The 288,358-nt window shown below is 41.0% G+C and overlaps 10 protein-coding genes across 19 annotated transcripts; 7 read left to right on the top strand and 3 right to left on the bottom strand.

Moving 5' to 3' along the window:
• Positions 1-26,169: 26,169 nt before the first annotated feature.
• On the bottom strand, positions 26,170-29,163 carry LOC131188498 (uncharacterized). The gene is made up of 2 exons (XM_058163804.1): positions 27,997-29,163; positions 26,170-27,519 (listed from the first exon to the last, which is right to left on the bottom strand). Exons 1-2 carry the CDS (start codon positions 28,333-28,335, stop codon positions 27,253-27,255), a joined length of 606 nt encoding a protein of 201 aa, XP_058019787.1. The 5' UTR covers positions 28,336-29,163; the 3' UTR covers positions 26,170-27,252.
• A 2,968-nt stretch (positions 29,164-32,131) lies between these two features.
• Positions 32,132-42,896, top strand: METTL27 (methyltransferase like 27). Its single transcript, XM_058164544.1, has 6 exons — positions 32,132-32,425; positions 34,392-34,520; positions 36,598-36,733; positions 36,885-36,977; positions 41,395-41,650; positions 42,486-42,896. The coding sequence occupies exons 1-5, from the start codon at positions 32,159-32,161 to the stop codon at positions 41,607-41,609; spliced, it is 840 nt and encodes a 279-aa protein (XP_058020527.1). The 5' UTR covers positions 32,132-32,158; the 3' UTR covers positions 41,610-41,650; positions 42,486-42,896.
• A 3,291-nt stretch (positions 42,897-46,187) lies between these two features.
• LOC131188043 (claudin-like protein ZF-A89) lies at positions 46,188-50,983 on the bottom strand. Its single transcript, XM_058162989.1, has 2 exons — positions 50,620-50,983; positions 46,188-46,555 (listed from the first exon to the last, which is right to left on the bottom strand). The coding sequence occupies exons 1-2, from the start codon at positions 50,981-50,983 to the stop codon at positions 46,461-46,463; spliced, it is 459 nt and encodes a 152-aa protein (XP_058018972.1). The 3' UTR covers positions 46,188-46,460.
• An 8,908-nt stretch (positions 50,984-59,891) lies between these two features.
• Positions 59,892-62,986, bottom strand: CLDN4 (claudin 4). The gene has a single exon (XM_058164543.1). It carries the CDS (start codon positions 62,181-62,183, stop codon positions 61,554-61,556), a length of 630 nt encoding a protein of 209 aa, XP_058020526.1. The 5' UTR covers positions 62,184-62,986; the 3' UTR covers positions 59,892-61,553.
• A 34,971-nt stretch (positions 62,987-97,957) lies between these two features.
• CLDN3 (claudin 3) lies at positions 97,958-100,023 on the top strand. The gene has a single exon (XM_058164542.1). It carries the CDS (start codon positions 98,063-98,065, stop codon positions 98,705-98,707), a length of 645 nt encoding a protein of 214 aa, XP_058020525.1. The 5' UTR covers positions 97,958-98,062; the 3' UTR covers positions 98,708-100,023.
• Positions 100,024-120,893: 20,870 nt separating this feature from the next.
• ABHD11 (abhydrolase domain containing 11) lies at positions 120,894-126,616 on the top strand. 3 transcript variants are annotated; one of them, XM_058164541.1, is made up of 6 exons: positions 120,894-120,982; positions 121,821-121,956; positions 123,335-123,508; positions 124,723-124,893; positions 125,188-125,369; positions 125,879-126,616. In XM_058164541.1, the coding sequence occupies exons 1-6, from the start codon at positions 120,909-120,911 to the stop codon at positions 126,021-126,023; spliced, it is 882 nt and encodes a 293-aa protein (XP_058020524.1). In that variant the 5' UTR covers positions 120,894-120,908; the 3' UTR covers positions 126,024-126,616. The 3 variants fall into 3 exon arrangements, with proteins under 3 accessions (XP_058020524.1, XP_058020522.1, XP_058020523.1); XM_058164539.1 differs by lacking the exon at positions 120,894-120,982 and adding an exon at positions 121,030-121,275; XM_058164540.1 differs by lacking the exon at positions 120,894-120,982 and adding an exon at positions 121,074-121,340.
• An 8,542-nt stretch (positions 126,617-135,158) lies between these two features.
• Positions 135,159-155,177, top strand: LOC131188892 (caspase-1-like). Of its 3 annotated transcripts, none has more exons than XM_058164536.1 (9): positions 135,159-135,510; positions 139,428-139,700; positions 141,266-141,387; positions 142,345-142,518; positions 143,369-143,603; positions 144,122-144,280; positions 145,478-145,587; positions 149,124-149,222; positions 152,804-155,177. In XM_058164536.1, the coding sequence occupies exons 1-8, from the start codon at positions 135,504-135,506 to the stop codon at positions 149,214-149,216; spliced, it is 1,173 nt and encodes a 390-aa protein (XP_058020519.1). In that variant the 5' UTR covers positions 135,159-135,503; the 3' UTR covers positions 149,217-149,222; positions 152,804-155,177. The 3 variants fall into 3 exon arrangements, with proteins under 3 accessions (XP_058020519.1, XP_058020520.1, XP_058020518.1); XM_058164535.1 differs by lacking the exon at positions 135,159-135,510 and adding an exon at positions 137,101-137,455 and having other exon boundaries at positions 152,804-155,174; XM_058164537.1 differs by lacking the exons at positions 135,159-135,510; positions 145,478-145,587; positions 149,124-149,222; positions 152,804-155,177 and adding exons at positions 137,099-137,455; positions 144,584-144,718.
• Positions 155,178-156,388: 1,211 nt separating this feature from the next.
• Positions 156,389-220,618, top strand: MTMR4 (myotubularin related protein 4). 6 transcript variants are annotated; one of them, XM_058164532.1, is made up of 21 exons: positions 156,390-156,478; positions 164,004-164,217; positions 167,793-167,958; positions 169,467-169,532; positions 194,542-194,631; positions 200,127-200,243; positions 201,643-201,725; positions 202,316-202,482; positions 202,685-202,781; positions 202,936-203,049; positions 204,975-205,171; positions 207,156-207,284; positions 207,730-207,841; positions 208,497-208,692; positions 210,960-211,145; positions 211,841-212,011; positions 212,400-212,554; positions 214,668-215,880; positions 216,390-216,500; positions 216,975-217,063; positions 218,528-220,618. In XM_058164532.1, the coding sequence occupies exons 4-21, from the start codon at positions 169,530-169,532 to the stop codon at positions 218,703-218,705; spliced, it is 3,408 nt and encodes a 1,135-aa protein (XP_058020515.1). In that variant the 5' UTR covers positions 156,390-156,478; positions 164,004-164,217; positions 167,793-167,958; positions 169,467-169,529; the 3' UTR covers positions 218,706-220,618. The 6 variants fall into 6 exon arrangements, with proteins under 6 accessions (XP_058020512.1, XP_058020515.1, XP_058020514.1 ...); XM_058164531.1 differs by having other exon boundaries at positions 167,775-167,958; XM_058164533.1 differs by lacking the exon at positions 167,793-167,958 and having other exon boundaries at positions 169,470-169,532.
• Positions 220,619-223,068: 2,450 nt separating this feature from the next.
• HSF5 (heat shock transcription factor 5) lies at positions 223,069-242,136 on the top strand. Its single transcript, XM_058164527.1, has 6 exons — positions 223,069-227,891; positions 233,001-233,372; positions 236,010-236,107; positions 236,866-237,396; positions 238,582-238,759; positions 241,770-242,136. The coding sequence occupies exons 1-6, from the start codon at positions 227,183-227,185 to the stop codon at positions 241,838-241,840; spliced, it is 1,959 nt and encodes a 652-aa protein (XP_058020510.1). The 5' UTR covers positions 223,069-227,182; the 3' UTR covers positions 241,841-242,136.
• A 1,722-nt stretch (positions 242,137-243,858) lies between these two features.
• RNF43 (ring finger protein 43) lies at positions 243,859-282,003 on the top strand. Its single transcript, XM_058164526.1, has 6 exons — positions 243,859-246,336; positions 263,747-263,869; positions 273,230-273,304; positions 276,763-276,894; positions 279,923-280,024; positions 281,303-282,003. Exons 1-6 carry the CDS (start codon positions 246,100-246,102, stop codon positions 281,543-281,545), a joined length of 912 nt encoding a protein of 303 aa, XP_058020509.1. The 5' UTR covers positions 243,859-246,099; the 3' UTR covers positions 281,546-282,003.
• The last annotated feature ends 6,355 nt before the right edge of the window (positions 282,004-288,358 follow it).

The following is a 288,358-nucleotide window of genomic DNA, read 5'->3' as shown; positions in this document are numbered from 1 at the left end:
ATTATCGAGGTCCATCTTGAGGACGGGTTTTGGAACCCGAGAGATGGCATGCCAAAATAGGAGACTCAGGGATTTTAATTAATTATTTTAATAGGGTTTTAAAGGGAATTTTAATGGGAATTTTAAGGGGGTAGGAACTGACGGGTCTGGGTTGGAGGGAGGTAGTGTTGGGTGGGGTGGGAGGTTAGGGTGGGTGAGGGGTAGCCCGTCGGGAGGAAACCAGTTCCAGCGCATGCTCGTGGCGACTATCAAATGGGTTCGGAGGTTATGAAGTGTGTTCCTTTGTGTGAGGTGAGTCTATTTGCACGGTAAGTGGGAGGGGCAGATATGGCGGAAGGGGATCGTATCAACATAGGGGTCACGCGTTCGATGTTTACAGGCGATCGCGTGCCCGATCTGACTTTTCCGTTCCCGGATGGTCAAGACCCTCAGAGCCTGGGCCTCGTCTGATGTTATGCAACGCACGGTCCGCGGTTAACAAGGCCCCCTAATACATGATCTGATTCAGGGGTGCCGCGGATATTATAGGCGCACGGAGACCTGGTTGGGCACTGAAGGGTGTGCCCTGGTCGAGATGTGCCCACCGGGTTTCCGTGCATTCCATCAGCCGAGGCCCAGGGTAGGGGTGGAGGGTGGCGGTTGCTATTAAAGAGAGTCTAGAGCCGAGGAGACCACTGTACCTCAGATCGCGGTGTGAATCCCTCTTTGTGAGGTGGGGTCATAGATGTCAGATGGGCTTGCTGGTCGCGTACCTGGCTCCTTGCTGCGTGACAGCTGCCCTGCCCGAGCTCCTGGAGGTGCTTGCCGGGGTGGCAGTGGAGACCCCCAGACTGTTAGTCATGGGGGACTTTAACTTGCCATCTGCCGGCTCGTCATCGACAGTAGCTCGGGAGTTCTTGGCCTCCATGACGGCCTTGGACCTGACTCAAGTAGTGGATGGCCCCACTCACATCGGGGGAGGCACACTGGACCTGATTTTTGTCTCTGGTCAGTGGTCGAGAGATCTGGACTTAAAGGAAATAGTCATTGAACCTTTGTCATGGTCAGATCACTCTCTCCTTCGCCTGGACTTTCTGACCGCTACCCAACACCGCGGGAGGCGGAACCATTACGATGGTACCGTCCCAGGCGCCTGATGGACCCAGAGAGGTTTCGGACGGAGCTTGGGCCACTTCCTGAGGTCTGGCTCACGGCACGGCAGAGGAACTAGCTGCAGCCTGGGAGCGGGCTGCGGCTGGGGGCTGGGACGTGTCGTGCCTTTGCGACCTCTGACCGGCGCAGATCCCAACCGGCTCCTTGGTTCTCCGAGGAGCTGAGGGGATGAAACGCGGAGAAGGCGCCTAGAGAGTTCCTGGAGGTCCAGCCGTTCAGAGGCTGATCGGACACTAGTTAGATCCTATACTAGGACCTACCTAGTGGCACTGAGGGAAGCGAGGCGTTCTCGCCTCCTCCCTCATTGCGTCGACAGATAACCGCCCAGCTGCCCTGTTCGGGTGACCGCTCCCTCCTTCACCAGGGGCGGGATGACCCGATGCGGGGCGTGCTGAGGAGTTTAACGGTTATCTATACGATAAAATCGTTCAGCTTAGGGACGGTCTGGACCAAAATTGTGGCGATTCAGGCGGGGTATCTGAGGCGGTCTTGGTGATGTTGTTTGGGATGAGTTTGACCCTGTGACTCCGAGGACATGGACAGGTTGCTGGGTAGATTGAATGCCACCACGTGTTTACTGGAGCCGTGCCGCTCCTGGCTGGTGCTGGCCACTCAGGAGGTGACACGAGGCTGGCTCAGGGGCTTCTGAGTGCTTCCTTGTTGGAGGAGTCTTTCCGGCCGCCTTGAAAGAGGCGGTGGTGAAACCCCTCCTCAAGAAGCCTTCCTGGACCCGGCTGTTTTGGGTAACTATCGTCCGGTCTCCAACCTTGGCAGCGGCGAAGGTTGTAGAAATATGGTGGCATATCAGTTTCCCCTGCACCTGGAGGAAACTGTCTATCTGGACCCGTTCAGTCCGGCTTCCGACCGGTTACAGCACTGAGGCGGCTTTGGTCGCGTTGGTGGATGATCTCTGGAGGGCCAGGGATAGGGTTATTCCTCTGCCCTGGTCCTATTAGACCTCTCAGCGGCTTTTGATACCATCGACCATGGTATCCTGCTGCGCGGTTGGAGGATTGGGAGTGGGAGGCACCGTTTATCGGTGGTTCTCCTCCTATCTCTCCGACGGTCGCAGACGGTGTTGACGGGGGCAGAGGTCGACCCGGCGCCTCACTTGTGGGGTGCCGCGGGGTCGATTCTCTCGCCTTCTGTTCAACATCTATGAAACCGCTGGGTGAGATCATCAGTGGCTTCGGTGTGAGGTACCAGCTGTCGCTGATGACACCCAGCTGTACTTTTCACACGGGCCACCCCAATGAAGCTATCGAAGTGCTGTCGGTGTTTAGAAGCCGTCGGGTCTGGATGGGAGAAACAGGCTCAAGCTCAATCCCTCCAAGGCGGAGTGGCTGTGGATGCCGGCATCCCGGTACAGTCAGCTGAGTCCGCGGCTGACTGTCGGGAGGCGAGTCATTGGCCCGATGGAGAGGGTGCGCAATTTGGGCGTTCTCCTGGATGCACGGCTGTCTTTTGAAGATCATTTGACGGCCGTCTCAGGAGAGCTTTCCACCAGGTTCGCCTGGTGCGCCAGTTGCGCCCTTTCTGAACCGGGATGCCTTGTGCACAGTCACTCACGCCCTTGTGACGTCTCGTCTGGACTACTGCAATGCTCTCTACATGGGGCTCCCCTTGAAGGGCATCCGGAGGCTGCAGTTGGTCAGAATGCAGCTCTTGTGGGTGATAGAGGAGCCCTCGTGGCTCCCAGTGACACCTATCCTCGCAGGCTGCACTGGCTACCTGTGGCCTTCGGGTGCGCTTCAAGGTATTGGTGAGCGTCTTTAAAGCGCTCCATGGCATAGGGCCGGGTTACTTACGGGACCGCCTGCTGCTACCGAATACCTCTCACCGACCCGTGCGCTCTCACAGAGGGACTCCTCAGGGTGCCGTCGGTAGCGACAGTGTCGTCTGGCGACACCCAGGAAGGGCCTTCTCTGTGGGGCTCCGCCCTCTGGAACGAACTCCCCAGGACTTCGTCAACTTCCGGACCTCCGAACCTTTTCGCATGAGCTCAAAACTCACTTATTTATTTGCGCTGGACTGGGTTAGCTTTTTATGGGTTTTTAATTGGGTTTTATCGATGGGTTTTTAATGGGTTTTTAATGGGTTTTATTATTTGCTAAATTTTAATTGCGGCCAAATTGAATAAGTTTTTTAGTGGTATTTTAATAGTATTTATTTTGTAAATAGGAATGTTTATTTTATCTGGCTGTAAACCGCCCTGAGTCCTTCGGGAGAAGGGCGGTATAAAAATTTAAATAATAAATAAATAAATAAATAAATAAATGCAATAATGGGGTGAATTAGAGAATCTTGGAAACTGATCAGCAGGAGATCTGCAAGGTGTCACCAAAGCTCTGCCCATTTTTCTATGTGCATTGCACATGAAAGCTTTGAATTTTTAAAGAAGTGTCACTCGTAAAAGCAAGCTTTGGCCTCACTGTCGTGACTAATCTTGACTTTTCTGCTCACACTCTGCAAACATCTTTGGTCCTAGGACAGGTGCCTAGGACAAATCCTGGGGGCATAGTGTCTGCATCATTAAATGCAAAGAGCGATGGCACTGAATTGCCTTACAGCATCTCCAAAGCAAACAGCATTTCCCACCACCCACCCTACCCTTAGGATTTTCTCTTTTGACCACACAAACACAACTCATAGCATGATCTAGCAGCAGCAACACTTGTTCCAGTATTAACTGTGGGATTTGTTATGTATTCATGTTTGTACCTTTAAATATTTGAGCGGGAAATCAGCACGTTGCTGATTGGTCGAAGCCTCCAGCAGAACTGTATAAAAGGAGAGGTTTTTCCCCCAGCCTGTTGCTGGGTTCACCCTATATTAAAGAGCTGTTGTCACTACCTTGGTCTCCAGCCTCGTTACTGCCCGAACATAACATTGGCGGCGAAGGTGGGATCTCGAGGCTAAGGAGAACCAGAACCGAGCTGAAGCACGCGATCGAACCCAGCAAACCCAGGGCAGAAGCGGAGATGGCCAGTTACACTCCGCCCGCACCGTTTGACCCGGCTAAGAGAAATGGGGAGCGTATATGACCCGTTTGACTTTCTAAAGCCAACGAACTGCAGGAGTTCAGATAACGAAAAGGGGCTTCTTAAGCCACTGCGGTCGGAGGTCATCGACATCGCGGAAGCCCTGGCAGAGCCAACGCCGTTGCAGTCGGTGTCGTGGCCAACTTTACAGACTTTACTAAGAAACCACGCACCAACGCCGTCCAAATCGTGCGGCGGTTTGAATTCGGAGGCGAAGGCAGATGGAGGCGAATCCGCCGGTGACTACATGGCGCCCTAAGAAGCGTCAAGGACTGCGGATACCGTGACCTGGGCGAGGTGCTCCTCGAGCAACTCATCCGAGGGGTCAAAGACATCCGTTTGCGGCGGCGGCTGCTGGCAAGCAACCTGACACTGGCCACGCTCTGGGCGAAGCCAGAGCACATGAAATGTCATCCCAGCGGCAGAGGCGCTGCAGAAGCCTGTCCCACAAAGGCGGCGCGAAGGCAACTCCAGTGCACCAGGAGGAGGTTCAGACCGAATCCGGCGGTGAAGGCGAGGAAGGGTCTGCCGCGAGAAAGCGACAAAGGGGACCGAGGCGAATCACGGAAGCTGCGGGGTCAACACCAGCGCCAACGCTGCAAGTTTAAAGACGACATGTCGGCGGTGTGGGAAGAAAGGGCACCTAGCTCAAGTTTGTCGAGCGCCCAACCTTCCGCCGAAAATTCAAATCGGCCAATCAGAGCGGAATCGGCAAGGCGGCCGCGATTGGCTCAAACAAAAAGGCGCGTTCAACCAAACAACTGTGATCATAGGCGCGCCTCGACCAAAGTGGAGAAGAAGATCTTCACCAAGCCAAAATAGAGGGAGTACGGTGCCGGCTTGAAGTAGACACGGATCAGCGATCACCATCATGTCCTGGGACACTTTGGCGAAGTCGCTGCCGTCCGTCATAGCGCCACCTGCAAGCACAACGGCTACGAGTCCACGACTACCAGGGAATCGCATCCCTGTTCGAGGACCACCTCCGTCCGAGTCGAGTCGGTCCACATAAAAGACCCTGCCCATCACGATCGTCGAAGGAACTCTGCCCAGTCTGTTGGGACTAGACTGGTTTCGTGCCCTGGGCATGGGAGTGACTGGCATCTACAAGTGACTGTAACCTGAAAGACATTCTCTTTAACGAGTTCGAAGATGTCTTCAAGGACTGCCTGGGCAAGTACAAGGGACCCCTATTTCCTTCAACTTAGACCCCAGGTAGCCCCATTAGGCTTAAGGCGAGAAGGTCCCTTTGCCCTAAAACCAAAAATCGATAAGGAGCTGGATAAGCTCATAAATCAGGGATTTTGGTGCCAGTCGATCACGCAAAGTGGGAGCGTAATCGTCACCCATAAAATCGGACGGGTCAATTAGAATTTGCGCTGACTACAAGGCGGCTTAACAAAGCCTTACAGAAAAGCGCTTACCGGTTCCGTGGTGCAACACTTATTGCACTCTTTGGGGCAAGGGCAAGTCTTTGCAAAGTTAGACTTGGCCCAAGCCTACCAACAACTGCCAGTGACGCCCGCACAGCCGAAGCCCAAGCGATTGTAACGCACAGGGGGCATTCAAGTGCACCGATTGCAATTTGGGGTCAGTGTGGCACCAGGGCTGTTCCAAAACCTGATGGAACGACTACTGCAGGGGCTCCCAGGGTAGTTCCCTACTTGATGATGTCCTAATTTCAGGGAAAACATGGAGGAATTGGGGGCGGTTAAGAAAGGTCTTGAGCATTTTCCGGACAGCGGATTAAAAGTCAAGACAAACAAATGCCAGATAGTTAATCGTCGATTTCTTGGGCTACGGATAGACAAGAAAGGAATTCACCCTACTGAGAGCAAGGTTAAGGCAATTAGGAAGGCTCCAGCGCCCAAAAACAAAGCAGAGCTGCAGGCATTCCTGGGATTGGTTAATTTTACGCGGTCTTTTTAAAAGAACAAAGCAACCGTTGGAACCGCTGCATAGGCTCTTAGGAAAAATACTGTTTGGTCTTGGGAAAGTCAGAAAATAGGGCTTTTGAAGCAGTAAAGAACCTGCTCTCAAGTGATAGCCTGCTCATCCAATATCACGACTCATTACCCCTAGTGCTGGTTTGCGATGCCTCCCTTATGGGGTGGGGCTGTACTCAGCCATAGACTTCCAAAAGCAGCACAGAAGCCCCCATAGCGTTCTACTCTAGAACGATGTCCTCCCCAGAGAGGAACTACAGCCAATTAGACAAAGAAGCACTAGCCATTGTATCAGGGGTCAAAAAATTCCACGAGTATGTCTTTGGGCGGAATTTTGAAATCGTGACTGACCACAGGCCGCTACTAGGGATACTGGCTGGCGACCCCAACGCCTGTGGCACTTCGCCACGCTTGACCCGATGGACTATATTCTTGGCAGCTTATTGCTACAAGCTGCAGCATCGACCAGGAAAAGAAGTGGGGCATGCAGACGCGTTAAGCCGATGCCCACTACCAGGGGCGACCGAAGACCCCACGCCGGGGACGCCCATCCTACTTATTGACTCTTTGGACTCTGGCCCAGTCACATCTAAGGAAGTGGCTCGGGCATCATACCGCGACATTGTGTTAAGGACTGTACTCGGTTGGGTACAGAGGGTGGCCCCTGCGCGGGCGAACAGTTCAGAGAATTTGTTAAAAAGAGATGAGCTCTCGGCTCAAGGGGTGCCTGTTATGGGGTGATCGTGTAATAATTCCTGATAAGCTAAGGGAAAGGTATTGGACCTCCTCCACGAGGTCACCCAGGGATCGTAAGGATGAAGGGTTAGCTAGAAGCTATGTATGGTGGCCACTCATGGACGCAGAGATTGCTGAGAGGGTAGGAAATGCCAAGCTTGCCAGAGTCAGACCTCTACCCCAACGGCCCCAGTCAGAGAATGGGAAAAGCCCCAAGGGCCTGGTCAAGAATCCACATTGATTTTGCTGGCCCTTTCACGGCCAAACATTCCTAGTGGTTGTGGATGCATTTTCTAAATGGTTGGAGATCATACTCATGAAATCCACTACGGCCGAGCAGTAATGTCGCAACCCTCGCCACCTATTCGCAACTCACGGGTTGCGGACACTCTGGTGTCCGACAATGAGCCCAATTCACGGCAGCCCAGTTTGAAGAATACCTGGCAGAGGAGGCATCCGACATGCCCTCTCTGCGCCTTTCCACCCTGCGTCGAATGGCCTTGCAGGCGTTCCGTCCGGGCGCTAAGGAGGCGTGTCAGGCTCAAGCCAGGTGACTGGCAAACAAAAATAGACTTTTTCCTAGCCGTCAGCACAGAACCCCAAGCACGGCCACGGGAAAAGCCCAGCCGAATTGCTAATGGGACGGAAACTCCGGTGCCCACTTGACCGTTTGAACCCCATTACACACCGAGGGTTACAAGGGGAACTAGAAAAACAAGGGAGCATAGGCGACGGGTGTGGGCCGAAACTATGGGGGCGGCCCTAGTTGGTTCAGGACAAATAATAAAGATAACCGGCCCAAAATCGTGCGTGGTAGAGCTACCCGACAACCGAGTGTGGGCGCCACATAGATCAGTTAAGAAGCGAATAACTGACCAAACCGAACCAAATGAAACAGATCATGACCAATACCAATTTGAATCCACAGCTGACAATGACCGGGAGGCGCAAGACTTAGCTGAGGTCCCAGAGTTCCAGCGGCGCCATCAGGTCCCGAGGAAGCAGCAGGAAAGTTCAAAAAATTAATCCAAGGCGGATGGCCAAGAAAAAGAGTCGGCCAATAATCCGGAGCCCGTTGGCCCAGAGAAAGAGCTGGGAGGAGAAAACAGCCCCTCCGACCAGCTCAAAACACCACCCAGAACTGAACCGCGCAGGTCAGAAAGGACTAGGAGACGCCCAGGTTATTTGCGTGACTACGTCGAAAAATAACATGTAAATAAATATGTAAATAGAGGCAAAGTGTTTTCTGGGAGGGGAGGAGTGTTATGTATTCATGTTTGTACCTTTAAATATTTGAGCGGGAAATCAGCACGTTGCTGATTGGTCGAAGCCTCCAGCAGAACTGTATAAAAGGAGAGGTTTTTCCCCCAGCCTGTTGCTGGGTTCACCCTATATTAAAGAGCTGTTGTCACTACCCTGGTCTCCAGCCTCTTGCTTCCCGAACCTAACAGGATTGGGAGGTGGATCTTGGTTCAGTTGGAAGAGCCTCTCCTTGCCAAAGTTTGGGCAAATGGGAATCACCTTTCTCCTCCGACGGTTAGCAGTAGAGATTATCAGCCTCCATTTATTCATAAGTTCATTCAGGTATTTATGTGAATGTTTTAAATGTCTTCTTTCTGGACTTTTTGCAGTTTGGACTGAGATGCCACATACGAAATAAGTGATTGATGAACTTGTGTCCATCTCATGTCTGTTTACCTTTCACATTTTTCATGTTACTTTCCCAGCCTTCCCATGGGCAAGGTGGAGGGAAATCAGTGGTGGGTTTCAAAAAATTTCACTACCGGTTCGGTGGGCGTGGCTAGGTGGGGGACATGTGATGAGTGGGCGTGGCCAACTTGACGCCACTCATGCCCACACAGTCACATGACACCCCCACCTAGCTACGCCCACAGGAAAAGCAGCCACCAAGTGGCTCTCAAAGAGGTGGTGGCTGGCCGCAGGCCACAGAAAAGTACCAGATGTTGCGGAAAAAGCTGCTGCCGTCGCCACCATGTTCTTTGCGCATGCACATCCCATTGGACTTGCAAGGCAATTGGATGCGCATGTGCAAAGAACATGACGGTGACAAACATGGCAGGCGGGGTGAGCGAGTGGCAACCGGGGGACTGATTCAGGAGCATGGCCAGCTGGCCATTGCTACCAGCTTGGCAACCTTGGCCAAATTTCTGCCAACTGATACGTGCAAACTGGTGTCAGCCAGCTGAATACCACCTCTGAGGGAAATGTTTGATAGTAAGCCCCCTTCCCTGGAGTTCAACTTCTTCGCTCTTGTCCAGCTCCAGATCATTTCCTGGTAAATCAGGACCCTAAGCAAAGTTCTTCTCCCCAAACCATGTTTCTTCTCTAAGGCGTCTGACAAGTCTAGGAGTTGATTCTGGGAGTTGAAGTCCACAAGTCTTAAAGTAGCCAAGGTTGGAGACCCCTGGTCTAGATCGTCATACTATAGAATACTGCTGAGAATTATTTCTGGCAAAGGAAGAACATGAGATCATTCCAACCGTATGGAATTTTAATGATATTTCTGCCCTATACAAGTCTCCTTGGAGCTATGAAGATTTGAGCCAATACATGCCTTTTGGATAAAACAAAAAGTCTTTAGAGACTCTGTTAGTAACCCAGAGCTCCTGTCTGGAGACTTTTCACCAAATCATTATTGATGTTTGCAAGCCAGAGGCTCCCTCGGGTGAAGACAGGCTAAGGGCAAAAAAGGATGGGAAGCAGTTTTAGAGGTGTGTTGTTTCTTATGGTTTGCTCAGGCAAACGTAGGTCTTTTGTCTCATGTTGCCTATCAATCCAATGGGTTTCAGACATCATACAACCACATGTTATCAGAATGGAAACAGGAGAAATAGTTGCAACCAAGGCTTCCAATCTCTCCTTCAGATCATTCAGCATCAGATTTGCAGACCTTCTCTCTGCTTAAATAGGCTTCAGCAGCTCCCCAAGAATGTCCCTATTTTTTTTTTTTATTTATTTATTTTGTCACAACATCATACAAAAAGATTATATAGTATATACACATATAAACATATATAGGAAGAAGAAAAGAAAAACAATAGGACAGGAATGGTAGGCACGTTTGTGCGCTTATGCACGCCCCTTATGGTCCTCTTAGGAATGGGGTGAGGTCAATAGTAGAAAGTTTTTGGTTAAAGCTTTTAGGATTATGGGAAGAGACCACAGAGTCAGGTAAAGTATTCCAAGCACTGATGATTCTGTTGCAGAAGTCATATTTTCTGCAATCTAGATTAAAGCGGTTTACATTAAGTTTAAATCTATTGGTTGCCCTTGTATTATTGCAATTAAAGCTGAAGTAGTCTTTGACAGGAAGGACATTACAATAGATGATTCTGTGAGTTAAACTTAGGTCTTGTCGAAGGCGACGGAGTTCCAAGTTTTCTAAGCCTAGGATTTCAAGTCTGGTGGGATAAGGTATTTTGTTGTTTTCAGAGGAATGGAGAACTCTTCTTGTAAAATATTTCTGGACACGTTCAATTGTATTGATGTCAGAGATGTGGTGAGGGTTCCAAACAGGTGAGCTGTATTCTAGAATTGGTCTAGCAAATGTTTTATATGCTCTGGTTAGTAGTGTGGTGTTTTTGGAAAAGAAGCTACACAAAATTAGGTTTACAACTCTTAGAGCTTTTTTTGCTATGTAGTTGCAGTGGGCTTTGGCACTTAGATCATTTGACATGAAAACTCCAAGGTCTTTAACGGGATGGGGGTCGTCTGTAAGGTAATGTCCATCTAGTATGTACTTAGTTTTAGGGTTCTTTTTTCCTATATGTAAGACTGAGCATTTGCTGGTTGAAATTTGGAGCTGCCAATTTTTAGACCAAGCGGTTAATTTTCTGGAGTGTTTGCTCTTCTTTTATAAGCAACATGAGTTGGGGCAAGAAACACCATCCCTCTTTGATGGTTTCCATAATGAGATTTCTCTACTTGAGCCTTAAATGGTACCTGCACACAGCAAACGTATCATTTTAATCCAAGGTTAGGTTTTAACATGTTATATGAACTCAGCCACCGAGCCACAAATTAAATAACTATATTGGGCTATTCAGAATGACATTTTGTTATTCAAGGATTTTTGAAAACAGAAAACTGAGTCAATTGGCTTAATAATGGTTAAGTCTAGATCTCACAATTGGTCTTTTAATTTGGAATTGTCAGTGTATTGCACCAGGACAGGAAGACCTAGGCTGCAATCTCTCATTTAGCCATGGAGTTCAATGGGGGACTAGGATTTCTTACTATGATCACACAACATGCTCAACTTACATCAATTCTAGGTCTAACAGCTGCATTTACGAAGTGCATTGTGTTTGATTAGTACTCACCATGGTTTAGGTTTTTAGCCTCTTTAGTGTATTTTCCACCCACTTCATCACATCAAGTACCAGTATATTTTCTGAACCCTGAAAATGGGTTAATTCAATAAACAAGAGTGTTCTATGAACATTGTCACTATTTTTATAGGTTTATTCACCTGACAGGCTTGTTCTGGGGATAAAATGGGAAGGATATAAATGTAAATTTGAATTTTTAGAGCTAAGATGGGCTGTGATTACTTTAATGTAAAGTTCCACTTGATTGATCAGTTGCATTTTTATATCCTTCTTTTTTTCATGGCAGCTTAAACAGGCCCTCTCTATTTTTTCCTCAGACAGCATCTATGAGGTAGATTGGGGTGAGAAAGAGTGACTGACCCTTGAGTTCCATAGCAGACCTGGGACATACATTTGGTTCGCCATCCGCAGCCAACACCTTAACCGTATAAAATTCTGCTTGGAATCTCTACAGACTTTGCCAAATTAACAGAATTGTTAATGCTTGGAATACACTACATGACTCTGTGGTCTCTTCCCAAAATCCCAAAAGCTTCAACCAAAAACTGTCTACTATTGACCTCACCCCATTCCTAAGAGGTCTGTAAGGGGCATGCATAAGTGCACAAAAGTGCCTACCGTTCCTGTCCTATTGTTTCCTTTCAATATATGTTCCTGTATATAATGTTATGACAAAAAAAAAAAAGATTGATTCAGGAAAGCCTATGACTTCCTTCTTCATAGCCTGCTTTTTGGGAAAGAAATGAAGGAAATGTCTTCATTTTCATTTCATCTTGATTGCAGAAAATATGACTTCAGTAATAGAATTGTTAATGCTTGGAATACACTACATGACTCTGTGGTCTCTTCCCAAAATCCCAAAAGCTTCAACCAAAAACTGTCTACTATTGACCTCACCCCATTCCTAAGAGGTCTGTAAGGGGCGTGCATAAGAGCACAAATGTGCCTACCATTCCTGTCCTATTGTTTCCTTTTGTTATATCAAATTAATATAGTTATTACATACTTATACTCATATATATGCTTATATATTGTATAGTTATTTTATACTTATGCTTATATATACTGTGTGACAAAATAAATAAAATAAATAAAAAATAAAATAAAATGTCAAAAATGATGGGATAGAATAAAAACAAGAAATTATAGTTTGAGAAAGAAAAAAGACAGATTTCCATTCACTTTTGGCTGTGGCATTGACTGCTACAGTATTTGCTTCAGCCCTAACCAGATTGGTTATAACAGGGGTCTCCAACCTTAGTAAGTTTAAGGCTTGTGGACTTCAACTCCCAGAGTTCCTCAGCAAGCAAAGCTCAGCAAAGCTGGCTGAGGAACTCTGGGAGTTGAAGTCCACAAGCCTTAAACTTACTAAGGTTGGAGATCCCTGGGTTATAAGATCCCTTACATGAAAAGGTCTTTGGTAGAAAAAAGGTTGCCCATCCTCACCTTGAAAGCAAAGTGGGATAGAAATATAATAAAATAAAAGAATACATTAAAATTCAATTTAAAAATTCTAAGACTTGCATTTACACAACATGTAATCTTGGTTTGTTTGAGGTTGTACATAGTTTAGTATGTTGATGAACTCAGACCATTTAGTTAATCTATGGTTATAAATTTCAAAGCCAGGTAAGATGCGTTGTCCAAATAAAGACAATATGTCTGAAAAAAGATGCTCATTATATTTAGGATAACTTTTAATCCCAACACTCTCGGGAAGACCATGTTTCACTGGGCCATCCCAGTTGCTCCCAACCAGTTCGCAATGCACCCATCCCAGAGAAATTTGCTTGGCAGCTATCCCTTCCTATGTCCTGTACCTGACAGGCGATGAGCCAGGGTTCACAGGTGCTGCGAATGGAACAAGTGAACCCACCGGCACCTCACCGGGGCATCTGAGACTTCAGCCTAGCTTTGCTTCCAGCTCCCCTCCCAGCGCTGACCGAATCCCCAGCCAAATGGCACAACGGAGCCAAGTGGAGATGTTTGCACAGCTGTGGCCGCCTGAGCTGAGCGCCAGCCCCTGGGAACATGGTGTCTAGGAAAGCACCAGCTAATTTGAGAATTTCTCTGCAAAGACCCAGCCTGTCAGAGGGGCCAGTCCAGGAATGTCTGCTTGGGAGCTGAGCCAAGAGGCCAGGCCGGTCCAGTAAAGTGACAGATGCAGAAGGGTTGGGCTAGATGGCCTGCTCCCTGCTGTGTTTGTACCACAAGAGGACTTGCGGCCTTGGTTAGCAATGGAAACAAAGTGAAACGTGTGAAACAGGCTATTAAAGAAATGGTTTTAGAACGCAGCTGAGATTTTGGCCTGGAGGATGATTGCACATTTCAGCATGATCCAAGACAGTGCTGGAAACCCGGCAGAGCCTAGCAGCGGGGTGGGGAAGGAGGACTCGTTTTTATCTCTCTGCCAGCTGCTAAAGTGACGTGGGAGCTGCAGCCTGCAAAAAAACCTCCATCACTAACATGCTTCTGGAATAGCGAGAGCAGTAGTGTCTCTTTTCTGTGGAGAAGAGCATACCTCAAAATGGGCAAAGATATGCAGTAGTGGTCAAAATTGTGGAAACATTTTGGAAAAAGTGTATTTTTCAGGTTTGATGGCTAATAACACCATTTGGGGGGGGGAGTAGTACCATAAAATTATATATCGATGGAAAGATAATCTAATCAAGAATGTAATGCAACATCGTTTGTTCGATTATCTGTATTCTATGAAAAGTTACAGCCAAATAACCAGAAAAAAGGAAGCACAACTTGCTTAGGTTATTATCAGGTAGCTTTCCTTCATCTGATTGTAGTCAATGAGCATGAGTGTTTAGAGAGCCAATCGGGTGTCATCTTGTTTTGGCAATGAGCCAATCAGATCACAGTAGGATTCAGTTATTGATGTCATGTCTTGAAGCTGAGAGGAGGACATTTGTCAGTGTCTTATGTGATCGCTATCAAGTTGGTTGGGTTTTTTTGGTGTTGTTTCATTTAGTGAGCTTGTAAAACATAATAAAATTAAAGTAATGGTGCAAAGAGTTGACTGGTCGCCTAGAAAGCAATTTAAAATAGCATTATTAAGTGAAAAAGACTTCAGTTATAAAGAAATTAGGAGAAAAATTGGTGGAAACTTAACCAAAGGTGGCATTTCTAAGTTTTTGAAAAGGTATAAGGAGACTCAGTCACTACAAAACCACACCGGTAAAGGCAGGAAAAGCTGCACAACAGCAAGTGATGATAGAAGAATTAAGAGACTGTGCCTACGTGACAGAAGAAAATAATCTGGGTATATACAAGATGAAATGGTGCAATGCAATGTGAAGTTGAGCGCAAGGACTGTTTGGCACAGACTGCAGGAATTTGGCCTAAAATCTAGAATTCCACAAAAAAAGCCACATTTATCTCTCAAATAAATGTTGAAAAGCATTACATTCTTGATTAAATTATCTTTCCATTGATATATAATTTTATGGTACTATGCCATTAAAAAAAAGTGGTGTTATTAGCCATCAAATCTCAAAAATACACTTTTTTCAAAAGGTTTCCACAATTTTGGCCACGACTGTGCATATGCCACTAGGGGGAGCTGTGCTTCTTTAAAGATTTCAATGTAGAATAGAAGAAGAGGAGAAGAGAAGAGAGGAGATGATGGAATGGAATGGAATGGAATGGAATGGAAGAATGGAATGGAATGGAATGGAATGGAATGGAATGGAATGGAATGGAATAGAATGGAATAGAATAGAATAGAATAGAATAGAATAGAATAGAATACCTGTGCTCCGCTACAAAACTGTGATCAGGCTTGATAAATCGATACTTACAGCTTGAAAATTAATGAGTAGTTACGATTGGCCTTTCCTCTCCCTTTCTCTCCCTCAGACTTGCCCCACAAAATACTTTCCTCTTCTATCCCCTTCTCTCCAGAGTTATTTTCATGTTGAGAAGAGGAGTAGAAAGTCTAACTAGTTAGCATCAGAGCGTGTTAATAATAATATAGGAAATACTAATGCTCTGATGGTCATTTCGAAAAATCCTTTCTTAGTGACCTAGAACCTAGGTCTAGGATCTAGCACCTAGAAACCAAGAGGAACATACGTGGCAAATTTCAAGATTGTAGGCTTTATGGTTCTGGAGATTTCGTGATTACGGCATGAGTGGTTTTCACTTTTATATAGAATAGAATAGAATAGAATAGAATAGAATAGAATAGAATAGAATAGAATAGAATAGAATTCTTTATTGGCCAAGTGTGACCAGACACACAAGGACACACAAAACTGTGTGTGTGTGTGTGTGTGTGTGTGTGTGTGTGTGTGTGTGTGTGAGAGAGAGAGAGAGAGAGAGAGAGAGAGAGAGGGAGATGTTTTAGAATAGAATAGAAGGTAATCCTCAACTTATGACCACATAATAATGTCTTTTTAATAGCATTGGTTAAATATTCTTCAAATATTTTGTGATTTTGGCATTTTGCCACAGCAGCAGACTCTCCATCTGCTTTCTTGGGAGCAAAATATACATTTTATAAATTGGATATGTTCAGTCACTAAAAGGGCCTGATTGCAGAGTTTTATCTAAAAAGTGTGTTTCTACAGCAATGTTTTGAACCTTATTTGTTCCAGCTGGGAACCCTGGTTGCATCCTCTCACAGTTTGTCTATCCCAGCATTCTATTTTCCACCATCCTGGCTAATCTCACAAACCCTCCAGAAAACCCACAAGTACAGTTCATTTCTAAGGTTTGACCCCAGAAACTTAAGGTAATCTTGCTCAGAACAAGGAGGTTCTACTCATCGTGATTTGGACCAGTGTCTCTTAACCTCAGCAACGTTAAAGTGGCATGGAGCGCAGCTTGCAGGCTGGGGATTCTGGGAGTTGCAGTCCACACTTCTTATAACTGCAGAGGCTGAGAAAAACAGAGATCTAGACTAATGAAAACATATGGGACTTATTTGACCAGATACATGACCTATCAAACAGAACAGAAATGAGGTCCCCAAAGACTTAGTCCGTGTATCCCACAAGTAGGCCTGTGCAAAATGTTCTGTAATGAAATATTCCAATCCCAAAATGGGCTGCTCTTATCATTTTGGCATACTTATCATGCTTTGATTTGAGGTCGGTCACATTTGGAACATTTGGAATGTTCAAAACAGCCTTCCAAATTTTGGGAATTAAAACATTATTAAATTGTTATTATCAGCAACCAATTGTCTCTTAGAATAGATCCAGAATCCTTGCAACTTGCATAGCTGCCAGTTGTTTCATATCATATTGTTGAGTCTGGCTTGGTCCTGACTCCCTTGGAACCGCCCAATATGGATTTGATCTCCACATCCCCATTGCATGCTTGCTTGATCTTCAGAACAACAACTCTCAAGAGGGCTGAACTCCTCCCTGCTCCCTTGGGGACACTGTTCTTGGTCTATTTGAAGTTTGTTACTGAACATAACAGGAATTCGGGGTACATATTATACATATGTATATAGTACTGTAGAAGGAAGGCCAATGGGGGAATGATGATCCTTTCTAAGGACTTACTGAAAGGAGGAACGTCTGGAATTGGTGGAGAAGAGTGCCCCTTTGTGGCCACCAAGCAAACTGTTGCTCTCTGAGGCAATCCTTTGGGGAATGGAATTCCTAGAATATATCAACCCAATTTTTTTTGTAAAACTCAGCAGCAGTTTGGGTACAGTGGTGGGTTTCATAAATTTTTACTACTGGTTCTGTGGGTGTGGCTTGGTGGGCATGGCAGGGGAAGAATACTGTAAAATCTCCATTCCCTCCCCACTCCAGGGGAAGGTTACTGCAAAATCCCTATTTCTTCCTGATCAGGTGGGACTTGAGAGGCAGAGAATAGATGGGGGCGGGGCCAGTCAGAATTTTTACTACCGGTTCTCTGAACTACTCAAAATTTCCACTACCGATTCTCCAGAACTGGTCAAAACCTGCTGAAACCCACCTCTTGTCGGGTGGCTTGTCACACTTACACCATCAAATGATACTCCTCCATGTGAAAGTACTAGTTTCAGTAGTAGATTACAACTAGCTTTCTCCATCAGCACAGGGGCAAGGCAGAGGTAGTCTTGCTGAATTACAGCCCTCTCTCTTAAAATCCTTCAACATTGGCCATGCTTTCTGGAATTGTAATCAAGTGGCATCTCCATAACCTAGAACAACCTGAAAGGGCTTTAAAGATTTTGAAGGGCAATGTGGCAGACAACAATGTAAATTAGTTCTAAAGGGGAGCAGGTAACCACCATACCTCCATAAAGATCGGCTGGAAAAGAAAAATAAACAAACTTTCAGAAAGAGTGAAGTGGAATTGTCTGTCCTTAGAAGAAATTGGAATTTTTTGGTGAAGGGCTACTGGAGGTGACACAGTGGCAGAACATGTGTTATCAATTATAGTGAATAATAATTATATTTCTAATCTTGTCTAACAGCCTTGGCAGATTGCAAAATTAGTACAGTAGTAACAAAGGTGAAAAATAAAAATCAAAAGCAGTAAAAATGTTAATAAATAGCACAGGAAAGATATGCTCAAACATGTGATAACCACAATACAGAATAGTGTTGGCACTTAAAACATTTTTTTCAAAATGCTTGGAAGAACCTAGAATAATAGAATTGGAAGGGACCTTGGATGTCTTCTAGTCAAACCCCCTGCTCTAGCAGGAGACCCTATGCCATTTCACATAAATGGTTATCCAGTCTCTTTTTGAAAGCCCCCAATGTTGGAGCACCCACAACTTCTGAAGACAAGTTATCCCATTGGTTGATTGCTGTCACTGTTAGGAAATTTCTTCTTAGTTTTACATTACTTCTCTCCTTAGTTAATTTCCATCCATTGTTTCTCATCTTGTTTTTGGTGCTGTGGAAAATAGGTTAATCCTCTCATCTCAAATATTGGAACATCCATTTCATGTCTCTCCTAGTCCTTCTTTTCATTAGTCTAGACCAGGGGTCTCCAACCTTGGCAACTTTAAACCTGGGGGACTTCAACTCCCAGAATTGAAGGGTTCTGGGAGTTGAAGTCTGCCAGGCTTAAAGTTGCCAAGGTTGGAGACCCCTGGTCCAGACATACCCAATTCCTGTAACTGTTCTTTGTATGTTATAGTCTTCGGCCCCCCAATCATATTTGTTGCTGTTGGAAGAAATATCCATCTGGGTTCAGTTCCAAGTGGGGACAAAGAGACTGGAAACATGGAAGCTGCTTGGAAAGATGGTTTAATGGTGGCCAGGATCACATGGCTTGAGATCCTGAACAGAAAAGGGCTGAGATCCTGTGTGCTCCCTGGCTTTATGCTTTCTCTGAGCTTTGAACTTTCTGGGGCACAGGAAGAGTATCCTGACTGGTTGTCAGACTCCCAGGTGGTCTAGGGATCTTAGCTAACATTGTAGGTTGTCCCTCAAGCTTGCCTGAGCCTTGCCATGTGGTGAGTTTCTGTTCTATTGTGTTGCAAATGATGGTCCATTGAGGAAGGTGGGGGGATTGAGTGAGCTTGGCTGAAGCTTTAATGGCCCATTGACAAAGGTGGGGGGGAGTCAGGAAGCTGCTTTGTCTTTAAAACATGTTTCTCCATTTCTCATCCAGGGAAATATATTCTGCCTTTTAAATATTTTCTAAAATATTTCATTCTTCTAGGAGGGGGGTGGGTGCTAAATTCCTACAATCCCTACTTTTTTTTTTTCAAAACATGTGAGTTTTGAAACATGCTCTTGGCAAAAAATTAAAATTGATAAAATCAGGGAGGCTTGATGGGTGCTTTTAATTTTTCTGATGCAAAGGAAGCCATTGATAGAGACAACAGAAAAAAAATTCCTTCAGTGGCTCCCAAAAGCTTTCAACCATGAAGGTCTAGCAGCCAGGGGAAAAGTTCTGGTAAGAATTTTACAGTATCCAATTTTCTATGCCAATTAATTTCAGCTGTTAGATATCACTTTCTGTGAGCTTCCAGTCAGGTTTCAAGCAAGCACACATCCCAAAATTTTCACAGCCATGGTTTTCCTTTAAATTACAGGCTGCCCATTTCCAAGGATTGGTTACTGAACCTGCCCTAGCTCTTACTTTAGTGCATCCAGATTTTTTTTTAGTCCAAATTGAGGTTAATCAGTGTGCAATCCAGGCTTTTTCCTTTCTTTCTTTTTTTTTTTTTTAATGAGCCCTGGGACTTCTACTCATGAGACCACCAGTGCAACATATCTTGCTTTACTGGGCAACTGGGCAGCATTATTTGTGAGTCAGTCAGGGCTTGGGTTTTGGATATCACTTTTTCTGCTATCTCTTCAAGAGAGGAATTGCCTGAGGGGAATGCCCCTCCCCTATGGAATTAGCAGGGACACTTGACTCCTTGGGCTTTTAGTGCCACAGAGCAAAATCAACCTAGGAGAAGTCTTGTGTGGAGATAAGTGAAGGGAATAGTTTCAGTCTAATTCTGAATGGTGTCTCTCTCTGTGTGTGCCTGTGTATGCAGCTACCTTTACAATTCAGACAATACAAACAATACAAACATGCTGGACAAATTTCCCTACCATTAGACAGAAATCTCAGGTGTTCAGAACTAACTGTGGCAGCCACTCAAATACAATCCTTACATGGGTACTTTAGACTGATTACAATGTAAATGAGACAAGAAAGAAAACCTTACAATGAATTTTCCACCTCCCCCATAGTCTTTCCAGTTGTCTTCTGGGAATTGAAAAGAGTCTTTTAGTCTTTACTTGTACATCTCAAGCTCCTTTTTTTCATGTCTGCTGGGTAGCATGCTTGGTAATAAGGCTGGTTAGTCAGGCTTGGAAGGTCTGCTCCAATTTGGTTGCTGTGATGACTTTCAGTGGGGGCTGGATTCAAACTCAATTCCTGGCTCCAACAAATGGAAGGTCTCCTCTGGGAGCAGCATCTGGAACCATGTGCTCTGCTTCCCCAGTTGCAGAGTCATCTTTTCAGGGCTGAAAGACATTAGAACAGGATCTCCTCCCCACTTTTGTGGGTAATCTTCTCAGGAAAGGCATTGTAACAGGATTAAAAAAGGGGGGGGTAGATATCTTGCAGGCAGAGTTTGAAAAGAAACAACACATCAATATTGCAGTTACTAAAAGGTAATGCAGTTTCAACAAAACGGAGACACAACTGATGAGAAAGAAAAAAAACTGGATTCACATGCTTCAGGAAGAGGATGAACAGGTAAAATCATTTAAACACACAGTAAATGCAAGACTGTTTTTTTTTCTCTTGTAAGTGAATTTAAAACATTTCCTCATAAACTTATCTTGTAAGTGAACTTAAAATGTTTCCTTATAAACTTGAGTTGTTACTTTAAGATAAAGAGAGAGAAAGAGAAAAAAACAGAAATGAAAAGTTCTCTGTACCCTATTCCCGGTGGCCACACAAAAACAGGGTAAAGGCTCTTTCTTTCTTTTCTCTCTCTCTCTTTTCCCATTTTCATTGCTTCAACCTTTTGTTTTTGTTTTTCCCTAACAATTTAAAATTCTTGTCTCTAGAGATCAGATACATTTTAGTTACAATTACCTCGAGGGCCCACAAAGACAGACATACACACATAAAAAACAAGGAGGACAAAGAAAGAAAAACAAAACTCTGAGATTTATACACACACTGATCATTCCCGCCATAAATCTCAGTTAAATTAGGGAAGGCACAAATCTTAACAGACAGACCACGTGGTTCCATAGAAGACAAAGAAAGAGACAGACAAACAAACAAAACAAACAAAAACCCAAACATTCCTATTTATATATTTCCCTTTTCTTTTAAGTACCTTTATTTAGCCAAATTTGTTTCCTATTCTCATCTCTTAGCAAAGCCCATTTTTCACATAGTTTCCTCAACTACTTTTTCCGCATACCAGGCAAAACTGGCAGCCGCCGGGCATCCCAGGCCCCAAGCAGGTCTCCTAGGGAATTTCCCGCCACCCTCGAGCTACTGCTTCCCATGTTTCCCTCTCCGATGTGAGGTTTTATTTTTCACTTTGGCTTAGCCGGGTGGACCCTCCTACAGTTTTCAGAAAAAAAAGTTCTGGGAAGGACTTCGACTCCCTTCTGTCGAAGTATGGGCCCCTTCCTGTTAAGGGAGCTTCGTTTTGGATCAAAAAGGTGATCCCAGAGGACTTACTGCCCCTCCAGCAGGTACGAGCACCTCCTCAACACTGCTTCCTGCTTTGCTTTCTCTAAAATACCCTAGTAAACTCTACTCTTTTTAATTGTCCCCTTCACACTCACTTTCCTTTTACTCGGCTCCCATTCCTGATAAACACAAAGTTCCACGTTTGGCTTCCCCCCCTTGCTTTCTCTATTCTACTGGTCACGGCTTGGTGGAGCTAGCAGTAGGCAGAGGTCTGGCTAGAGGTTGCTCAAAGAGGTGGAATCAGATTGTTTCCTCAGGTGGAATCCCACACACACACTTCCTCCTTCCCTAACAGAAGGTCCTGTGCTCTGGCAAAACCCCCATGCTCTCCAGACTTTTGGTCTTTCTGCGGTTAGGAAATGCACAGAGGAAGCAAGATCCAGCTGTGATTGGGAGAAGGGCTCTCTCATTCACACACATGCAGGCATACACATATTTCCCATGCTTTTCCATGCTTTAAAATTAAAATTTAGAGGTACTCACCTTCTTTCCAAGCAGCCTTTGAGCTCAACACTCAAAACCCCTTTAAAACCTAGTTCCAAATGGCCAAGGTCCAGGAAAACTTACCCACAGACTCAATGGGTCTGCTGCTAGCAAGGGAGGCTTATCTGGGCCAGGTCCATTGGTTAGGTTAGCTTGGAGTCTAATCTGGGTTGCCAATTGTTGGAAGAAATATCCACCTGGGTTCAGTTCCAAGTGGGGACAAAGACACTGGAAACATGGAGGCTGCTTGGAAAGATGGTTTAATGGTGGCCAGGATCACATGGCTTGAGATCCTGAACAGAAAAGGGCTGAGATCCTGTGTGCTCCCTGGCTTTATGCTTTCTCTGAGCTTTGAACTTTCTGGGGCACAGGAAGAGTATCCTGATTGGTTGTCAGACTCCCAGGTGGTCTAGGGATCTTAGCTAACATTGTAGGTTGTCCCTCAAGCTTGCCTGAGCCTTGCCATGTGGTGAGTTTCTGTTCTATTGTGTTGCAAATGATGGTCCATTGAGGAAGGTGGGGGGATTGAGTGAGCTTGGCTGAAGCTTTAATGGCCCATTGACAAAGGTGGGGGGGGAGTCAGGAAGCTGCTTTGTCTTTAAAACATGTTTCTCCATTTCTCATCCAGGGAAATATATTCTGCCTTTTAAATATTTTCTAAAATATTTCATTCTTCTAGGAGGGGGGTGGGTGCTAAATTCCTACATTGCTCTTCTCTGCACTCTTTGCAGACTCTCAACATCTTTTGTATATTGTGGTGACCAGAACTGTGTGGGAAGTACACCCCAAAAGGACAGCACCAGAAACCTCAGAAAACAGTGCCAAGAGACTCAAGCCTTCCCCCTTTAAGCAAACCAAAAAGCACCAGCTGAAAGGAAAACTCAGAGGAGCCCTGCTAATGGCTATTACAAAAGTAACAGAAACACTTAAGTAGAGCCATTAAGATAAGGGTAATCAGGTTAAAAATAAACTCTCCAACAAACCCTTTTTCCTGCCCCCTGACAAGATTAACCCTCAGGATAGGAAAGACAAAGGTCCTGAGACAGGATTAACCCATTAAGGCAGGAAGACAGGATCCAGGGCAGTCACTTTAACTAGAAGCACACAAATAAACCCATCAAGTTACAGGAGCTTCAAAGGGCAATTAAGCATAAAAACGCTTAGATTCATACCTATCAAGCTGCTTGCAAGCCAGGAATGCTCGAGCTGTGTCACTTTTTGCTTCTTGTCTTCCTACATTAAAAAAAAATCCACTTTCTGGCAGCTGGCTTCTGCGTCCATTTCTTCTTAGCATCTGCAGTGTGTCCCAGCTGGGAACGAACCGGGGAAATTTCTTCCAATAATTGGATGCAGTATTCTAAGTGTGGTCTTACTAAGGCTTTGAAAAGTGGTACTAAAACTTCATGCGATCTTGATTCTCTCTCTCTATTAATGCAGCCTAGGAGGTTGACAGGGATTGGATATGGCCCTCCCTGGACAAAGAAACCTTGGCAACTGCAGTTCATATTACTGTTGCCACACACTCCATGTGAAGCGACCCTTGAAGGCAGTTCATGAGCTAGTTGGCAGCTAGTTGGCAGAGGACATAGCAGCCAGGCAAATGCAAACCCTGATGCCACAGAATAACATCAATAATAATGTTATCACAATGGTTGACAAGAGGATTCTGAATACAATTCAAAATATCCTCACTACACACACAGCTCTGGGTTATTGTAGGGATATTCTTTCTCCATATTGTGAAATTCTGTAGACAAGCTATGCTCAGGATCCTGCTCTTATTGAGAAATGAAATGGGCAAGAGCCTGAAAGCAGCCCTTCTCTGTGGTGGCCCCTTCCCTCTGAAGCAATGTTTCTCAACTTTGGTAACTTTAAGAAGTGTGAACTTCATTCCCCAGAATTCCCTAGCCAGCATGGAAGTACACCAGCTGCTTCCTTGTTAGACTTTGGTAAAGATCTTTTTTTTTTTTTAAAGGGACTTCAATGGCTGAGTTTGTGATGGCAACAGCTATTAGATTTGCTATGATTTTATCCGATTTTATTGGGAATTAGTTTTATGGATGTGTAATGTAAATTTGATTTTAAAATTGTTATGTGAAGCTGTGAGTCACTTGGAGTCTTAGGACACAGTGATATATAAATAATTGTAATAAATAAAATACTAGTACTATATATACTGAATTGATTAGACCACACCTTGAGTATTAATTCTGAGCATCACATTTTAAGAAGCATGCAGGCAAACCAATGGTAATGGCCAGAAGATGGAAAACTAAGGCTTATGAAGAAACCAAGAGGACTGAGGGAGAAGCCTGAGATGTGGTCTCATAGAATTCGCCAAATATCTGAAGAGGTATAGGGGAAAAAAGTTAAAGCCAGTTCTCATCTACCCCAGAATCCAGGATGTTAGAAAATCATCTTAATATTCCAGAAGAGTCTGGATGACTGTTAGGAAAATTTCCTGAGATTTAGAAGTGATGGATAGTGGAACAAATTGTTGAGAAAGGACTCAACTTTCTTTCAATGAATGTCTTCAAGCAGAGGCAAACCATCCATCCTCTCGTGACATCTTATTTAGATGCCTGTATCAAGTTGGTGGCTGGATTCAGTGACCTCAACTGGTCTTTCCCGACTTGCACCTAATCCCAGTATAAACATTCCCTAGTCCTTGCAGACAGCTTTGTTCTACACAGTCCATGATTCTGGTAACTTTAAGGTGTGTGGACTATCAAGACTTGACATTCGGTGGGGGAGGGGGGAGGGGGAGATGAAGCCGCCAGAGCTACCTGTAGTGACCTCTGGTGGCGGGGGGGGTCGTCTGGGCGGCAGGCGGCATCTGCGATGGACGGGGAAGCAGCTGCAATGAAGGGACAGCGGCTGACTCTGATGACATCATGCATTGCTCGCCGGGGAAGACAGAGATGCTCCACGGAGGTGGGAATCTTAAAACTGACGAATAGCTGATGGGGGGAGTGGTCTTAGCTGCCGGATGGTGGCTTAAGACAAACAGCGTGTATAAATAGCGCTGAGAGGCGGCTGCTCTCAGCGCTAACTTTGACCCTGTAACTTGACTTGTCCTGCATTCTGGCTGTGGTGACTCATTAAAGAACTCTGCTTCTGTAATGTATTTGAATTTTACGAGCGAAATTTGGGCGGGAAAATGCACGTTGCTCATTGGCTGATGCCTCAGCCAGAATACTATATAAAGAGAGGTTTTTGCCTGTTGGTTTTTGCTGGGATTCACAATAAACTAAAGAGCTGTTGTCACTTGCATCATCTCCTGCCTCTTCATTGCCCAAACATAACATTGGCGACGAAGGTGGGATATTGAAGGCAGTGAGACTAGAAAAAGAGCTGAAAGAGCAACTTAGTTTCAAACCCAGCCAGTCATCCAGAAAGGATACATAGCGATGTCTAGCTATACGTCACCAGCGCCATTCGACCCAGCCAAGGAGAAATGGGGGTCGTACATGGCTTGGTTCGAGTGTTTCCTCGGAGCCAACGAATTGCAAGGAGTATCGGATAATCGGAAGCGTGCTTACTTCCTGAGCCACTGTGGACCAGAAGTCTTCGATACCGCCGAATCGCTGTCGGAACCAACGCCTGTCCAGTCGGTGCCACGGCCAGTGCTACAGACAATGCTACAAGCACACTACGCGCCGGTGCCATCGAAGTTCGTACAACATTTCGAGCTAAGGCAAAGAGTTCATAGAGCCAGGGCGGGTGGATAGGCACACCTGCGATTTCCACTACTGGTTCGGGCAAACCGGTCCGAACCGGCTGAATCCTTGATTAGCCTCTGATGTAAAGTCAGGGCAGGGGTTCGCAATGGGGACAGCAAAGTTTATACAGTGTAATTTTCTGCTGGTTCAAGGATGGGTGGAATGACCTGTGGGCCAAGAGCTGATGGGTCCTCCTTCCTGTATTGTGATTTGATAACTTCTATGCTTGTGAACAAATTATGAATCTAGGTCTCCCTGCTCACAGTCCAATACCGTAACCACCCTACCACATTGACTGTGCAACAGAATAAGAGTTGGAAGGGATCTTGGAGGCCTTCTAGTCCAATCTTGGAGGCCTTCTAGTCCAATCCGCCTGGTCACACCACTTAGCAATGGCAGTTCCAGTTGCTGTCATTAAGTTGTCATTAGCATTACCTTCTGCTTCTCCTGCCCTGCTGCGCTTGCCTCTGCTTCAAGCCCCCCCTCCCCCCCAGTGTGCCAATCTTTGAGAATTAATTTGGACTCCTCCGCTACTTCCCAAATTCATGAAAAGCTTGGATTGAGCGTTTCAACCTATTGTGAATTGTTTTTTATTTGTGTCTTTCAATATGTACCAAAGTGAGTACCTACAAACATGTTAGAATCCCTTTTTGTCTTTAAATGCATAAAAAAGCAAAAAAAACCAAGCACGTTTTTCAATATACTTCAAGCCTACAAAGCCATGTGATAAATGCAAGATTTAGAATGGAAAACAAATTTCATGAGAATTAATAACCTTTGGCAGAAGTCAAGAATAGATACATCAATTGACTGGAATTCCTGCATGTTGTTCTTACAGATACTGTAAGTGAGAATCAATTTACAAAGTACATTCAGAAAATATGTGAAAGCAAAGTGAATGGGTCAAGAGGTTCGAGAAGACCAAGAAGGATGTGGCTGGAATGGATACGCTCAGAGAGAAAACTTAAGAACAAAAGGCAATGTATGAAGCTATACAGAGATACGGTTTGCTTTGCTGGTGAACAATTTGGTATAAGCTAGAGTCAGCTATCATAGCACAGGTTTTAATTTCTTTGGCTTATTATTTCTTAGTCCCTTACTATGGGTTGCACAATGTTACTTACACTGAGAGGAAATAGCATAATGGAACAGGAAACAGAGGCTGAAAGCAAAATTGTCTGCCAGGTGTGAAGAGGCATTGCTACAAGCTGATAATGCCCTTCTCCAAAATCTGATTCAAGAATTGGAAAAGATGCTTTGTGGCACTAAAATCAATCCCCAAATGCATCACACTGTAAACATTGCCTCTGGTTGCCCCATTGCCATAGGGTCTCTGGTGGCTCAACAGACTAAGACAGTCTGTTATTAACACAGCTGCTTGCAATTACTGCAAGTTCAAGTCCCACCAGGCCCAAGGTTGACTCAGCCTTCCATCTTTTATAAGGTAGGTAAAATGAGGACCCAGATTGTTGGGGGCAATAAACTGACTTTGTATATAATATACAAATGGATGAAGACTATTGCTTAACAAGTGTAAGCCACCCTGAGTCTTCGGAGAAGGGTGGGATATAAATGCAAATTTTAAAAAAAAATTGCTGAAACCACCTACCCCATATCACTCTGAACCCAGGGAAAAAATGCACAACCCTCTTAAGTAAGTTCTCCTCCAGCAATGTTTAGTGAATGCCAGCTAGGTCAGCAATTCCTGCCTTGAGAGAAGAGCTGAATGAGAGGTCATCATGAGTGGCCTTGCTGTTTCCTTTTTGTCTTCTTCAGTCTGGTCTCTGGCCATTTGGGCAGCCTGCTTGTAGCTGGCTTCCAGGGCCTGAACAATGCAGGACACAATCCAGATGAAGCAATAAACTGAGGTCCAGGTTATCTGAATAAGGAGGTTCTCCAGATTCCAGCAGCAGCTTTTCAGTAGTGAAATCCTCTGGGTAAGCTGCTTTTCCAGGACCTGGCAAGCAAAAACAGGCAAGAACATGTCAGTAGGTTTGGGAGGAATGGCTGGAATGGTGGAATTTTGGAAAGAGGAAAGGCCCAAGGACTCTCTGCACCCCACACCCCTTCATCCTAGAGCACTCCATTAGCTGGGTTCAACCTTCTTCCCCTTGAATAGCTTTGAAAAGTGACTCAATACATTGATGGAGGAAAAGTAAATTGAAGCCATTATGAGCCATGGGGACGCAGTGGTTAGAGTGCAGGCTACTTTTGCTGACTGCTGGCTGACTGCAATTTGGGCAGTTCAAATCTCACCAGGCTCAAGGTTGACTCAGCCTTCCATCCTTCCGAGGCGAGTAAAATGAGGACTCAAATTATTGGGGGCAATACGCTGACTCTGTAAACCGCTTGGAGAGGGTTGAAAAGCGCTGTTAAGCAGTATATAAATCTAAGTACCCTATTAAAAGGACTTTTATCACTTTGTGTCTCTCACCAGCCTTTGTAGGAATGATCTCCAGCCATATTCCTTGGCTCCACTGTGAATTTGCCATGCCAACAGCAGGAGCATCATGGAAGCTAGGAGGACATTTTGTGCCCAGCAGAAGAAGAAGTCTATAGTTAGCTCCAAGGAAGCCTGGATCCAGCACAGGAGATCCCACTGAATCTGCTTCAGACATAAATACCAACTCAGAATCCCCTCTTGCAGTGAGACAAGGTGCAGGTACAGAGTTCTCAGCCCCCCTCGAACTGCACCCTGTAGGTTTTTCCCCATCGTTGGAAGCGAGGATCCTGACTCAGGAAATTTGCTAGAAGGATGTGTCTTGGGCTCCATGGGAAAGCACTGCTTGACAAGAGATGGCACAGCATACAATACTCTTCAGAGATCTGTGAATGAAGACAGCCACATACTATCAGGTTCTTCCTCTTAACCAAGAGAAATGCTGTGCTAAACTACATGCCCTTTTATTCTTTTTGCTATCCTGTTTAATTTATCAACTAAGCATTTATTCCTTCCTCCCCTTAACACAACAATCCTGTAAAATTGCTTAAACAAAAAAAAAGGGCTAAATAATTTGAGAACAGCTACTAAACTTGCTAAACTACAAGTCAAATTACACATTAACAGTGACCAAATTCACATTTGTAAACTAAGTATTATATACAGGTACATATAAATGAACTAAACAAGTTACAATATGCAACATGCTAAGCCACAAAATTAATCAGGCTTAACCTGCCCTTACTGCCATAAAATCTTTAATTAATTTGGTTGAATTATATGCATATGCTGTGTTTGCCGAACTGAACCCCTTGAATCAGTTGAATCATTTCAGCTTGCAAGCAGCCCTCGGCAGCTGGGAGGCTGTCATTTTCTCTTCTAGCTCCCATTTATAAATTTTCACTGGTGTATTTTCACTTGTAATCTCTGGAATACTGCCTCTCATCCATTCCTGTCAATAAATCCAAATCTATGAACTGGACACCTATTTTAATCCTGATCACCAGCATTCATCTCCATTTCTTTGCTGCCTTCCGTTAAGTCCCATGTTGAATTTTAAGAATTCATTACGAACAGATTCCTCAGTCATCTTGCTTCCCCCCCCTCCACACACCTTTCATCATTTTTCCTTTGGAAGGATTTCTTCTCAGGTGGGAAGTGGGAAGGCCCTTAGAACAGTCTCCCTTTTATTCTCTACACTTGGAGAAGAGCAGAATCAGATTTCCCTATCTACCGGTAGCAGATACCTACAGTTTCAAGGTCCTGAGAATTTTCAAAGAGGCAATGACTTGTCTACAACTTCACTCTGCTCCACTCTCAAGCAGCTGTTAAGTAGGTTCCAGTTAAATACCTTGGCTTTCCGCTTTGTGACATGACAGTGATGTCATGGCAGAGGCTACTCAGTGTGAAATCCTGAAGACTGACTGACCCCACTGTGACCATACATCAGGACTGGCTTTACACAATGCGCTATACCTTATACCAGGGGTCAGCAACCCGCGGCTCTGGAGCCGCATGTGGCTCTTTCAACCCCCTGCTGCAGCTCTCGTCACCAGTCGGTAAAAGGAAAAAGGATGCCATGCTAGGATGAGAGTCTATGGTGGGGCAACCGGACTGCCAGTCAGCAGAGGAAAAAGGGCACCATGCTAGGAGGAGACTCTATGGTGGGGGACCAGACTGCCAGTAAGCAGAGGAAAAAGGACACCATGCTAGGAGGAGACTCTATGGTGGGGGAACTGGTCTTTTGATTGGCTCCAGAATTGAACGGGGGACTTCTGGTTAGGACCTTTGTGGCTCTTTGAGTGTTTAAGGCTGCCAACCCCTGCCTTATACCCAGGTTAATACACCACAAGCATTACGTTCACTTTGCAAAATGAAGTTATATTACTGTTTTGCACAATATGCTATTACAATGGCTGAGATTGCTCAGTATTCTGGACCACAAACTTTCAATCCCCAGGGTTGCGTAAATCACCATGATGTTGGACTCAAGGAAACATATGCTTGGCAATTAAACTCAACCCTATGAAGACTAGGAAGACATGCTCAAGAACCAAAAAACATTGTGACAGATTTGAACAATGAGCCCTATCCAACAAAATGAAATTTAATGTAGAAAAAAGCAAGGTTTTACACTTAGGCAGGAAAAACCAACGGTAAAAGTCAGTGGTGGAATTCAATTTTTTTTACTACCAGTTCTGTGGGCATGGCTTGGTGGGCATGGCAGGGGAAGGATACTGCAAAATCCCCATTCCCTCCCCACTCCTGGGTGAAGGATATTGCAAAATCTTCATTCCCACCCTACTCTGGAGCCAGCCAGAGGTGGCATTTGCCAGTTCTCCAAACTACTCAAAATTTCCACTACCAGTTCTCCCCAACCTGTCAGATCCTGCTGAATAGCACCCCTGGTACAAGTACAGATTAGGCAAAACCTGGCTCAAAAGCAGTAACTATGAGAGGAACCTTGCAGTCCTAATGGACAATCACTTAAACTTAAACATGAGCCAGCAGTGTGTAGCAGCAGCAAAAAAAAGCTAATACAATCCTTGGTATAAAGAGGCATAGAATCAAAATTATGTGTAGTACCGCTTTATAAAGCCTTAGTAAGGCCACACCTGGAACACTTTTGGCCACCACATTACAAAAAAGATGTTGAGACTTTAGAAAAATGCAAGGAAGAGCAACTAAGTTGATTAAAGGCCTGTAAAACAATTGTATGATTTGGAGTTGGCTAATCTAGAGAAAAGAAGGACTAGGTGGGCCATGATAGCAGTATTCCAGTACTTGAGAGGCTGCCACAAAAAGAAGGGGGTCAACTTATTTTCCAAAGCACCAGAGGGTAGGACAAGAAACAATGGATGGAAACCAGTGGTGGGTTTCATTTCTCTTTGCTACCGGTTCGCTCATGCATGCGCACTTGCTTCGCTCACATGCCACTTCTGCACATGCACAGAGTGTATTTGATGGTGTCCAGGTGGGTTGGCGGAGCCTCCTCCCACTGCTGCTACCGCTTCGCCCTAACCGGGGCAAACCGGTAGCAACCCACCACTGATGGAAACTAATCAAGGAGAGAAGCAACCTGGAATTAAGGAGGAACTTCCTTACAGTGGGGACAATTAACCCGTTCAGCAGCTTGCCACCAGAAGTTGTGGGTGCTTCATCACTGGAGGTTTTTAAGAAGAGCCACTTGTCTGAAATGGTATAAGATTTCCTGCTTGAGCAAGGGGTTGGAATAGATGACCTCCAAGGTCCCCTTCCAGCTCTATTCTGATTGATTGAAGACTGAAAGAGCATGCTTGGGAAGAATAAGCAGGGGTTCTGGCAGCACTTTTTGCTTCCCTCAGGAAAATATTATTTTTTCAAAAGCTTTTGATAGTTCCAGTGAAGCAGTTCACACTGGAACTAAAACCCCTGTCTTCTTCTCCAAACACTGCAGCATGTCTCTGCCTCAAAAGATGTCACACGCAAGGGTTAAGGGAAGTATTTATTTTGAAGAACGTTTCTCAATCTCAGCAACTTTTCAGGTGTGTGGACTTCAGCTCAGAGAATTGCCCAGCCAGCACAGGTGGCTGGATAATCTTGGGAACTGAAGTCCACACATCTTCAAAAAGTTGCTGAGGTGGCGAAACATTGCTTTAAAACCCTCTCCCAATCCACAGATAATGGATACAGGGAGAGAGACGACAAAGTGAATTGGGGTGGAAAATATCTCCAATTTGGGTATCTCGGAACAAGGCCCTAATTGCTGCTCCCACAAAGATAACTTAAAGCTGAGGTCTTTTTTTTTAAAAAAAATCCAAGGATGAATTATTGAGTGTCCTTGAACGTCTAGATTCCCTTGGCTTGTACTTATTACTTCCCCAGCTTCCGGACTGATAAAAGGCAGCAATAGGGCATGTTCATACAACACAGCAATCACACCTGCCCTTTAGATCAGGGGTCTCCAACCTTGGCAACTTTTAAGACTTGTGGACTTCAACTCCCAGAATTCCTCAGCCAGCAAAGCTAGCTGAGGAATTCTGGGAGTTGAAGTCCACAAGTCTTAAAGTTGCTAAGGTTGGAAACCCCCTGCTTTAAATATTGTTTCCTTGTCTCCTTAATAACATCCTTGTTATCTACCAAAAAAAAAAAAGCTCTCTGGAGCCAATTCCATTTTATGGGAGATGATGGGAATCCCACCCGCAGCAGCTCCCGATCCCCGCGTCGCCCTTTGCCTCGTGTGGGAGGCAGCGTCATAAACGGCTGGGTAGGAGCCGGGCGGCCAACGGGGAGGGACGGCCCCGCCTGCTTCCAGCTGGCCATGGCCGCTCTCTCCAGCCGCCGCCTGGCCGAAGTGCAGCGCCGCGTGGCCGAGGTGCACCGCCAAAGCGATCTGCGGCAGCTGCTGCGCTTCTACAACGGCTGGGCCGAAGACTATGACCAGGTGCCACGCCCCAGCCTTGCTTTCTTGCTTCCTTTCCTTGCTTCCTTCCCCGCGTCGCTTAGGCAAGAATCTCTCTGGAAGGAGTGTTTGTAAAGGAGAATCGGGGTTGAAACAGGGTTTCCTGCCTGAGCAGGGGTTGAACTAGAACAGGAGTCTCTAACCTTGGCACCTTTAAGCCTGGCGGACTTCAACTCCCAGCTTTGCTGGCTGGGGAATTCTGGGAGTTGAAGTCCGCCAGGCTTAAAGATGCCAAGGTTGGAGACCCCTGGACTAGAAGACCTTCTTGTTCTGAAATGAGGGGTCTTTGGTGCTTTCGGGTGAGCTTGTTTTCTGGCAGACGTTTCATTACCTAAACTAGGTAACATCATCAGTGCTAGTGCCTTAAAGTGTTTGTCCTCCTGAGCAACTGCAGAGTGTGTTTACCCTGCTGTCCACTGTTGACAGGGTTCAACTGTTGTCTTCGTGCTACTGGCTTGGCCAATGCCGGTGAAGGGTTAAAAGGAAGGAATTTGAGAATTTCCGATCTTTCGTACCATAATACTTACATATTTATTTATATACTATATATTATATTATATTATATTATATTATATTATATTATATTATATTATATTATATTATATTATATTATATTATATTATATTATTATTATATACTTACATAATACTTACATACTGTAAGGGGCGTGCATAAGTGCACCCACGTGCCTACCGTCCCTGTCCTAATATTCCTTTTTTACTTACTCTTTTCATATATCCAAACTAGGTTTATACTTTTACCTGTTATCTTATATATGATTGACAAATAAATAAAATAATACCTATACCGAGCCTGAAGCACAGAACCACTTTTAATAGTTAGATATATTGAATTGGCAGAGTATTTCTATATTAATATAAATATTAGAGTTGTGTATCCCTTTTCAACAGTGCAATGGACCAAAAAAGTGTTTTTCAGGGATCTAGCCCCACCCCCCTCCATTCCTAAACCAACCAAAGGTTAATCTATAAACAAGTAGCTGATCTGCACTAATAAAAAGTATTAAGCAATAAAAATGTTAATCTTATCAAAATAATTTACTCTCCATAATTTGAAACATGCCAAAAGAACTTTTTTGAAACATCCTGTACTTATGTCCTTCCTTATCTCTGAGGCTTCCCAGCAGCTTCTGTGGGGATCTCCCTTTATTTTATTTCCACAACTCGGTGAGATAGGATAGGCTCCGAGGGTTAGTGACCCAAAGTCACATCATCGGTTTCCTTGATTAAGGGCAGATGTGAAGTACAATATTTTTTGCAGCAGTCTTTAAGCAAACACTGTGTTTGTAAAATGAACATCACTGTTGTAAAGCAGACCCATACATCACTAGAAGTTGTTTTTGATTAAAAAAAAACATTATAAAATGCTGTTACTGGACCAGGGGATGCTGCAAATGTATGTAACTACAGCCAGTTGCTGAGCAGCTGACATGACTGTGGGGGGGGGCAGCTGTCAGAACTTTGAAATCAGGTGCAAATAGCCCTGTGGAGGTCTGTTACAAGTTTGAATAGTTGCTTAGTGACTGGTCATAACTCGAGGACTATCTGTTCTCCAACTTCTTAAGCACCACAACTCAGAGACTTCATAGTAGTCTCTCATCCAAGTATTAACCAAGCCTGGCCGAGTTTCAGGTTATCTTGCCAGAGAAGGGTCTCAGGGTCTGGGAGAAACAAGACTCTGGTCCAGCACATCTGGAATGGAGCCACAAAACAAAACTGCAAAATGTTCTGCTTGGACAAGGGACAAAGTTGAACTCTTTGCACAGTTATAAAGTTCTACAGATGGCCTTCAGCAAATCTTGGTCTTACTTTCTGGAGCTGATACTGTCTTTTTATTAGATGCAATTATTTTAACCACCTAATAGATAAATATGCAAACCTTGGAGCTCCCCGCTTCTTGGAGTGATTAGAACTCTTTTCTCTTCTAGGATGTGGCAATGTTGCAATACCAAGCCCCAAGTCTGGCTGCTGCTTTCTTGGCCTCCATTTTCCAGGGTTCAGCTGAGGATGCACTCGTGCTGGATGTGGCCTGTGGCACAGGACTTGTGGCCCAGGAGGTAACCGAGATCAGAGTCGTGCTTCAGCCAGAGACATTAGGCTGGTCTCCACCAGGTTTTGAAAACTATCATCTTATAATTGTCCCTCTGACGTGATTTGGAAACTCATCACTGAGGGGAGTTCTGTTTTCTTAATGCTGCCCTACAAACGACATGCAGGCCTTCAACCCTGTTTTTTCTTTGTGCCATTGCCATTTGGGATACCTTATTCATTCGATTATTGGGACGCGGTGGCTCAGGGGCTAGGACATTGAGTTTGTTGATCGAAAGGTCGGCAGCTCAGCGGTTCGAATCCCTAGTGCTGCCGTGTAACGGGGTGAGCTCCCGTTACTTGTCCCAACTTCTGCCAACCTAGCAGTTTCGAAAACACATAAAAATGCAAGTAGAAAAAATAGGGACCACCTTTGGTGGGAAGGTAACAGCGTTCCGTGCGCCTTTGGCATTGAGTCATGCTGGCCACATAACCACGGAGACGTCTTCGGACAGCGCTGGCTCTTCGGCTTTGAAACGAAGATGAGCACTGCCCCCTAGAGTCGGCAACGACTAGCACATATGTGCGAGGGGAACCTTTACCTTTACCTTATTAATTCGATTTCTCCCCCCTCCCCTTGAAGTAAGGTTAATGAGAGGGTTGGTCTCATCAGCATTGTTTTCAAATGGTTTTTAAGGCTGGTACTGATAAGAATTTGTGTGAGAAGCTTTAAGCTGTTTTTACCAATTTTGGCCACAAACAGGAACATCATTGTTCATTTCTGTAACTGTGAAGGTACGGAGGGAGAGATAACAATGCATGTCATGATCATTGTGTAAATAATACTTTGATGTAATTTCTGTCATTGGCATGATGACATTATTTTGCTGTCATTGTGGTTTCTAACAGATACTTGGATATGCTGCTGAGGGTGAATGAAGCAGTTCAAAACCTCCAGAGAATATAATGGGAGAAGAATAAACTTTTTAAAAATCTTTTTTGTAGAAGGAATGTGTTCTCTTTCAAACACTTGGTGCTTTCGGTGTCCCAAGATTTATTTTATTAGAAGATAATTATGACATAGAGTAGAGTAGAGTAGAGTAGAGTGGAATGGAGTGGAATGGAATGGAATGGAATGGAATGGAATGGAATGGAATGGAATAGAATAGAATAGAATTCTTTATTGGCCAAGTGTGATTGGACACACAAGGAATTAGTGCATATGTTCTCAGTGTACATAAAATAAAAGATACGTTCATCAAGAATCATAAGGTACAACACTTAATGATAGTCATAGGGTACAAATAAGCAATCAGGAAACAATATCAATATAAATCGACATTACTGGTAATATCAATAGTTGCTTAATAAATAGATAAGAAAGAAGTAGATTTTGTCAGGTTGCATTCTTATTTCTTTGTAGGCACCATCCTAGAAGATGCCTTCCGTCTTGTGTGACACAAAGAAGAGAATGCCTCTTCCAAGACTGTTTCAGATCCCTCGGTAAATAGTTCTAAAATAACTGGATGAAACTGAGAGCACTGTTTTGATTTCATCAGAGCAGTCCTCTGTTACAAGGTACAAGGGCACCAAAATAATGACATGAACACTGTGACATCATCACGCAAATGACTGATTATGTATGCTCATGCACAAAAGCATTTTAAGCATTGCAGAGCAGCCTGTTTCCTGGCATAAGAACATGAAGTGCCAGTGCCAGGCATTGGCATCCCCAGCTAACTGCTGGGATCTCAAAATTGGGAGAAGCCCAGAGTTAGCTAGAAGATGGGCGGTTATATAAATGTTTCAAATAAAATTAAATTAATGATGAATTGTGTCATGATGTCATGATGCCATTTTGCCTTTCCTTATAGGTAATGCGGCATTGCATCCAATTACATAAGGATCATCATCATCCACATTTCATCACTTCATCACCCCATGAGTGACCATGGCAGCAGGTGTGATTCTGCCACTGAAGGTCCCCCTATTGATTCTTTCTTGGCCAGACCCCATTTGGCTTGCAGCAGTCATTTAACTGTTGGCAGATAGGGACTGACTGTTTTTCTGGCTGGCCTCCTGTGATTTAACGCTTTGTGTTCTAAGCTTCAGGCAAAAGGTTTTCGCCATCTCCATGGCCTGGATGGCAGCCGGGAGATGTTGGAACACGCACGGCACAAAGGACTGTACGAGGATTTGAAGTTGTGCTTGCTGGGCCAGGAAACCTTACCAGTTCCTGAAGGTAACAACGGGAACAGTTAGCCTCAGCAATAGACTGAATAGATTAAAGAAAGGGTAGAAGTTGGACTGTGCTGGCAGGCATGGAGATTTCTAGAGAACGATGTCCATCTCCTTCCTTGATGCTACCTGTTACTTCTTCATCTTCTCTGCAGGCTGCTATGATGCTACTGTAATTGTGGGTGCGCTCAGTGAGGGACAAGTGCCCTCTGGTGTCATTCCCCAGCTTCTTCTGGTCACCAAGCCAGGTAAGCGTTTGCAAAAGAGACTCAGATGTAGTCTCAGAGGACTTATAACACGGGTGGGTAACTTTTGCCGGTGTCTGATCACCACATAATATCATTCCGATGAATGTGAAACGATGAAAATGAAAAATTATTCACATTGTCTGAAATTGCCAAATTTCATAACATTTTATCTATTTCCCTGTGAGAATATCAAGCATTCCTGAGATCTGGCCTTTAAAAATAGTTAATTACCATCTTTTTTGGTGTATAAGATGCACTTTTCCCCTCCCTAAAAGAGGGTGAAAATTTGGGTGTGTCTTATACACCAAATGTAGCCCCACCCACCCACTGGCCCTCACCCTTTGGCCTCTGCCTCCCAGCAATTTACCTCCTTGCAGCAAGCACCAAGAAGAAACAGCCCGTTTCAGCTTCAGCACAGCCTGATTAGCACAAGCAGTTGATTGTCAGTTGGATCGGCCTCCTGACTCTCAGCTGTTTCAGGCTGCAGGGATTGCCATTGCCTATTGTGGTGTGGGCCTCCGCTGTTTGCTGCAAGGAGGCAAATTGCTGTGAGGCTGATTTTTTTTCTTGTGCTAATCAGACTGTGCTGAATATGAAACTAAAGCAGGCTGTTTGCTGTTTGCTGCAAGGAGGCAAATTACTGGGAGGCAGAGGCATTTTTTTTCCTCCCCAAAAAAGGGAGGTGCATCTTATAGTCCGAAAAATACAGTAGTTCATTAATTTTAAACTAATTTTAGCATTCTGTAATTATGGCTGGTTGGGGAATTCTGGGAGTTGAAGGCCACACATCTTAAAAGTTCCCAAGATTTGGGAAACCTTGATCTAGATCACTGTTTTTCAAACTGGGAGAATTCTGGGCATTGAAGTCCATGCATTGGTTAAAATTGTTAAATTTGAAAAACTGTAATCTAGGCTTATGGGAGGCAAGGTGCAATAAGCAGTTATAAGACAGGGAAGGTCAGTGGATCTGAACACTGACTAGCATTGTGCAACTGTTACATCTTACTGTCCTTAATAGATTTGTTCTGGTAAGGAAAAAAATGGCGGGAGGGGGGAGAAATATAGGAAGATTATATCATGTTTTCTGCATTCCCCATAAAATTTTGTGGATTAGGCAAGGTAATTGCACACTAAACACCCTGTCGGGAAATACCATCACACTTGCCCTGAGGGACATTAAGGAGCTGGAAATGTCAGATTCGTTAGATTGAACCCCAATTCCCTCTAGCCATTGATGAAGAGAAGGACCCTCCCCCTCAAGTGGGTCCTTTTATGCTATGCTGCAGCTCTCAGCTGATCAGAATTGATTCAAAATGCTGAAGTCTGCCAAATGCTTTAGAACAGATCAATCCTGGCTTTTATTAAAAATCCCATACAGTAGTTTTAAGAAGGAAGCCTTTGTGAAGAAATCGACACAAGCAGAAATGAGAGCAAGCTGATTTTAAGCCAGCATCATTGAAAATACTGTCTGAAGCATCATGAATGAAGCAAATACTTCCCCTCCAATCTTCCAAAGAAAATTTAGTCCCATGAATGGAGATAGGAGTAAGGTTTTATCTTACAGTACATATTATGGACAAAATTATCCTAACCAGATGCTCTAATGAGGGCAGAATCATTCTTATCAAAGGTAGCAGCAACCGTTGATTGAGACCAAAGTTTTATGGGTAACAAGGAAAGTGCTATGTTTACCAGTTTCTTTGTCAAGGACATATCAAAATATGCAATTAGGTCATGGGTCAAGCAGATATGATTGTCTATAATCAGTGGCACTTTAACTAAATTTTTCATTGCTGAAACAAGAAAGAATGGGATGTTCTTACATTGTAACAGTCCCCAGTGGGAAGTTCATTGTACATATAATGTTGCTTAATGCTTTATGGGACCTTAAGAGAACAAATGGATTTATGACACTTTAGGAACTAGAAGCATTGTTGGTGTATATTTGCTTCATCAGGTATTAGACTGAGAACATAGATGGGCACCTGGAGGTGAAAAGGACCATAGCTTGTGATTCAGGAATTACAGATTTGGAAGAGATCCAAATCTAGGAGGCTGCTGTCAGTTATGACAGTTAATAATTCTAAACTAGATGGATTGGTGATCTGATTTAGGATGAGACGGTTATGAGTGCTTACATACAAGAATTGAATCCCCTTTGGCATCTGGGGAACTAAAATGGGCAAGGCAGGGACTACTGGAGTGTTGGATCCTTTCTACTCCTTTTATACAGTACACAAGACGTGGGGCTTGGATTGCAAAGCTACGCCAGTCCTCTTGCTTTTTTGACCCATCAAATTGACGCTGATTCATTCCCCAGAGATTATGGTGCTTGGATCCGTGATGCTTTTCATTAGAACAGGCCCAGTGCAGGTTAAGAGGGATGCATGGTTTATTTCAGGGGTGTCAAACTTGCGGCCCATGGGCCAGATGCGTCACGCGCTGGCTACGCCCAGCCCCATTTTAGCAAAGGGGAGGAAAGTCACGATAATGTGACGACAATGTGACGACAAGAGTTTGACACCCCTGGTTTATTTGAATGTGCCTTAGCTTGAGTTTCCTCCAAGGCACCTGAATGTCATCTCCAGAAATTGTATGTGCAACTGGATCGCAGGCTGATCTTGTGAAACATGGTAATGATTAAAACAAGAAAGAGAAAGGACTGTCACACAACGTGCAATTAATTTCTGAAATGCTCTGTTGCAAGATGCAATGATAGTTGCGTATCTTTTTAAAAAGAGGTCAGACAAAATGCATGGAGTGGAGATGGGAAAGGGATCGAACGGGGATTTCTAAATGGATCCACACACACACATACCCATTCAGAGGCAGTTGACCTTTAAATAGTAACCACGCCTAAGAAACCTTTGGGGTTTTTAACTGCTTTGAGGGTTTCCCAAACGGACTAAATAAAGCCCCTTTTGGATACAGGATGTTAGATGAATAACTTATAACCACTAGATGGTGCTGCTCTCTTGCCAACACTTCATAAACAGACCATGGAGCAGAAATACACACTTTCGTGGGTGTTGCAGGACTGAAAGAGAGAAATGCCATTTAAAATGTGTTTTGATCGGAACCTTGCAAAACCATATAGGTTGAATTGTCTCCTTTCTTTAGATTGCCTATATTTCTGTGTGCGCACCTATGTGAATATCCGGAATCAGACACGTTCTTTCTCAGGAATTTAGTTTTAGTCATCGCTTGCCTCCTCTTCCTCCTTTTGATCTCCTTACCTGCATTTGGCAATGGTTTTATTTTGCTATTTAATTTCTCTTCCCTGTATGAAGATGCAGTGAACAAACTTTGCCAGTTTCTTCACCGCAAATTTGCTTTTTGGTTACCTCTGCCCTCTAAATTACTAGGTGATCAGGGTGAGGTTCACACATCATACTCGACCCTTAACCTGGATTAACAATGCTAAATCCTGTGTCCAGAGAATACAGGTAGTCCTCAACTTATAACAGTTTATTTAGCGACTGTTTGAGGTTTCAACGGCACTGAAAAAAAATAATGTATGACCAGTTTTCACAAATGTTGCAGCATCCCCATGGTCACATGATCAAAATTCAGATACTTGGAAGCAACTCGTATTTATGATGGTTGCAATGTCCTGGGGTCATGTGATCACCTTTTGCGACTTTCTGACAAGCATTGTCATTGAGGAAGCCAGATTCCACCTAGCAACCATGTTACTAACATTACAACTACAGTGACTCACTTAACAAATGTGGCAAGAAAGGTCATAAAATGGGGCAAAACTCATTTAACAAATGTCTCACTTAGCAACAGAAAATCTTAGGCTCAACTGTAGTCGTATGTCGAGGACTACCTGTATGCTGTTGCCTGCACAAGTAGAACCATGCTACAGTTTAATGTAATAGCTTGGCTCCCACAATCTGAGCTATAGCTGTGTTCCACCAAAAATTGCTCAACCACATTTTATCTTAATCTAGCATTTATGGAAACTCACCCATTCAGTTTCATCAGGAACAGGGAGATTTGCCATCTTGTCCTTCCCTTTCTCCTACTTTCATTTCATTGTCTGATTGTAAGAGGGAGAATGCTCCTATATGAGAGCATTAGTGCATCTAAAACAGTTTCATCTCTACATTGCTCTTAAAAAGGACTCTGTATTGCTGGATTTTCTTCCACAGAAGGGCATTCTGTGGCTGACCTTTTCTGGATTTTGAACTTAAGCAGGTGCAAGCTTTAACCTGTAAGGAACAGGTTAAAACAGTCAATATGATAGCCTAAATTATATGCTTATGTTTGCTGTATTTATTTTATTTTTATTTATTTATTTACAAATTTCTTCCATATTATGACCTGTGCAAGGATAATCCTTGTTTCTAGGATTATCAAGGCTTTCCTAATGATTTTAGATTGAAATGCTGTGTGTGATCTTGCACAACAGGTGGCTATGTGTGTCTGACCACACGAAACAACTCAAGCAACTTACCATACAAGATTGAACTGCAGCAGTTGCTGAATGACCTGGAGCAGCAAGGATTGTGGGAAAAGGTTGGGATGCAGGAAGTCGAAAAATGGGAGAGAGCAACATCACATCAGGAATCTGATCAGGACTCGGATTATATCTCTGGCGTGGTTTACATATACCGAAAAAAATAAAAGTCTGGTTTAAACATTCTTCATGTTGGAAGATCTTCAAGGTAGACTCTGGAGCCCCTCCCAAAAGGCTTAGCTTCAAAATCTGTATTATTTTTTTTTAAAGTGAAACAGTAATAAAGTAGGCTGGGCCATGGTTTGTTTGCAGAGTATTTTTTCTTTATCACTTAAGGAGCTGCCATAAATATTCAATGGGTTCCAGACTAATTTAGGTTCTGGCACTTCCATAATTTCATGTTTTTGCATAACAATGTTCCCAGCTTCCCCTCCAACAGTCTTCATTTGTGAAGTCTTTCTGGAGTTTTCACTTCTGAATCAAGACTGCTGAATATTTGCAATACTGTGCATATTATAAGTGTGTTTGTCGCTTTGTGGCTATCTCCCACCCACCCATCCCCGCCAATCATTCTCCTGACTCAGGGAATTAACCCTCTTGTAAATCCCAGCCAGCATAGCCATTTGTTCTACTAACTGGGAAGTATGGTGCTTATAGCTCATCATTTCTCAAAGGCCCCTGGTAGGGAAAGGCCAGCATAGGGAATATAGCTGCTTGTGGGTTGAACCTTTGCAGATATCAGAAAATTCATGAAAATTCCTGAGAGTGTGAAGAGAACTTCAAGGAAGAAAGCAGAATCTCCAAATGCCTGCCTTCTCTTTTTTCACGCCCTCCAAGTCAACGCCTCTCCAGAGATTGGGCTGTGTACGGTGGGTAAAAGCAATGAGAACTGGAGAGTACCAAGGTTCTGGGTAAAATGTTTGTTTATGGCAGAAGATAAGAAAAGGCAGGGAGAACAGGGAAGAGACATATTTAAAAACTGCACAAAAAGCAGAAATGAGAATTCTCGTAATTTTGAACACAGGCCTTCAATTTGTTCATAGGAATCAATCAGCAGCGTTTGCAAGACAGACGGCGCTAGAGATAATCAGGTTCCAAAAATAATTTATATTTCTTTGGGGCCAAAAATACTAGTGGCAGTGATGGCCAATGCTAGGATGGCTTTAAAGAAGAAGAGGAAATGCATGCGACGAGTAACACCTAGCAATTAAAACTATATGGAATCTCCCTGTTGAGAAATAGCCTGCTTTTTAATGTCATTTGCTGGAATTCCAAGGGAAGAAGATGGCCATCCTTGTGTCACTGCTGGAAGCAGGATGCTGGCTTAGACCTTTTCAGCCTGCTGGGTACTTATATTTACACCTTGACTGGAATGAGTGGTTTGGACACATTCCTTTGAGAGGTGTTCCAGGGGCCGTATTCATAGAAGTGGGCGAGGCCAGGACAAAAAAGCACGTAAGGGCCGAACAATTTAAATTTAAATGATGTTAAATCAATTAAATGCTGCTATGGTGAATACTCCCCACATAGTTAATAATTTCCATCCTCTGTCTCACTAAAAATTACAATTGCACTGTGGCTCTGGGAAGGTCTGGAGCCTTTAGGAGACCACACAGGGCTTAGGATGTTTACCTGTAGACTACGCCTTGCAGACTGCCTTGAATGTTATTATTCCCATCTTTGAAAGAGATCCAGTGCTCTGAACGGTTTAACGTCTCTGCTCGTTCCACAGAAGCTACGTGGATGGAGATGTGTGGACATGAAAACAAAATTTCAGGGGATGCGTGAACATGAGGGAAAGAAACAGTTTTATACACTTAGCTGGTTCCAATTTGGCAGCATCATTTGAAGGGGAGCTCTCATTCCTCGAGAGTAGTTGTATAGCAGAGGTCTCCAACTCCCAGGCTGCAGCCCAATGCTGCTGGGCCCCAGCCTGTTTGGAGCCAGGTCACAGAAGTAGTGGGTGAGTGTGCACACGTGTACACACACAAAGCTGCATTTGTGAAAGTGGCATGCACACACACACAAAACTGTCCCCCACCACCACCACCATTGCCACCGCCTCTGCCGGTCCACCAAGTGGGAAAGGTTGGAGACCAATGTTGTATAGTACTGTAGTAATAGTAGTGTAGGTAGTCCTTGACTTACAACCATTAGTTTAATGACCATTCAGAGTTACAATGGCACTGAAAAAAAAGTGACTGATGACGAGTTTTCACACTGAACACCATTGTAACATCCCTGTGGCCACGTGATCAAAATTCGGGCACTTGACAACTGACATGTATTTATGACAGTGGAATTGTCCTGGGTTCCTGTGATCACCATTTGTGACCTTCCCAGCCAGCTTTTGACAAGCAAAGTCAATGGCAGGAAACCAGAACTGCTTAATGACTACACGATTCACTTAATGCAGTTGATTTGCTTAACAGCTGTGCAAAATGGCCATAAAATGGAGCACAATTCACTTCATAAATGTCTTGCTTAGCAACAGGAAGTTTGGGCTCCATTGTGCTCGTAAGTTGAGGACTACCTGTATAATTTTTGCAACCAAGATCATCGTCATGAAATGGAAAAGCATTGAATCCAAAAGTAAAATTGATTAGGGCAGAATATTTGGAGTGTCCCCTCCCCACTGAACAAGTTGAAACAAGGTCCATGAAAATGAGAGTGCTTGTCAAAAATGGTTTTGCTTTCTTTGAAACCTGGAGAGTTCTGAGTTGCCAGGCTGGTTTCTCCCTCTAGGAGGCAAAAGAATTTATGGGGAGGCAGACTGAGAAGAGAGGAAGGAAAAGATGGCTTAAGCACTGAGCTGCCTTCAATAAAAAGTTTGGACTTGTGGATAATGGACCATCAAACTAATCATGGAGGTTTAAACTGATATACCTACAGGCTTCTTCATGCAGAAGTGGCAACCCGCCAGGTGCATTCATGCAATCAGACACTTGGGCAAAGTTAGATTTGGGAGTCTTTTAGAGCAGTGGTGCCCAATCTTTCCGGCTTGGTGGTCTAGCAGGAGGGGGAGGGAATGGTTCTGTGTGAATGGGAGGCACGCATGTGAGCACGTGCAACTCCATTTGGACAAGCGATAGGTGCGCATGCCTGCCACTTACGCAAATGGAGCTTCACAAGCAAATATGAGGCCCTGTCGCTCAAACAAATGGAGCTTCATGGTTCCAAATGGTCTGCAGCAGGGGTGAAATTCAAAATTTTTCCCTACCGGTTCTGTGGCCATGGCTTGGTGGGTATGGCAGGGGAAGGATACTGCAAAATCCCCATTCCCTCCCCACTCCTGGGGGAAGGATATTGCAAAATCTCCATTTCCACCCCACTCTGGGGCCAACCAGAGGTGGTATTTTGCTGGTTCTCCAAACTACTCAAAATTTCCGATACCGGTTCTCCAGAACCTGTCAGAATCTGCTGAATTTCACCCCTGGTCTGCAGTCTGGGGGTGACCCCTGTTTTAAAGGGTTGGCATTTTGTGTGAATCATTCTACCTATCTGGTAATTTGTGATCCACCATATAGTAGCATGAGACATGCTGTGACACGTTGGGTCATTCTTTCAAAGAAATTTCCTTATCAGATTCCTCAATGCCTTCAATAATGGCAGAGTTGCTAGAGTAGTGGAAAACTGATCTTTTAAAAAATCAGTGTAAAGATGTACAAGTAGTCCTCAATTTAAGACCACAACTGAGCCCCAAATTTCTGTTCCTAAGCAAGAAAATTGTTAAGTGAATTTTTCCCCATTTCATGACGTTTCTTCCCACATTTGTTAAGTGAATAACTGCAGTTGTTAAGTTAGTAACACAGTTGTTAAGTGAACCTGGCTTCCCCATTGCTTGTCAGAAGGTCGCCAAACGTGATCACATGACCCTGGTTACTCCAATTGTCATAAATATGAGTCGGTTGCCAAGCATCTGAATTTTGATCACGTGACCACAGAGATACAACGATGGTCATAAAAGAAAAACAGTATTAAGTCACTTTTTCAGCGCCTGTAACTTTGAACGGTCATTAAAAGTACTGTTGTAAGTTGAGCACAGTGGTGGGTTTCACTTATCTTTGCTACCGGTTCGTGCGTGTGCAACTTCTGCACATGTGCAGAGCTTATTTGATGACGTCGGGGTGGGTAGGCAGAGTCTACCGCCACCGCTGCTACCAATTCACCCAAACCGGAGCTAACGGTAGCAACCCACCATTGATTGAGCTGTACTTACCTTGAAAGGATTCCATGTTGACTCTGCTATAGTCAAGCACCAAAAGTGGACTACAGAAGAGTTTCATATTTTGTATTGTGTGCTAAAATGCTTTATGTCATAAAATGTTTTATAAAACTTGCCGAACTTTAATTCCATGGAAGTCATGGATCCGAGATTTTGAATGCATCCTGTAAATTACTCCATTTGAGGTACCTGCGTCATTTCACCCAAAGTTAAAGGTATGAGAGTTTTCGTAGTGTACAGATTTCAGAAAATGGGTTAATTCAGTAATCAAGATAAAAATGTTTGGGGAAAAGAGCCTAGTATACAAATCTAAGGCAATGCAAACCTTTAGGTTGTTCCCAAAATGATGGGAATACAGTATTTAATACAAGGAAAGAACAATTTATTTAATTAACGTTCAATATAATTTAATTTTTGTTCTGGCCTTCCCCATGTTTTGTCATGTGTTCCTTCCTTTCCTGCACATTCTGCTTACAGGTCAAGGGTTAGGGCTTCAGTCTCATAAAGAAAGGTGCAGCCACACTCCTTATGTACAGTACACATGTCCTATTTTCTGCCAACAGAACAATGGACGGACCCTTTTGACAAAGATCTTGATAAATATTGCTTTTCTCAGACAAATAATTAGAATTGCTTGTGCAACTGAATGAAAATTCCTTTCAGGAAGTTCTTAGCCAGTTGAACTCCTGTCTAGAAACCACTTCCTCCTCTTGAGACAATACCACTTCAACGCAGTTTCATTTAAAAAGTAACCGTCATTCTCGCTTCAGTTTGCGCCTGGTTTATGAGGCTTTTAAATTTCTGCTTGTTCTTTTCCATTCGGAACTGTTTGTTTTAAAATATCAAAGTGCGCAGGGTGGATCACATGTCCTTCGGTGCAAGGTGACCCTAATTGAGAAGAGGCAAAGAAACGGATGTTATGCAAATCTTGTTGGACTCTGACAGCTAAGGGGACGTCTGCAAAACACCAACGCCTGAGCAGAAGAAAATTTTGAAGCAAAATACACAAGAAACGGAAAATAGAAGGATTGTTAGGATGGGAGATTCTGAGTTGGGTGGATGGGTTGCCTTCAAAACAAATTGTTTGATAAATCGTATTTGTTTTAAAGGAAAACAGATTTTATCCTAGATCAGGGGTCTCCAACCTTGGTCCCTTTAAGACTTGTGGACTTCAACTCCCAGAGTTCCTCAGCCAGCTTTGCTTTGCTGGCTAAGGGACTCTGGGAGTTGAAGTCCACAAGTCTTAAAGGGATCAAGGTTGGAGACCCCTGCCTTAGGCAGCTTTAAATTTTCTTTTAACGGATTTAACAGATTAACAGAGTTGGAAGGGACCTTGTAGGTCATCTAGTCCAACCCCCCCGCCCCCAAAGCAGGAGATCGTACACCGCTGTCCCTATGCTTAAGTAGTGCTTTTCCTCTTAATCAGGCAGCAACTTGTGGCTGTTTTGATACAGTTGTGGAATTCAAATAATTTAACCACCGGTTCTCTGCCCTAATGATTTCTTCCAACAAGCAGTTCACCAAACTGCTCGGAAAGTTAACAACCGGTTCTCCCGAAGTGGTGCAAACTGGCTGAATCCCACCGCTGTTTTGATACAGGTAATAATACTCAACTTATGGTCCCAGTCAGGGCCAGAACTTCCAGTTCTGAGTAAGACAGCTATAAAATGAGTCACACCCCAATTTCATGATTTTATATGAGGCAGTCTTTAAGTGAATCTGGCTTCCCTGTTGACTTTGCTTGCCAGGAAATCCCTGGCAAAAGATTGCAAAAGGTGATCACGTGACCCTGGGATGCTGCAACTGCATAAATACAAGTGCTTGAATTTTGATTACGTGACTTCAGAGATGCTGCAACAATCAAAATTGGGAGAACTGGTTGTAAATATCTTTCTTTAGCACCGTTGCTAAACCAATTGTTGTAAACTGAGGACTACATGTAGCAGTGGTGGGTTTCAAAAAAAATTTGCTACCGGTTCTGTGGGTGTGGCTTGGTGGGCATGGCAGGGGAAGGATACTGTAAAATCTCCATTCCCTCCCCACTCCAGGGGAAGGATACTGTAAAATCTCCATTCCCTCCCCACTCCAGGGGAAGGATACTGTAAAATCTCCATTCCCTCCCCACTCCAGGGGAAGGATACTGTAAAATCTCCATTCCCTCCCCACTCCAGGAGGAGGTTACTTCAAAATCCCCATTTCCTCCCAATCAGCTGGGACTCAGGAGACAGAGAATAGATGGGGGCGGAGCCAGTCAGAATTTTTACTACCGGTTCTCCAAACTACTCAAAATTTCCACTACCGGTTCTCCAGAACCTGCTGAAACCCACCTCTGACTTGTAGGTGCAGTCTGCTTTGCTTCATTAACTATTTTGTTATTGGCACAATCAAGTGATTGCTAATGGGTGGGATCAGCCACTTTAGACTGCTGTGGGCATGCCCCTTCCCTTCATGTCTTTGGTGCTTTTTTCCCCAGTTTGGACAGTGAGTAATTCCAGTTATTTCAAATGAGGTTCTCAATTTTGCACACTTTGGAGGGCTGATTTTGAACATGGGATCCTATATCAGCTATTGGGAGATGGTTAGCAGTTCTAAAAATTGGCTAGCTCTGTTTCCATTGTCCCTCCGACATCACATCTGTTAAATGGGGTTAGGAGCTGGCTGTGTGTGTCTTCAAAGAAAGCCCAACTAACAACTGAACAAACAACTAACAACTGAACAAATAGATGAGGGGAGAACTCTGTGACCAAGCAGAACAGCCGTCTATCTGCCCCTCCCAACTTCAAAATGCACACAACCTCCTTTCAGCTATTAGGTTATTTTGACTTCACTTGTGCAAAACTAGGAACATTTATTGACTGAGAACTAAATCCCGCAATTTTGTCATCCATCAAAACTCCCGCCCCCTCCTCAAGTCTCTTCCTCATCTCACATTAAGGAGAATGGCTGGTGGACTTTATTCCATGGGCTGGAGATATTTAGTGGGAGGGGAAGGGAGGAAAGTCAAAGGAAAGCACCAATCCCATCCTTTAACATTCTGTGCTCATGCTCAATCAGAACCCTACTACAGGTACAACAGTTCGTTTAGTGAATATTCAAAGTTACAACAGCACTGGAAAAAAATGACTTATGACTGTTTTTCACACTTACACCCTTTCCAGCATTTCCATGATCATATGATCAAAATTCAGATGCTTGGCAACTGGTTCATATTTATGACCGTCGCTGTGTCCCAAGATCACGTGATCCCCTTTTGCGACCTTCTGACAAGCAAAACCAATGGGGAGGCCAGATTCACTTAACAACCGGCTTACTAACTTATCAACTGCAGTTATTTACTCAACAGCTGTGGCAAGAAAGGTCATAAAACGGGGCAAAACTCACTTAACAAACATCTCATTTAGCAACTGAAATGTTGGGCTCAATTGTGGTCATAAGTCCAGGACTACCTCTACATGGCACCAATTGGCTTTGGATGCAGGAGGTGGATCCACATTAAGCTAGCAAATGTTATGCTGGTGTAGGTTTCTGCTGACTCAAAGATTGGTAGCTTCCGCAGTGGGGAAAGCCCCTAATTTGTATGTAGAGCAACATACCTGAAGGGCTCAAGACAGTTCTTGAGAGGAACTGAAAGGTCCAGGCCAGAGGTAGGCAACCTGATGCCAAGGAATTGCTTGGCATCAAGCAGAATCCTCATCCCACCCAATATAGCCTAAACTGGAAACTGCAAAATCAGGCACTAACTTCTGGCTCTTTCTCTCCCCTTCTCCCGAATATCTCTCGGTCTTTGGAAAATGCTATAATATTCTTGGAAAACAAGAAGAGTAGATGTCTGTTCCCCAGCGCTTTCTGTGGAAATGAGTCCACCTACACAAGACAAAAATGCAAGAAGAAATATTCAGGTGTTAAGAAAAAGGCACCTTATGACTACTCACCTATCCACGGTGGCAGCCTTTATCTATCTCTCATCATCTCTCATCTATCTATTATCTATCTTTATCTATCCAATTTGTATGCCACTCAGCCCCAGACAATTTTGGAACTAGCCACACCTTAGATTACGCTCTTAAATTTATGTCCACTTGACCCTAAAAAAAACCATTGCCAAAGCCTGAGTTAATTCATGTTTCTGATACAATCCTTGGCATATCATCAAGCCACAGCACTCATTTGAGGAAACTCTCACGTACCACGAAATAATACTTCTTTGTCAAATAAAAGGATTACAAACGGCTGGAGTGAACTTTCTCTTGGTGTCGCATGTCATGTCAATGTGTGCTTCGTGTAGACAGGCCTGACAGGCTATTGGCATCGCAAGATTTATATTCTGTGACATCATTGCATCGGATGAGTCCTTTTTGCCAGCCGAACCTTCTTTCTCAAGGCTTGGAGTAAGAGGGGGGGAGGGCAGTGGTGGAATTCAATTTTATTTTACTACCGGTTCTGTGGGCATGGCTTGGTGGGCTTGGTGTGGCTTGGTGGGTATGGCTTGGTGGGTGTGGCAGGGGAAGGATATTGCAAAATCCCCATTCCCTCCCCACTCTGGGGCCAGGCAGAGGTGGTATTTGCCGATTCTCTGAACTATTCAAAATTTCCGCTACCGGTTCTCCAGAATCTTCCAGAACCTGCTGAATAGCACCTCTGGGGGAGAGGTAGCTTTTCCAAGAAGGGTCAGACATAGTCTTTGCGGGCATAGTTGCTCGCGGGAGGGTGTCTTCCTGTCCAATATCTCATTGGATAGGATTTATTGTCCTCCTTTGGAGGAAGGAAACAACAGAACGTGCCTCCACCAAGGATCAGGAAAGCACTAGCTGCCCAACCTATGTAAAGTGAAATACCCAGCTCTCTCTTCAGGGCCTCAGGAATGAGTGGGTTATAGAAGTTGCTGACAATGTTCCTTGCTGACCAAGAGACGGGAAAGAGGAGCGCCATTCCAGCTAGCATGAACACCATACCGGCTATCCTTAAAACTTTGGCCTTGGTATTTGGGTCTTCTACGAAGTGGGTGCACCTTACTCCAGAGATGGCAATCAGGAGAGCCAGGAAAGACATGGCGATGGAGACCACCACCAAGGCCCGGGTGGTTTGTAGGTCTGCTGGTAGGTCAAGTAGAGAGTCGTAGACCTTGCATTGCATCTGACCGGTGCTTTCATAAACACAGTTCATCCACAGCCCCTCCCAGAAGACCTGTGCCACAATGATGTTAGATCCGATGAAAGCCGTCACCTTCCACATGGGTAGGGCGCAGGCCAAAATAGAGCCCAGCCAGCCCAGGATAGACAGTGCCAGCCCAACCAGCTGCAGGGCCAAGGCTGCCATCGTGCTCCCACCTGCTGGAAACAGAACCCTGATTGATTAGGATGAAAGCAGCACCATAACTTTAACCTTAGACTATCTACTGTTGACTTCACCCCATTCCTAAGAGGTCTGTAAGGGGAGTGCATAAGTGTACCAATGTGCCTACCGTCCCTCTCCTACAGTCCCCATTTACTCGTATCCTTATCCTCTATTCATAATCATGTTTATACTTATATCTGTTATCTTATATGTATTTGACAAATAAAATAAAATTAAAATAAATAAAATAGCTAGGACATATGCAGGTAACCCACAAAAAGGATTTTAGTCTTATTCAAGGATGGGAAGGGAAGGTACCGGTATGTTGCATTCCTCAGCTCAAAGAACTAATATTTACAGATACATGAATCAAGACACATTTTCAGAGAATTCAATTTGAATTTATTTGAAAAATCAAATAAATAAATAAATAAATTCCTTTTGTGCAAATTAAAACTATACATTCAACAGCTATCGAAGTGCTGTCCCGGTGTCTGGAGGCCGTACGGGTCTGGATGGGGAGAAACAGGCTCAAGCTCAATCCCGCCAAGACAGAGTGGCTGTGGATGCCGGCATCCCGGTACAGTCAACTAAATCCGCGGCTGACCATCGGTGGCGAGTCATTGGCCCCGATGGAGAGGGTCCGCAACTTAGGCGTCCTCCTGGATGAACGGCTGTCTCTAGAAGATCATTTGACGGCCGTCTCCAGGAGAGCGTTCTACCAGGTTCGCCTGGTACGCCAGTTGCGCCCCTTTCTGGACCGGGATGCCCTATGCACGGTCACTCACGCACTCGTGACGTCTCGCCTGGATTACTGCAATGCTCTCTACATGGGGCTCCCCTTGAAGGGCATCCGGAGGCTACAGTTAGTCCAGAATGCGGCTGCGCGGGTGATAGATGGAGCCCTCGTGGCTCCCGTGATAACACCCATCCTGCGCAGACTGCACTGGCTACCTGTGGCCTTCCGGGTGCGCTTCAAGGTTTTGGTGACCACCTTTAAAGCGCTCCATGGCATTGGGCCGGGTTATTTACGGGACCGCCTACTGCTATCGAATACCTCTCACCGACCCGTGCGCTCTCATAGAGAGGGTCTCCTCAGGGTGCCGTCAGCGAGGCAATGTCGTCTGGCGACGCCCAGGGGAAGGGCCTTCTCTGTGGGGGCTCCCACCCTCTGGAACGAACTACCCCCCGGACTTCGTCAGCTTCCGGACCTTCGGACCTTCCGCCGCGGGCTTAAAACATACTTATTTAATTGTGCAGGACTGAGCTAGATTTTAAACTTATGGGTTTTAATTGGGTTTTATTTTTATATTTTAATTAACGGGCTATTAGAATAAGTTTTTTAATTACTTTTATATTGTATTTATATGTTTTTAAAGTGCCTGTGAACCGCCCTGAGTCCTTCGGGAGATAGGGCGGTATATAAATATGATTATATAAATAAATAAATAAATAAATAAACAGTTGTGAAGTTTCTGAGAAAGTCAAATTGACCTGAACGAAGGACCGCATCCTAAAACTTTCCTTTTTTGTAATTCATGTAGAACACTTATTGCTCCAGGCTTAATTAAGAGTGTCCATATTGATTGATGCTAAGTCAGCTCTACAACGTAATTGTTAGGGGATAACAAAACTTGGGGTTCTTTCCTATCTTTTTGGAGCTGCTGGGATTATAAACTTTAGGACAAAATACCTGCATTGTTTTGCTAAAAAAAAAACAACCCAAAAAAACTGGAAAAACAAAATACAAAGAACTTTTTCCTACAATTCAGTGATGGGTTGCTACTGGTTTGCCCCGGATCAGGTAAACTGGTAGTGGCAGTGGTGGGAGGCTACGCCCATCCGTCCAGATGTCTCTGTGCATGCACAGAAGTATCGCACATGAGCGCGGGTGCGCGTGCACCCATGAGCAAACCAGTAGTGGCTGAAATTGAAACCCACTACTGCTACAGTTTGGTTATGGTGCAGAGGGGTAGGAAAGCCTCAAAGCAAACTCACGTCCAGGGAACCAACCCCCACCCCACCTTTTCTTGCTCATTCAGAAATCTCCCCAGGCCTTTCTCGTGCCTTATGCTGCCAGCAGGCAAGATTAACTCACTCCAGTTACTCATTCCTCTCTTTCAAGAAAAACCTGAAAGAAAGAAAGAAAGAAATCCTCTCACACACTCTCCCAACACAGACAAACCACTCCAAACACCTTCTGATTCTTTGCCCACCCCCCTCTCATTTAGCTATGCTTTCCAGACTTCACTAATAGAGAAGGGATTTCAATAGGCTCTATTCCAGGGATCTCCAACCTTGGCAACTTGAAGACTTGTGGACTTCAACTCCCAGAGTTCCTCAGCCAGCAAAGCTGGAAGTTGAAGTCCACAAGTCTTCAAATTGCCAAAGTTGGAGACCCCTGCTTATTCCACTCTATTCAATAGAATCTAGATCGCCTCACTCCAATTTCCCCTTGCCTCCTTCTCTCCATTGTTGTTGTTGTTTTTCTCTCCCAAATTTGGCAACTTGACAACAAAGTTGTGTGGGGCGTCAACTCCGGAATTCCCCAGCCAGGATCCCAGGTCCCAGGATTGCCATTTGCAATCTTCCCAGTGAACTTCTAACAAGCAAAGTCAGTAGGGGAAGATGGATTTGCTCAACGACTATGTGATTGGCTTAATGCAACAATTCACTTACAACGGCAGCAAAAAAAGTTCATAAAACCAAGTGTGACTCAATCGCCTCTGTTGCTTAGCAACAGAAATTCTGGTCCCAGTTGTGTTTGTAAGTCAAGGATGAAGTGTACAGTCTTGTGTAGCTTCTAGGGGCATCCTCAGGATATGCAGGACCAATCCAAGATCCCCTCATTCCTACACCCGATGCACCATTATGGCCCGCAACCTGACATTTTTAAACATCCCCTGCAGACACCCTGGCAGTTCCTGCTTTTTTTCTCCCCTTCTATCAATCTATGAAATCTTACTCAAACTCTCCCTAAAGTCTCCCTCTTACTGAGAAAATGGAGGGGCGGACTCATCTTTGGGGGTGGATGGTGGGGAACAAGGGCAAATGGGACAGCCTTAGAATAAAATGCTGGCCTCACATCTACTTTCCTGCCCCCTTCAAAAGCAACCAGTAAAAATATAGTTGGCTAGGGAGCCATTCTTTACAGTACTGATGCCCATATGTTGTGGCCTGTCGGCCGCCAGCCCTTCCAGCAGCCAAATCAGATGAGGAGGCGGCGTGAGAGTCAGGGTCAGCATCAAGGCAACCTAAGAGCTCTGAGGGGGAAGAGGGAATGGAGCTGTCAGAAATAGAGACAGAGGAGGAGCCTGGATCGTCCGTCAGCCCTCAGATGGAGACACACACTCCTAACAGATGAAGAGTCAACAGCCCTCAAGTCTAGAGGTGGATGATGTGGAAGAGGAGGAACAGCTGGGTCCAGTACCTGATGTATGGATGAGCAGAAGGCAGAGGAGAGGTAAGCAGTGGAAATCTATGGGCCGATCCTTGGGATGGAAGAGCCACTGCTGCTAGCAAAGCCCCATCCTAGCTCTGGGGATAAAAGGCAGGGGGTGGAGATGAATAGGTTTGGCAGACAACTATTTATCTCCCTGCTGGACAGACTTGTTAGAGAGAGAGAGACGGAGGGAGAGAGAAGGGGAGGGAGAGAGATGGGGAGGAATGGAGGGAGGGAGGGGGAGAGAGAGAGAGAGAGACATTTTGCTGGCGCTCCTAATAAAGGAGTCATTGATTTAACTAAAGAAGGTTTGCTATGTTTTGGAGCTGGGTCAGAACACCAGATAACAAAAATATGGAATATAACAACATATAAAATAATAAAATAACAAATCACGGGCTGGAGGCCAAGTAGGCAATTTTCATAGCCCCCATTCAATAGTTTGCTAACACATTTGACAACCTCTGCCTTTTACCCCAAAACAAGACTCAGTACAGAAAGTGCAGAACCGAGTAGAACTTAACTACCACTAGATCCATGATGGCGAACCTATGGCACGCGTGCCCCAGGTGGCACGTGGAGCCATATCAATGAGCACGCGAGCTCAGCTCCATCAGCTGGATTTTCGGGCCTTCTGGGCCCACCGGAGGTTTCCTGCCTTGGAGAGTCTGAGGCCGGTTTTTTGCTCTCCTCGGGTTCCAGAGCCACTCTAGGAACATGGGGAGAGCAAAAACAGCCTTCCCTACCCCCACCAGAGGCCCTCTGGAGGCCAGAAACAGCCTGTTTGCCGACTTCCGGTGGGACCGGAAGGCCCGTTTTTTGCTCCCCCCAGGCTCCTAGAGAGGCTCTGGAGCCTGGGGAGAGGAAAAAACGGGCCTACCGGGCCCACCATGCCATTGTGTGCCAAAAGCAGGGGGAGCGCGGGGTGGTAGTGGCAAGAGCATGTGCAGGGGAAGGGGCGCAAAGAATTATGTGTGTGGGTACTCACGCGTGCAACCCCCCCCACTCCCCCCACTTTAGGCACACGATGGCAAAAAGGTTAGCCATCACTGCTCTAGATGATCTCCATTAAATTTAATTCACTGCAACATTTTGGGATACTGAGGGGGTGGTGGAATGAAGGAACAAAGCCAGTTAATTTGCTTCCTGTTTAGTGTTTAACTCTGGGATGCTGTGTAAACACTGACCAGGAAATCAGAAGCCTGTTTTTCCAGTGGCCCCACCTGCTCAGCTGCTATGTCTCCCTTTTCAGCACCTCCATACTATGATGGAGGTATTTTCTTACCCAACGCCTTCAATGTTGTGATACTCCTGCAGCCAGAAGGAAATAATAATAATCACCCACCCTGCCTTGTTTGTTCCCCATTCAGAATCTGAGCTGCAGATTTCTCTGCTGTGCATTTTGAAAACAAACTCGGGGCAGGTATCCTCTCCTCATCCCAGTCTTCCACCTCCATTACTGGGGTGAAAAGACTGGTCTCCCACTTCAGTTTGGAGCTCAGTTTTGTGGGTTTTCTCTCTGTGTCCAAGCAAACTTGGACTGTGGACCTGTGTTGTATATACCAATGTCTCTGGACTAGAACCATCCAGATGTGCTATGACTATAAGATTTTTAGAACTCTCAATCAGCGTTTCCCTCAGAATGTTGGGAACTGTCCAGTGGTGGGTTGTTACCAGTTTGCACCGGTTCGGACAAACCGGTATCAGCAGCAGCGAAAGGCTCCGCACACCCGCCTGGACGTCATCAAATATGCTCTGCGCATGCGCAGAAGTGGCACGCGTGAGAGCGAACCGGTACCAAAGGTAAGTGAAACCAACCACTGGAACTGTCCCAGAGTATACAGTATTGTTGTATCATCTTATATGCTTTGCTATTCTTTTTACTATTTTGTTTTGTTATGTAAATATATTTTAAAATTAGTATGCTGCCTAGAGGTACGTGCCACGGCATGCATAAGTATTTTAAAGAAATCGATTAATTATTCTCCTCAGTTTGCAAAGTCCAAACAGCTGCTCCCTCTGCTGTAGCCATAACTTCAGAATACAATGACTTACCTCTTCCTAAAGGCACAGTATACTGATTAGCATTTGGAGTTTTGTGCAAAACAATGACTGTGTTTTCACAATATGCTTAACTTAATTAATTCTGGCTATAAACTAGCCAAGGAGGCTGAGTTTGTATAACTTGCTAATCCATCAAGGATACTAAGCAAGCTTAAAACCCATCAAGGATAATAAGCAAGTTTTGCATACCATGCAAAGATAGTCTACAACAGGTATATCCAACCCACGGCCCATGGGCCACATGTGGCCCTGGTTTGCTGGTAATGTGGCCTCGCAAGATTGTAAACTTTTAATATTACTGGTACTATGTGATTTTATATTATAAAACTATATTATATATATTTATGTGCAACCCAAGACAATTCCTCTTCATTCAATATGGCCCAGGCAAGCCAAAATGTTGGACACCCATGGTTTCCATTTTTGATTGGTTGGGTTAAGCATGTAGTGCGAATCACCCCAAAACTGAAAGTCTAGAGTCTAGACATATTTATCTGGAAGTAAGTCCCTCTGAGTTAATTAGCCAGATAATGTACCTAACCCAAATTAATAAAACACAATTACTGTTGACAATATAGCATGATACATTTCAATCCATAAGGCATTTTATGTTTTAATTTGGTGGACTGGTTTATATAACACACTAAAGTAATGAAGAGTTGCCCAATACCATATTTAATAACAAATTACCTTTCCTATTTCTGATCATCTAGAATGTTGTGCAAACTGATCTAATGTGTACAATTCTTCTCTTAATTGTAGATGGACAGATAGCATGTTAGAGAAACCTATAAACTGTAAAAAAAATGACTGACAATTTCCAGCTGGACAGCTGAAGATATTTATTGTACATCATGCATAAACTGTGTGTAGATCTTAGTTCTACTAGAAATAGTGGCCATCCAATCTGATTTACAAAAATCTGGACAGACCGCTAGTTTGGAGCCTAAATCTTGGTTAATCTGATTTTCTAGTTTTATAAAGAAAAGTTATCAAAAGACCAATGGGAGGATGAGGTTATCAGTGGCAATTAACCAAGATATCAATAAAGAACATCTGGCTGTTAAAGAAGTCAGTTCCACCTTATGGAGGGTGGAAAGTTCTTGTTGGAAAATGCTGGTCTGCTTTGGAGTTTCTGTGCAAGATTCTGACTGGCCCAATAGGAACCAGTTTGGTGGAAACAATAGTCCTTTTCTCTGATCCAGCAAACAGCTTTAAGCAGCATGACCAGGTTTGTTTGTTTTTTACATATCATCCAGGCAATTTACTACCCAGCAGAAATCCATGTCAAAAAAATCAGTAATGGGCAGTAGTCAAAAAAAATAATCAGCTGACAGAACAGATAATTCCCCTCCTTTTCCAATGCATAATTAACAACCCAATGTTTCAGCCACATGAACCAAGCATCTGATAATTTCACTAACCAAATGCATAGGAAACTGTCCCTAAATGATAACAAAGAACAGGTATAAAATAAAAGTGTATATACATTTGTGTATATCTATACATTGAATTCAAGGAAAGACAAGAGAGGCACAAATGAAAAAACTCCAAGGGATTTTATTTTTGTGCGTATAATTAAAATATTTATAGACTGCTTTTATACAAGCTCAAAGCAATTGATAAACAATAACGTCTCACAAATAAAATATGAAAAACCAGTTCTAATAATGTAAGAATTGACTTTCCTTTCTTTCTTCAGTATCTCTGCAAGTTTGTAACACCTCTGGGCTCTGCAAATAATACATTTGTCAAAAGAGAGCTACACACCCATCTGGAAAACTTGACAAGATCTTATTTTGGAGAGTAATTCATTCTAAATGATGGTCTGACACTCCATTAAGTAATAAGAATGATAATAAAACCTGACTTCTGTCTATGCCCAGAGACATTTTTCTTTATTTCATAAGCGCCTGGATAGAACCCTGGTATTCAAAATTAGCTGAGGATAATCTTCCAAAGAGTCTGCTTCAAATCCAGCCCTGAATGGAAGAAAGGTGGAAATAGATCTTTTTAAATATACTTGGTCCTATTTAACACCAGTCCATCATTCCCAAATTGCAAATTGGAATTGGAGACACTCCGTGTAGTCTCAGCAGAATTTAGATAGTACTTTATAAATGAACAGAAATACCATCTTGGTAGCCAGTCTCAAAATGTCTTTTTTAAGATTATCCCTCCCTCAGATTAGATTTATTTATGTGCAACCCAAGACAATTCCTCTTCATTCAATATGGCCCAGGCAAGCTAAAATGTTGGATGCCCATGGTTTCCATTTTTGATTGGTTGGGTTAAGCATGTAGTGTGAATCACCCCAAAACTGAAAGTCTAGAGTCTAGACATATTTATCTGGAAGTAAGTCCCTCTGAGTTAATTAGCCAGATAATGTACCTAACCCAAATTAATAAAACACAATTACTGTTGACAATATAGCATGATACATTTCAATCCATAAGGCATTTTATGTTTTAATTTGGTGGACTGGTTTATATAACACACTAAAGTAATGAAGAGTTGCCCAATACCATATTTAATAACAAATTACCTTTCCTATTTTTGAGCATCTAGAATGTTGTGCAAACTGATCTAATGTGTACAATTCTTCTCTTAATTGTAGATGGACAGATAGCATGTTAGAGAAACCTATAAACTGTAAAAAAATGACTGACAATTTCCAGCTGGACAGCTGAAGATATTTATTGTACATCATACATAAACTGTGTGTAGATCTCAGTTCTACTAGAAATAGTGGCCATCCGATCTGATTTACAAAAATCTGGACAGACCACTAGTTTGGAGCCTAAATCTTGGTTAATCTGATTTTCTAGTTGTATAAAGAAAAGTTATCAAAAGACCAATGGGAGGATGAGGTTATCAGTGGCAATTAACCAAAATATCAATAAAGAACATCTGGCTGTTAAAGAAGTCAGTTCCATCTTATGGAGGGTGGAGAGCTCTTGTTGGAAAGTGCTGATCTACTTTGGAGTTTCTGTGCAAGATTCTGACTGGCCCAATAGGAACCAGTTTGGTGGAAACAATAGTCCTTTTCTCTGATCCAGCAAACAGCTTTAAGCAGCATGACCAGGTTTTTTTTGTTTTTTACATATCATCCAGGCAATTTACCACCCAGCAGAAATCCATATCAAAAAAATCAGTAATGGGCAGTAGTCAAAAAAAATAATCAGCTGACAGAACAGATAATTCCCCTCCTTCTCCAATGCATAATTAACAACCCAATGTTTCAGCCACATGAACCAAGCATCTGATAATTTCACTAACCAAATGCATAGGAAACTGTCCCTAAATGATAACAAAGAACAGGTGTAAAATAAAAGTGTACTGTAGAGATACATTGAATTCAAGGAAAGACAAGAGAGGCACAAATGAAAAAACTCCAAGGGATTTTATTTTTGTGCGTATAATTAAAATATTTATAGACTGCTTTTATACAAGCTCAAAGCAATTGATAAACAATAACGTCTCACAAATAAAATATGAAAAACCAGTTCTAATAATGTAAGAATTGACTTTCCTTTCTTTCTTCAGTATCTCTGCAAGTTTGTAACACCTCTGGGCTCTGCAAATAATACATTTGTCAAAAGAGAGCTACACACCCATCTGGAAAACTTGACAAGATCTTATTTTGGAGAGTAATTCATTCTAAATGATGGTCTGACACTCCATTAAGTAATAAGAACGATAATAAAACCTGACTTCTGTCTATGCCCAAAGACATTTTTCTTTATTTCATAAGCGCCTGGATAGAACCCTGGTATTCAAAATTAGCTGAGGATAATCTTCCAAAGAGTCTGCTTCAAATCCAGCCCTGAATGGAAGAAAGGTGGAAATAGATCTTTTTAAATATACTTGGTCCTATTTAACACCAGTCCATCATTCCCAAATTGCAAATTGGAATTGGAGACACTCCGTGTAGTCTCAGCAGAATTTAGATAGTACTTTATAAATGAACAGAAATACCATCTTGGTAGCCAGTCTCAAAATGTCTTTTTTAAGATTATCCCTCCCTCAGATTAGATTTACACCTGTATTCAAGCATTCAAAACTGGTTTAACTCTGGGTTTAAATTAATCCATGCAAGACATTAAAAAGGTACATTGGTGTTATTCAATCTCTTCCTTACGTTGCAGAATTCAAATCTCCTATCATATCTCTGAAGAGATATCAAATAAACCGGGTCTACTTCTCCTTTCTCAACTCATTGTCTGACAGCCCAGAAACTAATTATCCCACAGTTTGAGCTTCCGCCTCCTAAACCTCCACAACCTGCAAACCTAGATATAGTTCTGCTTAATCATTGCATCCTTTTTAAAGAGTTTGCTGCAATTTGACAAAGGTAAGTGAACAGGGGCATTCCCAGAGAACTTCCCATTTTTAGCAGGTATCAAAATACCCACAAGAGTGATTGCAAATAATGGAACATACAGTTATGGAAAAAGAGCCAGAAACCAAACCTGACTCTTTGCTACCCAGATTTCCAAATACAAAGAGACAGCCAGCAATTAAAGGGGGTTTACACCCATGCTGTCCACCTCCACCAATGACTGTTGTTACTACTATTACACACCAGGTCTCTATCCACCATCAAATTCTTCTAGCCAAATGTCAAAGGTGTCTGGAAGCCCAGCAAGCACCCACCCCACTTCAAGCTTCTTTGTTGCTGCTGCATTTCAGGTGGGCCCCCACTTCAGCAATTTTTCTCCATCTTTTCAGTTGAGCTGAGCTAACTAAGATCCTGGTGAGTTTGAAGGTGACTTCCATTAGTCTCACAGAAGCCAGTTTTCAGTACAGTTTGGATAGGAGCATCTGTCAGACTCCCGTCCTTGAGAGATATTTGTTCAAACAGGTGAATGTAAGAAATGAATCCCTGCTTTCCAAATCTGGATGAAATATGCCAGGCTTCCTGCTGCGACACCGAGTCCAAAGGATGGAAAAGGACAGTCCCTCCTCACACTGAAGTCCACTTAGTCCCTAACTGCCTCCTCCATGGTGCAAAGTCCCCAAGACAGATGAGGGAGGAAGAATGGCTTAGACATAGTTGCTAGTTGGCACCGATTGTGCTGCTGTGTATTTTGTCGAATAGGGTTTCTCATGTTTGGGGGGGCAGTTGCAACACAGTAGCGCTCCCCCGATGAGCAGCAGACCACAGGAGGCCCAGCCAATATAGAGGGAAGTCCCCAAGTCCCTCTTCTGGCTGTCTGTGACCATGGGATTGTAGAAGTCTCGTATGATGTTGTTTGCCGTCCAGCAGAGTGGAATCAGAAGCATGATGCTAGAGATGATGAAAATAACTCCAGCAAAGATCATCACCTTGGGTTTGGTAGCTTCGTCTTCCACGCAGTTAGTGCACTTTCCTCCAATGATGGAGAAGAAGATGCCAATGATGGCCAGCACAATGGCAATGACTACCAGAGCCCGAGCAGCTTGCATGTCCTGCGCCAGTGCCAACATAGACTCGTAGACCTTGCATTGCATCTGTCCCGTGCTCTGGACCACACAGTTCATCCATAGGCCCTCCCAAATAATTTGGGCCACCACAATGTTGTTGCCTATAAAGGCTGTCACCCTCCACATCGGCAACCCACAACAGAGGATGGTACCTAGCCATCCGATCACTGACAAGGCAATTCCCAAAACTTGCATCCCCATGGAAGCCATGGCGTTCTCTTCTTGCTTCTTGGAGCAGCTACAGCCAAGGAGGCAAAAAATTATTTAAAGGACCCCCAAACTGGAAAACTACAACAAGAGACGGAGCAACAATACTGAGATGCGAGCGGCAAATTTGGGGAAGTTATAGGCTGCGGTGATGGGTGGAGTTTGACAGAAGCCATCCAGTCTGAAGAGACAGGGAAGCTCAAACCTGTTCCCCAGGATTCCTTCTCCTCCTCCTCTCCACTTCTTCAAAGAGGGGTTGTTATCCTGGCAGAAGCGGGTTTCTCCAATCCTGACTCACCAATAAATCCCAGCCCAGAAAGGAAGATACAGTGTGAGATAAGAAGCAAAGGGTCAGAACAGAAGGTTTCCCCACCTCGTGCTTTGCTGAAATCTTTGTAGGCTGATGTAAAGGTTTCATTCTTATTAAGAGCATAGAAATTGCTCAGCAAGTCTGACCCAACGTTCCCTCTAGCTCAATGTCCTACTTCCCTCCGTGATAATTCAGATGCTTCAGGAGGTGCAGAAGGAAGTCTTGCATTGATGACATTGAAGGGTCCACTGGTTCTGCCTAAAGAGACTCCAGTCAACTGTCCTAACCTAGCATTCATCGATATCAGTTCTCTTTGCAAATTGTGCTTCTGCTACAGTTCACAAACTGCAGCAAGGCGGAGGATTTGCTCACCTTTCTCTAGGAGCACAAGGCTATTCATAGATAATTTTTCCCACAATAACTTTTTGAGGTAGATTGGAATGGGTGGAACTGACTCACTGACACTTGGTGATCTTTATGGTCCAGAAGTTACTTGGTTCTCCTTAATCCATGCCTGGCATCTGTTACCCTGGTGTTTGTCTTTAAGTGGAGAATTACAATCTAGTCTCCACCCAGTATAATGCTGTTCTGCATGGAAGCATTCTTCCCTTCTCACACCCTCCTTTGCAATTCAGATAGGACAGTCCTGCTCCAGGCACTGCTTCTAGTCCAATTGCTGTGAGGGCATCGTAGATGATCACCTCACCCTCAGAGGATGTGATGACCACAGGCAGCTGGGCTACACCCCTGAGAGCACCAAACTGGTTGAGCAGCAAAGGTTGCAACATCCCAAGTCTTATGGAAATAGAAGGGAAGAAACTACAGGCGAGTTTCAGTGCACCACAACATCTCTTCTCTAATAAATATGTTCCAGGTGATAGTCAGAGTCTTTGTAAGAATCTTTTGTGAGAATTAACTCCAACTTTAGAGCAGTGCACGAGTCACCGGAGGTTTTTAAGAAGAGATTGGACAACCATTTATCTGAAATGGTATAGGGTTTCCTACTTGAGCAGGGGGTTGGACTAGAACAGGGGTCTCCAACCTTGGCAACTTTAAGCCTGGCGGACTTTAACTCCCAGAAAGCCCCAGCCAGCAAAGCTGGCTGGGGCATTCTGGGAGTTGAAGTCCTCCAGGCTTAAAGTTACCAAGGTTGGAGACCCCTGGACTAGAAGACCTCCAAGGTCCCTTCCAACTCTGTTATTCTATGTTTCCAAGCAGGTTTCACAATAGGAACATAGGCATAGTATCATGATTTGTGAATAATGCTAACAAGGTGAAAGGAACAGATTTCTCAACAGCGCGCATGGAAAATTCCAGCAAGGACTGATCAAGCTGATATAACACTTCTGTTCTTTTGTCCACTTGTGCTTCAGGCATTTTGTCTTGGGGGGAAAAGTGTGGAGGCTAAACTGATAGGATCCCATGATACAGCCATCTGTAAAGGTCTCTGCTATTTTTTTTTTTTACATGCTGTAGGTGATGTGTATGACACACATAAAACAAGAAGGGCTTCGATAGGGTTGTCGCGATCATCCTCTTGAGTTTTTTTTTTATTCCAGACATTATTTATTTATTTATTTATTTAATCAAATTTGTATACCGCCCTATCTCCCGAGGGACTCAGGGCGGTTCACAGGCAAATAAAAACATATAAATACAAATTAAGATCACAATTAAAAAACTTATTCTAAAGCCAAATTAATTAAAAATGATATAAATACTAAAACCAATTAAAATCAACCTAAATTTAAAATCTAGTCCAGTCCTGCGCAAATGAATAAATGTGTTTTAAGCTCACGACGGAAGGTTCGGAGGTCCGGAAGTTGACGAAGTCCTGGGGGGAGTTCGTTCCAGAGGGTGGGAGCCCCCACAGAGAAGGCCCTTCCCCTGGGTGTCGCCAGACGACACTGCCTAGCTGACGGCACCCTGAGGAGTCCCTCTCTGTGAGAGCGCACAGGTCGGTGAGAGGTATTCGGTAGCAGCAGGCGGTCCCGTAAGTAACCCGGCCCTATGCCATGGAGCGCTTTAAAGATGGTTACCAAAACCTTGAAGCACACCCGGAAGGCCACAGGTAGCCAGTGCAGTCTGCGCAGGATAGTTGTCACACGGGAGCCACCTTGCAGACATCTCTGTGTTATCCAAATAAGAGCTATAAAGAAGCCAATTTGCTTCTACGTGGTGTTAAAAAAGAATCTGCCCCTTTTGCTGAAACACCCAGTCATTTTAAAATTGGATAATATTGTTTACATAATGATGGGGCTATCAGAACCTGCATTTCTTTCGGCCAGGAATAACTTCGGATTATTTTAGAGCCAAAGTACTTACTACAATAGTGGGAAATTTGTAGAGTGTAGAATTATGGTGTTGCATGGAAAAAATAATAGCTTAGGAATCAAATTACGTAAAGCAGATAAGTGGCACAGGGTTGGGGGATGCTGGAGGCAGGGGTGAAATGCTCCCGGTTTAGACTGGATCGTGCAATACGGTAGCAATGGGGGTGGGTAGTTCGGAGAACTGGTAGCAAAAATCCCTGCCCCACCGCACCGCCCACCCTCACTGTTCCTCTTCTCTGTCCCTGAAGCTCTCGGTGGTGATATAGCTGCAAACGGCCTTAAATGACTGCCACAGCACTGATCAGCGCTGTAGGCGGCTAGTAAACCGGTGCCTCTATTTTTAAAGAAGGTAGACAGGTGCGCTCCCCAGTTTTGTATACTTTATTTTTATTATTTATTATTATTGGCCACGCCCACCGGGCCACCTGATTACCAAGCCACGCCCACAGAACCGGTAGGGAAAAATTTTAGATTTCACCCCAGCCTGGAGGGCAGATATTGACTATCCCGTACACCAAGATTGGTATCCCAGACAGATTTTGAGGCTGTATTTAACATTGTTGATGAGTTATAACATAAGGAAATCAGCAGAAGTTTCTTCTCAGACATAACTTGTATTTTGATCCAGAGCTTCCAGTCTTCTCCTGCAATCAGGGATGAACTTCATGGTCTTTTCCAATCTTTCTTTCTACAAATCTTTGATTTTAGCCAAAAGAGCAAGAAGTGATATACCAACCACTTTTATGTTATCAAACTAATGGGGTGAAAATAACTTTTAAACCAAGAGTACCGGACAAGATGCCCATGAACAAAATCTACTGCCAGACTTGCTGCCGTCTAGTTTAAAAAAGCAAAATATAGCTTATTATTTAATTACAATTAAATGAGACATCAGTATTTAGGAAAATTTGCTGGTATCTAATAATGTGTTTATTCCTAAGAATACCTCTAGACCTCATATAATCCACTAAGCATTCCAGGAAAATAAAAAATGGTTGGGTAGTAGCTGTAACCCAGAGCATTGCTCGAAAATGTGCTCACCAATGCAGGAAAAAGTTGAAGGCCTTATTCACACAACATACTTAATGTCTAGTGGCTGAATTCCTGCAACATACTAAGCTTGGTTGGCATTAACTTTTTCTGTGTGCAAAGTTAGCATGTTTTGTAAGGTCAGCCCATTTGATAAGTTTAGAATTCAGTACCTGAACCCATTCTCGTGGGTTATGCCATAACTAGGTTAAACATGTTGCTGAGAGTTTGTAGCTTCCCTAGTGACTGTTTTCCCCTTAATGGATGTTATTCTTGTAACCAAGCAAGCCTCTCAGTCACCATCTCACTTTTACAAAGCAGTGTGCAACTGCTGTCAAAATTTGAAGTCTGTCTTCCTATACAAGAAAACTGCCTACTCCAACTTAAAACATTCTTTCAACTTTATAGCCTGGAGTCCCAAATAAACATGACCTTTTACAGGTAAGGATGAGCAGAAGATGGCTAAGGTCAAATGCATCTTGGCATCATTTATGTGATGAGCTTGACCATCGTAGCTTCTACCAAGCATCTAGGTCAGCGTGTCTCAACCTCAGCAGCTTAAACTATGTGGATTCCAGTTCCCAGAATTTCCCAACAACATGTCGGCTGAAAAATTCAGGGAGTTGAAGTCCAAAGTGCTAAAGTTGCTGAGGTTGACCATTAATGTTCTCAGATGTAAATAATAGAGAACCACAATGGTTTGAGTCTTCTTCATTGTTCTTTGCCAAATGCAACCATTCAGAATAGCCCAAGAGTTGAGGGACAGCTACAGGGGTGAAATTCAGCAGGTTCTGACAGGTTCTGGAGAACTGGTAGCAGAAATTTTGAGTAGTTCGGAGAACCGGCAAATACCACCTGGCTGGCCCCAGTGTGGGGTGGGAATGGAGATTTTGCAGTATCCTTCCCCTGCCATGCCCACCAGAACTGGTAGGGAAAAATTTTAGATTTCACCCCTGGACATCTAGGAAGGAAATTTAACTCCTTATTCATAATATGAGGTAGCAGTTAATAGCTCAGACTAGGGAATGGAGGAGTTGCCGGTATAAGTTCAGCTCACAAGTTTGCAGGGGCTGCTATAAGTGAATATCCTGGCTGGGGAATTCTAGGAGTTGAACTCCATACATCTTAAAACTGCCAAGCTTAAAAATTAGTGTTCTATATCAGTGCAATATTTATTCAATTGCTATAGCCACTCATCTTAATCAATGATTCTGGCCAGCTTACAGTTACAAAACATAAAAACAAAAGAAAAACAATTAAAAAAACAAAATAAATGCAGTATATGCAGCCAGATAATTAGCTAGTTAACAGTAAAGCCAAGTAACAGGGGCCCTTAACACCTTCAGCATCCCAAGCTCAAGTACACAGCCAAGATTTTAAAGCCTTGAGAAATGCCAACAAGGTTGGGGCCATTCTAATCTACAGCAGGATATTCCACACAGCAGGGGCAGGAGAGGCCTGTCTTCTAGCCCCTGCCAGCTGGCACTCTTTGGCTTGATGGGATCTGCAGCAAGCTAAATCTGCAACTATGAGAAGGCGATGGTTATCTGTGGTAGAAAAAGGCTAACTGTTCTCTCAGCTCCCTTATTATCCAACCTTTCCCCACATCTGCACATCAGAGAGGGCAAAAAACGCTGAAGCTTGGCCAAGGTTGCTGCAGGTGCAGCTCTGCTTAGCAACTAATTAGGAAGCCCAGTTTGATTTCCTGGAAAACATATGGCTGAACCATTCCAGCTCTGCAAAACTAATAAGCCAAGTGGTAGCCCTTCAGAAGTTTCTCTCCAACTGACATCCTTACCATAAGCCAGGTTGCCTGGAGTTATAATTCCGCAACATTTAGAAACTTGCATATGCTCCACTTGTGTGGCACATTGTCAAGCAAACTGTACGGCCATCGTGCAGAATTGAGCTGATCTTAGGAAATCTTTCATCTGCTTGTTCAGAATCAAAAACACAGCAATATGTGGTTGCTAGAAAAGAAAATCATCCCTTATCTTTGACCCCCAAGGATTACTAAACTGAACAGGAAGCTGGAAGACCACATTCTTCTTTTAAAACAGATCCAAAATCATAGGTTCAAGCTTAGGCTTGAAAGGGACTTTAGAGGTATTTTAGTCAAATTACCCGTACAGGGCAAGAGTCCCCAGATTTGCATATCAGGAAATTTGGAAATCAAAACACTTCTCAACCCTAGAAAAATCTGGAAGTTTTTTAAGACGAGGTCGGATAACTATTTGTCTGAAATGGTATGGGGCCGTGATGGCGAACCTATGGCACACGTGCCCAAAGTGGCACACGGAGCTATGTCTCCTGGCACGTGCGGAGTCAGCCATTCCTCTTCCGGGTTTCTGGTGCGCATGCGCACTCGATGATCAGCTGGCCTTTGTGCAGCCAGAAACTGGAAGAGCTGCTCTGTGAGCGTGCGCGCTGGCCAGCTGATCAGCACATGCGCATGTGTGGGAGTAACTGGAAGACTTGCCAGAAACTGGAAGTAAATTTTTCAGTGCACGCATGCCCCTTGGGCAACTCCTCTTTCTAGTCGTGACCCAGACGAGTATGAAGGGCTCCCTTTTCGAGTGCTGAAAAGGTTTGCCATCACTGATATAGGGTTTCCTGCCTATATCAGTGGGTTGGACTAGAAGACCTCCAAGGTCCTCTTCCAATTCTGTAATTCTGTTCTGTTCTGTTCTATTCTGTTCTTCCATTCCATTCTAATGGCAAGAGCAATTTGAGAGTGGAATCAATGACTGAAAGAGCTGGTGGACATACAGGTAGTCCTTCACTTAATGACCATAATTGGAATCAAATCTTCTGTTGCTAAGCAATGCACTCATTATGTGAGTTGGACCTGATTTTATGACTTTTGTTTGCCTCAGCACCCCCATTGACTACCCTTCTTAAAGTTGCCAAGGTTAAGAAAGTCTGATCTGAGATCATTAGACAAAGTGAAAAGACAAAGCATAGGAGTCCCAAGTTAAGCTATTGATCATGGACCTACCATAAGCCAAAATAAAATAAGCATTTTAGCTTAATAGAAACTGGATAAAGCCAGCTGGATATTGCTACCATATCCACGTAGATTTGTTTGGGATCCTTATCTGAAATAGCAAATATGCTGCATTCATTTCAGGAATGTAGAGTTGAAGTTGTTTCTGGCATGATAAGTATCAGACTTCAGGGCAGGAATGTGAAGTACAAGCGGGTGACTCGCTCATCCCTCCTACTTGCCAAGCAGGGAAAAGCAGAAAAAGGCCGGTTCCTCTTTGTCCTTTATCTTTGACCAAAATGCCAGGAAAGATTGGCACAGGCCATTGCCAATCAGGGCCCCCACTTCTAAAAAATGCTGGCTGAGGAATTTGGGAATTGAAGTCCACAAGTCTTAAGCGGCCAGGTTTGGAGACCCCCTGTTCTAAGCAGTGCGTGATGTTTAATGGGCTTCTCTGAAACTGAGTGGTTGTACCAGTGGTGAAATGTAAAATTTTTTACTACCAGTTCTGTGGGCATGGCTTGGGGGTAATGTGACTGAGTGGGCATGGCCAACCTTTTTTTTAATTTTAAAAGCATTTTTTCTAGAAAAATGCTTTTAAAAGGCTCTGATGATCCCAGCTGAGCCGTGCAATCATCAGAAGCTTTTTTTTTTATTTTTAAAATCATTTTTTCGGCCAAAGAAAAAATGCTTTTAAAAGAAAAAAAAACCCTCTGATGATCGCGTGGCTCAGCTGGGTATGGGGGGGAGGGATTTTTGCTACCAGTTCTCTGAACTACCTGCCACCATCACTACTGGATCAGGCGATCCAGTCCGAACTAAGAGCATTTCACCCCTGGGTTATACTTTCCCACCCTTGTTTTCACCAGTCGACTTGTCTTCCTTTTATGCTATATATCCACGTAGATTTGTTTTAAACTGGGGGGGGAAAAAACCCTACCCTTATCCTCTCACTGATGTGCTAACATAGGGTGGGTTTTATCATTCATTCTAGAAATTCCTAATTAGCAAGCTGCGTGCCTGCGTAAAACGTCGTAGGAAAAACAAAACAAAACTTATAACATTTAATATGGACTTTATTTATTTTGTATTTGTATAATTACTTTAATTGCACTAGTTTGAGTATTCTTTTGGCGCTAACTGCCTTGAGCATCTTTGTCAGACAGAAAAGCATGGTAGGCTTCTAAATAATGATTACAACAGCAATTTGATGCTTAGCAGTGAGAACATGGAATTGCAGAAGGAATGCCCTTCAAGGCACTCCTAAGTTTATTTGGCATTCACCCTAAGCAGCACTTCAGGGTGACTCGGGCTTCATATTTTAACTAGGTTTTTCCAACAATAAAAACAGGGAACACAACTCCTACCCTTCTACAGTTCAAGGACTGAAACAAGTTTTGTGCAGTGAGCATAGACAGGCCACAGCTATGTTGAGGAGTGTCCGGTGGTGTGAAAAAAGTCAAGATGGCATCTGCAATAATATTATTGATTCCCAGGGTGGGCTTAAAAAATTTTAGCATGGGGTTTTCTGCCCGGTTGCTGGGTGGGTGTGGCCATGGTGGGTGTGGCCTCGTCAGCCTCCTGCATCACAGTGGAGGGTGGGCGTTTTTGCCTGCCCTGGGCTCCGGAGGCTTTCCTCAAGTCTCTGGGAGGGCGGAAACAGCCTCCCAAGGCTCCAGAGGCCCTCTGGAAATGGGCCTGTTTCTGGCCTTTCCTAACTTCTGGGAGGCCTGTTTTTCGCCCTCCCCAAGCCTCTGCACTTACCTACATCCAAAACAGGCCATGTGGAGACTCCTGGGAGGGGCGGGGTGGGAGGGGCCAGCCAGGAGTTGGATTTGGGTGTTCTCTGAACTGCACAGAATCTTAGCTAGAGATTCTACCAAACCCCTGCGAACCCTCAGCAGCCCACCCCTGTTGATCCCTCAAAAAATGACCATTGGAACCCAGATAAACAAAAAAAAACCAACAACCCACAGTTCTAAATATTTTAGCCCTGTTTATTCCTGGGGAGCAACAAGGGCCTTAGATCGGTGTTTTTCAAGTTTGGCAACTTGACAAAGTGTGAACATCAATTCCCAGAATTCCCCAGCCAGTATTTTGGGAGTTGAAGTGTATACACATCTTAGAATTGCCAAACTTGAAAAATGTTACCTTAGAGTTCATGAAGCTTGTATATTGTTGGCAGGCTGCCAGTTGGTTAGGTTAGAGCATTGTATGCCATATTTGGTTTGCAGTATTCAAAACCTGGTTAAACAAAAATGGTTTAGCTGCTAAGCCTTATACGTAGATCAAGCCACTGAAAAGAAAGCAATGTATATTCATAGACATTGCCATATCTGCAAGGACTCTTCTGCAGCCTCTGCAGTCTACAAAAGTCACACAAGAACACACACCCATTCTTGCATGATTTTTGGAAGCTCCAGAGGCCACACAAGAACACGGCTCTCTCGTGCAACTACTGGAGGCTGTGTGAGGGCACACCACATTCTCACTACACGGTCTCTAAAAATTGCACAATATCATGGCACGCTTTTGAGAATAGTTGTCCTCAGGGGTTGGTGAATGCTGGTGTATCACCCAAAATTTTGTGATGCGTCACCTTTGACATGTGTGTCATAGGTTTGCCATCCCTGGGCTGGATAGTCATCAGTGAATCATGTGGTCTGCGCGCAATTGACTCTCTTAGGTCGCTTCTAACTTTATGATTCTAGGTTAGGGCAAGATAGATCTCATCCTTGACATTACATCATAGCCTAAGGAGTACAGACTATTGAATAATAGTTTCACAATCATCAAGGTAAGGAAGTAGAGGGTGTCATCTTTTGACGGAGAAGCTCTGGCTGGGAAAAGAGAAGTCACAACTCATTGGTCACACCTTATCAAAGGCACAGAGAGCAAGTAAATTAGCTTTCCATATTACTGGAACGGCATGACTCTTCTGGTTCTCTAAATAAGGGAAAACCCAAATGAGTTAATTACTTTTCGCCTTCTGTTGAGAACGTCTGATACTGTTTGTGTTTCAAAACTTCCTTTGGGCACAGGAAAGTTTTTACACCACACGGTAAAAAAAAAATACGGGTCTTACCAATATCATGAAGTTTTGTTATGTGCCTGGCAATTTGAAGCACCTTGTGCTTGCGCATAAGGTGAAGAACAAGCTGCATTGCAAAAGAAGGAGTTTTACTTAGGGTTGCCAAGTATTGCAGGTTTCTAAGTTCTACATGATTTTAAAAAACCGATTGGGTAAACCTTCTAATACGGTTTTAGTACACTAGTTTTCCCTCTGGTAAAGTTTTCAAAACACTAAATGTCCCTCTAACCCCAAAAAACCTTCCTACTCTTACCTTCAATGGTTTGTTTTTATTTAATTTTATCCCTTTTATTTTTACGTTTATTTCCACTTGACATTGTATTTTCCTCAGATCATACATTATTCTATGGTGTACCTTTTAGGTTAATGGTGCTCTATAAATAATAATAATTTTATATTTCCACCTACCGGTATATTTAAAGGATCCTGAACAGGTCACAGCAAAGCAATTCAGCTTCCATCAAGACTCAATGGACAACCATTTGTCTGAAATGGTACAGGGTTTCCTGCATGAGCAGGGGGTTGGACTAGAAGACCTCCAAGGTCCCATCCAACTCTTAATTCTGTTATTCACAAAAGAAATATAAACATTTTTTCCTAAAATGTCAAGTTGAGCTGCACGCACACATTAATTTAATTTCTGGGCAATAGTGTGGAAGTGTTTTACTTTTGGCCCAACAATATTCCTTACAAATTTCCCATCTAAGAGCTAACGCAGGTAATCCTAGACTTACAACCACAATTGGGATTTGAACTTCCATCATTAAGCAATTCCGTTGTTAAATGGGGGTGGGGACTGATTTTATGACCTTTTTTGCCATGGTCATTAAGTGAATCCTGCTTCCCCCATTGATTTTGTGTATCAGAATCCCACTGGGCAGGTTAAAAATGGTCATCACTGCAACCGTGGTAGAATACATGCCAGTTGCCAAGTGCTCAGGTTTGGATCACATGACTATAGGAACACTGCAACAATTTGTAAGTGTGTGTACTGGTCATAAATTGCTTTTTCCAGCACTGTTGTACCTTCAAGAAGTCGTTAAACGACTGATTGTAAGTTGTAGACTACTTGTAAGGTACAATTCTGCTCAGACAATGTTAATCTACCATTATTGTAGGGCCGGAATAGCTCAGGCTGTAAGGAGCCTGTTATTAGAACACAGTAGCCTGCAATTACTGCAGGTTCAAGCCCGGCCCAAGGTTGACTCAGCCTTCCATCCTTTATAAGGTAAGTAAAATGAGGATCCAGATTGTTGGGGGGACAATAAGTTGACTTTGTAAAAATATACAAATAGAATGAGACTATTGCCTTATACACTGTAAGCCGCCCTGAGTCTTCGGAGAAGGGCGGGGTATAAATGTAAACAAAAAAAAAATTGTTTAAAATCTGAGTTAAGCTTGCTCTCAGCCCTGGAGCCATCTTTACTTGGAGCTTCAGGGCTGCTATAGCAGTGGATGGGCAAGCTGTAGAAAAGGGAAAGGGGGGTGGAAACAGTGTGGAGTGTACAGCCATAAAAATATATTTTCCCATGGGAGTCAAGGACATTCAGCTTGCACCTGGAGAGGCGTGACTGGGAGTCAACTACAGTTGGGACAGCGCCCCGATTGGACAATGTGATGCCCATGTGGATGCAGGGGAGGGAACTTTTATTTTACTTTGGGGGGGGAACTTTGTGGGGGGGCTTCAGATTTGGGTTCTCCCAGATGTGGCAATATGACATCTCTATTGACATCTACAGAGGAATTATTGAGTCTGTCATTTGCACCTCTATAACTGTCTGGTTCAGTTCTGCAACCCAACAAGAAAGACACAGACTTCAGATGATAATTAGAACTGCAGAAAAAATAATTGCTACCAACCTGCCTTCCATTGAGGACCTGTATACTGCACGAGTCAAAAAGAGGGCCGTGAAAATATTTACAGACCCCTCACATCCTGGACATAAACTGTTTCAACTCCTACCCTCAAAACGACGCTATAGAGCACTGCACACCAGAACAACTAGACACAAGAACAGTTTTTTCCCGAAGGCCATCACTCTGCTAAACAAATAATTCCATCAACACTGTCAAACTATTTACTGAATCTGCACTACTAATTAATCTTCTCATAGTTCCCATCACCAATCTCTTTCCATTTATGACTGTATGACTATAACTTGTTGCTGGCAATCCTTATGATTTATATTGATATATTGACCATCAATTGTGTTGTAAATGTTGTACCTTGATGAACGTATCTTTTCTTTTATGTACACTGAGAGCATATGCACCAAGACAAATTCCTTGTGTGTCCAATCACACTTGGCCAATAAAAATTCTATTCTATTCTATTCTATTCTAATAAATTCAAGCTTTGAGGAAATTTTGATTTCGTTGGGGGTGTTACTTGAAACCCTGATATTTGGGTATTCCTGCACCCTGTATAAATCATATACAGTATTTGTACAGGATCTGTAAAGTTTCATGTTTACATTCAGAGTATCATGTGTACTCCCATACCAAATTTAGATAGGAATAGATTCAAAAAGTACAGCCAGGAGATAATCACCGTCTGACTCACTTGTTGACTCATTCATTTAAGAGTTTCACTGGGTGTTAAGATACTTTGCCAGCAGTGAAGTTCGAACTTCAAGCCCATATGCAACATGAGCTGGCAATGCGATATGCTCCGAGTTTCTGCTGAAATGTGTGCCGCACAATCTTTGTCACAGAATTAATCAGCATAACAGGAGAATCATACTCCTGCCGCAAGAAACATAAAGTTCTTTCTCACTTGCAAAAGGAGGAGGATTTCAAGGTAGCAGCCAGGGACATCTCACCCATTTTCATACAATTGGGTGGTTCACACACAACAGAATGGGTGGGTGGGTAAGGGAAATTCACTGATTTAATACTTCTGAGATTGAATTTGGATAATGGCAAATTCTAGTGGCGGCCTGGAATAACTCCATGTGTACATTGCAAGAGTGTATTACTATTTCACTACTAGAAGTGAAAACAGTCTCTTGCTTAAGAGTATACAGTATTCTGTTGAAGAAATGGGGTTTGCCACAAAACATCACACAAAATCATTTGTTAAATGGTCCATCTTTTCCATTGCTTGTTCTCTGAGCATACTCAGTTCTCATAAAATTGTTCTAATGTTGTTGGTGATGATGAGGATTGTCTCTTAAAAGATGATAGCACTGGATTATTCAGCCCACCCATTGACTGGCTTTTGAAAACTCTGAGTTTCCCTACAAATATGCTAATATTCCAGACTGGTTTTCCATAACCATCTTTTAGGAGTATGGATATAAATTCACTACTCAGTGTTCTAAGGTGTGCCTTTTTCTAAAATGCATTTCTCTCTCTGTCTCTCTCTCTCTCTCTCTCTCTCTCTCACACACACACACACACACACACACACACACACACACACACTATGGTACATTTATATCTCTTTCTTAAATAGCCAATAAATATTCTGCGGCCCATGAGTCTGCTCAGTCCTTGCCTGAATCCCCCCATCTAGAATATTTCTTAATCTGTAAACTTTGGCATTCTTCCAAGTCAGCCAATTTCTCCATTTTGTACACATACAGTGAATTAGAAGAATCTACTTTCACAGAATACATCAGTTGAATATATAAAGAACATATTCTGTATTCTGAAAGAGGCAAACCTTTAGACCTCAGTTAATCAGCTGCCACTCAGAAGAATCCATTGCACAGTACTCTTTGCAAGCAATCAAAGAATTCCACTAATAAATAACTCCTTATAAAGAAAGCTGCTTCCTTTTGGCAGCTTTGTGAAAAATCCAACGACAGTCAAGACAATGGATTTACGGTAGAGCTCAGGTCCAGCAAACTTAAAGGGCAAAACAAAAAAACCCAACCCAGCAGGGAAATATTGAACTGGGAGAACTGGGAATAAATCACTAAAGGCTACATATCACTAATATGTTCCTTACAAGTGGGATCCCAGCCTACTTCTCAGGAACTGCATTTGACCCACAAGGGTCTCTGAGGCACGCTTCAGCACAATTAAGCTGCTGAAATTTGGAGCACTTTAATTGGGCCCAAAGAGGGGACTTTATCACATCTGGAATGTTCAGCCGGCCTCTGCTTAGCTAGGGGGAGGGGGCAAAGAAAGGAGAGACTCACTCACCTGCAGAACTTGTGCGCCTGCCAGCGAGCAATTGAGCCATCCAAGGAGATGGCAGACCGAAGGCAGAAGGAATGGGGGAGCTTTCAGGGGTCCCTGTGCATCAAATAAAGTCACAGGATAAGTTCCTTGAGAGGGAAGGCTGGGCCAGGCAGGTGGCCAGGAGAGGCGGGGAAGACATTGTGGAAAGTTGCAGAGATCAAGGCCAGGTGTATAAGACAGACATGGAACAAAAAGGGATGTTAGAAGGGGTCTAGCTAGATATGGTAGGACCACCAAATCTGTAAGAGGTAATGCTCATGCATTCAGGTACATGGACAATTAAAAATAATCTCCTCCTTTGACTCTCGTCCTGTTCAGCACTGCAATGGTTAATCTTACGATGTCCCCATTCTGGCATACATAGACATTTCTGCCATCACAACACTGATCTCCAAGTACCTTGTACCTGGCAGCAATCCTGAGATACCTTTCCTATGCTAGCAAGCAAAACTGAATTCTGTACAAACTACACTGCTGTTCCTCTTGTTGGTTTTTTTACCAATCTGCATTAAAAACCAAGATGATAATAATAATAATAATAATAATAATAATAATAATAATAATAATAATAATAATAATAATAATAATAATATTTTAATTTTTTTTTTTTGTTTTAAAAAGTTTTATTTTGACATTCTTATCCAATAACATATCCAATAACATATTTAATGTACCCTCATATACAATTAATCGGATCTGCCTGGTCACCACCCCCTTCCTTTTCCTTTTACTCTCCTTCTTTACCTTCTTCTACTTTCCATAACCATCCTCCCCCTCTCTTATCTACATCCTCTCCTCTTTCCTCCCTATTCCTTTCTTCTCCCTCTTCCCCTCTTCCTTCCTTCCTTTCCTCCTCCTCCTCTTCTCTTTCCTCCTTCTCTCTTCTCCTTCTTTCCCTTCATTCTAAAGTAGTAACCAGGCAGGTCCGATCTTACATTAATTATACATCTTCAATCATCTTTGTACATTAACTATCAATCCATTTTCTACCCCTCCCTCCCTTCCTTCCTCCCCACCCCCCAGGACTTCCGAGCTCCGAGTACAGGGTATAAAACTAACAACAAAAATTAAAATCTAGCACAAATCATAATCCATAGTCGTTCCTTAAAACCTCCACTCCCCTTCCAAAGACAAAGAAGATACTTTTCTTCCACTCCATTATATATCAGACCATTCCACTCCTAGAATTCTCCAAAGTTTCCAATTGAGTTAGTGTTTATTCTTGAATAAAGTACGTAGTTTTAATATCCAACCTTCATCAATCAATATCAAAACAACGTTCCATCTTCCAATATTCACCAAGGTTTCTTCTAAAATGTCTTTCTTCCTTACCAATCTCTCAAAATTAGTTCATATTTCCGACTTAGTTTCTTTAATTTTTCTGTCCAACCTTCAGGGGTAAGCAATAGTCCATCTTTTCACATCTTTAACATTTATATATACAACAAATAATATTACAAATATCCAAAGTGTCAATTGTAATAATTAAAATCTTCACTTTACCTTACTTATGTCAAATAACATTGTTAAAATTACACCTATATCATCCACAATATATCTATTATAACAATTACATTCTAATTAACATTACATCCATCTCTTAAATATAATATTTAATCCAAGTTCCTAAATTTTACTATCTATCCTCCAAAATTAAACAATATTCCATCTTCCTATTCCTTTATACCTTTAATATATCATATAGTACCCCTAAAATTACACATTTATATCCACAATAAGTCATTTACAAAAATTAACCATAATCATATTTAATAAAGTTAAACATTCTCCTCCCTTCTTCTATCTTACACATTTTCAACCATCTATTCACCATTCAACTTAACATCTGTTAACAAAGAATTCCCAATCTTTAATACATTAGTATAAAAATCTCGTGCTTTACAAATTGTATTGAGAAAATACTTTTTCCTTTATAATTCAGTGTTAAACCTGCTGGAACCTCCCATCTAAAATATATCTGATGTTTCTTAAGCTCATCCACCAGAAAGGCAAATTCTTTTCTCTTTCTTAACATTTTAGGAGGAATTTCCTTCATCATTATTATATCTTGTCCTAATATTTGAAATTTATTTTTATAAAATGCTTGCAAAATTCCATACCTAATCCTCTTATTTGTAAAATAAATAACCACATCTCTCGGTAAACACTTCTGCCTTGCCCACCAGGAATTAACACGATAAATTTTTTCAATATTAACTTCAAAATCTTCTGGTTCCATTCCTCTATCTGGGCAAAGGCCTGAATAAAAATCTCTTTCAAATTTTCCTCTTTAAATTCTCTTAAACCCTTACCCTTATAGCATATTCCATTAATTTATATTGTAATATAAACCTTTCTTCCTCTGCCTTATCAGCCTTAACCTGAATATCATCTATTTTATTTTCTAAATTCAAATTAATTTGAACTTCATCTATTTTCCTTTGCAAATCTAAATTAATTTGGTTAAATTCATTCAGTCTTTCTTCTGTCTGTGTACTAGATAACAATAATGGAGTAATTGATTCCTTTAATTTTTTCATCTCCTTACTCTGCTCTTCCACCAAATCTTTAAAATCCAGTATTTCTCTCTCCATTTCATTAAATTTTTGATCTATTTCTGAAAGATGAGCCTCCATAAGCTCCTGTAAAAAATTCCTTAGACTGTCTTTAATATCTTCTTTCAATTTCCGTACCTGAAGTGAAGATATTTCCAATAATTTAGAAGTGGTTAAATCTCTTTGCTTAAAAGCCATTTTTAAACTAAGTAATATCAAGAAGAAGAAGAAGAAAAAAAAAAGGGGGAGGGAATAAAAAGAAAAAAAAAACCCAATAAATTTTTCTTCTTAAACACTGTAAAAAAAAAGATAATAAAAAAAGAAATAGATTTTTTTTTTTAAAAAAAGAATTCCATTTAGAAAAAAAAAAATCTTGTTATTTTCTTCTTAGAGGTTCCACACCAGCAATTGTAATCAGCATTTCCTTAGCTTTCACTTTCAAAAAACAAAACGCCATCTTTCTTCATCTCCACTCTTCAAATAACTTCTCTGTCAGGGAGTTAAAATCATCTTACAAGCAAATGCCAGCCTTCCTGCTTTCGATTCTTCCGTGTTAAAAATTTATCATTAATCCTCTTCAGTCACGGAGATGGACGCTGCGTTTTGCTCTGCTTTTGCAGAGGCGTTCTGGACTCTGGAGCTTTTTTTGAACTATCGAAGGAGCGTTTCCCATCAAACCACCAGAAATCATTCTGGGGCTTTTCTTGGGGGCTCAAACTTCAGTTCAAATGCTCATCTCCCCCTCTTTGCCCGAGGCAGAGATTTACGAGCTGTTGACAGAAGATTAGCACTGTCTAAACAGCTCTCACAGAATCACAAAGAACGGGCGGACTGAAATTGCCGCCATTAACACAGCGGAGCCAAACCGGAAGCCCCAATATTTTAATTTTTATACCGCCCTTCTCCCGAAGGACTCAGGGCGGTGAACAGCCAAGTAAAAACAATACAATATATTACAATAAAAACTATTTAAAAAACTTATTCAATGTGGCCTAAATTTAGATATAAAATACATAATATAAAATAACCCCATTTAAAATGAATTAAAAACCCCTATCAAGCCAGTCCTGCTCGGAAGAATAGGTACGTCTTCAGCTCGCGGCGAAAAGTCCGGAGGTCAGGAAGTTGTCAAAGTCCTGGGGGAAGCTCGTTCCAGAGGGTAGGTGCCCCCACAGAGAAGGCTCTCCCCCTGGGGGTCGCCAGCCCACACTGTTTGGCTGACGGCACCCTGAGGAGACCCTCTCTATGGGAGCGTACCGGTCGGTGGGAGGCATGTGGTAGCAGAAGGCGGTCCCAAAGATATCCCGGTCCTATGCCATGGAGCGCTTTAAAGGTGATAACCAACACCTTGAAGTGCACCTGGAAGATTCATTGAAAGTGGAATGCAGGTTTTATCATCAGGTTTGCAACCTCCGCAACTGGATCAGAAAGCAATTGCTCTCTATCATGTTCTCTCCAGCCTCTTACTATCATCAGAAATAGACTGCCCTTATACATAAAGGTTAATAACCTTTATGTATAAGGTTAATAAGGCTCCCCTGATTTGTGACCTTATTCAGGGGAGGTCCGCGGACCTCATGGGCATTACGGAGACCTGGTTGGGCCCTGAGGGGGGGGTCCCCCTTGTTGAGATGTGCCCTCCAGGCTTCCGAGCATTTCATCAGCCGAGAGTCCAAGGTAGGGGTGGGGGGGTGACGGTTGTTATTAAGGAAGATCTAGAGCCGAGGGAGACCACTGTTCCTCAGATTGCTGGCTGCGAATCCCTCTGTGTGCGCTGGGGCTATAGGAATCAGTTGGGCTTGGTGATCGCGTACCTGGCTCCTTGCTGCGTGACCACAGCCCTGCCCGAGCTGTTGGAGGTACTGGCTGCCGTGGCGGTTGAGACCCCCAAACTTATAGTTATGGGGGATTTCAACTTGCCATCGGTTGGCCTGTCATCAACGGCAGCTCGGGAGTTCCAGGCTTCCATGACGGCCTTGGACCTGATTCGAGTAAATGATGGCCCTACGCACACAGGGGAGGCATGCTAGATATGATTTTATCTCTGGACAGTGGTTAAATGATCTGGTATTAGATGATTTAGTAACAGAACCAATGTCATGGTCGGATCATTTTCTCCTTCGCCTAGACTTCGAACCGCTATTCACCACGCAGGGAGACGGAACCTATACGGTGGTTCCGTCCCAGGCGCCTGATGGACCCTGAGAGGTTCCAGGCGGAGCTTGGGCCATTTCCTGAGGATCTGGCCCACGGCACGACTGAGGAACTGGTCGTGGCCTGGGAGCAGGCGCGGCGGGGCCCTGGACCGTGTCGCGCCTTTGCGGCCTCTGACCCGGCGTAGGTCTCGTCCGGCCCCTTGGTTCTCCGAGGCTGAGGGAGATGAAACGCCGGAGAAGACGCCTAGAGAGCACCTGGAGGTCTAGTCGCTCCGAAGCTGATCGGACACTAGTTAGGACCTATACTAGGACCTACCTAGTGGCAATGAGGGAAGCGAGGCGCTCCTACGCCTCTACCCTCATTGCGTCGGCAGATAACCGCCCGGCCGCCCTGTTTGGGTGACCCGCCTCTCCTACATCAGGAGGTGCGGATGACCCTTTGCAGGGACGAGCTGAGGAGTTTAGTGGTTATCTATACGATAAAATCGTTCAGCTGAGGGACGGCCTAGACCGAATTTGGGATGATCCAAGCGAGGGAGAGGAGGCACGTCTTGTTGAGCACATTTGGGATGAGTTTGACCCTGTGGCTCCCGAGGACGTGGACAGGTTGTTGGGGAGGCTTCACGGCACGACATGTTTACTGGACCCGTGCCCTTCCTGGCTGGTACTGGCCACTCAGGCGGTGACACGAGGCTGGCTCCAGAGGATTATCAACGCTTCTTTGTTGGATGGGGTTTTCCCTGCCGCCTTGAAAGAGGCGGTGGTGAGACCCCTCCTTAAGAAGCCCTCTTTGGACCCAGCTATTTTGGCTAATTATCGTCCAGTCTCCAACCTTCGCTTTGTTGCGAAGGTTGTAGAGAGTGCCGTGGCGCGACAGCTGCCCCAACACCTGGATGAAGATGTCTATCTAGACCCGTTCCAGTCCGGCTTCCGACCCGGATACAGCACGGAGACAGCTTTGGTCGCATTGGTGGATGATCTCTGGAGGACAGGGACAAGGGATATTCCTCTGCCCTGGTCCTATTAGACCTCTCAGCGGCGTTCGATACCATCGATCATGGTATCCTGCTGCGCCGGTTGGAGGGATTGGGAGTGGGAGGCACCGTATATCGGTGGTTCTCCTCCTATCTCTCCGACCGGTCGCAGACGGTGTTGACAGGGGGGCAGAGGTCGACCGCGAGGGGCCTCACTTGTGGGGTCCCTCAGGGGTCGATTCTCTCGCCCCTGCTGTTCAACATCTACATGAAGCCGCTGGGTGAGATCATCAGTGGTTTCGGGGTGAGATACCAGCAGTACGCTGATGACACTCAGCTGTACCTTTCCACCCCGGACCACCCCAATGAAGCTGTTGAAGTGCTGTCCCGGTGTTTGGAGGCTGTACGGGTCTGGATGGGGAGAAACAGGCTCAAACTTAATCCCTCCAAGACGGAGTGGCTGTGGATGCCGGCACCCCGATTCAGTCAGCTGCAGCCGCGGCTGGCTGTTGGTGGCGAGTTACTGGCCCCAAAGGATAGGGTGCGCAACTTGGGGGTCCTTCTGGATGATCGGCTGTCGTTTGACGATCATTTGACGGCCGTCTCCAGGAGGGCCTTCCACCAGGTTCGCCTGGTCCGGCAGTTGCGCCCCTTCCTTGATCGGGATGCCTTATGCACGGTCACTCATGCGCTCGTTACCTCTCGCTTGGATTACTGTAATGCTCTCTACATGGGGCTCCCCCTGAAGTGCGCTCGGAGGCTTCAGTTAGTCCAGAATGCAGCTGCGCGGGTGATAGAGGGAGCTACACGTAGCTCCCATGTAACACCGCTCCTGCGCAGACTGCACTGGCTGCCTGTGGCCTTCCGGGTGCACTTTAAGGTGTTGGTTACGACCTTTAAAGCGCTCCATGGCTTAGGACCTGGGTACTTACGGGACCGCCTGCTGTTACCATACGCCTCCCACCGACCGTCGCTCCCACAGAGAGGACTTCTCAGGGTGCCGTCCGCCAAACAATGTCGGCTGGCGGCCCCAGGAAGGGCCTTCTCTGTGGGGCTCCACACTCTGGAACGAGCTTCCCCCGGGCTTACGCCAAATTCCTGACCTTCGGACATTTCGTCGCGAACTCAAGACTCACCTTTTTATCCGCGCGGGGCTGGCTTAAATTGGGATTTTAAATTTTAAATTTATTAATTTTAAATGGGGTTTTAGTAGAGTAAATTTTAATCATTGGGCTAATTTAAATAAGTTTTTTAAATGGGATTTTAAATTTGTATATTGTATTGCTGGTTTTTATTATGCCTGTACACCGCCCTGAGTCCTTCGGGAGAAGGGCGGTATAAAAATTAAATAAAATAAATAAAATAAATAAATAAACCAATGATATAATCTTTTCTTTGAGCCCTCTTATCAGATAAATTATCCTGGGTAATGGCAGCGCCTAGCCAATTTTGCCTGATTCCAAAGCTAAACAGGATTTATCATCATGACACAAGCCTAACCCAGCAACCTGTTTTTTACACCACCTCCCCACTCATGTTATTACCTTCATCTGCTACAGTTTTTCCCCTCTTTTGAGCACAAATCTGTTATAAAATCAGTTAGGCTCTGTCACTCATAACCTTGGAGAAGTGCAGTGATTCGGAACAGAGGTAATACAGGCAGGATTGGGATCAGCAATGAAGATAGCAAATTTCACTCTGGTTTAATTTTCTATTGAATTAATTCTCAATTTCAAATAATATAGTAAGTCATGATAACACCACCTTTATTGAGTCTCATAGGCAAGCCACAACTAAGCCAACTTTACTACGAATGAAAGCAAATATACCAGAGGTGGGTTTCAGCAGGTTCTGACCAGTTCTGGAGAACCGGTAGTGGAAATTTTGAATAGTTCGGAGAACCAGAAAATACCACCTCTGACTGGCCCCGCCCCTATCTATTCTCTGCCTCCTGAGTCCCAGCTGATCAGAAGGAAATGGGGATTTTGCAGTAACCTTCCCCTGGAGTGGGGAGGGAATGCAGATTTTACAGTATCCTTCCCCTGACATTCCATTACCTGATTGGGTAACACAACATCAGCACAACACTGTTATACTGATGATGTTACATAGTTGGGTAAAGAAATGTCTGCAAGCAAGAAACCAAGCTTCCAGGTTACAAGGTTTCAGTTTTGGTCGCCACGATGTAAAAAAGATGCTGAGACGCTAGAAAGAGTGCAGAGAAGAGGAACAAAGATGATTAGGGGACTGGAGGCAAGAACGGTTGCAGGAACTCGGTATGCCTAGTTTAATGAAAAGAAGGACTAGGGGAGACATAATAGCAGTGTTCCAATATCTCAGGGGTTGCCACAAAGAAGAGGGAGTCAAACTATTCTCCAAAGCACCTGAGGGTAGAACAAGAAGCAATGGGTGGAAACTAATCAAGGAGAGAAGCAACTTCTCTCCTTGATTAGAAGGGCCTCTGTGGCTCAGACTGGTAAGACAGTCTGTTATTAACAGCAGCTGCTTGCAATTACTGCAGGTTCAAGCCCCACTAGGCCCAAGGTTGACTCAGCCTTCCATCCTTTATAAGGTAGGTAAAATGAGGACCCAGATTGTTGGGGGCAATAAGTTGACTTTGTATATAATATACAAATGGATGAAGACTAATGCTTGACATAGTGTAAGCCGCCCTGAGTCTTCGGAGAAGGGCGGGATATAAATGCAAATAAAAATAATAATAATAAAAAAAAAACTTAGGAGGCTCCAGTGACGTCACCGCTTCTGCTGGGTGCTCTAACAGAAGTGTTAGAAGATTGTAAAAGTCAGTGAAACAGAAAAAATCACTGTTCACTGAGCTTAGCATACCCTATGGGAAAAAGAGGGTTATGCAGAGTTGTGGAAAAGTGGCAGATCTGACAGGGGGTTTGCTCTTAAGAGCGAATTTTCCTGGATTTATGGTCCCACCGAATTCCACTCCCTCCAACTTCAAACACGCTCCTGTTTTTTATCAGGAAAAAGGAATAGGAGAGTCGCTTCTGCTCAAAAGGACTTATTAAATTGATTGATTTTCTAAGCAGACGGAATTTCTGGCGTTCGATCTTTGATGTAGAATCAGCACGGCAAGTACCGACTCCCTTTCTGAAACCTGAAACCTTTCTTTGTCTTTGATTAATTGACTTTTAAAATGGCGTCTGAAAGTGAAAGTAAAATTTTTTAGTACGATAAAGTAGCGTTATTTGTGGATTGTTACAAACGGAGTTTTTTTATACTGAAAGGAGGGAAGGAAAGTTGTTAAGTTTAAATTCCTGATTCTTTTGAAGACAGAATGGCAGCTAAACCTTTAAAGCCTTCTGGAAGAAGGGGATCTGAACCAAGTCTTGAGGAAATATTGAAAGAACAATTAAAACTTTCTGAAGATAGGCAAAAAGAGATGATGGAGAATTTTAATGCAAAAATAAGAGAAGATATTCTCATGGCAGTTCAAGGACTGAGTAAAAAAATTGAGGGATTGGAAGGGGAAATGCAACAGATCTCTCAGTCAAATAAGCATTTAGAAGACAAAATGAAAGGTGTTCAGAAAAAAGTGGATCAAAATGAAGATCAGGTTGTGATATTACAATATAAACTTATGGAAGGAGCTCTTAGAATCCGTGGTATGCAAGAAGAGCGAGGAGAAGACTTAAGAAAAATTATATTTAATTGAATGGAAAAAATGGATTGATTATCTACAAAATAGATATCAGATTGCTTTTGAATAATTAGAAAGTTATTTTATGTAATGGGGAGGGGGTTGGGAGATGAAAAGCTGTGGATGTGGTTATTTGGATTGGAAGGGAAAATTTTATTCTATGTTTGGTTTATGTATAACAATACCTTGTGATTGACCCGGGAAGCCGGGGAGGAGGGGGAAGGGGTTTTTTGGGAGGGAGGGGGGAAAAAAGGGGGAAAATGTTTTTGTTTTTTAAAACTCTTTCAATTAAAAAAAAACAAAAAAACTTAGAACTAAGGAGAAATTTCCTGGCAGTTAGAAAAAATGAATCAGTGAAACAACTTGCCTGCAGAAGTTGTGAATGCTCCAACACTAGAAATTTTTAAGAAGATGTTGGATAACCATTTGTCTGAAGTGGTGTAGGGTTTCCTGCCTGGGCAGGGGGTTGGACTAGAAGACCTCCAAGGTCCCTTCCAACTCTGCTATTATTACTATTATTAAGCTCAGTGAGCACCGTGAATTCCCCCTGTGATATTTCCATACAGTCTTATGGAGTGAGCAGCTATATAAATCTAACACATGAAGTTAAATTGTTGTATTTCATCCACAGTGCGACTGATGACATGGTCTGGGGTTTGTTCAGCTCTTATGGGTCACTTCGGGCTGCTGCAAACCCATGGCTCCTTCTGGGTTACTGTTAACTAGGCTTTGTTTTGAGCCATAAGAAAAAGTGGACATCGAACTTCTGCAAGAGATTTTTGAGGTGACTCCCCTTGTCCTACATGGGTGACTCACCTGAAAAAGTTCAGCCCTCTTTGTGAAAGAACAGTCTTCCATTACACTCAAGATGCCACTTTCAATCAGCAGGCATTATAAAGAAGGAGCCTGTTGCAGGTAGTCCTCGAATTACAGTTAGTCATTTAATGACCATTTGAAGTGATGACAAACCTCCCCACAGACACTTACCAACCGATGTCCAAGTTCCAATGACCCACAACCACAGTCCCATGATCACATTTTGGATACTTGGCAAATGGACGGCATTTATGGCTATTTGAACTGCCCCGTGATCACACAACTGCGATTTGTTACTCCTTTTTTGTCTGAAACTGGTTATTTACTCTGGTTCACAGCAAAAAAAAAAATAGCCATTGGGTACAATGGGTTTGCTTAAAGACCACAGTGTTTGCTTAATGACTGCCTTAAAAAGTTGTAAAATCAGGTGTGGGCAACGTGGTGACCTTCTTACTGACTGGCTTGACTCACGGCCATAATTCCAGGCTCAATTACGGTCATAAAAGCAGGGAATTCTGGGGGTTGAAGTTCACATGTATTAAATTGCCAAGTTTGAAAAACACTGGTCTGCCGAAGCCAATAATCTGAAAGAATCTGGCAGCCCAAGAGATTTTTATTAAACAACATATGCTTACTTGTCAACACATGTAAAAAAAAAAAGGACAAAGCTTTGATCGCATGGTTTTGGCTGCCCTTTTGACATTTTTGACCCCCCCACTTCCCACAGACATCCCTGAAAGAGAGTCACCTCTGTGTGTTATTAATCTGATGTGATACAGATGAAAACATTATGTTTCTGTTGGAAAAGGAGTGGTGTCTTTGTTTTCTGTTTTTATTATTTGTGGAGATGCTGTTTTACCCATTCCAGGAGCCACTGGCCACAACCTCTCCCAACCAGCCCTGACATGCCCTTGGAGAAACAGTTGAAAACAGTGCTTGCTCATTATTGATTTTTCCTTCCCACTTCACTGCCCCACACATCCTTCCATTAGCCCAGCTGAGAGGTCCCCGAATCAGAGAAGGGCCAGGGGATGAAGTAGGAGGGAATTCTCCCAATATGCTGACAGGCAGGTTGTCTCCAGGGGTGGGCTGCTGGGGGGTTTGCAGGGGTTCAGGAGAACCTCTAGCTAAGATTCTGTGCAGTTCAGAGAACCCCCAAATCCCACTCCTGGCTGGCCCCACCCACCCCTCCCCTCCCCTTCCAGGTGTCCCCATGCGGCCCATTTTGGATGCAGGTACATGCAGGGCACATGCGGAGGCTTGGGGAGGGCAAAAAACGGGCCTACCGGAAGTTCAGGAAGGCCAGAAATGGGCCTGTTCCCGGCCTCCAGAGGGTCTCCAGAGCCTGGGGAGGTTATTTTCGCCCTCCTAGAGGCTCAAGGAAAGCCTCCGGAGCCTGGGGAGGGCAAAAATGCCCCCCCCGCCATGGTGCAGGAGACTGACTAGGCCATGCCCACCATGGCCTTGCCCACCCAGCAATCAGGCAGAGAACCCCTTGCTAAAATTTTTGAAGCTCGCCCCTGGTTCTCTTCCAGTTCATCCCATTCCTCTGCACTTCCTCTGCTTCTGCAATTCATTTTTGCCCATTTCTACCCCACTGCAATCAAAATTTACAATGCCGCGAAGAAGAGGGGGTCAAGTTATTTCCCAAAGCACCAGAAGGCAAGTGTCAAGGTTCCAGAAAAACCTCTTCTGCATAAAAAAAACTCAGAAGCCATTTTTTTCCAGAGTTCTTTACTAGCATGAGGAAACTGGCACAGGATGAGTGAAATTCCAAAACTGAACTTCCGGATTCTTTTCTCCAGTTATACAAACCCCAAGAGTCCCACCCCCCTGACCCCTTTGATGGTCACATGGTCCCACGTTCTCCCAGTTCATTCGAATATCTTCTTGCCATTCTTCCTGCAGATGTGAACACCATCCGACCTTGACCGCTTGAAGAATGTTACCATACCCCTCAGCCCCCCTTCCTCCCCTCAGGGGAAAAATGTGGCAGCGTCTAGAACCCTAAAATCTAATATGGTTTCCAGGCCTGACAGCAAGATGCAATGGATGGAAACTGATCAAGGAGAGAATCAACCTGGAATTAAGGAGAAACTTCCTAACAGTGAGGACAATTAACCAGTGGAACAGCTTGCCTTCAGAAGTTGTAGGTGCTTCATCATTGGAAGTGATGGACAGCCATTTGCCTGAAACAGTATAGAGTCTCCTACTTGAGCAGGAGGTTGGACTAGAAGACCTCGAAGGTCCCTTCCAGCTCTATTCGGATGGATGGATGGATGGATGGATGGATGGATGGATGGATGGATGGATTGAAAAGAGTCTTGGAGGCTCACACAGAATATAAAACCGATTGAACCTCCATGGTATAAAACCCCTAACAAATAAAAGAAACAATCAACCTCCAAACATAAAAATGCAAACAATAAAAACAGAAGTTAATAAAAATCAGGGAAAGGCCAAATATCAGTATCACGATATTCAATATCAACCCTGAATATCAGAATCTCAATCAGGAAAATGTTTCAGTGTTGAATCATATCAATCGAGCCAGCTTGGTTTTGTTTAGATTAGATGATGATGATGCAGTTTTGTCTGCCAGGCCAATTTCTCAATAGTATTTGGCACTCTTTCCCAAGTGTCACATCTGTGGCCTCTTAGTCAGTTGAATGGCTAAACCTGCCATTCAAACCCATCACTTATACTCCCATTGATTAGGGAGAGTGATTGTATTGCTTTCACTCAGTGGGAGGAGAAACAGAGGCAAGGGAATACCCAGCACTTTCCTTTCCTTGTCCCTGGTGAAAAGGGCAAGGTCAGTCCTGCTTGCTGGACTTTTTTTTTTTTAATTTACATTTATATCCCGCCCTTCTCCGAAGACTCAGGGCGGCTTACAGTGTATAAGGCAATAGTCTCATTCTATTTGTATATTTACAAAGTCAACTTATTGCCCCCCCAACAATCTGGGTCCTCATTTTACCTACCTTATAAAGGATGGAAGGCTGAGTCAACCTTGGGCCGGGCTTGAACCTGCAGTAATTGCAGGCTGCTGTGTTTTAATAACAGCCTTCTTACAGCCTGAGCTACCACGGCCCCTGACTTGTTATTCAGATAACACAGGTGTCCAGCATGTCAGCATAGTTGATGCTGGCTATAGCTTGGAGAGGAGCATCTCAATGTGGCTGTCTGTCTATGTCCTAAGACTTCAATTCAGCGGTGGGGAAAGGTGTAGAACTCAGGGCCCACAGGCCAGACGTGCCATGCGAAGGGGGGAAAAAGTTGTGATATGTCACGTGACAACTCCATGACTTTTGACAGCCTTGGTCTAGAATGATACTGAGTGTTGAGCACTCTCATATTTAATGGTTCTGCCACCCAACACAGAGCATGCAGTAACCCTGAGAAGGCAGTCAAAACTTATGTCTTGCCTGATATCTTTACACCTGGGAAGAATGCTTGCCGTCTTTCTCTTGCAATGGCTCTAAGTAACGTGTACTAAATCTATGTACTAAAGCAGTGTTTCTCAACTTTAGCCATCATGCTGGCTGGTGAATTCTAGGAACTGAAGTCCATACATATTCAGATGGTTGAAGTTGAGAGCCACTGTACGAAAGGGAGATAGTTTCCTTAGTTGAACCGTACCAGGTGCACAAGCATATGTAGCCGCTGCCTTCCAGGCATACTTTGATACAGCTCTTTTTTGACGCGTGGTTTCCCTACGGCCAAGACCACACACTTGTTTGCCTAGATCATATACAAAAGTCCCCAAAGGATAGGGTCAAAAAAGTCGAGATGGCAGTCATGATAGTGCAATCAAGTCTTTGCTTCATTTTGGGTTTTTTTTAAAGAGACTCTCTGAGGATAACCTTGATCTTACAGAACATATTCCTGGTGACAAGATGATTAATCAGAACACAAATCCATACCAGAAGCAGCTAGGTTTGCATTGTAAAGTAAGTGGGCAATTCTTTGGTGCTCTTACTGTGAGCAGGGCAGGAATCAAATGGATGGAAGCACATTGCAAGCAGGGATGGGATTTTCTGGTTTTTTAAAAAAATTAAGCCTATTTTAAAAAATAGTATTGAATAAAATAAAAATAAATAAAAATTGCCTGTCCTTATATAAGTTTATAACATATATCACTGTACCATTCTCTCTGTTTGTCTATCTTTCTTACACACACACACACATTTTCTGCCACAGCTTCATCATAGTTCCAAGCTTCAGTTCCAAGAAATTAGCATCTTAATGAAAACATAGCGAACACAGTATTTACATCTGTAGATCCCCACAAAGTTCTGAGGAAACCTGAAACCCAGAAAGCAAGAATCATACATTTCTGAAGTCAGGTCTCAAATATGAGGAAACAGGAGAGACATAAACAAAAAGAGAGATAGAGATTTCTCAATAACTCAGACTGAAAAACAACAAAGTGAAACCATATATCAACAGGGCAGAGTGAGATATCAGATGTGGCCAGACTCCAACAGCACAGCCATCTTAGTCCAAGCCCAGTTTAGAATACCATAAAAGAAAGAAAATGAAGTAATATACTGGCAGTGTTCAGACAGCACGCAAAGCCAGGTCAAGGAAGACAAGCTGATGCATTCGCAAACAGACTAACCCTGGACGATGTTTTTGTGTCTGTGGTTAAACCCAGCTCATTTGATGAGTTGATGATTCAATTTATTGTGCAAATCCAGACTATGGGTTAATTCAGGAACTACGTGATTCTAATCCCTCCAGGAGACAGCTGGATCCTGCCAGATCCAGAGGGGATGCGGTCAAAGCAGCAAAATGTTGGATGTGGCATCATGGCGCAACCCCCGCTCTTTGGTACATCCATACCGTGCACCTACAAAAAGGGAAAGTTTGCCTATTAACCCCGTGTCGCCTGTTTTGGCCATCCCGCTGTGAACACTACTGCCTTATCCAAATTGTGTCACTAAATACCAGCACAGCTGCTCACTGATTTTCAATGAGTAATAAGCATCAGATACAGTTTACATACAAAGAAAAGTATTCCAAACAAAAACAGAAATGTGGGAAATCATAAATCCCATCTCTACAGTGTCATCATTATGTCACCACCCAATCCAGTAGAGCTCTTGACTCCTGGGGTAAAAAAAAGAAAAGGGAAAGGGAAAAGTACAGCCCTAAACTGCCAAAGCATTTGTCCACTCCTGTTCTAAATGAAAGCCGAATCTTCAGAGAAAGAAGAATTCACACAAAGGGCTGGTACTGTCTTTGGGCATAATGCAGCAGATGTGGAGGGAAAGGACTGATGGAAAGCTATTGGGAAGATAATATATATATTTTATATTGTCTCAATCTGTTCTGGAGGGTGCTGTTCTTCACTAATGTTACAATTAGATTCTGCTGATAACATGTGTCCTGACCCAGCTCCCCAAACATGACAAACCCTCTGTAATCAATCAACACTTCCTTTATTAGGAGTGCCAGCAGCCCCGGCAAAAAGTCTCTCTCACACAGCAGGCTAACGAGTCTGTCTATCAGGGAGATGAAGAGTTGTCTGCCGCCTTTTATCCCCAGAGCTACGGTGGGGCTTCGCTACAGTAGTGAAATCTGAACCGATTTGCCACTGGTTCGCTACCAGTTTGCTACTGGTTCGCTGGCTGCGCATGCACAGTGCTCACCAAAAGGAGGCTTGGGAAGGTAAGTAGAGCAGCGAGGAGGGGGGGTCAGCTGTGCCGCGCGATTTAGATTCACTAGAAAGCAGGATTTCCTGCTTTTTAGCGATTTTAAATCGTGCGGCACAGCTGATCATTGGAAATACCGGTTCAGAGAAACCGGTAACTTTCTTTTACTACCGGTTTGCCTGAACCAGTAGTTTTTATCACTACCGGTTCACCTGAACCGGTGCAAACCGGTAGCATTTCACCACTGCTTTGCTAGCAGCGGTGGCTTTTCCATCCTGAGGATTGGCCCACAGATTTCCACTGTTCTCCTCTCCTCTGCTTTGCATCCGTTCATCAGGAACTGGACCCAGCTGTTCCTCCTCTTCCTCATCAGCCTCCTCCAGACCTGGGGGCTGTTGACTCTCCATCTGAGAGCTGTCGGAGGTCCCAGGTTCTGCCTCTCTCTCTCTCTCTCTCTCTCTCTCTGACAGCTCCATTCCCTCTTTCCCCTCAGAGCTCTCAGGTTACCTTGATGCTGATCTTGACTCCCATGCCGCCTCTTCATCTGATTCGGCTGCCGGAGGGGCCAGCAGCCAACAGGCCACAACAACTTGATTACCTTTTGGCCATGTAAGGAAAGGTATCTTGACTAGACTATCAGGCAGCAAATATGTTTAGGATCGATAATTATACTACCAAGTTTAAGCTGAAAAACTTCAGACAAAGATTTATTTTTTTGTATCATGTTACTGTCATCTAATGGTGGTCCAGATCTCTTGGTTCTATTGGTGCTGGGAAGCTGGAAATATTTTTTGGGGGGTAAAGTATATGTGGATGCTTTTCATCATGTCCCAGTTGGCATTCCATAAATTTAATATAAGAATATAAGCATAAGAAGATAAGTTATGCCCTCGCCCTCACCCTCATGGATGAGACTCCTGGCCCATCTACCCTGTTTCCTCAAAAATAAGACATCCCCTGATAAGAAAAATAATTTAGCACATGCGCTTTTGAGCACATGTGCGAAAATATTTAAATGCAGAGTTGGAAATCAGGTAAGACGGCAAGAGGAGCCCCATCTTGCTCCACGCGGCCAAAATAATAAGACCTCCCCGAAAATAAGGCCAAATGCTTATTTTGGGGTTCAAAACATGGTAGTTTAACTGCCTACCAGTCTAACAGTGGCCAACCTCAAAAGGACGTTCCCTAATTTCCCAGCAATTGGCTTTCAAAAGCAGCTCCACTACCACCAAGGCTAATAGCCAATGATCTCCATGACTTCCATGAATTGGACCAACCCTTTTTTTGAAGCCACTTCTCTGGGTAGCGAATTCCAAAGTTGAATTATATGTTGTGTACCAAACTATTTCCTTCTGTCTGTCCAGATTCTTCCGTGATTCAATTTCATTAAGCAACCTCTGGTTCTAATATTTTGGGAAAGGGTTTTTGTCCACATCATGCAACATTTTGTACCTCTTCCTCATGTCCTTTCTCATCTGCATGCTTTGTAGATGAAAAAAAGCCCCAAATGTCACAATCTTTTCTTCTAGAAAAGCAGCTCCAGCCCCTTGATTGTCTGAGCTGCCTTCTTCTGAACTTCTCTAGGTCACTTTTTTAGGTGCAGTGACCAGAATTGCACACAATATTCCAAGTGTGGTCACACCATTGATTTATATAAGAGATTATGAAATTGGCATCTCTGTTTTCAATTCTATTTCTTATTATCCCTAACAAGCTGTTGGTCTTTTTTACAATGGTTACACACAGTGTTGACACCTTAATTGAACTGTTTATGGTTCCTTCAGGATCTCTTTCCTCATCAGGAAAGCTCTGATCCCATTAGTTCTGTGCATACAGTAACAGATTTTTTGGCACCTGTGTGCATAATTCTTGGCCATAATTCCTTCTTCGGGAGATGGCAAGATTGTTTCTTGGCTTGCTATCTGTGCTGCGACTGAGAATAAGGTACATTTTCAACCTGGCCACTAATCTGCCCTTTTGGGCAGTTTGTCATATTTAGAGATAAACAAGTTGGGAAGCACTGTGTGCTAATTAGATTGTGGATCAGGAGTTATTTGGGAGTGTGTACTCAAGGGTGGGATAAATACAAGTTCAAACAAACTGCCTTTCCTTAAGATAGTTAATTCAACAAGCCTGGCTCAAAGGTCACCAAGTCTTAAATAAACTCCAGAACAGAAAGCAGAAAAAAGAGATTTGTCGAAAAGGATTCAGTTAAAAGTCATCTGGTTCAACTTGCTGCCTCCAATATTGTCCGACAACTTTAGCGCAAAACTACTTTGTAGATTGATAGCTTTACTAGACGGTATTATTGGCTTCTTGTTTGCTGTGTGTAACCAACTAGAAAGGATGGTGGCCTGAGAAATCCCTTTATGAGTGGAAAAAGAATTTTTTTTTTTTTACTATTTTTCCTTTCACTGGGGCTAAAAGGGAAAGTTGCAGAATTCCTGTCGATTTCACTCAAACTAAAGGCATATCAGCCTTGGAGTATTCCTTTCTACTTATTTAAAATCTGAAAAACATTGTTTCACTATTCTATCACTGAACTTTAAAAGGAAAAAAAAAGCCAGTTTTTCAGGATGTTACCGCTGGACCTGTAAAAGAGAGGTGGGGAGGGATGGAGAGAGAGAGGGAGGTGGGGGAGAGGGAGAGGGAGGGAGAGGGAGGAGGGAGCAAGGGAGAGGGAGAGGGAGGGAGAGGGAGAGGGAGAGGGAGGGAGGGAGAGGGAGAGAGAGAGAGAGGGAGGGAGAGGGAAAGGGAGGGAGGGAGAAAGAGAGAGAGAGAGAGAGAAAGAGATCTGATTGCTGGAGTAGATGTTATACCAACGAGAGGAGTGGGGGGGTTGTTTCCAAGGAATTAAGATGCAGCACCGAAGTCAGGGAGGATGGCTTGAGTCAGAGCTATTTGTGATGCACAGTCAGAAAATACAGGCAAGGTGTTGTTAGTTGCTGGCTGGAGCTGGTTTCTAAATGACATCATCCAATATTGTCCTCTCAGGAGATGCTGAAGTGAACTGGAAATGTGGCTCTACCCTAAGTCGGCTGTACCCATCTAACCAAGTATTTTGCTAGTAGCAGCTCCTAGGGATTTCAGGGGTATTGGGTTTGTCTTGGGCCTATTACCCCAACTATAAAGGGCTAAAGCGTACAGTGAATGCTTTCAGGAACTGGGTACGTTCAGTCTAATGAAGAGGAGGACTAGAGGTGACATGATAGCAGTCATCCAATATTTGAGGGGCTGTCACAAAGAAGAGGGGGACAACCTATTTTCCAAAGCACCTGAGGGCAAGACAAGAAATAATGAATGGAAACTTATTAAAGTGAAATCCAACCAAGAATTAAGGAGAAATTTCCTATCAGTGAGAACAATTAATCAGTGGAAGGGCTTATCTCTAGAAGTTGTGAATGCTCTATCACTGAAGTTTTTGAAGAAGAGATTGGACAGCTATTTGTCCAGAATGGTATAGGGTAGGGGTGTCTGACCTTGGCCACTTTAAAGCTTGTGAACTTCAACTCGCAGAGTTCCCCAGCTAACATGGCTGGCTGGAGAATTCTGGGAGATGAAGTCCACAAATCTTAGAAGCTGCCAAGATTGGACATTGCTGGTATATGGTCTCCTGTTCGAGCAAGGGGCTAGACTAGAAAACCTCCAAGGTCCCTTTCAACTCTGTTATTTAGTATTCTATGTACAGGGTAGAAACTGTTTCTATCCTTGCTGCTCTTCTCTTCAGAACTTGGTATATCCAATGTTACAATATTTGCTTGAACTGTTCCATTTTGTGTTTGATTAAAGCTGTGGTTTCTTTTCCATCACCCCTATACAATAGCACCTTAGATTATAATTGTGAAAATATGCAGTAGAGCAGGGGTCTCCAACCTTGGCAACTTTAAGCCTGGCGAACTTCAACTCCCAAAATTCCCCAGCCAGCTTTGCTGGCTGGGGAATTCTGGGAGTTGAAGTCCTCCAGGCTTAAAGTTGCCAAGTTTGGAGACCCCTGAAGTAGAGTTTACTCTTATTTTGAGATGGAAACACAGGAAAAGTGTAGTAAAAGATCTTCTGGCCATGACAATATGCACATATATGGGGGCCAATTTGGCCCAGTGTTTACAGTGCTGGCTAAGAAATCAGGAGACTGTGAGTTCTAGTCCCACTTTAGGCATGAACGCCAGCTGGATGACTTTGAGTCAATCACTCTGTCTCTTAGCCCAGCTCACCTTACAAGGTTGTTGTTGTGGGGAAAATTTCTCAACCATGGCAACTTGAAGATATATGGACTTCAGCTCCCTGAATTCCCCAATTAAGTTGTCAAAGTTGAGAAATGCTGATCCAGACAGTTCAACTACCAGTCTTTATAGCTGGTCATTTCTTCTGCCTAACTAGTTCTGGAGAATGGGACTCTATAAGAAGTCTTAAATATTTTCCTGGAATCCCTGAGGGCCTGAGAGTCTGCTCTATTAATTTATTAGCTAACTATTAAGGGGCTTTTACAAGTGAGCCATGAATTTGCTTCAACTAGACCTAATCCACCTTAATCAATTTATCCATCTTTTGCTTGATGCAAACATTAGAATCAGTTATAAATATATCGAAATAACTACTAACATCTACTTTGACACTTATCAGAAGAAGCTAAAGAGGCTAATCATAAACACTTTAGTTGTGTAAAATGTTAGTTTAGCTCAGGGGTCCCCAGCCTTGGCAACTTTAAGCCTGGTGGACTTCAACTCTCAGAATTCCTGGCTGGGGTATTCTAGGAGTTGAAGTCCTCCAGGCTTAAAGTTGCCAAGATTGGAGACCCCTGGTTTAGCTGACTGATAGTGGCTTTATAACTGTGCTGAAGAATTTTATTAGTGGGCCTAATATTGAAAAAAAGAAAGATACCACAATATAAAAGAAATAAAAATAATACCACCCACCCACCCCGGTGACAACACATACTCATAAAAGCCATTTAATGAACTCCATCCCGCCCTGGGTTCCCCAGGCCCACTGGCAGAACCACATCTTCAGTAGTGATGGTATTCAACTGGTTCTTTCTGGTTTGGACGAACTGGTAGCGGCAGCTGCAGGAGGCTCCACCCACCCACCCAGAGGTCATCACATCCCATTTTTGACACTCTGTACATGCTTGGAAGGACCTGCGCGCACTCACATTTGCAAACCGGTAGTGAAGGTAAGTGAATTCCACCCGTGATCTTCAGGGCTTCGGAAAGAGTGTCGGGGGGGGGCAGTCTAATTTCTGGAGGGATGATGTTCCAGAGGGAGGGAGCCACCATGGAGAAGTCCCTTCTTCTGGGTCCCTCACACCAGATGTATCTCTTTAGGGCACGAGACCCACAACATTCCTTGCCTCCCCGCTCTAGTGGGTCAGGTAGATGTGACTGGCAAGAGATGGTCCCTCAGATAGCTTCGCTTAAACTGTGGGAAAGAATGTCACAAAACGGTTTGCAGGTAAAAGGTTCATCATGAGCTTGTTAAAAAAACACACCCAGAAGTAGAGAGCTTAGCTAATTAAGTGCACCCTGTGCTTATTATATGTTAGCCGAAACTATGCATGTCTCCAATAAATCAGCAAAAAGTGATGAAATATCAAGAAATTCTGATGTATAGCTGAGGTTTATGATATAAAGGCAGTTTGTTGAATATCAGCAGACATGCTTGATTTGGACTTGGGAGACCCAACCCACAGTTGAAATGCAACAAAGGAAGCCCAGGGGAATCGAGAGCCTCCTTACAAGGCGTTTTGCTTTTTTGCTACCAATCTTTGCCTGCCAATCTGCTCTGAAACCAAGTGTCACGCCAAACAACCAGCTGGAATTCAGTTCAAGGGTAATTTCCCGTTTGTCCTCTACAGCAAACTTCCATTTCTCATAAATGCCATCTCAAACAAAGAAAAAAAAAAGAGAGAGGATGGTACAAGGGTAGGGCAGGTTGAGAGTCCGTTGGTGACGCCCCACCCAGGCTTGAGCTAAAGAGCCCGCCCAGGTGACAGGACAGTTTATAAATCAGCTCAAAGCTTTGGGTGCTTCACCTGCTTTGCTGAGAACCTCACGACTAGAAAGCAGCAGATCGCATTGCAATTGGGAAGGCAGTGGCTGATTTGTTGGTACCAACATGTCGATGGGTTTGGAGATTGGTGGTGTAGCCCTATCTGTCCTGGGCTTGATAGGCACCATCTTGTGTTGCGGGTTGCCTATGTGGAAAGTGACTGCTTTCATCGGCTACAACATCGTCACTGCACAGTTCACCGGGGAAGGGCTGTGGATGAACTGTGTGACCCAGAGTACTGGCCAGATGCAATGCAAGGTCTACGATTCCATGCTGGCATTGGCACCGGACTTACAGGCTGCTCGGGCCTTAATTGTCATTGCCATTGTCCTTGGAGTGATGGGGATACTCATTTTCCTGATGGGAGCACAGTGCACTCGCTGCGTTGAAGATGAATCTGCAAAAGCCAAGATCACCATCACTTCTGGGGTCATCTTCCTGCTGACAGGCATCCTGACTCTCATCCCCGTCTGCTGGTCTGCCAATCAAATTGTCCGCGATTTCTACAATGTAGCAGTCCCAGCCCCGCTGAAACGCGAAATAGGACCTTCACTCTACGTTGGTTGGGCAGCAGCGGCCCTTTTCCTTTTTGGAGGAAGCTTGCTCTGCTGTTCCTGCCCACCCAAGGAGGAGAAGTACAGACCCACCCCCATGGTCTACTCTGCACCCAGGTCTACTGCTATGAGCTATGACAAGAAGAACTATGTATGAAGTGACAGAATATCCCCATGGTTGTAAGTGTTGCATGCCTACAAGGATGGGTTAAATTCCCCTTTGCTTGCTCAAGAAGAAGAAAAAACCTCCATCAAGATTTATTCTCATGTTCAATGAGTATTTGTACAGCGATGGTCTGAATGACTCCCTTTTCATGGAGTTCTTAAGAAGGGGAAGGAACTTGCCTGGCCTCATTTGTCTTTGTTTGCCTCTGATATAAAACATTCTCAGACTTTCATTGAACACTTGCCTGGTGAGACCCCATCCCTATTGCTCGAGCTTGGCCTTCAGCCTTCCCTTCAGGGGTCAAAATGACTGCAGATGGTTAGTATAAATCGGGAAGGATCAAGTGGATTGCTTCTTTGAATGATGGTTACTGTGCTGTTGGATTTCCCCACCCCCACCCCCCATCGCTCGGCTCCCAACTTTGGACACCTGTGTTTTCTAACCACGTGTGGTTTCTGAAAGAGAGCCCTTCAAGCAATGGGGGAAGAATAGGATCATTGGCTGGACATGGGGATAAGGACATTGTCAGCACTTGGGGTGGCTGGACAATTGTTGAATATTCCTGGGACATGGGTGGCCAGTGGCAGAGAGTATTCTTTCCCTAAAGTTTTATCTGCATTTACACAATATACTAAGAGTGCTTAGCTTGAATCATGGTTAGTTTGGAGGCTATTGTGTTGCACAAACCCAACCCAATTGCTTAATGTATGATTCGATGCATGTTTGACTCTGGAGAAATGGTTCAATTCGGTACCCAAGTGAAATGCGTTGGGAGGACACGACCAATGAGCCTTTTCCACATTGAACAGCAAGTCCTGTATTTGAGATGGTGGGGGTAGCAACTGCCTGAGGAAATTTGTCAGCTGCGTTTGAGCATCCAAGCATGGGGGTTTGTGTGGATGAGGAATCAAGAAGGCTTCTACTCTTCCTCTTCTCATTCTGAGTCTTTTTAGAAGGAGGGCAAGGTCTGCTCTTCCCATCATAAAGAACCAGCCAGCCATGAAGGTACTGCTCCTTGAATTGCATGTTTGACAGCAACTGGTGGAAGGGAGGGAGGTATAGAACTGCCAGTGGCCCCTCTAGCCAAATAAAGTTTCATTTCCAGACACTTGTGTCCTTAGAAATCATGTCCCCATCTTCTTTTCCAAGATGATACAGAGAGGGCACTTGCTGGCAATGGGCTATATGGGTGGGCAGATGGGATTTTATTATACATAGCTGAGGGTAAGCATGATTCCCTCTTTTATTCTGTATATATAATAAGTTACAGTGTGTTTCCTTCTTTGTTCCCCCAATAAAACTGTTTGAGAAACCAACCATATCTTGCATACTTAATTATTTGGGAGTTGGCAAATTCAGTTCTCCTGGGAACAAGTGAGCTGTATTAGCGAGTCCCAAAGAGATCCATCTTTCTCCGCTGGTGAACATTTTGTTCCCTTTGCTCCACAAGTTAGTTTTGTCATTATTATCTTTTCTCCAAGGCTCTCTCCCCCCCCCCAACGCCCCACCGCCCCGGTAACATAAACAACGCTTTGCTTGTTTTATGCTCACAACCCTGCCAAGAGTCAAGGGACCATTGGGGGCTTGAGAGACGCCAAGTTTTTGTTTAAAAATATGAGCTCAACTCTGAACGTGGCCAACAGCAACGGTCCTGAACATTCTGGAGTGCGGAGAAAAAAATCTGTGTACGGTCTCTGCACAAACGGCTAGAAACGGATTTTCATAACATCAGTTTGTATCAGACTGAAAGTGCACCACAAGAGACTGGTGAATAAGGTAAAATTCTGATGTATTAGAATAGCCATAAGGGATTTGCTTCTCCTATTTCAAGTCACTCTAAAAGTTGGGTGGAAATAGAATGGAATATAAGATTATATTAATATGCCAGTTACTAAGTTCACTCAGTAAGTGACAAGGAAAGTCCATTTCACACACACACAAAATGTAAATTCATCTGCAGAACCCACTGCCACAAGATCCAGCGATGGTCAGCAAGAGGATTTTAACAAAGGCTTGATAAAGCATGGAGAATGAAAAGTGAGTATTGTCCATGCAGGTTAAATCCAGGTGCAGCGCAAACTGCTTCTGGCTGTCTAAAATAGTGGAAGCAGATACCAGTAAAAGAAGTCATCATGGCCCAGCTCACAAGTACATTTAGAATAGAATGAACTGGATGGGACCTTGGAGGTCTTCTAGTCCAGCCCCTGCTTAAGTAGGAGAACCTATATCAATTTAAATAAGTGTCTGTCTTGACCCTTCTTAAAAACCTCTGGTGATGGAGCGCCCATGATTTCTGCAGGCAAGCTGTTTCACCGAATAATTGTCCTCAATTATTAAATTTCTCCTTAATTCAGGTTGCTTCTCTCTTTGATTAGTTCCTAACCATTGTTTCTTGTCCTGCCCTCTGGTGCTTAAATACATTTAATTAGATGGGACCAGTTTTGTCTAATCAGCCCAAATATATTCTTCTAAAAGCAGTTATTTAAGGAGATTCAGAAATAATATATTAAATTAGACCAGCATTTCTTAATCTTGGTAACTTTAAGATAAGATGACCAACTCCCAGAATTCCCCAGCCAGCATAGCTGGGGTTCTGGGGGTTGATGTCCAGCTATCTTAAAGTTGTCTTGGTTGACGAAGCCTGAATGGTGGTGATCATGGGTGTCCAACCATGGATGTGTAAGAAATTCTGGGAGGGGAAGTCCACAAGTCTTAAAGTTGCTAAGGTTGGACACCCCTGATGTAGACTAATATGCCCGTACATGGAGAAGGCACTTGGATTTATCACAAGCTTCAGCTCATGTTATTTTCTTACAATGCGTATAAGCTCTTTGACCTTAACACACAAATATCTGAGTTCTAAGTCAAAGAAACACCTCCCTTCCCTTTGGCCTTTGGGGTGACCTGAGTGGCAAGAATCCCTAACCCTTGTTCAAAGCATATCACTTTGTAACTGAAGCATGATCAGAAGCAAGCAGGAAAACTGGCTACATTAGGGAGGGAAGCAAAATGGGAGACAAATATAATAGACAGGCAGACAGGCACATATACACATACATACAGAGAGACAGACAGACACTCACACACACAATCACTGGGCTGATGGTTTGGATTTCATATCTCTGGATGAGAACTTCTGTTCTACCTATGTGGGGTAGAAACACATAACCCTCCCTTTCTAAGGCAGTGGCTCTTCAACTGTTTGACCCAATTACCCCATTTTTTGTCTCAAACAACATTACCCTCAAAAAAAAAATCCAACAGATTGTTTCATACAAGTATCTCTGCAACAGCAGTCACAAAGTAATTACCAAGTGCTCCATTACCCTCAGGATATGCCCCCTCAGGATAATTATCCCCCAGTTTAAGAACCACTCTTTTACATCATATTCATTCCAGGACTTTCTTATACTATATTAAAAAAAAAAACCCAAATCCAAACTATAGTACCTTATGAAATTTAGTCTAGGACTTTATTCCTTATAAGAAAAGGTTCTGTCAGCCTCCGTGGGCTAAGCTGCTTGCATTGTTTGTTTATTAATTAATTAAATCTATATCATTGCCCATTTCACACTGGGTGATTTACAATATTTTAAAAATCCACCTCATAATAAACACTGTTTTTTTTTTTGTTTACATTTATATCCCGCCCTTCTCCGAAGACTCAGGGCGGCTTACAGTGTGTAAGGCAATAGTCTCATTCTATTTGTATATTTACAAAGTCAACTTATTGCCCCCCCAACAATCTGGGTCCTCATTTTACCTACCTTATAAAGGATGGAAGGCTGAGTCAACCTTGGACCTGGTGGGACTAGAACCTGCAGTAATTGCAGGCAGCTGTGTTTTAATAACAGGCTTCTTACAGCCTGAGCCACACAGCCCACCTCACCTGTCAGCAAGAACATAATCAAATCAGTCCTTCATCAGTTCTTTCTCCATTTGTCATCCCCAAACCTCCTAAAAAAATCTATGTTTTTAGGGGCCTTTTGGCAAAGCAAAAGGGTGGAGACTAATCATGTCTTGGGTGGGGGGAGGATGGTGTTCCACAAAGAAGGGGTCACCACCAAGAAGGCCGTTTTTCATATATGTCCCACTAGATCTGCAGTACATCCCTAATCAACGGGACCTGTACCTGTAAACCAGGTGGATGTAATACAGGTAGTCCTCAACTTATGACCACAATTGAGTCCAGAATTTATATTGCTAAGTGTGAAATTCTTTAAGTGAGTTTTGCCCTTTTTTACGACTTTTCTTGCCACGTTTGTTAAGTGATTCATTGCAGTTGTTAATAACACGCTTGTTAAGTGAATCTGGTTTCCCCGTCGACTTTGCTTGTCAGAAAGTTGGAAAAAAGGTGGTCAAGTGACCCTGGGATGCTGCAACCATCCTAAATATGAGTCAGTTGCCAAGTGTTCAAATTCTGATCACCTGACCATGGGGATGCTACAGAGGTCATAAGTGTGAAAAACGGTCAAAGGTCACCATTTTCAGTGCCTTTGTAACTTTGAACAGTCACTTCACGAACTGTCGTACGTCAAGGACTACCTGTAAGAGAGACGTGGTTCTTCATAATCTTTGCATGCTTAAAAGCGTTCTTCAGTATATAGTTACTTTACATGTGCCATTTCCTATGCTGAGAACGCTCTCAAGACCAAGCAGCCCATGTTTTCAACTCAGGTGTGAACGGGCCTTTGGCTTCTCCTGAAGCTACAGAGAGTGGCTCGAACCAGTTTTCTTTCATTCCCTCATGAGAAAGGTTTGGATCTCCGGCTGCTTTTTACTTGCATGTTCTCAGGCAGGATTGGATTGAGCAAGCTTCTGTTTATTTTCTCTTGTTCCTGGTTTAGAGAGAGTAACAAATGATCCACACCCTTCTGCTTGGCTTAGTTTACCAGCTGTAGATGAAGAATGAAACAAATACTGCAAATTGCAGAGGCTGGGGAAGAAATAGAGAAGTTTCAGAGGGCAGGATTACAACAGGAAAGGAAGCAGAACAAAACGTCTTTCTTATCACAACACAATTCGTGGAATTGTTTTGTCCCCATGATCTTGGAATAGCATTCCCAAATCTGTTCCAGACCAGACGTATTGTGACTGAGATTCCCAGTCACCATTTTAGCAGTGTCTTTCCCCCCACCCCCTTAATTAAATGCTTCCAAGCTTTCCTTTGGCACTAAGCCAAACTTTAAACACTTTATTATCTACCATTTCGTGGATAGCAACCAGCAAACATGATAAATAAATGCTTAGCACTACATAAAGAATTGATTTAATGTAATTTTTGAAGCAGAGCTTGGCATATACTCCGCTCATTTGCATCTGAACACTCCCACTTCAATTTAAGACTTCCTTGACTGGTTCTTTTATCCTCTGTTGTGCACAGGATTATAGTCCATCTCTCCAGCGTTGTGTCTTTAATATGTGTATTCTGTGTGAATGTTTTAAGCAATGCAGAATAAGAGAGTTGGAAGGGATCTTGAGGTCTTCTAATTCAACACCCTGCCCTGGCAGGAAACCCTATACCATTTCAGACAAATAGTTGGCCAATCTCTTCTTAAAAACTTCCAGTATTGGAGCATTCACAAGTTCTGAAGGCAAGTTGTTCCACTGATTAGTTTTTCTGTCAGGAAATTTTTCCTTAGTTCTAGGTTGCTTCTCTCCTTAATTAGTTTCAATCTGTTGCTTCTTGTCCTGTCTTCAGTAAGGCATTGGAACCCTGCTATCATGTCACCCCAGACATACCCAATTCCTACCTAAAACCTCTTCTCTGTACTCTTTCTAGAATCTCAACATCTTTTTTAAGATTGTGGCAACCAGAGCTGGACGCAGTATTCCAAGTGTGGCCTTACCAAGGCATTATAAAGTGGTATTAACACTTCACGTGTTCTTGACTCTATCTCTCTCTTAATGCAGTCCTTGGGTTTTTTTGGTAGCTGCAGCACAATGCTGGCTCATATTTAAGTGATTGTCCACTAGGATTCCAAGATCCCTTCTCACCACTATTTAGCCAGGTATCACCTAGATCCTGGTTACATTTTTAATATCTTTACACAAGAATCAAATCAAAGGTTGATTTAATACCGATATATTTGTCCCTTGTTTATAAGAGATTCCCAAATCTGCATCCTTCCAAAGGTTCAAACGCTTTGGCAGCTCGCAAGAATTGCAGAAAGTGGAAGAGAAATGTTGGGGAAATTCTTCTGCATACTATAAAACTTTACATTTTCCCTCATATCAAACATTGTAACCTGCACTAAAATGCCCCACCTTCGTCATAAAATGTTTTATCTATATGTAACATCAGCAACTAAAAGCCAATAAAAAAAGGCGGCAATTGTGGTTCCAACCGAAGAGTTTCCTTAGAGATCCAAAACAAAGCAAAAACAAAAACTTCCAACCTTTCCATGTGCAGAAACACAGCATAGATGGTCTGGGTACAATAATGGCTCTTGAGTCTTCTGGAACAAAAGGGGGTGGGGGGGGTTTAGGAGGAGGCAGCAGAAAAAGAGAGAATGATGTCAAAGAAACAGCAAGGATGAGCAGAGCGCCACTATGATTTCTGGCACCTTGCGTCCCATTTAATGAGGCCTGCAAATATAGTGTGGCTATACTTAACTTTGTGATTAGGATACCAATGAGATGACCTCTCTCCAAAACTTATTTTCTGAGAATTTCCCTAAAAATACAATTTTCCATACTTCCTGGGGAATATTCTGTGAAATATGCCTCCTCCTGTCCTTGTCTGCGAACACCCTATAGTAGGGGTCCTCAAACTACGGCCCGCGGACCCGATATGGCCCACCAAACCCATTAATCCGGCCCGTGTGGGACCATGAGGCTGCCCCACCCACATCGCCCGACCTATCCGCCAGCCCCAACCCACCTTCTGGAGGCCAACGTCAAAAATGGGATGCACAGAGGCCTCAGGAGGCCAAAAATGGGCCCGTTTTTGGCCTCCTCAGCCTCCAGAGAGAGACAGAGGGAGGGAGAGAGAGAAAGAAAGACACACACACACACACACATACAAACAGAAGTCCCTCTCACACACTCCAAGGCAGCCACATCCCTTCACTAACCTGCTTTCCACCCCCAGGAGCATAACAAATTAAAGTTTAATGGATTGCTAAATTGGCCATGTCCACCCAGTAACATGACTACCTAGTCATGCCTACCCAGCCAGTCCAGGCCCCCAACAGTCTGAGGGACCATGAATTGGCCCCCTGTTTAAAAAGTTTGAGGACCCTTGCCCTACAGAATGGAATCACTAGAGTGATTTCAGCTGCTAATATGGATCTGCCCCAATATATCTAGGATTAATGAAGGACAGTAATGGGCTTCCAACCTCAAGTTTACTAATTTCTCAGAATAAACTATTCTGGATTTTATCCTCTTCTGCTGAATCTCCAAATCCTGTATGGACATGTCCATGACCCTTTCCCAAATAACAATTTGCTGTGTTAAACTCTTTCTCATTTTTCTTTTTATTGTAAAGACTGGTCAAAGACCGTAATTTTAAAAAATGGTATTTTATTTGACAGGTCTATGACATGATCAGAAGCACAGTTCAACTCAAGGATAACTTCTTTCAGTTCAACTTGGATATCCTTCTTTCATAGTAATTTATGCATTAACCTCTGAATTTTTCAGAAGGTAATTTTCCATGAAATGTTTTTGAAAATGTGGTTTCAAAAACACCACAGACTAGATGATTAATTTTGGGAGTTCGCTTTCTGCTTAGATGTAGCATGTAGCACGTGCTCTGAGGCTTTAAAGCTTTCTTTCCCAACCGAATGCTTTCCAGATACATTCAGATTACAACCTACAAAATTCCTACTACTGTTCACTGTTGCCCAATTTATTGCATTTTAGGGGGCGAAAAATGCTGGTTATCAAGACCCAACACATGGGAGGATCAGCTATCAATTGAGCCAGGAGGAACCTGTTCTGGGGCACGTAACTTTGTTCAGTTGCTAATTGCACTTGAGAGAGTATGGGAGGAAAGGAGGCAACCAGCTAGATGCAATTTAATAAGCACTCTAGAAGTGGTGAAGTCTGTCCTCACCAGGACAACGAAGGACTGTTCTATACAGTTCACTTCAGCACAAAGAATAGGTTTTGTGATTGCCACATTCAGAGCACATGACCGATACCAGGACAGATGGAAGATACTTGGCCTCAAGCCAACTTGCTGCCTGGCTGTAGTTTAACTCTTCAACGGTCTTCAAAGGCAGCAGTTCTAATAGGGAACAGTGGTGTGTGAAGACTGGAAAGGGACACAGGTCTCTGGAACTCTTGGATGAGGAAGGTCCCCATCTTCCATGTTTTCTTCACTATCTTCTGTTGAAGTTTGTGGCAGGATCTTAATCATATCAAAGAGCTACTTGTAAGCCGCCCTGAGTCTTCGGAGAAGGGCGGGGTATAAATGTAAACAAAACAAAAAAACAAAAAAAACTTGTATTTTCCAGGTTGTGGATGGCTTTTATTTTTTGACCTGTGAATCAGATAGCAACTAAACAAGAACAGAATGAGTCTGAAGATTAATGATTAGTAGTTCTGCAGTCATGTATGGTAGTAGTTGGCGTTTCAGATATCTATTATTACTTATTTGTTAATGTCACAGTTCTGTGGTAAAAATAAAATGGGTGTATCAAGTGGGGAAAACATGTACACTATTGTGGAATCTCTGGGTTGTACAGAATAGGTGTGGTTTCAGAAGTCACATTCACATATACAGAGGCAACTGCATTATCATTATTATCTAATTAGGTTCACACCACACACAAAAATCAAGTTAACAAACCGTAAGTGCTGCATTCACATGGCACATGATGCAAACAAATTATGGTTCAGCAGGATTGCTTGGCTAACATAACATGCTAAGGCAGTGGCTGAATTTCCACAAAACACTGAACTGTAAATTATCTAATTTAATTTTAACCTAGTTTAGCAGATTGTATGAACCAGGCAGGTTCTATAAACTTTCCACAGAAGGGTGTTTTAAGGAGGAAATTTTAAAGTTTTGCTGTGGAAGGAACTGGTAACTCACAGAGAGACTAAAAAGTATTACATGCTCTATCAATCAGCTTCCACAGTTCCACAATATAAATTGGGCCAGTAAAATGTGTGAAAATTTAATGCACAGCAAAACAGCTGATTTATGAAAATGAGCAAATAATAATTCTATAGGACAGGAGAAGAAATGTGTGCTTATTCTTTCTTATATTTTCAGCCTCCAAAGACTGCAGAAGACATTCCATTATACCTATAAATAAAAAAGGGGTATTAAACCCAACAGAAGTTTAGTTCAATCTGTACCATTGAATTTTGATGGGTGATTGCTGCAATCATGGGAGGTCATAAAGACAAAAAAAAAGCAAGGTGCCTGCATGTGATTTGCGAGCTTCAGACTACTGAGGAAGGTAACTCCATACCTGGATTAGACAGAGATCTAACCACTTTAATGCCATCCTTACAATGTGTATAAGCCAGCCAAATCCTTCCAATAAACTTGTAAATGATCATGATCATTCCAAATACATTCTCACTGCACAGGTAGTTCCATTCCAAATCAGGTTCAGCTACTGATGGACAAATCCACATGATTTTTACATTTTTTTAAAGCAGTTTTCCATTTTTCTTGTTCTAAGATTGATTTCCCAGTCTAGTCTATACTTTTAAAATTTTCTGGTGTCTCAAATTCTTATACTAATCAAGCCCCATCTTGCTTAGCTCAGGCAATAATTGGATGTGTGCTGCCACCTGCTGAGACAAGCTCTTACTATATCCAGTTTTATAACTCCCTCCTGAATTAAAAAGGGGGAATTAGAAATGAAAATTAGGGTTACTGTTAAGTTCGGGAAGTAACGAGGCTGGAGACCAGGGTAGTGACAACAGCTCTTTAATATAGGGTGAACCCAGCAACAGGCTGGGGCAAAAAGCTCTCCTTTTATACAGTTCTGCTGGAGGCTTCGTCCAATCAGCAACGTGCTGATTTCCCGCTCAAATATTTAAAGGCACAACTGTTAATACATAACACTCCTCCCCTCCCAGAAAACACTTGGTCTTATTTACATATTTATTCACATGTTATTTTTCGACGTAGTCACGCAAATAACCTGGGCGTCTCCTAGTTCTTTCTGACCTGCGCGGTTCAGTTCTGGGTGGTGTTTTGAGCTGGTCGGAGGGCTGTTTTCTCCTCCCAGCTCTTTCTCTGGGCCATCGGGCTCTGGATTATTGGCCGACTCTTTTCTTGGCCATCCGGCCTTGGATTAATTTTGGAATTTTCCTTGCTGTTTCCCTCGGGGACCTGATGGCGTCGCTGGAACTCTGGGACCTCAGCTAAGTCTTGCGCCTCCCGGGTCATTGTCAGCTGTGGATTCAAAGTGGTATTGGTCATTACCTGTCTCTGTTGGTTTGGGTTGGTCAGTTATTCGTTTCCTTAACTGATCTATGTGGCGCCGCCACAGTGGGGTGGCTGGTAGCTCTACCACGTACGATTCTGGCCCTGTTACTTTTGTTACTTGTCCGTGACCAACTCGGGCCGTCCCCATAGTTTCGCCCACACCGGTCGCCTATGCTCATTTCCTTGTTTTTCTAGCTCCCCTTGTAACCCTCGGGTGTGTAATGGGGTTCAAGCGGTCAAGTGGGCACGGAGTTTCGTCCCATTAGCAATTCGGCTGGGCTTTTTCCAGTAGCTGTGCTTGGGGTTCTGTGCTGGACGGCTAGGAAAAAGTCTATTTTTGTTTGCCAGTCACCTGGCTTGAGCCTGGACAATGCCTCCTTAGCGCTCCGGACGGAGCGCTCTGCAAGGCCATTCGACGCAGGGTGGAAAGGTGCAGAGAGGGCATGTCGGATGCCTTCCTCTGCCAGGTACTCTTCAAACTGGGCTGCCGTGGTGGGGCCCATTGTCGGACACCAGAGTGTCCGGCAACCCGTGAGTTGCGAATAGGTGGCGCAGGGTTGCGATTACTGCTTGACTGTGGTGGACTTCATAAGTATGATCTCTAACCATTTGGAAAATCGTCCACCACCACTAGGAATGTTTGGCCGTGAAAGGGCCAGCAAAGTCAATGTGGATTCTTGACCAAGGCCCTTGGGGCTTTTCCCATTCTCTGACTGGGGCTGTTGGGGTAGCGGTCTGGACTCTTGGCAAGCTTGGCATTTCCCTACCCTCTCAGCAATCTCTGCGTCCATGAGTGGCCACCATACATAGCTTCTAGCTAACCCCTTCATCCTTACGATGCCTGGGTGACCCTCGTGGAGGAGGTCCAATACCTTGCCCTTAACTTAACAGGAATTATTACACGATCACCCCATAACAGGCACCCCTTGAGCCGAGAGCTCATCACGTTTCTTAACAAATTCTTTGAACCGTTCGCCCGGCGCATGGCCACCTCTCTGTACCCAACCGAGTACAGTCCTTAACACAATGTCGGTATGATGCCGAGCCACTTCCTTTGATGTGACTGGGCCAGAGTCCAACGAGTCAATAAGGAGGATGGGTGTCCCGGAGTGGGGTCTTGATCGCCCTGGCAGTGGGCATCGGCTCAATGCGTCTGCATGCCCACTTCTTTCCCGGTCGATGCTGCAGCTTGTATGAGTAAGCGGCTAAAATATAGTCCATCGAGTCAAGCGTGGCGAAAGTGCCACAGGCGTTGGCGATCGCCAGCCAGTAATCCCAGTAACGGTCTGTGGTCAGTCACGATTTCAAAATTCCGCCCAAAGACATACTCATGGAATTTTTTGACCCCTGATACAATGGCTAATGCTTCTTTGTCTAATTGGCTGTAGTTCCTCTCTGGGGAGGACATCGTTCTAGAGTAGAACGCTATAGGGGCTTCTGTGCGTTTGGAAGTCTATGGCTGAGTACAGCCCCACCCCATAAGGGACGCATGAAACCAGCACTAGGGGTAGTGAGTCGTGATATTGGATGAGCAGGCTATCACTTGAGAGCAGGTTCTTTACTGCTTCAAAAGCCCTATTTTCTGACTTTCCCCAAGACCAAACAGTATTTTTCCCTAAGAGCCTATGCAGCGGTTCCATAGCGGTTGCTTTGTTCTTTAAAAGACGCGTAAAATTAACCAATCCCAGGAATGCCTGCAGCTCTGCTTTGTTTTTGGGCGCTGGAGCCTTCCTAATTGCCTTAACCTTGCTCTCAGTAGGGTGAATTCCTTTCTTGTCTATCCGGTAGCCCAAGAAATCGACCGATTCGACCCTATCTGACATTTATTTGTCTTGACTTTTAATCCGGCTGTCCGGAAAATGCTCAAGACCTTTCTTAACCGCTCCCCAATTCCTCCATGTTTTCCCTGAAATTAGGACATCATCAAGTAGGAACTACCCTGGGAGCCCTTGCAGTAGTCGTTCCATCAGGTTTTGGAACAGCCCTGGTGCCACACTAACCCCAAATTGCAATCGGGTGCACTTGAATGCCCCCTGTGCGTCACAATCGTTTGGGCTTGGCTGTGCGGGCGTCTACTGGCAGTTGTTGGTAGGCTTGGGCCAAGTCTAACTTTGCAAAGACTTGCCCTTGCCCCAAGGAGTGCAATAAATGTTGCACCACGGAACCGGGTGCACGCTTTTCTGTAAGGCTTTGTTAAGCGTCGCCTTGTAGTCAGCGCAAATTCTAATTGACCCGTCCGACTTGATGGGGGTGACGATTGGCGTCTCCCACTTTGCGTGATCGACTGGCACCAAAACCCCCTGATTTATGAGCTTGTCCAGCTCCTTATCAATTTTGGTTTTAGGGCAAAGGGACTCTCCTCGCCTTAAGCCTAATGGGGCTACCTGGGGTCTAAGTTGAAGGAAATAGGGGTCCCCTTGTACTTGCCCAGGCAGTCCTTGAAGACATCTTGAACTCGTTAAAGAGAATGTCTTCAAATTGCAGTCACTTCTGTAGATGCCAGTCACTCCCATGCCCAGGGCACGAAACCAGTCTAGTCCCAACAGACTGGGCAGAGTTCCTTCGACGATCGTGATGGGCAGGGTCTTCTGTGACCGACTCGACTGGACGGAGGTGGTCCCTCGAACAGGGATGCGATTCTGGTAGTCGTGGGCACTCGTAGCCGCTGTGTTGCAAATGGCGCGACGGACGGCAGCGACTTCGCCAGTGTCCCAGGACATGATGGTGATCGCTGATCCCGTGTCTACTTCAAGCCTGCACCGCACTCTCGATCTTGGGCTTTGTGAAAATCTTCTTTCCACTTTGGTTGAGGCGCGCCTATAATGACAGTCGCTTGGTTAGACTTCGCCTTTCTTGTTTGAACCAATCGCGGGCCGCCTTTCCGGTTCCGCTTTGATTGGCCGATTTGAATTTTCGGCGGGAAGGTTGGGCCGCCTGCAAACCTGAGCTATGTCCTTTCTTCCCACACCGCCGCATGTTGCGCCTTTAAACCTGCAGCGTTGGCGCTGATGCTGCCCTCCGCAGCTTCCGCGACCGCCACGGTCCTCAGTGTCGCTTCGTCCGCAGACCCTTCTCATCCTCGCCTCACCTTCGGATTCGGACTGAATCTCCTCCTGGTGTACTGGCGCTGGCTTTGCGCCGCCTTTGGATTGAAGAGGCTTTTGCAGAGTCTCTGCTGCTTTAGTAGACATTTCGTGTGCTCTGGCCTCGCCCAGAGCGGTGGCTAGTGTCAGGTTGCTCCTGGCTAGCAGTCGCCGCCAGAGGCGGATGTCCTTGACCCTCGGATGAGTTGCTCGAGTAGCACTTCGCCTAAGTCTCGGTATCCGCAGTCCTTGGACGCCTTCAGCGCCATGTAGTCACCGATGGACTCGCCCATCTGTCTCGCTCTCCGAATTCAAACCGCTGCACGATTTGGACGGCGCCGGTGCGAAATGGTTCTTCAGCAAAGTCTGCAGAGTCGCCACGATACCGATTGTATCGGCGTTGGCTCTGCCAGGGCTTCCGCAATCTCGACACTCGGCCCGCAATGGCTTAGGAAGTAAGCCCGCTTATGTTATCAGGGATCCCCTGTAGTTCGTTGGCTTTAGAAAGCTTTCAAACGGGTCATATATGTTGGTAGACTTTAGGAGAAACCTTCCCATACTATCACCTCTTACAATACTAGACAACACAGTATCAATAGTAGAGACCTTCAAATTTCTAGGTTCTATCATACCTCAAGACCTAAAATGGACACCTAATGTCAAAAACGTCATCAAAAAAGCACAGCAAAGAATGTTCTTTCTGTGCCAACTCAGAAAGCTCAAACTGCCCAAGGAGCTGCTGATTCAGTTCTACAGAGGAATTATTGAGTCTGTCATCTGCACCACTATAACTATCTGGTTTGGTTCTGCAACCCAACAAGACAGACACAACTTCAGAGGATAATTAGAACTGCAGAAAAAACAATTGCTACCAACCTGCCTTCCATTGAAGACCTGTATACTGCATGAGTCAAAAAAAAAAAAAAAGGGCTGGACTTCCTGTTTGGCACCGTAGGTGATGGCGGTGATCTTTACGATCACCAACCTCTGGATTATGTGGAATCGCTAGGACAGCTTAAATCTGCTGCCCAGCGGTTCGGAAAACCCCCTCTTCGGGAGAAGGAGAAGGGGTGAGCTGAGGGCAGAGGTTGAATTTCCCTAAAGCCCCTGAGAAAAAGGGGTTTGAAGGGTTAAGTTCCGTCCAGCAACCCGAAGTGCTCCAGATCCGAGGATTCTTCTGCTTTGGCGGAACCAATCACCACGACCAAACGCCGAGATTTATTTTGGACAATAAAGGATTATACCGGACAGAACGAAAGTGGGAGAACTTTAAGCAAGTAGCCAAGCCGATTCCCCGATACTTTGTAACAAGCTTGAAAACAGCAAGAAAATGGAGGCGAATTGTTAACAAGTTAACGAGTGGAAAGCGAAAGTGATACTTTCAGCGTGTGCCTCTGCAGTTGGTAATTTGCATGTTACTTGCTGCTTTAACTCTTTGCTGCCTGCTGATAGAATCTAGGAGATTTTTAAATACTGCTTTAAAAGACTGTGTTTCTCAGAGGTTAAGAAGATTTAAAGTGAATATTAAGTTGGAAATAAATAAATAAATAATTTTATAGAAGATGGCAGCCAAACAATTAAAGTCTACTGTAACAAAGAGCTCTGGAACTTTATCAGCTGGTGCCTCTCCAGCTCATACAGCAGAGACTAGAACATTGAATTTAGAGGCGTTACAAGAGAACTTAAAAGGCTTTATAGAAGAAAAATTTAAAGTAATAACTGATGAGATGTCTGAAATGAAAGAGCAGATATCAGAAATTCAAGTGGGAAATAAAGAAGTTAAAGAAGGATTTGTAATGGCAGTACAAAGTTTGGCAAATAATGTGATTTTATTAGAAGAGGAGGTTGAAGAAATTAAGCAATGTAATTTAAAATTAGAAAATAAAATGGCTGAATTTCAAAGTAAAATGGAAAAACAGATGATGAAATAGTTTTGATACAATACAGAAATATGGAATTTGCTCTAAGAATTCGTGGTCTGAAAGAGAATAAAGAAGAGGATTTAAGGAATTTTTTCCGAAGTATTTGCTGAGATATTAGCAGCTCGTCCAGCAGATGTGGCTTATCAAATTGATAAAATATATCGTGTGAATTCTTGGATAGCAAGGCAAAAAAAGTTGCCAAGGGATGTTGTTATTTATTTTACAAATAGAACAGTGAGAAATCAGATTTTGCAAGCCTCATATAAGGGGGAGAAGATTCAGATTGCTGGTCAGGATATTTTAATATTAAAGGAAATTCCACCAAAAATGTTAAGGGCTAGAAAGGAATTTGCCTTCCTGGTGAATGAACTTAAAAAACGTCAGATTGAATATAGATGGGATATTCCAACTGGTATAATAGTATATTATGCAGGGAAAGTACATCGTCTCAATACAGTTGGAAAAGCGAGAGAATTTTATGTTGAGGCATTAAAAGTTGGAAGTCTTTCTCCACTGGATGCTAGAAGAAAGGAGACTGAAGTGAAGGAAAGAGAAGTGAAGCAGGTTCAAGAACAGATTGCGATGGAAGAAGATTTATTACAAGTGTTGGAAATACCTATGACGGGTCCAGATTCAAAAGAACAAAGGCTGACAAGAGCTGCTGCTAAACGCAAGGAACAAGAGATGAAGGCACAACAACAACTGGCAACTACTACAACGGAAACAGTGGGAGGAGCAAGGCCTAAAGCAAAATGTGATTTGCGGCTAGTGTTCCAAAAGTTTCCTTTGGCCGATAATGGCAATTAAACTATTATCTTGGAATGTTAATGGTTTGAATTCACCAGAAGAGAAGGAAAGTATTTCACTATTTGAAACAATTTTAAAATGACATTACTTGTTTACAAGAAACACATATTAGATCTTTAGACCAGAAATATTTGATAAATTCAAAACTGGGAGTACATTTTGTTGCCTCCTCTTTGGAGAAAAAAAATGGTTTAGTTATATATATAAAGAAGGATATATCAGCAAAATTAATTGAGGTGGATAAGCAAGGAAGATACATTGCTATTGAACTCTTGTTGGAGGGAAAGAAGACATTATTAATAGGAGTTTATGCTCCAAATCAACAACAAGGAAAATTTTTCAAGTTTTTACATAAAAGAATAGTATTTTGGGATTATAAATCATATATATTAATGGGTGATTGGAATGGTGTGTTGGATACTCAAAAAGACAAAAAAAGCTTAAGGAAGATATCAAGCAAGCGAAATTACCAAAGGCTTTTTTGATATGATGGAGGACTTGGAATTAAGAGATATTTGGAGAACATAATACAGAAGAGAGGATTTTACCTTCTTTTCTGATAGGCACCAATCATTTTCGAGGATTGATTTTATTTTGATTACTAATGACTTGTATTCTAGAGTGAAGAAGACTAAAATTTGTTCAAGAACTTTATCTGATCATAGTCCAGTTTGGATTGAATTTGATCGGGAAAAGGAGGCTAGGAGATCATGGAGGTTGAATGAGAATTTGTTTAAATATGAACAAAATGTAAATGAATGTAAAAACAAATGAAAGAATTTTTATTATGAATATGAAAAAGAGACATCTATAGAGATGATTTGGGACTCAGTAAGGCTTATATGAGAGGAAATCTTATACAAATGAATATTAAATACAAAATAAATTGCAGAAAAGAAAAAGGAACTGGAAGAGGAAATTAAAAGAAAGAACAATTATTGATAAAATAGCCCAGGAAATAGTAAAATAAAAGAATCAATAAATATATTGAGAGGTCAGTTTAATATGTTGATGGCAGATCAAGTAGCAATTAATTTACAATATGTAAAACATAATACGTTTAATAATGCCAATAAGCCAGGAAGATGGCTTGCCTATTTAATAAGGAAAAACAGAAATCACGAACGATTGATAAAATAGAATATAGGGTAAGGAAGTTTATCAAAAGAACTTGATTAAAAAGCATTTTAGAGTATTATAGTAAGTTATATTCTAGGGATATGGTTGATGATACAGAGATAGAAAGATATTTACAACAACAAAATATTTGTGAGCTTACAGAAAATCAAAGAGAAGAATTGAATCAATTAATTACTTCAGAGGAAATTTTCTTAGCAATTAAACAACTTAAAATCGGTAAAGCACCAGGAACAGATGGTTTAACAGCTGTTTATTATAAAATTTACAAAATGAGATGGTTGAACCACTTAAAGAGTTATTTAATAAAATTCAAATGGGAGGAGATGTTCCCCCTTCATGGAGGACAGCCTTTATTTCGTTAATACCGAAGGAAGATCGAGATGGTATTAAAGCAGAGAATTATAGGCCTATATCACTTTTAAATACTGATTACAAGATATTTACCAAGATATTGGCTAATAGATTAATGCCAGTGATGAATCAAATAATTCATAATGATCAGTCAGGATTTATTAAGGGTAGGCAGATGAGATATAATGTGAGGCAAATCGTAAATTTACTTGAATATTTGGAACGAAACAACCAAGTATCAGCGGCATTCCTTTTTTTGGATGCTTGAAAAGCATTTGATAGATTGGATTGGCAGGTTTTGGTTAAAGTAATAGAAAAAAAGCAAATTGGGGATTATTTTATTCGTGCAATTAAAGCAATATATCAGATGCAAACAGCACAAATAATAGTAAATGGTGGGTTAACAGAAACTTTTAAAATTGAGAAAGGAGAGACAGGGATGTCCCTTGTCCCCATTACTTTTTATTTTAACTTTAGAAATTCTTCTGAATAACATACGTGGTTCCGATCGAATAAAGGGAATTAGAGTTAAACATCAAGATTATAGATTAAGAGCTTTTGCAGATGACCTGGTTGTTACTGTATCTCAACCAATATACTCAGTAACTGGTTTAAAAGATATAATTGGTCAGTATGGTAAAGTATCTGGATTTAAGGTGAATCAGCAAAAGACAAAGATGATAACTAAAAATATGAATATACAACAAAAAGAAGAGTTAGAAAGAACTTCAGGTTTTGAAATCGTTAAAAAGGTTAAATATTTAGGAATATATATTACAGCTTCAAATGTTAAATTATACAAAATAATTATGAGGTATTGTGGCAGAAGGTATGGAAAGAAATGGAGAGTTGGAAGAAGTTACAACTATCTTTGCTGGGAAGAATAGCTATAAAATGAATGTTTTGCCCAGGTTTTTATTTTTGTTTCAAATGATACCGGTGTTTAAGAATGATATTAAATTACAGGAATGGCAAAAGGGGATTAGTAAATTTGTATGGATGGGCAAAAAACCAAGAATAAAATTAAAAGTAATGCAGGATATAAGGAAAGGGGGTCTTAAAATGCCTAATTTAAAATTGTATTATGAAGCAGTTGTTTTATCATTAATTACTGATTGGATTAATTTAACTGAGGAAAGAGTTCTGAATATAGAAGGTTATGGTTTGTTATATGGGTGGCATGCCTATTTATTATATGATAAGAAAGTTGATAAAATATTTAAAAATAATATAATTAGAAATGCATTATTGAGGGTTTGGAGGAAATATCAATACAAATTAGATGGAAAGATTCCAATATGGGCAAACCCGAGACACATGATAGAAAATATAAATATATATCAAAAGATGGAGGTAGTTACTTATAAAGAACTTCTTTGTATGGAAAAGGGGGAGTTACAATTAAAATCTAGAGAAAAGATGGGGGAAGAAGGGAAAAATTATACATGGTTCCAATATGGACAACTACAAGCTAGATGGAAATTAGATCAAAAAATAGGTGTTAAGCAATTGAGGATAATTTGTTAAAACAAATGAGAGATCAAGGTCAACAGCATATTAAGAGGTTGTATAATGTATTAGTAGAAATAGATTCAGAGACTGATTTGGTTAAGGATTGTATGATTAAGTGGGCACAAAATTTTCAGCAACCAATAATGTTGGAAACTTGGGAAAGAATTTGGGTGAGGAATGTTAAATTTACACAAGCGCAAAATATGAGAGAAAATTTTTATAAGATGTTTTATAGATGGCATTTAGACCCCAAAAAATTGTCATGTATGTATCCTAATGTACAGGCTAAATGCTGGAGATGTGATTGTGAAGATGCTACTTATTATCATATATGGTGGACTTGCAAAAAAGTTAAAGCATTTTGGATTAAAGTATGGTGGATCATGCAGAATATTTTGAAAAAGAAGATTAAGTTTACCCCGCAGTTCTTTTTACTAGGAATAATTATGGATTGTACAGCTATAGAGACTAAATTGATTCTGAACTTAATAACAGCCGCAAGACTTTTGATTGCTCAATATTGGAAGAAAGAAGAATTACCTACAATTGAAGAATGGACTCTTAAAGTATCAAATCTGGCAGAAATGGCAAAAATTTCTGCTTACTTGAAAGACTATACACAAGAAAAATATATTTTAGAATGGAAAATGTGGATTGATTATATTCAAAATAAGTATCAGATAAAAAAATATCAAATAGCATATGAGTAAATTTAGGAAATAATTTGTATTAGATATATTTTGAAGGAGAGGGAATTGAGAGTGTGAATAAGCGTGGAGACTGAGATTATAATTTAGGAATTATTTTAGATTATGATTGTTAGTTTTGATACCCTGCATTTTGTTCTGGGAAGTCGGGGTGGGGGTGGGGGTAAAGGGAAGGGAATTGGGGGTTGAGGTTAGTGATGGAGTGATGGTTAATGTACAGGATTATTGAAGATGTATAAATATAATTAATGTAGGGTCGGGTCTGACCAGTTGCCATTTTAGAATGGTGGGGAGGAAAAAGAGAGTAGGAGGTAGGAAAGAGGAGAAGAGGAAGGAAGAGGGTAGAAGAGGGAGAAGAGTGTAGGGTGGAGGAGGAGAGGAGGTAGATAAGAGAAGGAGAGGAAGGTTTGGAAAGTAAAAGAAGGTAGAAGAGGGAAGAAGGTTAAAAGGGGTGGTGACTGGGCAGGCCCGACTAATTGTATATAACTGTACATTGGATGAATTATTTGGTGATTTGTATTTTCGGGTGGCCACAAAAAAAAAAAAAAAACCCTTGGCAGAGGTAAACTTGTTTTTCTCTCCCAAATTCAGGAAATAGATCTTCAGCTCCACATAAACTTGTTGCCTGAGTTTCTAGGCGACATCAGAACCCTTTCTTTATATTCTTAAAAATGATTGAGAATTCTAAAAAGCTTTGGTTTTTGTGGATTATATCTACTGATATTTACTGGAATAACTAAACAATGATAGATTGCAATCTAAGACAAATGTGTATTATTTACTAGAAATATATAAGTTGATTGCATGTAATAATTATGATTAACGTTGATAGTTTTATTTGTATTAGAACATATGACACCCAGCTGTCACACTGTTCACACATTGATTTGTTACATTTATTAAAAAATTTAAAACTTGATTTAAAAAAGAAAGAAAGAAAAGTGATCACAGAGACATCCAGGCATCCCCAGGCCATATATGGGACTATTGGCTTACACACTGTAAGCCGCCCTGAGTCTTCGGAGAAGGGCGGGATATAAATGTAATTTTAAAAAAAAAATATCGGGAACCCCTTCCTGATTGAACTAAACTAATCTCAAAAAGGTGACTTCTCAGATGAGAGACTTCCGAGGAATACTGGGGATAAACATGAGATTGGGAAGTTGTGTATCTTGCGGAACAAAGCAATGGCATCGCACTTCTGCACTGCGGATATATTTGCCTGCAATCAACAGGCATGGATGGGGTTCAGTTTCCGACAGACTTTATCTGACTTTTGGGAAATCTTTTTTTTTTCTAAGAATGCTATCCATCACAACGTTTTCCTGGATGTTTTATATGTATTTTATTTATTTATTTATTTATTTATTTAGTCACACAGTATATATAAGCATAAGCATGAAATAATTATACAATCTATAAGCATATAAATGAGTATGAGTATGTAATAACTGTATTAATTGGATATAACGAAAGGAAACAATAGGACAGGAATGGTAGGCATGTTAGTGCTCTTATGCACGCCCCTTACAGACCTCTTAGGACTGAGGTGAGGTGAATAGTATACAGTTTTTGGTTGAAGCTTTGGGAATTTTGGGAAGAGACCAGAGAGCCAGTGTATTCCAAGCATTAACAACTCTGTTACTGAAGTCATATTTTCTGGAATCAAGATTGGAACGGTTAACATTAAGCTTAAATCTATTGTGTGCTTGTGTACTGTTGCAATTGAAGCTGAAGTAGTCTTCGACAGGAAGGACATTGTAATAGATGATTCTATGAGTTAAACTCAGGTCATGTCGAAGGCGGCATAGTTCTAAATTTTCTAAGCCCAGGATTTCAAGTCTGGTGGCATAAAGTATTTTGTTGTATTCAGAGGAGTGGAGAACTCTTCTTGTAAAATATTTCTGGACACGTTCAGTTGTATTAATGTCAGAAATGTGGTATGGGTTCCAGACAGTCAAGCTGTATTCAAGAATTGGTCTAGCAAATGCTCTGGTTAGAAGTGTAGTGTTTTTGGAGAAGAAGCTACGCAAGATTAGGTTTACAACTTTTAAGGCCTTTTTTGCGATGTAGTTACAGTGGGCTTTGGCACTTAGATCATTTGATATGAAAACTCCAAGATCTTTAACAATTTTACAATTTTAATAATTTTACAAGTATTATTTGAAAAAAAGAGTTTTATGCAATTCCGAAACTTTGCTTTACAGTATTAGCAACCAAACACAAATATAAGCATTCGTGGCTCCCTCTGGTGACAGACAAACGCCAATGGGCGTGTCCCACAAAGCCGGAAGGGACAAGACTTCCATATTACTTTCTTCTATGGCAGGGGGTGAGGAACGGTAAGGCCCTTTTATGACTTGTGGACTTCAACTCCCAGAATTCCTGAGGCAGCATGGAACCCACCCCTGTTCTACGGACACCTTAGCAACAGACCCGGAAGTAGATCTGTGGCTACGTCCCTTCATTAATTTTAGTCTCTTTGTCACCTTGGTGACCGCTACGCCTGGCCAATGATGCTTCGCGCTCTTGGCTTTCCGCCTTCGCCTTTTCGCTGGCCTCGAGTCCAGACAGCCCGATGCTGCCTCAGTATCACATCCCGGGAAAGAAGGGGTTTCGCCGGCCGCGCCACGATGTAAGAGCTCGGAAGGGAGTGGAACTTGGAAAGGGGAGAGCGAACCTCCTGGAAAGGCCTGGCAGGTGCATGAAGCCGGTTGTGTCAGGTTCATGAACCGGATGTAGTCATCATAGAGCTGGAAAGGACAGGCTGTAGATATACCTTAAAATGATAGCGTCCCAAGAGCCTCCTCCTTTATGGTGGTCAGCTGCGATGGGGCGGCAGAAATGGTCTCCATGAAAGTCAGACCAAACCTGACCTATTGCAGGGGAACAGAGCACCCCATATTATTGCCACATGTCCCCTCATATCCTGGTCCCCGCATCGGAGCAAAGGGGGATGCTGGTTCTGGATAATGTAACGGTAATAGAGTTGTGCAAGGGACCTTGGAGGTCATCTAGTCATGTGTGCTACTAGTCTTAGCTGAAAAAATTAAGGCCATGGGATGGCAGCAAGGAGGGTTTCTACATATCTCGGTTACTATCTGCCACTTTGTGATCATCCACGTTTTTGTAGTCCAAGTCTAACTATCAACTTGATCATGAATTTTGTTTTATTTATAGGCCAGTGCCTCTATCCTATGCCATTTTTGATGGACCCTCATCAGATCCTCCACTTGTTTTCCTGCATGGGCTGTTTGGAAGCAAGTCCAATTTTTCATCCCTCGCAAAAAAGTTAGTGCTCCAAACTGGTCGCAAGGTGGGTAGAAGATGTATGGTCAGCCAGAGAAGGGTTCCGACTGGTTTGCAAGTCAGTTGCTGCCAAAAACGAGGCATTTTTATGTTGAATACTATAGTCAGAAGTTCTTTTGCAGGATTTTGCATAACGGAACAGAACATTCTAAAATATTTTTCAGTCTGTCTTAGTTGAGCCGTAGATTTTTATATTTTTTTAATGCAGCTCTAAATTCAATACAACAGAGAGTCTTTGTTCTTTCCAATGTCTCTTGCTGCAGCTTCATCATGTCTACTGTCTCATAAACAACCTCAAAACATTCAGGCGGGATTAAGATAGTGTTGCAAAGAAGAACAAGGGGAAGTACATGTATATAAGAGAAAGACGTTAATCAAAAACAAGGTGTTGAACCACGAAGCGGGTGTAGTCATTAGCTAAATGAGAAAGTAGAATTGAACTGATCTGAACTAAGAGTCCTCTAGATTTCTCTCATTAATTTCATACTCTGAGACAACTTAATAAGTACAAAAATATGAGCTTTCTGGATAATATTAGAAAGATTACAATAGTGCATAATGCATCAAAACTTAAATGTTCTGGGTAGCAAAATGGCATATAAATTTAATAAATGAATAAAACAGAAGAAATGCAACTTTTTAAAAATTCTCAATTTGTCTACTTTTTACAACACTGAATCTGCAGGTTATTCTGCTGATTTGTAATTTGGTGGCTTTAATACAAATCTTATGCAATGCTTTTTTTGGGGGGGAAGCCTGCAAACTTAGCTAAGAGTTTATCTTTTCCCATGATTCAAAATGAGTCCAGATTGGGCTGGAATTAAAGCCCAAATCTCTAAATTAATCGCTTCTTTTAAATCTTGGTTGGTTTTCATCTCTCTCTCTTGCATAGTTTTAATAGAAATATTATATTAATTATAATTTTAGTAAGTATTTAATATAAATATATAAAAACTATGGAAGAGAAACAAAAGCAAATTTGGAGAATCAACCTATTAAAAGAAGCTAAACTCCCCCTACAAGGCCTGGTTTGCAGCTTTGAAGAACTTCTTTGATCCAGAGCTGTTCCTGAATCTCTATGGAATGGAAATAGTAATTAAGCTATTCTGCAACTCAAATGTATGTATTGCAACAATTTCTGAGGTGGTCAGACCTGGTAATAATCCTCTATGCAATTGTGACATGTTTAATGTCTGCACAACTGTGCACTAAATGAGGCTACCTTGGAAGAATCTCCAGAAGGTTACCGGAAAATTCAACAGCTAGATTGTGAATCATCATAATTTCATCAAAATTATGTTTGAAATATAGTTCTGGAGATTCTTAAGTAAGTAAGGCCTTATCGTTGCCAACCTGCTGGCTTCCTTCTTCTCTTGCCCAGATAGGTGCTAACAGTAGATGCCCGCAACCATGGCGATAGCTCCCACAGCCCCATCATGACCTATGAAGCAATGAGTGCTGACATCCATCTCTTTCTGAACCAGCTGCATCTCAGTAGGTGTGTCTTAATTGGCCACAGCATGGGCGGCAAGACAGCTATGGTATTCGCGCTACAATGGGTACGCACCTCTGACTAGTTTCTTCTTCTGGTATTTTACTGTTGATATTGGAGTAATATGGCCTTTTAGACAAAAGGGGAGTTGATTATTGAGAAAGGAGGAAAAGTAGATGCTTAGGACGTAGAAATATTTTATTTGTGTATGGGGATGAAGGGGGAACATGTAGTTTGCATACAATGCAATTAAAAGATTTGTACATAATATATATCGTAGATAGATGATGGATGGATGGATTGATGGATGCTTTAGGGAATCCTGTCATACAATATTGTGAACAACAATATAACAGTTTATAATTTCTATGGATAGCTAATATAAAAACAAATCAATGACAGAACAAATTGATCCAGAGTTGCCACTTAAAGCACAAATCTGCAGGCTCAAATTACCATATTTGGAACACTATATGAAGACCTAGCTCTCTATAATCCTGAGAAAGGTGAGAAGAAAGGGAAGATGATGACATTGGAAACCATTGGAAAACCTAGAGGGCCAGTTTGGAGACAAATGATATCAAATGATATCATTTTGCATAATTTATGGTTTTACAATTCAGGGTGTGTGTGTATATATATATGTGTGTGTATTTTGTCTCAAACCACAGCACACAAAAGGTGATTTAAAAAACATTTCCTCTATTCTTTTTTTTTAATTAGTTACAAAATCCCAGGTTTAAACAGTTGTACAAGTTCAGAAAACACAAACAGACAAGAACTGAAATATCTCAAAATGTACATACTGTATTTCAAATTAACAAGGATAGCCAACATCTAATTTTCTGGGATGGTAAAGGTAGCAGTATTATAAAATTTGAAACAATTGTGAACTCAAGCAGACTTGTAGCCAATTTTACAATTTTTAAGTATAATTTCACATTTACTCTTTTAGTCCCTACACTCAGTTTGAAGAACACAATGCAGAATAGGTGCAGCAACTGTTAGTTACAGTTGACCCATTCTCCTCTGGAAGAGGGGATAGGGGACATAGATTCTAGTCAAACGTAAGGTTTTAAATCTCTTTTTTTCTGAAACACAATTGCCTTCTTCTTACAATGTCTGTAATGGAAACTGAACTTATAAAAACTGTTGTCTGATACACTGAATTACCCCTGCCTTAGAATTCTTATTAGAGTCTAGGCTAGGGACTAGTGTGATAGCCCTTCTAGCCAATGATTCCTATGATCACCTCCCCCTCCCACATTTGTTCCTTTTCAGCCAGAACTGGTGGAGCGCTTAGTGTGTGTTGACATCAGTCCTAGCCAAACAAAAGATGTCAGTGGCTTTCAGAATTTCATTGCTGCCATGAAAGCAGTGGATATCCCTAAAGGTATTCCTCGTTCCACTGCACGCCGTATGGCCGAAGAACAGCTGCGCCCTACTATTCAGGTAAAGCGTTTTTGTCAAAGAGCACAAGTTACGTATTTCAGATCCAAACTACTTCACCTCTCTAAGTGAGGCGTGCAAAAGTGTGGGACAAGAAATAGTGTGGTATTTTTTAAAAAACAGAATATATCAGAGCTGGGCATGTATTGCAATCTGATCATACTAAAGGGACAAAACGTAAATCAGCTTACCAAATTCAGCTGTATGTGGATGTACTCGCACAAAATTACGTGCCCAAGGATTATGTTTCACATTTAAGCCATCATCCCAGTACTTTTACATTTTTTTTCCGTGTAGGAGCCAACCATCCTCTATTTTCTACTTACCAACCTAATGAATGCTGAGGACCAGTTTGTATGGCGTGTGAATCTAGAGGCCATTTCACAGCATCTGAATGACCTCATGAGTTTTCCGGACTTCCAGACATCTTATCTAGGGCCTACTCTCTTTCTTGGGGGTTCCAAATCTGGCTATATTAGGTAAGAGACTTGGAGCATCATTTAAAATAATGTCTGCAGGGTTGCAGCTGAAGTCTTTTTACAATGCATATCAAACAATTTCCAGTAAACAATAGACTACAATCTACATCTACATCTCCCAAACAGTAAATTTGTCTTGCTGAGTGTCTGCAGATGATGCTTTTAAACATAGGCATGATTTAATCTAAACTGTATTTTGCACAGCTAGATCAAATATATTTGGAAGTTTAGATCTGGTGGATGTTTCTTTGGCTTCCAGAATGGTCTACCATTTCACCTTGTTTTTTAGGGCCAGTTGAAAACATCAGGTCCTTTTTCACCGAGGTTTTTTTTTTAACTTCCTTTTAGTTTCACTCCTTCACAAACAACTAGTTACCTTTATTTTATATACCAGTAGTACAAACAAGTTATTTTATTATTATATTGATTGATATAATTTATATACTCCACAAAGTTCTTACTGCAATTTTTCCTGTTTCCTTCCCATTTCTATATCTACTTTTCTGCAGTTCCAATAACTACCCTGAGATCAAACGGCTCTTTCCTGATGCTGAAATCCAGCATATTCCTGATGCAGGGCACTGGGTTCATGCAGATCAACCCCAAGAATTCATCACTACCATTTGTGACTTCATTGCACTCCATCCACTCTAGGATTTCTGAACAGATCCACACAAACTATCCTATCAAGATTGGAAGTTTACTCATTGGACTTAGTGTTGTATGTGGCTCATGGTCTGATTTCAAAAGCTCCATGCAAGTGATCCATTCAGAATTTTGGTCAAATTGTCAGTCCCTTCTCTGGTGATCTGCTGCTTGGAAGAGTTAGTAGTGCGAGTTAGAGAATGAGAGAAAAGAGAAATGTTAGAAAAAAGGAGCGTCAGAAAGCAAAACTGAGGAGTCTTATTCACTTTTGGCTTTGGCTCTGGCTCAACCAACCTTTTGCTCCAGTGCTGCCAGTCATTCAATGCAGACTCCAAGGAGGTACACGTAATGGAATATGCCTTCAGGTTTCCCACTTCTGACCTAAATGAACACACACTGTAGCTATTGAGACACTCAGAATCTTACCCATTTATTCAGCTAGATAGCATGTGATAAATGAGATAATTATTTATTAATTGTATAATTTTTATATACCTTGATGAAGGTATCTTTTCTTTTATGTACACTGAGAGCATATGCACCAAGACAAATTCCTTGTGTGTCCAATCACACTTGGCCAATAAAAATTCTATTCTATTCTATTCTATTCTATTCTATTCTATTCTATTCTATTCTATTCTATTCTATTCTATTCTACTTGTGGCTAACAGGGAACCCTGCTCTATGTATGTATATATATATATATTTATTTATTTAATAACCCTAAAAAAAATTGGCAGACACCACGCTGACAATTCATTGCTCCAGATGAGAAATAAATTTCACCCTCCAGTACTTCTTAATTGTTCAGCCAGCCCCCAATCCATAATTCTTGATAATACTAGACCTATAATCAAGGACACATGCTTCCTTAGACAATCTATATAATAATAAAACTTTTGTTCCTGTAGCTTTTAACTGGGCAAAACAATGCATCATATAGCAGCTGTTTTTGAACCAAGAAATCCAAATGGGTTAACTTGCAGACTTAATCCAAAATCCAGGATCTATGACTCCCATGGAATTGAAACATGGTAAATTTCAGCAGCTGAAGCTAAGCAGCATCACATTAGATATCTGTACAATTAGCACAGGGCCCGCCCAAGGCTGTATGCTCGCTCTACTTCTCTTCTCTCTATATACCAATGACTGCATCTCAAAACGATCCATCTGTTAAACTACTGAAGTTCACAGATGACACAACAGTGATTGGTCTCATTCGAGACAATGATGAATCTGCACCAAGAGGTTGAACAACTAGCCTCCTGGTGCGACCGGAACAGTCTGGAACTGAACACACTCAAAACCATAGAAATGGTGGTAGACTTTAGGAGAAACCTTCCTATACTATCACCTCTTACAATACTAGACAACACAGTATCAATAGTAGAGACCTTCAAATTTCTAGGTTCTATCATACCTCAAGACCTAAAATGGACACCTAACGTCAAAAACGTCATCAAAAAAGCACAGCAAAGAATGTTCTTTCTGTGCCAACTCAGAAAGCTCAAACTGCCCAAGGAGCTGCTGATACAGTTCTACAGAGGAATTATTGAGTCTGTCATCTGCACCTCTATAACTGTCTGGTTTGGTTCTGCAACCCAGCAAGACAGACACAACTTCAGAGGATAATTAGAACTGCAGAAAAAACAATTGCTACCAACCTGCCTTCCATTGAAGACCTGTATACTGCATGAGTCAAAAAAAGGGCTGTGACCCCTCGCATGCTGGACATAAACTATTTCAACACCACCTCTCCCCAAAACACTATAGAGCACTGCAGACCAGAACAACTAGACACAAGAACAGTTTTTTCCCGAATGCCATCACTCTGCTAAACAAATAATTCCCGCAACATTGTCAAACTATTTACTAAGTCTGTACTACTATTAATCTCATCGTTCCTCTCACCCATCTCCTCCCACTTATGACTGTATGACTGTAACCTTGTTGCTGGTATCCTTATGATTTATATTGTTTCCTAATATGTTTTGATTAATATTTGTACCTTATGATTATCATTAAGTGTTGTATCTTATGATTCTTGATGAATGTATCTTTTCTTTTATATACACTGAGAGCATATGCATCAAGACAAATTCCTTGTGTGTCCAACCACACTTGGCTAATAAATCTATTTGTAAAACAATTTATGATATAAAATTATCATAAATCAGTTCAGAACATACTGATAGCCCTCTACTTACAACCATTTAGTGATGGTTCCAAGTTACAGTATCACTGAAAAAAAATGGCTTATAATCATTTTCACAATTACAACCGTTGCAGCATTCCCATCGTCACATAATCAAAATTCGGATGCTTGGCAACTGATTCATATTTATGACAATTGCAGTGTCCCGGGGTCATGTGATTACTTTTTGCGACCTTCTGACAGGTTAAGATAATGGGGAAGTCAGATTTACTCTACAAGTGTGTTACTAACTTAACAACTGCAGTGGTTCATTTAACAACTATGGCCAGAAAGGTTGCAAAATGGGGCAAAGCTCAACTGTCTCGATTAGCAACAGAAATTTTGGGCTCAATTGTGGACGTATGTCAAGGACTACATGTAATACGTCATAAAATATTTCCTGTGCTGATCTTTGACCGTAATACTATTCTCAAAGCAGATAATCTCTGAAAGTATCCCAGCCTTTCCAGGGAAGACAGAATGTTAGCAGCTTTGTCATTGTTGAAGATGTAATGAATTTGCAATGGAAACGTCTCTGATGAAAGGATGACCCAGTGGGATCACATGTTGTCTTGTACTTCTTTAAAACTGATTGATCCAAAGTAATAACAACCCAGTCATAATCAACTCTAGGTTGCTGCTGGTCAGGTGGATTGGCCTCCCGGAATACCCCCAATCAGCTGTTCCCAGAGGTGAATTTTAACAACAGGTTCCTTGGTTGTGAGCTCTGTACCTTGCTTTTTTTCCCTGCCTCTGAAACTCCATTTCAGAAAAAAGTTTTTTCTGCCTCTGAAAGCCTCCAAAACAGAACTTCAGAAAAAAAGCCTCTGAAGCTTCTTTTGGAGCTTTTCTCCTAAGCTCCTGGGAGCTCCGTTTGGGGCTTTTTTTCTAAGCTCCATTTCTGATGCTTTTTTCAGCCTCTGAAACCTCCGTTTGAGAAGCTGGGTGGGGCTACATTCGGTGTATAATATGCACCCAGATTTTCACCCTCTTTTGGGGGGGAAAGGTGCGTCTTATACTCCAAAAAATACAGTATTTAATGCCTATTTTTGTGCTTGTTGTAATTGAATACCACTTTTAAAAGGAGATATCTAAATTAATCCATGGCAAGGAGGTTGTGAGCATTTTGCATACTCAGTATTTGTGATACTGATAATATTTGATAACGTGACAGTATTTGTGATATTTGTGAATTGTTATTCTGTTACAACATGACTCCTGGCATCTACTGTCCTCAATTGTACCCATCTTCTACAGTCTTTTCCAGCAATTTGCAGATTGCCCAACTTTTTTAGCAGAATTTTAACCAATGTAAGGTTAAAAATGTTTCCTAGCTCACTCTTGGCAACCAGCAAGATTACCTTTAAATAGCTTCATGCATTTTTCAGAATTATTACTAATGTTATCACTATATCTTTTCCTTGCCTTTTTTTTACATATAACTCAATGTGGCAAACATAGATAATCAGATAGTCCTCAGTTTATGGCCTTAGATTAGCGACTATTCAAACTTACAAGAGACCCTGAAAATGGAACCTGGTTTTGAAATTCTTTTTTTTAATTTTTTTAAATTTTTACTTATTATACATATATTGTAAACGTACATTCTCTTATCCATAATTGGTCATACATACATATTTCTTCTAAAGAAAGTATAAAAATAAAACATTTTAATTACATTCAGAGTTGCTCTTCTACCCTTTCTTTTCCTTCATTTCACAACAAACCTTTTCCTTCATCTTTCTTTCCCTTCCCTCCCTCCTCTCCTACTATCTTCCTCCTCCTCTCCTTCCTCTTTCCTATTTCCCTGTCCTTTCCCCCACTCCTCCCCTCTTTTTCTCCTTTCTAACCTTCTTTCCTACTCTTAATCCCCTATCCTTTCTTCCTCTCCTTTCTATAATAATAATAATATCAGAGTTGGAAGGGACCTTGGAGGTCTTCTAGTCCAACCCCTGCCCAGGCAGGAAACCCTACACCTACTACTTCTCCTTTCTTCCATTCTTCTCTCTCTATCATCTTCTATCTATCCCTCTTTTCTCCTTTCTTGTGCAATATTTCCCCTTTTTAATAATAATAATAATAATAATAATAATAATAACAATAACAATAATAATAATAATAATAATAATATCAGAGTTGGTAGGGACATTGGAGGTCTTCTAGTCCAACTCCCTGCAGGAAACCCTACACCATTTCAGACAAATGGCTATCCAACATTTTCTTAAAAATTTCCAGTGTTGGAGCATTTACAACTTCTGCAGGCAAGTTGTTCCACTGATTAATTGTTCTAACTGTCAGGAAATTTCTCCTTAGTTCTAGGTTGCTTCTCTCCTTGATTAGTTTCCACCCATTGCTTCTTGTTCTACCCTCAGGTGCTTTGGAGAATAGTTTGACTCCCTCTTCTTTGTGGCAACCCCTGAGATATTGGAACACTGTTATCATGTCTCCCCTAGTCCTTATTTTCATTAAACTAGGCATACCTAGTTCCTGCAACCGTTCTTCATGTTTTAGCCTCCAGTCCCCTAATCATCTTTGTTGCTCTTCTCTGCACTCTTTCTAGAGTCTCAACATCCTTTTTACATTGTGGCGACCAAAACTGAATGCAATATTCCAAGTGTGGCCTTACCAAGGCATTATAAAGTGGTATTAACACTTCACGTGATCTTGATTCTATCCCTCTGTTTATGCAGCCCAGAACTGTGTTGGCTTTTTTGGCAGCTGCTGCACACTGCTGGCTCATATCTAAATGGTTGTCCACTAGGACTCCAAGATCCCTTTCACAGTTACTACTATTGAGCAAGGTACCACATATACGGTACCTGTGCATTTTGGTTTTTTGGCCTAAATGTAGAACCTTACTTTTTTCACTGTTGAATTTCATTTTGTTAGATAGTGCCCAATGATCAAGTCTGTCAAAATCTTTCTGTATCTTGAGCCTATCTTCTGGAGTGCTAGCTATTCCTGCCAGCTTGGTATCATCTGCAAATTTGATGAGTTCCCCATCTATCCCCTCGTCCAAGTCATTGATGAAGATGTTGAAGAATACTGGGCCTAAAACAGCCTTGGGGTACTCCACTGCATACTTCCCTCCATGTGGATGTAATTCCATTGAGGACTACACGTTGGGTGCGGTTGGTCAGCCAGTTACGAATCCATCTGGTGGTGGTGCTGTCTAACCCACATTTTTCTACTTTATCTAGTAGTAGGTTATGGTCTACTTTATCAAATGCTTTACTGAAGTCCAAGTAAATTATATCGACAGCATTCCTCTGGTCCACTAATTTTGTCACTTTGTCAAAGAATGCAATAAGATTAGTCTGGCATGATCTGTTTTTGTATTTGGTATCCGAGCAACTCCAATTTTCTAATACATACTTTCTTTTCAATTTTTTTTCCGTTTTGCCCAATCTGTCATTTCTATCATCATAATCGTACATTTATATTTCTAATCTTTTCTTTCCCCCCTATCCCCCTTTTCCATTTACTTTGGTGTCATCTGGGTTTCTATTTTCTTTTTGTCTTCTCCCTCATTTAACTTTCTATTATCTAAATCATTTGTCCATCCTCTTTTATTCATATTTCTTTTCTAACCATACATAAAATATTTCCCATGTCTTGAAATACACCGATTCCTCTTTATCTTTTATTCTTAGAGTTATTCTATTCATTTCCACACAGTCTAAAATATTTTTTATTACTTCACCTTCTGACAGGATTTTCTCTGTCTTCCAATTTTGCACAAATACACTTCTTGTTGTTGTTATTATAAGTATAATTAGGTGCACATCTTCTTTGCTATATCTCTCTGGCAAAATACCCAATAAGAAAATCTCTGGTTTTAATTCTATAGGTTTATGTAACATTGCCTCTAACCATGTCTGTATTCTAGACCAATAATTCTTAGTTTCTGTACATGACCACCACATATGATAATATGATCCCGGCAAATGCAAACATTTTCAGCATTTAGCTGATTTATCTTTAAACATTTTTGCTAGCCTTTCTGGTGGCATATGCCATCTATAAAACATTTTATATAAATTTTCTTTATATGCAGTTGCCATTGTCAATTTATAATTCCTTTCCCATAGTTGCTGCCATTTCTCTAATTCTATTGCATAACCAAAGTTTTTCATTATGTTATTATTATCTTTTACTTGTTCATCTTTTACTCTAATTTGCAATAAGTAACTATACAATCTTGTAGTCATTTTTTCAGCCTTTCCAGTCATTATCTGATCCAGTTTTGATTTCCCCAAATTAAAACCATATTGTTTCAAATCTATCATATCTTGATTGTATCTGCAGTCTTGTGTACCAACCAGTCTCAATCCCTTGTTTTTCTAAGTCCTGTTTCTGTTTTAGTTCTCCCTTCTCTGTTAAAATGTCCTTGTATCTTACAATATTATCCATGTTGACCATATTTGGAAGTTACAACGCTTCCATTGTTGAAAGCCACATTGGTATTTCTATATAGTGTTTTTCTTTCACTCTCTCCCATACTGTTAACAAACCATTCCTTACACAATGTCTCTGAAAGTACCCATGTATTCTATTTTCCCTGTACCATAAGAAAGCATGCCAACCTAGTTGCAAATCATGTCCTTCCAAAGTCAATAGTCTTGTATTTCTCAGTAAAATCCATTCTTTAACCCAGGTTAACATCGCCGCTTGGTGATAAAGTTCCCAATTTGGTAGACCAAATCCTCCTCTGGTTCTGGAATCTTGAAGTAATTTAATATTAATTCTTGCTTTTTTCCCTTGCCATATATATTTCCACATCATTTTATTCAGACTCTCAAAGAATTTTTTTCTCAAGCTTTATTGGAATGGTTTGGAAAAAAAACCAAGATTCTTGGTAATACATTCATTTTAATTAACGCTATTCTTCCCATTTATGATAATTGCAGGTTTTTCCATTTTTCTAGGTCTGTTTCAATTTGATTTCTCAGTTTATAATAGTTATCTTCCTTCAATGTAATACATCTTGAAGTTAATTGGATGCCCAAGTATTTCACTTTCTTCACTATGGCCTTAGATTAGCAACTATTCAAATTTACAAGAGACCCTGAAAATGGAATTTTATGTGATTTGTGTCTAAACCTTATACCATGTGATTAGTGTGTGTTTCCCACAACAAAAACGTTAAGTATGATGCTTAAAATGGAAATAAGAGTCAAAACTCAGTTGTAATGGTTCCTCCCCCCAATGGTAAAGAACAATTAATAAAGAAGTAAAAGACTTTTAATAAAGTAGCTGATTTTTAAGGTCAACAAACAGAAAACCAAGTCGTTGGTAAAAAAACATGAGTACACAAGATCAAGAGAAATTTAAGGCCAAACATGGCTTTTAAAATTGAAAAGAAAGTTAAATATTTTGGAGTAATATTAACAATTCAAAATAGTATGTTATTTTAGAAAAAACTATGGAAAAGTGTGCAATGCAATTTAAAAATAGTTAGTGAAAGAGGATCAACTAAAAATATCAGCAAAAGAGGCAGTTTATGGCCTTAGATTAGTAATTATTCGAACTTACAAAAGACCCTGAAAATGGGACCAGGTTTTGAAATGTTGACTTCCCCACGACCATATTTTGGGCACTTGGCAGCTGGCCGGCATTTAGAACTATTGGTAGCTTTCCATGGTGGCATAACTGCAATTTATGATATTCTTCCCACAAGCATGCATTACATCAAGTTTCCATCAGAAAACTATAGTGAACAATGGTTTTGCTTAATGACTGCCGCATTCATTTAATGGCTGCCACAAAAAAGATCAAAATTGGGTGCAGCCATGACTTACAACTGAAGTTATGGGTTCGGTTATGATCATAAATCGAGGACTACCTATACAGTATTTCTGCCACCTATTTTCCCCAAGAACCATGTGAGGTGGCTTGGGCTGACAAGAGTGTGACCAACCCAAAGTCACCCAATTGCTTTTCATGCCTAAGGGAGGCTTAGGACCCACAGTCTCCTCGTTTCTAGTCCAGCACCTTCAACACTACTTACACCAAACTGGCATGGTGCAAAATCTTTGTCCGGTGAAGTGAATCCCACAATTCTTTGCATCCCTTTAGACCACAGCAAGAAGAAAGCAAAGTCCTATTCCATTTGAGGGAAGAGTGTGAACAAGTAAACGTCTTATTCAGGCACTATCACTCTTTTTTAAGGAGTACTTGATGAGTTCAGTCCCACTGAACATATTAAAATACTAGAAATAGAATTTTTCCTGATTGCTACCTTGTTCTAAATTTGACTCAAATACTTGAAAAGTCATTGTATTTTTAACTATTTTAAAAGGCCAAAAGAGTTTGGGATCAAAAACCTATCTTACTCCACTGGAGAGGAGGAGGAGGAGGGTACAGGAAAGAATATTTTTCCTTTTGATGTAGCAGTTGTGAAATAAAATGTTCCGAAAGGCTATTTGGCCCCACTGCAACAAACCTTTTAACATTTTGTAGCAGAGTACAGATTTGTTGAGCAACCAATTAAATAATCAGCTGTTAATATCCTAGCTGTTTTCTCTGTGATATGTAGTTTTATTCATTGTCTATATATATATTTTAAAAAATATTTGTTCATCACTTTGAGAGCGTATTCTTTCGTCTGAATATCTGTGGAGATTCTCAGTCATCCAGCTCACGGTTTTCCCAAAGGGAAATGGACTTTGTTTTTCTTTGAAGAGGTTTAATTTCTCATCCAAGAAACTTTTACAGTTCTGTTCTTGTTTGAAGATTTTTATGTCTACCTCTTGGCTTGCAACCTAAAAAAAGAAGAGCATAAAAGGAGTGGGGGGGGGAAACAAGGGAAGGAGACCACAAACATCCAGATCTGGCTGAGAGGAAGGGATTCTTCTTATGTCAGCTGACATAGAAATCGGAATTTCCTTTCCAGCAGCTTGACCGGACAAATGCTTCCAAATAAGGAATCCATTGAGCTGAACATTTCAAACACAGAAAACAGGAGATTGAATCATTTTCAAGAGTTGGAAAACGTTTTGCAACGTCCTTCCCCTCTTATATGGTGAAAATAACAAGGAAAGCAGCCGAGACCAAAAACTTCATGAAATATAACAGCCTGTTGTATCCAGTGGCTTTCCGCGAAATGATTGTGTTTCCAGGATACTCCCACGGCGGTTGGGGCCAGCTTTTTCCTCCTGTTCAATTCATGGGCGGGAAAAGGAAACAATGGGTGTGAGTTCTTTCACTTTCACAATTGCCCAAAACTGGAACTGCTGCTGTCTCTTGAGCTTTTTCCTTCCCTGCCATCGCTGCCCAGTATCAGCTGAGGGATCATGGCAGGTAAGATCATTGATACTTCTCTACCCCTCTCCCACCCTTTTTCTTCTTAAAACCTTCAATCCTGAAAGAGCGGGAATGGCCATTTTACTGTTTCCTTATCGCTCTTTTCCGCTGCATTTTTTTTACATGTATTATGGGAAGAGGCCCCTTCCTTTTTCCACCCACTCTGGATCTTGCAACGTGCAAAAAAGAACTTTATTCCTAAAGCGGGTTGCTTTGGCTGCCTTCCCGTGTACAAAGATCAGGATTTTAAATCAAGACTCTGGCAGGATCGTATATAGATAGAAAGTACCGAAGGAGAGCAACTGCAGCTGGAGGTGATTACAACTCATTGTTTTGTCTGGAAGTGAGCCTGCATGTTAGGGACTCACCAGTATACCTTTGAATAAACGGTGGTAGTGATTGCCCATTAGTGCAGAGTATTTGCAATTGGGCAAACCTTCCTCCATGATTTTGTTGGCGTCTACAACAGTGTTTCCCTAGCTTGCTGACTAGGAGATTCGGGGAGTTGAAGCTGCCAAGGTTGAGAATCTTAAAGGTGGCACGGTTCTATAGCATGCTCTAAAAATTTCAAATGTTCATTCCAACCCAAAGTCACCCAACTGCTTTTCATGCCTAAGGGAGGCTTAGGACCCACAGTCTCCTCGTTTCTAGTCCAGCACCTTCAACACTACTTACACCAAACTGGCATGGTGCAAAATCTTTGTCCGGTGAAGTGAATCCCACAATTCTTTGCATCCCTTTAGACCACAGCAAGAAGAAAGCAAAGTCCTATTCCATTTGAGGGAAGAGTGTGAACAAGTAAACGTCTTATTCAGGCACTATCACTCTTTTTTAAGGAGTACTTGATGAGTTCAGTCCCACTGAACGTATTAAAATACTAGAAATAGAATTTTTCCTGATTGCTACCTTGTTCTAAATTTGACTCAAATACTTGAAAAGTCATTGTACTTCTAACTATTTTAAAAGGCCAAAAGAGTTTGGGATCAAAAACCTATCTTACTCCACTGGAGAGGAGGAGGAGGAGGGTACAGGAAAGAATATTTTTCATTTTGATGTAGCAGTTGTGAAATAAAATGTTCCGAAAGGCTATTTGGCCCCACTGCAACAAACCTTTTAACATTTTGTAGCAGAGTACAGATTTGTTGAGCAACCAATTAAATAATCAGCTGTTAATATCCTAGCTGTTTTCTCTGTGATATGTAGTTTTATTCATTGTCTATATATATATTTTAAAAAATATTTGTTCATCACTTTGAGAGCGTATTCTTTCGTCTGAATATCTGTGGAGATTCTCAGTCATCCAGCTCACGGTTTTCCCAAAGGGAAATGGACTTTGTTTTTCTTTGAAGAGGTTTAATTTCTCATCCAAGAAACTTCTACAGTTCTGTTCTTGTTTGAAGATTTTTATGTCTACCTCTTGGCTTGCAACCTAAAAAAAGAAGAGCATAAAAGGAGTGGGGGGGGGGGGGAAACAAGGGAAGGAGACCACAAACATCCAGATCTGGCTGAGAGGAAGGGATTCTTCTTATGTCAGCTGACATAGAAATCGGAATTTCCTTTCCAGCAGCTTGACCGGACAAATGCTTCCAAATAAGGAATCCATTGAGCTGAACATTTCAAACACAGAAAACAGGAGATTGAATCATTTTCAAGAGTTGGAAAACGTTTTGCAACGTCCTTCCCCTCTTATATGGTGAAAATAACAAGGAAAGCAGCCGAGACCAAAAACTTCATGAAATATAACAGCCCGTTGTATCCAGTGGCTTTCCCACGGCGGTTGGGGCCAGCTTTTTCCTCCTGTTCAGTTCATGGGCGGGAAAAGGAAACAATGGGTGTGAGTTCTTTCACTTTCACAATTGCCCAAAACGGGAACTGCTGCTGACTCTTGAGCTTTTTCCTTCCCTGCCATCGCTGCCCAGTATCAGCTGAGGGATCATGGCAGGTAAGATCATTGATACTTCTCTACCCCTCTCCCACCCTTTTTCTTCTTCTTAAAACCTTCAATCCTGAAAGAGCGGGAATGGCCATTTTACTGTTTCCTTATCGCTCTTTTCCGCTGCATTTTTTTTACATGTATTATGGGAAGAGGGCCCCTTCCTTTTTCCACCCACTCTGGATCTTGCAACGTGCAAAAAAGAACTTTATTCCTAAAGCGGGTTGCTTTGGCTGCCTTCCCGTGTACAAAGATCAGGATTTTAAATCAAGACTCTGGCAGGATCGTATATAGATAGAAAGTACCGAAGGAGAGCAACTCATTGTTTTGTCTGGAAGTGAGCCTGCATGTTAAGGACTCACCGTATACCTTTGAATAAACGGTGGTAGTGATTGCCCATTAGTGCAGAGTATTTGCAATTGGGCAAACCTTCCTCCGTGATTTTGTTGGCGTCTACAACAGTGTTTCCCTAGCTTGCTGACTAGGAGATTCGGGGAGTTGAAGCTGCCAAGGTTGAGAATCTTAAAGGTGGCACGGCTGAGAAACACCGTTCTATAGCATGCTCTAAAAATTTCAAATGTTCATTCCAACCCAAAGCTTGGGGATTCCTAGCAGAGACAATGTAGTTTGGACTAATACATTGGACCAATGAATTGACTCAGTATAAAGTAACTTCATAAACAGATCCTACCTGTTGCTTTTCAGGGAAGAGGTTACCCTCCACAACTGATGTTCATTTACCTCACTATTCTCTCTCACTTGAGCCATGGCTTTCCACTTCGACATTAGCCAAGTCTGATTGACCATAAAGGGAAAAGATTCCTTATTTTTTTCAGGGTCTAGCAGCCAAATGCAGAGGACAACTCAAATTAAGATGGGACTAGATTTTCACTGAATATCTTTAAGGGATAAGGAACTGATACCTACATTTCTCTTCTTTCCCCCAAACTAATTTCAGTTTTCCTGGGGTCATTTATTCCTATATTTTGTCAGTAATATCTATCAAAGTATTTGGTTATGCAGTAGGGGGGGAAATGGAGCCCTTTTCATATAGCATGTTTATTGGGTTCCTGAATTAACCTTTTTTCTGTGCTTATATAAAATAAAGAATAAATTAACCAAAATATACAGCTTTTACATCCTAAACTAGGATTAAGGGGCGTGCATAAGAGCATGTAAATTAAGAGCATTGTAAATTAATGTAAATTAATGTAAATTAAGAGCATGTAAATTAAGGGGCGTGCATAAGAGCACAATAGTGCCTACCGTTCCTGTCCTATTGTTCCCTTCATTATATCAAATTAATATTATTGATGCATATTTTTTACTTATATATTTTCTTCAGTACATGTTGTTTTATCTATGACAATTGTTTGTGTATACTGTTGTGACAAAATAAAATAAAATTTTAAAAAAACTAAAAAGGCAAACTCAGATTAACACTAGACAGGCTTAGCATGTTGCACAAATCAGCTACTGGTGGGATTTAACTGTTGTAGGAACAATATCTGAGTGTGTGTGTATATATAAGGAATTGTGATTAGATCAAGAGTCCAGCATCACTTTTTTCACTTTCTGCAGAATCCTATGTTAATTTAATAATACATAAAATCCAGTCATTGGTCACACTTAACCACTTAAGGGTTCTCTGGGCAGAAAACTGAGCTAACCAATCCAGCTTCCCCAATGGGCTTTTTTTTTTGTCAGCCGTTAGCAAAAAAAAAGATAGCAAATTACTACTACTTGACTGCAGACTGCTACAACCAATTTTAAATACAGGCAGGTTGCCAATTGCCCAAACTGCAATCACATGAGTGCAGAAGTTGTTCAACAATCCTAAAAGTGAATGAAGGTGATAAGCCAATTGTTCCAAGGACATTGTAACTTTGAACTGACTAAGTCAAGCCTACCTGTATTTCAATATAGTTGTACTTAAAGTCAGAGTGATAAATTTAGAAAAATGCACTTGTTTTCCTTACAGACAAGAAGTTGGGAGAAGTGCGCGCAGAGTTTATAAAGCGTGTTAACAAATCTATCATCAGCCAACTCTTGGATGATCTGCTCTGTAAGGGAATCATGGACGATGAAGAGGTGGAAGGAGTGAATGTGAACGATAAGACACAGGACCAAGCAAGAATTTTGATTGATAATGTGAGAAAAAAGGGGCCTGACGCTAGCCGCCTCTTTATCGACTCCATCCTGGCCCGAAATACTTTCTTAGCTGAACAACTGGATCTCCAAACCTTTCCTGCTGGTACTTGTGTTCTTATAGCATATCATTAAGCTTTGGGCCAAAATTACTGGCCTCTCTCCCTAATTTTATTACGGTGGTCCATGCAAAAGCTTTGTATTGTGCCCCAAACTGTTTGGGCTGGTTAGATTTGGTGTAATAAGTTAATTTGAAAGGAAACTTTACCATAATACGATATTTCCCTGTTTTTTAGGAGCACATTCTTAAGAATGTTTCTATATACTAAGATATAAAATTTGGGTGCCTTCCAATTTTTAATTAGCTTCATTGTATCTTATAAAAACTCTCCTTTATTTTCTTTTTTGGACTAGGACAGTGACGGCGAACCTTTTGGGCTCGGCGTGTCAAAACTTCAGAAAAAGCCTAACTTGACTTTGCTGGTGCCCTCCCCATTGGACAAAGGAGAAACAATTCTTAACAAAGTGTTATTTGGAATAGCATATAAATGTAATAAAATAAATAAAAACTCACATAATGGCAAATATTTTCCTATTTGTCTTTGTCTCTCTATCTGAGGTTGCATGATGCCTGAAATCTTTGGAGAATGCTCTTGAGTGGCCTTCTCTGAAAAGAACAGGAAAGCATATCCCATTCTTGCACCCTTTTTTGAGGCTCCAGAGGCTGGGTGAGGCAGAGCCGTTTTGTACGATTTCTAGGAGGTCCAGAAGCCGTGTGAGACCATACCACATTCTTGTGTGGTGTCTGGAGACTATAGAAACTGTATGAGCATTTCCCATGCTTTTTGAAGGCTGCGGAGGCCACTTACTCTTACGCAGCTTCTGAACTCAGTGGAAATCATGTGAGTGGGTCCTACTATTACAGGGCCTCTGGAACCTCCAAAAACCATGCAAGACATTCTAACATGATTTTCAGGGACTCCAGAGTTTGCACAAGAGCAGGGCCCTCCCACTAGATCCAGAGGTAGTGCGAGAGTACATAACATTCTCATGCCACTCCTAAGAGTGTTACCAAAAATGACAGGGTGTGTCGCTTGTGACACATATCGTAGGTTCGCTATCATCATACTAGACGGTAGTATGGATCAGAAACCGGTCTGCTTTTTTTTCTCAATTGCTCACTTCAACTGAGACTGAGTTGGGCAGCCATATAAATTTTCTTAAATGAATAAATAATTTGAAGGGATAGATTGGAGGTTAGGCCACAAGAATCAGAAAAATTGGTAGGCTATCAGCTAGATTTCAAGTGAGTATCTTGTAGGCTTTGTAGGAGGAAAGGCCAAGATCTTCGCAGCTATCCTTTGCCAGCAGCTCTGTTCATGCTGCTTAATTTTCTGCAAGTTTTTTACATCTGCTATGGCAGTGGAGTCAATAAGCTGGAGGACATGCTCTTTCTGAGGGCCCAGACTTGCTAATTGGTAACTGATTTTTGTTCCTGTTGGAGCTGACAGGAAAACAAGCGTCCCTGTAATGTACTACAATTCCCAATGCCCTTCTGACAGGCTGCTAGGGGCTGTAATTTAGTAATTTAAAAGGCCCGACTTTTAATATTTAATAATTCACTGTGGTAAAAAAGCTAAATCTGGTGTTCAACTTTCTTCCCATCTCCAGTTGGCCAGCCAAAAAAAGGTAACATCTCAGAGGAAGAGGTCCAGTTACTGGAATCTAAAAATGGGATCAGGCTTTGTCCTCAGAATGTATTTCAGCAAATACAGACTAGTGAAGGCACCGAGGTGAGTTGGCAGACCTATTTAGATCTATTCAAGACTTGACTTAAACACTGCACTTTATTGCATGCAGCAACTGCTGTAAAGGTAGCCACAGATGTGAACTGAACATTCATATTTTGTAGCAGAAATGTTGAATATAGCTTAAATTCTCCTCATCTTGGCTTTTAGAAATATTACCTTGTTTTATTTCTAAAGCAAAAAAAAATGAGCTAGGAATCCTCTGTTGTTTCATATCTAACACAAATAAAACAGACAACATGAAATTAAGGGAGTTTAAATATAATGTGACCACAATACCTTCATTGGCTTTAAAGTAGACAACCAATAGAGTAGCTTGCCTTCAGAAGTTGTGGGAGCTTCATCACTGGAAGCTTTCAAGATGTAACGACTGCCATCGGTCAGAAATGGTGTAGGATCTCCTAGTTGGATTAGATGACCTACAACTCTGTCCCTTCCAACTCTGTTAATCTGTAATCTCTGCATACTTAAATACCTGGAGGTCCTGAGAGACTGAACTCATGGACTTTGTGGCTTCACAGAATTGTCATGCTCTCTGAATATTTGCTGCTGGTTACATGAAGTGGAACAAAAGGAAAGTCTTGCCTTCAAATCAAGCTTGTGGGCTTCCTCAAGTGCCTAGCCACCCACTATGGCAAACAGGAAGTTAGACTATTTTGGGTGTGTTTTAGCAATTTTATATTTATGGTTAAATGGAACAAATCTTCAGATTCAAATAATCTCTGAACACTAAATTTTGTGTAATAGCAAAACCATTGTATCTCTTAGCCTTGTTTGTAGATTTTGCAGCACCATCAAGATCATTCAAATGTTACCGAACTAGTTTCCAGGATCCCCCACCACTGGCTCGGATTGATAAGAATTGGGAGAGCCCTAAACTAGATGGATGCTTGGCATAACTATAGTTCAGGACAAGAATCACTTTTATGTTTCCCCATGCAGATCTACCCTATCAATGATCGCAAGACTCGTACGCGCCTGGCCTTAATAATCTGCAACATCAGATTTGATTACTTGAGTGATAGAAAGGGGGCTGACGTAGACTTGGAACAGATGACGCTTCTCCTAGACGATCTGGGATACAATGTGGAAACAGAGACCAATTTAAGCTCACAGGTAAAAAAAAAAAGTTAAGTTTACAGAGTAAAATTCAATTTGTTACTCAAGGAAAAAAATCTAGTGAAACCTAAAGATTCAAGGAATGGGTGTGGAAGTTTTGTTTTTGCCCTTTAATACGTGTATTAATACTAGCTGCCCATAGTTAATTGGACCTAGGCAGCTTCAAAATTGAATAAAGGATAGCAATATTGTAAACTACCTATGCAATAATATTTAGCACAGATGTAGAAAAAGTGGATGTTTTAAATTATAAACCCAGCAAGCCCTGTCTCATGGCCATGTTGATTGGAGTTGATGGGACCTCAACTCCAAACTGTAGGTTACCATGTTGTTTATATCTAATCTAGTATAAGGAAAAATGTTCCTGAATTGGTAATTGAATTTCTGTCCTGGACTACTTTTTTTAAATTTCAGCTGCCAGGATATTGCTTCTTTTTCATCTCCCATAATTGTTTCTCCAAAAAACAAAGTTGAGGAAGCTAGCTTTCCAGTGATAATATAATACTATACTGGCCAGAATGTTTGGTTTTTTCCCTTCTGGGGGGCATGATGAGGTCAGCCTTCCATTCGGGTGTGAAAATAGGACCCATCAGCATATTACAGATTTGCGATGGTCTTCACAAATCTCAGATGTGGAGATTTGCTGCACAGTCCTCCCATTCAAATCTAGAGAGAAAAAGCTAGTAATAGTTTCTGCATTGAATTTTTGCTAGCTTGAATAATAATTTAAATATAGTGCAATTGCAAGAAGGCTACCCCCATTCTTCTCAATTCTAATAATGAGTGCATAGTGAGTTAGAAACTCCATTTCCACTCCTGAGCCACCTTCCTTTTTCATTGCTTTCAGGGTATAACCACTTGCTTGAAGAATTTTGCAGCTCGGGAAGAGCACAAGACTTCAGATGGGATGTATGTGGTATTGATGTCTCATGGCTATCAGGACAATCTTTATGGAGTCCATTCAAAAGACAAACACACTGACATCTTCTCCATCAAGACTGTCTTCTCCACCTTCAACAACATAAATTGCCCAGCTTTGAGGGGAAAGCCCAAGGTGGTCATTATTCAAGCATGTCGTGGTGGTAGGTTGCTGAAGTTGAGATCTGGGGAGGAAAGAAGGCAGAAGAGTGTTTGGCAGGAACATATAGTCTCTTGCACGTAATCTAACTAGACCAAGCAACTTGTATACCTGGGTGGGGAACTATGGCCCTTTTATGACTTGTGGACTTCAGCTCCCAGAATTCCTGAGTCACCCATGCTGCTTCAGGAATTCTGGGACTTGTTCCCCACTTCTGCTCTATACCAATATCTGATCTTGGCAACTGATGTGTAGCTATTTATTGCTGATAGTATTTATCTCCATAAGACCTGTGATCTTCAGGTGTGTTGGAATAATGACTTTCCATAAATGGCAATGCAGTAGTTGGAAAAAACTAATTTTGAACCTTATCTTAAACCTTGGCAATTCACTTCATTGAAACCTGTCAGGAACCAAAGACTATGCTGTACTTTTACGATGATCATAGCCTTGTGTGAGTAACCACCATTCTATCAGAGGCTTTTGATAATGATTGTTGATTCCCCCATTTTGTTTCTTCAGACCAACGAGGGTATATGGTGGAAAATGTGGAAGACTCAGCTGCATCTACTGCTGCCTCTCTCCAGTCTGATTCACACGACATCAAGCAATTGCAAACTGATGCCGTTCAGAGAGTACATGTGGAGAGTGACTTCATCTGCCTATATTCCACCACCCCTGGTAAGAGACTGTTACAAGAAAATTGCTAAGTAGGGATCCAAAGCAGAACAGAAATGAAAAGAATTACTGCCTTAGTAATACAGTTCACAAAGCTGTCCGTCAAAGATTGGCAAGTAATCAGTTAAGAAAAGCTGATCTGGAACTCTTTGCTAAGTATCAGAAATTCACTGGCATGCTTGCTGTAAAAGGCCTAGTCATTCAGTCATTAATTTATAAAATTTTTTCCCACTTTTATTATTTTGTAACTAACTCACGGTGAAGAACATAGTAATACTCTTTCCTCCTCTTCTTTATCATCACCAGAGCAACCGTGTGAGGTAGATAGATTCGCGGATTTGACAATATATTGAACCACATCCCACCCAAAGAGATTGGGTCTGCCCAATAAATTAAGCTACCAGAAATCTGATCAGCATGAACAAAAATGAGTATGTAGTATGAACTAACCTTGTTGTATAATAACTGAACCATAAGCTATCCAGCCCACCCTGCTAAGTCCCCACAAATAATTCCCTCAACACTGTCAAACTATTTACTAAATCTGCACTACTATTAATCTTATTGTTCCCATCACCAATCTCTTTCCACTTATGACTGTGACTGTAACTTTGTTGCTGGTAATCCTTATGATTTATATTGATATTGATTGTTCCTGATTGCTTATTTGTACCCTATGATTATCATTAAGTATTGTATCGTTAAGTGTTAAATTTGTACCCTATGACCATCATTTGTGTTGTAAATGTTGTACCTTGATGAAGGTATCTTTTTTTTTATGTACACTGAGAGCATATGCACCAAGACAAATTCCTTATGTGTCCAATCACACTTGGCCAATAAAAATTCTATTCTATTCTATTCTATAGGCCTTGGGCCTGCTCCCCACTTACTCATACCTATTTGAAGGTCTCCAGACCTCATATTGGGGAAGGAGGGTAGGCCACCTGTCCCTGTGCCTCTTGGCTGCCTCTGGGAAATAGCTGCCATTTTTGGCACACCCACAATTTCTTGAAGTCATGCTGAAATGGTGTCCGCTTCTGGGAATGGAGCACTCCATTCTGCTTCCCTAATATGGTCTGCACAGCTGCACGTTACTGTCATAGGTCGAAGACTATCTGTATAGGTTTAAAGTTTGTTATGTAGAGAAGTCTGTCATAGTGAAGAATCATTATTGCTAAATCATTATTGTCTGTTTAGATCATGTATCCTGGAGACACCCTGAAACTGGATCACTCTTCATCAACCAGCTAATAGATACTATCAAGAAACATGCCTGGAATTGCAATTTGGAAGAGGTCTTCCGGAAGGTAGGTCTGCTCAAGTCTTTCTACACAAGGCTCTCATGTTTGGAATGAAGTTCTTTTGTTAAAGACCCACTTTGGAATGACATTAGGACCCATGGTGGCACAGTGATTAGAATGCTGTATTCCAGGCTAACTCTGCCCACTGCCAGGAGTTCGATCCTCACCGGGAGTTCGATCCATACTTCAGAGGTCAGTTAAATGAGGACCCCGACTGTTGGGGCCAATATGCCTATTCTGTAAAAAGCTTAGCAAGGGCTGTAAAGCATTATGAAGCGGTATATACTATAAGTCTAACTGCTATTGCTGTTAGTGGCCCTAAATCATGTATTTTTTTTAGCTCCTGTTTCTTTCTTCCTGCCATTAGTAATTAAATCTCATGTTCAAAACTTAAAGAGTCCACAACGGAATTGAAGAACATAGGCAGATTCTGCAAACTTGTATCATTTAATAATCCGGTTGCAAGAAAATTGCAGAGATTTATCATGTAGATTGTGTTTAAAGATTTGCTTTTTGTAATTCTGGTGAGGATAAAATAAAATAAAATTGGCTGATGGACAAAAATGCTTGTCCCAAAAAAAGAACAAGAGCCTTTTTTTTTTTTTTGGCATCAACTCCCTTCATTCCCCATCTTCAAAAATCTGGGGTTTCAACTCCCTTAATTCTAGCCAGCAAGCCATCCAATTGGAGGAAAGCTAACAAAGAGCTGCTATCATGGCATCAATTTTATCATTAAAACTGATCAAAATTATCCATCGTATTCTACTTCTAATAACTAAATAACTTTAGAAATCAAGCTGTACAAATAAAAAAAATCCTTTGAGAATATGATCCAAGGTACCTTAATTCTGTGGTGGTTCTGAACTGTCCTTCAAATTTTTGCATCCCTTCTTTATCTATATTCAGTTTTTGGATGATAATAGTAAACCTGGCTATATAGCTTCTCTGTCTGGTTTCCCCATTGTCCATCCCCATGAGGTTAGCAAGCTCAGGAAACAAGAATCATGTGGATTTCTGGAAAGATCATTTTTTGCTAGTGGAATAATGTAACAGAATCGTGAAAACCTTACAAAGTATTTTCCCTATACAATATATTTATATCTAGTGTGGAGTGGCATGGAATGGAATGGAATGCCGGCATCCCAGTACAGCCAGCTGCAACCGCGGCTGACTGTTGGGGGCGAATCATTGGCCCCAATGGAGAGGATGCGCAATCTGGGTGTTCTCCTGGATGGACGGTTGTCTTTTGAAGATCATTTGGCGACCGTCTTCAGGAGAGCTTTTTACCAGGTCCGCCTGGTCCGCCAGTTGCGCCCCTTTCTAGACCGGGATGCCTTATGCACGGTCACTCATGCCCTCATCACTTCTCGCCTGGACTACTGCAATGCTCTCTACATGGGGCTCCCCTTGGGGAGCACCCGGAGGCTTCAGTTGGTTCAGGATGGAGCTCTTGTGGTGATAGAGGGAGCCACTCGTGGCTCCCATATAACACCAACCCTGCGCAGGCTGCACTGGCTACCTGTGGTCTTCCGGGTGCACTTCAAGGTGTTGGTTATCACCTTTAAAGCGCTCCATGGCATAGGACCGGGATATCTTCGGGACCGCCTTCTGCTACCACATGCCTCCCACCGACTGCACGCTCCCATAGAGGGTCTCCTGAGGGTGCCGTCAGCCAAACAGTGTCGGCTGGCGACCCCCAGGGGGAGAGCCTTCTCGGTGGGGGCACCTACCCTCTGGAACGAGCTTCCCCCAGGACTTCGACAACTTCCTGACCTCCAGACTTTTCACCACGAGCTGAAAACATACCTATTCTTCCGAGCAGGACTGGCTTAATAGGGGTTTTTAATTCGTTTTAAATGTGGTTTATTTTTATATTATGTATTTTATATTTAAATTTAGGCCATATGGAATAAGTTTTTTAAATAGTTTTTATTGTAATATATTGTATTGTTTTATTTGGCTGTTCACCGCCCTGAGTCCTTCGGGAGAAGGGCGGTATAAAAATTAAATAATAATAATAATATTATTATTATTATTATTATTATTATTATTATTATTATTATTATTATTATTATTAATAGAATAGAATAGAACAGAACAGAACAGAACAGAACAGAACAGAACAGAATAGCTTTATTGGCCAAGTATGGTTAGACAGAAGGAATTTGTGTCTGGTGTATAAGCTCTCAGTGTACATGCAAAACAACAAAGTATTAATAATTGTAATAACAAAGTTTAGTCCTGTTGTTAGGTGAGACATTTTAAGTGAATATTTCCCTATTTTATGACCTTTCTTGCCACAATTGTAAAGTGAATAACTGCAGTTGGTAAGTAGGTAACATGGTTGTTAAGTGAATCTGAGTTCCCCATTGATTTTGCTTGTCAAAAGATTGCAAAAGGTGATAACGTGAGCTTAGGACACAACAACGGTCAGACCTAAATCAGTTGCCAAGCATCTGAATTTTGATCACATGATCATGGGGATGCTACAAAGGGTATAAGTGAAAAATGGCCATGAGTCACTTTTTTTAGTGCCGTTCACTGAATGGTCACTAAACAGTTATGAGTCTAAGACTATCTGTAATAATAATCACAATAATGAGGTAGTAGAACAGATGAGAAGAATAGTAATACAGCCATACTACATGATTAAATATACTTAGACATACTTAAGATGGAGTTACTCTGAGTCTGTTTCTCATGCTTCCCTCCTATTCAAAAATGTGTTTTGTAACAGACCTTAAGAACTTGCTGCTTCCTCTGTGTTTCAAGGTCTATTAAGCATTCCATCATAAGAGTCCTGTAAAACCTTTATTTTAAGCGATAAGCTTTTGTGAACTGCAACTCATTTCATCAGGTCCATGGAGTCACCTGACTGATGTGGAATTTAAATAGGTTGGGATGAGATGAGGGCAAAAGAAAGAGGGTTATGCAGATGAAGATTCCATGTCGAACACCTATCAACTAATAACTATAATACGCTATGCCATAAGATACAATCATTAGTTTTAAAAGTTGTCAATTATTCTTTCTGATTTTGCCTACTCGTATAGTATAGCCATTATTGTCATTGTACATCATATATACAATGAAATTGGTTACTGTAATCTAATCTGATTCTTCTACAACAGGGGTGTCAAACTCTATCTCATTGATTGCTGCATCAGGGTTGTGTTTGGCCAGGGGGGCATGGCCAGCTCGCACAGCCTCCCCAAGCTCTGTTTTTGCTGGCAGGGGGCTTCAGGAGGCTGCCGTGCCAAAAACGGAGCCTGGGTGGGCTGCACACGGCCCTCCTGAGCTCCATTTTCCCTTGCAGAGGCACCATGTGCTGTTTCCTGAGCGGCACCATAGGCCAGATCTAAGGATCCCATGGGCCGGATCCAGCGCACAGGCCTTGAGTTTGACACCCCTGTTCGACAATGTGTAGTTTGTAAAGTGAGCATGTATAAGCTGATAAAATATTACTAACTTTTAGATGGGGATACTTGACTTTCTTGGACATGCACTCACCAGCCTTTGTTTCTGTACCTTCCATATTACAGGTGATGGACCATTTTGCAAGCAACCCATGTCAGATGCCCTCAAAGGACAGAACCACCTTGACCAAAAAGTTCTACCTCTTCCCGGGACATTGAAGCCAGGTAAGTTTTCTTCTTGAAGCTGTAATACCAGATTTTGAGATATTTGGGGGCAGTAGAGTGAGGGACAACAGAGTCAAATGATTTTTCTTGGAGTTTTTGAGTAACTCTGAAGCCCTTTTTTGACAAATCAGGAAATCCCTTCTTCATATCTCAACATTATCATGAACCCACTGTGAGGTCTTCAGCCTCTGTGTAATATGGAGAAAAATAGTCCTTTTTAAAACCTCAGTAATAGGAAATCACAAGCCACATGCAGGCTCCCCTGCTCCCCAAGTAATGTATTTGACAAATTTCTGAAAGTGAACAGAGCATTCTTTTGCATTTTGAAAAAAAGGAAATAAAGCATGTGTGTGAAATCTTTTCATAAATTTTGCACACCTTAAGATAATCGCTCCAAATACCTGCCCCCCAAGTCAGTCCCATCTGCTTCTGTTATGACCTAGGCTCACTTAGACATAAAAGACACAATCAGTCTTAAACAACCCTATTTTATTATAAAAGCTGGGAATTACTTCATTCCCAGCTTAGTCCAAATTAATTCCAAAACAAGTCCTTCAGAAAAAGTACTTTGATCTTATCACAAACCTTTATCTTCTTTGGCACCCTGCCAAAGACTTTTCTTAACAAAGCCCCACAAGATGCCAACTAGAAACAAATGTAGCAACGTTGCTTTCCTACAAAGAGCCCAAGAGCCTTTGCTGCTCTTTTAAGCCTTATGGGAGGGGCCAATCATCTCCTGGCCTTACTCCCGAGTTGTCCTTTTTTTAGCTGCTCTTACCTTCTGGCAGACTCTTCGCATGTGTGCACTAGGAACAGGCTCTTCCTGTTTCTCTGCCTCTCTGCTGTCTGCCTCTGGAGACATCACTCCCAGATGGCCCTGGCCCCATCTCTGCCTCCAACGCAGAGTCCTCGTCTAGACCTTCCCCAGAGTCCAGGACTGGCCCATGGTCCTCTCCAGCCTCCTCACTGTCCGACTCCACTGCTAGCTCCGCAGACTGCTGGTGGACTACAACAGGTTGATGACATTGATCATTGTACACTGCATTTCCCAGACATTGGCAACAACCCCCACCCACCCACAATGTAAAAAGATCATCTGTCCCCTCTTTACAAAGTATTGAACAATTACAACTGATAGCACATATGAATCACTTCAAACAATTGCCAGGACTCTGCAAAGTATTTGTGAGACCTCTTTCACTTACATTGCTGTAAGGCAGGCAATATGCTTGATCAGTAACGTCTATGATAAGAGTCAGCTTTGAACTAGGGCAAACTGATTTTATTATAAAATGTGGGCAGAATGATTTAGAGGCTACATTCTTCACTAATCCTGCTTCAAAAGGAAACTTTTAAGGTAACATTTTGAAGTGTGATGAAATTAATGTTACTTCATATCTCCTCTATCATACAGGTCCTTGTGTTACAACTGTTATTGAGCCCCACAATTACAGTCATAGGTGGTGATGGCTATAAAGCAAGTCCCCACATGACCAGGGATGATTTTTATTACCTTGTTTGCAGTGAAATGACCGCCACAAATACCGAGGTCATTAAGCAAAGTCATTGCTCTCTATGGGGCATTTTTACCAGAAACTGTAAAAGCAAAAACATCATAAATCATAGGACAGGAAGCTGCAAACAGTTGTAAATGGGGGTTGCTTGCTGAGTGTCCAGCAACATGACCTCGGGGTGATCCAGATGTGAAATTTTGGATTTGGGTCATAAGGAGCTTTTTCAGGGTCTAAGAGACCGGACAAAAGTTGAGACTACCTGTATACCTGTATGTGGTATACTAATAGACACTGCATATCATCTATATATATACTTTAAATATTTAATATAGATAACAAATATTGATATAAGGAATTATGTATGACATAAGGACTTAGACATTCTTTTAAGTGTTTAATCAGAATGTTAAGTAGCCAAGCTGAATAATTGCAAGATAACAGGGGTGGACTTTTGTTCTGTTTTACAGTTTTTATTAGGTTATAATAAAAAATACAAAAATAAAAGGAACAAATAGTAAAACAAAAAGGAGGGAAAGGAGAAGAGAGAAGTGTAGAAAAGAAGGGGGGGGGAAAGGTGTTGACTTCCAACTCCCTCTGGTGCAGTAGAATAATGCATTAACATCAAACCTCAACTTTTTACTTTTTCATAATAATATAAACTGGCTATTTCTATAACAATTAATCTATCTAGACAGTAAAACCCCAAATCAAAGCTTCATTCTTTTCCACCTCAAGCACAAAGTCCAGAAATGGTTTCCAAGTAGAAACAAAAGTATTTATTCTTTTCTTTGATCAAAACAGTCAAATTAGCCATGTCTGCTAACTCCATCAACTTTTGCAGCCATTTGTCCATTGCGGCAATCAAAATGCCCTTCCATTTTTGTGCATAAAGCAATCTTGTTGCCAACAACACATGTAACATCAAAGTTCCACATTTTTTTCCAAGTTTTTTTCTATTGAGCCCGAAAGAAAAGTTTCTGGTTTTATCTTTATATTCACTTTAATAATTTTATGTAATACAGTAAAAGTCCTACTCCAATATTTCTTTGCTTTATCACGTACCCGCCATAAATGGTAAAAGTCCCTTTACATTTAGATTTCCAACATTCATTTGAAATACTGTTATACGTTCTGGATAACTTCTCTGGTGTTAAAATACCAGTGATACATCATCTTATAGAAATTTTCTTTTAAATTATAATTTAATGTAAATTTAAAACCTTTTGTCCACATATTCTCTCATTAGTCAAGCATCACATTATATCCAAAATTCCTTGCCCACTGAATCATACCATATTTTACATGTTCATTTTCCAAATTCAATTTCAATAAAGTTTTATAAACCTTTGCAATGATATGTTCATCAATACCACAGTAAGATTTCCAATTCATTTTTAACGAAGTCAAACGCATAACTCTTTTTATGTAATTTAAATCTTTCTTTCAATTATAAGTATGTAAATCAATGGCAGACACGACCATCTGGGTCTAACTCTTCCTTAGACTAGAGGGTGTGATCACCAAAATTAAAATATATTATTTTACCATAAGTCCACCGGTCCAGCTTCACCACCATTTCTTTGGTGTAAAAGGCTTTCTGGGAAGACACCCAAAGAGGCATCTTCCTAGAAAAACTTGTTTTGTATTTATTCCAAACTCTTGGTATGGCACGTCTAACAAAATGGTTCTTAAAATCAACATTTACTTTGACATACCACTTTGCCATCCAAACCTTAATTTATGACCTTCTAAATCAAGTGGCCTCTTGTTCCGGAGGTTCACCCACTCTTTTAGCCAAATCAAACAAGCATCAAAATAAAACCCCTTTTTCCTTAGCATCTTGCAGTAGTTTATATCCAATTCTTGGTTTTTTCCCTTGCCATGTAAACTTGAAAATATCCCTCTGCCATTGTTTGAATGGAAGTGTGGACTTTTATTATACTTTGGAGGAGCAATATTGTATAGTTTTAATGTATTGTCAGCCACTCAGAGTTATACGAGCAGCATAAGCCGTATACTGTAAATTGTTTAAATAAATAAATAGCTGCTGCTCCTTCTTTTTCTCAGATGGAGAAACTACTGGACCCAAAAGCAGATAATTTTTTCAGCTATATGGAAGAAATACGGATTGACCACACCTTGTCCTTTCTTCACCTTATTCCTCATTCTAAACTTCAATCAACCCATTTTTGGAATTTTATGTGATTTGTGTCTTTAAAATTAATGGAGTTAGCCAATATACACATATGCACATATAGAGAGAAAGACCGCACATAAAGCATGGATGAAAAGAGTATGGGAGACTGAAATTCCCATAGAAGATAGGAACTGCCTTTCCTTCCAAAGAACACCAAAGGAAAGACAAACTCCACAAGCATGAGATTTATGAAAATAGTTAATATGGCTCTGCACTACATCCTACAACATCTTGAGTCTCCAAAGACCTATGCAAGGGTCCCAAGGAGCTGCTGATTCAGTTCTACAGAGGAATTATTGAATCTGTCATTTGCACTTCTATAACTGTCTGGTTCGGTTCTGCAACCCAACAAGAAAGACACAGACTTCAGAGGATAATTAGAACTGCAGAAAAAATAATTGCTACCAACCTGCCTTCCATTGTGGACCTATATACTGCACGAATCAAGAAGAGGGCCGTGAAAATATTTACAGATCCCTCACATCCAGGACATAAACTGTTTCAACTCCTACCCTCAAAACGACGCTATAGAGCACTGCACACCAGAACAACTAGACACAAGAACAGTTTTTTCCCCGAAGGCCATCACTCTGCTAAACAAATAATTCCCTCAACACTGTCAAACTATTTACTAAATCTGCACTACTATTAATCTTCTCTTCGTTCTCATCACCAATCTCTTTCCACTTATAACTGTATGACTGTAACTTTGTTGCTGGCAATCCTTATGATTTATATTGATATAAATATATTGATATATTGACATATGATTTATATTGATATTGATATATTGATATATTGACCATCATTTGTGCTGTAAATGTTGTACCTTGATGAACGTATCTTTTCTTTTATGTACACAGAGCATATGCACCAAGACAAATTCCTTGTGTGCATTAAAATATCAACAATCACACTTGGCCAATAAAAAATTCTATTCTATTCTATTCTATTCTATTCTATAAGCCAGATCAGTTATTTACATGTAAAAAAGTCCAGTCAACCCCTTGTGCTTGTGAACTACTCAGTACAGTACAGAGCAGATACCTTCACCTCTGAAGAACTGGACAGAAGTAGTAATATAGAAATATCAGGATACAGTACCAGAAAATGAGCAACCATTTACTCATAAAATCATGTCTTGATATGTCACACTAAACTGAAATAATTAAGTCTATAGTCCTGATATGCTGCCTCAATGTGTGGGGGAGGTATTCTTGGGGAAACACCAAGAGTGTATTACCCTATTTTGGATACATTGGATACATTATGCAAAAATCTAGTTCTCTGGAGAAGGTGCTAATGCTAGGAAAGGTAGAGAAAGGAAAGAGGATAACCAGGAGCAAGTTGAATGGATTATATACAGCACATTGAGTTTGAAGAAAATCACCATGGGGAAAAAAGTTGCTAAAAGTCAACTCTTAACATGATGGCACATAACGAAATCAAATGTATAGATGCAATAGATAGTTTTGGGAGCAAAATTAGTGTTATCAAAATGAATATTACAATTTGATTGATGTACATTTTACAAATATTTTATTGATGATTTCCTTTAGGTATATTTTACACAGATGTATAAATGAATGGGAAGGAAACAAAACTGTATTTATACAATAAATGTGTAATTTAGAAAATTTCTACCCCATCCTTCAGATTCCCGAAGAGTTCCACTGTAAAGGAAACCAAATGTACAGTACACGTGATGCAAAGCAAATACACAATTTAAATTAGTGCAAGAGCAGTAAAGAACTGGAGATTCTTCTAGATAGAGATCTTTTCATGCTTTTAATTAAAATTCTATGTAGGTTGGCTGGTCTTATAACAGAAAAAGGACTGAAGGAACAGTTAAGCTGAGATGGAGCTATGAATAATCATAAGAGCAGTATATTTTTATTACATTTCTGATTTATTATATTTCTCTGGACAGATTATACAGAAAATTAAAATATCAACAAATTTTAATGTTATTATTAAGAGTAAAATATCGGGTTACAAATGGAAGATGATTGTACTAAAAAAATTCCTCAAGAGTTTCATGAAAAGTTGATTTATCAAAAATTATATTTAGTGTATTTTTAGACCTCAGAATATGTATCTGAAAGTCTGCATACCTTTTTTATGTTGAAGGTATAAAAAATTGAGAAGTATCTGATGTGATAATGTGATCATTCAGCATATATTGGGATGCTGCATGAATGTATATTACCTGATGTATGGAGAAATCGTTGAATGTTAAAGATGTTAATGTAATGTTCATTACATATCAATGGTAAACCAATGGCTATAGATAAGTATAAAATATAAAAAATTTTCTTTCTGAGTTTGCATTTTAAGTTTACATTTTTTAGTTTTAAAAAATGCTTTAAGACTTGTTTTGTTTAGAAAATGTTTTTTTAAAAAAGTAGAGTGTGTTCCTCCCTTGAGACTCAGAATACATCCACATCTCTCTACCTTTACTCCGAAGATTAAGACTGCCTATAATTTAGGCTCGTAATCTCAGCAGCGACCCTTTTCCCGTCCTTTCCCACTCACAGCGGAGGCCGCTTTACCAGGAGGAAGGGGGCGCTTTCTGTCTGCATCCGACCGAAGCTTTTCCTCCGTATCAGCCAATTATCAGGGCAGCCACTGTTAAACTTTAATTAATGCCACTTAAATGTTGCAACAGTATAATTATTATTTTACACAATCAGAGGTGACGGAAGTATAAATTTTATTAAAACAAGCATTCGGAGGTCGATACATGAAACGCCTAGCGCAGAGGTCTTCAAACTTGGCCGTTTTAAGGCTTGTGGACTTCAACTCCCAGAATTCTCCAGCCAGCTGGAGCTGGCTGAAGAATTCTGGGAGTTGAAGTCCACAAGTCTTAAAGCGGCCAAGTTTGAAGACCTCTGCGCTAACACTCACTCGCGCACCAACCCCTTTCCTTTCATGGCATACCAAAGGAATAGTCTCCAATAATTGGCCTAGACAAAGCCAAGGTCCCACCCTGTTTTTTGATTGGATTAAAACGGAGGCGTAGTAGAGGCGGGGCGATGTGATTGAACACAGGCGGTGGGGTTAAAGCTGAGAGACAGAAGTTGGTATGGAAATGTCCTAACTGCTGCAGCACTCTGGCGTGCCTCTCGTCGCAGCCAATCAACTGGAATATTTCATTTCCCTCCCTTCTTTTGACAGCACTGAGGTGAAAATGGCCGTGGGCGCCTCTTTTTTCTCTCTCAACCTGACTGGCTGGCGTGAAGGACGCGCTGTGATTTCTCATTGGCCGTCGTGGCCTGCCCCTTCCCCTCCCACTCCTTTTCTTCCTCCTTTGTCACGTTGGGGCAGAGTGATTGACGGGGGCGTTGGCCAATCCGAGCAACAGAAGCATAGACTTGTCTCCTCCAGGAGGCGCAATCTCGGTTTCTGGATTGGATCTCAGTGACGGACATTGATTGGCTGACAGCGGGCACTGTGAAGGAGTGGCTGGCTAGGCGGGTGGGCGGGAGCTGCACGAGGCGCCTGAGGTGGGAGCAGCGCCGTCAAGAGAAGGAGGAGGAGCGCAGGTGAGGAGACCCCTTTCGCGCTCGCTCAACCAGCCGCCCTCTCCCCTCTTGTCCCCTCATTCTGCGGTGGCGGCGACGGGCTTCGTGGGTGGGGCCTTCACGTCTCCGGGCCTCGCTTAGTTTTGCGGGGAAGAAAGCGAAGGCCCAGGCCGGACGCCTTTCCCTAATTGCTGTCAGTCTTAAAAGCGAGGGGAGGAGCCAGGACAAAGCTCGCCCTATTGAGGGCATATCAGGCCACACCCCCTTAAAGTTCTAACGAGTTGTCAGAGCGAGCTTTGGACATGCTCAGGAGAAGTCCGGCTCCATTGGGCCCAATTTGCCCACTTTCGTTTTCTCGAATACGAGAAAACGTAGGTCTCGCTTTCTTTTCCCTTGTCTTCGTCTCCTACCACCAGTTTCTAGTGCCCTTCCTTAAAATAAATGGGAGGAGCCTTGAGAAACCGGGCCTTCCATTGTTCAAGCCTATTAGCATAAAAGTCAAACCAGTAGTAAATTGGACCGACTTGCTTTGCTCATATTAAGGCGGACTTGAGTTTTTTTTATTTTTATTTATTTATTTATTTTGTCACAACATCATACAAAAAGATTATATAGTATATAAACATATAAACATATATATGAGTAAATGTTAGGAGGTATAAGCATATATATATATATATATATATATATATATATATATATATATATATATATATATATATATATATATATATATATATATATATATATATATATAGGAAGAAGAAAAGAAAAACAATAGGACAGGAACGGTAGGCACGTTTGTGCGCTTATGCACACCCCTTATGGTCCTCTTAGGAATGGGGTGAGGTCAATAGTAGAAAGTTTTTGGTTAAAGCTTTTAGGATTATGGGAAGAGACCACAGAGTCAGGTAAAGTATTCCAAGCACTGATGATTCTGTTGCAGAAGTCATATTTTCTGCAATCTAGATTAAAGCGGTTAACATTAAGTTTAAATCTATTGGTTGCCCTTGTATTATTGCAATTAAAGCTGAAGTAGTCTTTGACAGGAAGGACATTACAATAGATGATTCTGTGAGTTAAACTTAGGTCTTGTCGAAGGTGACGGAGTTCCAAGTTTTCTAAGCCTAGGATTTCAAGTCTGGTGGGATAAGGTATTTTGTTGTTTTCAGAGGAATGGAGAACTCTTCTTGTAAAATATTTCTGGACACGTTCAATTGTATTGATGTCAGAGATGTGGTGAGGGTTCCAAACAGGTGAGCTGTATTCTAGAATTGGTCTAGCAAATGTTTTATATGCTCTGGTTAGTAGTGTGGTGTTTTTGGAAAAGAAGCTACGCAAAATTAGGTTTACAACTCTTAGAGCTTTTTTTGCTATGTAGTTGCAGTGGGCTTTGGCACTTAGATCATTTGACATGAAAACTCCAAGGTCTTTAACGGGATGGGGGTCGTCTGTAAGGTAATGTCCATCTAGTATGTACTTAGTGTTTGGGTTCTTTTTTCCTATATGTAAGACTGAGCATTTGCTGGTTGAAATTTGGAGTTGCCAATTTTTAGACCAAGCGGTTAGATGGTCAAGGTCGTTTTGAATGTTTGTTATAGGTTGCAATAAAAAAAAAATCAAAGTGGTTACACTTTACTATTAAACATAATAGCAATGTTATGTTTATGCTACAGGTTAGTACTTCAGAATTCAGTCTTGAACATTTTTTTTTTTTGTCTAAGAAGAGAGCCCTGATTTTTTTGTAAACAAGCACTTTTACACACTGGCTTTTAAAGTGTGGATTCGTTATGTAAAAAGTATACATATAGGACCAAACGTGTGTATGATAATGTTTTTCTTTCAAAAAATAAAAAAGGTGGTGGTTGCTTTCTTTCGCTGTTTTATAGGAGGGAATGCTTTTTTTTAAAGACTGTACCTGCTGTGATATGTATATATGTTTCCTAAAAATAAAGTTGTGTCTTTTAAAGAATTTTATTTAATTCAGGCCAATCTAAATGATGCCAGTGCTAGGATTGTAAGCCAGGGTGGGCGCAAGATGTTCCTGTGCATCTTCATGGGAGAAAAATGGCAACATTATCCAGGGTGGCTTTGTGCTTTTTTAAAAAAAGGCTAATATTGCTGTGTTTAAGATGGTTAGGTACGGTGGTGTATAATAATTTGCTCTAGAATTAGTAGCCATTTAAGCCAGTTCCCCCTCCATCCATATGGAGGCAACTCCAAATTAAAGAATCCTTAACAGAAGATTGTCCAGTTTCTGCAAAGGAATGCTAATCAACTACCTTGCAGACAAGCTACTACTACCTTAGGAACTTTTTAAGATTCAAGTGGACTATATCGTTCTGTATTTGAAGAGCATTATTCCATGTCCTGTTCATTGGGCTGCAGCACAATTACAATCTGTATTATTGATTCATTTTATATTTGGAAAAATAGGATCATAATCATCCTCTGCTGTATTTTCTCTAAGATAGACATGCCTGTTTGCCTGTTGCATCTGTTTTAGTTTGTCTGTATCTCATCTTCTGTACTTTTGATTATTTTTTCCCATGTGACAAGCTTTTCATTTGTCTCAAAATTTCATTCTATTATTTTTGGAAGAATTCAGCTATTTCCCTTGCCTCCCATAAAATTATATTTCCTTATATTTAGAAATAACAATAATAATTGTATTAGCACTCCAAGTACTACAGCAAAGTAAATGCTTCCATATAGGATACTGAGCATGTAAGTTCACAATATATTAGTTCAAAGTGGTGCTATCTACTAAAAAGTTTATATATTTTTTTCTGTGCTGTTTTTAAGTGTGTGCATGTATCAAGTGCTTATTTTTCTATCGAGATAGGTACCAAGAACAATTAATCCGGGCTTTAAACTAAGCTTGTCCTGGGATAGAATGTGTAAAATTGTACCTGCATGTGTTTTCTCCAATTATTTTTAATAGCTACATATTCAGTCTTCATAGAAACTAATATCTTTATACAAGTTGGATAGAAACAACCTTTTGTCTGTTTGTATTGCTTCCACTTTGAATTGAATAAGCAGCATAAAAAAGAGCAGTACTGAACCTGAGATTTTCCACATAGAAAGCATTCTTCCATTGAATGGCTGTCCCCAGATGTGATTTGTGAACTGTGGCTTCATAAGAGCTCTAAAACGTGATGAGAGTGGATTTCCAAACGGAACTATCTCTATTATTCTCCTTTCTTAAATCCTTCATGTAGATGCATAAGAAAAATGCAACTGTATATGTTGTGAAATAGCCCTGTGTTCACTTTGATATTACGTATCTTTTGACATGAACTATAACTTTAAATAAAGATGGTAACATTGATTCATTTAGAACTTCTTAATTCTGAAAAGCAGAAGAAAATTGTCATGTTTGCAGCCTTTGAATTATGAGAGAAGGTTTGGTACATGATTGGCTGCTTATAGATGGATGACAGAAAATCACTTCATATTCTCAGAAGGATGATTTCATTTCATTATAATAGTGAACTTTTCATATGTTACAGATCAATTCCGGTATATTCAAAACAGATTCTACAATAGGATATGTGGATGTAGGCAAAACTTTATGCTTAATTTTAAAAATGAGGCAGCTTGCAGATTTTCCATAGATCTTGGCTTTAAATCACTTGTGTATTGGTTGCTTGTGCATGGAGTTAGGAAAGAAAGAAAAAATAAGTATATAGTAAAGAAGAAAAGAAATATATAAACTTCCACGTCACAATTTTAGTAACTTAGTGCCTCTTAAAATACAGCAAGGGTTACTAGAGATGATATATCAATTTTAATCTTGATCAAATGATCAACTTTATATTTCTTTTTTACTTTTAACAATCTTGATCTTTATTCCCTTCAAATAATCTCCTACAATTTAATTTTTTTTCTTTATCCCTTCTCATAGAACTTTTCAAACAAACTTCTTCAGTAAATACAATATAGGAAAGTTACCCAGGTTGCTCTTTTGTTGTTATTTGTATATCCCTTTTGATTATTGAGATATCAACTAGCTTCATTTGCATGTCCAGTATAGCATCTTTTTGCCACACAATTCTTGTAGAGCTGCCATTTTTAAAATCCACTTTCAAATCAGTTTCAGTCTGGTCCACTAAAACTCTTCCATAGCATCTTTTGAACACAGTCTATTTATAGAGGCAGTCATTCTTAAAATTTTAACTTCTGGGTCCATTATTCAACAATATCGTTCGGTATGTCCATTGTTAAAATATTTTGCTTCATTCTGTATTAGTAAACAAATTTTAAGCACTCTTCTTTAATGTAATGTTTAGTTTCTTCAGTTCCCTCTAAAGTTTGGCCTTCAAAGTCTCATCTCATCATTTAAAAAAAACAAATAAAAGCATTGCTCCACAGGAAATTTTTTATAATTATTTCTAAAATCTTATTTCAAATCCATCTGGACCCTTAGTCTGTTTGTAACTTTCCCAAATCAAAATTTTAGTTACTCTTCCTTATTTATACCATTTTTTAAAATTCTTAAACTTGTATTTAAAATTTCTTTTCACTAAGAATTAAAAGAAGCTCAACCAATGCTATAAAACCTGTCAATCTAGAGGTTCCTAATAGTTGAAAAGTAGTTAACATGCAGTTTCCAAAAGTGATTAGAAAAGTATGTGTGAACCCAGGGTCCTTTTAAAGGAACAAACCATGATATGAGTAAAGGTAAGATAAAGGTAAAGGTTCCCCTCGCACATACATGCTAATCATTGCCGACTCTAGGGGGCGGTGCTCTTCTCCGTTTCAAAGCCAAAGAGCCAGCGCTGTCCAGAGACGTCTCCGTGGTCATGTGGCCGGCATGACTCAATGCCAAAGGCGCATGGAACGCTGTTACCTTCCCACCAAAGGTGGTCCCTATTTTTTCTACTTGCATTTTTACGTGCTTTCGAAACTGCTAGGTTGGCAGAAGCTGGGACAAGTAACAGGCTCACCCCGTTATATGGCAGCACTAGGAATTCGAACTGCCGAGCTGCCGACCTTTCAATCGACAAACTCAACATCCTAGCCCCTGAGCCACCGTGTCCCTTTGAGTAAAGGTAGCCCTAAACAACTCCAAACATTGGAGACCATTGTGTTGTGGACAACTCATGAGAAGCAATTGTTCCACTGTTTTCAGCTTGCAATTTTTTCCCTGGAATTTTTTGTGGTTTATCATTCTTAGTATTTTGATTAATATTACCAAATTGACGATACATTCGTTGTAGACAAGTAGTTTTTGTTTGTTTGTTTAATCAGTCCTATTTAGGTAAATGTTTTTTGTTTCTCTTTCAACCATGGAGGAGATACAAAATTAAAAAAATATATTTTAAGATAGCAATAGCACTTAGACATATACTCAGTGATGAAATCTAAATTTCTTTCCTACCGGTTCTGTGGGCGTGGCTTGGCAGGTGTGGCTTGATGAGGGGGTCATGTGACTGGGTGGGCATGGCTAGGTGACTGGGGAAATCAAAAGACAGAAACTCACAATGTCCTGCTGGAAGAGGGTTGGACTAGATGACCTCTAGGTCCCTTTCAGGCCTGGATTATTCCCAGGTTTTTAGTCTTTCCTTCCTCTCCTTTTTCCTCCCCCTTCCTTCCTCTCTCTCTCTCTCTCTCTCTCAAATGAACTCCCCACCCCCCCATTTTTTGCCTAGCAGGCTTCAGCTTTTTTACATTTTAAAAAATGCTTTTAAAAGAAAAAAAAGGTTGTGACGATCGCGTGGCTCAGCTGGGCATGGGGGGGCAGGGATTTTTGCTACCTGTTCTCCAAACAGCCCGCCACCATTGCGACCGTATCAGCTGATCTGGTCTGAACCGGGAACATTTCACCCCTGCATATACTGCTCTATAGTGCTTTATAGCACTCCCTGAGCAGTTTACAAATGTCAGCATATTGCCCCCAACAATCTGGATCCTCATTTTATCAACCTCAGAAGGATGGAAGGCTAAGTCAGCTTTTAGCCAGTCAGGATTGAATTCCTGGTTGTGGGCAGAGTCAGCCTGCAATAGTGCATTCTAGCCACTGCAACCGCCATGGCTCCCCCAATATCTTTTTGTTATAGAGATTCTCTGGTATTAGATTTTTCTCTTTGTTGTTTTTAATAAAAATCTGCTTTTATTAAAATATGTTTTTAAATTATGTATATCCTTTAACATTTAAATGTATAAAGGAAATATACTTATCTGGTATAAGCCTCATTAAGTTAGCTGGGATGACTTTCTAAGCATTTTATTTTTTAAAATTATATTCTCAAATTTTAAAAAATTCTAAAATCATTTTTATTTTATGCTTTGTAGATAAAAGATCAATTCTAATGCTCACTTAATGCTCACTGGCATAATAGTGTTGAATTTTAATTTGGGGTTTTGTTAATATTTTAAAATTTTAAATTCAAATTTTTAATTATCAGCCTTTTATAATCTGCTATGTTTTAACTGTTCTTTTTTAATTGTATATATCTTGTGTTTTATTTTTGGCTGTACACCGCCCTGAGTCCTTCGGGAGAAGGGCGGTATAAAAATTTAGTAAATAAAAAAAATAAAATAAAACTTGGGAAATCTTTTTATGAATATTCATAAATTTAATGCAATTTCCAATCACTAGCCACCTAATATTTATTTCCTGAAGTGGACTATCAGATAAGTCTTGTAACGTATTTGTTAGCTTTTAAGTTTCCACTGGAATTACTTTATGTACTTATGGTAATAATTTCTTATAATTCCCTTAAGTCCTTTTCCCCTCCAAAATAATCTTTTCTATGTTTTGTTTTATTTCAATATTTACATTTGCCTAGTTCACATTAACTATTCAAAATAGCTTACAATTAAAATGTTTAAAAAATTAAACCAAATTTGTTAGAAAACTGCAACACAGCTGATAAAATTTTCCAGGGAAACAATTGTTTATAGTACTAACGACTGTGTGTATGATAAATATCTTCACAGAGCAATCTTGTAAACATTCCATAAATTTACAAGTTTAGCTAGTTTTACCACCTATGTTTATTTGTTAGGGAAGCATAATTAATCTTTGTTAATGAAGATAAATGCTATGACACATTAGAAATTATTTGCTCAGTTTTCTTGAGATCAGAGTTGTGTGAACGAAAATTGTGATCTAGCAATTTGGTTTGTGTTCATGCTTTAGTTTGTGAGGAGCACTTTTGATTTCTTTTGCCTAATTTACTTGACGACCTGTTTTTCACACAACTGCAATGTCACATCTTGAGAATTTTGCACCGTAGAGCAGGCAGAAAATCCCATGCAAAATCCTAGTAGTTCAAATTAAGAATTTGCAAGATGGTTTGAATTTGAAGCTTTCTGAGTTTATAAACCTCGTTTAGCCTAAGGACATGTTTTTTTTTTGTCGAAATGGATTATCTCTGAAGGGATGTGGTTTTGAAGCAGCTTCAAGTTCACAATAGATGTTTTCATAATGAAGCTCAGGGCATTTTTAGATTGGACATCAAACTCTAAATCCAGTTAGAGTGTTTTGAACTCAAACTAGCTCAAATTAAAAATGTTTTCCTTCCAATTCATCCAGATGATATGGAAAGATTCCTGAAAAGGAAGACTATCATTCCAGACCCTGTCCCCTGCTGTTGTAATCCAGATCTCCTTTGCTAATACTGACGCAGTGAAGAATTATTCCCAGTTCTCATGTCAGTAATAAAAGGACCCTCTTTGTAAAAGAGAAGACTAGGATCAACTGCCTCTTCCTCCTTCTCTTCTCCTCCTTCTCCTTCCAAAGAAACGAGGTAAGATAGGGCTGGGACAATGCTTCACTTCTGTCTATGTGATGCATAGAGTTTTGTCTCAAAACTTCAAACCCTTCTGGGAGCACAGAGGCAAATTACCTGTGACTACACCTAGACAAAGCATTTATGAAGCTAGAGACTGGCTTATTTTGATTACTTCTGAATGGATCATATGGAGAGTACTGCTGCTTCAGGAGAAAGCAAGGTCTGTGGACTGTATGAAAAATGGAGGATTCTCTTTAGATGCCCTTTAAATAGCTGGGCTAGCCAGGTGTTTATAACATTCTATATAATCTGCAGATTGTTTTTGGGATTCAGTGTCATAGATTGGCTGCTTGGACAGATCCAAGAAAGAAAGGTCTTCTCTACTACTACCATAGCTGTAATGATGGCTATGTGAAATTATAATCAGAGGCAGTCTGCTATGTGAAAGTTGCCATTGCTTTCATGCACTGGTTCCTAAAATTATTTGATCACTTAAGGAAGCAGGATTCTGACACTGGATACATCACAGTTTCTGAGTATGGTGCATTGGAAAAGGAGGTATAAGTTCCCAAAAATGAAAAAGAAAATAAATAACTATATTGAAAGAGTTTAGCTTTGAAAATTGTACCTGATGATAGTTACAAGAGAATGGAGACATGAACCTAAGAGAATTGCTTTTAACTTTGAAAGGATAGTAGCTATTTTCAGAAATGAGGTCACCCCTGTCTTCCTTTATAGTGTTGGATTTCTTAATAAATTCTGGTTTCTTGGCAAAAGTGCTTTCGCTCGGGAGCAACAGAAGACCAATGTGTAAGGTGGCCAATGCTGCAAGGGGAGAAAAACTTTCACCAGCAGGAATTATGTAGAAAGAAACATTTCAGTAAATGACACTATTTTTCTTACTCTCATTTGATAAAATTGGGAACTTTCTGTCTTTTATTTCACGTAAATACAGAAATAGAGATACTTTTCAGTTATATCTACAATAATATATTAGCATTTGTCCTTAAGTCTTTACCCATAATTTGTTGCATTTTTATATTAAGGCTGATATATTAAAGCAGTAAATATAGAGTTCTGTGTCTTAGTTTTCAGGGAAGTAGATATAAGATTGCAGTTCAATCAACATTTGCATATAGTTTAGCTTACCTGCTAGCACAACCAACTGCCAGATCTAGCATGTCTGCTGCTTCTGGAGTAATCCAATTTATTGAATGAACAGTCCAATTACTGAGTGCTTAAATTTTGGTCAAAGTAGATGATAACTATGTTTTTAAATAAGCATAAGCCAGTTTTCTGCTCAGAAGATTTGAGACTGTAGTCCTAAACCCACTTACCAAGTAATAACTCCCATTGAATTAAAAGGGATTTAATTCTGAATAGATATTATAGGATTGTTCCACAAGTAAGACTTGCTTAGTTTACTAAGGAATACTAAGAAGGAACATAGTTATAGCTTTATTTTATTTTATAATAAAATAATATAAGTTTTATTTAAAATATAAGTTACCAAATTAAACCCCAGATAACTTACTATATCTAATTGCCTTAGTTCTAATTTGCCAAGCATTCTCACAGGCAAAACTGGTGTCAGTGTTATAACTTGTTGAAGATGCGCAGGGATAGGAATAGTATTACTTTTGGTACTTTTCTCCTTATTCATATCACCTGATATCATTTCAGATATCATTGCCCTGCCACAGTTCCCCTCACTTGTCTATCTCCCCATCCCATCGTTGTGCTTTTGGATGCCCTCCACTCCACCACTACTATCTCTGCTGTTCTTAGATGAACTTTGCATTTGTTCTTGTTGCTGGCCCGGGGTGCAGATTCAGGATGTGCAAGGCAGGATGGCAAAGCCTCATCTACTGAAGGGAATTCACTGGGTCTAGATGGGGAGGAGGCAGTGGGACAGAGCTAGTGGAAGGGACAGGAGAGGTGGAGGCAGTGGCTACCCAGACAAAAGAGATAGTTTCACAATGCCTGTGTTGACAGAAGCCATCTATATAGGGAGCTACCACCCAAATAGCTGCTCTACTTCCTCCACCAGCTCCATTTCACTGTCCCTTTGGCAGACAAGCCACCATTGGTCTGTCACACTAAGCTTGTTCTAACTGTCAGGAAATTACTCCTTAGTTCTAGGTTGCTTTTCTCCTTGTTTAGTTTCCATCTATAGCTTCTTGTCCTGCCTTCAGGGGCCTTGGAGAATAGCTTGACTCCCTCTTCTCTGTGGCAGCCCCTGAGATATCAGAACACTGCTCTCATGTCACCTCTTCTTTTCATTAAACTAGCCATGCCCAATTCACACCTTCACCCAGTCCCTGGATCCTGGGCCAGCAGGAAGAAGACGACTACAGTAAATGACAGCCGGAGGGAGGTGGGTGGCAGGAGTAGATAGATGGAGTACAGGGGTGACCAAAAGGGCAGAATTTTGATCGCATGACTGCAAGGTGCCCCAATAGCCATGAGTTCATGGACCGGTCATAATTGCCATTTGTTCAATGCTGTCATAACTTTGAATGGTTGCTGAACAAATAGTTGTTAAGACTAACTGTAATTTAAGTCTCTCATTTGTGCCTCAAGTGAGATCTCTGAATGGTATCCTGGGCTGAGTCTGGAGATCCCAGCCTTGACTTCAGCCCTAGTATCACTGCTGCCACTTAAAAAGACCACCCCGTGTCATTCTTCAAAGCACAGTTGTCCCCTGTGACCCGGGCTCCCCAGGATCTGCATTCCACTTCCCTTCTGGCGCTGTTGACAGGCCCTTGCAGCCTACTGGAAGTTCCTCCAGGTCGTACAAGGCATTTGTTCTTGCAGTGGTTTAGGAGAATGCTTTTCTTCGGCCTCTGCAGCCTCCAAAAACCTGCAGCTCCATTCTTGCATGATTTTTGGAGACTCTGGAGTCCATACAAGAAGACAGCTCTCTCGTGAATTCCAGAAGCTGGGCATGAGCACACTCCATTCTCATATATGGCCTCCACAGCAAATGAATATCACATGAGAACTAGTCTTCTCAAGAATAGTTGCTGGGGGTTGGTGTACACTGGTGTGGCACCCAAAATATCATGGCACACACCTTTGACATATATGTCATAGGTATGCCCAGCAAAATCCAGAACAAAGGAGTATGCATTTCTTTCCCTGTTTCATTTCATCACACAGAGCCACTCCAGAATCAAATCAGACTTCTATCTAGTGCCATTTCTGTTAACAGTTGTGAGCCCTTCAAGGAAGGGAAGGTTAAGAAACAGACTGAAGAAGGGTTTCTGGAATGCTCCTTTACTGTTTTAGGTCATAACAACAGAATCTGGTCCCTCTGCCCCTCTTATACAGGACAGTCTGGATTTTTTTCTTATTTCTCCTTTCCCAGGATTGATTTTTTTGCCTTTTCTTAAGAGTTTTTGCATTTCTTTGTCAAGGTTATCTTCATGCTTCTCTACACCATCTAGTTTTCACTAGATGTTCTTCCTCACTGTTTGTTCTTTAGTAATTGATAGAGTTGTAAATGAAAAAAAATGGAGAATCTATACAGCCAATTTGATTTAATAAAAAATGTTTATTTCACCCCAAAGTTATTATTTCCAATTTAGCAAAATGGGACTACATTTGGTGAAGAAGGTGTAGCTGATAAAAGAATATTTGAAGTACAAGATGAGCCAGGGCAGTACAGGGACCATGAAGGAAAAATAAACCTGATAAAATTGCCCAAATACATCCCTATGGGGATAGGCAATTGGATATCAACTTGGCATACAGGTAGTCCTTGACTTACAGCCACAATTGAGCCCAACATTTCTTTTGCTAAGACATTGGTTAAGTGAATTTTGCCTCGTTTTATAACCTTTCTTGCTTCAGTTGTTAAGTGAATCACTGGAGTTGTTAAGTTAGTAATACAGTTGTTAAGTAAATCTGGCTTCCCCATTGACTTTGCTTATGAGAAAGTTGCAAAAGGTGTCACATGACCCTGGGACACTGCTATTGACATAAATATGAGTCAGTTGCCAAGCATCTGAATATTGATCACGTAATCATGGGGATGCCGCAACAGTCGTAAGTTTGAAAAACAGTGATAAGTCACTTTTTTTAGTGCTGTAAATTGAGGACTATGTATATTCCATTCTAAGTTCCCTTTCTGGGAGCCAGAAAAAGACATGTGCAACACCTCACATTGTACACATAATCACAATATGAGGGAAAAGCAGAAGCACAGTACATTAGTTCATTGTAAAGAAGAAAAAATAGATATCTCTCCCACAACCCCTGCCAGTAAAAAGGTTGGAAACAGTTCCAGAAGTGACTTGTTTCCCATACTTTCTTGTTTGCACCCCAGCAGAAGGGTTGGAAGTAAGTTATGTAAAAGGGACCGGGGAATCCTGTCTATCAGCAACAGTGTAACTCAATAAAAAAAGAACACAAGACTAAGTTCAGTATAGCAGGAGAAGCTAGCTAATGAATGATCAAGTTGGAAGATGGACCAGATTCATCGATAGACTGAGGAAAAAAGCACTGTAGAAAAATACATTTGGAATGTACCCCATGGGAGAGGCAATTCGGTAGCAGCTTGGTATGCTGCAAAATACTCTATTCTAAGCCCCTCCCTCTCTCTCCTCCCTTCTGGTCACTTGACCAGAATGGAGTGTATGCAGCCTGCTTTGTGCTTGCCAATACACCCATGCACAAAACCAGGGACAATTTGAGAGTGAAAACATATATACTCTATACTGGGGTAGCACAAAAAATCACTCTGCTCCAACCCTGCACTCAGTAGTACATATGCCCTCTCCAGAATCTTGTAATTGAGGAAATATTGTAATATATAAATATATATGCACCCCCAATTAGATTCTCACAAATACCACAGGTGCACATTTTCATATTTATCTGTAAATAATTGATTTAATGAAGGTGCAGGAGATTAAACCAGAAGCCAGATCTTTGTTTTGCTAGATTTTCTGCTTAGTAACTATTTTTTTTCTTATTATAGCCAGTTGTTGAAACATGCTTTAGGAACAGTGGTAGATTCATGTACTTTGTTCTTTCACCTTTGTAGCTTCAGAGAGGGAGGAGTTTAACCATTTACTTACTCCTGCTGTCTAGCAGTTTCATAGTTTCATTCTGGGTACAGTGTTGCATGATAGATTAATATATTCTTATAATTTAATGCTTTAAATAATGATGTAAAATATCATTTAAGGAAGATTTGGTTTTGCTTCTGATTGTATTTTGCTGATCCATTATCTTATCTAATCTTTTTTCCCCCCCAGTAGGTGGATCTCCAGCAGCAGTTCTGGAAAAAAATCAGAGTGGGCCAGGAATCAGAGAAAACCATGGTGAATGTGATTTTTATTTCTATTTCATTCTGTTGTATGTGTTTGCAAAGCTTAACTGTAGTGCTTGAAGAGGATTTGTTCCATAATTGCTTATTGTTTGGTTTCTGTAACAGTAAATGAAAGATAAGAATATGCTCAGAAAGAGCTAAAATGGAGCCGATCCAAGTTCAAGTGTTGCAGAACTGGGTAGATACAGCATTTTTCAGGTAGAGTAGGGTTTTTCTAGCTTTTTTATTGTTCATTTTTTGTGTAATGCATTGATTCCACATAAAAGGGATGCTGTTTCTGTTCAAAGAATTTATACTCTGCTAATAAAGACAGGGATATGGAAAGAAATTAGGTAGGTGTCAAAGGGGACATTCATCCACAGGAATGTAAAAGGAACTACTCTAGGTATTTTGTTCTGTGGGGAAGACCTTTCTTTTGTGTAGTGATTACAAGTAATTTTTCAGAGTTACACATTTATTATAATATTTTCAAATGATCACTGGAAGAAAATCCACATTGTTTTGCAAATTAGAGTGATGGTGATAGGCTCAGTTCATACAGCACACACAAAACAATCACAATGTGGTTTATTTGTTCAAAAAGAGCATGTTATGTGAACATGGCAATAGTTTTGTTCACCCTCTCTGAAAAAGGTCCCTGATTAATAAGATGAAATGTTAAATCTGTCGCTCTATATTTCTAGATCAAGGATTCCCTATTTAATTACTTAAATAGGTAATTATTCCAAGTGACAATAGGAATGGGACAGAAAAACCATTGGAGGACGAATAGTTGGCAAAGGGTCTTTTTCTAAATGGAAGTGAAGTTAATCAACCAAAGTAAGCTATGCATAATTCACTGCACAGAGTCTGTTTCTTTTTTTTTTTTTCAGACAACAGATTCTCATTCGCATTTGAAGTGATATAGAGGGGCAACTAAGTTCTAACTAAAGAAGCTCACTTGAAGTAGAACAGGAAACTTGAAGTAAAGTTCTGATGATTTTGGATTGGATGGTTTCAAAGTGTGTATAATCAGAATATGTGCAGAACCAATCCTGAACAATAGTAGGCTCAGTCCATTAGCATTGAAAACTTGAATGATTGCAAGGAACAATATGTTTTCATTGTAGCTGGCAAACTTAATGACTCCACTGGCAGCTTTGTGGGCTTGATCTGTTCACCCTCTGCCTCAAATAAAGCTGCATTCCACTTCCCATATTTTGCTTATTGTCATCCCTTGTATCTGTTTAATTCTGCCAAAGGCTTGCAACCTTGTGAGTTGATCTTCATATTTAAAAACAAAACAAAACATTTCTCTTTGCATAGAGGAACAGTGACAATTTTGTTTCACTCACCAGACCTATATGCTGTCTTCACCGATGAGCATTAAACAAATAACAAAACCGATGCATAAACAACATTTAACATTTCTTCGGTTTAATTGTCTACATCTTCAGCCTTGCCATTTTGTGACTTTCTCTCAGGATTTATAATTGCCTTGAAAATTATCTAATTAAATTGACCACATTCTTTGCAACTTCACATTCCTTTTACCATTTTCAACAGATTTTGTATGTTTTACATCATTTGACAGTTTCAGTTCATTATTCCGTTAAACGTCCATATTTCCTACTAAAATAACTCCACATCCTTCCATTCTTTTCATTGTGTTCCAAACATTTTCTACATCATCTTTCTTTATTTCTGCTTTCTATTCATTCTGTTGGGAAATTAATCTGTATTCTGCATATAGAAGTTATCATTTCTCTTCCAACAATCATTCTGCTTGCACTCTAGTTCCTTTCACATTTTTCCTTTTCTTGCATATCATTTTTCCCAAGATCTAAAAATACTTGGAACGTGGGACACTGTCAAGTTATGACCTGTCCCATATCAAGAACATCATAGCACTTCATAGCATTTGACTAATTTGTTCAGTCTTTCATTTTAAAAATGCAATCAGCCACGCTTTCCAATTGATTTTCCATACATGGATTCATTTATGCTTAACCCGTGTATTTGAAACAGATACTTCTCTTAAGCAGGTATTTACCAAATAATAACTATTTTTATTCATTCTTGGGTCTCCAAAAGGTCCAGTAACTTTTTCTGTATTTCCCATGTCATTCTCATACATTTAGAACAGGGGTGTTAAACTCACGGCCTGCGGGCCGGATGCATCACGCGCTGGCCATGCCCACACCCGGTTTAGTGAAGAGGGGAAAAGTTGTGATACATCATGTGACACTGCGAGTTTGTCAGCCCTGATTTAGAATGTTGCAACTTTTCATAGAACTCATTCTCTGATTCTTCCATTATCACCATTCAATGAAGTGTAACCTAATGCAACTATTACCACCTATGGATTTCTACTTTTATATGAACTCACAATAACCTAGATAATCCCAATTCATACATTTAGAACAGGGGTGTTAAACTCACGGCCTGCGGGCCGGATGCATCACGCGCTGGCCATGCCCACACCCGGTTTAGTGAAGAGGGGAAAAGTTGTGATACATCATGTGACACTGCAAGTTTGTCAGCCCTGATTTAGAAGGTTGCAACTTTTCATAGAACTCATTCTCTGATTCTTCCATTATCACCATTCAATGAAGTGTAGCCTAATGCAACTATTACCACCTATGGATTTCTACTTTTATATGAACTCACAATAACCTAGATAATCCCAATTCATACATTTTGATATTCTAATGATTTCATTCATAATTAAAACCTACCGTTTACTTCCCTGAACATATTTATGAATTTTGTTCTACAGAATGAAACTACTTCATTCAAACTTATTTTGCAGTTCATTCATTAGTTCATTCACTATATATTCCTTTTTAATTAGGTTGCAATTTTCATATGCCATGATCTTCTCTGTGTGGGCCCACAGATACTGACTTCCCATTATGGCATTATGGCATTTTCACGTAATGGTTTTTAGTAAGCTAAAGAATTTGTAGGCTTAGTTACCTGTCCTCCCATTAGTATTACCTGCTAATGGGAAGGTCTGCAGCAATTGGCCAGTATGACACAAGTGCACCAAGGTCTAGTTTTATTCCAAGTATGCTTACACAATTTATGTGAGGAGCTGTTTCATCCCAATGGGATTGGCCTGCCCCACCTTGGCTGACAGAAGGGACATGCTGCAGACCCTGTTGGTCAAGGAATTCTTGCTAGCAGAGTCCACGAGGAGAGCCTTTTCCTCCATGGCTTCCACCCTCTGAAACATTGTGCCCCTCGAGTTGAGATCCCCCCCACCTGCCCACAATTGTGGCCTTCTGGAAGGGCCTTAAAACTTGGCTCTGCCGATTGGTCTGGAGTCCTGATGGAGGTATTCTATACTGGAGGTGATTAGTGAATTAGAAAAGATTCTACAGCCACCCCATTGTATATTACTTCTTTCCTTAGCCATCTTTGCTAATTTTAATGTTAATATTTATCATTTTAATATTTTAATGTTTTATATTGTTGTTTTTATTTTGTAAGTTGCCTAGAATCGCTTGGTGGCTAGATGGCAGAATATAAATTTAAATAAATAAATAAATACATTCTATGGAAACTGATCTCTAATCTAATCATGTATTTTTAGTGATGCATCAAGATTTTACAAAAAGTTGATGGTTGAAATTAAATGATAAACTTCAAAAGAAATAAATGTGAAAATGTTTATTTAGATACAAAAACTGAAAGTGTAGATATAGGATGGGAAGCATCTACCTCAGAAGCAGAACATGTGAAAATGGTTCTGTGTCCTCAGTGAATTCAAGCCATACATAATACAGTTCTTTTGAAAAATTATATAATTTTCAGACTGCATTAGCAGAAAAGTACTGTTTAGCTTACAGGTAGTAATAATCCATTATTCTTTGTTAAGCTATATGTGGAATGTTAAATTGAACTTTAGGTGCTGCATTTTAAGAATAGTTGCAAATACAGGTAATCCTTGATTTACAACAGTTCATTTAGTGACTATTCAACATTACAGTGGCACTGAAAAAGTGACTTATGACTGCTTTTCAGACTTACATCCATTGCAGCATCCCCATGGTCATGTGATCAAAATTCAGACACTTGGCAACTGACTCATATTTAGGACGGTTACAGTGTTCTGGGGTTATATAATCACCTTTTGCGACCTTGATAGTTTTGTTTTATAGGGTCAAGGTTTAGTAAAATCATACTTAGTATCATAGATTATATTCATCATTGTCAGTCCTTAGATGCTGTGCACCAGCAAGATATAGCTAAAAAAATTGTCCACGTCACTTACAAATATGACAGTAGAAAATAAAGAGAATTTCCTTTTTATCTGCGGGTGATGGGGCCCAAAACTGAAATAGGTGGTGGCAGCTTAAACAAAAAGGGTGATAATGCTACACTTGGAAACTGTCTCTGAGGAGTCTAGCTATTAAAAGAACTATGGTATCAAGTGCCCAAGAGAAGGGGTAAATATTTGAACCAGAGAGAAAGGGCTTTTGGTACTACACCATCCTGGATTGCTGAATCTGTTTTGAGCAAAAAAAAAATTGAACCAGATGACTGCCAAAGTTCCTTCCAACTGTGATTCTATGAAAATGCACATTAACTTAAACTCTTTGACATTTTGTGTTTCACACAAAGCCTACATCAATAACTTTCTTAAGCTGAAGATTTTTAATATAAACTGTACTCTGCCCACTGTGCATATTCACTCCTGCTCCTGTCATTTTTTTTAAAGCGCTGCATAAGTGGGGCATTGGAAGCATTCCGGATCTCTTTTAAGGTCATTTTTCTTTGTCTGAATCATCATTGGCTTTCAGAAGAGAAAAAAAAATACCTTAATTGTCTGTTGGGAATATTGAGATCCTTAACATTTGTGCTATTCTTCCTGCTAAACTCTCAGACTTATGACTTACAGGTAGTCCTTGACCTATCTGAAACTATGGCAGTGCTGAATGAATGGTGGTTATGAATGGTCCTTGAGGTTCCGGCAATCCCAGCATTGCTGCAGTCCCATGATTATGATCTGGGTGTTTAGCAACTGTTTCACGTTGCAACATCCCACAATGACATGATCAACATTTGCAGTCTTCCTCATTGGCTTCCCCAGAAAGTCAGTGGTTAAAGGTTGCAAGTCCCTGGGGTAAGTCTCCCCCACCTGTGCATCATTTTTCTGGCCCTCTGCATTTGCACTATGCTTTTCATGTATCTCCACGCCATGCCTCTTGTGCACTCCTGCACATCCTCCCCAAACTCACCACACCTTTACTCATCCCCTTCACACCTCTAGCACCTCGCAGGTGGCTGGAAGGAGAGCAAGGGACAGAGCACATAGCACATCAGGGCAGACAATGGGGAGGCAGTGTGTGTGAAAATGGGAAGCCCGCGGCTGCCACTGCCTCCCTAATGCCTGTCCCAATACTCTGCCCACTGCTCATTTGCTCGCCCACCTGTCCAGCTCTCCCTCTGGCCACCCACAGAGTTATCCTCATGGTGAGTTGGCCATGTGGAGTTGTCTTGCAGCAACTTGGCAGTGGCAACTTGGCACAGGTGAGTTGTGGCGAGGCATCCCATTCCACAAACAGGACAGATGATCTTGAGTTTCAGAAAACTTTGGAGGAATAATAAGAGTTTTGAATGGCATTACTGTATATAATTCATTTTACATCTGTGTCACCAAATCATTAAAAAATTAACTACGATCTACAGCCGTGATGGCAAACCCATGGCATGCATGCCACAGGTGGCATGCAGAGCCCTCTCTGTGGATACACGTGCCATCGCCAGCTGCTCTTCTGGTTTCCAGCATGCATATGCACGCCGGCCAACTGATCTTCACACGTGCGGAAGCCCTGGAAACCCAAAGACCAGCTGGCTGGTGTGCATTTGCACTATGCTTTTCATGTATCTCCACGCCATGCCTCTTGTGCACTCCTGCACATCCTCCCAAACTCACCACACCTTTACTCATCCCTTCACACCTCTAGCACCTGCAGGTGGCTGGAAGGAGAGCAAGGGCAGAGCACATAGCACATCAGGGCAGACAATGGGAGGCAGTGTGTGTGAAAATGGGAAGCCAGTTTCACTTCACTTAACAACTGCAGTGATTCACTTAACAACTGCAGTGATTCACTTAACAACTGCAGTGATTCACTTAACAACTGCAGTGATTCACTTAACAACTGCAGTGATTCACTTAACAACTGCAGTGATTCACTTAACAACTGCAGTGATTCACTTAACAACTGCAGTGATTCACTTAACAACTGCAGTGATTCACTTAACAACTGCAGTGATTCACTTAACAACTGCAGTGATTCACTTAACAACTGCAGTGATTCACTTAACAACTGCAGTGATTCACTTAACAACTGCAGTGATTCACTTAACAACTGCAGTGATTCACTTAACAACTGCAGTGATTCACTTAACAACTGCAGTGATTCACTTAACAACTGCAGTGATTCACTTAACAACTGCAGTGATTCACTTAACAACTGCAGTGATTCACTTAACAACTGCAGTGATTCACTTAACAACTGCAGTGATTCACTTAACAACTGCAGTGATTCACTTAACAACTGCAGTGATTCACTTAACAACTGCAGTGATTCACTTAACAACTGCAGTGATTCACTTAACAACTGCAGTGATTCACTTAACAACTGCAGTGATTCACTTAACAACTGCAGTGATTCACTTAACAACTGCAGTGATTCACTTAACAACTGCAGTGATTCACTTAACAACTGCAGTGATTCACTTAACAACTGCAGTGATTCACTTAACAACTGCAGTGATTCACTTAACAACTGCAGTGATTCACTTAACAACTGCAGTGATTCACTTAACAACTGCAGTGATTCACTTAACATCTGTGTCACCAAATCATTAAAAAATTAACTACGATCTACAGCCGTGATGGCAAACCCATGGCATGCATGCCACAGGTGGCATGCAGAGCCCTCTCTGTGGATACACGTGCCATCGCCAGCTGCTCTTCTGGTTTCCAGCATGCATATGCACGCCGGCCAACTGATCTTCACACGTGCGGAAGCCCTGGAAACCCAAAGACCAGCTGGCTGGTGTGCATTTGCATGCTGGCCATCTGGTCTTCGAGTTTCCGGGGCTCCGGCACACACAAAGACCAGCTTTGCCAGAAACCAGAAGACCAGGTGGCCAGCACGCAGACTAGTCAGCTGGTCTTTGAGTTTCTGGGGCTCCGGTTTGGGCACTCGGTGCCGAAAAGGTTCGCCATCACTGATCTATAGGAACACCATGATAGACTCTTAGCAACCGCAACCATAAATCAAAATGATTTGTCCTAACCTGCTCTTTCAAGTCTCCCAATGTGCACTCATTGTCATCATAACTGAGTCCATCCATCTTGTTGTCGTCCTCTTTTGTTCCACCTTACATCAGATCAAAACTGCAACTTTGCTAAATTGTCTTGGAAGGTAGTCCTCAATTTACAATTTGTTTAGTACGCGTTCAGTGTTACAGTGGCACTACAAACATAACTTATGACTGGTTTTCACACTTATGATCGTTGCAGCATCCCTTTGGTCACATGATCAAAATTTGGACACTTGGCAACTGGTCGAAGGTCAGGTATTTGGCGTAAACCCGGGGAAGTTCGTTCCAGAGGTGGGAGCCCCACAGAAGGATCTTCCCTGGGGCCGCCAGCCGACATTGCTTGGCGGACGGCACCTGAAGTCCCTCTCTGTGAGGCGTCTGGTCGGTGGGAGGCATGAGGTAACAGCAGGCGGTCCCGTAAGTACCCAGGCCCTAAGCCATGGGCGCTTTAAAGGTAGTGACCAAAACCTTAAAGTGCACCCGAAAGGCCACAGGTAGCCAGTGCAGTCTGCGCAGGAGCGGTGTTACATGGGAGCTACGCAAAGCTCCCTCTATCACCCCCGCAGCTGCATTCTGGACTAACTGAAGCCTCCCGGTGCACCTCAAGGAGCCCCATGTGAGAGCATTACAATAATCCAAGCGAGAGGTAGCAGCGCATGAGTGACTGTGCACAAGGCATCCCGATCAAGGAAGGCGCAACTGCCGAACCAGACGAATCTGGTGGAAGGCCCTCCTGGAGACGGCTGTCAAATGATCTTCAAACGACAGCCGTTCATCCAGGAGAACACCTAAGTTGCGCACCATATCCTTTGGGGCCAATAACTCGCCTCCAACAGTCAGCTGCGGCTGCAGCTGACTGTATCGGGGTGCCGGCATCCACAGCCACTCCGTCTTGGAGGGATTAAGCTTGAGCCTGTTTCTCCCCATCCAGACCCGTACGGCTTCCAAACACCGGGACAGCACTTCAACAGCTTCGTTGGGGTGGCCTGGGGTGGAAAAGTACAGCTGAGTATCATCAGCGTACAGCTGGTATCTCACCCCAAAGCCACTGATGATCTCACCCAACGGCTTCATATAGATGTTGAACAGAAGGGGCGAGAGGATCAACCCCTGTGGCACCCCACAAGTGAGGCACCTCGCAGTTGACCTCTGCCCCCCTGTCAACATTGTCTGCGACCGGTCGGAGAGATAGGAGGAGAACCACCGATACACGGTGCCTCCCACTCCCAATCCCCCCAACTGGCGCAGCAAGATACCATGGTCGATGGTATCAAAAGCCACTGAGAGGTCTAATAGGACCAGGGCAGAGGAGTAACCCCTGTCCCTGGCCCTCCAGAGATCATCCACCAACGCGACCAAAGCTGTCTCTGTGCTGTATCCGGGTCGGAAGCCGGACTGGAACGGGTCTAGATAGACAGCTTCATCCAGGTATTGGGGTAGTTGCCACGCCACAGCACTCTCTACAACCTTGCAACAAAGCGAAGGTTGGAGACCGGACGATAATTACCCAAAATAGCTGGGTCAGGAGCGGTGTTACATGGGAGCCACAGGGTATCCTCATGGTGAATTGGCCATGTGGAGTTGTCTTGCAGCAACTTGGCAGTGGCAACTTGGCAGTGGCAACTTGGCAGGGGCAACTTGGCAGTGGCAACTTGGCAGAGGCAACTTGGCACAGGTGAGTTGTGGCGAGGCATCCCATTCCACAAACAGGACAGATGATCTTGAGTTTCAGAAAACTTTGGAGGAATAATAAGAGTTTTGAATGGCATTACTGTATATAATTCATTTTACATCTGTGTCACCAAATCATTAAAAAATTAACTACGATCTACAGCCGTGATGGCAAACCCATGGCATGCGTGCCACAGGTGGCATGCAGAGCCCTCTCTGTGGATACACGTGCCATCGCCAGCTGCTCTTCTGGTTTCCAGCATGCATATGCACGCCGGCCAACTGATCTTCACACGTGCGGAAGCCCTGGAAACCCAAAGACCAGCTGGCTGGTGTGCATTTGCATGCTGGCCATCTGGTCTTCGAGTTTCCGGGGCTCCGGCACACACAAAGACCAGCTGGCTGGTGTGCATTGCATGCTGGCCATCTGGTCTTGAGTTTCGGGGCTCCGGCACACACAAAGACCAGCTGGCTGGTGTGCATTTGCATGCTGGCCATCTGGTCTTCGAGTTTCCGGGGCTCCGGCACACACAAAGACCAGCTTTGCCAGAAACCAGAAGACCAGGTGGCCAGCACGCAGACTAGTCAGCTGGTCTTTGAGTTTCTGGGGCTCCGGTTTGGGCACTCGGTGCCGAAAAGGTTCGCCATCACTGATCTATAGGAACACCATGATAGACTCTTAGCAACCGCAACCATAAATCAAAATGATTTGTCCTAACCTGCTCTTTCAAGTCTCCCAATGTGCACTCATTGTCATCATAACTGAGTCCATCCATCTTGTTGTCGTCCTCTTTTGTTCCACCTTACATCAGATCAAAACTGCAACTTTGCTAAATTGTCTTGGAAATTTACAATTTGTTTAGTACGCGTTCAGTGTTACAGTGGCACTACAAACATAACTTATGACTGGTTTTCACACTTATGATCGTTGCAGCATCCCTTTGGTCACATGATCAAAATTTGGACACTTGGCAACTGGCTCATATTTATGATGGTTGAAGTGTCCCAGGATCACATGATCAAAATTTGGACACTTGGCAACTGGCTCATATTTATGATGGTTGAAGTGTCCCAGGATCACATGATCAAAATTTGGACACTTGGCAACTGGCTCATATTTATGATGGTTGAAGTGTCCCAGGATCACATGATCAAAATTTGGACACTTGGCAACTGGCTCATATTTATGATGGTTGAAGTGTCCCAGGATCACATGATCACCTTTTGTGACCTTCTGACAAAGTCAATGGGGAAGCCAGTTTCACTTCACTTAACAACTGCAGTGATTCACTTAACAATTGTGGCAAGAAAGATCTTATAAACTCACTCAACAACTGTCTTGCTTAGCAAAAGCAACGTTGGGCTCAATTGTCATAAGTCGAGGACTATGTGTATTGCAATCGCTGCATGTTCCATTTTAGTGGAAGTGTTAAATTATTTCTTTCCAACAAATATTTTGAAATATGAAAGATCATATGATAGCAAATCCTTTGTGTTTATGTGCACCTTTGAGTCAGACTTGATTTCTGGCATTTTTCCGGAGAAGACCACATAAGTACATTAGTACTATTAGTACATTCTTGACAGCATTTTTGGAAATTGTTTGCTACTGATTTTTTCCTAGGGCTGAGAAAGGGTGACTGGCAATCATTGAAGGTAGGATTCACAGCCTCACAGTTTCTAGCGCTTTACCTTTAATTGATATGTTAAACTGGCTCTCAAATTCTATTTATTGCTTGTTTTTCTAAAGTTTTATGAATTGATGCAGCATATGAAAGTGCTTCCTCTTCTTCACTTCTAAATTTGTTATTACAAGTAAAGAAAAAGAAAAGTACATTTTTCTTTGGATAAGTGGCATTCAAGGGTATAAGAAACTGGTTTGACTAAACAATTAATACAGCTTCAAATTTTTTTTGAAGAACCTTAAAAGTAAGAATGTCATAGAGCATGACAGCATCTAAATATCTTGCTTGATCTCAAAAGAGTCAAAGCTGGTTAATATTTGAATGGAAGACTATTCATTCAGGAAATCCCAAAGCTATGGGAAGGTTTGTTTTCTTTTTAAATGGAATGGCAACTGACTCCCCTATTGTTGTCAACAAAAAATTGAGGTTTGATTGCTGAATGCAAAAACATCAGTATATCATGGAAATCAAATATGCAGGAGTATAAGTGGAACATGGTTCCAAGAGTAAGGCATAAGACAAAGATATATGGTATTCTCTTGATTGTTTAGTGTCATCATCATCAACCACATCAATCATCATCATCATCATCATCATCATCATCATCATCATCATCAACCACATCAATCATCATCATCAACCACATCAATCATCATCATCAACCACATCAATCATCATCATCATCATCATCATCATCATCATCATCATCATCATCATCATCATCATCATCATCAACCACATCAATCATCATCATCATCATCAACCACATCAATCATCATCATCAACCACATCAATCATCATCATCATTTTAGCCATAGTCTATCCGCTGCAGGATGAAGGCCTCTTCCGCATGTTTCCAACCAGTATGTTCTTGAGCTTTCTTTTGCCAATTGGACCTATAATACTTGTTGATGTTGTCTATCCATCTCCTTTAGGTCTGTTTCATGGATACTTTTTATCATTTTGTTCTCTAATCCAAGTACAGGTCTTTCTATCTTGTCTTGTAATGCTGAGCATGTACCTTTCCATGGCTCTTTGCACCACTCGTAGCTTTTGTACTATTAGTACATTCTTGACAGCATTTTGGAAATTGTTTGCTACTGACTTTTCCTAGGGCTGAGAGGGTGACTGGCAATCATTGAAGGTAGGATTCACAGCCTCACAGTATCTAGCGCTTTACCTTTAATTGATATGTCAAACTGGCTCTCAAATTCTATTTATTGCTTGTTTTCTAAAGTTCTATGAATTGATGCAGCATCCCTTTGGTCACATGATCAAAATTTGGACACTTGGCAACTGGCTCATATTTATGATGGTTGAAGTGTCCCAGGATCACATGATCAAAATTTGGACACTTGGCAACTGGCTCATATTTATGATGGTTGAAGTGTCCCAGGATCACATGATCAAAATTTGGACACTTGGCAACTGGCTCATATTTATGATGGTTGAAGTGTCCCAGGATCACATGATCAAAATTTGGACACTTGGCAACTGGCTCATATTTATGATGGTTGAAGTGTCCCAGGATCACATGATCAAAATTTGGACACTTGGCAACTGGCTCATATTTATGATGGTTGAAGTGTCCCAGGATCACATGATCAAAATTTGGACACTTGGCAACTGGCTCATATTTATGATGGTTGAAGTGTCCCAGGATCACATGATCAAAATTTGGACACTTGGCAACTGGCTCATATTTATGATGGTTGAAGTGTCCCAGGATCACATGATCAAAATTTGGACACTTGGCAACTGGCTCATATTTATGATGGTTGAAGTGTCCCAGGATCACATGATCAAAATTTGGACACTTGGCAACTGGCTCATATTTATGATGGTTGAAGTGTCCCAGGATCACATGATCAAAATTTGGACACTTGGCAACTGGCTCATATTTATGATGGTTGAAGTGTCCCAGGATCACATGATCAAAATTTGGACACTTGGCAACTGGCTCATATTTATGATGGTTGAAGTGTCCCAGGATCACATGATCAAAATTTGGACACTTGGCAACTGGCTCATATTTATGATGGTTGAAGTGTCCCAGGATCACATGATCAAAATTTGGACACTTGGCAACTGGCTCATATTTATGATGGTTGAAGTGTCCCAGGATCACATGATCAAAATTTGGACACTTGGCAACTGGCTCATATTTATGATGGTTGAAGTGTCCCAGGATCACATGATCAAAATTTGGACACTTGGCAACTGGCTCATATTTATGATGGTTGAAGTGTCCCAGGATCACATGATCAAAATTTGGACACTTGGCAACTGGCTCATATTTATGATGGTTGAAGTGTCCCAGGATCACATGATCAAAATTTGGACACTTGGCAACTGGCTCATATTTATGATGGTTGAAGTGTCCCAGGATCACATGATCAAAATTTGGACACTTGGCAACTGGCTCATATTTATGATGGTTGAAGTGTCCCAGGATCACATGATCAAAATTTGGACACTTGGCAACTGGCTCATATTTATGATGGTTGAAGTGTCCCAGGATCACATGATCAAAATTTGGACACTTGGCAACTGGCTCATATTTATGATGGTTGAAGTGTCCCAGGATCACATGATCAAAATTTGGACACTTGGCAACTGGCTCATATTTATGATGGTTGAAGTGTCCCAGGATCACATGATCACCTTTTGTGACCTTCTGACAAAGTCAATGGGGAAGCCAGTTTCACTTCACTTAACAACTGCAGTGATTCACTTAACAATTGTGGCAAGAAAGATCTTATAAACTCACTCAACAACTGTCTTGCTTAGCAAAAGCAAGGTTGGGCTCAATTGTTGTCATAAGTCGAGGACTATGTGTATTGCAATTGCTGCATGTTCCATTTTAGTGGAAGTGTTAAATTATTTCTTTCCAACAAATATTTTGAAATATGAAAGATCATATGATAGCAAATCCTTTGTGTTTATGTGCACCTTTGAGTCAGACTTGATTTCTGGCATTTTTCCAGAGAAGACCACATAGTACATTAGTACTATTAGTACATTCTTGACAGCATTTTTGGAAATTGTTTGCTACTGACTTTTTCCTAGGGCTGAGAGAGGGTGACTGGCAATCATTGAAGGTAGGATTCACAGCCTCACAGTATCTAGCGCTTTACCTTTAATTGATATGTCAAACTGGCTCTCAAATTCTATTTATTGCTTGTTTTTCTAAAGTTCTATGAATTGATGCAGCATATGAAATTGCTTCCTCTTCTTCACTTCTAAATTTGTTATTACAAGTAAAGAAAAAGAAAAGTACATTTTTCTTTGGATAAGTGGCATTCAAGGGTATAAGAAACTGGTTTGACTAAACAATTAATACAGCTTCAAATTTTTTTTGAAGAACCTTAAAAGTAAGAATGTCATAGAGCATGACAGCATCTAAATATCTTGCTTGATCTCAAAAGAGTCAAAGCTGGTTAATATTTGAATGGAAGACTATTCATTCAGGAAATCCCAAAGCTATGGGAAGGTTTGTTTTCTTTTTAAATGGAATGGCAACTGACTCCCCTATTGTCAACAAAAAATTGAGGTTTGATTGCTGAATGCAAAAACATCAGTATATCATGGAAATCAAATATGCAGGAGTATAAGTGGAACATGGTTCCAAGAGTAAGGCATAAGACAAAGATATATGGTATTCTCTTGATTGTTTAGTGTCATCATCATCAACCACATCAATCATCATCATCATTTTAGCCATAGTCTATCCGCTGCAGGATGAAGGCCTCTTCCGCATGTTTCCAACCAATATGTTCTTGAGCTTTCTTTTGCCAATTGGACCTATAATACGTTGATATTGTCAATCCATCTCCTTTAGGTCTGTTTCATGGATACTTTTTATCATTTTGTTCTCTAATCCAAGTACAGGTCTTTCTATCTTGTCTTGTAATGCTGAGCATGTACCTTTCCATGGCTTTTTGCACCACTCGTAGCTTTTGTATTAATTGTGAAGTTAGTGTCTATGTTTCACCAGGATATGTTAGAGTAGGTAGCATACACTGATCGAAAACTTTTCTCTTCAGACATAGGGGGAGGTTGTTCTTGAAAATTATGGTTAGCTTGCCGAATGCCTGCTAATCACACTTAACACGTTGTTCAATTTCCTTTATTGTATCACCTTCCATTTAGATTTGTTGGCCAAGGTATATGTAGTGGTCTACAACGTCTAGTTCTTCTCCAGATATAATTTTTTTCTTTCATTGATGAATTTATTAAACATAACCTGGTTCTTTTTCAGGTTTATTTTTAAGCCAAATGGTTCTCCTAATTGTTTAGTATATTTATGGATTGTTTTTCTAAAGTTCTATGAATTGATGCAGCATATGAAATTGCTTCCTCTTCTTCACTTCTAAATTTGTTATTACAAGTAAAGAAAAAGAAAAGTACATTTTTCTTTGGATAAGTGGCATTCAAGGGTATAAGAAACTGGTTTGACTAAACAATTAATACAGCTTCAAATTTTTTTTGAAGAACCTTAAAAGTAAGAATGTCATAGAGCATGACAGCATCTAAATATCTTGCTTGATCTCAAAAGAGTCAAAGCTGGTTAATATTTGAATGGAAGACTATTCATTCAGGAAATCCCAAAGCTATGGGAAGGTTTGTTTTCTTTTTAAATGGAATGGCAACTGACTCCCCTATTGTCAACAAAAAATTGAGGTTTGATTGCTGAATGCAAAAACATCAGTATATCATGGAAATCAAATATGCAGGAGTATAAGTGGAACATGGTTCCAAGAGTAAGGCATAAGACAAAGATATATGGTATTCTCTTGATTGTTTAGTGTCATCATCATCAACCACATCAATCATCATCATCATTTTAGCCATAGTCTATCCGCTGCAGGATGAAGGCCTCTTCCGCATGTTTCCAACCAATATGTTCTTGAGCTTTCTTTTGCCAATTGGACCTATAATACGTTGATATTGTCAATCCATCTCCTTTAGGTCTGTTTCATGGATACTTTTTATCATTTTGTTCTCTAATCCAAGTACAGGTCTTTCTATCTTGTCTTGTAATGCTGAGCATGTACCTTTCCATGGCTTTTTGCACCACTCGTAGCTTTTGTATTAATTGTGAAGTTAGTGTCTATGTTTCACCAGGATATGTTAGAGTAGGTAGCATACACTGATCGAAAACTTTTCTCTTCAGACATAGGGGGAGGTTGTTCTTGAAAATTATGGTTAGCTTGCCGAATGCCTGCTAATCACACTTAACACGTTGTTCAATTTCCTTTATTGTATCACCTTCCATTTAGATTTGTTGGCCAAGGTATATGTAGTGGTCTACAACGTCTAGTTCTTCTCCAGATATAATTTTTTTCTTTCATTGATGAATTTATTAAACATAACCTGGTTCTTTTTCAGGTTTATTTTTAAGCCAAATGGTTCTCCTAATTGTTTAGTATATTTATGGATAAAAAAATAAGAAATGTTCATAGTGATCTTAGTAGTGTTATAGTTGAGGATGCATGAGTATTTTTATATGTAGTTGAAACAGTTGCTGTTGGAACACCTGAATGATTTACAGTGAAAGTTAAATGGTTTGGTAGCTCAAGGGAGATGGATCTAAAAATTAATTGATCAAAAAACAAAGTACCTACAGGAGATAGAATGAACAATTGCAAATTATATATAAATGATGAAAATCTAAAGCAAATGAATGAATTTGAGTGTTTTGGTAAAATGTTTATAAGACAGGAAAAATGGATAAAGAATTTTAAGATATGCAAACTATGATTGAAAAGTAGTGAGTAAATTGTGTTCTCTTGCAAGGAATAAATGCCTAAATAAATGAAAATGGCTGTGTGTAAGGATATTCTTCCTACTACTTTGTTATATGGTAGCTCATATTGAATGTTAAGAAAAACAAAAAGTAAGTTGTATGCATTGAGAAATTTAAGTGTATGTGATAAGGAAGAAAAGAAAAGAATGAATGAGTACTGAAAGAATAAGGATTGAATCAGTAGTGGGTTCCACTTACCTTCGCTCCCAGTTCGGAGCTGGGAGTCCACATGTGCACAGAACCTTCTGCATATGCAAAGCATCTGTGATGCCGTCTGGGCAGGTGGGTGGAGCCTCCTGCCGCTGCCTCTACCGGTTTGCCTGGACCAGGGCGAACTGGTAGAAACCCACCACTGGATTGAATACAAAAGTGAATGACCATACAAAGGAAAGATATGAAATGTATATAGAACTACAGCTAATGAGATTCATGCAAATTTAAATATTAACTTTTGAAAACTTGACTTTTCCAGAAGGCTTTTGGGGACCAATGGTAGATTTACAGGGTCATATAAACATGTAAATATATATTATGTATGTCAATGTGTGTGCATTTGTGTGTGTATCTTTGTGTTTTTTACTGCCTGATCTTTTGTTGAAAAGTAAACTGTATTTTTGCTTTAATTGTTATTTTAACATCTGTAAACTATTTGGAGTTCTCAAGGATGGAGGCATAGAAAAATTGTAAATTTATCTTTAAATTATTTGGCTTGTTATTTCTTCCTCCTTTTCTATGCTCTGCACAATGTTGCTTACCTTGAAAAGGAATAATGTGATGGATATGTATCGGGATGGGTTCTACTTACCTTTACTACCAGTTCACAATGGGAATGTGCACGCTTGCGCTTCTGTGCATGCGCAGATCTTTAAATATGACATCAGGGCGGGTGGGCGGAGCCTCCCACCGCTTTTACTACCTGTTCGCAAGAACCGGAGAGAACCGGGAGCAACCCACCACTGCTATGTATGTTTGTAGAAACTGGCAGTTTCTCTTGGGTCTTCAAAGGTGATGGACTTCTTCCTGTGTTTTTTGTTTAATTAGAATTTTCAGACAGACCACCTCTCAAGTGTGGTACAAGGATGGATTTTTTGTATTATGAGGGGATTGATTTAGATCACCTTTGTAATCCCTTTGTGATTCTGTAGGTTTGCCTCTGAGTTTGTAACAAACCCAAAGAAATCCCTTCCCCTATACCTACCACAGGTATAGCTTTTGAAAGCCAGTTTAGAGTAAAACTTAGGTATTATAATATTTTAAAATTAATTTGGTCTATTTAATGTCTGTCCCAGAAAAGCTTTAGCTGTAGGTCAAAGTGAAAATGAAAATGTACAATTTGTGTACACAGTTGTTGCCTGATTGTGTCAGGTTTTCTGTGAACTGGGGATGTTTCTGAGATGTCAGCTGTATATTCTTTGGCACATAGCCAGAGGAGATTGCAGGCCTAGCTAGCTATGCAGCAGAGCTGGCAGATCCTCTGTCCCTTTGGCAGAGCTCTGCCAGCAGGATTCCCGTCCTTACTGTGGGAATACAAGCACCAAGCTGAATTCTTACTGCTTCTTTCTCTTACTGTAATATACTGAGCTAGGCGGCGGCTGCTATTGTTCCCAGACATTCCTGCACATGCTGCCTGGCTGCTAAGCTGCATACCAAACAGTCTTGTGCTGTAGCCCCACGATAGAGGACAATGAGAATTGCAGAGCCATGAATTCTCCTCCGTAGGCTGAAGTGATGACTCCATTTTCTGTGTTTGCTGTCAGGGAACCCCTAGCATGGCAGAGCTTCATCTTGGTTTCATCAGAGGGAGGTGGAGTCTCTCTTCCTCCTCCTTCTCCCGCCTTTCCCTCCCCTCCATTGTCGGCAGCTGCTGAAGCAGCCAGCGCACCTGCTCCCGTCTCTGGCGACAGAGATGCTCTAGCCGTGCTTAGGAGGTTGCTTTTCTCACAGTCAGTCTGCCTGAGCCATTTATGCCAAAGGGGGCAGGGGGAAGCAATGCCACTCGCATGCCCCAGGCACAACAAGCTGCTTTGGAAATGACCATGACTATGCCGGGCCGTGTCTCCTGTTCCATGCTGAACTGCTTTGTAAGTAGGTTCCCTGTTTCCCACCCTTTTCTTCTCTCCACTGACTGCATGCAAGGGTGCTTCTCCGTCTGCATTTCTCTCTGCAGTTGATATTTTGGGGTGGGGGTGGAGCGGTGGAGCCAGGAAGAAAATGTACTGTCTGCCTGGAGACATCTGGCCCTTTTTACGGCTCTCCCTAATGCTTGGGGAGTGGCTCTCCTTCCCCATTCTTCTTCCTTATCTTAATTTTACGTGCTTCTTGTTCATATCCTAGTTCTGTTTTTGAATAATACGTACCTCGTTTTTACCTGAACCTTAGAGGTTCCAGTTGGGGATGCCAAATTTATTCCAGTGACCTCACTGAAGAAAACTGTCAGAGCAAAATGTAAAAGGAGAAGTTTGGTTTTCATAATGTAGGGCATCAGTGTATTCCAGTATATTGATGTTGGCCTGCTGAGAGCAGGTTCACATTCACCTACAGAACCTGTGATTCCCACTTTCTGGCTGCTTTGTGCTTCACTGAATCACAGCCACGTAGCTGCCAAAGAGATGGCTTAGGTTTACTGAGACTTGGGTCTTCCTATTAGAATTCCCCACTGTGCTTGCCAGCATGTATTAAATCCTTTTGTGATATAAGGGAAGATGGAAAGTATGGTGCTTAATACTTCATACCCACTTCATATCAATTGAAACTGGCCTCATAAGGTGGGCAGCATTTGGCAGCATTTCTCAGTACAGTTACTCAGCATGGTGCTCTACTAACCTCTGGCCTCCTGAGTACATCCTGCTAGGATTCTGACATGAACCCGATGAGAAAAAAACTTGAGGAAGAAACATAATAAGAATAAAACTTATCTGAAAACATGAATTTGTTGGAAAAGTCTTGGGAATGTTTGCTGGGAGGCATAAGGGTTCTCAAGGTTAGTTGGTTGTTTACAATGTCATATAGGTGAACAGTTGTCCAGATTCTAGCTTTGATGATATTGTGTTGGTGCCCAAGATACACAGAACCTGTCTGTTGCTAGTATGTCTGAGAAGAGGTTTAAATGGACAACTGTAGGGAAACATTTGTTCAGTGATAGAGCAGACACAAACGTTAAAAGCGTGACAGAAATTGTATGATTCACTTTATCCAATTGGCACGATAATTAATAAGAGTGCTATATATGCAGGTTAATAAAAGGGAATAGATGCAAAAGACTGATCTGACCCCTGAGATTTCCCTGGAGGTGGTGGTCTCAGGCTTTATAGGCCTGGATCTGGTCAGTGCCTAAATGGGAGGCCAGTTTAGTTTTATTTACTGTAAGTAGCAGGATTGAGAAATATAATGGAGAAATATGAACCATTTCATAGGGCTCTGAGGTTTAATTTAATTAAAATATGAAAACCTGTGCTATTTATGGGAAAAAATATTGAGTACATATTTAGATGAGAGAAAAGTGACATTAGGTATCTATGAAGGGGTGTGTGCCTGTGTCTGTGTAGTAGCTTTGGCACAGCCTACAATGTTTATAGTTCTAGGACCCTTATGATAAAGTGTGTGTGAACACACATAGTTGTAGATTAAGAATAGTTTTATAGTTCTATATGATGGGATGTTTCTGAGCATATCTGTCTGTCTGCTTGTCTCCTAATAGTAAAATGTCATTGGGAATGATAAGAATGAAGTACTTGGCCTTTGCGTCCATCCATTTGTATTTTAAAATTATGATCAATCAAGATGTTGAGCTCTAATACACAACACACACACAACTCCATTATGCTAAGAGTATTCCTATCATGAGTTAGGTGCTATCAGCTTGAATCTCATTCATTGCTACTGACATACTGCGTATCTTATGTTTGCACAAGCAGTATGCAAGATATATCGGATAGTAATTTGTAGGAGAAATAACTTTTGACTAGAAATAACAGTTGTTTAATATATATCACCCTCTTAAATTTTAACTCGATATTACTAAAAGCAACTTTCTCCCTGATTTTTATTTTATTCAGTCATCTGACCTTTTTTCCTCAGTTTCAAATGGCTAATATTTTTTAATAAAATGTGAATGTATTGATATTGTGAAATATTAATGTGAGCAAAAAAAAAAACCCTTTGTGAAATATTTAGAATGATTGATGTACATTTAGTGTTGAATTTCAAGGGAAGGGTTGTCTGATTTTCAAGAGGTTTTTTTAAAAAAAATATTTAGATGAACTGATAATTTATTAATATCTGAGGGCAGAAGTGATTACTGGATTAGCAGTAAGCAACTCTATATTACTAATTAATTTTACTCCCCTGGCCTTCAAGAAAGGCATAAAAACACATGCTTTCTTGGGGTGCACAGAGAAGCACATAACTGTAGGGCTGTTTCATTAATTTTAACATTCTTCCTTCTTTTAACTTTTATATACTGTTTTTTATGCTTTTAATATTTTATTGTACACTGTCCAGAGTCCCTATGTGCGGGAGATGGGTAGTTATTAGATATGATAGATAAATATAAATAAATTCAGTTATCAACTTCAGAAAATAGTGTCTCCAGTTTCAAATGGAAATGTTTGTATCTATAATGAGCTAACATTTTATGCTAACTCCACAAAAGCTTTACCATTTTTTAATCGGTGCACTTAACGTTATTTTAATAAAGCTGGTTTAATGCTGCTCTTAGCGATAATAATGGCTTATATCTGGCAATGAAAATCTTATATCTGGTGAAGAAAAATGAAATATTGTTCCTGTTACATACATGAAATAGGAACTTTTCAGGTTACTGGACCACCTATATCAGCATGATCTACATCAGAAACATATATCAGGATGAAAATTCTCATACAAAACTATTTTATACCAGGTCAGAGTAATAATCCATCAGCCCCAATATTTTTAGGCAGACATTTTTCCTTGTCCTGCTTCCCCTCCCCCTCCCCATCCCGAAACTGGGCCTCTTCAATGTAGTGCATATGCACTTAAAGTTCAGTGCTGGTCCTATCAACAAAATCCAGGATTAAATCCATTTTCCTCTTAGTATTTTCTAAGAAGAAATACCAGGCATTATAAGAAAATCCATAGAATTTAGAGCCAGATAATATGATTTGCAAATATGTGTAATGCCTTGATTTCTTAGGTATTCTTTTTAGAGGTGAATATTTATCCTTGAATAGTTTACTTTTTTTCCCAAACAGTTTTAACAACAGAGAAATCTGTATCCATCATGATCATGTAAAAATATGCAGGCTAATCCTGGGGCTAGTTCTGAGAATTTGAAATATTTTCCAATCATGCAAAGCTCCTATAGCTTATTTACTTAAGAGCTTCTTCCATACACTGAAAAAATTTGATTTGAAATAGAAGAATGCAATCTCACCTAAGAAACTGCCTGAGGGGCTTTCCTGGGTAAATAAGAGCAATGTTAAGGAAACATTATTGTTTAGAATTTTAAAAATCCCTACTTTATGCAAATCAAGATAATAAATTTCTGCTAGACTAGAAAAAGTGACAGGAACTATCCATAGAACAAATCTAGCTCACTTTAATAACCATTTAGTCTCACCAACCTCTCTTCTATAGCCTTATCAGAGATGGTGTGATTTGTTGTTAACAATACTGATAATATTCACTTTCAGGACCTATTGTGGATTTTTCAGAGGTATTTTATTTATTATTATGGGAAACAGGAACATGGATTAGGTGATCATTTTGAATATAATCCCAGAGGGGTCCGCTTATAATTATAATTATTAAAATAACTTGCTTGTGATAAATCTAGTTCTGAAAGATCCTTGGATTGGCATCGTTTAAATGTGTTAATAAAAGTATGGTTGTTGAAATTATAATAAAAATATTTTTTTTAAAAAATAGAATATCAACTGGAAGACTATAGTGGACTTCGATTAGGTCAGAAACCTAAGTTTGTAGGGGAATATCGGAAGATCCCATCCTCAAGTAGAGGTTAGGCCAAAAGTTTCAATTGTAAAATAGAAATACAGAAATAGTTCCACTGTAAGCTAACGAAATTTAGCTCCGTTTTTCCAAATTGTTGTTAATGCTGTTGTGGCTGCTGCTACTATTACTACGCTATGTCATTTTTGTACATTATAAATGCTTGTGAAGCTAGCGCTGGCCTATTAATTATAAGAAGGAGCTAAAGAGACACTGTTGGAATTGCTAGTTGATTAGGAATGGTTATATTAGTTTGCCTTTAATCCCAAACTGGTTTATTGTACATCTATATTAAGTTTAGTAAAAGTATTAAATTATATTTAGTTTTAGTTTTAGTTTAGTTTTATTTAGATTTTTATACCGCCCTTCTCCCGAAGGACTCAGGGCGGTGTACAGCCAAGTAATAAAACCATACAATATACACATTAAAACAAAAAACTTAAAACCAAGCATAATTATATAAATGGTCGAAATTTAAAACAGTCAATTTTAAAACCCTAAAATTTATACATAGCCCCAATAAAATTTAATAAAACTTTTAAGCCAGTCCCGCTTGAATAAATAAATGTGTTTTCAGCTCACGGCAAAAGGTCCGAAGATCAGGCAATTGGCGTAAACCAGGGGGAAGTTCGTTCCAAAGAGTAGGAGCTCCAACAGAGAAGGCCCTACCCCTGGGGGCCGCCAGCCGACATTGTTTGGCGGACAGCACCCTGAGTAGACCCTCTTTGTGTGAGCGTACGGGTCGGTGGGAGGCATAAGGTAACAACAGGCGTTCCCATAAGTACCCGGGTCCTAAGCCATGGAGCGCTTTAAAGGTGGTAACCAAAATCTTAAAGCGCACCCGAAAGACCACAGGAAGCCAGTGCAGGCTGTGCAGGAGTGGTGTTACATGGGAGCAACGTATGGCTCCCTCTATTACCCGCGCAGCTGCATTCTGAACTAGCTGAAGCCTCCGGGTGCACTTCAAGGGCAGCCCCATGTAGAGAGCATTGCAATAATCCAAACGAGAAATGACAAGAGTGTGAGTGACCGTGCATAAGGCATCCCGGTCAAGGAAGGGGCGCAACTGGCGGACCAAGCATACTTGGTAAAAGGCCCTCCTGGAGACGGCCGCCAGATGGTCTTCAAACGACAGCCGTCCATCCAGGAGGACACCCAAGTTGCGCACCCTTTCCATTGGGGCCAATAACTCGCCCCCAACAGTCAGCTGCGGTTGCAGTTGACTGTACCGGGGTGCCGGCATCCACAGCCACTCCGTCTTGGAGGGATTGAGCTTGAGTCTGTTTCTCCCCATCCAGACCCGTACGGCTTCCAGGCACCGGGACAGCACTTCAACAGCTTCGTTGGGGTGGCCCGGGGTGGAAAAGTACAGCTGCGTGTCATCAGCGTACAGATGGTAACTCACCCCAAAGCCACTGATGACCTCGCCCAGTGGCTTCATATAGATGTTGAACAGGAGAGGCGAGAGAATTGACCCCTGAGGCACCCCACAAGTAAGGCGCCTCGCGGTCGATCTCTGCCCCCCTGTCAACAACGTCTGCGACCGGTCAGAGAGATAGGAGGAGAACCACCGATAAACGGTGCCTCCCACTCCCAAACTCTAACCGGTGCAGCAAGATACCATGGTCGATGGTATCAAAAGCCGCTGAGAGATCTAATAGGACCAGGGCAGAGGAACAACCCCTATCCCTGGCCCTCCAGAGGTCATCCACCAACGCGACCAAAGCTGTCTCCGTACTATGACCGGGCCGGAAGCTGGAGTGGAACGGGTCTAGATAGACAGATATGGATATTAGGTGCTTGGAGAATGTATATATATATATATACAAGACATCTTATCAACACTATATGTGGGTTGTCCATATGACAAAAGTGGGGATATAGTGGTTAGGAGAATGGACACAAAATAAAGTATTCTGATTAATATCTACCCTCATTCATGTAAGTTCACTGGGAAACTACAGGTAGTCCTTGACTTATGACCACAACAGAGCGTAACATTTCTGTTGTTAAGTGAAATATTTGTTAAGTGAATTTGCCCCATTTTATGACCTTTCTTGCAACAGTTGTTATGTGAATCACAGCAGCTATTAATAACACAGTTGTTAAATGAATCTGGCTTCCCTGTTGACTTTGCTTGTCAAGAGATCATAAAAGGTGATCACATGACCCTGAGACGCTGCAACCATCATAAATAGGAGTCAATTGCCAAGACCATATGGCCATGGGGTTGCTGCAGGAGTTGTAAGTGTGAAAAGTGGTCATAAGTCACTTTTTTCAGTGCCTTTGTAACTTTGAACAGTCACTAAGTGAACTGTTGTAAATCAAGGACTACTTGTATTGCTCAATCACTATATCTAAATACAAGGTATCTTATATGAATCAAAAATTCCGTGAGACAGTACTGTGTGACACCTTGAGTAAAAAGATGGAATTCATAAAGAAATAAGTAAATGTTTGCTATATTTTGACAGGTAATGATCCATGTGCATCTCTAAGCATTTGTTTTTCTGTTTGTTTTTTAGGGTGAAGAAGGCCCCCCCAGTCTAGAATACATTCAAGCTAAGGATTTGTTCCCACATAAAGAACTGATTAAAGAAGAAGAGTCTTTACAGGTAAGTTACTTGGGTTTCACTAGCAAAGAAATGGTGTATAATACAAAATCATATATCTGAAGTGGGGACAAAAGTTGCACAGAATATCTTTTTCCATACAGTTGGTAATTGAGGAGAATAAAATACACAGTGCATTCAAAAAATATTCAGACCCCCTTCACTTTTGTCAACCTTGTTATGCTGCAGCCTGATTCTAAAGTAGTTGAAATTTATTTTTTTTCTCATTAATCTACACTCTGTACCCCATAATGCTAAAGTCAAAATAGAATTTTAGAAATATCTATAAATTTATTAAAAAGAAAAAACTAGTATATATGTAGACATTTTTTGTTCTTTAAATTACTTTTTAAAAATGCTAATCTGCACCTATTGTAGCTGTTGTATCTTGGTTTCCTTTGGTTTATAAGGATGTTTAAAGGAGATTAATTCACTTAACAGGGTTGGGGTTTTTTTTCCATCTTGATTTAAAAATGGTCATATACCGGTAATTGAATTCTGTATAAATATGGTACTATTCAATTTCAAACAGATGGAGAATTTCAGTATTACCATTATTGAGTATATATCCTCAGTGATAGTTTGGAAAGGGGTGTGTGTGAATTTTGCCGTTAGCCCTAGGAAAAAAGGGATCATAGAGAAAAGTGTGGTCATTGGTCATTCAGTTAATGAGCTTTTCTTTCCTCCAGAGACTGACAAACTTTTCTTGAAGAGGAATCTAAGAATGGGCATTCTTGGCACAACATAATTAAAATTTAACAGGAATGAATTTAAAACATGCATTTTTCTTTTGGCTTGTGTAATTTTTTAAAGACCTTTAAAATTATTTTACATCTCATAGTAAGTCCACACGGTCAGATAAAACAAAAGGTGCATGTCAGTTTGGGACTTGCTACTCTAGGTATGAGCATACTTACACCATTGTTTCCTTTAGATTAAAAAAAAAACTTCATCTGCTTCTTGTGAAGTACTGTTGAGCTTTTCTTCAATTTTGCTATATCATTTTGGCCATAAAGAATTGTAAGAGAAAAAACTACTTCAAAGATATAAAATGAGCTGTGAAAATATTAATTAAGTACACACTTACGCAAATTTCATATCCCCTATACATTTTCATACAGACCTGTTGAGGTTCAATTTTTTAGTTAACCAGAGCAAAGAAATAAATCTCAACAAAAACTATTTCTAAATCATTAAGGAAGAGATCCTTGATGCTTAAACAGAAACAAACCCTTCTGCCTTTTGCACTTCATCTCAAATGCAGTGGAGATTGACAACCAGGTAGTTGTTCTCATAACATAACATAACATAACATCAGAGTTGGAAGGGACCTTGGAGGCCTTCTAGTCCAACCCCCTGCCCAGGCAGGAAACCCTACACCATCTCAGTCAGATGGTTATCCAACATTTTCTTAAAAATCTCCAGTGTTGGAGCATTCACAACTTCTGCAGGCAAGTCGTTCTACTGATTAATTGTTCTAACTGTCAGGAAATTTCTCCTTAGTTCTAAGTTGCTTCTTTCCTTGATCAGTTTCCACCCATTGCTTCTTGTTCTACCCTCAGGTGCTCTGGAGAACAGCCCAACTCCCACTTCTCTGTGGCAGCCCCTGAGATATTGGAACACAGCTATCATGTCTCCCCTAGTCCTTCTTTTTGTTAAACTAGACATACCCAGTTCCTGCAACCGTTCTTCATATGTTTTATCCTCCAGTCCCCTAATCATCTTTGTTGCTCTTCTCTGCACTCTTTCTAGAGTCTCAACATCTTTCTCTTTAGCTTTTGTCCTATTTAGTTATTTTGTCTGTCCCTTTTGCACTCTACTCACCTAGTTCTTACAGTGAAGCTAATTAATGTGCATGATATGACAAAGGGTTTCATTCTTCACCCAGCATGTAGTGGAGCCTGATGCTGTTTGGGCAAAAAAGGAGTGACTGACTGATTTCCTTGCTCAGGGAAGAATCTAGGTTTCCGCTGAACTTGATTCAGTATCTTAAGCCCTACGAACACTGGGTCTCATCAGATTGACAGCAAGTACTTTCAGAAAATCAACTGTTGTTATTCCATAATAATTTTTAAAAATCTGGATATAAGTTCTTATTTTAGAATTGACGGGAAAGGAAACTGAAAGATTCATTCTGGGAGGCTGCGGTGGGAGGGCAATATAAAAGAAAGTATATAAAAATTAGGCCAACTGGTGTCTCTTTGAATTAGCAGTGGACAATAAAGCTGAGATCATGCCAGATGGTGATAGTGGTGTTAGACCTTGCTGTTTTTATAATATATCTTTTATTTCCTATCTGATCATTGCCAAAGCAGAGGTGGTCATTCTCTGCTAATATTCTACCAAGTTAGTGACAGTGCATTTCATTAGGGATGTCATTTATTTACCTATTAAAATTTTATGCCACCCTTGAAAATAAAGACTTTCCCAGGATGACTTTTAAAACATGTTTACAATCACAACCCAGATTCGCTAAACATATTTTTAAAATTGAAGTAGAAAACTATTGGAATTTGAAATTTGAATCTCATGGAAATCTTTGTAACGAACCTTTTTAACCCATTTCACAATTCATCAAAAACAGACTATGAAGATAATCCATGTGACACTCTATTGCAGTAAAATTACACTATATGAATAATAATCTCCCTAAATTGTTTTGGATCAATTTTAAGTAAATTAATATATATTGCCCAATTAGTCAGTCCTTCTGTTTAAAAATGTTTGAAGAATTCAGGAAAATCACCCAACGGTCTTTCCCAACATTTTTTTTTATTGGCTCATTTTCTAAAGCATATAAAATGATACAATTCCTCTAGTTTCGACTTTTATTATCGCAAAACACTGAAAAATTAAATTATGTCTTTTATTAGATCTGTATATTCGACCATGGGTGAAATAGATAGAACAAGTTTTTTTAAAAAAAATCGATGTATGCAAACTATGCCCTGGAGGCAGTAGTGAGTTTCAATTTTGGTCGCTACCAGTTTGCTCGTGGGCGCGCAGGTGCTCATGCACATGTACAACACTTTTGCACATGCGCAACAACGTCCAGGTGGGTGGGCGGAGCCTTCCGCCGCTGCTGCTACTGGTTCGCCCACCACTGTCTGGAGGAACAATATATATAACTATATATATATAGTTTTCATCTTTTATTTTTTCAGAGTGAAGCAGCATAGCCTGAATTGCATTCCAGCCTTGTGCAAATACCCTGACCTCTGTTCAGCACTGGATGTATTAAATTTTCTAGTTGTCCAATAAAAAACAAATAAAAAACATGTTTAGCCAATAGGGAAGTCATCCCTTTAATATTAAAGCTGGAAAAAAGGTTTTTTTAGTTCAATTCAAGTGCAGTGCAGACCAACAACAAAGACCTTTCAAACAATTAATTATTGATGTAACTTTAAAATATGTCCATAGAGATTATTTTAGAACTGCGGAGAAAATGAAAGTAGTTTACTTCTTAATTTTAATTTTAGGAAGGGTGCATACATTTAACTGCTGTGCATCCATTTGCACTATAAATATATAGTAGATCTGGTATCGTTCTTCAACATATAGATCTCTTGGGATTTTCTTATTATAGTATTTCTTACTTGTTCCAGTTATTTCCAAATAGATTATTTAAATGATATAAATGGGATACAGTATCTTTCTTCAAAATAAAAACATTCCCAGGACCGTTCACAAAATATTTCAAAATTATAATTTAAAAAATGTAAGCTAAAAGACCAGATTAAAGTACAAAACATTAAAGCAAAATCAATTTCCAAAATTAGAGGCAATTTTCTACTTAAGTACTAGTCCTGGGGATCAGATGAAAATCACCATGTAATTGTCTTGGTAGAACTAGAGAACTGGTTTGCCATTAACCACCGTCTAGGATGTTTTTTAGGTTCCCACTATAGCCTTTACAGGTAGTCCTTGATTTAAAAACATTCGTTTAGTGATCATTCAAAGTTACAATGGCACTGAACAAAGTGCCGTTGTAACTTTTTTTCACACTTATGACCATTGCAGCATCCCCATTGTGACGTGATCGAAATTCAGACGCTTGGCAACTGGCATGTATTTATGATGGTTGCAGTGTCCTTGGGTTATGTGACCACCTTCTGCAACCTTTTGACAAGCAAAATCAATGGGGAAGCCAGATTCATTTAACAACTAACATGTTACTAACTTAACAACTCCAGTGACTCACTTAACAACTGTGGTAAGAAAGGCCTACAATGAAGCAAAACTCAGTTTAACAAATGTAGGAGATGAGTAGGCTGAGCCCACGGGAGGGGAGGGGTCAAACATGTCATCAACCTCGAGACCAGTGGTGAAATGTAAAATTTGTTACTACCGGTTCTCTGGGCGTGGCTTGGTGGTGGTGGGGTAATGTGACTGGGTGGGCGTGGCCAACCTTTTTTTTTAACTTTTAAAAGCATTTTTTCTACAACCTCTTTGGCCGAAGAGGTCGTAAAAACTGCTTTTAAAAGGCTCTAATGATTAGGCAACTCAGCTGGGATCGTCAGAGCCTTTTAAAAGCATTTTTTACAACCTTTTCAGCTGAAGAGATTGTAGAAAAATGCTTTTAAAAGGCTCTGATGATCCCAGCTAAGCCGCACGATCATCAGAGGCTTTTTTTTTTACTTTTAAGGAAAAAATGCTTTTGGAAAAAAAAACCTCTGATGATCGCACGGCTCAGCTGGGCATGGGGAGGGACAGGGATTTTTGCTACCGGTTTTCCGAACCACCTGCTGCCATCGCTACCGGATCGAGCGATCTGGTCCGAACCGGGAGCATTTCACCCTGCTCAAGATCCTTTGCATCTCAGTCCAGCCCACCTTGAATTCCATTGTCTCTTCTCTACCTCCAATTTGCTTTGGCCATTAGTAGTTCAGATTCCTGTAGAGAGCATAAGCTTGCACTAAACCTTATGTTCATTTGAACTGCCTGGACTTCTGATTTTCCCATGCTTCATGGGAAATTTTGGGCTCAATTGTGGTCGTAAATTGAGGATTACCTGTTGTCGTGAAACATCCTGGTAGTGTCCTATCTAAGTACTAGGCTTGACCTTGCTCATTTCTGAGCCTAGACATGGTCGCCCAGAGACCACCACCGGCTGAAACATCCATTTCTAGGCGTATTTTAAAACTCAAAAATGTAGTAGAATGCTTCATTTGATACATAACAAAATTACCGTAATATTAAAATACCTTGGAAAATAAAACGTAATTGCTTAGCACTGAAAACAAGCCAGGGTTGAGGATACCTGGAGTAGAATTTCTGAGAATGATATTTTAATTCAGGTAGGAACAAAATAAAAAGTTTCTTCAGATAATGTATTTGCAACACATTTAATACTAGAAATTTGGGCTGGAAAACAAGTCTTTAAGTTGTCTCTTTCTGAACAGAGCGTTCCATTGGTTATGTGGAGATATACTATATTTCCCTGCAGCCTCGCCTGGTTAATCAGCAACTACTTTAAAGTGTGAGTTTCCCTTTTCTAGGTTCCATTTACTGTGCTACAAGGAGAGGGTGTGGAATATCTGGGCCATGCAAGTGATGCCATTATTGCCATCTCTAACTACCGGCTCCATATCAAGTTTAAGGACTCTGTAATCAATGTAAGTCTTCTTAATGTACTTTGTGGTTCTTTCTTGCAGAACTGATAGTTTCCTGTGTTAATCTTTTCTTCTTCTTCTTTGAAACAAATTATGTAGCTTATCTTCTCGCTGAGCTGCAAAGCAAACTTGAAGAGCCCCCTGTCCCAGTGGGCCCCAATCTTTCCAGCTTCGTGATCTGGGGTGGGGGAGGAGAGGGGATGGTTTTGTGTGAGTGGAATGTGCATGTGCAAGTGCAAGCACCTACCACTCACCCACCGCTTGTGCAGCCCCGTTCCAAATGGGCCAAGGCCCAGGGATTGGGGATCCCTGCCCTGTCCTTTAGCTCTCTTGATCAGACAGCGTCAGATGTCTCGAGGTACCACCATGCCTTGCAAAACGTTTCAAAGAGAAACGTAGTCAATTTAGGTTAGGGAATTCTTTCTTTAAGGAAGAATTGCCTTCATGAAGGCAAACTCCTAGCATGATCTTTGCTTTGTTTATGGAAAAGCTGTAGCTTCAGATTGCCATCTGCTTTGAAAGGAGTAAGCTGTGCATATTCAATCATAAAAGATGGTTTCTAATTGCACTGAAATTCATACATTTCTGATATTCGTTGGCTATTCCTTTTTTACCATACATTGGACAATTTAATCTATCCCCTTCCCTCCCTCCCTCCCAGGTGACATTGCTTAACGGATAGGACCCGGAACATGTCAACTCTGTCAAATCATACAGGCCATATCAGTCACAGAAGGCAGATAGCCCTTTAGATAACCAGCCCTTGAGTTGTACCCAGAAGCCTTCTGGTAACTAGTTGACCATAGAACAAAGGTGTTATAAGGGCTGTTATGAGATGTCCCCATAATTGCCCGTGCTGTTGCATTTAGGAATAGTTGACACTTTTATACTTCTGAGTGATTTTCAAGGACAGGCCCATCTAGAGAGCATTGCAATAGTCCATGCATCATATAAGCAAATACTATGTGACTCTCTGATGGACCTCCCAATCCAGGTGAGGGTGCAATTGTTAGTTTAGTTAGTTGTTAGTGAAAGTTCATTTGAAAAAGATGAAAAGTTAGAAACTGCCTTGATGTCTCTTCAATACTATCCCTAAATTACTAAGGAAATCTGCTTAATGCCAAATTGAGTTTATTCCTGCTCCTACTATAACTTACAACTAATGTTGCTGTTTCCATAATACCATTAGAATACCTGATAAGATATTCGGTTAGCTTATTGTCTAGTTCAGGGGTCTCCAACCTTGGCTATTTTAAGCCTGGAGGACTTCAACTCCCAGCTTTGCTGTCTGGGGAATTCTGGGAGCTGAAGTCCTCCAGGCTTAAAGTAGCCACGGTTGAAGACCCCTCGTCTAGTTGACTGTCTACATACCTGTTCATTCATCCTTTACCTTTGTTTTTAGGTGCCTTTGAGAATGATGGAAAGCGTGGAGAGTCGGGATATGTTCCAGCTCCATATTGTCTGCAAAGATTCCAAAGTAGTCAGGTACGGGATGTCTAATAACATCCTAATCCTAAAGATTGGTGAGAGTCAGCAAATGTGATTCGCTCAAACTAGAGATGGATAACATGCGGCCTGCAGATGTTTTTGATTTCCAGCTTCTGACAACATATGCCAGCATAGCTATTGGTGGAAAATGTAATCCAGCAACAAACTGGGATACCACAACTTTTTTTACTTCTACTCTGAACCATGATGCTGCCAGGTTCCTGTCACTCTAAACATAGAAGCTACCAACATGAAGTAAAGTAAAATTCTTTAATCTGTTTGCTTTCCAGCAGTGGACAGCTAAGAGTCTTGGAAATATACATAAGCAAAGGCTGAGTTTCTGCCACAGTTGATAGTGATTAATAGATCCTCTATTGTAAAAATCTTCTTTTTTTTGTTAGCTATCGTTGCTAAGTTCTTTAAGTGATTTAAGTAGCACTGCAGCGCTTTTTGGAAGGGAGTACCTAGCATTTTTATTTTTCAATAGGTTGTTTTCCCTTCCCTTTCCCCTCAGGAGTTTACCTGAAATTCCCTCGTCAGACCATCTTTCCTAGGCACTGAATGTATGTGTACTTCTGTTTCTGTAGGTGCCATTTCTCTACGTTTAAGCAATGCCAGGAATGGTTGAAAAGGCTGAGCCGAGCCATTGCACGCCCCACCAAACTAGAAGACTTATTTGCATTTGCTTATCATGCCTGGTGCTTAGGAGTTTGTACTGATGAGGAAGACCAGCATGCCCACCTTTGCCGCCCAGGTAAGTTCTTATGAGTTACATCAGGGTATAAGCAGCTATAGATCCAAGCCTCTTGAAAGCCACTGTCCAGGGTTAAATATGCAACCAATTCTATCAGTTCTTAGTTGGATATTGTAATATAGAGATCTGTTGAGTTATTTTGACATAATATCTGACAGAATTGATTGTTGTTGATTATTGTTAACTACTGATCATTTTGCAGGAGACCATGTGAAAAATCGGTTTGAAATGGAACTAGCTCGAATGGGCTTTGACTTGCAGAACGTGTGGAGGGTTTCTGACATCAACAACAACTACAAGTGAGCCTTTAAATTTACCAGATAACTGCAAAAGGGGGGGGGTATCAACAGCATTATATCCTCTGTCTTGTAAATGCTAGGATGTAATGTTTTTTATTCTCGCCCCCTGCCCCATAATCAATCTCTGATCCTCAGTTTGAACTTTCCTCCTTAGGTTATGTACCAGCTACCCACAGAAACTTTTGGTTCCTGTTTGGATCACTGACAAGGAACTGGAGAATGTAGCTTCTTTTAGATCTTGGAAGAGGATTCCAGTGGTTGTTTATAGGTACAAAACTCATGTCTTGTAAGAAGGCCATGCAAAGACTTATGTGTCAACTGAAATCTTATCACTAGGGTATTTTTTCTAATACCCTAGTGATAAAGTATTCTTTCTTCTAATTTTTGTTTAACTGTGTAGCCAAGCTCCTCTTTAAGATTCCATTATTGACTCTATTCCATTAAATCAGGGGTGTTAAACTCATTTTTATTGAGGGCCACATCAGGTTTGTGTTCAACCTTGGGGGTCGGCTGGGCATGGCCCGAGTGGGTGTGGCCAGCTTGACGTCACTCATGTCGGAGGTACCCCTCCCAGACTCAGTTTTTGGCTGCAGTGGCCTCCTGCAGCATGCAGCCCTCCTGAGATCCTTTTTTGCTGGCAGAGCGCACCTGGGCCAGTCCTTCACTGTTTCCAGGGCAGCCCCGTGGGCCAGATCTAAGCACCCCATGGGTTGGATCCGGCCCGCGGGCCTTGAGTTTTACACCCCTGCATTAAATGATTCCATTATTGAAACAATAGTATCATTTAAGGATAGATCATGGAGATTTAAACGAGAATGTATCGGATAATACATTATATAAAGCACAATTTGGTGCCTGCCTACTTATCTCAGAGATTTTTCATTTATTTATTTATTCATTCATTCATTCATTCATTCACTCACTCATCTTTATTATTTTTTTTAAATAATTAGAGGTGAAAATATACCTAATGCTACTCCTTCCTATGCAGGTACTACTAGGAGGAAAGATTATTATCCTATTTTGAGTTTAACAGCTATCTCAGATTATATAGTTTCAATTTTCAAATGCAGATTTGGAAGCTAATCAAATCCTTTTTGTGTGTATGATTTCAAATCACTGTTTCTTGTATTTCCCTTCATAAACCAAAAAATTATTCATACTTGCTAATTGCATCTACTATTGTATCTGAAATCTCCTAGTTCAACTTGTGTCTTCTGGATGTATTACAATGATGATGATAGGAGCTACATTTAAGCAGACCTTGAGGGTCAGGGATATTGCCTTGTCTTAAATTGGGTCTCCAGTCAAAATTTCACCAAGCCTCTTCTTAATCTAATAAAGGAGAACGTAGCTCAGGGTTGAAATGAGGAGTCCTTGGTACTCTTTGAACTTGGTTGTTTTCTTGCAAACATTTCATTACCTCCTAATTTGGTTAAAGAAACAAATCAAATGTTTTCTTGAAACAACCAGGTTGAGGGAGCACCAAAGACCCCTAATCTCCTTAATCTATATATATAAAAGTGAAATACCACTCACACATCTTCCCAAAATCTCCAGAACTGTAAAGCCTACAAACTTGAAATTTGCCACGTATGTTCCTCTTGGCTTCTAGGTGCTCACTAAGAAAGGATTTTTCAAAATGACTATCAGAGCATTAGTATTTCGTATATTATTATTAACACACTCTGATGCTAAAGAGTTCTATTCCCCCTCCCCACTTCAAAAGAAATCTGTTCCAAATGCAAAACACAAGCAGAAGAGAGGAGTTTTACTTTTAGTTTTACTTTCACAGCAGCAAGCAGCTTTACTTCAGAACCATTGAGCTAAGTCACGCCCAGCCTCCTTCCTGTCTCCTTCATGCTCACACAGCAAATACTGTTTGAGTTTCCAAACACCCCTCATTCTACTCCCTCCCCCTCTCTGTTCCAACTGCCAGTTGCATTATATTAACACACACTGATGCTATGGAGTTATACATTCTACATTAAGTTTCAGGCTGTAGGTGTCAATTTATCAAGCCCAAGCACATAGTTTCATAGTGAAGCACAGGCATCCAGCTAGTCTATTATTATATGCATATACTTGGTGCTTCCTTTCCACTATGAAAGGAGTATTTGGTTTTTCAGGCAAACTGGGACTTGTTGAAACACTTTGCATTCTAGGACTAATAGGATTTGATTTCTTGTTTAGACATTTGCGTAATGGAGCAGTGATCGCACGCTGCAGTCAACCTGAGATTAGTTGGTGGGGCTGGCGCAATGCAGATGATGAATATCTGGTAACTTCCATTGCCAAAGCCTGTGCCTTGAACCCTGGACAGAGGCTGGCTGGGGGAACCCCACCGTCTGGCCTTAGTGATGGAAATGAGGCCTGCGATGCAGGATTTGGTAAGTAAGCCAATTCTATTTCCATTCTAATTTCCATTGCTGCACAAATGCTACCTTGCCTTCGACAGAATTTGATGAATTTTTCATGGCAATACTGAATATAATCTCATTTGTAATGCCTACCAATCTGGATAAAATTACACCGTTGATGTATCTTTGTTTAAAACATATACATACATACATACATACATACATACATATATATATATATGTAGGTCTTTGGTTATTCGGGTTTTCTCCCACGACGAAGTCTCATTCGTCATCTTCAGGCTTCAGCTTCGTGCTTCTGGGAGCAATGTGTGACTGCAGCTGTTTCTTCCTTTTTAACTGCTAGTGGGGGTTTGAACTGATTGGGTGGGAGCTTGGCTGTGCTCTGATTGGATGGGGGTTTTTTGGTGCTCTGATTGGCTGGGGTGTGTCCTGTTTGGGTGGGGGCTTGGTTGTGCTCAGATTAGTCTGAGCTGCAGGGGATTTGAGCTGGTGAGCTGCACAGCTGTTGTCCGGCTTCATGTTGTGGTCGTGTCACATCTCCACAGTGGGTGTCAGTTTGCTGCATGTATGGATTGGAGGGGTTTGAAATGGCTAATGTTGCAGCTGCGGTCTGGCTTCTGGTCCTTGGTCGTGCTTCATGATCAGTGTGGGTTTGGGTCTGCTTTCTGAGTGGATGTGTGGTGGTGACATCCTGTGTGGACCTCGTGAGTGTGGGTCTGGTGTCATTCCTCGTGTTAGGGACACGTTTGTCAATAAGGGCAGGTTTCCAAATGGCTGGTAGGCGGGAGGTATCATCTCATTTGTTCATGCTGTGTGGGCGTTTTTCTATCTCGATGGCTTCTCTGATTATTCTGTTGTTAAAGTGTTCAGTTTTGGCGATAGTTCTGGTCTTTTTAAAGTCAATATCGTGTCCTGTGGCTTTAAGGTGTTGGACCAGGGAAGAAGTTGGTTCCTCTTTTTTGACTGAGTTCTTGTGTTCAGGAGATCTTTGTTGATTTGATCTAGGAGGAATCTTTTTGTGTGAAGTTCATTTCTGATTAGGGCCAATTCTGTTCTTTTTAGGATGCGTTTGGCGGCTGCAGAGTTGGAGTCCCCCTGCAACTCAAACTAATCTGAGCACAACCAAGCCCCCACCCAAACAGGACACACTCCCAGCCAATCAGAGCACAAAAAAACCTCCATCCAATCAGAGCACAGCCAAGCTCCCACCCAATCAGTTCAAACCCCCACTAGCAGTTAAAAAGGAAGACACAGCTGCAGTCACACATTGCTCCCAGAAGCACGAAGCTGAAGCCTGAAGATGACGGTTTTCACGGGTGTTTGTATGTAGGTCTTTGGTTGTTCGGGTTTTCTCCCGTGTAAAATTGGAAATGTCTTGGCAACGTTTCGACGAAGTCTCAATTGCTCCCAGAAGCACGAAGCTGAAGCCTGAAGATGACGAATGAGACTTCGTCGAAACGTTGCCAAGACATTTCCAATTTTACACGGGAGAAAACCCACTCTGGGTAGCTTACAAACAATAAAATAGTATAAAACAATATAAAAACCAACAATAGTAAAAACAAAAGTAAAAGTAGAAATTAAAAACCTGGAATCACAACCACTCTTTTATAGTGCATTCAATATAATTAATTCCCATGGTTATTAGAACGTAGTGCTTAAGAAACTGAACATTGCTCTTGCTTTTTTGGAAAAGATTTTTTTTAACAGAAACCTTTTTTTTTCAATGAGCCAATGAAACTCCAAAAGAACATATTACGAAAGATAGTACTTTTTAGATGGATGGCAATGTTGTTGTTTTTTTGTTTTTTTTATTTACATTTATATCCCGCCCTTCTCCGAAGACTCAGGGCGGCTTACAGTGTGTAAGGCAATGTGTGTTATAACCAGCTTTTGTGATCTCAGTTGATCTCAGAATTCTGAATTCTGTATTGTTGATCAAGCTCTGTATGTCTGTTTAAGACATGAGAAATTCCTATTTGACTTTTTGCAGATTCATCACTGACTGCATGTTCAAGTGTAGAGAATTCAGCAACACCTCAGAAACTGCTGATTTTGGATGCTCGGTCCTACACTGCAGCGGTTGCCAACAGAGCCAAAGGAGGAGGCTGTGAATGTGAAGGTATAAGCATGATGTTCTTCTGGCTTTCTTAGGCCACCTATTCACTGTTGCATCCTACTTACAAAGGGTGCATAAGCAAGCAAAACCTATTTTTGAGCAACTTCCCCACCAAGGTTCTATCTTTACTTTCATCCCAACTTCTTCAAGTTTATAATGAGCTTTTAGGAGGCTCGTTTGACTAAAGTTGAGCCACTGAATTCTAAAAATCCACAGGATGTATTGGAACCTACAACTCACTTGAAATAATAAAGTTATTGAGTTTGTATGAAATTAAAATCACAAGGTATCCTTTCCAATATACATATCATGATCATAGTGGTGACTCCTCATGGATAGGTCAATGTGAACTATTCCCATTAAAGAGTATTACAGTTGAAGGTATTTTATGTGATAGATAGGCTTATTTAACTTTCCAACTAATTTTCTCCTATTTGACAATTTTCAGAATATTACCCTAACTGTGAAGTGGTGTTCATGGGTATGGCTAACATTCATTCCATCCGTAATAGCTTCCAGTACCTGAGGGCAGTATGCAGTCAGATGCCAGATCCTAGCAAGTAAGTTCCAAGTAGCATTTGTCAAATAGCTACGTTCTTTATGGAATTTCATTATCTGAGGGACTATAAAACACAAATTTTCTTTTTGCCAGAATGGAAAGAAAAGAGGAATGCTCTGAAAATTTATCCTGTGCAGAGTGATCTATTAGTTGCTGTATAATTCACTTGTTTTTCATTAGGTTTATATGTGGGGATACATAATTATTCTGACAGAGAAAAATTATCAAAGATAACTGGAAATAATATGGGAAGTTTGGCTACAGGGGACTTTTTTTTCCTTTGGTCCTTCACAGCACTAGGTCACTAAGTTAAATTGATTAAAGGCAAGTTCAACACAGTCAAACAAAAATATTTTTATGTGCACACCATCAATGTACAGTTAGCAACGTGTTTTAAATGATTCAATAGTTTAGAAAGTGTTTTGAATTTGAAGTAAAGCTGTTTTAAACTTGGAACATTCCAGAATCGGTAAACTTACCCATTTGAGCTGAAACAAGTTTTTGATTTTGACTTTGAAACATTTTGCACATCTCTTTTCTCAGTGAAAACCTTCTATTTGGCACAAGCTGGATTTGGGTTTCTTGTTTCTAGCACTTAAAAGAATATTTATATTGGCCATAATATTTATGCATTTTCTTTCGTTGATCCATTTCAGCTGGCTGTCAGCACTAGAGAGCACCAAGTGGCTACAGCATCTCTCCATTATGCTGAAGGCAGCTGTGCTGGTCTCAAATGCTGTTGACCGAGAAGGACGTCCTGTATTAGTTCACTGTTCTGATGGTTGGGACAGGACCCCTCAGATTGTTGCCTTGGCAAAGATTCTTCTGGATCCCTATTATAGAACTATGGAGGTATTCGGCTTCAATTGTCTTAGCAGCTCAGAAGAAGAAATAGCTTTTAGGAGAATTTTAACTTACATGGGAGATGCTGAACAGAATTGCCTAATGCAAAGCATTTTTTCCCCATCATTTTTGTCTGAGTGATCTGCAGTTGGAGACAATAGAAGTTTGTCTTCTATTTTCTTTGGTTTGGGATAAGCCTTTTATTTCAGGATTCAATCAGTCAAGACTAATAATACATGCCACATGTGGATAAATTTACACATGGTTTTGTTACTTATATAATTCCAGTCAGTCACAGCCTGATTTTAAAAATTTCTGCAAGGAATCAATTAGCAAATGCAATAGGTAATGATACCAGATTCCAAAGGTAATTTAGAATTCAATAGATTAGATCAGCATATGTTCTGTTCATAGTAAAGATACAGTTATGTCCTGGAAAACCTAGCCATGATTAACCTTTGATGATAGCTGGTAATGGAAATCATATGTCTTTTGATATCAGCTGCAGGAAATATAAATTGGAGCACCAGCATTGTCTTTATGCTCCTTCTTACGTGTTCCCATTGACATCTCGTTAGATGCCACCATGGAAAGAAAATGCTGTATTTAATAGATCTTTTAGTTTACTTAGTGGGAGTAGGAAAAGTGGATTGAAAAGAGAAGTCTTGCCACATTTTGGCTTGAGCTCTTACAGTTGGTATGTAACTCACCTATCATTAGCATGCATCCCCTGGCAGTTTTCTGGTAAGAAATTCTAGTTCTTGACAAAAAAGATCCCCCTGTGGCTTGATACTAAATTAACAAAAGAAAGATAAGGGAAAGTGTCCTTTTTTTGAAAATGGACAGTTTGGAAATCATCCAGGCCTCCAAGACTTGGACATCTCCAATGGTGGGGCAAAGTAGCCAGGGAAGAGGCAAATACTATTGCATGCAGCATGATAAAAGAATATACCTATGTCATAATTCATGATGCACCCAGTGTCATATAGATGTTATTATGGCTTCCAAAGTATGTCTATGGTGCAAGGGTGAGCTGTTGAATAATGGCAGGAGAGTTATCTCCTATTCCTCTCTGTTCTTTGTGGGAGGAGAGCTGAAGCAACCCCTATGATTCAGTACAAAGAAAATAGTCTCCAAGGTTACAGGTAGCCACGCCTACTATAAAACTTTATAAATGAACTGTACTCAAAACCCTAATGGTAAGTTAATACAATACCCACAAAATATAATTGATATTACTGCATTGGCTTTTACTTACCAGAAACTAGGCAGCCTCAAATAACTGCAGTTTTTATTGAATTTCTAAAGGAAGTCCCAAATAGACTGGACTGGACTGTCACCAAACTAGTACTGTCACTGTACTAGTTTAATTTCAAGGAGGTGAGGGCAAGATGTTGAGGTTACTATCAATAAAATATCCTGTTCCAAAAAGGGTGGCAGCTGTGCAGTAACCAAAGCTGGGCAGAAGCTCAGTTGGTTGAAGCTCAGTTGAAGCCTAGTTGGTGAACTGGAGGAATAAAACAGTATTGGCTAAAATTGTGGAAACCTTTTGGAAAAAGTGTATTTTCTAAAACTAGCTAATAACACTACTTATTTTTGGAGTAGTACCATAAAATTATATATCAATGAAAAGATAATTTAATCAAGAATGTAAGCAATAATTTTTATGAAGGATTTGCTATTAGAATAGCAGTTATAGTTTAAAGAAGAAAAGTGAAACACGTAGAAAAAACGAGATATACAAAAATTATCACATCAGTTAATATTTAGTTGGGTAACCTTTAGCATGAATTACGGCCTTACAACATCTTCCCATGGAGTGAACCAAGTCTTTTAGTTCTGCAGCTGTTATAATGTGAAACAAAATTGAATGATTGCTTCTATTAATTGGGTTTTATTGCTGGGTTGCTTCTGACTAACAAGTTTCTTTTGTCAGCTCCATAGATTTTCAATTGGGTTAAGGTCTGGCCTATTCCCAGGCCATTCCAGCAGTGGAATATGATTATCTTGAACTCCAAAAAAAAGTGGTGTTATTAGCCATCAAACTTCAAAAATACACTTCCCCAAAAGGTTTCCACAATTTTGGTCACTACTGTAGATGACAATATCATGAAAGCAAGGGCAGGAAAATAAGAAAGAACAACTAAAGTTACTATGATACATCCACAAATGATTTGAGAATAGGTGAAAAATGTCGGCAGCTATGGAATTACCTTTTTTTATTGCAGCCTACTCAGAAAATATATAGTACTGAAATTATCTCCTTTTATTGCCAGGGTTTCCAGGTGCTGGTTGAATCAGATTGGCTGGATTTTGGCCATAAATTTGGGGATCGATGTGGACACCAGGAAAAGGCAGAAGATCAGAATGAACAGTGTCCAGTGTTTTTACAGTGGCTGGATTCTGTTCACCAGCTGCTCAAGCAGTTTCCCTGTCTCTTTGAATTTAATGAAGCTTTCTTGGTAAGGCCAAATGTTAGAGGAAATACATTTCAATCCCAAAATAGATCAGTGTTCAATGACAGCTTGACGTTTCTAAAGCAAAAGTGATTATGGTTCTTAAGGTGTCATTGTCCACTCTAGTTGAATTACTATGAAAAATCTCTGTGGTACAGATAAATTGTGAAGCCTTTGAAAAAAGTACTCATTTCCCTTTCACTGAATTATTATACAAAGTAGATTTTTCTGAAAGTGCTACTAAAATGCTGTGCTATAATCTGTGTGCTAACATAGTGTGCTTTATTTCTCTAATAAAGAGAAAGAGCTGTTTACCAAAATGCATACATTTCATACAGAGCAAGGCAGGTAACATGTACTATCATCTGTTACTTAGCGGATACAGCCCATTTAATCCCACTATGGGAAGAGTAAAAGAAACCAGAAAAAATAGTGTATCATTTTTTGTTTTTTAAAAAAGCTTTTTGTGTCTAACCAAACTAAGAGCAAAACTTATGAGTCTTGGCTTTAGGAAGATTTAACCAAATCCAAATTGTAATTATTTTATATTTAATTTTTTTTTAACTTCTGCTGACCCATTGCAAAGGTTTGACATAATGCACTACATTGTTGTTAAAGCAGCACTATATCAATAAGCTGCCTCCACCACGGGCTCTTGTAAAAAAATATCTCAAATCCCTAAATTTCTCTTTTACTTGCAGGTAAAGTTAGTCCAACATACATATTCCTGCCTTTATGGGACCTTCCTTGGAAACAGCCCCTGTGAACGTGAGCTGCACAACATTGCCAAACGCACTTGCTCAGTTTGGTCCCTTTTAAGAGCTGGTAACAAAAATTTCCACAATCTGCTCTACATGCCTGCTAGTGAGCAAGTAAGTAAAATTCCCATTTGTGCCAGGTTGGCAGGAGAGAAAATGCAATGGGGGACAGAAGCCCAAATATAGCTTGCTTCTCCCTCATGCAGAATTAAGAGTTTTGTAACAGGCCTTACTGTGGGCACCACTTCACTTTGAGTCCTGCCTCCTTCTGGCAGGCTGGGCTTTGTGAAGCCTTTGTTTTTCCCCTCTGTTTCTTTGAAAATGGAAGGAGGAAGAAAGTCCAGTGGTTCCTCTGTATCTTTCAGTTAGATAGGACAACTGTCATCTTAGCTCATTATCAATTATTAGTTAGAGGTGCATCTTCATGAGCTACCAGACTCTTGCTTATGCTGGTTTTCTCCTCCTCTTCCTTAATCTTCCTTCCTCCATCTTCGATGTCAAGGTGCTGCATCCAGTGTGCCATGTGCGTGCATTGCATCTCTGGACAGCTGTATATCTTCCAACTTCGTCTCCATGTCCTTTAGGAGAAGAAGGCATGGATCTTTACTTGCCTTCTGGATCTCAGACTCAAGAGTTCAGCAGTCGGTCGCTTGACAGGTAGGAAAAAAATAGGTCTATGAATTGTGCAATTCAGGATTTCTAACACTACTTTGGATACCTCTGTAATGGCCTCTATTTATAAGGGCCTTGCTTATCCTGATCAATTACAATATAGTTCAGGGGTGAAATGCTCCCGGTTCGGACCGGCTTGCGCGATCCGGTAGCGATGGTGGCTGCTGGTTCGGAGGACTGGTAGCAAAAATCCCTGGCCCCGCCTTTGCTGAGCCGCACCATCAGCAGAGGGTTTTTTTTACTTTTAAAAACAGGTTTTTCTTCAGCCGAAACATGGCTTTCAAAGTAAAGAAAAGCCTTTGAGGATCCTGCCCCTCAGCTGAGATCGGCAGAGCCTTTAAACTTTTTTTAAAAAAAATTTAAAGACTCCTCTGGCGATCTCACCTGAGTTCCTCATTAGCAGAACCTTAAAAAACATGTTTTCTTTAGAAAACATGTAGAAAACCTCCTTTTAAGAGATTCTAAGGCACTTACCTGATTACTGATCAAACGCATGGCTTTTTCCCCAGCCCGAAAGCCCCAGTTTCACTTTCAGCAGAATCAGTTGCTTAGCTAATCTATTTCATCACTGAGCAACTAATGCTGGCTGGCTTTGCTGGCTGAGGAACTCTGGGAATTGAAGTCCACAAACCTTAATAATAAAATAAAATATTTTTGCAGCTTTCTGAGATTTGGTGTGTTTCTGTAGTGTTTCACTCTAACTACACAAACACACAAAATCTCAGAAAGCTGTATGTGGTATTTTGTGTGTGTGTGTGTGTGTGATGTTGTGTTGTTTGTGTGTAAAGTGTGAAAATTGGTTTTTGAGCTTTTTGTGTCTGTGTGAAGTGTGAAGTGCAGCTGCTTTTACATTGTGTGTGAATCAGTTGTGTTGTGTGTGTGTAAAGTGTGAAAGTTGGGTTTTGGTACCTCTTATTGTTTTTTATACTTTGTTTATTATTATTATTATTTATTGTTATTGGCCATGCCCACCCAGTCATCTGACCACCAAGCCACGCCCACCAATTAAGCCATGCCCACAGAACCGGTAGGGAAAATTTTTAGATTTCACCCCTGATATAGTTTATATAGAAGATTCTAGAGCAGGGGTAATCAACCTTTTTATACCTACCGCCCACTTTTGTATCTCTGTTAGTAGTAAAATTTTCTAACCACCCACTGGTTCCACAGTAATGCGCCATGTATCGTCGTCTACGCATGCCTCTTGCGCATCGTGGATTGGGTTTGGGGGGGGCGCCAGCTACCAGCTCTGCTTGTCTGTTGCAGCTGGGTGGTGTGTGTGGGGAGATGTGCGAGCTATTCTGGAACAAGGCTCTTTTGTTTGCGGTCGCACTATAGCGCCATTTTGTTTCACTTATGTAACGTGAACTAAACTTATGCGTGGGTGATACAAATAGTATATTTTCAGAAATTTAAATTGTCAGGGAATTTTATGAAAACCTAATGAAAATGTTTTTAAATAATGCTATGAAAATTTTTTAAAAAGTCAATTAAATAAAAAAAAAGGAAAGTGCTTCCGTATCGGACAAAACCCCTACCGCCCACTATGAAAGCTGGAACGGCCACTAATGTGCGGTAGGGACCAGGTTGACTACCACTATTCTAGAGGGTTGGACTTAGGGTTGTGCTAATCATTTTACTTATCTGTATTGTCTGAAAATTTTCACTGCTTTAAAAGGGTATTTTGATGTGACCTTTTTAATTTTATAGATTAGGAAATAATGCTTCCCATTTATTTGATGATTATTTATGTGTTTTTAAAATGACTTAGGAAAAAAAATCAAGGATCTGTCCTAACTATTTATATCCAGGAAAAATACCATAAGGAACTATTTTGCCTTTGCAGTCCTGACTAGAGTTTTTCCTTCCTTGCTTCTGATTACTTACTACAATATTAAAAAATAATTGAAAACCTTTGAATTATAAAAGGTCTCCATGCGTGTGCGTGCATGCAAGCATGTTGGAGTGAGATGGGAGAAAACATACATGTATACATGTATTTTCCTCTAAGGCTCTGCAGTGGGCAACTTCTTGTAGGTGTAACTGTAGGCAATATATGCATTATCCCTGTTGACTGAATTGACTTTTGTGCTTTCAGATTACCAAAGACAAGATCCATGGATGATCTTCTCTCAGCATGTGATCCTAGCAGCCTGCTGACCCGCACATCAAGTGATCCAAATCTGAACAACCATTGTCAAGATGTCAGGGTGGGTTTGGAATCCAGACATCCCAATGCTGAAGAGACAGTGACAAGCAAAGAAACCAGAGAAGATGAGCTGCTTCAAGTACCTCAACAGCAGCAGGAATTCTATCCCCTGCATAATGCTGGCAGCACCACCTCTGACTGTCACAGAATCAGCCGACCACAAAGACCACAGAAACACGAAGTGTCTCAGCAGTTAAGTGCTGTGCCTTCTGAGGTAGAAGCAGTAAGCAGAGCGAGTTCAGAAGCAACAGAAGACACAGTCCCGGCTCCAAATTCTGGACAAACACAAGTGTTTGAAAAATTATCCAGCAACCATATCGTCAAAGACACTGGCCTGATATCCAATGGCACTTGGGATCTTGCTCAAACTTCTCATCCAGAATCCTCCTCCAGCCAGACTTCAGCAGCTCACCCCAGTTCAGGTCAGCCAGCTCTGATTGTTCCAAGACACAGTGCTCCAGGTTGTCAAAAAGAAGAATTGGATGGAAAAATTGGCAACGTCAAGCACGGAGAGGAGGGCAACCATACAGGGAAAATTCAGACAGAGTTGTGGCGAAAAGGAGTTTCTCAAAGCCAGATGAGTGAATACTCTCTTCTAGCAGCAAACTGGGACAGTTTTCAAGGGATGGGGACATCACTTCCTGGGGGTGATATGGGTCCCCGACGACTCCTGTCCTATGGCTGCTGTAACAAGAGACTGAACAGTAGGCATTTCTGGACCTCTGGACTGTGCCTCAGTGGCCAGTGGCCTTTGAAAGAAAGTGCGAAGCTTCCTGGCTGCTCCATCCATTCTGGCACACACTGCACAGGCCTTGTGGGGAGGTCCAGCAAGCTGTGGCTCCCTTGCCATTTGAAGCAGGCACTTAGCTCCAAACACATGCCACCAAACAGCCCTTCTCCAGTGCCTCCCCTCTATCTAGATGATGATGGACTTCCCTTCCCCACAGATGTAATCCAGCATAGGTTGCGGCAGATCGAAGCTACCTATAAGCAGGAGGTTGAGCAGTTGCGTAGGCAGGTGCGGGAACTTCAGCATAGATTAGACATCCGTCATTGCTATCCAACTCCAGCTGAACCACAGATGGACTATGAAGATGACTTTGTAAGTGACACTGGTGGAGCTTTTTCAGTGGTTTCCTTAACTTTTCCCCAAGAAGGCATGTATAGTTAGGTAAAATGAACAGATCCCGCTACCATCAACATGTTTGTAGGCACTCTGTACTTACAAACGTGTGAACATACTAATGAAGACACATGTTTTTTCTCTGGCTGTAAATACCTGCGCACACATTCCATCTAATATTCCATGCTATCTCCCACATTTCTGCTTTGTTGAATATAATAATAGCACGGACATTATCAAATAGCACACTAAACAGAGAAGACCCAGGTTTTTTGCACATCTGTTAAAAGATCAGATATCAATTATGGTAGAACCTGAAATCACAGTAGATGATACTGAGCTAGTTGGAATAACGCCTGATGTGATAGAAAGCTATTATCTATGATCTTGTGGTTATTTTCAGTTCATTTGAAGGAAGGCTGAAACTCTGAAGGAAGTGATCATGTGTGATATAGATAATCTGATGGTTTTCATGGTCTTCCTTGCAGACTTGCCTCAAGGAGTCAGATGGCAGTGAAAATGAGGATTTTTACTCTGATCATAGTGAAGACTGTCTATCTGAAGCAAGCTGGGAACCTGTTGATAAAAGGGAAACTGAGGCACGTTACATTTTTTATTTACTAATTTCTTTTGAGATATACTTATGTGTTTTAACTTGGTATGATGTAAGATGGAACCATTCCCATTGCTGCTTCCTCCCCTATATTTCCCTATTCTGTTCTCTTCTACTAAGGTATAAACATATATTTTGTATCTGATTCCCCTTAGTAAAAAAAACAAACATTCTCAAACAGATAATTCCTCTTTTATTGTCTACTCTCAATGATTTTCTTTTTTTCCTTTAACATTTTTTAATTTTTTTAATAAACATTACTCTTTCTAACATAACAACCAATATTTTGCCTTTTCAGGGTTGTTTTTACTTTTTTTCACCTATTGAATTATTTTTCAGACAGTTGTTTTGAAAGTAAAGCTTAACATATGTGTGTGCTATTTAGCTCCTTCCCTTATAGATATGCTATTTGCAAGAAACAGATTCAAAATCATCTATGACACTTTGTGTTTTTAAACAGGTCACACGTTGGGTTCCAGACCATATGGCATCACACTGCTTTAACTGTGACTGTGAGTTCTGGCTGGCCAAACGCAGACACCATTGCAGGTAATGTAATTACTATGATGCATCTCATTTTCCCATCTCTTTTTTTTTTTTCATTTTATTAAGTATGTCTGCAGAATATGTGCAAATATTGAGAGCAATGCAAAGGGAATAACAAATTCTATATAGAGGATAAATGGAATATATATAAATGGAAGACCTGTCTTCTTGAGAAGTAGGAGTTCATTATATTTATTTTTAGCCAAAGTTTGACAAAACAATAATAATTATCAACTACCAATTTCCAATCACATGATGGCATACTTGAGGTATAAGTATTAAGATTTTAATTTCTTTTATTTTTGGAAATAGTATGTTAAGTGGCAGCATGTAATACTTTTTCAGGAAAAAGTGGCTTTGTGATAATTAAGCAATTGGAAAAAGTATTCTCTAGAAAAAGAGAATAAAAAACTTTTTAAAAAACCTGAATCCTGACAGATTGGCTTCAGTCTCCCCCTGTTGCTTGTGGGCCTTATTATGTAAATAGACTGAAGTTTTATCGAACAGAAATTTGCATTGTGGATGCCTTCAACAAACATGAAGTTTTAAGGCCCTGGTTGGAGCCATAATATTTTCCTCCATTGTTGCTCCTGAGACAGCTATAATCTCAATCTGCCATCACTGCCCACCTTCTATAACAAACTGGATTATCTGGAAACAGGACAAGGAAGAACTAGACCTCAGTGAAAGCACAGCCATTGTCTTCCTCCTGTGCCTGAGAAGCTCAGTGCCTGAGTTCGTTGATTATTTGGGGCCCCCATCTGTGAGGTTTGCCTGGGACCTTGGAGGTCCTGCATATGTCTCTTCCTCAGGGGTGAAATTCACTTACCTTTTCTACCAGTTCGCAAATGTGCACATGCCACACCATCGTCCATGCATGCGCAAACCCTTCTACGCATGCGCAGAGGCTTAAAATCGATGCAAAAAAGTGACGGCTGGTCGGAGCCTCCTGCCAGCGCCCCTTCCGGTTCTCCCAAGCCGGATAGAACTGGCTAAATTTCACCCTTGCTCTTCCTCCATATATCAGACAAAATTGTAGCTGAAAGTTCCTATCACTACCTATAACAACTCTTCTGTGCTGTAGTATTTTGTGCATCTCAAAATTCAGTTATTCTGAATCAAGATTAATTGGCCCTACCCAGGATGTCTTAAAATTGGTATTATTTTATTCCTATCTGTAAGACGCGTACACAGAGAGAGGAGGTGGGAGTGGGAGAGAGAGGAAGTTCTCGTATATGTGAAGAGGTGGGTTAATGTGCTAAACTCTCAGTGTTTACCTCTTTATGTAGTATTTTTCTTTAGGCTTCAGGAAAGTTTTCCAAAAACACACAGCACAGCAGGATATCTAAAGATCCCAGATTGCATTGTCAGCTGTATTCCTCAGTTAACTGAAAACAAGATCCTCCATATATCATTCTACCCTGGCTCCAGTATCATTGTTGTTTTTATGTGTTATTTTTTACCCAGGAATTGTGGGAATGTGTTTTGTGCCGGCTGCTGCCATCTAAAGCTGCCCATTCCTGATCAGCAGCTTTATGATCCAGTCCTTGTCTGCAATTCCTGTTACGATCACATCCAGGTATCCCGCGCCAGGGAACTTATGAGCCAGCATCTGAAGAAGCCTATTGCCACAGCTTCTAGCTGAATACCAGCAGAGGAAATCTGTGGAAGCCTGGCCTTTTCACTTGCAGACTGGAAGGAGAAGGCTGCCTCTGCTGCAGCTGAAGAGGTCGGTAGCGCAGCACTTGATCACCAAGCCTTGTATGCACTGTCGGCAATTTTCCCCACTTGGTGCCCCATGTATTGGAGATGAGGAATTTGGATTAAAGAGTGTGACACGGCCTACATTATGGTACTGTTTGTGGTTTCAAGACATAAGGCCAAGTTAAGAGACCACGGTGTCTTTCTTCAGAGGGATGGCAAACGATATAGTGCAAATAATTGCCTTCCTTCCAAAAGCAATAGAAAGGCATGAACCTAATCAGAACCCTCTTCTTCCCATGTCAGAAAGCAGTCAGGTTAAACTGAGTAAGAAAGAAGAATGCAGGCCCAGAGTGTGATATCTCCGGGAGCTCTCTTTGGCTGTGTTAGTCATATTTCAGTCATATTCAGCTTGCCAACCTTTTTGGATATCCAGCCCAAGGCCAGCACTAGTACTGTACCAGGAAGGGATCCCTTATAAGGCAGAGTGTGTATCTGCACTTTCCTTGTGTTCCTTGAGGGAATAGACTTTATCCCAGCAGCTGGGCTGTTGTGTATGGAAAGCAGAATTAACTTTGGCTTGGTGCACTTCCTGCCCACTGTGGGTATTGAACAGCTGGTTCCTAACCAGTGTCTTTACAGGAGCAACAGCTTAAATCTCCTCTTGAGTCACATCACAGTGTGTATTCCCTCTCCCTTATGCTGCATTTGTATCTCCATATTTCTGGTTGCTCTTTATTACGAAAACCTGATGCTTCAAGGCAGACTATTATGTGGGTTTTCTTTACCTCCTGGAATGTGCTGTTTTGTGTGCTTGAGGGTTTCAGTCCAAAATGCTGCTAATGTTACTTCTCTGCACTTAAAATTTATCTGGAGTATAAACAGCTGGGGGGAAGGTGCCAATTTTAAAGATGGAAAACAGGGAATATTGACAAACAGGGATTCTCCCTCTTACACCCTTACAAGAAGGTGTGAGGGACGCTATAAACGTGATCATCATCACTGCAAGAATGTTCTTCTGTTCATTCTGACATCAATAAATTTCCCTTCAAAGTGACTCTTCTGATTTATGGATGCTCCACTGTGGCAGCAGTATAGCAGTTATTTTACCCTGCTACTCTCACGTAATCTAAACAAGAACTAAAATGTTTTAGAAAGGCAAGCGTAATGTTACCACCATTTCCATAGATCTTTATGAGCAGTGTTCATAATCATTTTATTTTGAAATGTACATCTATGTAGGACTTTAGGATGAACATGATTTTGAGGTGGATGACTCAAGCCAGATCAACAGTCCTTAGGCAGTTACAAAGGATGGGTGCATGAATATCTCTTTCCTCAAGAATTGGAAGATACTGACTTCGCGCTTGGGTTGAATTATTACCAGCTACCCATTCTTGATTAGTTTTTGGGAGAATTAATGGTTCAAGCTACCACTTCTTACTTTCTATTTTTCAACCTGCTTTGAGTCAAAAGCCCTAGAGCCAGCATCATCTTTATACACTGGATCTTTTTGAATTGCCCTCTGGCCTCTTCCAGGCAGCATGACTTCATAGGGTTAAAAGATGAAATCTGATTTGCCATACACTGAACTTTGTACAGAGTGATGTAATTAGTAGGAGAGTTCGGGTTTGGTTCCTTTTTCAGCTCATTTGCACAGATGTAAAACAAAAATTTGAAGACAAAGAGAGAAAAAGACCCTTCAAGTTAGCCATGATTAATCAATACTGCTTTCAGCTCTCATGAATTTTGTGTCACTGTCTTCAGGCAAAACAACTCCAAAATCGGATCAATAGCTTTGTGACAAACAATGTGCTGTAAGAATTCAATACAGTTGAATAAAATCTCTATATTAGTGCTGCTTTGTTGGACCATATTATTTAATTTTCACTGAATATTTTTCTTCTCCATTGAGTACTGGCTTCCACCAGGATATATTATGCAGAATTACTCTATTTCTTCTAAACACTCAAAAATGAGAATTTAAGAAAACCAGAGGGTTGTTTCTGGGTTTTTGGTTTCATAGCATATAACTTCTATGAGACAAATAACAATGAAAACAATTCCCTTGTTTGAAAAGTTTACTGCAATATTTAATAACTAAGAAGTATTTTTTTTTAAATGCTTAGTAACCCTTTTCAATAAAATTCACAATTTACACAAAATTCACAATTAAATCCAAGATTGAATCAATTTGTAGTTCCAGACAGTTAAATTTATCTACAGTGGCTTTTAAGCAATAGAAATTAGCTTGGCAGGCAAGGTGGTGGTATACCTCAGTGTTCTTGATAAAAAACAGTAGAACAGAGAAAAAGAGAATATACTTTTAGTCACATTATATACTGCATACTCCACCCCTCCTCAGTCTTTCTAAAGATGTGGCAATCAGTTTTCTACCATTTGGTCAAAGCATTGGACCTAATTTAATTCAATTTTGGCATCCAAATTTCCAAACCCCTATCTGTTATCTGTTTCAAGAGCACAAGGTTTTTCCTTTGCTCCAGTTTTGAAGCACAGGCTAATCCTGAGAAGTTTAGGCACAGAGGCTTATTACTATTTTTTATTTGTTATTTAAATTTGTATGTTGCCTGCCTCCCAATGTTTCTTGGTGATTCACACACACAAATATTAAAAGGGGGGGGAGGGCTACAATCAAGAATTATAAAATATGGCAAGATGATAGGAACAAGAGAAAAATACAACGATTCAGTTCAGGTGGCTTCACACTCACCCTTGCCAAAGGCCTGGGCAAAGAGCCATGTCTTCAGAGCCCTTTGAAATCCCAGCAGGGTGGTGGCTATCCAGATTTTTTAGGGGAAGCTGATTCCAGAGGATGGGCTGCTACAGAAAAGATAGCCCTCTGGGATTCCATAGATGGCATTGTTTAATTGAAGGAACCTTGCCAGATCAAATCACGAGGACAGACAGGTTGTCCTCCGTAACTAGACCTTATGTCATGAAGGATTTTTATAGATAATGGCAACACCTTGAATCATATCAGAAGCAAACTGGCAACCAGTGCCAATCATGAAGAAGAGGTGCTACATGAACATATCAAGGCATGCCCATCACTTTCCATATTACAGCATTCTGGATCAGGTGAAGCTTTAAGGGCAGCCTCATTCACATCACATTGCAGCAGTTGAGCCATGAAGTGAGTGACTGAAGTAACTTAACCTGGAAAAGGTGCAACAGGCACACCAGATGAAGCTATCCAAAGGGCTTTCAGGCTACATGATCATTGAGCAGAGCTGCGAGTCCAGGAAGCTTCAATAACCACTTGTAGTAAGTCACTACAAATATTTAATAAGAGTCCATCATCTAAAGCAATCTGTACCTTTGGTAAGCAGTTCATGCCATCAGAAAGTTCTTGATACTTAAATGCTCCTTATCATTGAAATGTTCTGCTTTCTGGAATAATGGAGCAAATGTGCTCATCAGTAATAATCCTATGACAGGAAGTTTGGGGAAGTGTCTTAGGATTTTTTTTTTCTTTTAAGAAAATGAATAGTCTATAGTATATGACTTGGATCCCTAAGTATTGGGATACTTAAGAATTAGGTCAGGCCACAAAACAAGTTGCAACCCGGAACATAGATGAGAAGGTGACTAAGAATAATGGGAGAATCCATCTAAGAAAGAATGAGGTATGTGTTAGCATCACATAGGTATTTTCTACCTTTATGTGAAGTGACCATCTACATACCACACCTACACTACAGTATTACAAACATAATTCCTAACTTGAATAGCTTCCTTCTTGCTCTGGTAAGCAGACTTCAAAAATCCATTGTAATGATTTGCAGAATTGGAAAAAATCCTTTAAATTACAGGGTTTTGCTAAAAGTGCCATTAGTGTGAGTGCCACTAACAATTTTCATAGCTGAGAGTATATGCTCTTCAGGCAATCACTGATAACAGGGAAAAAATACTGGAAATCCACTTCTGGTAGTTCACTTAAAGTCTTCATTCCATCATCCATTGCACACAAATTCTTCTCAGTAGCAATTTTCAATGACTAAGAAATGGTTGGATATGAACATTCACTGGACACATAGCTTGGTGAATGAAGGCAGATATACCAGTATGTGTCCCAGGATAATGATGCAGGATTCAATGTGGGTCGGTCACCAAGACTAGAGGATTGATCCAGATTGGGGTCCTGCAGCATAGCCTTGGTCAATGATCAGTTTACACATACCGTACCTATCAATGAGATATCAACCTTCCCCACAAAATTGTAATCGGGCAAACGATTCATACTAATGGATGAGACCACATAGAATCCTTTGTTAATCTCTAGCTTTATTAATTACAATATAGCCTCAGCACACACCTATAAAACTACAGATTTACAAAACATCAGCAAGTAACATCAAGAATCTGGAATAGAGTGGGTAAAACGGATCACAATCTAGATGTTGCACATACACCAGATACTCTTCATTCAGATTCCTATCTCTAGCCACTTGTAATATGCTAATAATCCTCTTCACCATAGCTACAGTCATTTCTGAGCTATTAGATGTGCATTTTTCACCTAGTAGTTGTCTCCATTCTGGTCTGATTTCAAACAGGGTTAATTGGTCTTTGCAATGTCTAAGGTTACATTCCTTAGGGTTTGTTTTTCTCAGGTCATTGCCTACATGCCATGCTATTAAATTCAGATCAAGTCTATAAATTTTACAACATAGTCATTGCACAAAAAGCTATCCGCTCCAGCCATCGTGACAGTACAAGCATCGGCTGTGAACTGCATCAGTTCTGGGGATTGTTTCATATCTCCCAATTCTCAGATTACTCTTCCCCACAGTAAGAAAACAGAAAATTGGATTTAATGGGATAGGGCTTTTCTACAATGGAGGGTATCTGTAACATCCATCCAGAGAAAAAAGCAATCTATTGATTTTTTAAAAACGTTATTTTGAATTGACTTTGAAGCTCCTACTGCTTTTCAGCCCCATAACTGAGTGTTCTATCTCCCCCTCCATCTGCCACTCCCACAAAGGATCTTAAAAATTCTGTCTAAGGATGCAAATGAGTAGAACCACTTTTTATCCATTTAGAACTGTCCTCTGTTCTCTTCTATCTCAGTTTTTAGCTCTAAGGGTTAAAATGATGGTCTCCAATATTTTGAGGCAACTTGTTCATGTTTTTTTCAGCAAATCCTGTGACATTTTAAGCAGTGACAAAAAAATATTATATTTTTAAGCTCTTAAAAATTGTAGGACAGGCTTCTTAATTTCTATTTGTTAAAATATATGTGCAATCTTTGTGTATAAAATCTTTTATATAACGCAGGGGTAGTCAACCTTTTTATACCTACTGCCCACTTTTGTATCTGTTAGTAGTAAAATTTTCTAACTGGCCACCGGTTCCACAGTAATACGCCGTGTATCGTCGTCTGCGCATGCCTCTTGTGCATCGTGGATTGGGTTTGGGGAGGGGGGTGCACCGGCCAGCAGCTCTGCTTGTGTTACAGCTGGGTGGTGTGGGGGGAGATGCGCGAGCTATTCTGGGACGAGGCACTTGTTTGCTGTCACACTATAACGCCATTTAGTTTCACTTACGTAACGTGAACTAAACTTATGCATGGGCGATACAAATAGTATATTTTCCGAAATTTAAATTGTCACGGGGAATTTTATGAAAACCTAATGAACATTTTTTAAAATAATGCTATGAAATTTTTTTTAAAAGTCAAGTAAATTTAAAAAAAAGGAAAGTGCTTCAGTATCGGACAAAACCCCTACCGCCCACCATGAAAGCTGGAACGCCCACTAGTGGGCGGTAGGGACCAGGTTGACTACCACTGAAATAACGCTTCTATATGTCACAACTAGACTACTAGTTGTGACATAGTTTCACATGGCACTGTCCCTGCTGACCATTTAGAAACTATATAGTTTAAATGAGACTGCCCATATAGTAATGTCAAGCTTGGATTAATAATTAGCATTATCATCACAGGAATTGCAGATGACAATTAGCTTCTAGGAGCAATTTAAGGTGGCTATCACCTATGTGGCTTCAGACTTTGTTAGCAGCGTTTGCTCCAAATAGACTCTACCACTTTGGAAATAACCAATAGAAAAATCATATTAGGGTGACAAGAAGCCTGGATTTTTCTGTGATGGTCTCCTATAATAGATCGTCTCTAGAGACAAGGATGACTTCAGCTCTGTTAGTATTTTGGAAGATGGTTAAGACCTGGCATTTCCAGAGGGCCTTTGAGAAGGGAAAGTGAGAATAGATATGGATCTTGGGTATGGTTCAAGGAGTGGCAGTTAGAATATTTATATAGCCTAATGATTATCTTAAACTTAGCAACAGCAATAGCACCGACTTAGATACTGCTTCATAGTGTTTTACAGCACTCTCTAAGCAGTTTACAGTGTCATTATATTGCCCCCAACAATCTGAGTCCTCATTTTACTGACCTCAAAAGGATGGAAGGCTGACTCAACCTTGAGTTGATCAGGATTGAACTCCTGGCATTGAGCAGAATTAATCTGCAATACTGCATTCTAACCACTGCAACACTACAGGTCCTAAATTTTACTGTATTGGGATAGTATTATTTGTTTAAAATATCTGGCATGAACTGTAAACCCAAGTGTTAAATACATTAAATTCATGATTTAGAAAGGAAGTCCTTATCAGATTTACAGATACAAAACTGGGTTGAATAGTTAAAACTGTATTGAAAAATTGTATTGAAAGGCAAGAGACGTGAGTTGTAAATAACAGAATTAAATTTAATCCAGAACAATATAAAATTCTCCACTGAGGAAAAATTTATCAGATGCATCGATGTACTGTGAGAGATTCTTACTATTACTTATGCATAGGCATGTGTGGAAAGGATCTTGAAACTATAACTGTGTCTTGAAAAAGATCTTGGAATTGTAGATGATCTTGAATGAATGAGTTAGCTTTATGATATAGCTAATATAAAAGTAAATGTTAACGTTGGAGTGCAACAAAAAAAGTAGCTTTTAGTTCACAATAACGTATCCATTCTACTATATTCTGCACAGACTACCCAACTGGTCAGAGACATTAGGATTGATCAGAACATGGTGGGGGACCTGGAGAAAAGCCAACCAAGCGAAGGAGAGTACCTTTCAGGTTCTTGCACAGTTGTCATATAGAAAGTCAAAATCACTTAACATCCCAGAAAAAAAAGAAAATAGAAAAATGGTCTTACATAAAAATGAGGTACATTGCAACTGAATGTTAGAAAGGATGTTGAACAGCAGTTCAACAGGGTAATAATTACAGGTAATATTTGACTTATGACCACAACTGGGACCAGAATTTCTGTTGCTAAGCTAATTGCGTTGTTGGGTTGTGCCTGAATTTATGACCTTTTTGCAGTTGTTAAGCAAATCACTGCAGTTCTTAATGGAATCATGCAGTAATTAAGCAAATCCAGTTTCCCACACTGACATTACTTTTTTGGAAGCTGGTTGGGAAGGTCTCAAAGGGTGATCACATAACTCAGGATGCTGCAACTGTTGTAAATACATGCCAAATTATCCATGACTGTTGTAAATACATGCCAAATTATCCATGACTGTTGTAAATACATGCCAAGTTGTCCATGACTGTGAAGATACTTGCAACAGTTGCACAATAAGTGCAAGAACCAGTTGTCACTTTTTTTCACAGCCAGTCACTAAAACGAATGGTTGTAAGATGAGGATCACCTGTATCAAGAACTATGAGCTCCTATGCTAGGGATGTCTGGCGGCCATCTGTTGGGATGCTTTAATGTGGATTCCTGCAGGGAACTTCAATGGCCCCTTCTCTACCATTCTAAGAATACTGAATGAGAATCAGCCTGATGATGATAGCAAAGATTCTCACCTCTGCAAAAGTACTTTATTATTATATATAATAATTATACATTATTATCATTTACATTTTTCTTAAAGTTAATTCTTCTCATCAAGGGCAAATGGGTGGCTATCAAAGCCAAGTGTGGGTAGCACTGGCTAGCACCTCCTGCTCTCCAAGAACACTGGCCAGAGAAGCCCAAAAAATGCAACTATCAGGCCTGGTTGTGTTGTGTGGACCTTCTGTTTCAGCAAGAGGGACGGTGTGATTTTAACTGTTTCCTCAGCCTCCAAGCGAAAAGGCTGAAAGGCAGAAACCGGGCACCTGCCCGATGTAGCATCTTCGCCAGACACTTTTGGCGGGAGGAGGTGGCCCCAGCACGCGCCGCCAAACAGCCCGGTCAGCCCGCTCTGCCTCGACGCGGCGATGATTGACGGCGGCGTCCGTTGGAAAAAAGCCGATCGGTCTCACGCGGGCCTTCCACCGTCCGTTGGACTGGGGGGGAGGCAGGCAGCGAAGGCGAACGGGCGCGAGGCGGCCTCGAAAGTCTGACAGCTCCCCGCAGACCGAGCCACCTCGATGGAGGACCCACTGCTCTCGGCCGCGCCCATTAACCCCAACAACTTCCCCGCCAAGCTGTGGCGCCTGGTCAACAGCCCGCGCTTCCGCTCCATCCGCTGGGACGCTCGGGGCGAGGGACTCCTCATCGACCAGCCCTTGTTCGAAGCCGAGCTCCTGGGCGCGGGCGGCAGCGGAATGGCCGTCGCAGTGGGAGGCGGCCCTGGGGGCGATGGCGCCGGCCCCACCTCCGCCGGCGGCTCTTCAGTGTCTCCGTCTTCGTCGTCCACCTCCTCCTCACCGGAGCTGTTCAAGACAACCAATTTCACTAGTTTCATCCGGCAGCTCAATTTGTACGGCTTCCGCAAAGTGGTGCTAGGCCCGCCGGGAGGCAGTGGGGGCTCTTCGTCTGGCGGCGGATCCACCGCAGGCGCCTCAGCCGCCGCCTCGGCTCCCGGCGGCCCTTTGCACCATTTTCACAGCCCGCACTTTCGCCGCGACCGACCCGATCTGTTGGTTCACCTCAAACGCCTGACTAGCGCGAACAAGGCCAAGCTCGCCGCAGGCCTGGAAGTCACCAGCCGGCCACCCAACCGCTTCCAGCGCCTGCTCAGCACCTCCCTTCACGGTGGCGAGGCCCTCCTCAGCCAGCAACATCACAATCCCCCGCCGGCACATGCGGGGGCCGTAGCTGCCAAGAACGACAACAAGCCCGGTGAGAGAGGAGGGCGTGATTGTCATCACCACGAACAGCAGCTTCTCCCTTGTGCAATGAGAAAGTTGCTAACAATAACAACAATATCGTAATAATAATAAAGGTTCAGTGTTGGGCACATGGTACTGAGCACTTGCAGAGTGCACCTTGAGGAATCAGTCTGCAAGCTTTCAGCCCCAGTTCAATGAGAAAGCATGTTCAGCAGCTCTCCCATTTCATCCTGAGCATCTAAATGTTTAATTAAAAAAAAACCCAAGAGTTACTGCCTTTAGTTTTAAGAATAGTGAGCTTTCTCTGTGCCCTTATGGTTGTACAGGTAGTTCTCGACTTATAACAGTTTGTTTAGGATCCTTTCGAAGTTACGATGACTTAGGATCATTTTTCACACTTACGACCATTGGAGCATCCCCATGCTCGCATGATTTACATTCGGATGGTTGACAACTGGTTCATATTTATGATGGTTGCAGTGCCCAGGAGTCATGTGATCATCCTTTGAGACCTTCTGACAAGCAAAGTCAATGGGAACTCCAGATTCACTTAACAACCAAGTTACTAATTTACTTAACATATGTAGCAAGAAATGTCGTAAAATGGGGCAAAATTCAATAAATTGCTCACTTAGCAACATAAATTCTAGGCTCAATTTTGCTTGTAAGTCAAGGACTACCTGTATTTGTATATCATTTTTATCCCAACTGGACCGCTAATTGCTCAACTTAGCATTCTGGGTTTGCATATTAAAGTACGAAACACATAGTCAAGATTCATCCAGTCAAATATGATTGACTCTTCAATTGTTGTTAGTTGCAAAGCTGTGTCCGACCCATCGCGACCTCATGGACAACGTTCCTCCAGGTATTCCTGTCCTCTACCATCCTCTGGAGTCCATTTAAGCTCATGCCTACTGCTTCCGTGACTCCATCCAGCCACTGTGTTCTCTGTCATCCCCTTCTTTTGCCTCTTCAATATCTCATAGGAATAAACTTATAACTCACTGACTTTGTTCATAAAACACACTTAACCAGATCAATTAAAGTTCTAGTGGTTGTATTTGCACAATATATTAAGCTTGATTGCTACTAGTTTCGGTTAGCTTTTATGTGGCCAAGTATGATATTCAAAGCCACACTGTTTGATTAGTCAATTGTTCAATGTATTACATGAATCAGATAATGAATTTTCTGTAACCAAGTTAAATATTGTGTGAATAAAGCCATATAATTACTAACAAGCAATATGAATCACCCAAGGGCCCTGGTTCAAATCTTTGGTTATCCAGTGTCAATGCAGAATCCATTCACTACTATTTTTGAAGTCTGTTGATTAAAGTCCTTTACTCTGCCATGCATATTTTATACAGGTAGTCCTCAAATTACAAGAGTTTGTTTAGTGACCATTTGAAGTTACAATGGCACTGAAAATAGTGACATGACCATTTTTCACACTTATAACCGTTGCAATATCCCCCTGGTCACATGATATACATTCAGATGCTTGACAATTGACTTCTATTTATGATGGTTGCAGTGTCACTGAGTCATGTGATCACTTTTTGCATTCTGACAAGCAAAGTCAATGGGGAAACTAGTTTCATTAATATCCATATCACTAATTTAATAACTGCAGTGATTTGCTTAATAACTGTGGCAAGAAAAGTCGTAAAATGTGATAAAATGTACTTAACAAATTTCTCACTGAGCAACATAAATTTTGGCCTCAGTTGTGGTCGTAAGCTGAGGACTACCTATATTTAAATAATTAGAAGTCTGTGGATAGAAGATTTTTAGTTATAGAATCTCCACTCCTCCAATATACTAGGTAAGGTTTTAAAGTAGATCTCATTGAAGTCAATAAAATTCTTGTGTAAATAAATGCAGAACAGAAACATTTCTTTAATATTAAAGATATCCCCAGATAAATCCTTGTATTTCGAAACAACACTCTTTATAACAAAATCTCACACAAGTTTTAGTCACTATTTATTGCATCCTATTGAATCCATTCTGCTTGAAAAGTTAAAGCTAAATGTTAAGCCTAAAATATTGTTTTTAACAAGTATCTCCTACTGTGCAGATTTGAGCTGTGCAGTGCCTTTCGAGGCTGATAGATTAATTAGGAACAGGATTCACCTATTCAGTGCACCTACTCTATGACAAATTATTCAGAATAATCATCCCTACTTGGAACTACTCTGCCAAATCTTTAAATAACCTGACCAGTTGTTGAGTTTATATCATGAAAAATCATAAAATAGGTTTGAGCTTAGCACATTTTGTGAATCCAGCCAATTCATTTTATAAATAATAATTAAATATGATTTAATTGCAGAATTTCTTTTCCTCAAATGATGCTGGGAATTCATTTTTTTAAAAAATCTGAAAAAAACTATAAAAGTTTATCTGGCTGATTTGGAACAAGAGATATGCTTTATGCATGTTCCATTTGCTCCATCTTTTGTTAGAGTACGCTTGCCGTGATTCCTTTTTTGCAGTTTTTCAGTATTTATGTTAAATAATTAGTGCTGTATGCATTTCATACTATCACCATTCCATTAGTTAATGCAGCTCTTTTTTCAAGTCTCCAGTAATATATGAAGAAACAGGAGCATATCACTGATAAATGAGTACCAAATTTACTAGTTGCTATGGCTATAAAGGTAAAGGTTTCCCCATTTAGTCGTGTCCAACTCTAGGGGGCGGTGCTCATCCGTTTCTTAGCTGAGGGAGCTAGCATTATCAGAAAACATTTTCCATGGTCTTGTGGCCAGCATGGTTAAATGCTAAGGCACATGGAACGCTGCTACCTTCCCACTAAAGTGATATCTATTTATCTACTTGCATTTGCAAGCTTTCAAACTGCTAGATGGGCAGGAGCTGAAGCAAGTAACCAGAGCTCACCCCACCATGTGGCATTCAGGTCTCAAACCTGGGCTGCCACTGACAAACTCAGCATCTTTAACCACTGAGCCAATGTGCCCCCTTTTGTTACAGCTATAGAAACATTAAATAATACTTGTCAGTCATAGGATCAGGATGAAAATAGATTAAATTATTCATCGAGATCAATTGGAGATTACTAGCAGGTGAATAAAACTGAAACAAAAAGAAAAGGAGAGAGCACTGGAGCAGGCATTCTATAATGTTCTCTCCATTTTTAATAGGATATATTATTTTTCATTTAGACCCAGTATCACAGAGGAAAAATGGTAGAAATCTCACAAACAGCTGGAAGAAGTATTCCATAGATGGTCGTTATAAGTTTAGAAGAACTATAAATTCTCATTTTTCATTGCATCCATTATTGGGATTGTTTCATGTAAGGTAATATTGCTACACAAATATACCCATGTAAGAAAATCCCACATATATCACAAGAAGTAACAAATACATGTGTACCAGTTTCAGTAAAATGAAGACCCAGATTGTTGGGGGCAATATGCTGACACTGTAAACCGCTCAGACAGTGCTGTAAAGCATTATGGAGTGGTATATAAGTCTGAATGCTACTGCTATTGCTATTGACAAAATACTTCTTATAATTTTAAAATAATAAAATGAGGGTTTGATAAAACAGCAAAACACAGGTTATGTTTATAGATAATCCTTTAAATAATTTAACTGAACAGCACCTAGCAAGCTAAAGCAATGAGAGAATAGAAACTTATAGAATATTGGAACTATCCAGTGTAAGTCTAAAACAATGATTATGACAAATCTCATTTGGGAGGAAAAAGATATTGCTACTGAAAAAGCTCTCTTTCCAGATAAGACTACTACTGAGAGTATATTAGGACCAGGACTTCTGTTGAAAATTTCCTCAGGCTGTTAAACAGCAGAAAGTAGTCTTTTGGATATTCTGGTCCAAAATGTTTTAAAGGATATTACTAGTTCTCTATATTCAGTCCAGAATAAACCAGAAGCCAATGCATTTTTTAAAATAAGATAATCACATACTTCCAATAGGTGACAATTCCTTAATTGCCTAAATCTATTCTGGGTCAATTGTAGTTTCTCAGGACTTTTCAAAGATAGATTCATATAGAATGTATTGCTGTAACACACAAGTATAGTATTACTAAGGTATGTTGTCATTTGATAGAGATGTTATCGTCAAGAAGAGGTGTCAATGCATTAATCCAAAGTAATATGTCTATAAATTAGACTACTGCATTATTTATTTATAAAATTTATATAGGCATCCATTTCACCAAAGGCAACTATGAGCAGCACACAACAGTCAGAGACAGCAACAAAAATAAATATTATAAAAAGAACCTGATATGAATTTATCCCAAAAGGTATAGAAGCTCAGAAATAATAAAAAATATATTTTAAAATCTGTTGAGCCTGCACCTCAGACTTTTTTAGAATACACTTAATAGCACAGAAAACTCGACTGATTTCTGGCCCATTTCTAATCTAATTTAAACTACTGGTTATTATCTTACATTCTTCACAACTTGAAAATGAAGAACACTTTCATAATTTACTTGTAGATGATTATTGAGGCCTTTGTCTACTCACCATAACTCATTTTCAGAGTTATGGCAACTAGCAAACAGGAAAAAGTCTTCATTTTGCGAAATAGTCTGATGCTCTAATATTCCCTTGGCCCAGATGAACACGTTTTAGGTATATATTTTTTACCCCACATTATTTTTTAGATGTTCAATTAGTAGTTTTTAATTTAATTGCATATTATTATTACTGTTAAATATTATTGAAAAGAGCTCTATCGTATTTGATTCTGAAATGGATACTCCAAGTATCAAATTAAATATAGAAATCAAGGGGTGGTGACAAATCAGTACATCAGTCCAGATTATGTTATCACTCTAGACTCTTCCTAATCCTGTGGTACAGAATGATTTGATATCCAAAGCAGGGCTAATACTCATTTAAGAAATCCTATCCAGAATCATAGAGATATGTCAATTGATGCAAATTAAGAGTTCCAATTCTAACTAGGAAGTTACTTCTTTGAGTACTGCTTGCTTATCATTTGATTAAAACTAATCTAGGCAAATATGCTTAGCAGTGATTATACAATATTAGAGTCTTAGTGGCTTCTAACATATGTTTGAAAATATTTCAAATTTCTCATTTTCCTCTCCATCTTCAGCTCCATTGACTTTAGAACAGGTTCATCGATCTTTTCGGCGAGACAGTTTATCTCCTTATTCCTACCTGTCACCATCATCTCACAACCAAAATGCTTTTCCACTGAAAGGTTCCGATCGGACTCCTTTTCCTCCCAGAACATGGCAGAACTCCCTTGGAATGCTCCCAGGTCAGGTGGAGACTTCAGCTTTTTCAGACAAAAGTGTACCATTTCCTGTGTTGCAGAGGTTCCCAACGGAGGTAACTTATACTCTGCAGCCCAGCTCTACATCTGTGCATATTCAACAAGGGCCTCAGACAATGGCTCCATCTTCCCAGAAATATACCAGTTATGCAGCTTCAGCACCATATTCCCAAGCTTACTATCCAACAGGTAACATGTTCCAATATTAGTTTATTTCATCAAAAGTTTAAAAGTATGCTTTAAAATTTTTACAAGTTTAGTGTTTAACAGTAGCAACAACCTCCAGCAAGGCTCCCATTCAACCACAAAACTATTAAAATATCTGATATATAAAAATACAGATGCAAATTTCTAATAAAGTATAGTATGTAGATTGTCTCATTGTAGGACTTGTGATAAGGTATCCCTGATAATATAGAAATACCATGGCAAATCTGCTTGTTGTTTAGACCGAAAGAGCCCTAGGGAATATTTGGGGCTTCTATGTCCTGCCACATTGTGTGACAGCTATTTTTTGTGACCATTGGCTGTGCCACTTGTAGCTAATACAAGGAAGCAGTAATAGTCCAACAATATGTGAATGTATAGTTTTTCTTATCTCTGCAATAGTAATCATTTGTCTCAAAGCAATATAATAATCCAGCCAAGAACTATCATCTAAAATACTGATGGCAGCTCCCCACAAAAGAACCTAGCCTGGAATTTATAGTTTAATCTGCACTTAAGTTTATATTTTAGAATTGTGTTTACTATTGAGTCACACAGCTACTTCTTAAATACTTGATATTTGATGTGACCTACCCCGAAATCTATACTCAATTGTTTTCAATAATGTCAGGAAATGGCAGTGTTTTGATTTATGACTTACCGGTAAGTCTAAAAGCTATTTCATATGTATTCACAGTCCACATCATACACTTTGATCATGGACTAACGAAGTACTTACAATATGTCTATTTTTTAAACTTCAAATATCCTGGAAACATGCTGCACAGATCCATAAACTATGCAGTGTTTCTAATATATGTCATCATACAAAGGAATACATTTATTTAATGTTTACAATGCACCCACTGAAGTTTTAGCAGGGACTTATGGCTCTGTCATATTAGCTTTTGCTGTTCATATTAGTTAAAGCAGCCCTGGGGTTTTGCCTTAACACAACAAGCAAACAAAATGTTCAGACAGACTGTTCTATTTTAAACATCAGTGCTGTCAAAACTGTGCTCTTCTACTGAGGTCATAAACAGATACTTGGTTAAAAATGACTTCTGAGCAGTAGGATTATAAGCTTGTGAAGGGAAAGTGTTTATTGTCAAAGAATAGAGAAGATTCATTCAACATAATCATTTTTCTGAATGACTATCTGATCATTTACATTTGAAACTTATTTTAAAAGTTTTTCTTAACTGGTTCTATAAATTATTTGTGTACCGTATCCAGTGAGTTTGAATATTATCACTAAATGCTAATCCTTTCTTTCCCTTATGCAATATAGGTAGTTCTTGACTTATGACCATAATTGAATCCAAAATTTCTAGGCAAAACAATTGAGTTTTGCCACATTTTATGACCTTCCTTGCCACAGTTGTTAAGTGAATCACTGCAGTTGTTAAGTTAGTAACCCGATTGTTAAGTGGATTGGGCTTCCCCATTTATTCTGCTTGTCAGAGGGTCATAAAAGGTGATCACATGACCCTGGGAACTGCAACTGTCATAAATATGAACCAGTTGCCAAGCATTTGAAGTTTGATGAGATAACCATAGGATAGGATAGGATAGGATAGGATAGGATAGGATAGGATAGGACAGGACAGGACAGGACAGGACAGGATAGGATAGGATAGGATAGGATAGGATAGGATAGAATAGAATAGAATTCTTTATTGGCCAAGTGTGATTGGACACACAAGGAATTTGTCTTGGTGCATACGCTCTCAGTGTACATAAAAGAAAAGATACATTTGTCAAGAATCATAAGGTATAACACTTAATGATAGTCATAGGGATAAAATACGCAATCAAATCATATTAGGAAACAGGTGTGAAAAGCAGTCATATTCACTTTTTTCAGTAAATGGTCACTAAATGAATGGTTGTAAGTTGAGGGCTACCTATATTTGCCTTCATAAATTCCACAATACTCCTTGGTGATGCTCTGCCTTTAAAAGTTTACTAAAGATATTATCATTGAGTGATAACTAGCTGACTCTATATAAATTGGGCTTAGTAATTGTGAAAAATCTGCACATACTTCTGTTTTCATGGACTCAAAAATTGCTTAATGTAAAAACACAATAACGAACCAGTGGTGGGAGAAATAGAAATAGAATAATCTCTGTTATGTATTTGCCTATTTGAAGACCCATGTATTTTGATCTAACCAGGTTAAGTAGCCAATTTAGGTTTAAATTTTAGGTTTAGTGAGGTTTAAATTTTATCACAGGCCTAGGTTTTAAGACAGGGTGATCTAGAAAGCACAATTCCTTACAAAACTGTGTTTGGCAATCCAACCCTCAACCTAGCTATTCATAAATTTTGGATTAATAAAGAATTTCCCTAAAGAGTCTTTTTTCACGTTTCTTGTGCTTGGGCTGCTCTATATCAACACAGTCTAAGTAAATCATTTACTTAGGGAAAGGAATTAGTCCTCAGATCATGTCTGCTTCTTTAGCCCATTTCTGCTGATCCTATACTATACCATAATCCACTGCTAGATTACAGTTGGGAGAACTATAATAGTATTAAATGCAATTCAGAAAATCCTTTTAATTAACTGGAAATATCATTTCTGCCTTTTAATTTTTCTTCTTCTTTTCTTTCTAGCTGTATTACAATGTTGTTCACCACCTACCCACATGGATCCCCTAAGTGGTTGTGGTAGTCCTACAGCCTCAATCTATACACACTGCAGCTATTTTCAGGTGAATGAATTGGCTAAGTTCTAGTGACCTAGCTAAGGCATGTCCAATGCAATATATTGTATGCTATTCTGAATCCTGTCCTTAATGGCATGTCATAATAATGAAATTTTGAAAATTCACTTTGTTTCTGTAGTAGTTAGGTGTATGGCATTAAGCTTAAAAAGTAAAGTTAAGAAACATCAAATTGATTCCCCGTTGGTCATAAGTTTATTATATCTGTGGCTGAAAACGTAAACTTTTTGATTATGGTAAATTATTTCAATAATTAGAAATTTCTTGTTTACAAAAACCAAAAATTAGTTGTAAAATGATATATAATCTTTACAAATTCTGTTAAGTATTTTCTTTTTAAGGAAAATGGATCCTAAAACCATAAACATCTATATTTAAATGTTCTATATTAATTGCTTTGACTCTGAAGTAATATAAATTGTTCACACAATAGACTTTCTCCCAAGATTTCTGAAGAATAATGTCAGAAAGCCCAGTTCAAATTCAATCTCTGCAGCAATATTGTTATATTAAATTCAAATAATATTTAGTTGCTTATTTACTTATAGCCTTTTCTTTTAGAGATAAGGTACAAAAAGGACACCAGAATTAAAATTTGTTAATGAAGACTTTGGAGTCTTTGTATTTTTTTCAAAAGTAACTGTATTGTAGATACATATGCTAAAAACAGATGTATTATTGGGTTATATAGTCTTGTTTTACTCAGCAGTACTAAAATGCACAAATAAATGTCTATGTCTCACTAGAATCCACCAATGCAATCTTCATATCCAGTTGAATTTTTGCCTTCTAATTGGTCCTGCAACACCTCTGATGAAAACAAGAAGACAGAAGTCAATCTAGAAGCTGTCTTCCAGATTGTTGATGAAATGCATTCATCCCCAAAGCTGGAAATGGTAAAAGTAGAACCAGTGGAGAACCAATGTCCGACTTCACAGTCAAATCGAAACCAGCAATTAATAGTTAATTCAGGGAATAGTGATACAGCTTCTTCAGGTCAAACCAGCCACTTAGAACCTCTAACACCTGTAGGCTCAGATATCACATCCTTTGTTGTAGAGTCTGAACAAGCTATAGCATGCTCCTTGCCACAGTCTCCAGGGTTTATCTACGCTATTCATACCACAGAACCTGTGGAGAATACCACAGCTCAAATAGTGCAACAGCCTACAGTCACACCACAAACATCAGCAAAGGTCAAAGAACAACTGAACCAGTCTTCTGCAGTGTCTCCCATGGTATTTGTTCAAGAGGAGCTTCCATTCAGTCAGCCACAGGTAGGGAACAATGTAACAACTATGATATATTCTGGACTGATAATCTCATCTCTATGTTCTTCAGTAGTATGCAAATATTTAAATTAGTATTAAAGCAATATATTTCATGGCATCATTAAATCATAGATTTTCAAAATTATAAAATACAAATATTGCTTAATGTGCATAATTAACAATTGAATATAATATTCACTATTAAAGTTTTGTTAAAACAAATTCATCTGTGTTCATATAACATACCTTACAGGTCAGTTAAAAACTAGCAGCTGTGTTTACACAACTTTCTGAGGTTAATATTTGGTTAATATTAACTTTGCTTAGCTTTTTTTGTCACTCAGCATGTTGTGTGAACCCAGCCAGTTTCATTAGTTATTTTTGACTGAATTGTGTAAACTCAGAAAATGGGCTAATTTTAAAAGCAGCTTAAGTTTACTGCATGATTGCAGTCATAATATTAAGATTATTGTCATGATCATAGGTCAAATTGTAACTAAGGAAGTCTGAACTCAAATCCTCAACCCTGAAAGTTTTACTGGGCTGCCTTAGACCAATTACCCCTGGCTGGGTATACAAGTTGCATTAAACTACTGTTTGTTTAATTTGGTTCATAAAGCATTTTAAACTATATTCAGTAACTCTTACCAATTGTGAGGGTTCAGTTCTTGGAAGCCCCTCCAATTAGTTAATTTGAGATGATAGATTTAATACTTTATGGGGCAAGTAGGGTTAGAGTTAACTAAGTCGTGCATCAAGGCATTAAATAATGGCAGAGAATATCTGAAAATTGTGTTTCTGAAATATTTTTGCCATTGTTGCTATGATGATACCTATTTGGATGACACTGGTAATTAAGACGATGGGGATAATTTTAATTGTAAAATTTAATTGTTCTTTGAAAGATAACCTCCTTTTCCACAAAAGCCCATACATTCTGTTGGTTGTTCTGAATATGCCTTTGCACATGTAGCCTTTGTAAAGACATCTTGGATGATAGGCTTCCCACTTTTCCTTCTTAAATCTTTGTTATGGCATCATGTGTGGAAACAACATAGACTATCCTGAGACCCTGAAATAGTAATGAAATAAATATTATATTGTGGAGAAAGGGCTTCAAGGACTTGTGCCATTTTCCGAAATTTTTGAAATAAATGTATTGCTTATTTGTGTGTTTTACTTCTTTATAAGGAGGATCCTAATATAAAGTGTGAGACAAATACATCAGAGACTGTTGCATCCTCAGAACAAATTGGTTTCCTCGTTTCAGAGGTGGGTCCTCTCAACAAATGTGCCAAAGATTCAGTTTCATCCATCCAAAGCAAATGCAGAGAAAGAAGGAGCAGTTCACAGAAGGGCAAATCCCCTGGTAAGAATGGTAGGCTTTCGGTGTCTTCTCATAAACATTTATTTATATTGAAAAATTTGAGGCTATGTTTTTCCTCAATTTTTAGAGGAATTTTGTTTCTGCTAATTCCTCAGACACCAGCATGAAGAACAGCTAACCTGAATTACACTTATCTTTTGTACAAAGATTGAAATACAGATAGTCCTCCACTTATGACCCCAACTGAGTCCAAAATTGATGTTGCTAAGTGAAACATTTGTTAAATGAGTTTTGCCCCATTTTACAACCTTTCTTGCACAATTGTTAAGTGAATCACTGCAATTGCTAATTTAGTAACATGGTTATTAAGTGAATCTGGTTTCCCCACTGACTTTGCATGTCAAAAGGTCGCTAAAGAGGATCACATGACCCTGGGATGGCATGACTATCATAAATATGAAGCAGTTGCCAAGCATCTGAATTTTGATCATGTGACTACAGGGATGCTGCAATCTTTTACATGTGAAAAATGGCCATAAGGCCCTTTTTTCAGCACCTTTGTAACTTTGAATAGTCACTAAATGAACTGTTGTAATTTGAGGGCTACCTGTATTAGTATGGGACATGTTAATAATTCTGATTACTAATGCACTATTGATCATCCCCCATAATAAACATTGAATAGCAATGGTGGGTTGCTACCGGTTCTCCCCGGTTCAGGAGAGCCGATAGCGGAAATGTTGATGTGAGAGCTAAGCGGTTCGCTCTGACCGTCAGCTGGGCCCTCCCGCCTGCCCCTTGCTATACCTACCTTTATTCCTTCGTTTTTAGCCCATCGGAAAGGCGTGGCAGAGCGGAGTGCCATACCTCAGCTGTTCTGGAATTCAATGTGCTTGCGCAAAGCGCAAGTTTGGCATGCGTGTGAGTGAAGCGATCACGCGTGCGCCAATCACACGCAAAGTGCGTGTGTGAAGCGAACCGGTGGCAACACCGGTTGGAATCCACCACCGTTGAATAACCTTCATGCGATTCTGTGAATGAAGAGATGTGCAGTAGAAGTGTGTGTGTGTGTGTGTGTGTGTGTGTGTATTTTTTTTTCTGAGAATTTGAGCATTAAATTGGAGGGAAAATCAAATGTACAATCTGTTGACTTGTATCTGATCTCTTGATCTTACAATCAAAATATAGTTAAAGAGCTGAAAATGATTTAGAGTATCAGTTAGGACTGCTCGGTGCAGGATTTGCAGGACAGAATGGAACTTCACAGCCATACATATCTCTAGCAAAAAGAAAACCCAACAACTCCTGAAATAGGTTGTTTAAATGTTAAACAACTCTTATCACAAAGTTTGAACTGTTATGCCAAAATCATCTCTTCTGCAATGTGTCTTGGTTGTAATTGCAGTGCTTATGGTTTAGGGCTTGTGTGAAGTATTTTTGGAATGTTTTAAAATCAAAATCTTTGGTAGGTGTATAGCTGTTATTTTGGATTATGATTGTTAGTTTTGATACCCTGCATTTTGTTCTGGGTAGTCGGGGTGGGGGTGGGGGTAAGGGGAGGGAATTGGGGGTTTGGTAGAGATGGAGTGATGGTTAATGTACAGGGATTATTGAAGAAATATAATTAATGTAGGGTCGGGTCTGCATAGTTACCATTTTAGAACGGTGAGGAGGGAGAAAAGAGAGAGTAGGAGGTAGGAAAGAGGAGAAGAGGAAGGAAGAGGATAGTAGAGGGAGAAGGAAGGTGTAGGGTGGAGGGAGGAGCGGATGTAGATAAGAGAAGGAGAGGAAGGTTTGGAAAGTAAAAGAAGGTAGAAGAGGGAAGAGTGTTAAAAAGGGTGGTGGTGACTGGGCAAGCCCGACTAATTGTATATAACTGTACATTGGATGAATTATTTGATATGATTGTAAAAATAAAACTTTTTATAAAAAAAAAAAAATCTTTGGTAGGAAGCCCCACCCTCACCTTCCATGTCATACTGTAGATTTTATTCCTGGTGATTTTCATTCACTTCTTTTCTAATCACCATAGTAATTGCTTGTCTGAGAGCTTTTTGTTTTGCTGAGGAAATTTTGGTACTTGGACAATAGGGATCTACAAGGTGGGAGTGCAATTGACAAAATATTGTTGTGGCATCACCGTGCAAACTCTGTCCTTATATACTTGCACACTGTTGTGATACAATATGAAATAGAGCTTATTTCATGACATCACAATGTCTGTCTAATCATTTTGGCATCATGATGGTTAGGAATAGATCCTTGTGACTTTAATAATTTCTTCCTTGATTGCACTTTATTTGGTCCAGGAATTATATTTCTCTTTGGAGACATGAATTCTTTGGCTTTTGAAATCTTGTTTCAGGAGTGTAAAAATTGTGGCAGCACCTTCCTGGTTCCGATGATGCTAATCAAGTGTCTCTTCTTGAAATAAATAGCATGCTGTGATTTCTTTGTTATCTGCTTCGACTGCACTTACATACATGTGTATTAAATAAAAATATTAATAGTAACACTATTAAATCTGCAAGTTCAGTTACATTTCAGCTTTATCTGATGCCTTTCTGAGAAGGGTGTCTCCTTGACATAAACAACTCACTACCTTTATTTGGTGTTACAGATAATATGTTAAAACTAAAGCAGATGTGATCTTTAGCAGTAGCTGTATTCACTTGTATCTTGATGTTATATATCTATCCTATAGTCTTTAATGATTTAATATTATTAACTATTCACCTATATACATAATAGAAAGAGAAAGAGATTACAGAAATATAGTTATCTGCAGCTGTGGATTTGTAAGTGGCTATCTGTGCATTACCCTACCAATTTGTATCTGTTCAATGTAGCAAGAAAGAAAATGCATAATTTTTCACTGAAACGCTGTTCTGCCACAGCTGCTAGGGAACTCTAACTGGCAAATATGGGTTTGGATTGGAACCCCATTAGTTAAGACAGACAGGGGTACATTTTCTATCTCTTAAGATGTACTTTACATCTTAAGAACCAAACTACAGAATAAATATTGGATTGCCATTTGTGTTCTTCCTAGATCTACATTTGCTAGTGGATGTGGCTTGCAAGCAAGAACATTTTCCAAAGGAAGAAGAATTAAGGGAGTGAGAAGTTGGTGGAAAGTATGCACAAATGCAGAGCAGTAGCCAGCTGGGGAAGAGCAGTGGCTTTCATTCCAGGAGTATTTTGGGGACTGTTATGACAAATAAAACTCTCTTCCATTGCTCATTTTTGTCACACTTGTAAATAATCCCACCACTGTTTTTAATACCTCTTTAATAGGTTTAAATTATTTTTTAACCTGTTTCATCTAATTAATAAACTTATTTGTCCAAATCTGTTAAAAGTGGAAAAGCTGTATTTCAAACAGCTGCCACAAATGTCCCCGTAGGATTGTTCAAATTTCATTTGAAGACTGTTTATCTCATTTTCTAGTTAATTACACAAGCGGTTTCTTTCTTTCTTCATTTTTCCATCTCTAATAGCTGCTGGATATTTTATGTTAATGGTACATTCTTGTGTTTTAATAATTTCCTCATTCTAGGGCCAACATAAAACAAATGTTAAGACTTATGTTGTTTTATTGCTTATCTTAAATGTCTTTGCAAGCTATTTAATTTGTTCAATATGATTGTATTTATTGATAATAGATTTTAAAGAGTAATGACTTTGTACTTGAATGTATTTATGTTGCAATTAGAATACATGCAAATGATGTAGCATGATGAGAATGTGTTATAAGACTATTCTGATTTCTCAGAACTCTCAAAAATACATAAGGATGTAATTCCTCAAAAACTCAGATCAGATAGATCTGTTATTCCAATTGATTTTCTGCAGTTCCTAGATTTCTTACATCCATTATCTCTCAATGAAAGGTAGGATGAACCAAAGTCAACCACACAAACTCAGCTATAGCCTCATATTATTTGCAAGAGAATAATATATTTCTTGCAAAGCTTCCATTCCTTTGATATACTGATTATTTTGAGATAATTCCAATCATTTTTAGAGGCTCCATTTGTCCATCTATATACATTCAGTCTAATATTAAGATAAGAAAATTAAGTGAAGAATAAAATGCTACACAAGTAGGGAGAATACTTAGCAAGGTCTCTGAATTTTAAAAAATGGTAAGAGGTGCTTGTATCAGTCCTGACTTAAATTAAAAATAGGCATTTCGTTCAGGTCTGTTGCAGATCCAAATAAATGTTGCAAATGAAGCTCATTCTTTATCATACCTGATTGGACTACAGGAAATAATTGTATTGTAGCATAGCTTTATTAATAATTCAAAATTATTAATAAAGAACATTTAAATGGGCCTCTATTTTAAAGGCTCAGTCTGGAAATGGTGATATTTATATCTTTACATCTGTCTCTAAACTAACTGGAAAATGAGGCCAAGGAGCTGGATCTCCTACCATATTTATAGACTCAGTTATTTGACTCTTAAGCATTTGTAGAAAAGAAAGAATATTCAAACTGGCAAAGGATAAAATAATATTCAAACTATTTAAGAAATCTCTACAATATTTCTTGATGCTAATACTCAGCATAACTCTATCTGGAACAACCTTCTCAGTACTTTCACAGCTTTCAGCTAAAGTGTATTCTATTAATAAATAATAAAAAGGATTACTCCAAAGAAGTCCAGTGTTTGCTATAGTAATATTTGAGTAGGACTACCAGATTTTCTGGCAAAAATCCAGAATAGTTAGACAGCAGAACAATAGGTTGAATTTTCTGTATCTGTATGCTGTCATCTAGTGATTATCTGAATTTTTGCTGCTTTGGTCTTAATAGTCCTATGGGAGAGTAAAGTATTTGATTTCATTTGAATAAAATTAAGTACTAAATCACTCCACCCTCAAAAGTGTACTAAAGTGAAAGGACAGTCCACATAGTCATTTTAACACTGTATAGTAAGCAATTTAAAAGAAAAAAATTCAGTAACAGCCTTACAAATGGGAGATCTCCATTATAATAAAAAGAACAAATCAAAACATCAAATATCCATATTTTCCTTCTTTTATTTGAAGAAAATTGACCTTTCTCTATATACAAATTATTGCAAAACTGGTTTTCACATGGAGTTCTGTACATTACTGAATACTTGACTTTCTAGTAACCTGAATGCCGTACCCAGTGGAATTATACCACATCCTAAATTACAGCTTCAAATGGGTAATCTTGCTTTGAAGTTTCCTGTCTGGCCTGTGGTATTACTCACCCAGCTGATGTCAGAAGACAGTAATAGTTGAATTCCAGATTTCTAAAAATCAGCATTACCTAAAATCTTCCTTGCAGTGGCTATTGGGGGAAAAAACAACACAACCAAAATTAAAACTTAAGAAAAGCTATGGTAGCTGCAAACTTTAGCTATTCCATTTATAAGTCAATCCTTCCTTCAGTGATAAAATTACTGTAGTTCTAATTTCAATATAATTGAAAGTGTCATACTAAAAATCCTGAAACACAGTTTTGTCTTAACACATTTGATCAAATTATTTTCCCTTTCCATTTCTCTATACATAATTCTTTGGAAAATGCAGCAAGTGAATCTTGCTCATATAGACTAGTTAACCAATTCATGTCAAAAGGAAGAAAATGTTAAGTGTAATTTACTACTGAATCAGGAGAGGGAGTCTAAGAACTCTGAAAATCACATTCGGGGGTGGAGTTATTGCCTTTGGCTGCTCCACCCTCACTTTGTGTCAGCAGGTAGAAAGTGCTTGTAGTCCTAGGGGAGGGAAGCCAAGAGCACAAGCTACAAACTACTTTTGCCTTCCAGGAGCTAAGCCAGTTGTGATTTTCGGGAAAGAAGACTTTTTCAAGAGCTCTGCAGAACTTTTCAAGTTCACTTCATCCCACTGGGCCCTGTTTTGCCTTTGAAGAACGATTGCATTGTGTTTTTCATGCAGTCTTCTGATGGATATCTGCTGTTTCAAGCAACTGCCATCCTGCGTACTGTTTAGATATGCCTACTATGTTTGCTGAAAGAAGGAAAGCCTACTCAAATTCAAAAGGAGTTTCCAGAAATTTTCCTGGATTTTTAGCAAGATTTTTAAGTTGTTTTTGGAAACTAGATTTCAGCCACGCCTGACTCACAAGCCTTCAGCCGGGAGTCTATTTTTCTTTCTGATTCAGACTGGAATTTCACATTTACCTGTATAAAGAGTTTCTGTGAGTTTTCCCTACTTCCCTTTCCTTACCTGAAATTCGTAGGTAAGATTCAGAATACATTTTGATAATTGAAATATTTTGTCCAAGATTTTTCAAAAAGCTGCCGGATTTTTTTTCTTGTGGATTTTTAGAGGCGCAACTATGTAACAGGTTTGCATACCAGTTTAAATTTATTTTTTTCTTTCTCTGATCAGTTTAACTGATACATTTCTGCAGCTTTTCTATAACTATAATCACAAGCATGCTTTTTAATGTTTAATTGTGTTAATTTGCATTTTACTTCTAAAAGGAAACACATTCTGAGATTTGCACAGCTATGAAATAAAACACAGGTGTATCTGTAGTTGTTTTTCCTGTTTTTTTAGCTTCCAAGTTCTGGAAAACATCTGAGAAATGCCTTTTTTATTTCATAAATTTGGAGAGCCACGGACTATATTTTCTGTATTAAAAATGACAAACCGCTGGAAAATTCCAACTTAAAATTTTTTAATTCAACAAAGTGAGTGAGGCATTGCAGGCATGCAAATATGAAAAAAAGATCAAGCAGATGACAATGAGTAAGAAAAACCAAGTTTGCATTCAAATTCCTAAATGCAAGTACATGCATGGTTACTCTGTGCTTTAATGTGTGGCATAAATAGAGAAAAGAATATATGAAAAAAGCAATTCACTTTTCAGGAGTCAACAAGGGCTGCTAAGGTCATCTGATACCAGGTTTGGTCCTGTTTGCCATCCTAGGATCTAAAAGCCTGAAAGGATTTGAGAAGCTGATATTGTCTTCCATGGGGAACTGTCTAAAATCAGGTATAGCAGTATTCCTAGAAGAAACCAAGAGCTCTTCATACCATATGCTATTCATACCCCATTGGTTTTTCTCACCATGTCTGAATTTATCTGGAGGAGGAGGAGGAGGAGGAAGACCTGATCTGGGGTTCTTATAATCTTGTGAAGCTCAAGGATTTTACAAACACGTGGCATGAAGAAACTTTGAGAAAAGGGGGAGAGGAAAGCCTGGAAGAAGCTCCAGGTAACTACCCTTTGCTTCTTGTTTGCCCCATTGACTGCAGTTGCAGAGGGCTATAATCCTCAACAATTTTACCAGTTGTTGGAACCTGCTGGTGGGGTGAGGACACATTCCTAAGCAGTATGTGTGGCCAGAGCACACTGCTGCAGCTGGGAGCATGAGTGTTGGCCCCCAGCTACAGCTGGCAGTCCTCTGGCCTTGGCTGCTAATGGCTATGCTGCAGATACGACTAGGCTACTCGGGACTGGCACTGGTGGCAGCAATGGAAGCCGAGCAGACTTTGGCCCAGAAGGCAATAATTCGGGTAATTCCTTTCAAACTGGAACCCCTCACACTGGAAGGAGTCTTTGCTAGCATTGCAGAGATCACCCCTGCTGAAGGCAAACTGTTGCAGGTAAGCAAATCTTTATTCTGTTGCACTTGTTCACTCCCATGCAAGATCTGCTGGCCACAGTGGTGTTTTATTTTGCTTTGTAACTGAAACCATCAAGTAGAACTGCCCACCTTATAGCTTCACAAAGCTTTCCTCATTGTATCCCTTTTTATAGCTGTTCTTCAGCTAAGTAAACGTAAATGAATGGGCAGGTGCACAATGTTGTTCCCAGAGACATTTTAATTTTGTTCTGTATGAATGAAATACAAAGGCATGAACTATCAGAGGCACTCTCATTGGATCCATGATTTTGGTTTTACTTCTATGCTTATTTTATATAAAAAATTCTGTTCCCTTGGTTCCTTTTAGCCATACGGAATATATTGAATTGGGTATTTCCACATGTTACTGATCTTACCATGCCTTTCAGAAAGTGCTCCAAGTGACAACCAAGCCTCTTCTTTCCCACAATGACTCAGAAATGTCAGTCTCTTACTTTGATCAGAGAGAGATGCTTGGAGGAACCTTCCATAGTTTGAACAAGAAGAACCAAATGGAAAGACTGAATGAACTTCTCTGTCGTAAAGTTCAGCCTATTGTGATGAAGTGCAGTTGCTGGCCTGACTTCATGTGCCATCTTGTCTTGCAACCTGTGACTCACCTTGCAGGGTCCTCACATGACTTGAATTCATTGTTCACAAGCAGAATGGTGCAAATCTCAAGCAATGTCATATACAAAATGCAGATAATTAAGTAGCTGATGCCTTCCAGTAGTAATGTTCAGGGTGAAATTAAAATAGCAAGGATGTTGGAATGGTTGATTAGAATGAATCAATCAGTTTCAGGATACTTTGCAGGGGGATGGAGAGAGAAAAGAACTGGAAGGTGTTATTAGGGATTGATGAATGGTCAGAGCACACTGTATCAAGGCACTGCAACTGTTCTGGTTAGTTTCTCCTGTGAAGTTAATTCAAATCACAAGCCAAACAAACACACATTGCATACTACTTTTGTATCTTATCGTTTAGGAGGTCACTGATAGCTCATCCAGTTTGCAAGCAAACAATCCCCAATCGTGTTCCTGATATATCCAGTTCAAATGATCTCAATTGGAACCAAAAAAAGATTACCCACCTGAGAAAGCTCCAGTAGAAAAAACTGGGGACATCTTCTGACTATATAAGGCAACTCTGTTCAGATGAACATGTGTCCTTTTTGAAATAGGCATAATTCAATGACAAGATTTCTTCCTAGGATGACAAATTTATGAACTACATGCTAACAAAACCTATTAAATGTATGTGAGTAACAAGGAAGGAATAATCTCTGCCTTAGATCTTGTAATCTGCTACCACTGCATAAAACAGGCTCATGTGCTATTTTTGAAAATATAATCATAGTGTGTGTCAGGAAAAGTAGTCTTTCATATTTGCAATGTACATTGTGGCCTCAAGCTGCCAGTGATGTCTACAATGTAAGTCCTGATTCTAAATCCTTTTCTAGGTAATTCTGAGCAAATCACAATCATTCTGTTCCCAAAGTGTATCAATTAGAAACACACTGTAACAGATCTTAAAATAGGACTTCTCCAAAAAGCAAAAGTCAGAATAAGGTGTATTTTCTTGGGCATGCCATTTCAAATTTTAAAGGGCTTGAGTCAAAAAATTAATAGAGATGACATTTTCTGACCCCCTTCATTGCTGTACAATTATAATTATTCATGATTTTATATCATACTGTCCTACCCAATCTCTTCTCAAGTGTTCCATATGTTATTATTGTAAATAGTATTTTTCTGTTTTATCTCTATAACAAACCTTTGAGGAAAGTTTGCTTGAAACTGTGATCAGCTTGAGGTCATTTAAAATTATATCAGTTCATAGTAATAACAGTACATTCTGTGTGCACAGCAATTTACAGAGTGGAAGAGGACAGTCCCTGCTTAACCAAGGCATGCAGCATTCCCAAATAGAAAAACAAAAGAAGTAGAGGAAGTGACATAATACGAAATTTTTCAAAATGCATTTTTTTAGGTTTAATTACAGGGTTAGGTTACAGTAAGATACAAAAAGGACAAAATTTTATTAACTTTTTAACATTTTAAGTCCATATTGAGAATGCTTTAGTTTGTGATGTAATACTGTAATAGAAAGTAGAAGAAATTTCATATACCTATAGATCAGCATCCTGAACTCAGCCAGTTAAAGTCTGTCCGTTTGCTACTGTCTGCTCCACCTAACTATAAGGCAATCTGAATATGTTTTCAAGGATGTACATGGGCCATATTCAATGTTCTGATCAGTTTAGATGTATTTATGGCCTCAAACTGTGGTGATACCCTTTGTATAGTTTAACATCAATAATTCTTAAAAAATATCATGGTTATTGTTTAACATGTCTTCAGAGCAGTTTACAAAGAAGATAGATTATGTATCAATCCTAAAATTACTAATAAATGACTATTAATGTATTAGCTAATAAAAAGGGAAACTGCAATGCCTAAAGGGAAAAAAATTGAAAGGCAAAAAAAGTGTTTCAAGTGGGGTTATTTTTGGAGAATTATGTACCACAATTGTCAAAATTCTGCTTTATAGGCTGACAGTTGCATTATTCATTTGAACATAACTTAAGACCATTTTGGACTGCATAAGTGAAAGCAAGTATCTCGAACTCTATCTAGAAGAAACAAATAGCTGAACCAGCTGAGCAGTTATTTTGTAAATACAGATTTCCATTTCCAGATGTTTCAAAGCAAATAGCTACCGTTTTTCAAGTGAACTTAAGTGAAGTTTCTGAGATGTCTTGTAGGGGCAGCTCCACTGAAAACAGTGTCATATTGCGTCCTGGACGTTACATATTAAATTATGTAAGATTATCCCAGAGATGAGGGCAATTGATTTTGGAGAATGCAGGGGGTTATCCTTTTAGTATCCGAAGAGGAAGATGTTGTCTTGCAACTTCTTCTGAGGAACCAAACTCTGGTAGAGTTTGAAAACTGACTTGCTGAAGGTGGATAGTTTACAACTGCCAGATTGAGGGATTTTATTATATTGACCAGCTGCTTGTATGGAGAATTAATAGTTTAGCTTGGTGCGAAGGCAAGTGTCAATGTGGCTAAGGAGAAAGAGAGAGGCCTGCCGTTTCACTGGGCAACTGGCACCAATAGACTATCTCCCAAGTCAGATGTTCCTCATGGAAAAGGCAGAAGAGTAGAAGGTGGGAATGGCAAGTGCTCAAGTTATGGTGCATTTAGAAACAGAAGGGATCCCAGTAGGTGATAGTCCACTGGAAGTTGTAAGCTCAATAGGGGAGTAAATTGACAGTTGAGTAAGGCCAAGGGGAAAAGAATAGGGGAAAATATCTCATAGTCTCTAGATCAGTAATGCAATATCTTTGAAATAACACACACACACCACTTGCTAATCTGGAGACAAAAGAAATATCTGCAGAATGTAATGTGGTCATGAACCTGAGACTTGCTAAGAGTCAGTTATAGAAATGGACTGTGGGGCTTATCCATCTTCATGCAATCAACATTCAGATGGTCCCCAGGAGAATCAGTAGCTGACCATTAAAGGAATGAAAGTTCAAGTGTTGCTATCTGTAGAAAGGAGTACAGAACAGAAAAGGAATTGAGATAAATAAAAGGAACAGCTGACAGGAAAGAAGCATAAGGGATGGTGTAGGGATTTAAACAAGCTAAATTTGAAGCCCAAATTCTCAATGTGAGTTTAAAACAATATGCAGTGTCATTTTAAGTCAGGTTGGTGGTAGTCCCATGTTATAATAGACTTAGGAGAAAAGAGAAGAGAGAAATCCGTAAATCATTTTTGATTATACTGTACATTCGTGCTGTGTCATAAAAGTTGGTATGTCTTGAAACTGGATAAAATTCAATTTCCAATTTTGTATTTTTTAAAAAAAATATAGCTTGTGTAGCTTTGTATACATGTGTATACATGTGTAGCTTTGGACTGCAAGCTTTTAGCCAGGAGGTGCAGGAGCTGCAGAATTGGAGGTGTGTATCCTGATGCCAAGACAACCCAACTGTGCAATATAAACTGGATGCTCAAAAGGCTGGTTTTTAACAGATATAATAATCCAAGAGAGCTTCATCACTGTAGCAACAATGTAAAACGTTTTGCCATAGTTTTAACCTAATCCTTTTAACTTCTATGTATTCATGCTTTTCTACCTATCTCAGTTTATACTTTCATTTTGTCATTGCCAAGCCTTTCTTTGAACCCTTTCCCGTATCACTGTAGCTCACAGAATTTGCATTTTCTTTCTAGGCCATTCTTAGTGCCCCCCCCCTCTCTCTCCCTCTCTTTCTTATTCTTCCTGCAGATTTTTTCTGCCTGTTATACTTTTTTGGGGGGGGGGGTTTCTACCCAGCCCTGCTTTTCTCTCTTCATTTTTCAGCTCTGTAGTCAAAGCATACAGAATTGCTACTCACCCAGCAGTTCATATACCATATAACTAGCTAACCACAACAATTTGGACGGTCTGGCAGTAACTTCATTATATTTCTAGGGAAAGGAAAAACATATCTTTCTATCCCCATCCTGTGGAAGCCAGATATTTCTATAAAGAGGAAGAATTATAGGTATTTCAGATTCCTTTTGGTGGCAAGAAGTTGATCTGTAGAAATCAAATGGCATAGGCCTGATTTTATAGATAGCATCTAATTACATTTCTCCTAAATTCCCATTGTTGTTTTTACTAAGAAACATGTAACAACATTTACATGCATTAAATATAAGGAAGAGGAGTATTACTATGTCCTTGAATGTGGCAATAAGTTTTAAGATGCTCAATATCTAGCTTTCCTCATGGTGCTGGCTTATTTATTTTAAGCTGATGAATAATGTGAATAAAACAAAGTTTGATCCAAAAATGTACAATGAAGCAGTACAATCCTCATACAGTGCCATCTTAAGTTTCATATTTGAGAACTTTCTACATATCCCTCTTATAGAATATGCTGTGTGTTGAAATTTTTTGATATAACTATCAAACGGTACAAAGCCAGAGGAGTAATTGAGGCTTTTCTTTACTGTGCAGAAAGATATATTGGTTTTGTAATATATGGGCATCATTTGATATACTTACTAAGATGCCCCTTGTCAGAAAGATTGGGATTCCTACTGTCTGATAAGATCACCTATAATTGGCCCTATTCTTCACACATGGATGGTTTGGTTAATGCTATAGTCCCTTGTCTAATTTAGAGTGCTTCTAGCTAGAAAGTGGATTCCCAATATTGACCACATCTGACTCTCATAAAATTCTGAGAAACATGGTGATTGAACAACAAGATCTTCATCTGGATATATCTTAAATTCTTGGGAAACAGATGCTGTATTTCAAAAGGTATGAATGAGCCTGAATGTTAACTGATGTTAAACAACATCAGGGAGAAACTACCTTACATTGGTGGAGTAATTACAGGGCCCCCCAACATCACTTAAAATATTTTTGGGAGTCTCGGGTAGAAGTTGCAGTGGATGCATCCAGATTCTCCAGTCTGGTTGTAAGCCACAGTTCTTTAAACAGAGCAATAAAGTAGATCCATTTCCTGAAGTCTAAATCTAGACTGGAAAGGGCCTGCAAATTATTATTTTCATTTAAAATTGGTTTCTTTCTATTCATCCATCTGTCTTCCCCACAAATGGTTAGCCACGTTCCTTTCAACACGTGGTATAAATAAATATACTTAGGGTTGAGCACTTCATTCTCATTCTTCCAATGAAGAGCTCTTTACTTTGGTGGTGATAATTCTTAATTAGCCCATCCCTGACTTATTAGTTGCCGTAAATTGAACTGACGATGAAGGTAAATCCTATTGTATGTCTCTAGTTAGGATTTACACTAGAGCCTCTCTAGACTAGAGTGATGAGACACCATGGTTTTCATATTTGCTATAACTAATAATCTAAAGACATGTGGCAATTAATGCAATGGCAAAGCTGGCTGAGGAACTCTGGGAGTTGAAGTCCATAAGTCTTAAAAGAGCCAAGTTTGCAGACCCCTGTACTAGGACTATTCAGATACTAAGAATTTGGAAGTTTTAAATAAGGTACATACATTTCATTAGAAGTTCTAGTTGCTGCTTTCTGTCATGGATTCTAAAACTCCACTTAGATGCAGGAATACATAACAATTATCATCTTCCAAAGCGAATGAAATAACTCCTCATAAAATACAAATTATGGTATCCAGTTAGCTTATGAAGCTGCCAAATCTCAATTCTTATTATAATGATCCATTAGAGACATATCTCCAAGCTCTTAGACCCAGTGGATTGTTCTTCTAATCAACCTATTTTATATATATTTTATATTAATTGTTTGATCCTTGTTTCTTTTTCTTCCTTCACTACTTGCTGTTTCTAACGAACAGTAAACATTTTTCCATATTGGAAACTGCCTTAAATATTCCTATATAAAAACATTCTACTGGGCACTACAAATTACTATATTACATCACTGACTCATTAAAAAGGCAAGCTGAGAAAACTGCTATGCTGAGATAAAGTTGACATGTGTCATGTGTAAGATAGAAGTCATAGTGCCAAGATAAAAAGCCTATGTAGATCTGGCCATTTTGTATTACAGGTGTGCATGTTTTAAATTAATATAAAGAGAAATATTCATGACACGTATTGCCATCAAAGAGGACATTTTCTACCTTAGACTTTAGTTTAAAGAATGGCAAGCTCTTCATATCAAAAGCTGAACTTCTAAAGAAACCAATTTGTAGGTTTTTGATTAAGCAATACCAGTGGCTATTTTTAAAAAAGAAATTACTACCATATATTTTCTATTATTATAAAGAAGTGTCTAATTTTACAATGGTAGTGGGATCTCACAGATAATTTGATATTTGTTGTCTGTGTAATTTCAGTTGAATTTAATATCCATTGACTGTCCTAGACTCAATAAGGGTCATAAACTTTTTAATGGGTATCTTTAACTTCACTTGTCCATTGACTGCATTTCCTTAGTGCTGATATGTGTAATGATTAACCAATAAGTGGGCTTTTGGGCACAAAGTACAATTGATCTTTGGAGCCCTTTGAAATGGATGCTGTGAAGACTGACCCTCCATTCTTATGCTGAGACACAGATCTAGATCTGATGTTACATCAAAAGGGTTAACACAGTGCAGCTTCAAAAAGCTGCTTTAGCTATACAAACACTGTACAATAGGCATAGACTGACCAGTGAAATTTATAAGGGAACACAAGAATTCCTCTTCCTCCAAGCTTAAATGTATTAAATTCTGAACTAGCCTCCCTAAAATTTGAATTGTGAAATTAAAAAGTTTTATTAGCTTCAAGAGAAATGTATTATAGCAGAGATTTTGCAATAGAAAAGGTGAAAAGGCAAAATAGAAAGGCTGCAGCAAATGTTGATTGTGTAGTATTCTGTTTAAAATTTGTCAAGACAAAACTGTACAGAATCCCACGTTGGAAAAGGTCCTACTGGGAGAAAAATCGGGCGAGATGTTTTTGAGAAGCATCTCCACCTGCGCAACTACAACTCCTCAAACCCTTAGCCATATGGGTTGTCTGAGCAACAGTGGATTGGGGAATGCTGATCTAGGATGAGCAGCAAGTGTTAAAAGGACAGCATCACTGCTGCTGCTTCTGAATAAACATGAACAGACATGCACTAATATTCCTCACATTCTTCTTCTTCCCCCTAACAATTATTTCTTTAAACACCAGCACAGGGGCTCTAAGTTAGATTTCCATGTCCTTTTGAAGTACTTAAGGGTGCTTCTAAACTAGGTATATATTTGGAATCACAAGATCACTCAGGCGCAGAAAAGTGTTACCATTTTAGACAGTTGGGGAATATAAATTGAAATCTCTAGATCCATATGCTTTTTTGAGAGGAAGCCGCACTGAGTCTAACAAAAGTCTGCTCCCTTGAAATGTTGGGTTTTAGGGCTGCACTCTGGAGCAGAAAAAAATATGTAGAAAACATAGTGGCATGATACTATAGAGCACCCACCTGAATAAGCATAAACAAAGAGGGAGGACTGGAGCCTTCATATTTCAATCTAGTAATCTCATCAGATTTCTCTAGCTGATCATTAAATACACATGTAGGCTGATCCTTCAAGGATCTACATATGTTCCGATACTATGGTTGTAGAGTCTCTAAAATGTTCCATTCTGAAGAATTAGAACAATTGTATATGCAATTGTTCTAATTGCATATAGAACTGCAACCACTGGAGAACGGTAGGATCATTTATGGTTCTACCAGTGGGATTTTTCTGAGTTTCTAGTATGTTGCATAAACCAAGGACATCTGCTTGTGCTCAGCCAAATATTAACTATTAATTATTTTCCCCAACCTGATTCTCACTAAATGTGTCTAACTCCCATCATTCTCATCAGCACCAAGTACAGTACATTTAAAGATCCAAGATGAAAGAGGGCTAGGTTAAATTAAAGACCAGGATCTTTTGTAGGTTTTATGAATAGCTGCAAACTCACATGTTTCACGGGTCAAACTCTATTTCAACTAATGCAGAGCTGGGAATTGAGCAGCCACACATATCTACAACTTCCAATTATTTTGAGGAACAACCCCAAAATATAAAAGTATGAAACAATGCTAATACCATGTTGCAAAGAAAAAGCTTTTTCAATCCTGGCTCTGTTCATGATGAGATGAAGTTCCTCTGGCTCAGCTCTCTCTCTCCAAACATTGAATTTTAATCTTGACTTTCAAAACACAGTTTATCCTAAGAACACTTATTGGAAAGATGTGCACGATATAGCTTCATACATTTATAGCTAGCTGTCCCTTCCAATTAAAAAATGGCATTCAGGCAATTGGTTGCAAAAAAAAAATAGCTCTTTTTAGGTCTTATGGAGGCATCTGACTTTGGAACAGGCTTCATGAGCTACTACTGGTATCTTGCACTATATTTGTCTTTAAGGACTGGGACAGAAATGTCTTCAACTCACATTAATGAGCATACATATGTAAGAGACACAGCAGATGATTAACTATTTTTCTTGCTCAAAAATATTTTTGTGGGAAACTGAAGCTTTAAGTCCCACAATTGTTATATATTGACAATGAGTGCTGGCTGGTACATATTCTCCTGCAACCTGAGTTATCACCTGTAATTGATTGTTGGGATGAGGGTCAGCAGGGAAAAGGGAGAATGGAAAAATATAAACTTTTTTTGTGGTAACATAGTTTTAAGAATTTCCATTAATATTCTTCACTGGCAGCATTCACACAACCCACTTCACCTGGGTACTAATTAACTAATTTTCTGGATTTGCAAATATAATGATCCATAAGTTAATGCAGTGAGCTGTGTTTTTACAAATGCTGGGCCACAAAAAACCCTAACCAAAGTTAAAACTAATAAAGCTTGTAATATTTTACAAATGCTGCCCCTACCAAGTCATTACTTCATCAGGAAAAACATGCCGTGTGAACACAGCCATGACTTAAATTGTCAGTTTCTGTGATATCTGATTTTTCAGATATCAGATGTAAGTACTATGGGCAGATAAGGAAGACCTTTTAGCCCCAGATGGGGTTACAATCTAAAGAAGCTAATCCTATTCCAGATGTATACCAAATCCATATCCCCCATCCTCTGTTAATTTGCAGTGTCAATACTAAGTGCATCCAGGCTGCATGCAGCTTCACTAGCACAGTGTTCCCCCAAATTATTGTTAAAGCTTCTTGGCCTAGTTGCCTATCTATCTGGGTCACTGCATGAGTGCTAGGGTTTCAGCTAGTTAATTCTAGTAACCTACACACAGGTCAGAGGGCAGATACTGCAACTATTAAACAAAAGCATGAGCAGGGCATTTTATCCAGGTTTGTACCCTTAGTTGATATTTTTTCTCTGGGTATCCAGAAAACATCTCATTGTCCTTCAGAGTTACTGGTATTCAATCTTTGTTATTCCTAAACCAGCAAGGTCAAAAACTTCTTGGAAACTATGGTACTTGACGTTCCAGAGATCTAGAGAGAGTTCAGTTGACGGTAGTGTGACCTTTTAGCTTAATCTAAGAATGAAAATATATTAGATTTGGTTCAGTCTCAAGGTTACTAATGGAAGCCTGTGCCTCTCTGTCTGCATTGAATAAGACTTGGGATTAATGCCATAGAATTCCAGAATGAAGACTATGATTGACATTGTTATCACAATCTTAGATCACAATTTATGGCAGAGATCTGTGATGATATTTTACGTTATAATTCTATGTATAGGGGGTAAGCTTTCTCACTCTTCTTATAGTACTGTAGTAGTATAGTCTTTATTATCATTGTACATCATATATACAACGAAATTGGTTTAGCCTCTCTGGTGCAATCCATAACATTATAGGCTTTTAGAGGACATGTGGTTTATCACTCTGGGAAACAGGTTGCTGAATGGTATCCAACAGGATTCTTCCAACTTTCAGATTATCGTATGTCTCAGCACTTATCATAGCAGAGACCACAATTCCATGCCTTGTCTCTTCCAGGGTGTGTGTTGAGCCCTTCTTCCTTCATCAGGGTTGAGGAGACATTCCAATCCCTCCTTTGCCTATAAAACGATTTCTTTTGTCAGTGGGAAATTTTTGCAGGGTGTGATCACTAAGGCAAAATAAAGAGCTCCTTTGAAGTGCAGGAGAGTTACTTAGCAAGCCCCTGGGGGTGAGAATCAAATTCCTCCCTCTCTTAGCAGGACAGGCCTGCCTGAACAAGCTGGGATGCTGGAGGAGCCAGCAAATGGCTCCTAGTGACACGGGATGCGGGAGATCGAAACCTGCCAACAGCAAGCTCCCAGGCTTTCCAGCAAGAGCACATTAACTCAGCCCAGAGTTCCAAGCTGCACACTTGTTTACAGACCTCCCTGCCCACTCAGGCTTCCCTGCCTGCGCCGAGGCTCCCCATCTGCCAACATCTTGCTTAAGTTGCTATGAACACTGGAAGTGCTTTATTTAAATGGGGATTCTGAACATAATGGTGGTAGGGAAACTCTACAAAAAGAATGTTGCATCAGTTTATGAGCAGTCATAGTTGCTAAGATTTCTAGCACAATTTAGGTAATGTACTGTATCAAAATTCTGTCACAATGGTGCTAATATATCTGGGGCACAATGATTGAATTATGTCTCTCTGACTGGCTACTCTAATTAGTTGCTCTCTATAGTAGAGGGCTTCAACCCATGGCTTGTTGGGGAACTGTGAAAAATGAAATCCAACCCACCTGAAGGGTAACAGATAAAAAAAAAACAGCTGCTGTGCCTGGATGGGGGGGGGGAGTGAGCCCTTCAAAGCACACTGGCTTTCTCAAGCCTGCATTTATAGGGGCTGGAGTGCAGCCAAATGCAGTCCCCCTCCTCCCCGTAGTGGGAGCAAAGAGCCTTGGGGGGAAATGTAGCACTCAGCATGACAATCCTAGTGTACCTCTGCTACTGCAACCACAGTTAAAAAAATACCACCCCCCTGAAATGATCTACAATAAACAAAATACGGTCTCTTCAGAAAGACACAGCTACCTGGTTATGTGGTTTGGGAATACAGGTAGTCCTCGATTTACTACCACAATTGAGCTAAAATGTCTATTGGTATGTCACAGTTGTTAGGTGAACTTTGCCACATTTTATGACATTTCTTGCCACAGTTGTTAAGTGAATCACTACAGTTGTTTAAGGAACATGCAACTTCCCCATTGACTTTGCTTGTCAGAAGCACACAAAAGGTGATCACACGACCTTGGGATACTGCAATTGTCATAAATATGAGTCAGTTGCCAAGCATCTGAATTTTGATCACATGACCATGGGGATGCTGCACCGGTTCTAAAGTGTGAAAAATGGTCATAATCACATTTTTCAGTGCTGTTGTAACTTTGAGCAGACACTAAATGAACTGTTATAAGTCGAGGACTACCTGTATCTTGAAAAGATCTGGAATGCTGATTGATGCAGGTAAGTAATGAACTGATGACTCAAAACCAAAAAAAGAAAGAGCAGCTCTGAGATGAGGAACTTTTGCTACTACTGAGCAATGACCATAAGTTGTCCATTATGTAACATTTTGAGCCGGTTTAATTAGCTTTAAAAATATAATGCTTCTGGTTTCTTTTCTCCCAAAAAAATGATGTATTACAATGAGTATATATTTGCTTTATATTAAAGGAAAGACATTCTGTATATTCAAAGAAGTCTCGGTCTTGATTCATACTATCTAGGGCTCAAATTGACAGACTATGTTCCTCAACTAAGCCAACAAGTTCTTTGAAAACACAATACATTGGAGAAAAGTGAGGTGACACCCAAAATACCACAAAACTACTCTCATCTATCTTGAGCTTGGTGGTTTTAATGTCTTTCATTTAGTGTCTGAAATGGAGATAATACTGGCCTGACTGATTGGGTTTTCCCCCAGCCACTAGATCACATTGGTTCTCATAATTCATTAATGTTGAACTTTTTTATTAAGCTAATTTGGGTCAATGCTGGGGCAAAAGAACTATCAGTTGCATTTGACAGGCTGAGCCACAGCGTGGTTTAATTGGTTTTCCTCATCTATGGTGGCTTAAAAACCACGGTATATGACTGAGTGAATTCTCTACATCCAACCAGTTCTGATTTATTTCACAATTATGGCCACTGATAAATTGCCATTTAGTCAGTACTTGTACCACAGGTCACCTAAACAGGAAAAAAAAAGGCTCTCAACCATGAGCCATAATTGTTATAAGTTGCCCTATTTAATAAAAGGCACAGCTTGAGAGATCTGATGAAGAGCACCCTCAGATAACTAGGGGCGGCAATAATCCCGAAATACTGAGGGGGGGATTTGCATTAACGTGCTGGGCCATAGGCGTGTCTCCTCTTGCCCCCCAGGAAATAGCCCGGCTACAATGAGCGGCCCAGAGATACCCATTCAACTCGACTGTCGCCTGCAGATGCGGGGCCGGCAGTTTTAAACACGGCATTTACCTGGCCCAGGGAGCTGAGGCGAGGGGGTGCTCTTAGGCTCTGTGCCCACCCTGGGGCTTTTTCCGTGTCTACCAAGCCTGACTCTCCCTGTTTTCTTCTCCCTTTGAGTCGCCGCCGCGAGCCAGCCAAATCCCCCTCCCCGCCTCCCCGGGGCCGAGACCGTGATTCTTGTTTGGGCCTCGGGAACAAGGGTGCCAACCAAAGGCTCCGCCTGGAGTGTCGGCAACTCTCTGAGGTGTGTTGGAAGAACTCCAGGCGAGCATCGAAAGGGTTGTTTAATAATATCTGACGGGCGCGGAAGAATTCGGGCAGGCGGCCAAGATACACACGGCCTGTAATAGTTAACTCGATCTGTAAACAGTTCAAACGGCACTGGGGAGGCCACCGGCTCTTACATTAGCGGCCCGCCTTTCATCTCGCCGCGCCACAGGCAGCCTCGCAGGCCCTGTTGGCCGCTCCCGCTGGCTGTGGCGAGAGTTGGAGACGAGGGCCTGCAGGCAAGCCGCAAGGGACACGGCCAGGCCCGGCCAGCCCAGACAAAGGGCCTCGCTGCGAAGGGCTGACCTTCAAACCTACCGCGCTGGAGCGAACTGAGGAGGTTTCCTTTGCTCCGCACGTGGTCGAAATCCACGAGGGCCGCCGCAGCTGCAACCGCCGGGAGCGCGTCTTTCGTGGCCGCTTTCTCAGCCCTCGGTTCGCCCGGCCCGGACGGCTCGACTGAGCCTCTGGTTTTCAAAGCCAGCGGGGTGGAGCGGGCTTCTCGAGCCTAGCGCCCCCTCGATGGTTGTGTTCACACGACATGCTTTAAAAGGTTAGATAAACACACCCTGCTGTGTTTCCGCAGCTCGCTAATCCTGGTTACGCTGCATCCAGGTTTGGTGTGTTGTGGGAGCCTAGAACGTTTGCTCGGTTTGTGGTGCAATTGTACTTGGGGCAGCACCGAAAATGGATTTTATTCCGCATCCAGGCTAAGCATGCTGGATGAATTGGGAGAGCCTCTCGAGGGAAATGGTGAAAGTTTCAGTCCTTAAAACGTCTGGAAATTAGGATGGGGAAATCTTCAGTATATGGTAGATCGCCCATACTGTATTTCACCAGTAACGTCAAGGGCAAGCTTGCAATATACTAAAGCTGAGCCTGCGAAGGCTGCCCAAATTTCCTTCATCAGCTATTTGCAGGTCTTCCACCTGGTCAGATTGTTTCCCCTTCTCCAGGAGATATGTTCTGTTCCAGTCGGAGTAATTGCTATTGGCAACCCGCTTAGGTGTCTCCAATTATGGAGAATCACACATGCTTTTCCACGGAATTTCTGGCCTTCCCGTTCTGCTTTTCTTTCTTCTGATTGCTTTCTATTGCAGTCACTTATTCAAAAAAAAACAAAAAAACACCCCAACCTTCTACCCTGCCTTCCAGTAATGTAGAAGTCAGGAGGGTGTTTGTTTTTCTCATTAAATATAGGCTACAAAGTCTCATTGTCCCACAGTAGGTTATTAGGAGTTCAAAATACACCTTGGCAACAGTGAGGGCACAAAAACGGTGATCTCTGTGGCATATAGTTCCCTAGTTCCCTGATAATAACTTTGTAGATCAGCAATGGGTGTGCAATTAGGGCAGGATTCTGGGCTAGTAATCTAGGGTGTGCTTAGTTAAATCAGATTATTAAATTCAGAATCTAATTTTATCTATAGTATATGCCATGGTGAGAGAGAAGAGGCATTTCCCTCTGCATTCTGAGAGTTAATGTCCACTTGTGTTTTGTACATTAAAATAACTGCAAGCAAAAGATAAAAGAATCTATAGCCTTGCAGATCCTTCTGAATTACTAGTAGCCTAACCTGCATGATCATGGTGAAGATTTCTAGTTGTAATTCAACAGCACCTGCAGGGCTACAGGTCCCTCAACTTTAAATAGCCACAGTCTCTCTAAAATTTTGAATAGAATTATATGTGCAGTGATGAAGATTTCTGGAAATGCAGCAGCAAAGAGTTTGCAATTTTTGGTTTATTAAGACTAGTGAACCATACCATGATGGCTAAGAGGTGAAGAACCATATCTTTGAGATGTAGCACTCCTTCCTTTGATCCATCAGATATACTGTTGGCCCCACACAGAGAAGCTGCTGTGTAAAACAGGCGTGCCAGCTTTCTTTTAACCAGTGTGTATAAGGGGGGGGGGAGGAGATGCTATCAGACTTTCAATGAAATTCTCCCTTGATCCTTTGCCAAAGCTGGCAGCAGGTGTGAGCTCACCTTTGGTCTATCAGACAACAGATGCAATAGCGCAGATGGCCATTCTTTCTTCAGAAGAACAGGCATTATATTTGCCATAAACCCGTCCTCTGACCAGTTGAATAAGGGTTGACGCCAGTTGACAGAACAACCCCTTCCAGTAGATGGTCATTTTTTGTTGTTTAATTGCCTTTCAGTTGCAAAGATTTTCTTAAAGTAATTTCACTTTACTTGAAGTTGACTGATCAATTACTCTCTTCATTTTTATTTTTTAAGCTCAGTTTTGTGATTGGAACCTTCTACTCCCATTCTCAGCCCAGCCATTAGACAGGATATTTAAGTAGCTCATACCCTTTGGAAGCAACCAAATGGTATTGGAGATGGAGCAACTTCCCAATAACACACACTCTTTCTCTCTGGCCAGATTCTAAGCATTTCCTCCATTTGATGTCCACAATGGTAACAGCCCACAATGACCCTGTGGAGAAACTTGCCAGTTCATAACAATCTGAGTACAAGTGAAATAGCTACCTTACTTCAAAAAGCATTGTAGAACTGAAAACAGGATCAAAAAGGTGGAAAAGGGTGTATCCTTATACTATATGCTTCCTAAATCAAGCCACTAAATGACTTGGAATTGCTTTGATTCAGCAAGGCTCTCTTATGTTTTTTATGGAACAGTCTTCCATTAAAATTCCAAAAGGAAATTCTTGTGAATGAAAGTACATTATTTTTCTTACACTTATTTGCACGTATGTTGTATTTATAAATGTTGGTATGATTCAAGATCGTATGAGCAAAGCTTCAGGGCATTTTGAATTCAAAGGAAACACCTCTCTGTGTTTATGGAGCAACTATAATCTTGCAAGAATAATCCTTTCCTTGCTGCCAGCTTTCTATTCTAAACAGGAATGGTTCCTTCTTTCAGTCCTGTTTGTTTTCCTTAGAAATTTTGACAAATTAATTATGAAGGTATCTTTAAAAGTGGGACTTGCTAAATGAAAGCTAAGATTTAAATTTAGACAAACAATCTAGAGACAGTGTCTTTGCAAGATATATTCATACCCAATTTTAACCAGGACCTTTGCTAGATAATCTTTAACTGGGCTAAGAAGCAAACTTAGCCCAGTGATGCAATGAAAGAAGAAAAGTCCCATGCATTCCTGGAAACCTTCTACTATATTAACAAACAATGCAGCAACATTTGTGTAGTGGTGGCAGCTACTAAAAGATCTTCAAGGATAACTGTATGTAGAGCACAGGGTACCTATTTTTTTTACCTCTTGATCAAATACCTGACTGTGCACTGCAGAGCACCTTGTAATCTATGCTCATTGGGTGTATTGAGTCAACAGATCCTCAGAATTCCCAACAAACAAGATAACTGAGCTGTAATGCAAGTTTATCTGGATAGATTGTGAATTATGATACATTATGAGTTAGATAAGTCATCCAGAAGACATTTTAACATTTTTCTTAAGCTTGTGTCTAAGAAATGAAAGAATGGCTAAGCTCAATGATAATGAAAAAGTGCAAATGTTTGTCTGAAACTGACAAAAGTTTACTGTAGCACTTTACCCTATATCTTAGTTGCACATCAAGTGTTGATCTGCAGTCCTTCCTCAATAATGCGGTGTCCATCTTCTGTATTGCAATATAAGCCAATTACATTATATCATCATCATTATATTATACCAGCATTATATCACAATACAAAAAAGATGTTGAGAATGGAAAGCATATAGAGAAGAGCAACAAAACTGATAAAGGGTTCGGAGGCCAAATTGTATGGCAAACAGCTGAGGGAGCTAGAAATGTCTAGCCAATTGAAGAGAAGGATTAGGGGGATATGATAGCTGTCTTCCAGTACTTGAGGGGCTGTCATAAAGAAGAGAGGATTGACTTATTCTGTAGGACACCAGAGGGCAAGACAAGAAGCAATAGGTGGAAGCTTATCAAAGAGATTCAATCTAGAAGAAAGGGGGAATTTTCTGACAGTGAGAGCAATTAATCAATGGAATAGCTTGCCTCCAGGGTTGTGGGTACTCAGTCACTGGAGGTTTTCAAGAACAGACTGGACAGTCATTTGATTGGCTCCTGCTTTGAACAGAGAATTGGACTAGAAGACCTCTGAGGTCCCTGCGGGCCCTATGATTTTATAATTGTGCTATGATATATCAGTAGTAACTTTCCCTTCCTTTCTCTTCACAGTTCCATCCCCTGTCTTTGTGTAATACCAGCGAGGATGAACATACTGTTCCAGGATTTGTCTCCATTGTCAAACTGGAAAGGCCTGAGCGGGATCTCCGGCCATGCCTATCATTGGCCAATAAGGTATATGTGTGAGAACAGATTTAATGAACTCCTTCAGAAAGCTTTTTGATCAGCTCCTTGGCTGATTAGATTGCAAATTAAGCTCCTGAGTATCTTTATATTCAAAGTACGTAAGGCCCAAACTAAATGGGCAATACTACAGTCTCTCATACAATCTAGTTTCCCTCCCTTACACTCTTTTCCATTGAGAAAGATGAAGCATGAACAAGACTTTTCAGAAATTACCATTCCAGATAAGTTCAGTTGAGCTGGTATTGCAGGGCCTTGTCTTTCCATTAGCAAAGACACTAGAAGAGGAGAGCCTTTGGGAACTGGTATTTAAAGGTTCCATATACACAATAAATGTGTGCATGTGGCTGATTTCCATGTGTCTGTCAGGCTTTCTGTCACCTACTTGCCTATCCATCTGCCAGAAATGCATTTACCTTATTTTAACAATGTACCGTAAAGAGAGGCAGTTTGATACAGAGGTTAAAGCATCAGGTTAGAAACCAGGAGATTATGAGTTCTAGTCCTGCCTGGGCACGAAGCCAGCTGGGTGATCTTGAGCTAGTCTCTTTCTCTTAGTTCTAGAAAGGAGGCAGTGGAAAACCACTTCTGAAAATCCTTGCCACGAACAAACTTGCAGTTTGCAGGGACTTCTAACAGTTTTCAAAAACTGGACACAATTGAACAGAATAAAAAAAACCTATGTTATTGTTAAATTTGGTTGCGGAAATGTGATTTTATCTCAGTTGTTGCTCCCCCAAAATACTCAGCATGATACAAGAGAATACTGGATTTCCTAAAGGGGGGAGGGAAATACTGATTAGCCTGTGTCTTGATCTCAGCTTAAAACTGCTGCCTGACTTCAACAGAACAAATGGGATTCTTTGCTAGTCATCCTGTTAACCATGATTTCATATACAATATTCTTTAGGCTCCATGTTTGGGAGATGAGCAAATTTGCACCATGCTTTGAAAATGAGAACTACATTTTCTTTAGTGAATTCATCTCTCAGACTAAAGAATCTTGAAAAGCTTTGTAGAATCTGAGGTGCTATAAGGCCCGTGTTGGTTGGATCAGTGTAATTTTTAAAAGACAGGGCCACTGCTGAACATTAAGGTTTTTATCATTTTGTCTTTTACATGCTATTAGGATAAATTCATTTAGGAATCCATCCCAAATGTACATGCACACACATGTGCAAACCACAGATGAAATGCTGGAAAGGTTTAAAGAAAGTGTAACCAGTCTCCCAGTTTGAGAGCACCTTTACAGCAAAACTTAAGCGCTCTCAGTTCCCAACCTCCCAGGGCAATCCTGGAGCCTGAGATCTGCAGTGCCTTTGATCTTACAGCTGAGAAGTTGTGCTGCTAACCTCTGACCTCCCTGTTCAAGGCAGGCTTGGCAATTGCGAAGCCAGCCTGCTGGAGCAATTCTGGCGGATACCTGCTCACACACGCTTTCCAAGGACGCTGAGATCAAAGGCAGCTGCTGAGAGTGTTCCAGCCTCTGCACTTTGCTCATCAGACTTCCTCTTTTCCTTCCTTCCAAAAAGAAGCAGGTGTTAACCATTTCATGCCAGAATTGTGGTGATTCTTCAGTGCTAGAGGTGCTAGGGACTGTACAGAAATAGTCTAGTGGCAAGTCCTTCCCCCTCAACGACTCAAAGGGACTCATGGTTTACTCCAGTGTTTCTCAGTTTTGCAACTTTTAAAAGACAGGGACTCCCAATTCCTAGAATTCCCTAGCCATCAGGAATTTTGGGAGTTGAAGTCCATGCCTCTTAAAATTGCGAGGATGAGGAATACTGATCTACTCCAAAGACCTGAGTGTGTCCTTCCAATCCCAGGGCCTCAAGCTCTTGGCAAGGACACTTTTAATTTTCCTGCTTAGTTTGGAGAGATCCTAACCAACAGGTTCTGGAGAACCAGTAGCAGAAATTTTGAGCAGTTTGGAGAACCAGCAAATACCACCTCTGGCTGGTCCCAGAGTGGGGTGGGAATGGAGATTTTGCAATATCCTTCCCCCAGGAGTGGGAAGGGAATGGAGATTTTGCAGTATCCTTCCCCTGCCACGCCCACCAAGCCACGCCCACCAAGCCACACCACACCCACCAAGCCACGCCCACAGAACTGGTAGTTAAAAAAAATGAATTCCACCACTGCTCCAGGAGTATCAGATTCTAAGGGAAAGACTCTTGCTAGTTGTTTTTCTTTTTTTGGGGTGGGGGGAGGAACTCAATTGTGTCAGTGGAGCAAACATGGGCAGTAATACTTCGTCCAAAGTTGTACTCCAAAAGTACATCAATAGCAGGGATGTGCAAGGGGGTGGAGGCTGAACTTGAACTTGTCCTTTGAGTAGTGTGCTTGTGCTTGTGCTCCAAAACGAGGACTAGTATAGCAATGGCACTGAAGTTAATGTAAATATATCTTAATTAGAGTTAATTAGATTTCATACTATACATTTAAGGTTAGCATTGCATGCTTCAAAAATAATTTGGCAGAAGTGTTTCAGATCTTGTGCAAGGGCAGCTCTTCTCTGCTGTTCATTAAAGCTCACACATTTCTTTTCAAGGCCTGAGCTTGAAACAAAATGCCACTGCGTTGAAAGTTTCATTAAACATATATTGCTTTAATAATTTGATTCCTTAAAACATCAGCATCTTTCACAAAACCTGAAGAAAATTACATACGCTTTAATCAGTAGCAGAAAGATGCTGTGTTCATGTGAGGTGTGAATCTCTTCCTCTGAATCATTTTTAAAGCATACGCAGCTCAAATATTTATCACATAATTTAATGATAGATTTTGGAAGAACAGCATACAAAGCCGTAGATTTTAGAAGGTTATATGTTGTCTGGGTATCATGAAGTTCTGATAACGTGTTCAGATCAATTCTAGGAATTCATTCTAAGCTTTCTTAAATTGCATGAACAATAGATCAGTTACAGCTCTAACAGTACAGCTACTCCTCAACGTACAACAGTTCATCTAGTGACCAAAGTTACAATAGCACTGAAAAACGTGACTTATGACCATTCTTCACACTTATGACTGTTGCAGGAGCCCCATAGTCACGTGATCAAAATTCAGACACTTGGCAATTGACTCATATTTATGATGGTTGCAGCGCCCTGGGGTCACGTGATCCCCTTTTGTGACCTTCTGACAAGCAAAATCAATGAGGAAGCCAGATTCACTTAACAACCATGTTACTAACTTAACTGCAGTGATTCACTTAACAACAGTGGCAAGAAATATCATAAAATGGGGCACAATTCACTTAACCGTTTCGCTTATCAACATAAATTTTGGGCTCAATTATCATCGTAAGTCAAAGATAACTTGTATAGTGGCCTGTTTAAATCATCATGTATATTACAGAGGCCAGCCTATAAACAGGCCAAGAAATGGATTGCAGTTGCTGATAAGACTGTAGCTGAGTGCCTTTGCTTTTGCTCTTGGCATGTGCAAGTAACATACAAATGTCACCAGAAGGTCTAGGGTTACAGTGTTCTGTCCCTATTTTCCTAAATTTGGGGGACTGGATTTATTAAAATAACAATGAGCTTATTGTATTCATAATGCACCTTTCTGATGATTTCCTGTTTTTGCAAAGCAAATGTTGCTCTCCTGTGATTTGGCGGTTGACCATTGCGTAATAGTCTTGTGGAATTTGGGACCACAGATAGGGGCTGGGGGAGTTTGTGTCCCAAAGGTTACCCACTTCCTAGTGTAATGTAAGGAACCAGATGGTTACAGAGATCAAGGGCAACTGAGACGTTTTTTGCTACCCCAATTGTCAAGTGACCAATCTCTGGATTCTGAGCAACCTTGCAAGGGATTTTGGAGACATGATTTTGGATAACACACAGCTTTTATATATCAACTTGAAAAATGACACCTTCCAAAGGTTGCAAAATCATCATTTTTCTGGCATTGCATCAATCCTGATAGCCGGTCACTTTCTGAGAATAGAGTGAGGAAGGAGAGAAAGATATTGGCAATCTTGACTCCAGCGGACATGTAAGAAGTTGGTCTTGCAGGGCTTGTGTATAATTATAAATGGGAGTGGGTGCGATGGATTTACAGAAAAGGGAAGGAAGAAATAAAAAGAGCCAAGAAGTCACTATTGGCTTAGCTTGGCTAAGGAGAGGCCCGCTCTGCCAGCATTTCTTGACAAATAGGCTGAAGGCTCCTATGCTTTGGCCTTACTGCCCAAACCCACCCATGCCATCATCAGGGCAGTGTTAAACTTCACTGTCTGAGTACTAGGGGGAAAAGAAAAAGGAGAGTCATTGTATGTCCTTTAGGGCAGGGGTCTCCAACCTTGGCAACTTTAAGCCTGGCGGACTTCAACTTCCAGCAAAGCTGGCTGGGGAATTCTGGGAGTTGAAGTCCGCCAGGCTTAAAGTTGCCAAGGTTAGAGACCCCTGCTTTAGGGAAGAAGTTCCCTGTTTAGACCATCCAGTTGACTTAAATACAGGTAGTCCTCTACTTACAACAGTTCATTTAGTGACTGTTCAAAGTTACCACGGCACTGAAAAAAGTGACATGACCGTTTTTGACAGTTACGACCTTTTTCAGCATCCCCGTGATCCTGTGATCAAAATTCAGATACTTGGCGGCTGGTTCATACTTAATGATCGTTGCTGTATCTCGAGGTCGTGTGATCACTTTTTGCAACCTTTTGACAAGCAAAGTCAATGGGGAAGCCAGATTCATTTAACAGCCGGGTTAAGTAACTTAACAACTGCTGTGATTCACTTAGCAACTGTGGCAGGAACGGTTGTGAAAGGGGGCAAAACTCACTTAACAAATGTCTCACTTAACAACAGGAATTGCGGGCTCTATTGTGGTCGTACGTCAAGGACTACCTGTAGGCAGGCGCTCTTAATGCACTTGGAGAGTATGCCAGTCCCCTTTATATTCTGAGCATACATGAACCGTGCCTGCCTCATTTAAGTCTTTGGCCATAAACAGAGTGCCCTGATGATGGTATTGCTTTCCCCATGGATATGCTAATTGTAGAACATGCTAGGGCTCAGCCTTAGATCTTAAGAGCGATAAGAAAACGGAGTGCTTTCAAGTGTCTGCCTGTGTCCTTTGCTCACCTCTAACTATCAAATCGTAAAGGACAGGTTAGGTCTTCTGAGGGACTTAATTCCCAAATTCCTGTTTCAGGCAGAGGCTGAGCCTGGCAGTGCCCACTGCCCCTTTGTTTGCCTTTTTCATGTGCCTGCCTGAAGGCTGCCCGCACTAAAGCTCAAAGCTCAGAACTGGCGAAAAGCCCCTGCTGAATGGCTCATACAGCCCCAGGCTTTGGTGAGGCAGGGCTGCGGTTCACATCCTAGGCTTTGAAGCAGAGCCAGCGGGTGGCTTTGGGGCCTGCTGGGCCTGGCAGGGATCCAGTGCCAATAGGATGTGGGGGAGGGAAGCAGGTGAGCCAGCTAGCTAGGGCGGAAGGGGTGGGGAAGGGAATTTAAGGTAGACCAGGGAGAAGTGGGAGCAGGCGTGTGCATTGCGGAACTTGGGTGGCAGGGCTGCTTTCAGTGTGGGGCAGGAACAGAGGAGAGCTTTGTTCCTCCAAGTAGGGCAGGGCTGGGCTGGGCTGGGCTGGAGAGGAGGGGAATGGAAAGTCAAAGTCTTGGATGGCTCCTGAGAAGCAAGATCACACCTTGCTGACCCAGAGCGGGCCTGCCTTTTGTTGGGGGCTGCGGCATTGTCCTCTTTTGAGCTGAAAGCAGGAGTCCGGATCCATGTGCATATGAAGGTTATACACACATATACACACACCACAAATTTGGATGCAGTTTTCGGCTTTGCAACGGATAAAAGGCTGGAAAGGGGCTATCCTTTCAGAGCCATAGGCCTTTCCTCCAATTTCAGTTTCTTAAAAAGTCTTTAAATGAGAGATGCCAAGGATTGAACCAAAAAGCAGGTCTCAATGTGCCAGTGTTGTGGCCCATCCCTAGTCCTAATTATAGTCTGGACCTACTCTGAAAGCAGGCTGACTCATTTTAACATTGCATCTCATGATATTGCTCCACTGCTCATGACCACTGATTTATGTGGTTTCTATAGTTTAATATATTGGTATGCTTCTATTTTTAAACTGTTTTAAAGTTGTACACTGCTTAGAAAAACGTGGTATGACAACTGATAGAAGCCTGTGTTTGTTTTTTTGTTTTTTTTGGGGGGGAGGTACTGGATCACTCCTTCTTCAGGCAGAGAGCATTGACCAAGGATTCAGATCAGATATTATAAGGAGTGGGCAGTGCCAGTCTAGTTCCGTTATGAGTGTCCGTGAGCAAGGCAGAGGGGGCAGTGCATTGCTTTGGCCCATAGGGGGCACAATCTACTGGGAACATCTTCCAGGCTCAGGGGAGGAAGATTGGTGCTTCCAAATGTTCTAAAAATCTGAACAAATGGGTTGGGCTGGCAATAAAATTTACGGATCCCAAGACATTTAGAACTCCCCAATTTCATTGCAACTCGGTGCAAGTAGTCCTCAACTTACAACGGTTCATTTAGTGACTGTTCAAAGTCACTGAAAAAGGTGATTTGTGACCATTTTTCACACTTACAACCATTGCACCATCCCCATGGTCACGTGATTTATATTCGGATGCTTGACAATTGACTCACATATATGACGGTTGCAGTGACCCAACGTCATGTGATCACTTTTTGCAACCTTCTGACAAGCAAACTCAATGAGGAAGCCAGATTCGCTTAACAACCGGGTGACTAACTTATCAGCTGCGATGATTGACTTAACAACTGTGACAAGAAGTAGTTGAATATTGGGCGCTATCTAACAAAATGAAATTCAACAGTGAAAAAAGTAAGGTTCTACATTTAGGCCAAAAAAACAAAATGCACCAGTACCGTATATGTGGTACCTTGCTCAATAGTAGTACCTGTGAGAGGGATCTTGGAGTCCTAGTGGATAACCATTTAGATATGAGCCAGCAGTGTGCAGCAGCTGCCAAAAAAGCCAACACAGTTCTGGGCTGCATAAACAGAGGGATAGAATCAAGATCACGTGAAGTGTTAGTACCACTTTATAATGCCTTGGTAAGGCCACACTTGGAATATTGCATCCAGTTTTGGTCGCCACGATGTAAAAAAGATGTTGAGACTCTAGAAAGAGTGCAGAGAAGAGCAACAAAGATGATTAGGGGACTGGAGGCTAAAACATATGAAGAACGGTTGCAGGAACTGGGTATGTCTAGTTTAACAAAAAGAAGGACTAGGGGAGACATGATAGCTGTGTTCCAATATCTCAGGGGCTGCCACAAAGAAGAGGGAGTCGGGCTGTTCTTCAAAGCACCTGAGGGTAGAACAAGAAGCAATGGGTGGAAACTGATCAAAGAAAGAAGCAACTTAGAACTAAGGAGAAATTTCCTGACAGTTAGAACAATTAATAAGTGGAACGACTTGCCTTCAGAAGTTGTGAATGCTCCAACACTGGAAATTTTTAAGAAAATGTTGGATAACCATCTGACTGAGATGGTGTAGGGTTTCCTGCCTGGGCAGGGGGTTGGACTAGAAGGCCTCCAAGGTCCCTTCCAACTCTGATGTTATGTTATGTTATGTTAAGAAATTCGTAAAATAGGGCAAAATTCACTTAACAAATGTCTCACTTAGCAACATAAATTTTGGGCTCAATTGTGGTTGTAAGTCAAGGGCTACCTGTACTACAAATCACACTCTCCTTTGTGGCCATTTCTTCCTTTTCAATTGTGATATTATATAGTTCTAAATCTAGGCATCCTCCTTTTCCCAAACTGGGATTGTATTCTGTAAACGTATATGTAAATAAATAAATGCATTGTTTAGAGCAGTGGTTCTCAACCTTTATAGTGCTGCGACCCCTTTAATACAATTCCCCACGATGTGGCGACCCCAACCGTAAAATTATTTTCGCAGCGATCTCAGCGCACCTCAGCAGCCGCAGAAGGGGGGGGAAAGCGGCAAACTGTTTTGTTTAATTTGATTAATTAATTTAAAAATTAATTTAATTAATTTTTAATTTATCGCCCCTGAAGTCGTATTGGCTAGCGATCTGAACTGCTTGCGATTGCCTTGAGGACGGAGGCATTAAAGTGGAGACTCCTCCCCTATTAAGTTTATCGTGCCTGAAGCCAGATTAGGCTGGCGATTGGGAGTGATTGCTTGTGGAGTCAACCATTGGAGCACGATTCTTCGACTCGCAAGTATACTTCCCATATTTCCGATGGTCTTAGGCGAACCCTGGCAAATCGTCATTCGACCCCCAACGGGGTCGCGACCCACAGGTTGAGAACCGCTGGTTTAGAGTGAAGAATCAATTTTTTATGAAGTGTGCCTCTCCCAAGTTCAGTAGCTTGCTTTCCAATAGCCTGTTTTTAAATTATAAAAGACACAGGTAACTCAGTACAAACCAGGCCTTCTTTTCCCACAGATGGGGACCACAGAATAAATCTGCAGTGTAGTAGTGCCAAAGGTGCTTTTTCAAGAGGCAACTGGACTTTCTGGTTTTTCTTTGAAGACATTTCACTTCTCATCCAAGAAGCTTCTTCAGCTCTGACTGGATGGTGTGGAATGGAAGGATTTATACTCCTTGAAGACAGCTGGTCATTTGCATTCTTTTAGAGTTAAGGTCACCTGGAGGTTTATCTGTGTCATCAGGGTCACCTGAGTGGTGCAAATGGGTGTGGAGCCTTCTTGGAACTGTTGAAAAGACTGTGTTGTAGATTGGAGATAAATGATGTTGTATCCCTCCCCCTCTGTTGAGAGAGGGCTGTTCAATTTTGACACAAATGGCCTCTTTGACCCCTCTTTCAAACCAGCAGTTCTCTCTGTCCAAAATGTGAACTTCGCTGTCTTTAAAAAGAGTGGCCTTTGTCTTTTAAATACAGTTGGACTGCTGAATCTAGTCCTGATGGGTTTGTTCTCCTATGTTGTGTCATGCGTTTATGAAGTGGTTGTTTTGTTTCCCCAATGTACAGATCTGCATATGGCTCACTGCATTGTACTGCATATACCACGTTGCTCAGTTTGTGTCTGGGTATTATATCCTTGGGCTGGACAAGATTCTGCCTTAGTGCATTTTTGTGTTTGAAGTGTGTACGTATATTGTGTTGTCCATCCAGCCAGAGCTGAAGAAGTTTCTTGGATGAGAAGCAAAACGCCTTGAAAGAAAAACCAGAAAGTCCAGTTGCCTTTTGAAAAAGCACCTTTGGGACAACCATGACCTGGATGACTGAGAATCTCCATAGATGTCCAATCTAGTAATTGAGGTGGATAACAAAGAATGAGCGTTGCTACATGGTCACGATGATGCAGTTATTCACATATATTCTCTTAAATTCTTTCCTCTCTTTGCAGGCAAAACTGGCAGGGGAGAGAGGAGCTCGGGCTGTTCTTTTTGATATTACAGATGACCAGAGTGCTGCTGACCAGGTAAGGAGATTCTGAAGAAAAGGGGAAATGTCTCTTTCTTGTTTTAACAGATTTGCTTTAAAAAGAAGTGGTCGGCCAGCACTTCCTTCTCTCACTCCCCTCTTTCTTAAATATTTCTGAATTTTTATTAATTTGCCAGTTAGATGACTTGACAAAAGTAATGTCTTCAGAAATGCCATCATGAATTGGGGCAGCTGATAAGTAGATGGGCAAACAGAAATCCCAGAATCTCGTTTGAACTGACTGTGAACAGCCTGGTTCTCTTATCTCTTCATCCCTGGTAGCCCTGTTTCCTCAGACTGTATTCCCCTGTTCGTTTCCCTCCAGAGGGAATTGTCAGGTCCATTTCTTTTCAAACAGGTGAAGCATGTTAGTCACCAGCATAGAAATGAATATGAGAAGAGGGCAACTAACCTTTTGGGGGAAAAGACAGCACTGTTAATATTCCTTTATTTTGGCTTTTAGATGACTCCCTTTCCTCCTGTGTCAGGTGACCTGTAAAAACAAATATATTGTAACTGTCCTTTCATGTGATATACAGATTTTCCCATTTGGACCAGGTAGCCTCATATTTCTTAATGTTAGGCCTGCCATTCTGCCATAATGAAACATGGAAAAGTGGAGCTAAGCAATGCTTGGTTTTTTTTAAAAGTGAAAGTGACCCAAGCGTTCTTTGGAATCCAATTCCATCACTCCAGATCTACAAATATTGTTTCATTTTATTTCACCACTAGAATTGAATACTAGGGAAACAGTATTCAGGGATTTCTTTTGGTGCCTCTTGATGGTGTAGATTTTAATGCGTCTTCTAATCTCGGAGCTATGATCTAATTGTTATAAATATAAATATACAAATAGGATGAAGACTATTGCTAACATAGTGTAAGCCGCCCTGAGTCTTCGGAGAAGGGCGGGATATAAATGCAAATAAAAAAAAAATTGTTGCTAGGCAAGGACATTTTGCAATCCTGTTCAAAAAAAAGTAATAGCCTGCCTTTACAGTGAAGCTAATCACATTTAATTATTTATCAAATTTATAAGGTGACTGGGTGGCACACAACAATAGTACGGCTTATGATTGCTTTCTTAGAGACTCTAAAGGACCCATTCCCTGCTTGGAGTAAAACATGGCATAAACGTGTTATGGTAATATCTTTTTATTGCCCCCATGATATTGTTTCATCCCTGGCCCATGAAAGAGAATGCCTTAAGTCATAGAATTATAGTGTTTAAGGGTTGGAAGAGATTTTTGAAATTATCTGGTCCAATTCCTTTCCTTGTCTTGTAGTTTTGAAAACTGAATACAATCTTAAATCCCCATATTTTGTGATGATATTTGCTTTTGTTCTTGTCTCCTTAATTCATACTGGGTTAACAAGATAAAAACTTCCACTAAGGGTGATTACACTGGCAAAGTATGGCAAAAAAGCGCCCATGCTTTAGAATTAATATGTGCAGAAAAACTGAAAGACAAAGAACAAGACTGAATACAGATAAGGAGTGCCTTGTGGCAATAAAGGTGGTGAAATGTGCTTATTTCTTCATCCTTATTGCGCCTGCAGATTACTAACCAGCGACCCTGTTTTAAGTGATTTGGTCCCTTTTGGATAAGGTGAGTTGGGGATCCTTTGCAGGTTCATTGTGAGAATTACATTGAGCATCTGATGGATAAAGTTGCTTGAATCTGCTTGGAGTTTTCCTGCTTTCAGTTGTGCTGTCCAGTTATCTGGCCTGAGTTTGATCCTATTACTTCCAAAGAAATGAACAAGGACCTTGGAATGCTACCTCTGTGTTAGATCCATGGCTCCTCCTGGCTGGTTAAAGCCTCCTAAGAGATGACATGTAATTGTGCTCAAGCGATGGTAAATATCTCCTTGTTGGAGGCAATGGTTCCACCTGCCTTAAAAGAGGTAGTAATCTGCTCCTCGTTAAAAGAGCATCACTGTACCCAGGTATAAAGGTCAATTTTCATCAAATCTCTCAACATTACAGGTGTTTATTTATTTAAAATATTTATATACCGGCAGCTGCCTATCTTCTTACAAACTCTGGCCAACTCCCAATCAAGGTTGTTGAGGAGGTAGTAGAGATACAGTTTCAAATGTCTTTGGAGGAAGTGGATCCTATTTCATGTCTATATGAAAGCACTGCATATGGTTTGACATAGGGTGGAGTTTCATTGGTATGCTGATGCCATTCACTTGTACCTCTGTGCCTCAGGCTGTCCAAGCGGTGCTGTTGAAGCGCTTGTGTTTTTCCCAATGCCTGGAGGCTATGTAGGTCTGGATGGGGAAGAACTAGCTTCATTTCTACCTTGACAACCCTGAGTGGCTGTGTGTTCTAGAGCTCCCTATACCTGGTAGTTTCTACTGCTAACTCTGAATGGGGTTACATTTCCTCAATCAGAGTTGATTTGCAATTTTGGGGTCTTCATGGTCTCGCAGCTTATACCTAAGGAGCAGATGGGCTTTCACACAAAACGTTCTTGTGCACCCAGTTGCACCCATTCCTGGATTGGAGGCACTTCTCATTGTCATATTAATCACCCTCACATATGGACTGTTGTGACACATTCTTCATGGAGCTGCCTTCAGAAGTATTTAGAAGCATCAATTGGTCCAGAATGCAGCAGCACGTGCAGAATTGCATGCACCATGATACTCCCACATAACACATAGCTATGTGCTCTGCAGTGACTCCAGCAGGATTTTGGTTGCACTTCAACAGGCTAGTTATCTCTTTTAATATGATGCATGCCATGAGGCCAGAGTAATAGAGGGACCATCTCTCCCCAACCTGTTTCGCCTGACCCACTAGATCTGGTAGAATGGGCACGTTCCTGGTCCCTTCAGTGAGGCAATTTCACCTGGTGGATCCTAGGAAGCATGTCTTCTCTGTCATGGTTCCTGACATATGGAACATCTTTGCCCCTAAATATGGATGACTCCTAACCTTACTAACTCTTCCTTCAAGCATTCAGGCCGGGCTGTTAGTTTTGAAGCTCCAGTGTTGATGTATAGGATGGATATCCTAAGATACTAATGAAGAAACGTTGACCAGAGGTGTGGGTGTGTTTGTTACAACTGTTGATATTTTATGTTTGCTGTCCAGCATTTCATTGGATAGACAGGTGGCCTTATAAATTCATTAAACAAGCTCAGTGTATCACTAACTAAATCAGAAAGGAATACCGTTTGGATTTCAAGGCAGCTTGATGGTCTCACCTGGTCATTAGGATTGCCTTCTTATCACTAAACTGACTGTTAAGCAAGCAGCTTTCTGGGCAATACTATATGACTCAATGAGATTTTAAGATAGCCATCTTTCCAGTAGAGATGAGACTTGAATCCAATATTTGCTGAAACATGCTAAGGAAATGATTCCAGGTTTCCCCCAAGCCAAGGGAGTGTTTTGTAGAATGGTCCAGAGAGCCTAACTTATATTCCATCTCTCTATAGTTGAGGAAGCCTCAAGAGCTGAGTCATCCTGTTGTTCTGATCTGGGGCCACAATGCTGAACTTCTCATGAGAGTGGTGAACAATAACCGTGAAGCCCATGTGAAGATTGAGGTGAAGGAAATGCCAGCTTGGGTAAATAAGTTTTTTTCTTCCCTGGATTCTTATTGAAAATCTGGTCATTATCACAGTAATGTTGATTGCATACCTATACTTTAACTAGCCCCGGTTTTCTCCATTTTATCATAGACAACTTACAGCAATTAGCCATGGTTTCATCTCTGCTGCATTTTTCTTTCTTCTTTAGCCTAGGACAGGGGTGTCAAACTCAAGGCCTGGGGGCCGCAGCCAGCCTGTGGAGTGCTTAGATCTGGCCCATGAGGCCGCCCTGCAAACAGTGAAGGACCCACGAGGCCTGCAGTGCCTCTGCGCAGCCCTCCTGAGCTCTGTTTTTGGCCGCAATGGCCTCTTGCAGCCTTCTGCCTGCAGAAATGGAGCTTGAGAAGGCCGTGTGCAGCCCATCCGGGCTCCTTTTTACTGACAGAGGGCTGCAGGAGGCCACCGCAGCCAAAATTGGAGCCTGTTTGCTGGCAGAGGGCTGCAGGAGGCCACCGCGGCCAAAAATGGAGTCCCAATGAGTGATGTCAAGCTGGCTACAACCTGTTGTGTCTTGCCCGCTCTCACCGCAGCCGGGGCCTTCTTATCTGCTTCCGAACGCTGAGGAATGTCCTAGTATGCCTCCCGGCCCCAGCCCTGGCTCCATGCCCAGACAGGCTGAGGAGGAGGAAGCACCTCCTGGCCCCAGCCCTGGCTCCATGCCGAGGCAAACAGAGCAACTAGACCCCTCCCCCTCCCCCACAGCATTTGAGCCTGAGAGAGGTCAATTACCAACAGCTGCCGACTGGAGTGACCCTCGCTTCAGAAGAATTGATAGGCGGCCGTCAGAAGGAAGGGAGGGGCAGGCCTGGATAAGTGCTGAGTCATGGAGCCACACCCCATGGCCTATATAAAGGATCTGCTTTCTGGCATTCTCTGAGTCAGGCAAAGTCGAACTTATCTTGCTGAAGTTTCTGGTCTCCTGCCTGCCTTGAGGACTTTGCTAGGACTTTGGCAGAGCTGCAGAGGCACGCCTGATTCGGATTTCCCTGACCCGGCCGTCAGCGGAGGAGTGGGACACAACACAACCCCTCTGGCCATGCCCCCCAACCCTGAGGCAGCCCTCAATGAAATTGAGTTTGACACCCCTGCCTAGGACAACTTTTCTCAAATTAATTCCCCTTCCAGAGGTGTTTGGCTATAACACCAATCCCTCACCAGCCAACTTTGATGTAAGGAACTGCTGACTGGAGAAATTTAGCTAAGGCATATTTGTGATATTTATGCTGCTGATTTTCATATTTTTCTATTCATCCTTTCTTCATGCCTTGGTTAAATTTAGCTGCTCTAAAGGAGGTTTATGTTTATTTTATCCATCTACTATCTTCTTTTACCTGCACCTCAGTTATTCTCAACTTGAACTATTTTTTTGTTTTCACATCAAAGCTGTCAAAAGATGCCACTAATCCTATCATGGTGCAGATTTGAATTGTGAAAGAGTTTGACCCACTCTTCCTCCTTTTTTCCTGTTGATTTTCGGCTATTATTTTGCTTCTTTGGCGAATGGTCTTTGGTTTTCCTCAAACCATATGTTGAATGCCTTTAGTCTCTGCTTTGGCCATTTACTTTTGAAGCAAAACAGAAATGTAACTGAGTTTGTTTCTTGCTCTTTTTCTTGGAAATGTCAGTTTGTTTTATTTATTTATTTTTAAAAAATCAGTTTATTGCCAAATCTCCACATCTCAGTGTTAACATACCGTATATTAAATCTGAGTTTTGTCCCATTTTACTTTTCTTACCAGATAAGTGAATCACAGCAGTTGTTAAGTTAGTATTAACAATTAAGTGAATCTGGCTTCCCCATTGATTTTGCTTGTCAGAATGTCGCAAAAGATGATCACGCGACCCCAGGACAATGCAACTGTCATAAATATGAACCAGTTGCCAAGCATCCAAACATAAATGGGGATGCTGCGACGGTATGACAAATGATCGTAAGTCACGTTTTTCAGTGTAACTTCAAACAGACACTGAACGAACTGTTGTAAGTCGAGGACTACCTGTATTATCCTTCTGTCTTTTTTTCAGTCCCAGTTTTGGTGATTTTTTTCCCCCTTACTGCTGTATCTGAAATGTTTCTTTTGATTAGCACTTTTAGGTGAGCTAAAGCCCTAAACCTTGATTCCTTCAGTTTAGGTAATAATTCCCAGTCTGGCTCAATAACTTATTTGTTGCAGATCTGTTGCAATCATCTTTTTGCCTCATGTCCTGTTCTTTGTATTTGTTGTCTTAGATGTCTTTCATCTAGACGCCTATCAGTCTAGCTTTCAAGCTTCTTACTCTGGAGAACCACTCAGTCCTATCTTAATAGTCTTCTCTTTGTTAATGTGTGAGCTTTTATTGCATTCTTGTTTAGTTATAATACTATTAGATTTTTTTCCCCATGTAGTAAATCTGTTGATTGGGAATCGGATTTGTTCTTAATAGTTTTCATTCCTATTTCCTTATTTGTTCCTTTTGTACTCAGATTTCTCATTCTTTAGCCTTTCTCTTCTCTGCTGATATCCCTCATATTTCTAGCCTTAATCCCCTTTATATTTTTATAATTCCTTCCCAGGTAGTTTTTTTTCTGTATCTGGAATTTAAGTATTATTTTTATGTTGATTACATGTATCCATATTTGATATTTCTACATATTTCTGTTATTTTCTGCCTAATCATCACCATCTGAAACTTAATATTCTAATGTGGAATTTCTAGTTATTCCAGCTTAATCTAACCTTTTCTCCTTTACTTCTTTTTGCATTAGCAATATTTATGTATCTTACTTTTCTCCTGCATGTTACCATGATACTGTTTTATTTCCTGCTCAGATAAATTATGTGTTTTAATCAAATTATTGACTAAATTATAGGATAATGTAATGTAAACTAGTGAATGCTATGGGTGTATAAAGATTTGAATTGACGCTTAATCACTACACTATTCTGATTTGTTTTGGCATATCATGTGAGGTTGCCCATTGGAATGAATGGCAGAGCTCTAATCTCTTGGGTCTTCCCAACAGCCAGATTACGATGTTTGGATACTCCTCACTGTTGTGAGTACCGTACTGGTCATTGTTGTAATCTTCTTCGTTCGCACTCGTTGCCAGCCAAGCAGAAATCAGGTAAGAATTGTTTACTAGTACTCCATCTGATATCGAGTGTTCTCAATCCTCCCAGAAAATGTTCCTCTCTCTGATAACATGATTAATATTTTACTTAATATTTCCTGGTAATCCATGAAAATTGTGAGAGTCTTTGTATGCAACCTAAGTCCCCATGGAATTTGAACTATAGGCTTTGGATGTTAGACACAAATTTTTATAGTGGCACCAAAGCACAAGAACTAGGTAATATATCACTCCAAACCTATAATAGTACAGGTAATCCTCAACGTATGACCATAATTGAGCCCCAAATTTATGGTGCTAAGTGAGAAATTTTTAAATTTCAATGAGTTTTGCCCCATTTTACGAGTTTTCTTGCCACATTCATTAAGTGAACTCCTGCAGTTGTTAAATTAGTAACACAGCTGTTAAGTGAATCTGGTTTGCCTATTGACTTTGCTTGTCAGAAGGTGACAAAATGGGATCCTGTGCTTGGGTCACTGCAACCCTAGATGTGAGTCAGTTGTCAAACATCCAAATGTAAATCACGTGGGGATGCTGAAACAGTCATAACTGTGAAAGATGGTCATAAGTCACTTTTTTCAGTACCGTTGTAACTTCGAACAGTCACTAAGTGAACCGTTGAGGACTAGCTCTACTTTAATATTGTACTTAAATTTGTATCATTCTGTTTCTGGAGACTCTGAGCAGCAGGTTGCTTTATATCAGGCTTTTGGTATAGATGGACACAATTAAATTTTGGTCTGATATAATAAAGAGATTTTACGGAAGGATTTTATGGGGATTTTGAAAAAGTAGCTCCCTAGTGAGCTTAGCTATTTATTTATAAATGTAAATACCATCCAGCTCCCAACAACTCTGTAATAGTCATTTACTGTGCAAGGAAAGCTAGATTCTCTTCCTAGTCTGACTCAGCCTAGTTTCCTAGCAGCAGTTCAAAGATCAAAGAGTCGAGATTTTTTGTCTCCCAACCATATCTGCCATACATTGTGCTGCTACGAGAGTTGTCAGAATTCTCCTGAAATTCTCATAGGTGGGTTGCCATTGCCATTGCCATAGCAATGGTTTAGCAGCACACTGTAGGAAGATATGGCTCCCTAAAAAATTTCCTGCATTAAGCAAGAGAAGTTTGGTTGAACTAGGTTGCCACAAACCCCTTTAACTTGGTCATCTATTTAAACTGCAAGGAAATGCTGACTATTGTGACCCATATCAGCTGGGCAGGAGGTGAGGCCTTGGAAGATTCCCTCCCTCTATTGTCTTGTCCTTCCTCAGACGAATGTGCAGGAAACGACCATGCAAGCAATCAACCGGCTGGCCATACGGAGGTATCAAACCCCCCATCGGCATGCCCCAACAGGGGACTCTGTTAGCACCTGCAGTTCTCCTCCCATATGTGCAATCTGCTTGGAAGAATTTTGTGAGGGGCAGGTAAGCTTACATTTCTGGGTTTCGGAGTTCTCATATAGATTCTCAGATCAAATAAGCAGGCCCTTCAGAGTCCACTATGGTGAGTGAGAAGAAGAATGGCAAACAGAATGCCTCCTGTTTTTAGAGCAAGGTGACAACCAAGTCTAGCCAATCTGGATGAAGTGATAAAAAAACATGGCTCTTTACATGTGCATTCTATATTCTAGAGCAGGGGTGTCAAACTCAACTTCATTGAGGGCGGCATCAGGGTTGTGTTTGACCTTGGGGGCCTGGGGTGGGTGTGGTCAAGGAGGGCATGGCCAGTTTGACATCACTCACGTTGGGGGCACCTATGGTGGCTCGATAGCTCTGCCAGCGAAAACAGAGCTCAGGTAGGCCACCTTTGGCCCTCGCATGCTCTGTTTTCAGCTGCAATGGCCCCCATTTTTGCTGGCAGACGCACTGTAGGCCGGTCCTTCGCTGTTTCTAGGGCAGCCCCAGGGGCCGGATCTAAGTGCCCTGCGGGCTGGATCTGATCCCCAGGCCTTGAGTTTGACACCCCTCTGTGAACTTACTGTTTGTATAAAATTTATCTTGTATGTTTATCCTTTTGTATAAAGTAGCTTGCAATAGAGGTAGTGCTTGACTTACAACTGGTATAATTACCATTCACAATCACAAGGCCCTCAGACCTTCCAGCTATTGTAAAACATTGCAGTGCCCCTCCTCCAGTGGTGAAATCCAAATTTTTTTTTGTGGCTTGGTGGGCATGGTGTGGTTTTGTGGGTGTGGCTTGATGAGCGTGGCAGGGGAAGGATACTGCAAAATCCCCATTCCCACCTCACCCTAGTGGAAGGATACTGCAAAATCCCCATTCCCAGCCCATTCCTGAGGGAAGGATTTTGCAAAATCTCCATTCCCACCCCACTCAGAGGTGGGGTGGGAATGCTAGAGGTGGTATTTGCCAATTCTATGAACTACTCAAAATTTCCACTACCGGTTCTCCAGAACCTGTCAGAACCTGCTGGCTTTCACTCCTGCCCTCCTTCCAGTCACATGACTGCATTTGGGGCATTTGGCAACCTGTTGGCATTCATGAGCTGATACCAAGTACCCTGGAATCATGTGATTGCTATTTGCAATCTCCTCTGCCAGTTTCCTCAGAACATCAATGGGGAAGCCGGGAGGAAACATTGCAAGTGGAGGGGACATTGGATTTGAGCTCTGCTCTCCCAGCATGCAGCGGTGAAATCTGCCTGGATCTATCCAGCTCGCGCAAACTGGTAGCGTCGTCGTCGGGAGGCTCTGCCTACCTGCCAGGATGTCATTACATCCCGTTTTTGACCCTCTGTGCATGCACTCCCGAACCGGTGGTGAAGGTAAGTGCAGTTCATAGCTGCCAGCATGCCAAAGGAATTCCCCTCCTCTCTGCACTGGACGACTGGATTTCAAAGCTGGTGAAAACGCTGTTGAATGTCAGTATTCTGAAAAGCTCAGAAAACTGCCCTTTGATAGTGCTGTAGCAAACACCATAGTCTCCATCCCTCCAGAGGGAAAAATGCTAGCGAACGCCAGGATTCTGAGCCTTTTAGAATATTGTTTCCTAGCATTTTAGTGAATACTATTGCCCCTCTGGAGGGAAAAATGTTAGTGAACACCAGCATTCTGAGTCTTCCAGATATAATATTGGCTAGGGTTTTGTTTTTGCCAGATTTGAGGCCATTCCTTCAGTGTGCTGAGAAATTACCTCATCGGGCTCTGATTAACAACTCCCACAGTCGCTTAAATACTGCAACTGGGAGAGCTGGGATTGCAGTCACTAAGCAAAATGATCACATGGCATCTTGCTTAATGACACCAATAAAGGAGAATATTTATAGCTCAGTTGAAATGAGGAGTCCTTGGTGCTCTCTGAGCTTGCTTGTTTTCTTGCAACGTTTCATTACCCTAACTATTCACTGGCACTGATGATGTTACCTAGTTAGGGTAATAAAATGTTTGCAAGAAAACAAGCAAGCTCAGAGACCACCAAGGACCCTTGCTTTATGACTGCCTCACTCAATGACCGAGATTCTGGGCCCAATTGTGGTCATAAGTGGAGGACTACCTGTTTATTATAAATTTAAAACAAAGAAGAAAACATATATCCAGTACGCAGTATAAATTTAAATATCAACATTTGGTAGGTCTGCGTGTCTGTCAAAAGCAATGACAGAAGTGCTGTAATTTGTGGGTGGTTTCATGGTAATTAGAGATATTCAGAAACAAGGAATTTGTCAAAACAGTTTAAATACTGGGTATAATTTACTGCTGTTTCAAAAAATGGGTGGATAGATTCAAACTGAATTACTAGGAATGGCCCTAAAGCTTGGAAACCGTGACAAACAAACTTTATTCAGAATCCAACTTAACCTCTGATAATGGTGACAGCTTTACAATTGGAAAGAAAGGGAATAACCTTAATATTCCCAGGTTTCAAAAGGTTTATGACTTTGAATTGTGCCTGAAAATGGATTGAAATATGTCATAAATGCATTCTCTTCGTTAATTTTCTATCTATGAAATGAGAACAGTCTTGACATTACTGTAATGCCATGTCCTCAGTGTCCATTTTATCTGTTTTGCAACTTCTTTATAAGAACAAATCTAATGAAGATGTAATCTCACTTAAAGGTTTAAGGTTAAAGGTTTTAATTAAGTCTCAGTATCAGTTTAGGTTGCAGTTGATCAACATAAAAAAGATCCAGTTTCTCAATCTAGTTGCTTGGCTGTTGTTTTTTTAATTACAGGATCTACAGAAGATATCCCCAATGTGTATGAACATTCAGTTTGATGTGAGGTGAACTTTACTCTATCAAACAGCCTAAAAGAAGAGACCAGAAACTCAGTGAGAATGGGCTTTCTTACAAACTCTTCATGCCTCTTTTGTTGGCGTTGCAGTACTTAAAATCTTACTAAATTTTCTGTCCAGACAATTCAACCCACAAGTGGTCACCTGACTGTCAGAACTATAAGCTGCCAATGTCACTTGCATTGTTTTGGGAAGCTGCCATCTTGATGACTTTTTCATTTGTTGCAATGGAGGATCCTTACTGTTCATGTTATTCCTTAAGGAGAGTGGAGTGAAATCATTTAAAAATTTCTAGGGAGAAAAAGAGCCACCATAAAGTTCATTTATATTTGCTTTTCAACTGCAAAATAGAATGCAGGAACAAGCCTACACTTTCACCGCATTCCAAGAGCATAGATGATATGCAGGTTGAAATTAGGCAGAGAAATCATTCCATTTCTTTTCTTGCTAATTTTTTTTCTTCTGATGTGCCTATGAGTCTTGGTTCAAGATGAATGTAGTTTGCAAGATCCAAACTCTCTTCCCCATCCTCAGCAAAGGGAGTATTGGAGGTCACTCCGGTTCTGTCTTGTAGGAATGTTGTTACTGCTCGATTTGTCAAGAAGTCTAGAAGGTGCATATCTCCTTCCCTTCCGAATGCTGTCAGCTACATCAGATAACAACATGGGAGAATTTCAGAACTGCTTCATGTGAATTACTGCTATCGGTTGTACTAACTGAAATGCCTGATCCTTGAGGAGCAAAAAAACCTAATAGCACTAATTGATGGTTATTTTATTTCTGACCATTTAGAAAACTCAGTTGAAACATGACAGATAGGAATATTGCAGGATGCCGTAAGTCAGTGATGGCGAACCTTTTTGTCACTGAGTACCCAAACTGGAATGCCAGAGTGCCGGAAATCCAAAGACCAGCTGGCCGGTGTGCATGTGCGCACCGGCCAGCTGGTCTTGAGGTTTCCGGTGCGCCGACTGGTCTTCGCCCGCGCCAGAGCAGGCATGCGCACGAAGCATCTGGTCTTTGGGTTTCCGGCGCTCCAGCGTACACGAAGACCAGCTGCCGTGCCGGAAACCAGAAGACCAGCTGGTGACGGCGTGCATGCCAACAGAGAGGGCTCTGTGTGCCACCTCTGGCACGCATGCCACAGGTTTGCCATCACAGCCATAAGCTAACATCTGTTAACTATAGTACAAAACCCTCTGTGTAAAGTTCTCTACACATCTTTCAGCTCTAGATTGGTACTAATATGGAATGGGGAGTGTGTTCAGAGGCTGGCTTTGGACCAAGACCTTGGCTAAGACTTTGCCTAGCTTCCTAAAATTGTCAAAAAAATAAACTACCCCCACAAGCCCCAAAAGAGATGCCCAGACATTTCCGAGTGTCTTTGCCATTTCAGTTTTTCTGAGTAGCCCTGAACAAAGATTTAAACCCTTCTCTTTCATCCTCACATCCAGCACTCTGTTACTTCACAACACATCCCACAATATTATTTTCTCTTCTTCCTCCTTCCTCCTCCTCCTCCTCAGCATCCAACTGTGAATAGGTAACAATTCCAATCTGAAGACAGTCATGCTGCACTTTACATGTGGAAGACAAAGAGCTGAAGTTTGTGGAATCAGAGTTAATATTTTCAGGTATCTTTTTTTCCCTCTTTGCTCTGAGTGAATACAGGCAAGCGGTTTAGTAAATGGTACACCTAAAACACCTCATCCTGAGGCATAATTGAATAGCAATGCTGTGATAAGTTACTAATTGGTAAATGTAACCTGTAGTCAAACATCAAGGTTTGGGATACTAATATGGTACTGTTGTGAATGTGGCAAATTAGAGATATAGCTAAGGACATTTTTCTGATTTAAAATACTCCGGCATTTTGGGTACAGACACCGATTTAAATCTGACTGAGAATAATCAGCTTGCTTACCAAACTAATAGTCCTGGATTCTCTGGGGAGAAACTGTATCAATTGAATTGGCATAAAGAGTGATGAAAATCTTTACTTTGGATATACTCAGAATCTCACTGAATATACAAGACTATTAACTCCTGAAGCATTGCAAAGACACTCACCTATTGGGTAAGATTTTGAATGGGACATAGAATGAAAATGATTTATGATTAAAATGATTCCTTTCTAAAGAACCCACCAGAGGTTAAACAGAGATTACAGGCTTTTTGTGAGGTGAGCAAGGAAACCAAGAGGTGTGTACTTACTACTGTCACGTTCCTCATAATGCATTGCAACTAATGAAAGAGAATCAAGTTGGCCTGAGATGTATCTTTAAAATGTTTTTAGGATTAATAGAAATGCAAAATATATACTTGGAATTTATTATTTTTATTCATTTCATATTTGATAAAATAACATAAGGAAAGTCTTGATTAGGCTATATGCAGCTGTGATATCAATGACCTGGAGGTAGAAAGAGGGAGAAGAGGGAGAGAATGTTTGGCATGCAAAAAGTAGCAAATTCAAATCATAGCATTTCCAGGATGAGCTGGCTAAGGTCCCTGATCTATAGTATTTTCCAAGATTTAAATCAGAATTGCTGAGCTACCTGGGCTTGATAGTATGATAGTGTGACTGGGAATTCTGGTGATTATAATCCTATGCCAGAGGTGTCAAACTCAAGGCTTAGATCTGGCCGGTGGGGCCACCCTGGAAACAGCGAAGGACCAGCCTGCAGTGCCTCTGCCAGCGAAAAAGGAGCTCTGGAGGGCCGCGTTAGCACTCGGGCAACCACAGGTGACCCAACATGAGTGATGTGAAGCTGGCCATGCCCCCCTTTGCTCCCCTCCACGAGGCCAAATACAACCCTGATGCTGCTCTCAATGAAAATAAGTTTAATATCCCTGTCCTATGCCATCTGGAAAATACTAGGCTGAGGAACTATTATAGGTGATATTGATGAGACAGATCAGTAATTAATGCAGGTTTAAAAAAAAAACCTTGAAAATCCACAGAAATTGCTGATGGGTGGTTTGTACATCCTTTGATGAGTAGTCATCCAAAAAGTGGAGGTGAACTTAGAGACATATTCGTGGATAAAGAAGGTTCGGGGCATTTAGGTATTAGAAAGCTTTAAATGCAAGAAAACAACATTTTATGCAAAATAGGGAGTTCAGTCCTAAAATGTATTAAAAAGCATCACAGGTAAGAAAGCATTGTATCATAGGATAAAGACTTATGTTGCTTTGGAAGAGATTTATGTTCCTCTTGGGTACAGAACAGGAACAGAGTGACCAGATCTTTTCATAAAGAGGTGCCCGAAGTCACAGGTTTTGTGTTCTATGGAGCTACCACTGCCTTATTGGTGAGGTTCAATGGGATGTTTTCTGCCACACTGCACAACAGGAAGAGCACCCTCCATTCACAGTGATTCTTTTTCCTCAGCCCTCCCACCACCACCACCACCACCACCCCAAATCCAAGAAAATTACACAGAAAAAAGCCCTCTCCCATTATCTCATTCTCACTGACTTTAAGGCATGGACCCAACCCCTCTCTCACACTTCAAAGTTACACATTTGGGGGAAAGTACTAGTCTTTTCAGGTCAATACACAATTTCTTCTATGCTGGGAGTACCTCAAATGGAGCAATTTAGTGGCAACTATAAGAGAGACTAGAAAAACTGGAATTAACCTTGCTGTATTTTTAGACTTAAGCACTGGAAAATGTTTCAGGGGCAAAAATAGCCCTCATTTAGATGTTCCAAAACCTGTCAGAAAACATCTGAAGACTAGGCACCAGTTTGGCTGTAGTTCTGTTTCAGTTGGAGTCAAAGCACAAGCCATAGAAAGGATGAAAAAACTTACTCCACAGGGAAACAGTGAGTCAGTGAGAACACGTTGAGTAGTTCTTTTCCTTTCAGCACCTTCTCCTTCAAATTTCTTGAGCTGCAGTTGTTCTGCTCCTTCCTCCTGGCAACCTCAGACCCTTTGAAATGTGAATAAGGAATTTATTTTTATACTTTGTAATTACTTTTTTGAATCTACTTTTCAGGCACTTGGGTACTTTTATAAACCAAAAGGGAAAAATTATGTTTATGTACATACATATGCAAAACCA

Source organism: Ahaetulla prasina, chromosome 1 (genome assembly GCF_028640845.1).
Source record: "Ahaetulla prasina isolate Xishuangbanna chromosome 1, ASM2864084v1, whole genome shotgun sequence".
Taxonomy (NCBI): Eukaryota; Metazoa; Chordata; class Lepidosauria; order Squamata; family Colubridae; genus Ahaetulla; species Ahaetulla prasina.
The sequence above is the reverse complement of the archived record's forward strand: the minus strand, read 5'-3'. Positions and strand labels throughout refer to the sequence as shown.

Bases quoted from the DNA above. Each gene is read 5' to 3' on its own strand.
- ABHD11 (XM_058164539.1), top strand. From the start codon at position 121,154: ATGATGCTTCGCGCTCTTGGCTTTCCGCCTTCGCCTTTTCGCTGGCCT. The intron at 121,276-121,820 runs GTAAGAGCTCGG...TTTTATTTATAG, and splicing joins TTCGCCGGCCGCGCCACGAT to GCCAGTGCCTCTATCCTATG. The intron at 125,370-125,878 runs GTAAGAGACTTG...ACTTTTCTGCAG, and splicing joins TCCAAATCTGGCTATATTAG to TTCCAATAACTACCCTGAGA.
- LOC131188892 (XM_058164536.1), top strand. The intron at 139,701-141,265 runs GTACTTGTGTTC...TCCCATCTCCAG, and splicing joins TCTCCAAACCTTTCCTGCTG to TTGGCCAGCCAAAAAAAGGT. The intron at 141,388-142,344 runs GTGAGTTGGCAG...TTCCCCATGCAG, and splicing joins AGACTAGTGAAGGCACCGAG to ATCTACCCTATCAATGATCG.
- CLDN4 (XM_058164543.1), bottom strand. From the start codon at position 62,183: ATGGCTTCCATGGGGATGCAAGTTTTGGGAATTGCCTTGTCAGTGATC.
- METTL27 (XM_058164544.1), top strand. From the start codon at position 32,159: ATGGGAGATGATGGGAATCCCACCCGCAGCAGCTCCCGATCCCCGCGT. The intron at 36,734-36,884 runs GTAACAACGGGA...TCTTCTCTGCAG, and splicing joins AACCTTACCAGTTCCTGAAG to GCTGCTATGATGCTACTGTA. The intron at 36,978-41,394 runs GTAAGCGTTTGC...CTTGCACAACAG, and splicing joins TCTTCTGGTCACCAAGCCAG to GTGGCTATGTGTGTCTGACC.
- CLDN3 (XM_058164542.1), top strand. From the start codon at position 98,063: ATGTCGATGGGTTTGGAGATTGGTGGTGTAGCCCTATCTGTCCTGGGC.
- LOC131188043 (XM_058162989.1), bottom strand. From the start codon at position 50,983: ATGGCAGCCTTGGCCCTGCAGCTGGTTGGGCTGGCACTGTCTATCCTG. The intron at 46,556-50,619 runs GTATGGTGTTCA...CTTCTCAATTAG, and splicing joins CAAAGTTTTAAGGATAGCCG to GGTCACCTTGCACCGAAGGA.
- RNF43 (XM_058164526.1), top strand. From the start codon at position 246,100: ATGAGTGTTGGCCCCCAGCTACAGCTGGCAGTCCTCTGGCCTTGGCTG. The intron at 246,337-263,746 runs GTAAGCAAATCT...TTCTCTTCACAG, and splicing joins CTGAAGGCAAACTGTTGCAG to TTCCATCCCCTGTCTTTGTG. The intron at 263,870-273,229 runs GTATATGTGTGA...CTCTCTTTGCAG, and splicing joins GCCTATCATTGGCCAATAAG to GCAAAACTGGCAGGGGAGAG.
- HSF5 (XM_058164527.1), top strand. From the start codon at position 227,183: ATGGAGGACCCACTGCTCTCGGCCGCGCCCATTAACCCCAACAACTTC. The intron at 227,892-233,000 runs GTGATTGTCATC...CTCCATCTTCAG, and splicing joins GCCCGGTGAGAGAGGAGGGC to CTCCATTGACTTTAGAACAG. The intron at 236,108-236,865 runs GTGAATGAATTG...ATGTCTCACTAG, and splicing joins CACACTGCAGCTATTTTCAG to AATCCACCAATGCAATCTTC.
- LOC131188498 (XM_058163804.1), bottom strand. From the start codon at position 28,335: ATGGAGCCCAAGACACATCCTTCTAGCAAATTTCCTGAGTCAGGATCC. The intron at 27,520-27,996 runs GTGAGAGACACA...TTTGCTTGCCAG, and splicing joins GATCATTCCTACAAAGGCTG to GTCCTGGAAAAGCAGCTTAC.
- MTMR4 (XM_058164529.1), top strand. The intron at 208,693-210,959 runs GTATTCGGCTTC...TTTTATTGCCAG, and splicing joins CCTATTATAGAACTATGGAG to GGTTTCCAGGTGCTGGTTGA. The intron at 212,012-212,399 runs GTAAGTAAAATT...TTCGATGTCAAG, and splicing joins ACATGCCTGCTAGTGAGCAA to GTGCTGCATCCAGTGTGCCA.